The following is a 225,210-nucleotide window of genomic DNA, read 5'->3' as shown; positions in this document are numbered from 1 at the left end:
TCTCTAGCTGTATCTAACCCACTGTGGGAATGAACTGGGAGGGGGCATGATCCCCAGGTGTGTATAGTCGTGACTTTTCAACAGTCTGGCACCATGTTGGACACATCCCCCATCCATGCTCCTAGTTCTGCTGTCAGGCTGCCCCAAACGGCTCCACCCCCGATCTGTCCTCTCCCAGGGGCTGTGCCCTGGAGGGCTCCACACAGCCCATGTGTCTAGAGACACAGAGGGCCCATCTGTAAAGACTGAGCTTGTGTGTGGTGTTGTGGTCACGTCTCCCGCTTCCTCCCCTCCTGTGTCTGGGCACGGCTTGTATCAGGAGTGTGTCCGTTCGATCTTGGCTCTTCCTTCCCTTGCAACGTCTGTCCCAGGTGTGTGGAGCAGAGTGGGGATGGGGCCCCGGCTGGAGCACACCTAGTACCTGGGAGAGGTAGCAGAGAGCTGGGAGCTCCAACACGAGGCAAGGGCAGATGAGAAGGGACCCAGAGCAGATGCTGACCCAGGCACTCTCCACCCACGGGGGCCACCGGATGGACGGAGTGCCAGCAGGACGCCACTCACCAGCCTAACACACAGACCTCCGCAAACAACAATGGCAGGCAGGAGAGGCGGCCTGACCCAACCGTGTCCCATCATTCGGTGGTGTATTTTAACCAGCCTAACAATTCCACCTGTGTAACTTGATGTACATTTGCTACAGCCAGCCCGGCACAGCCCATGTGACCTCTCTGTACGTGTGTGTGTGTCGTGACCGGCCTAAGTAGTTAACATAACTCAAGATTTGCTGATGTGCAATCATCCATCAGAGAAAATAAAAATGGAAACCACGTACACAGCATTTTTAAAGTTTTTACTTTTTTCTTGACTATAGAAGTAACCCGTGTACATAATCATTTGAAAAGTACAGAAAGTATAAAGAAGTGTTTTTGTTTTTTTAACTCCCATCATTCCTCCAGCCACTCTGACATTTTGCCATATTTCCTCTCTGTCTTTTTGCATGATTTTTTTTTTCATGATTGGCATCCTATTGTACCATTCTATAACAGTTTTCTTTTTCCACTTATCATAGTATCACTATCATTCTGCCACATCATTAAAAGCTCTTTGTAAACATTAAACACTCTTCATTAATATTTACAATGGCTGCCTAGTAATCCATCTTGTGGATATACCGTAATTTATCTAACCAGTCCCTCAGTGTTGGACAATTAAGCTGTTTCTGGTTTTTCAGTATTATAAGCTATGTCAGGATAAACATCTTGAGGGGACAAAGCTTCATCTGAATTTCTGATTTTTCCTTAAGACAAACTCCTAGAAGTAAGGTTCTAATTTAAATGGGTCACATTTTAAAAAAATATTTGTAAATCAAAAGTTAACCTGAAGGTCTCTCTAGTCACAGCAGCTTTGGAGTTGACACAAAATACCTCTGAGTTTGATGGCCCCTCCTGGTGGGCAGTGCACCATCAGCCCCTCCCGCTCTGTCACTGATGTGCTTCTGCTTCAGTCCAAGCTTCGGCCCACACAACACTTCCTGCCATTAGGAAGCTGAAGAGGCTCCCTCAGGCCACTGCCAGGGCCACCATCTGGCCTCAGAGGGCACCGCCCTAGACCAAGCATGAAGCCAGGCTGCATGAGCTTCCTAGGGCTTCCATAACATATTCCCTCAACCAGCGTACTTTAAACAACAGAAATTGATCCTCTCACAGTTCTGGAGGCTAGAAGTCAGTGTCCTCAGGGCAGTGTTCCCCCCGAAGGCTCTAGGGAAGAATGCTTCCTTGCCTCTTCCAGCTCCTGGCAGCCCCTGGCAATCTGTTATTGCACCAATCTCTACCTCCATCTTCACGTGGTCTCCTCTGTCTGTGTCTCTGGTCCTCTCTTTTTATAAGGACACCAGTCATTGGATTTAGGGCCCACCCTAAATCTGGGATGACAGATCTTGATTCTTACCGTAACAACTTCTGCAAAGACCCTATTTGCAAATAAGGTCACATTCTGAGATGGCAAGTAGACATGAATTTGGGGGAAGGAGTGGTGCTGAAAACTCAGCCTCTAGGCACTGGTGCTGAATCAAATCTCGGAGAGAGAGTTTTAGGTAAAGTAGAAAAGAATAGTTTTATTGCTTTGCCAGGCAAAGGGGGATGCAGTGGGCTCCTGCCCTCAAAAACTGTGTCACAACCCAGGAGAATTTGGTAAGGAGTTTTACAGCAATGGTTTAGGGTAGGGTTGCTGATAAAATTAGGGTGTGTGCAGGGCCTGCACTCCTTTAATTTGGTCTCAGGTAATCTCTTGATGAGTTTCTCTGGTTCCTTTAATCTGGCCTCAGGTGGTCTTCTCTGGAATAAAGAATGACAACATCTTCCATTTATTGGGGGTTTTAGTTCTGTAAAGAGCTCAAAGATATTTTTATGTGTATCCCTTGAGGCAGAACCAGGACCCTTCCCCAAGGCTGCACTATTGTTTCTTTACTGCTCCTACCCTGTCTCTGCGTCCCCTCCCTTCCCTGATTAGCAACTGTTCAAATCTGCCCTTTGGAACTCAGGGAAGGTCATGGAGGCTGGGGTTTATTCCCTACAAACAAGAAACAGGAGACAGAAAGGCTTCCATGCCCAGGAGCCCCATGGGGTCCTGCTCGGTTTCAGGGTGACACTATTTAACCTGACTATGCAGATTCTTCCCACTCTTGCAATAAAAACTCAGGCTGCAAAGGGCCCGCCACACTCCCTTCCTGGTGGAAAACGTGTGTCTGGAAGGCCTGACCTCAGACCAATTAGACAGCAGTCACTCACTGCTCCAACAAGCTAAAAAAAATCAAAACCCTCATAAAAATCCTGCCTCTAGTACACCCACTGAGCTCTGGGGAACATCGTAACTTATGGTCCTACCATTCCTATTGATTTTTTTAAAGCCAATAAACCACCATTTATTGAGGTTTTCACAGAAGAGCAGAAGAAAGTAATTATTCAAGGTGCTCCCAGATCACCAGGGCTGCCTGCAAAGCTGGGAAACCTTGCAGGCCTCGGGGTCCCACACCCCCAGACTTACTCCTTTTGGAAGTTGGTTGGGAGGGAACATGATGATAACTGGAGAAACATTTATTGAAAGCCTATCGCTGTGCACTGAACATGTACGCACATTTTCTTTTCTGTTCTTCATGTCAACCCCACAAGGCAGATCTTATTACTGATACCCAAAAACTGGGTTTGCCTTTTGGTGGGTGTTGAGCCAATAGACACAACCAAGCCAAAGATCAGGAGAAGGAAGGATTTATTATTACTTGCAGCAAGTAAGGGGAATATCAGGGTTCTTTCCCAAAGCAGTGCCTCCCCAACAGCAAAATTGGGGAGGTTTTAAGCTAAAGGTACATGCATATTCATGAAGGGGCTTGAGCAGAGGAGAATTCAGCATAGAATTGGGCCCAAGGTCGACAGAGTCCAAGCCTTAGTTGACTGAAGTCAGGAGGGTCAACCTCATCATTCCATCCTCCACCTGGGTGGGGTCCTTAGTTCCTGCAGAACTCAAGCACTGTATCAGATTGTGATGTATAGCCCTTGAGGAGGCACTAGGACTCCGCTTTATCACTGCACTATTGTTTGACTGTCTTTTCTCTGTTCCTGTCTTCTTTTGTCCCCTTAAGATCATTGATGACTGGGACCTGTTCAAGGGCAAGAATCGTGGCCAGGCTTAGATCACCAAATGGCTTAGGCCAAAATGGGTTCTCTTATGTCAAGAAAGCCATGCCTGGTTCTCTTTCTCTGGGGACTCCCTAGCCCTATCTTCTTACTGTATTACTTCCACTCTGTAGATGAGGAAGTGGTCCAAGGTGCCATGGGCAGTTAGTGGTGGGATGGCCATTCATTCTCCCCCACCCCCGGCCCCCTCCGGTAGCCTCAACTGTCCTTCCTCTCCCCATCAGTGTTTAAGCAAATCCCTCCCACTAACAAACAACCCTCTATTCCTTCTTCCCTTGAGGCTCCTGAAACTACACACCTGGTCTCAGATTGGGACACGAACCCAATCGCACCTTAGATGGGATTCGAATCCAGCCAAAACTCAGATTGGGACTTGAATCCATGGGCTGGGACTCAAACCTACTGTCTTTTAGTTAGAATCACTCACCTGGTGTCAGGACTTACTGAAGCTCGGGTTCTTTATGTCTCAGCGCAGAAGGAATTCAGCAAGAGGCAGAGTGATAGGCAAGAAGTAGATTTATTCACATAGGATGCCTGGGAGGGATACAAGCAGGTAGTTCTGCCCTGAGAACTAAGTGGGAAAGCTGGTTTATTTAGGGAGATACACACTCCATAGACAGAGTGTGGGCCACCTCAGAAGGCGACAGACCCCAAAATATGGGGTGGTTAGTTTTTGTGGGCTGCGTAATTTCATAGGCTAATAAGTGAGAGGATTATTCCAATGATTTCGGGGGAAAGGGACAGGGTTTTCCAGGAATTGGGCCACCACCCACTTTTTGGCCTTTTATGTTTGGCCTTGGAACTGTCATGGTGCCTGTGGGTGTATCATTTATCATACGCTAATGTAATGAGCATACAATGTGGCTCAAGGTCCACTGGAAGTCAAATCTTCTGCCATCGTGGGCCTAATTGGTTCTAACCAGTTTATGTTGTATTCTCAGTGGCCCTGTCATTCTTTTAAAGGTTGTGCCATGCCCCCTTCCCTCTGTCTCAGTCTCATCCCCCCTGCTTGCTTGGATCCCTCTTTGAACTGGGGCTGCAAAAAGCTTCTTTGGGTTTTTGGTTCTTCTGGCCACGCTCTCTGTTGGCACCTCTCCTGGACCTTCACACGTTATTCTCGTGCCAAGAACTTCTCAGATTCCCTGCCAGCCTTTCTCTGATCTACCTGTGCACCACTTTGAAGCCAAAATGGCCTCCTTAAAGTGCAAATCTATCCGGGTGTGTTGCTTCCCAGTTTAAAACTCCTGCACCTTCTCCTCCATCCTTGTAGTCTTGGGGCTTGGACCTGGTTTTCAAAGCCTTACTCAATCTAGCCCCTGCGTGTCTCTCCCACCTCCTTCCTCACTGCTCCTCCAGCTTCAGACCCTTGATCACACCAACGTTTAAGGGAACAGACTGAGTAGGAGCAGCTGGGAAGGAAGAAGGAACACCAGGCGATGTCAAGGAGGGTGTATGCTGCAGCATCCAACTTGACCCAGAAGTCATGCACCCATGAGAATTTTATGAAAAGGCCCTACAGGACTTTGCAACAGGATTGGCTTGCGAGAATTTTAGCAAGGCGCTGGTGTGGGAGCCAGATGCATCTGGCAGGGAGTGATCCCTTACACTCTATCCCACTGGAGGGAGGGCTCATCACTCCTATGTGGCAGATGGGGAACTGAGGCTCAGAGAGGGGAAGTGACTAGCCCAAGGTCACACAGCATGTAAGTGGTAGAGCACCAGGACTCGAGTCTGAGAGCTGGGGTGAGAGCCAGGGCCAGGTGTTTATTTCTCATTTCTAATCCCAGCAGCATCACCATCCCACTCCCTGTTGAGCTGTGCTCAATTAGAGGTGACTCATGGCCATGCCAGCAGCCACAGAGGCTCTTATGAACCTTTCCATTCTGTGCTGGCTGGACAGCCCTGGGCTGCAGGGGCTCAACAACTCAGCTCATCTGCAGCTTGAGAAGAAGCAGTTACAACGTGCCCAAGGCCACCAGCCAAGACTCAGGACAGCTGGGAGGCCATCAGGGGCTGGGGCGAGACTCTCAGGAAAGCTGGTTTGAGGAGCACATGTCCAGTCACTTTTCCCTACATGTGTCTCGAGAATGCCTCCCTTGGCAGGTACCAGGGAACACAGCGATGAACCAGAGCGGGACAGTCCTGCCTTCGGGTACCTTACGTTCTAGGGAGGGAGACCAGCATCAACTGCCCAGCGGGATTAACCGCAGGGAAGGGAAGCTAGAAAGTGAGGAAGGGCTCCGGCTTGGTGTCAGCCTGCCGGGGTTAAGATCGACCACTCCCTGTGTAAGCCTGGGGGGGTTCCTTCACCTCTCTGGGCCTAGGTGTCCAGATCTGTGAAATGGAGAGAACCACGGGGGTGGGTGGGGGTAAATGAGACAGTGCATGGGAGGGGTTAGAGCAAGGCACAGGGCGAAGTGGATTATTATTGCCTACATCTGCATGTAGGAAGCTGGAAACACAGAAAGGCTGCCCAAACCTGCCTGTGGTTCTTGGAGGGCTGGAGGCTGGGGATGCAGGGTGAGCAAGCCAACCCGGGTCCTGCCCTCGTGAAGCTAATAGTGAGCAGAGCCGTGGACACGCGGCCATATGACAAAAGTGGCTGTAACCTAAATGTTGGCCAAGGCCCGTTCCATGTGCTTCCCCAATGTCTGCACCATCCTGGGCATATAGTTCCACAGTCACACCTGGCCCTGACTGCACCCCCATCCACTCTCTACAGCCCTCATGTCCTCCCCACACCCTTCCCCTCCCTCTACTTCTGCCAAGTCCACGTGGAACTCAGCCCCAGAAACTGATGCTGAAATCTCAGCCTCTGTGCACTGGTGCCAAATCGAATCATGGAGACAGAGTTTTGGGTGAAGTAGAAAAAAATAGCTTTATTGCTTTGCCAGGAAAAGGGGGACACGGCAGGCTCGTGCCTCTCAAAATTGTGTGTCTCAACCCAGGAGGATTTGATGAGTTTTATAGCAATAGTTCAAAGGGGGGGTTGCTGACAACATTAGGGTGTGTGCAGGGCTGGCACTCCCTTAATCTTGTCTCAGGTGGTGGGTCTCCTAATCTTGATGAGCTTCTCTGGTCCCCTTAATCTTGCCTCAGGTGGTTTCCTGGCTGTTCCTCCCTTGACTAGCAACTGTTCGAATCTGCCCTTTGGAACTCAGGGAAGGTCATGGAGGCTGGGGTCTATTCCCTACAAACAAGAAACAGGGGACAGAAAGACTTCCATGCCCAGAAGCCCCACAGGGTCCTTCTCGGTTTCAAAACCATGCTGCTCAAGGTCTCCCGACCTTCCAGAAGGATTATGGGAGTGGGAGGGGGTTTGCATCACAGCCCCACAAACCGGTGATGCTGGACTCCTTGATTCCCATTTCCATCAGCTCTGCCACCGGCCACCCTCTTGCTCACCCCATCCCCAGGCCTCTCCACCAGCAATTTCCCTTTCACTTTCTTCGAACAATTCAGCTCCCTCCAGCCTTTGCCACTGACCTCAACTTGCATCCCCTTTGCATTTCCAGAGAAGCCTCAGCTGTGCTGCCAGCCAGCTCCAGGCTCATGTCCCGCCCACAAAGATGATTCATTTCTCTCCTGATAAGATACACGTGCCTCATGGTTCCTCTCTCAGGAAAAGCCCCAGCATCAGGTTTGGTTTGTCATGAAGAATTGTGGGCTTCCTCTGTCACACTAGCATGGGGTGAGCACAGAGGCTGTGGGAACATGGGAGGGGGCGGCTAATGGAGTCTGGGGTGCAGGTGAAACTGTGCAACTCAGATCGGGACTTGGACCCACGGGCCGGGGCTGGAAGCCAGCCAAAACCCAGATTGGGACTTGAACCCACAATATTTTAACTGAGGTCACACACCCAGTCTCAGGACTTAATGAAGCTCAGATTCTCGGTGTCTCGTGGCAGAAAGAATTCAGTGAGAGACAAAGTGATAGGTAAGAAGTGGATTTACTTAGAGAGAAACACACTCCACAGACAGAGTGTGGGCCATCTCAGAAGGTGAGAAAGGCACCAGGGTATGGGGTTGTCAGTTTTTATAGAGGCGGGTAATTTCATAGGCTAATGAGTGGGAGGAGTATTCCAGCTATTTCAGGAAGGGGCGGGGATTTCCCGAAATTGGGCCACCGCCCACGTTTTGACCTTTATGGTCTGGCCTTGGAACTGTTATGGCAACTGTGGGTGTGTCATTTAGCTTGCTGATGTGTTACGAGGAGGCTTAATGTCTAGTGGAAGTCGACTCATCCTCCATCTTGGACCTATTTGGCTCTAATCAGTTTATATCGTATCCTTGGGCTCTGTCACTATTATAAAGGTTGTGCCTTGCCCCCTTTCCTCCTGTTTCACAGGGACTTGTCCTGAGGGAGGACACATCTCAGCAACAAGACGTGGCAGGGAGGGGAGCTGGAGGAGGAGTGGGGGGTAGCGTGTGGGCAGGGAGCCACCCACCCAGAGGGCTCTCCTGGGCTGCAGGAACCTCTCAGTGCCCCCCTCCGTACCCCGTGTGGAACTAGAACTCTCTGCATTGGGATTTGTTTAAGAAAAAAAAATTCAACTAAATAAACTTTAAAGATCTTATTAGCTTTATTCAGTGAATCAGGTGGCATCTAAACTAGCAGATAGACACTCTGAGGGACTGTACAACATGAGACTTTTATAGGCAGAAGGGAACAGGACAAGGAAGTTACCCCAGACCAAACAGCAGGGAGATTATGGCAAGGTCGCTTTCCTTTAGGGGATGACAGGGGGCCATCAGGCAGATGACGATTCCTAATCAACTGGTTAGGGCTGAAACTGTAGTGAAGTCTTGTTTTGGTGACATGGGGCTTAGCATAAGTGACTCCATTTAGTGCCTGTTGACTTGTTTTTAACAGATCTTTTTGGCTGTAAAAGACCCAAACTGAAGCCAAACAGGCAAAAACATAAGGGCACTTCCTGGCTCCTGGGCTGGGATGTCCCGAGGTCTAGGGTACCAGCAGGTCCAGGGATTCAAACGATGTCACCTGGGCCTGTTTTCCATGTTTTGCTACCTCTCCATCCCACCTCCCTCGTGCCGGCTTTGTCCTTGTATGGCTCCAGCTATAGCTCCTGGCTTCCATTCCCTGGGCCTTCTGGAGGAACAATCCAGAGATTTCAACAAGAATGCTAGCCTGGAGTCTCCCAGGCCTGGCTAGGGTCACATGCCCAGCCCTGAATCACTTGCTGGACCATGGGGTGCAGATCTCTCTCAGCCAAGCTGGGGTCCAAAGGCTGACTCTGGGGATAGAGTGTGATGTCAGCCCAGTTGTGCCAGAAGAGGAGAGAAGAGATGCTGGGAAGTTAAAAACAAGTGTCTGCTGCCTTTTACTAAGAAACAGGACTTCCCTGGCTGTGCAGTGGTTAAGACTCTGCGCTTCCACTGCAGGGGGTACGGGTTCGATCCCTAGTGGGGGAAATAAGATCCCACATGCCACATGCTGCGCGACGCAGCCAACACACAAAAAAAGGAGAATAACAAACAGGCTTTCAGAGCAGGGAAGGGGTTTGTTAAGGTCACCAGCGAGCTTGCTGAAGCCAAGACAGAACTCAGAGCCCTTGGGCTGACTCAGTTCTCTGTGTCCCCTTCTCTCTCTGACATCCGGCCCAGCCCCGTGGGCAGCTCAGGCCTGAAAGGAATGCAGTGGTTCTGGGACTCTCAGTCCCCCATGGGCCTCTAGCATGCTCTTGACTTGCTTTACCAAAGAGCTGTTTGTTCAGGTTCGAACAGCAACTGTTTACCCATGAGAACCACAATCTATGCATTTGGAGAGAAGAAACCCCAGAGGAAGCATTTCTGTGGCTTTAGTCTTCGAACAAAGCGTGGCCCTGGGCCAGCCAGCTCCGAGCCTATGGGCCCCACTTTCAGTCCTCAACCCCCAGAGAGGCCTGGGAGCCTATTCGACAATATTAAGATAATTTTTTATTTTGAAATTTTTTTTTTTTGGCCATGCCGCGCGGCTTGCAGGATCTCAGTTCCCTGACCAGGGATTGAACCTGGGCCACGGCAGTGAAAGCCCAGAATCCTAGTCACTAGGCCACCAGGGAACTCCCCTATTTTGAAATAATTTTGAATTTATAGAAGTTGTCTTTAAAACAGTACAAAGAATCCCTGTACACCCTTTGACTCAGATTCAGTGATTGCTAGCGTTTTGCTACGTCTGCTTCATCACTCCCTTTCTCTACGTGCTTGTTTTTTTCCAAGAATGACTTTAGCTGCAGACATGATGTTGCTTCACCCTTAAATCCTTCAGCGCGTATTAAAGAACAAGGGTTCTCTTTCCTATTACAGAACAATTTGCAAAGCCCAGCGACACGACACTATGATCTAGCATTTACATTTTATTGATCGTCCCAATATTTTCCATTATTCTCCTCCTCTGCTATACAGAATCTGGTCCAGGAGCAAGTGTGCTATGTGTTGCCCCATCTCTTTAACCTCCTTCAATCGTTTTGTCTTTCATGACCCTGACAGCTTTGAAGAGCCTAGGCCGGTGGTTTTTTTTGCTGACCTGGGCCCTTGAACTCTTTAATCAATAGAAATTGATAAGAGGCCAGACGAGAAATTCAGGCAAGGCTTTACTGGGACTCATGCTGCAAGCACAAGGGAACGAAAACAAGAAACAGGTGCCCTTGCTCGCTTTCCAAGGGCTGGCAAGCTGGTTCCTTCAGCAGGGTGAGGTTGGGGGCAGACTGGTGGGTCCACTGGAAGGGTGGCTTAGGTGGCCTGCCCACCCCCTCGGTGGTGCTGTGCACAGGAATCATGTACAGTACCCTGCTTTTGCTCCTGGCACATCACAAGTGGCAGTTCGCTTGTGGCCATTTTGTATCTTATTGTTCATCATTGCTCCAACTGCACATGCATGCAGTTATTTTTAGTCCCTTGTATAGTTTCTTTGTATCTGTCGCTCAAGGAGACATTTGTCCAGGGGCAGGAACAAGCACTCCTGTGGAGGGTCCCAGGTCCCAGCCTATCTCAGTTTTAGCCGACAATCTGCATCTTAAACATGTTTTCCTGGTGATCCTGACTCCCTCTCTCGTCTCCCTGTCTGAGCCCCGAGTCCTGCTGCTATGGGGGAGGCCTGTGTCTTACTCACTGGGGGCCCCACAACTGGCTCAGGGCCTGGCATCCACTGGCTCCAGAAAGACTAGACTTCGGAGCTGTGTAGACAGGAACTCCAGCCCAGCTGTGCCACAGAGTGGCTTGGGCAATGGCTCACCCTCTCCAGCTTCACTGTCCCCATCTGTAACCTCACCATGGGGGTGGAGAGTGGTTGGGTTGGTCAGTCTTTAAGGCCTTGCAGCTTTGAAGCTTGGTTGTTGACCCTCAGAAGGTTGAGCCCAGCCCAGGGATCCCTTTCCTCCCGCACCAGGAGCTGGAAACTGGATGTCTTAGGCCTCTGATGTCAGTCACTCACTCAAATTCATCAACTACGGATAAATTTACGTATCATCCATGTAAATTCATCTGCTGAAACTAGGAGTTGCTTCTAACTAATGGAAGTTGGCAAAGGTGATGGGAAGTCATTTCCTTGATTAGGTTACATTACACAAGCCTCCCTCTTAGAGGACTGGAAATTCTCCTTGCTGGCTTGATGAACTGAGCTGCCATTCTGAGGAAGCCCAAGTGGCCGGGAACTGTAGGCAGCCTCCAGGGTCTGCAGGTGGCTTCCAGCTGACAGCCAGCAGAACCCAGGGCCCTCAGGGGGGCTGGGGTGGGGGGAGATGCGGGAGGGTCAGCAGAGGCCAAGCCTCAGAGTCCATGTGCAAAACATCACTGGTCTCCCCACGTACAGAAACGAAACAGGGATTCCACTTCAGAACAGAGCTTTCTTTTCCAAAACTTCTTTCCTGATTCCATGTCTGGCCCAGACACACTAGGCGCAGCTAACACCGAGGGCTGGGCCCCTACAGCCTGTGGGTGGGTCTGTCTGCACTCACTGTGACTCAGGTCTGCGAGGGAGAAGGGGTGGGAGCAGGGTCGGGGTTCTCTCACACCAGGCCCCGCATCGGGAAGGCTTTCGGGCAGAGATGGAAGAGCCACCCTGACCACTGCAGCGCCCCTAGCTGGTTCACCAATGTGGGATGAGGGGCCCAGCGGCCAGGTCTTTAGCTTCAACTACAGATGCTTCTTCTCCTTTCCTCCTCTGGACCCTAAATTCTCCCCATTTCCAAATCCTTCCTTCCCTGGACATGTGAATCCTTCTCTTCATCTTGCTGAGGAAGGTTCTGGCCCTCAATCTCTGATCTTGTCCCACACACCTGAAAACTGAGGGGCCTGCTTTCCCACCAGTTCTATAATTTGCCAACTGCATCCCAAAGGCGACCAGGTTTCCTCACATTCCAACCTAAGCTGTGCCGCAGGGCTGCCTACCTCCCAGGGAGAGACTAGAACTCTCCTGGGAGAGACTCGACACTCAGCCTTGAAAGTATTAATCCACGCAAGCAAATTAGATCAGTCTCCACTGCATGTCTCCCCCAAGAGTGGCATTAGTTAGACCAGGCTGATGCTGTAGAATCACATTAGCAGCTGGGAGATTGGCCAGCGACGGTACGAGCCTGCAGTATAGCCATGCAGGAGGGCGTGAGGTCAAGCAAAGCAGTGACGGAGACCTTGCTGACTGCTGGTTTATGGGGCAGAGCCAGGATTCCTGCTCCTCCCCAGCCCTAGAGCCAATATGTGACCTGTCCCCACCCGCGAACGGAGACTAGAGCAGGTCCCTGCTGCAGGAGGGACAGGGGTGCTTCTGAGGACTCGGACTCTGCCCATATGAAGCAGCTAGAAACCAGAGAAGCTAAGTCCCAAAGCACGAGGCTCCTCATGGTAAAGGGAACACACAGGTCAACTGCACATCTGAAGTCAGGTCCTAGAAGGTCACATCCATCTCCTCTGTGTGGACAGGTCTGCTTTCACTCTGACCACGTCTGCTAGGCTGCCATCTCCAGACCGGATGGGAATTGCACAAAGATAAATGTGACGCCCTGTTTCAACCTGCAGTCTAGACCTTCCAAATTCCCTTGCCCCCTCTAAAGGGGCACAGTGGCTGCTCAAGTTTCCTGGCAAAAACTGGCTACCGTGAAAGGTGTTTTGAAAGGATTGCCAGAGGTTTTTAAGAGACTTTTAATGTTGAACTTTAAAAAAACTGCACTTCATCAAGAAGCAATTTACCCAAACATTCAAGTCTCTTCTGGGTCCTTTCAAAATCCTGAGACGGGAGTGGAGAGTGGGTGGGGAGTAACAGTGGTCTCAGGAAAAGGGCTTCACAATGGAATCTGTGAAAGAAGTCTCTTTCAAATAGGCTATTCAAAAAGCACGCTTGGCAGTGACAAAAACCAAGGTGGCCTGCAAAATGGATTTCTTTCCCAGGGAGAGAGTTCCTAGGAATTATCCCAAGTTTTATAACTGGAGGGTATTTGTGATTATTGTATTTTCCCCAAACAATTATGAGCTGGAGCGAGGCTGGAAACCCTGGAGGGTCCTGACCACGAAGGGCCAATAGTCCAGTCACCTGCCAGGGCCAGATGCCAAATTTAAAGAGGCTCTAAGACGACAGACCAATTTGTTTTCCATCTCAGAGATTCTCAGAAGGGATGAGAAGCTGACACAACTGGACTGGTATACAATCCCCCACCTCAAACAAACAAAACACTCACTTGCAAAACTCAAATTTGATGCTTGCTTTTAAAGTTTATTGACAACTGTTTGGTCCCAACACACAAAACAGCACTTGAACCACAGAAAAAGTGTTCAAACAAAGTAGACAGTTAAGAAAAACATCTCTTCCCCCAAGCTCAATCCAAAACAAACAGTGCAAGATGGGAAAGGGGGTTTTGATGATAACTTTTGTCTTTTTTTAAACAGATAAATCTAATCTGGTACATCTTTCCACCCAGAAATAAAGAATTTCGTTGTCTTAATTCTCATACATCATTCTGTCACATCATTCAATTAAACCTCTAGATTAAAAAAAAATAGATGGCAACTGGACTGGCCACTGTGGAGTACATTACGAACACAACGAGCTTCGCTGGATTCTCACACCTTCAAACAGCGATTGCTGGAGTCACACACGCGTCCCAGGCTGACAGGTGACTCCAGTGAACAATTCAACCACACCCACACCACAGCGCACAACTCCAGTCTCTTCTTTGTCTGTTGCCCAAAGAAGCTGCTCTTTGAGGCTGTCCCTAGTGACTTGTAATGGTGCCTCTTACATCTTTAAAGTCCACATTCTTTACCTTCGAGCAAAACTAAAGTCCACGTGTGCAAACTCAGCCTTATGAAATCTCAGAATAAGGCCACTGATGTTCTCAACACCAACTTTGTCACACTGTTTAAAAGCTTCTTACAAAAAAGTGCACCTTTGCATTTTACTTCCTGTCACACTGTGTCGGTAGAGGAAATGCCTTTGGGAGGACTCAAGAGTGCCATGATGCCTAGAAGGCTTTCCCAGGGCCGTTCCATCTTGGTTGGGGCCATGTGCTGAGAACTGGGAATCACTGGCTTCATTTAAAAGATTTGGGGAACAAAAAATCTTACTTGTAAAAATCTCTCAATAGCCCTTATTTTGTGGCATTTTATCAAAATGCTGGCTATGAAATCAGAGCCCATTTTCTGGCTTTCTAGAAGTTACAAAATATAATCATTTCCCCAAAAGAAACCATCTAACTAGTGGAAGACCTTATGCCTACAGGTTTTTTCTGCTCTATGAACGAATCCGCCTTTTTGCCCAACAAATACAACCCATTGTAAATGTCAGGTTTCTCCAGGAGGCGTAAGAGGCTGCCTGTCACCGGATGCCTCAGCCACCTCAAGGCGAAGGTCATTCCACAGGGCAGTGCTCCCTCAAAAGCTGGCTTTTCCCAAATGCCAACATCAGACACCACAAAAAAACCCAAACATGCTTCCAACAGCAAGAAGTAACAGAGTAAAAGCAGACACTATTAAAAGACACTGAGTTAACAGACACAAATACTCACACACAAAGCTTCCCAGCTACCAAAACCAGCTTTAAAATTATGAATACAAGGTTAAGTTGATCAACCTTGGCCTTCCTATGTATAGATAGAATTTCTGTCTCTTCCTAGTGGAAAGAGCATTGATACCGTTCCTGTTAAAGCACCTCCCTCCTCAGCTCTGATTTGTAATTTATGCATTTGATGCATATTTTAGAAAATCAGACTCTCTTCCCAACATTGCCTCTCGACACACAATAATGTGTGTTGGAATTCAAATGCTGACTTTAAATTCATGACACCAAGACCATCTCCTTTTCCTTAACCTAACCCATATCAAACTGGAACTTAACATAAAAGGGAAGCTTAAAACATCCTTGACTTTCTAGAAAGCTCCTAAATGGAACCCCAAAGTGGAAACATTTTTAAAAATCTGTGATGAAGCCACATTTGTCAACTACAGACATAGTTAAATAAAAAACAAGGCACGCTTACAAGTCACAGGGAAGCCAGGAGCCTTCACATCCAACCAGAAAATACATTCTTCCTGCCTCGCCCACCATTCTCCTTCAGTGTTGTGATTGCACAGGATCACAGAACGGGCTTTGCTTCAAAGACACCTCATGCATTTGATTAATACTGTCTGAAAACATCAGTAAGCAAAGGCTTAGAGACTATATTATGCTACATGTAAGATTTTACCACTGACATGGCTTGATGGAAGTAAAACCACTTCCTCCTTGCTGAGTTCTCACTGCTGTCTTCTTACAGAACACCATTACACTTCATAGTAACTAACAAAAATTTGTTAAAATATATTAAGGATTCTTTAACAAATGACAGAATTTTTTTTTTTCCAAATAAGTGGGGGAAAAACTGAAAGAAAAAATTCAGCTCAAAGCTGTGTCAATGTAAGAGAAACAAAACATTATGGAATATGTCTAAAGATGAAGTAACTGGTTTCTAGGGGGTCTTCATTAAAACAGAAAAGGTTTTTTTGAACCCACTTTTGTGTGCAGAATCAGACAGTGCTTTCCCATCCTAATTCTATGTTCAAAACGAGACTCAAAGCTTGGTTATAGGTGCAAAGGAAAAGTTGGCTGCCAATTTTACTCTATTTTTGGGTGGCTTTTTGGCTGGGCTTTCCACAGGGTCCTTGCTGAGCAGCGACTCTGGGGTTTCCGTGGAGACGCAGGGAGGCACTGGGACAGCTGCTGAGATGCCAGATGAGCTGGAATCAGAGGGCAGGTTTTCATTCTTCATTGGTATTGGAATTTCCATTTTCTCTTCTTGGTTTAAAACCATAATTTCTGTAAATACAGGAAAGCAAACACATTCAGTTCTAGGACCTACAAAAAGTGTTCGTTTTCAGTTTTCCTCATTTCTCAAAAAAATAATCCCCAAATGTCACACCTATGCCATAATTTACTTATTAGCTCTGTGGCCAGTATTATGTGTCACATAAGTCAAACATTTATAAACTTCATCTCAGGTCTCCCTTGAATTACAAAACTTCAGAGACCTTCGTTTTTGGCTACAAATCAATGCACAGTGGTTTAACATTTTTTTCCACTTTCTCTGCCCATTCATTCTCTGTCAGGTAGTTAAGGACCCATAAGCCACATGTGACCTAAAGACCTTCAGACCAGGAGGGGCCTTGGTACCAGGGGGCCCTGGCCTATTCCACTGACAGAGTACCGTGCTCTTCGTGCACCCAAGGTGGGGCTGGGGAGGGGGAGTGGGGAGCAGGGCAAGCAGAGATAAGGGGAGAACTGCACAGAGTCAGAAGTACCCTCAAAAATCCAGGAAGTGAAGCAGCCACTTTTCCCAGAGCGTGCACAGGCTGCTCTTTCTCTGGCTGAGCCACAAGTAACTAGCCTGCTGTAGGTACAGAGACACTGCTTGGAAGTGATGTGTCCTTATACCTTGGACTGCCACTGCATGTGCAAGGGGCTCCCGCACCAAAGGAACACAGAGGCTGAGGGTGACGGCGGGGAGGCAGAACCTCAGCTCAGCTCTCAGGCTGACTCGCTGGGGAGAATAACGGACAGAACTGCCAGGACCGCTCAGGTTATTTCTCTCCCCGACACACAGGGATGGTTGAACTCAGTACACTAAACACACCAAGGCTACACCCACAGAAGAGCTAACGTCAATTTCCCACCAAGTCTATGCTTCTAGGGGAACCACGCCCGCCATCGCCACAGCCCAGGTCCAGCTCCACAGCCAGGTAGGTATACGTCTCCTCACTGACTATCTTCCAGATAAACAGCCTCAGCTCTTTCACTGGGTGACGGTGCCAAAGGTGCCAAAGGCTGCTAAGAAGACCGAGGCCTGTGGTCAGCAGGGTCATCTCCTGGACGGCAGTGTCAGCAAAGCGGGGAAGGACCATCCCAACAGAGGAGACGACAAGGGAAGGACCTCGACAGAGCAGGTGGGCCGGCCTCTCAGGAGGCCAGGGACACGACAGAAAGACAAGAGGCCTGGGGCTCCAATCCTGGCCCTGCCTCTTCCTAGCCGAGCAGCCTGCAGCCCATGCCATCTCTAGCTGTGGCACAAGCTGGGGCGCGAGACACAGGTGCCCTCCCTCCCCTATTCACAGTCCCACGGAGCCCCAGTACCCTCTGGAGTCGTTCAACCCTGGACCAGACCGGGGGTGATGTGTATGTCTGGTGACAGGCGGGGGTTGCCGCTGGAGTTGCTGCACTTTCCAAAGGTGGGGAGCACAGCCCAGGAAGCCCCTGCACGCTCTCCCGTGGGGTCCCCACCCCCAGCGCAGCTGCGGCACCCCTCAAGACTACCATCGTTCCCGTGCTTGCTGCTCCCTCAGCCACCTCGGGCTGTGAGCAGGAACCCTGATAGGAAAAGGGGGTCCTGAATAATCCTCACAGGTATATTTGTGCCTGGAAAGGTAGAGTCTCTCCCCACTCCCATCAAACAGTGAACATCTTGGCATTAAGGGTTTACTGTTTAATTAAATCCACAGAGAAAACCCCACAGTGACACAGGGCCTCCTACCAGAAGGCTCCTGAGGGCGCTCCTCAAACTGAATGAGGTCAGCAGACTGGAGGATGACGGGATCCGGTCTCAGCTGAGGGGACGGCAGGCACGACGGGACAGGCGCGCACAAGAGGTCCACAGGGGAGTCGCTGGTCAGGCGGAGGAGCTCCTGCTCCACCGGACAGGGCTCTGGGGGAGACGGCAAGTGGGGCTCCGCTCAGGACTGCGCGGCCTGTGCCTGAAGCCTGCCTTCTCCTTAAGGTCAGGAAGTACTCAAGGTTTTAAAAAAAGCCATTAACAGAAAGGTCTGGGTCACTCTCGGTAGGTGAGATGCCACAGCCAGGATCTCCCGATTTGTGTTCTTAGGAACAAAGGGGCAATTAAAAAACGCTGAGAAAAATTAAAAAACCCATAGAAAGCAGTTAAGTGAGCAAAAGGTCCGAATTAGAAGACTTGGGTCCCAGTTCTGTCACTTCCTCGCTGAGTGCTCTTGGGTAAGCTAGTTAACCTCCCGGAATTTCAGTCCTTCATTTGTAGGATGGAGGTAACTACTGCTGAAGGCTGTGCTGACAGCTTGAGAGGATGAGCTACATTAAGGTGCTTTGTAAAAATGTAAAATGCTACATAGCTGATTATCCTATAAACAGAGAGCACAGTAGCACTTGTAACTATTTAACAACTTGCAGAGTCTTAAGAACATAAAATTCTTATATTTAGCAATGGACTCAAAATTCAAGCGAGTTGATTTCTATCTAGTACACAGAAGATTCCACATAAAATCGGGAAGACTCGATGTTGTTCTGAGTAATACTAATGCATTACTATCAAGTCTTTCCCAGGAATGTCCTGTGACAAAGACTCTCCCTAACCCAACTTTAGTCAGGAGTCAGGCTCCTCCAAGCCCTCTTCTCCACCAGACCTTGACCTTGGTCTTCTGTGTCTCGTGTCCTTGCCATGTCCAGTCTTGACAAGAATCTTGAGAAGTCAGTTTAGCAAAAATCCCCCAGCCTTTTGATATCTGATCAAGTTCCTCATCCCACCCCACCCCCAACCTTTGATGTCTAAGTCCTTGGCCTGCCTTTAACAAGAATCCTCTTAGGTCGGCAGGAGTCCCCCTACCTTGATGTCTCCTCTTGGTAGTTTCTCAGCCACCGACCCCCTTGCTCTGCTCCTTGACTATAAGCCCCCACTTGTCCTTGTCACATTCATAGCTAAGCTCCATCTCTCTCTCCAAGGGCAGCGGAGTTGACTCCATTGCAATCATCTTGAAGTATTCTAATAACTGTCAGAATCTTTTTCCTTTAACATCTGAATTATGCTGGCTTATTGTCATTATGGGGGCTGCCGACATCCTTCAAGAACATTAACCGGTCAGCCATCAAATGCAGGCCAGTTTTTCTCTGTTCTTAACCAAACACCAGACTCCTTTGGAAAATGCATGAATACTTACCTTTAACGAATGAAAATGACCCAGCGTCGTTCTTCCCCCTCAAACCACCCCAGCTCCACCCCAAGCCATTTCCTGAAAATTTCACCAGCTTTGCTTTGTTTTTCCTCTCTTACCGTCACCACCTGCTCCGAGTTTGAGTTCCAAGGCTGTGCGAGATTCGGGCACCTCCAGGATGCGCTCGGTAGCTGAGGGCCGGGTTTCATGACTGGCAGAGGGGAGACCAAGTGAACTCACACGACCTGGAAGACAAAGAGCACCCATCAAAGGGGGATCAGGGCGAGAACTGCGGCTTCTGAAGGGGGAGGGGATGGGACTTACTTACTTTTCATGTCATTTTTTAACACTACAATTCTCTTATGACCATGTCCTTTTATCCAGACCACCTGCACACAAGACATACTACTGGTTAAGCAGTGGAAAAGGAGGGGAAATAAGCCCTAAAATTCAGGAAGAGTGTGACCTACTGTGTTTGGTAACATACTTAAACATACTAGGACTTAAAGACCAAATTAACACCAAGAAAAAATCTTCTACACTTTGTTTTAAAGCAACAGAGGCTGGCAGAAACATGCCGCTTATAAAAAGCTGTAGTCTTAGAAGTTGTGAGACTCAGCTTAAAAAGTACTCTTTATGGCTCTTTAAAAACATCACCTCCCAAACACCAGAGCTGGTATATAAATGAAGCTAGTTCTCATGTGGGAGCTCTTACCATTTTTTCCAGATACTAAATGCACCTTAAAAGAATTAATGGCTCTCCCACGCCCCTCAAGCTAAGCTCATTACCCTGACCATAAAACAAGGGCCCCGACCTAATAACGCTGCCCCCACCTCCACCAAGAGAGAGGCAGCAGTGGCCCTTGGCTCCCAGAGCCCCCCATGTGCATCTGACACCAAGTCCCTCATCTCGGCTCCCAAGCTGTCCTACCCTCGTGTCTCTTCCTACTTCCTTCACTCAGGCTCAAGCCCAGCGTAGCGCTCACCTGGGCCTCCGCAGTGGCAGGCCCCTTGCCAGGCTCCTCCTCTCCTCCTGGTTCTCTCAACTCTACCATGGACAGCAGCCCCATGGCGCTTCCTACAGCAGCCCCGAGGCTCCTCCCCTCTCTCCAGTCTTGGCCTCCATAACTGAGCTCTTATTTCGCTGAGAGGCTCCAGCTCGGGAGCCCCACACTACTTCTCACTGCTCTGCATCTGCTTACACTCTCTGCCCTCTCCCCTCTTTGTCACGTGGTTGATTAACTTCTACACATCGTGAGGACTCTGCTCTGGGATCCCCTGCACCTGTCCTCCTCAGTGCCCACCGACGGCTGCACTGACCACACTGTCACCTGCTCAGATGTCTTGACTCTGCATTACCCCATACCTTTCTGAGGGCAGCGTCTGGGACTCACCCACCTCGCACCTAGGAATTTAATGAAGGTTTGCAGAATGAAGGAGAAATGCTAAAATCATTCATTTTTTTCCAACGGTATGTATGTTTTGAAAGGATCAGTTCAAAATGCTGCAGTTTCATTATTCTGTCCGAGAGTGAGCCTGTGGCTCTCCAGGAGGACACCCTCCAAGAAACTGAGAAAATACCCACCTGTGGGATCGCTCCCAAGAGCTCCTCAACACTACTGTAGCCATACGTCTTGGGTTGCAGTGTTTCTCCGACATACTTGGTATAGGCCATGGAAAATTCATGAAGGAAAAGCTGCTGGTAGTGGTAAGTATGAAGCAAAGACCGCACGTTCTTGGCAAACAAATACAGACTTGTGAGCTTCACACACTCCTCTGTCTTATCATTAGTAAAAACCTGGTCCAGGAGAAAACAGCAGCATTAGAAACTTCCAGAGTGACTGGTCCTGCATCCTAGAAGTGAGGGTCTCTCAGAGAGTGAAAAGATGCCAAGTCAACTTGAAAACGTGCAAAAAGCCAGGAAGGAGGAGAGATTGATTCAAGGATCTCCTCCAAGAGAGGCCTATAGCCTTGAGCCAACTCGGGTTCTATTTGTAGGTGTAAGGCAGCAGAGGTCTGACAAAATAGTGTGTCAGAAAGGAAGGAAACTGGTAAACTGAGATCTCAAACGAAAGGAGGCAGTGAAGAGAGAAGGCAAACCCCTAGGTGGACAAAGGGGCACCAAGACAGTGGGGACCGAAGCCACTAAACGTCATCTCCCCAAGGAACACCGTGATGCAGGACAACAACATCACTATTCTTAACAACAACAAAAGCAATAAAGGGAAAAAACCCCACAAAAACCTTTTGTCCTCAAGTAAGCAAATCTGTTTACCATAAGCCTTTCAGTCTAACATGCCCTCACTGAGATCTCCTAGAGAACAGATCTTTCCCAGCCTTAGCTGGCCATGGAAAGCCTTTGGTCCAGGAACATCCACTAATATTGCCTAGAACATCCACTAATATTGCCTAGAACTAGTGTTCATATAATATATAATTAACAGAGTTTAGAAAATGTTCGATTTGATATTGTGAAAGAAAACCAGAGCTGGATAGTAGTTAAAGTGGAAAAAACAGATTTTCTTCAGGACTATTGCAACAGGGTATAAGTGTAGGTGTCCTTTTCAGATACAAGGAAAAGTGAGGACTTATAGCCAAGGGGGGCTGGGGAGAGGGACATCCAGGGTAGGGGGAATTCTTGTTAAACTGACCTAACAGGATTCTTGCAGAAGGTAAGCCAGGGTGATCAGATACCAAGGGTAGGAGATTCTCTCTGAAACTGGGCCATGTGGGCCCATCAAGGATAAGGGCAGGGCCCAAAGACAAAGTGTAGTCTAGAAAGTGGCTCAAGGGAGACTGTTTGGCCAAGGAGAGAGTTTTAAAATTATTTAATTATTGGTCACGTGGTTATATGATAACAATGGTATAATCATTGTTTTCTTACATTGCGGGATTTATTTAGTTAATATTCTATTTAGAATCATTTTCTTTTGGAGGACTGGTATTAAAGTTACTCTGGCTTCATAAAAGAAGTGGTGTGCTTCCCATCTTTTTTTTTTTTCCAAGTGATCTAGAAGTGGTTTTTAAAAAGTTGGAGTTATTTTTTAGGTGAGTTAAAACCCAGTTCTTAACCATCTGGTCCTTGTGCCTTTTGTCAGTGGTAAAATTTCAATAACGTTCAGTCTTTTTTGTGTTAATTGGTCTAATTTTTAACTTCTTAAAAATCTGGAGTCAATTTAACTTTTTTCCTCAGGATCTTACCTATTTCCTCTAGGTTTTTATATTTGTTGTCCCACAATTGCACACAGTATTCTCTTACTATTCTTCTAATCTTGAAGTATCATCCTTTTTTTTTTTTAAACTGCACCACGCGGCTTGTGGGATCCTAGTTCCCTGACCAAGGATCGAACCCGGGCCCCCTGCAGTGGAAGCATGGAGTCCCAACCACTGGACTGCCAGGGAATTCCCGAACTGCAATTCTTTTTTTTTTTTTAAGATTTATTTATTTATCTATTTATCTATTTATTTATGGCGGCTGCGTTGGGTCTTCGTTCCTGAGCACGGGCTTTTTCTAGTTGCGGCGAGCCAGGGCTACTCTTCGTGGTGGTGCGCGGGCTTCTCTTGTTGCGGAGCATGGGCTCTAGGCGTGTGGGCTCGGTAGTCGTGGCACATGGGCTTATTTGCTCCGCGGCATGTGGGATCTTCCCAGACCAGGGATCAAACCCATGTCCCCTGCATTGGCAGGTGGATTCTTAACCACTGCACTACCAGGAAAGTCCCCCCGAACTGTGATTCTTGAAAGGCCACCTGGTGACCAGCCAGTCAACCTTCCTTTCTGCCCTGCATCTGACTGACAGACCACCACATAAGCGATCTCCTTCAGAAAGAGGTAACAGCAGCAGAATCTAGCCTGGTACAGGAAAAAGGCACCCCAGTCTAAGAATCTGGAGGCCAGGGCTTTCATCCTGGCTTGTCACTTGTTTGGGCAGGGTGCCTGCACCTGCCAATGCCTCTGTCTGTCTATAAAATGACCAATCAGTCTAATCTAGACCATTTAGTGATCTATAAATACCCAATACGACAGTTTTCATTATGGTGGTTCCAGAACCATTACCATTCATACCTCAACTAAGTAAGGCAGACTCTTCAGAAGTTCGGTCAAAGTCATGAACCCATATTCACAGGGGTTGAGAGGAGTACTGTGCGTGGTTTCATAGTGTCTCTTGAGCTCATCAACAGAAAGATGGGCAGTTCCCTCCCAAGACATCAGCAATACCAGCAGTTGGGCAGTGAGAGCACGCAGAGACTTGCGGTTGATCAGCTGAATCTGTTTGCCAGATTCCATATCAGCAACCTGGGAAGAACAAGAATGCAAACTTTTCAGAACTCAAGAGAGACAGCCTGGGTCATACCTGGTTCATCTAGTTTCACTTTGGCAAACGAGACCAAAAGAGGAAAATCTCTAAGTTTTTCTCTTAAACTGAAGTAAAGTGAGTGGGTTTGCTGTAGCTTCTTTGGGACCCCAGATCAACACTTCAGAGCAACTGCAGCAGAAGTCATTCTCTCCCTCCCTCCCTGCTGGTCCATAACCAGAAACTTCCATCAACACCACTGCTCTCCCAAGAGAAGGAGATAAGACCAGCCAGCTGACATCCATTGGCCCAAGCTTGTGAATTAAGGGTTGGTGTTCTCCGAAAGCAGGAGATGGTTAGATTGCAGGCGACCCTCCACAGAGCTGCTCTGCAGTCGACTTGCCCCACGTGTGTGTCCCAGGGGCTAGACACAAGGCCTTCTCTGTCCAAGGGCAAGCCGCATTCTTATAACCCATAAGCACTTGTAAAAAAGCTGGTATTTCATGTCTGACTATACGTCTACTTCTCGATTTTTTTCAGATTCTCAAGGAGATAAAGGGTTTAACTGATTAAGTGCATTGGGAGGGAAACCTTGTGAAAGAGACACAGCTTATCATTTGGGGACCAAACAGCATGTGAAGCATGTGAAGAAACAAACATTTGGTGGCTGAGACCTGCAGGCCTTGGGCATGGTGTGGGTGGGAGGGGGGCCGTGTCTGTGAAGTGAGCCATCATGGGAGTGAAAACAGGCAGAGCTTCAGGACACAGGCTGCTCAGGCCTGGGCAGGTGAACCACTGCTCACTATCACGGCTGTTTTCTCCTTTATCTGATTTCCAGCCAGGACCACAGGTCAAGCTCAGGGGCTTTGGACCCTTGGAGGCAGAGGGTGAGTGGCATTTGAGGAGCCAGCTCAGCACCAGTTTGTCTTTGGAGCCGACGCCCACCCAGAGCCAGGGCAGGAGGCTGGTGGGTCAACCCTGACTCCACTCGTCGTGGTTATTGATCTGTGAAGATTCACACTACGGATTTCCTCACAGACCTGGGGTTTAATCAATCAACAGATACAAGCCCAGGGGAGTCCGCGTCATCTTCTTAGATGCCCAGACTATTATTAAGAAGAAAAAATAAAAACCTGCTTGATGCTACTTAGATACATCTCTTGATTCTCGACCCAGGCTACACATTAGAATCACCTCACAAGCTTATCTGTGCTCCGAGGCTCAGAGCACACCTGGCCTCATTCTATAAGAATCACAGAGGCCTCAGTATTTCCCAGAAGCTCCCCGGGAGACCGCACGCAATGTGCAACCAGGGTAGCAAGCTGGAGCCGCTCCCATCTTTTCCCACTTTAATGCTCACATCCGAACGTCCCGGTCATCGGCCCTTATTCATCACAGTCGGCGGTCATGGCTTAGTCTTCCGATCCACCGAAGCCCTCCAACTGCCATCACCCTGAGCAAATGAACATCCAGGGGGCCTGTCCCACACCAGGGCCTTCAGCTCCTCTAAGTTCTCATCTCCAATGACATTCTCTTCTACTCAGTTCCACTCCAGACCCCACCCCAGGCCACACTGGGGACCTTGTCACGGCCCACTTCCAGAATCACTCATTCGAACCTCCCACACGTCCTGCCTGAAGCAGATGCCAGGGTTGGAGACAAGAAGGCGATCCGAACGCTCAATTCTTATGTTTCTTCAACTTTGCCAGCATGGACTCCTACTTCCTCCCGATTCACGAGCCCTCTCTTTTCTTCACTTTTCCTCTTTTATCCATCTTGGCACTGATAGGCCATTAATTCATGAACATTCCTGTCAATACTCTTAGCTACACTCCTTTTCCCTATGTCTTTTCATTGTACCCATCTGGCAAAATCCCACCTTGAACCCAACGCTCTGCTTTCCCTGAGTCTGTACCCAAGCAGCCACATCTCCACTGTCTCCACAGGAAACCTACGTGCACTCAGCCCCGGGGAGCTCCACGCTCCCAGCACCCCTACGGCCTCCCTGATCAGGCCCCTCTCCTGCTCACCACTGACAATTCAGACCTTCTCAGCTCTTCAGTCTGGAATCCCGTCTCTCTCTCCCTCTCTCTAAGCAGTTGCTCTCACCTTGTACTTGACAGAGGAACAGCTCTGGGAAGGTAATTCCCTCTTTTCCTGGTGACACACATCAAACTCCCCTACATCCGCCTCCACCCTACCCGCTTCCCTTTTGTCAAAATACTAACGTCAGAGCTGTCCCTCCTTCCACTGAATGCCAATTCCCACGCCTCTGGCTCCCTCAGGACCCTCACCCCACCACCCTTTCTGGCCTTTGTGTATCAATCTCTCTCAAAGAGAGCCTTCTCCGCAGCTCTCAGACACGCCCAGGCTCCCCGACTGGAAAGAACAGCCAGCGAGCACTCGCTGGCTCAGACCCGCAGTCTCCTGCTCTTCTCCTTCACAAGCAAACAAACCGAACAGCTGTCTAGTCACCAGCTGCCAATGTCTTGCCCCCGCCGTCTCGTTTCTCAGCCCACTCAGTGCAGCTGCGGTCCCGTATCACTGGCGCCGATCCTGCTCCGGCCGGCAGCACCACGTACCTGCACTCCGCTTGGCCCCACGGTCACTAAGTCCTGTCTCACCTGCCCTCTCAGTAGCACCTGGTGCTGCCGACCGCTCCTCGTCCTTGGCCTTGGACGTTCTCCACTCCTAGTGTTCTTCCTGCTCTCCGGCCTCTGCATCCCTGCCTCCCACGAAGGGTCCTCCTCCTCTAACTGCCCAGCATAGAAACAGACTCCTTCCAGACCTGTGACTGGCGATACCACCACTTCGTACATTTTCCTTCCACTTCTTCCTCCTTGTAGTGAGTTTTCTTGGTCCTGTGGTGGACGCAGCCTGCACACTGTTCAGCTGCGCTGCCCAGGACTGCAAGGGTCAGTTCAGCACAGGCTGGGGAAGAAGAGGCAGTCACCCTCTCCAGTCCGGCCTCTCCAGCAACCAAGGCAACTCTGAGCCCCAGCCTGCTCCTAAACCTACTCCATAAGTGAGTCAGAATCCGGAAAGGAGAGCTGTGATTTCAGTCTCCCCAAAACTTCGGAGACAAAGATCTGTGTACAAGGATCCAACTTCAGGTCAGCAGGACTGAGACTGAGACACCCAAGAATAAACACCCTGGGATAAACTGGCGACTTCGCAAATGTTCACAAAGACATTATTTTGGCGAGGCCACTAAAAGACACACAAAAGCAAGACCAAAAATCTAAACTGCCAAACCCAAGTCATCTCCTATTACCCAAAAACGTATTAAAAACACAAGTTGTGAAACAACAGTAAGCAGTGCAAGGTGTAAATACAGAAATGCTAAATCACACACAAACATCCCAATGAGGATTATGCCACTGCAAGTCTTACTACGTGGAAAAAAAAAAATGTTACCTTTACAACATGGCAGAGTTTCTGTGTTAGAGCCGAAACTGAACTGACATCGTAGTCTTGGAGACGAAATGTGTAACCAAAAGTCTTAGCATATTCTGTAAGCAGATCTGTCATCATAAGGCAGTTATCTTTTTGGGACCGAAGGAGTTTAACAAACTGGGCAGCTAGAGCTTTGAACCGTTCGACCTCTGTCAAAGTAAGGATTTTTTCTTCTCCACATTCCAATACCTTGGAAAACACACAGGAGGAGGAAAGGGAGAACCAGTTATGACTGTTCACGGGATTAAATGGCATAAAATATATACAATTAGGAACTAAGAAGCACTTCAGTGTTCTTTAAGGGATGTCAAATTTCAGTTTTGCAAGATTAGGAAGTTCTGGAAATTAGCTGCCCAACAATATGAACATATTTAACACTGCTGAACTGTACACTTAAAAATGGGCAGGTAGGTATTTGACCACACACAAAAAAAATTTTTAAGCACTGCAGGGGTCAAAGATGGTAATAGTAATAAAAATCAACAACAGAAATCTGGTTTAACTTAGCGATGACTTAACAGCCAAGCATTTGCATCACCTCGTGCACTCATGCCCACCTCCAACAGAAGAGATCTGAAAAACACGGGGCTCATGAGAGAAGATTCAGTTTATGAAACAAACTATGTAATCCTTTTCTCAACAGATAACCTAAAACTAACCTGAAGAATGATTTCTTTATTGAAGGAAAAACCACATTTACCTAAAAATACTAAGAAGCCAACAACACAGCTTCTCTGACTGAAGTATTTCAAATTTTCATCCTATTTCATAACTCCCTACTGCCCAGGCAAACAGGTCTGAAAAAATTTTTTTTTAATTCCCCCTTATATTTTTCTGAAAGATATAATTAGAATTTCTTCACTTACTTGTAAAATATCAGGTATGGCTTCAAAAAGTTCGAGTAGTTTGGTAAACCCATAGTATGCGAGTTTGCACTGCCGGCCAAAGTGGTGATGGTAAGAGGGGATAAATTTATTAAAGGGCATCCGGAAATGGGGTTGGTGTCGCAGCAAATCTACAACATCCTTGGAGAACTGTTTTGTCCTTTCTATTTCATCCTGGGTACGTTCTTTAAAAAAAAAAAACCCCATAAACCACAATCTTCTTCTATCCATTTGTGCTTAACATTAGTGTAGTTAGTCCTATGCACTGGTTACAAGAGATACCATCTCTGCCTTCCAAACACACACAACCTAAAACAAACACACTCTTCTCTTTCCAGATGGTTTTCAAATTCAATCAAGGGCAGAACACCAGGAAGTCATGATACACATACGCACAAATACACACCTATATAATTTCAGCTTACAAACTAGAAATAATTTCTCTAGCCCCTCCACCTCCCCACACCCACTCCACATATATGAACATGACACACATACATGTCTCTGTACTTAAAAAAGTAATCTAGAAATTATTTTACTAAACCACACTTCTGGATATTAACATGCTTTGTTTATTCATCTGATCTTCATTAAAATTGCTAGCAGCAAAGAGTATCAGGCACCAAAAGTTTAACAAAAACACAGGAGAGAAAAGTTTAAACTTAGATTTCTGTTTCTATTAAATTTTAAATTAGAATTATGAAAAGACTGGCATTAGTCATTTTAGCTTTGGAATACTATGATTTCATGGACATCAGTGTTCTGCAAGAGCACATTTTAAGACCCACTGACTGATAAGGGCGGGAGAACACGACTGTGTGTAGATTTAATTTTTCTGTCCTAGTTCCCACCCCAGACCTCAACTGGAACTACTAAAACGTGGAAGATGAAACATCCATTTGAGTCTTCTTTCCTTCTCAAGTGTGTTATCTCAGAGTTAAAAAGAAGAGACAAGCAACAGCCACGGTAACTGACTCAAGTGGATAATTACAGCATAAACAGCCAGAGACAGGCTGAAGGAGACATTTTCAGAAAGTGCTCGTTACGCCCTATTTTCCCCTTAGAGTGAATTCTGAAAAAATAGCCTGGTTTTCTTCTTGACAAGTGGCTTCCCCACTCTGAGGACGCTAGGATCCACTGCCTGGCAGAGCAGTTTTCATGCTGCACTTTCCATGGAATCTTCAGGAATCACAGAGAAGGAGTGGCAAAGTGCATCCCTTGTATGATTCCATGTTAAAATGACCACTGAGACAGACAACTTTCTTTCAGCAAATTTAAGTCACATACCTCTTTTGGGGATACAAATCACCATTTCATTATCTTGTTGGGACAAGCAGATGGTTGTGTCTGGAATCTCTGATACGATATCAATCAACTCACAAACACCATATTCGGTGACATCCCAGTCCTTTGAGAAACACCTAGGTTTTAACCATGGAAATGGATGAAGAATGAGAAGTAGCATTTGCTAAAATAATTTATAAGTTTTCCAAAAGAATGCTAAATGGAGAAGTTAGATGATTATTTTAAATTTGGGAGAACAAGTGTTTTAAAATATTTGCTATCATTTTTAAAACAAACACCATATGCTAACACATATATATGGAGTACAAAAAAAACTAATAATGGTCATGAAGAACCTAGGGGCAAGATGGGAAAAAAGACACAGACCTACTAGAGAATGGACTTGAGGATACGGGGAGGGGGAAGGGTAAGCTGGGACAAAGTGAGAGAGTGGCATGGACATATATACACTACCAAATGTAAAACAGATAGCTAGTGGGAAGCAGCCGCATAGCACAGGGAGATCAGCTCAGTGCTTTGTGACCACCTAGAGGGGTGGGATAGGGAGGGAGACAAAAACAAGGAGGAGATATGGGGATATATGTATATGTATAGCTGATTCACTTTGTCATAAAGCAGAAACTAAAAATAAAATAAAATTTGCTTTCATTTTTTTCCCTTCTCATCAACTCACCAATGATAAGCCTGCGTGAATTCTCTCACAATGACTTGTTTGCTGGCTTGGGATTTGAGTAGTTTTAGTAAATCCTGAGTAAAGCGCTTCACCTGGGCCCTGTGGGTAAGGGTCAGCAAGCGTTTGGAGCCCATTCCAAGAATCTGCAAACCAAACACTTTGGTTATTTATACTCATGAGACCCTGGCAGATTCTGACTTTCTTTTTGATGGTGCTCTCTCTCTCTCTCTCTCTCTGTTACCACTCTCAGAGAACAAATCCTTTTACGTATGATATCTGCATTTTGAAACACACAGACCAACAAAACGTAGGTGTCAGAATGAACAACTGCTCACGTGCCTGGGACCCTTTTTTCCTTGCACACTCTTTCCTAAATAGTCATGAATACAGAAATAAAAGTATGTTATCAGCCTGGGCAACTAATTTTGTCTTTAAAAGACAGCTCAAGTTTTGCAGGCCATTTTTACAAGTGGGAAGCTATTATAACACCTTAAGTTAACAGGCAAAGACTCCTTAGGAAGCACTGTCAGGCTCCAGCCCAGTAACTGGTCTTGAACTCCTTCATAAGAAAGGTAAGCCCGCGTTACAGCAGCTCCTGTGTAACAGGGAACAATTCTGGAGAGGACTCTGCTAGGAGGAAGGAGGGCAGTCTATAGAGATGAGAAGGAAAGTACTCCTCGGTGCACTTAGGGAGTTCCTTTGGAAACTCACAGCTTTCTGAAAAACTGAGAAGCCACATCGTGTATAAAACATGTGTATAAAGGAAGTTTTTACAGGATGTTTGCTCTGAGCTGACTTCTTAGGGATTAAGTTACCAGCTACCCTGTTTCTTTGGTGGAGATAGCCAAAGCCACGGAGGAACATTTCCACTGTTAAACAAATAAGCTCTTAGCACTCCTTACCTGCAACACATGAGGCACTGCTTCTAACAATTCGATCAGCTTGGAATATCCATAGTCTGATACCCGGCATTGCTTTGCAAAATGATGGTGGTAAGATGGGATGAAATTACTAATCGGTATGACACAGGATGGCTGGCTCTTCAGTAAATCGATCACTTCTCTACTGAACTGGATCAGCTGGGGGTTACCCACAGGACTTTTAGAACGAAGAAGCCAAGGATCTAAATATGGGGGGAAAAAAAAGGAACAGGCACAAGAGATAAAGCATGACTGCAGCCGATGAAAGAAAAGTAACTAACCTTGCATTCCCATGCTTGAACTCAATAATGACCGAGCACACAAGACCAAACAGTCGCTTTACTTCTCAGCTGCTAAACCCAGGTCCTCTATAACCAACAGGCTAGCCCAACTTCTTTACAGGCTGGCAAATGCTTCCCCACTACTTCTCGAAGTCAAGTTGCCAAAGCAAAGCATGGTTCACCATAGTGTGAACTTAAAAGGGAAGTGCAGATACACAGGTAGTTTCCAGCTTATAAACTGGTTGTATGTCAAAGATCAATTTGTAACTTGGTCACTAACATACTTTCCCATAGAAACAAAGTTATAAATGGTCATCATGCAGGTAGCCCAGAAGGGCCTAATTAACCCAGAGAGGGGCTGCAAATGTTGTCTAGGAAACTATGGAAAGCAGTGATGTAAAACTAGCATGAGATAAAACTAAGAAACAGGTTTTTGCAATTATCTTGAATGTTCATCTAATTAAGAAGTTTTAATTATTTTATTTATACAAGTGTAAATAATCAGATGGAAACCTTTATAAGGGGATAGTGGGCTAATGACACAGGGGAAAGGAGGGAGCAGCATAACAAGACAGGATGGGGAGGGTGTAGGCCTGAGGGGAAAGGTAGGAAGAAGCTTTGGTACAAACAGAGCTCGCTTGTTATCCTTACCTTTCTTCCTACAGGGAAGGGGGAGGTGGGAGGAGAAGAGGATGAGGAGAAAAGGAGGAAGTGTTGGGGGCCAAAGAGAAGTGAGAGTAGATATGAAGGCAACAATTCACAGTGCTGTGCACAGGTAGCAGGATTAGACACCTGCAACTCAGGGGGTGCCAGAGCTCAGAAACTCATCCAAATCTCGGTTCAAATATCCCAGTCCCTTACATTTAGAGTTAATTCTATTTTCACATTGATCAAAGTCATAAATTTTGATCAAAATAAATTTCCAAAGTAAATACTCAGAGATATTTCCTTCAAATAGCTAAAACTATTTTTAAAGGGCAAGCCAAAAAACCTTTACAAAATTAGATAACTAGAGAGACTTGTAACTATGGAATTTGGATTTTAAATTTTTTAATAATTTATGCTGGTACTTTCCAAAAGTCTAGCTCTGCCAAACCTTTAGCACTCTGGAGTTTTTAAAAGATCAAAGGAGACACCCACGGTGTTTTATGACAGGCAAAAAGTGCTGCTCTTTAAGAGAAAAGCCAACAGCCTGGACCAAATACCTGAAACCTACCTGTGTTTGGAGGCGGGGGCTTGTTGTGAATCCACTTAACTACTTTGATGCCATTCTGTGCAGTGGCGATGTTCACACCTGGCACGCAGGTGATGAGGTGTTCCAAGGGAACACCCCCTCCTCGGTTTTCCTGCACTACTTCTAGTTCACCAAACTCTGCGGCATAACAATCTGGAAAACTGAAGTGGGGGGAGAAACAGGTTAATTAAAATAATGGAAAAGCAAAGCACTTGCCAAACAGACGCCTGCCTTTATTTTAACACATCCATTAATAAATAATTTCTGTTAAGATGCCCATGATCTGGGTTTCAAAGTTAAATTAAGGTCCTAGAGAGGCAATCACTGTGGCATTTCTCTCTTTGATGCATTCTGATGGTATCAAAAATTCCTGGGCAATTTTCTAGCAGAGGGGGTTAAAAATAAGGCAACAGGGTTGCAAGTTCAACCTCCTCTAACATATCAGTTCGGTGGTTTTAAGGCAACTTGGTTCTGTGTTGGCCCCTCTATTAAGCCTACCACGTGGCCCATGGTGTGGCTGAAAGGACTTCTGAATACTTTTCTCCTACAAACGTTGAAATCTACAACTATTTGAGACCGTGCACTCTCTCGCAGTACTTGTGCAGAGCACTTCTAATAATCTTTTCTCTGTGGAGAAGAATCTGCCCTATTCATGCTGATGTTTCTAAAATTCAGCACAAACACAATTTCTTGTTGAAATATCGAGTGAATGGATCCCATTTCAGATACACTTCGACTACAAGTGGTACCTAAAAACGTCAGGCTGAAGCCTGGTACAGTGCGTGCTTGGGGAGAGGTGCAGGCAGGTGGCGGACTTTCTATAAAGAGGAGGACTAAGGTGTCACAATGGCTTTGACACGGTCACCTTAATAAAGGCACGGTGCCCTCGTGTGTCTGCAGAAGACTATGAACCTGGGGCGCGAACGTCTTCAGCGAGAGAATCACAAAAGGAATCTTGTAAGAGTCTGGATCAAATTCATGTTCACTGCCGAAAAGAGAACAAAACAGATGACATTTCTCAGTGGTCTAAGACGTTCCCAAGGTAATTCTAACAGATGCTCCACGACCTTTTACAAAAGGATTACTTCTCAAGGGAAACGGGCAATCTACCTGAAATCCTTATTGGGACAGTGCTGCCTGCAGACAGGCTCGTGATATTCTAACTCTTCAAATATAATTGGGCTGCAGTTTGTTGAGGAGCCGTCATGTGACTGGGAAGACCCCAAGGGGCTCTGGCGGGCCTGACTGCTGGGTAAGAGACACACCAGTCTGCCATTTCCTTGTTCACGGATTGCGACTGTGTCTGTTAGTTTATACAAATCTGACACATTCAACCTGTGTCCAAACCTAAAAGCAAGGAAAGAGAGAGATGCTGACTTAAAGAGAACGTTTTTCTTTGTACAGAAATTCCTGACCTGTTTAGATAAAGCTCTATAACCAAGAATGGTTCCCCTGTCTCTTTGAAAAGTAAAACTGGGATAATTCTACTATAAATTTATTCACCATCAAACCAGTGATGCTTGGCACTCCCTTCCAGTCATCCCTGGCCCGTTGCCCATTACAGTGATTATATATATCATTTGGTACCTAGCCTCCGACCCCACAAGTCTCTGTAAATGCCTCACCTAATTTTCTGAGATGGAAAACTATCAGCCATGACCCATTTCACCTTGGCCTCCCCTTCACTTCCAAATCCCTCTGTAATACTTCTCACCATCTCTGCTCCTCTCCCCAGACGAGGTATACCCCTTTTCAGCTAACCCTATGCTTCAGCCCCCGACCTACACTAGACTGGACTCCCCAGTCACCACCCTGACTTGTGTCTTTCATACTTGGAGCTTAAAGGCACAGGATCTGAAGACAGATTTGAGTTCAAATTCTGACTCAACCTATGTGACCTTGGTCAAGTTATATAACCAATCTAGGCCTCAGTTTTCCCATCTGTAAAATGGGGTGACAATCCCTACCTCACAGGGCTGACGTGAGAATTAAATGTGGCATGTATGGAGACAGCTTAGCACAGAGTAAGTGCTCATTAAATGTTAGCTGCTCCAGTGGTCTCTTCCCAGTGCCCTGCCTACACGCTCAGATCGCCCCATGACCAACACCAGTCTCAAATTCCAGCCCCCACCCCCTACACTGCCCCACTCCACTTATGTCCAGTCTTCTCTGTGCTTTCACTCAGTCTGGAGCTCTCGCGTCTTCCCTATAATGGAAACAGCTGGTCTCTCAGGAGTTGCCTCTGCTGTTTCACCATCCAGTCTGCCATCCCCTTCCCTCCAGGATTGTCTCCACAGGACTCTTCAGAGTTGGCTCTCAAGTCACCAGTGGCCTCCTCCTCCTCCACCCCAAACCTCACACCATGTTCTCAGGCCATCCACACCCTCCTGATAACACTCTGGCCTCTGGGTTCTCACCGGCTTCCTGTCCCTGGTTGCATTCCACCCAGTTCTGCCCTTTCTCTAGTTCTCCCTCTCCTCTAAGTTCATCTGCTCCCAGGTCTTTCAAGATCATCTTTAGGCAAATAACTGCCGTATCTTCAGAGCTGACTTCTTTACTGAGGGACTCCAAATGTGCAGAAGACCACCTGAACTCTCTGCCCAGATATTCCAATAGCCCCCTAAAACTCATATGCCCAAAGCCAAGATCAAAAACTCATTGTAGGGCTTCCCTGGTGGCACAGTGGTTAAGAATCCACCTGCCAATGCAAGGGACATGGGTTCGAGCCCTGGTCCAGGAAGATCCCACATGCCATGGAGCAACTAAGCCCGTGCGCCACAACTACTAAGCCTGCGCTCTAGAGTCCACATGCCACAACTACTGAAGCCCGCGCACCTAGAGCCCATGCTCTGCAACAAGGGCAGTCACCTCAATGAGAAGCCCGTGCACTGCAATGAAGAGTAGCCCCGCTCACTGCAACTAGAGAAAGCCCTCGCACAGCAACGAAGACCCAACACAGCCAAAATTAAATAAATGAATTAAAAAAAAACGCACTGTAACTCCTAAACAAGCTTTCTTTATTTCTTCCCTATTTCCAGTTTAACCATACAAACTTCCTCCCTGTCACCTAGGGCAGAAAACTCAGAATCAAACTGACCTCTACTTTTTACCTTGCCTGCTACATAAAACTAGCTACTAAGTCCAATTTCACTGACATTTGAAACTTCTGTGGTGTCTAGTTCCCTCTGTTCCGACAGCGTCTACTCAGAGCCGGGACTGGTGCACACACTCCCCCGTGTCTCTCTCCCTTCCCCATTCACTCCAGCTCAAACACCACCACTGCCTGAAGTCTTCCCACCACCACACCTCTCCCCTCCCCTCCTTCCTCCGATACTTCAGTGGCTCCCACTATCCACAGGATAATGGCCAAGCTCCTGGTTCCTTCCACCCTCTGTAACCTCAAGGCCTTTTCTCCTTCCTACTCCTCCTTTGTAATGATAGTTTTCTTTGTTCTATACAATATATGGCGAGTGTCTTTTCCCTTCCAGACATAACAGCCCCAAAGACAAGGGCTGTCTTTCCAGCTCTGCACCCTCCACAGAGCCTTTCGTTCCACTAGTACTTGCTGAGCGTCTACTGAGCACTGGGCATTGAAGACATGGTGCTAGGTCAGACACAGTGCCTGCTGTCCTGGAGCTTACAGTCTAGAAGGTGCTTGAAAATGTTCACACAATGAATAACAAAACTCATCAGCCAAGTGGAAAAGGTGAAAGTACAGCTTTGGGGACTGAGGTCTAAATTTGCTAAAAATGAAAGACGTTCTTCAAATGTGTGTTAAAACTGGAATTTCAATCTGAACACCACTGTCTTGGTCTTATTTCCTCTGCTAGTTCCTTAAGAGTTGCTACCAGTTTTATGCATGGAAGTCACCCATCAGTACTGGCTGGATCAATGAAAAAAGTAACCCTTACTTACTTTTTTTCATAAATATCTGTAAATTTAAAAAGAGGCAGACAACAGGCAGGAGCATCCTGAAGAATGGACATCGTTTCTGCACTGCAAGAAAAAAGTTTAGTCCATTAGAGAACAGACGACTTCCTCTCCGTTCCAAGTTGTATTTTAAAAACAGAGTTCATAAAATTGATTACCATCATGTGTATGCAAAATAAACACACCCATTTATATCTCAGTTGATCTTCCAGAAAAACTTAAAGAACGGACTTCAGGAACAAGGCAATTAAACAATATTTAGTCACATATACTGGGATTTTTATCAGACTCAAGCATAGGGCTTTGCACACCTGTTTATCAGAAAGACACTGACTACTCACTGAGACACTTTATTAATTCAGAGCAAAGGGCACAAGAGCTTGACTGTCTCCTGCCACAGCGCAGTTCTAACAGACAGATGGGCGAGGAATCCCCACAGTTGAAGATACACAACTGAATACACTGGTTAAGAGTGACTGGCTTTAAGCCATAGGATTATGGATGATTTTTTTGTCTCCTGCTTCTTTTATGTTTCTGAAATTTTAAAATTATATTTAATGAGTATTATCTTTATTCTAGGAAATTAAAAAATAACTTAAAATGATGGTGAAGTTTGACTTGTGTATGTTATGAAATGATCATCACAGTAAGTGAACGTCCATCATCTCATATAGACACAAAATAAAAGATTATTTTCCTTGTGATGAAAACTCTTAGGATTTACTCTCTTAACAACTTTCATACGTAACACACAGCAGTGTTCATTATATTAATCATGTTGTACATCACTCCCCTAGTGCTTAGTTATCTTATAACTGGAAGTTTGTACCTCTTGACTGCCTTCATCCAATTCCTCCTTCCCCCATACCCCACCTCTAGTAACCACAAATCTGATCTCTTTTTCTATGAGTCTGTTGGCTTGTTTTTTGAAGTATAATTGACCTATAAACAGTATGTTAGTTCCTGGTGCACAAATCATTATACTGTCTGTACACCTTAAACTTACAGGGTGCTGTGTGTCAAAAGCATATTATGAATAAAACCATCACTAGATTCCTAAGATTAGTCTAGTCGTAATGCAGACTTACGGGGCTGGGTGTCTATGTGACGTTAAAGATATATCTGCAAGTTGAGAGCTTACAGCTTTGTAGATCTACGTGTTATAGACAAATCCACCTTCTACTAAGATTGGAAGGTAATATTTCAGACTTTCTAGGCTTATAAACTTTTATTGTAGAGGCCTACTATTTTTAGAACCTGTTCTAGATATGTGGCATATTATTTTACTCCTAAGTGCCTGCCAAGTTTAAGCTGTACTTCATCTTTGATTAATGACTTGAACAAGGGTAAACTATTCTAGCTAGCTTATTTCTAACTTCTACCTTATTTCTAACTCTATCAAGGGAGAAAAAGCATTTATTGCATATGTGATCATCACAAGAGGGCTGGGAATGGAATAAAATCTATTTTTATTATTTCTAAAATTGTTTTTGGGCCAAAATGTTATTTCCTGAAATAAACGGCTTGTTTGTTCTTTACCTCAGTAAAGAGAGTGATTTATTAGCAGCTCCCGTGGCAAGTGAGACCAGGATCTTCTTGCTGCCAATCTTGTATCTGTGGAGGCTATTCACTGCACTGATTGCTTCTTGTAAGTTTTCCATCTGAACAACAGCTTTGAGCTGATAATCTGTGTGGGGGCTGAGCTCAACATTCTTCACCTGCAGCAGTAAAAAGGAAAACAGAATGCTGATCTACCCAGAACCCTGTCCTCTTAAAACTGAAGGTGACTCACTAGGCAACTGGTTTGTGGGCTTCAGTGCTGCCGTGAGGGAACCTGTCTGAACTGTGCACTTCCGCTGACCAGAACCTAAGTGAGCTAGGATGGGTGACCTTCAGGGATGTGACGTCAGCCTAGCCTGCCTTGTGCTCTGGCACACAATGCTCTCCAAGGCAGGCTTAGGGGCCAACACATGTAAGGAGTCTTTTGCGTCTTCTCCAGACCCTGCCAAAACCTGGGGCATAGCCATCTTAAGTTTCAGTAAAAGGTGCATTTTTAGCAAATTGCACCTAAAAACTGAATCAGATACCGTAAGACATTAACAAAAACAGCCAATATCATTTTAGAACCCTATTTCCATATTTTAGCAGCCAGAGCTAACTAAAACCCATCAGTGTTTTATTTCCCGAAGAGCCACTGAAATCCCTGCCCATGACCACAAGTGCTTCTATGCCAGGCTTCTTGCTCTCTTGGGCTGTATCCTAAAAACAGAATACACAGCACCACCATGAGCAGGCCAGAGGAAAAAGGAAGGTGTTCAAACTCGTTGAGTGACACTTACACTCTGCCTGTAGTTACATGTGTTGAGTTAAGTGCACTCAACTTGAATGCCAGCAAGGGGTAAAACAAAGGCAAGAACAAGAGTGATAAGGTTACCTTGCCGTGTCTAGAAAACGCTTCCTGCATGAGCTGCTGCAGCTCCTTCCGGGACAATCTGTAGTCTAGGTTGCTGATCTGGATATCAGCACCATTTGCAAATGGGTCTGGGCAGTCGGCACCAACGCTCGAATTTGCAGCGTTGAAAGCAAGCGGGGATGCTCTGTTTAAGAGGTTTGGAGACATACTCCTGCTTAAAACATACATAGGTTATTTTTAAAAACTGTTATTCTATTTATTCAGCTTATGCCATTTAGATTTTGTTTGAAGCTATATAAAAACAGCTTCCCGCAATACAATTTGATTTTCAATTTTTTTTTTTTATCTTAAACATGCACTGATTTAGACTCATTGTCAAAAATACGACCTGTTGACTACCTTATTAACAGCAAATAAATTACTCAATATCGGGCTTCCCTGGTGGCACAGTGGTTGAGAGTCCGCCTGCCAATGCAGGGGACACGGGTTCATGCCCCGGTCTGGGAAGATCCCACATGCCACGGAGCGGCTAGGCCCGTGAGCCATGGCCGCTGAGCCTGCGCGTCTGGAGCCTGTGCTCCGCAACGGGAGAGGCCACAGCAGTGAGAGGCCCCCGTACCACAAAAAAAAAAATACTCAATATCCTTTTATTGGATTATTTAAAGCTAACGGCAGAAATTACAGGCAGGCCTAATGAATTAGTTTTCCACTTTGTGCATTTCTTCTTAGGACACTGAGCATTTCTTCTTAGGAAATTAGCTTGCAATATCCATGTAAATCATTTATCTCCCACTGGCTCTGAAAAAGCCGTGTGTGTGTGTGTGTGTGTGTGTGTGTGTGTGTGTGTGTGTGTGTGTGTGTGTGTGTGTGTGTGTGTGTGTGTGTGTGTGTGTCTGTCTGTCTGTCTGTCTGTCTGTCTGTGCCATGTGGCTTACGAGATGTTAGTTCCCCGACCAGGGATCAAACCCGGGTCCTCGGCAATGAAAGCATGGAGTCCTAAGCACTGGACCGCCAGGGAATTCCCAATATATTTTTAAAATATAAAGACATTTTATTTGATTTATTTTTTGGCCATGTGGGATCTTAGTTACCTGACCAGGGACTGAACCCACGCCCCCTGCAGTGGAAGCGCAAATCTTAACCACCTGACCACCAGGGAAATCCCAAGCCAGATATTCTTGCTCATATATTGCGGCCCTTCTCCACGTAAGGAAGTCTTTTACGTGAGTTTGTACATGTCATTTGACAGGTCCAAAGTCATGTTCTATAGTGAGTCTTCACCAACTCAGAAGAACAAATACAATGCTAGAAGGAGCTCATGGGATGCATGAGCTCCTTCTGTTTTCCAAGGTTCCAGAATTACTTGGAGTGAGTTTAGAAAGCTTAAATAAGGTCGGTGTTAAGGTTGTTTACAGAGACCCTCGTTCCTCAAACAGCTTCCTGTAATTACCCCACGAATAAGAATAACCAATGCGTGTCCGTTTGGGCCTCTTCCTCAGCATGAGGCCCATGATGAAGCCATGAGGACATGGTAAGAACATAATGTGCCTCCCATCATTGCCCAAGGACTCCAGGACAGGTTTCTCTCTCTGACCTCTGCTTACCAAGACTCCCACGTGGAGGAGGGAGAAACAGCAAGAATCACTGCCCCCAAATGTTAGCTATCGTTACCAGTGGAAAAGGGGACTGGTGGAGGAGGGGTGGAAGATTTCTCTTTTAAATATGCACTTGTGTATTGCTTGAATTCTGTTAAACAAACTATTTCATAACCCCTTCTACTGCACACAACCACTCCTTGGATCAAGAACCACTCACCGAGAAGACCAAGACTGAGGCGTGAGCAGAGGACCCACTTGCCTGGATGCGATCAACTTGCTAAAAGCAGACGGGTAACTCACTTGGAACAGAGTCTCCTCTTTATCTTTTTTATCTACAGGAGAACTGGTAACACTGCGGGTGCAGAGGTTCTCTTTTCTAGTGGAGGGAAACATTGCAGGGAAGAGGTCACTTATTTTCCTTCACATCATGACAAGCAGCTACAAGGGAGAATAACGGAACCTACTTCGGATTGGTTTTGTAAACAGATTCTGCCACCCCCGACGTTTTAGGTGTGGGCGCTGCAGCACTTGAATTTCTGTGAGGCGGTGCCACCGGCCTCAGGTGGCCTTGCTGGGGCTCACTGCTTCGAGTGCCAGTCTTCGACTCCATGCGGCATAGCTCCTTAAAACAGACAGAGCAAGGGAGTTTAACAGTTAAGCCCCCAGGATGTGTCAGACCTTGCACAGAAAACACTTGACTTTGAGTATCCTCGAAGCAAGTGAGCATATAAAACAGAGACCAAGAAAGCAAACCTACCATAAACTTCAGAAAGCAAGAGGTATCACAATTACCTGTAAACTTTTAACATTGGTATTTTTGGTAGCAGATCCAGAATTTGCCTGCGACCCTTTTCCAGGTGCGGCTTTGGCACTGGAAGATGGTTCACTTGTATCTTTGATGAGGCACAATTTTGGATTCTTAAGTTTTTTGGGAGACTTCGCTTTATCAGCAGTTGCGTTTGAACTCTTTGTTTCACAGAGTTCTCCACTTTTTGGAGTAAATGACACGATGATCCTATTACCAAAGACATCTTCATTTTCCATTCGCTTCAGAGCCCGTTCTGCACTATCTCGGTTTATGAAGCGGAGGATTGCGCTGCAGCCTGTGATATTTAGCACTTTCCCGCCACAATTATCGGACAGGCGTCTGAGCCTGTTGCTGATGCTCTTGCCATCTTTATTTGCTGGTAGGTTATAAACATAGAGTAGAGTCTGGCACTGTTGATACAGAGGAAAAGTGTTACAGTGGGTTGACTCGAGGGCACACATTCAATTACAAACAAGAAGAACAATGAGTGATCTCCAAACTTTAGCTAGCGACCTTGAAGGGGAGATAACAGAGATTTCCACGGGAGAGGGTAAACTTACTTAGACTGAAAAACATGGAAAAAGAGAAATGTATCTAAAATTATCACTCTGGTGAATGAGAAAAAAATATGTGGCAAGATTGAATGTACTGAATAATCGGTCTTTTTTTTTTTTTTGTAAATCATAAGGAATAAGGATCTCTACAGTGGGCAATCTCTCACCTAAAATACTACAATCGACTTAAAGCCCTTCCGGATTAAAAAAGTGAGTGCCAAACACAAGCGAAATAGAGGAAATGTAGCTATAGCCAAAAGGCTTAAAAACATAATGAAGAACAACAAAAGTGAATCAGCAGAGCAGCTCCAAAGACTGAAGTAGGGCCTGTGTATGTTACTTCTTGGGCCAGACTCTGGTATCCCCAACTGCAGATTATCCTTAGCATGTGTTTAATCTCTGGCCAGGCTCTGATCTTGTTGGGTATCAAGCAATGCAGTGGGGCCAACAATGCAAATGCCTGAATCTGGGGGCGGGGCGGGGGGGCAGTCTCCGTTCTGCTGCCATCACGCTGTGGGACCTCCAGCGGCTTGCTTACTTTTTCTAAGTGCTGACTTCCTCCTCTCTAAAATGAGGAGGTTGGGTGAGATCATTCCTAAAGTGCTTCTGTAATCCTAAAGTTATTAAAATACGTTAAAACTGCATTTCATGAATGGGATTGCCCACCCTTCTGGACCATCCACACTATAGCTCCTCTCTGTTATTACTGTTTAAAAGTTGCACATATAGTCTCCAGACAGCTTAAACACAAGCTCAGTGTTGCAGTAAACATTCTTATCCTAAACAAGACTATGAGAAATGCTCAGCCTGCTGGAAACATGTGCACTTTCTCCTGTCAAGTGGCTTACCAGGCTACAGGTGTAGCGACCACTACTCCTCATTGTGCCCATGCATGCCAGGGACCACAACCATAGAAAACAGGCTCAGAGGCCTGCTGGAGCTTCAGGATTAAGTGCCACAACTGTACTATCACTGCTTATTTGACTCCAACCACACCAGTATGTGCAAACCATCATCATATTCTTTACCCTTAAAACCTGGAAGCAAAAAGAGTAATAACTCTCATTCCATTACTTCCATCCCCCTGGCACAAAACATTGCTAGCTTTGTAGACACTGGCAAGTGGCTGTCAGTAAGGTAAATCTGAAAGTCAGTTCCCTATGACATTGTGAAAATAATAAAAGCAAAATGCATATATATCAATTCTCTGAATATCTGTAAGAGAAGAAAGTTTCTAGGCCTGTTTCAAAATCTGGCCAGCCTACTACAAAGAACAGCCTCACCTGGGCTTGGAGACCCCTTATGAAGGGCTGTCTTGAGCCTCTGTAATCTCAACTAGAATATGGCAGAAAGAACACAAACCCACTTACTGGCATTTTTACTGGTAACCTGGGGGGCAGGTCGGAAATGAATTCTTCAAATCTGATCAGCTCATTAGCATGATGCAGCAGTGCTTCTGAGGCCTGGTTTTTATGGACCAAAATTATGTGGAAACCATGCCTGTGTCTCAGGTCACTAAGTTCCAATGCGAAATTGACATCAGCTGAAAGACAAGGTACAGCCCAACCCCCATCCCCAAACATTAGAAACACCTGACAGAGAGAGGTAACTCTAATGACATCTACTGAGAAGGAAGGAATGGCAGGATTATATTCTAAGTTGCCACCCCCACCCCTTTCTAGAACAGGAACGCATTTCATATCAGAAGGATTAACACGGTAAGACAATTTTACATATACTGAACCCCAAGACACGTTACTTCCAGTAGTAAAAAGGAGCAAATGTTAATACTCTGAGGAGCCCCAACTTCATCTTAGATTTTTAAAATTAGCAATAAGGGGCCCCCAGGATTAAAAAAATTACATTTTCTTTAATAAACTTGGCCCTGCAAGAATCCTTAATCAAGTTCCAAGGAGAAAAATACAGAAATCCACGTAGACCCATTTTTTTTCTAAACAGTTTTCAAAGATAAACATAAAATGTCCTATGTATTTCAGCGTCTCTGGGGGCACATTTTACTTTAACATATTTTGGTTTCTATGATAATTCACACACAGTGAGTTTAGCTGAAATTAGCAGATGTTTCTACACTTACTTGACACAAGAACCACAGTGGCAGGAGCAGTGTGAGTATTTGCAAACCTTCGGAGGCTCTGGCGGAGCTTGTCGTCAGCAGCGTTCTTTGCAGTAGCATTGATGTGGGCAACGGTTACCTGCATTAATTTATAATAAGGACAAATGAGAAAGAGCTGAGGTTAGAAAATCACTACACATTCTGCCTGCCTCTTAATAGACAGTTCTTGAGGAAACTTTTATTATTACTGCCACTTAGGAACGGAAAAAAATTACAGTCAAATCTCAATAATTTCAACTTCAGTTCTCCAGACGAATTAACTGGATCATTATCCCTAGTTTCATCTGTAATCTTCTGCTTTTCTGCTTCATCCATCCCCCTTTCAGAAAATAAAGAAAAGAAAGTGAAATGTGAAGTAAACTAGCTCTCTCTAGTATCTTTTGCCAACAGTTTTGTGGGTGGCAGAGGTATGATATATAATTAAGGTACGATTTGGGGCTGTATTTGATGTCATTTCTATTCGTCGTCTATGGCTTCCACCATCAGGTGGTGGAAGAAGAGAGGCATCTGCCCCTAAGGGAGCTAAAATGTGTTTATTCCTGTTAAAACTATCAGGCTCATATTAAAGTCTCCAAAGGAAGGAAAGGTTTGAGAGGTGCCTCAACTACATACAATACAAAATAGGATTTATTAGTTTTTACAAGGAACAGAACTATATAATTTTAGGCAGGAATATGGCATATCAATGGAATTACTTGTCTGAAAGTCAAAAGAACTTGATTCTGGTTCCAGCTGAAGAGAACAGACTTTGGGGTCAGACAATCTGGATTTAAATCTAAGCTCATCCACTTACGGCCATATGATCTTAAAAAAGTTGCTTCACCTCTTGGGCCCTTTCATTTGTAAATTCCAAATAATAAATCCTATGAGCCTTGTTCACAAAGCAGTTATGAAAATCAAAGGAAATGATACATATGTAACCACTATACTAGGAAAGCACTAGTCACATATAAGCAGCCTTGCTGAAAGATCAGACATGATTAAATGATTTCTAGTACCTAATTAAGAAATAATCTTTTGCTATTTTCCTTTATTTACAAACTTAGCACAAATGCATATTATTAAACAAATTTTCAATTAGAATTCTTAAAAAAAATCACACATGCTTATTCTTCTACCAAAATAGATAAAAAATCTTTTTTTTTTTACCTGGCAATTATTCAGTTCTTGAATAACTTCTTTGTTTTCTTTACTGATGTCACACACACAAATGAATTCTGCTTCTCTGTGGCCTTTAAAAAACTTCTCACGAATTCTTTGTACAACTGCAGTAGCTGAGCGGCCAGAGGGGACTGAGCAATTTTCAATATCCCAAAAAACTCCAATGGGGGGTAAGTTTTCTAGCACCTGTCCGGCTAGCGCAACTTCTGGTGACCCTTAAGAAATGTTAACATTTTCAATTACAATGGTAAAAAAGAGGTAAGATATTCAAATAAAAATAACAGGTAGCTACCTCTCATTCTTAGGGGCAGGAAAATGAAATTACTGACTGATGTTAAATTTAAGGATACCAACCTCAATGGCTGGTCTAATAAGACAAACAACCCCAAGTTGCCATAGTATCTCTAAGTGATTATTCCCATTTTTCAGGAGAGAACAAATCTAAAGATCAAGTCACTTTAAGCCCACAATAAATCCATGACAAAGCATGAGGCGTTCTCACACTGACCAGTTATGCTCCTCTGAACACTAACACATAGGTGAATGGACACAGCAGCTCTGAGACCTGACCTTCATGCTCCACCCGCACTTGTCTACCGACTCAGTGTGGGAGAACAATGAAGAGGAGACAGACCATGAAGTTGTTATCATCCTTGATTTGATTTTATTTTTAAAGCACATTTGTTTGTTTGTTTGTTTCTGGTTGCGTCGCAGGGCTTGCTGGATCTTAGTTCCCTACCCAGGGATCCAACCCGTGCCCACTGCAGTAGAAGCTCAGAGTCCTAACCACTGGACCGCCAGGGAATTCCCTTGTCCTTGATTTTAAATGATTTTTAACACTGCATTCGTATCTGATTCAAGTTTTTAAAAAATGTTTTTTAAAGATAAAATATATCAATTACTTTTTGGGGAAATGATCTTAGGTTTTCAAATACTGTTTTTTATCAGCCATTGCTAAATCTTTCTAAATACTAAGTACGTCTAGGGAGCATACAACCAACAAGTGTGATTATGAACCTAAGTTGACACCAAGTCCCTTCCAGCACTTATTTCTCCTAATATACTCCTTATTTTTCTATACACAGCTTCTGGTCTCAAATAGCATCAGCCCAACATTAATGGCAACTGACCTATTGGTCTATAAGGATAAAAAGATCTTTACCAAGAGATGGAAATGGAGACTCATACACAGTAGCTTTAGAACCACAGGAATCTTTTTAAAGGTGATTAAATGCAGTGTTAGTATCAGGTATTGAAAACTAATATGCACATTTTACACCATACTGTCATTTACCAAATTTCGAAGCAGCTTTGCCTAGACTGGTCGCCAATAACAACGTGGTCTCCTTCCCTGTTCCTTTGGTTCCACAGCCATTACACAGAGGAATAGTAACAGGTGCAGTTTGAGTATTTGGAGGTGGTATATTTGGCCAGACTTTAGCAGCATCAATTATACTATTTCTTGCCGGCTGTTTTAAAATTTTTTTAAAAAGAGGAGGAGGTTTCAGATACATTATTTCAGAACCTAGAGTTACACATAACAACTGAAAACACATTCTAAGTGTTTCTCCTTTCCACCTGCTAACCTCTGATAAAACGTATTTTCAAATCACCTTTCCCAGAACTATCAGCTACCAATGCATAAACTCACTTCCAAAGTGACTTGAAATGATCAGGGAAGATATTCACATGATCAGACCTTTACATTCTGGGCCATGTGTCTGCTACGGTGGAGACCCTCAGACACACTTTACATAAAAGGAAGTAACGTCTTTACCTGAACACTGGGTGTGACTGAGACCAAGTTTCAAGTTCCCCAAATTATTACAAAGGGACAACATGCAGTTTTACAAGAATGGGTCCATGTATCAAGTGAGTGTTAGCTATAAGAAATCACAATTGTGCTCTAGCCTTTAAAGACTGAACAGAACACGAGGCTTTGCCAAGCTAGGTTCACATGTAAGAAGTAGATTTATTACAGGAGACTCTAAGAGCATAAACTAAATAATTACTCTGTACTTTTTTGAATGGTCCCTCCCATTTTACCCTTTGCTTTCTTTCAGGACCAGAAGGAGTTATGCTGATGGGGAGAAAGCCACATCACGAAAGAGTCTTTGACCCCACTCACAAGAAAGATATTTTTCAAGATATATCCATTAGTATTTTTAAAAAGTCATTCCTCAAACCTTAGCTGCACCCAACATAACAAACAAAAAGATACAAACCTTGTTGAGGCAGTCTTCGCAGTAAAGTGAGCCCTTTAAACAAACCGGAGGTACCACATTTAGGTGCAAAGAGTTGGTGCATAAGTGAGGCGTTAGCTCCGACTGTGAAATGTGCTCTTCCAAGTGCCCGGGAGCCCCACTTGTGAAATCAGAACAGGGGAAATAGCCAGCGGAGGAGGTGCAGCCCTGGAGAGCTGGAAACTGATGCAGCTTGTGCACATTACCATGACATGACTGGAAATGGAGCTTTCCACAACAGGGCAGGTGTTTGCAGGGAGAGAGATTACTTTCTAGACACATGCTGGGAAAGTCACTTGCAACGCTGGCCAAACTGTTCCTAGCTGAGGCACTCTGGAGTGAAGATGCAGACTGGAAAGCAAACCCTGACCCCACCTGACACGTGACTGTCCTGGTGCTTTGCGAGTCTAACAGTGCGCCTGGGGGAATCAAGCTACCAGTCCCTCCGCCACCGCCACCACCAAAACGCATTGGCGAAGTGGAGGGGTCATTAGGGCAATGGGCACAGCAGCTTACTTTGGGGACAGTTGAAAGCTGTATTTTAGGTTGCTGAAGAGAATGGATATCTGGAAGTGGGACTGCTGGAAAAAGTTTAGAGCCAGCATGAAGGGGAGATGGTACATCCTTTAATTCCACAGCAACTTTCTTGTTCTCCATGTAATCTTTCTGAGAAAAGAAAACCAGAACACAAATTAATTTTATGAGGCTAGTGACTTGGGGATACTCACATCTGATTGCATTAAAAAATGGAAACAGTGTTCAAACCTATCTACATCACTCCGTCATAACCACACAAAATCACAACCACAAAAATGGAATGGCAGCTAAAACCAGGAGCATTCTTCAGCAGGAGGTGAACATTGAAACAGACAACTAAAATTACAACTGTGTCCTTCCTGAATTTTAAGAGACTTGGGGAGGGGGTCTGTTTACATATTCAACAAGCCTGATTAACCAACCATGTCTCAGTGTCTTCCCTTTGATAACTTCCCCTTGCCTCTCAGTGTCTTCTGAAGACAAAATAGGTGGTATGAAAAACAACACAGTCATAACAGTATTCACTAAAGACGGCTTACAAGCAAAGCGCCTTGAGGAAAATACTTAATAGTTTGTGCAGTCAGAGCTAGGTGGTTTTAGTAAGGTCCTCCAGGGGAGAAGGTATCAAGCACTATGGATGAGATCAGCCATCTGCCCAAGTGGCCCATCCATGAATAGGTCTTAAACGTGTTGCTGATGACATTTAGCAAACCCTGGGGTATCATGACCTAAAGCCATAATGCCAACAATTATTTTGTAACCAGTGGAAAGAATTAGAGTAATTAGAAAACTATCTGGGGAAAAGATAAAAGAGAAATAGTTTGTCATATGCCTGTAACATAGACACATGAGGCTGGTATGCTTATAAAGGTTATAGCATTGCATTGGTGTCAGAGACCTGGGTTTGAATGTGATACTAAATAGTTTTATGACCTTGGGTAAGTGACTTAACCTAACCTCTTTATGCTTCAATTTTACCATCCTTCAACTGGGAACAACAGAATGTACCTACTACATTTGTTAGAAGGATAAAATGAAATAGTAAACATAAAGCACTCAGCAGAGTACCTGGCCACTGAAAGGGGATTCGACAAATCAACAACATTTATTGGCTGAATGCAGGCACTATTAAGATGAAGGGGATGCCCTGATATAGTGATTGAGACATGCTCATCCCTTAGAGCATAGAAAGGTCCATCTGACTGCTATGATTTCACTCCTTCTGCTATGGGAGGGTATACTAATATGGGAGAAACTTGGATTTTCAGTTACTTTTCCTAAAAGGGAGGTAATAGCAATGGTCTCACCAGCCAACAAGCAGTGTGTTCTGCCCTCTTGGTAATTACAATTCAGGCTGGAAATTAACTCACTGGCATTATGATTTATATAGATCTGGCTCTTATGGGCAGGGTTACTGTGAGGTGGTCTTCCTGAACGTACTCAATTCTGGGTACCACTGACAAAATCGAGATTCTGGATCTGTAAAGGTGACAGTGCAATTCCGTGTCCTGTGACTCTGTTAGGGCTAGATCTGCCACCCCAGGACCCTGCTTGAGCTGCCAGCCCTCAGTGCAAACTGTGCCTGAGGTAAAATACTTCTGAAATAACTCCAATTACTGATGCCATGCGACAAAGGTAACTATATAATGAAAAACTGGAGAAGACAGGGAATAGATTTTTTTAAAAAGTCATTATCAATACCCTTATATAAATTCATAGTGAAGTCTCATTTAAATCCCAAGTACAATAGCAAAAAAAAAAGTGATAACGATGAAGGAAATAAAATCAGAAAACGTCAAAATCACTACGAAAAGACAAAAGAAAAAGTTCTAGACATATTTAAATATTCAAGAGAAATCTTGAACAGAAAAAGACTATCAACAAATCCTATCAATCTTTCCTTGATTTTAAGACACAAAACTCAGAAGGCTACCATAAAACAATATCTATTTTGTACTTTCCTCCGGTCTTACTCTACAATGTGGATTTTGTCTTTGGAATCTGTGACGTTAATGAGAAACAAATCTTTCCAAAATTTTAACATCAAATATTTAAAGCATCTATTGTTGCTTAATGTGTAAGTACAGGAGTTAAAAAATTGTGCCTTCATTGAGTCAGGAATTACAATAATGTGCTACAAGGAGTAATATAAGCAGGATGCAAGAGAAAATTTAGCACAGACTCCAGGGAGAGAGACTGCCCCAGACCAAATGGATCTCTCATCTATTTGCATTAAGAATTTGCCATGTCCTTAGTCTTGCACATAGTTACCGTTTGGGGACTAAGTGGCAACGTTTGCTCAGGACGAGAAAAGCAATTAGAGAATTTCCAAAGCCATGGCTTAGCATCATTATCTTGTTGAAGCCATCCAAGTGTTCTACTGCAGGAGTTCTCAGTTCCGTTTCCTTCCATCATACAGCCATACAAAGTGGTTCAACATTCTTTCATCTTTCTTTTCTTTCATTCTTCCACCCTGTTAAGAATGAGATTTCAATATTATTTATTTGCATAAGTACAAATTTTATTACTGAAATCTGAGACTACAACTATATTTATGGTGTATAGGTCATTGCAAAGAGGGCTGATGGGACCAAATCCAGGAACTCTTAATGCTGTGACCAAAGACTGAGTTTTCCATAGGATGTAACAGCCACTCAGTGGTGCTATGTTTTCCTGATGGAGATACAAGATTTAGCCACTCATATCCAGGATTAGTGATGTGGGAAAGTAAAAATAAATGTAAATGTCTTCCAAGTTAAGAAAAAAAAATTATGGTGCAATGGCTCCCAACAAGTCAGATCTTGGAACACAAGTAGAATCACTATCAAAACATATTACAGCTTACTAAAATTGGTAAACTTGGTTGACTATTTATGCTTGAACCCTAACTACATCAACCTGATGTTTTAAAAAGTCTATCATCTTCCATTCCTTACGTTTCATAGGTCTTCAAACAAAAATGAACTCTGGACGAGCCCTATTTCTTTTCAGCCATGCTTGAGAGAAGTAGCCACATCTTGGACACCTGCATAACCGGGAGAGAAACCTCTCCTCTTCACTTGGCTGAAGCCAAGCTCCTCCAGCCCACAGCAGATGTTTTCTATATAATATTTCTTAATTCTTCTCGACTATCCCTCACTAAACACTCTACTTGGGAGATTCAAAAAGTTAACAGAAGACAGCATATAATTTGAGTAAAAGAACAACCACATGTCCTCATTCCCAATTATGTAAGATCGTGAAATTGATTTCAGAGCAACCTATCCCACTGTGTCTTTGATATGAGTATTGAAGGTCCAAATTAAGTGACCTCTGTGGACTTTGAATTTGATTCAGCTACAAAACAAGTCGAACCAACCTCTTAGTTTACTTATTATGAAAGTGGAATCTGCTATACCACCAAAAATCTAACAGAGAAATCTCAAGTCCCAGATGTGCTCTTATCTACTCCAGAGCAACAACACTCTACAAGTCTTAAATGATATGATAAAAGCAGATCCAATCAGTAGTAGCCATTGGGCACACAGGCGGCCTGCCAGTGGTAAGGACAAGGAAGTCTCATTTCCAAGCCCTCACCACCATGCCCCAACCACCTCCTACTCTTACCGACAATGGCCATTTTAAGGTTATTAATTTATCTGTCAGAAATTTCTGGGCATATAGAGAAGAATTTCTTTTAGCTATCTCCCTGATAAGATGCTCTTTTCAAGAGACTTTAACATCTACATAGTCCAGTGAGGGGAGAGATGACTATATAAGCACTATGTCTAAAATATAGGAAAACCAATCACAAAAAGCAGGGGTAGGCAAACTACTGCCTAAAACTATAGCCAAAACCGGCCCACTGCTTGTATTTAAATGGCCTGCGAACTAAGAATGTGTTTCACATTTTTTAATTCTTGGGAGAAATCAAAACAATATTTTGTGACAAAGCTACATGAAATTCAGATTTCGGTGTCTACGACTAGTTGTATTTGAGACACAGCCAAGCTTATTGAAGTCCTATGGCTATGTTTGCACTACAACTGCAGAGTTAATTATTTGCAAGAGACTGTAGATCAAATACCTACAGAGCCAAAAATATTTACTATTTGGCCCTTATGTAGAAGCTACAAAACTTTATTAAGTTTCAGTTTCTTCCTCAGTCAAGTGTGCCTAATTTCTCCCCTGCCCACCTCAAAGCATTACTATGGGGGAAAAAAATCAGATAAAAGATGCCACCATCTGTTTGTCTTCACCGCTGTATGGCTTGTGCCAAGCACGGGGCTCCTACATAGTATATACTAAGGAAATATTTGTTGAATGAGGGAATGAATAAAGCAGCTATTTACCTACAAAAACTGGAGCTAATCTGGAGACAGAGATGGAGTTAACTGCCACAATGATAGTAAATTATGGTACTTGTTCTTCCTATTAAATACAGACCTCATATACCCTATCTTCTCTCTAGAGCCTAAGAATTTGTGATGTTCACGACATACACAACTTCAACATGCTCTCTCAAGCCCCTTCAAGGCCAATCCTGAAAGTGAGCTAAGGTGTCAAGTAAAATACAGTTTACAAAGCTTTTTTGTTTAACATTATTTATTTCCTCATTCAGCAAATATTTACTTAGTATCTACTATGTAGTAAGCCTGTGCTTGGCACAAGGGATACAATGAAGGAAACAACCAGACACTGCGATCCATTTATGTCATCTTTTTTCCCACAGTAAATCTGTGAGAAAGACAAGGGAGAAATTAGCCACATTTTTACAGAGGAGAAACAGAAGTTAAATGAAATTATGTAACTTGCCCAAGATCACACAATAGAAAGGGAAAAGAACCAGGCTTGTCCACCTCTTTCTATCACACCAAGGTACCTCTGGTATCGCTCAACACGAGCAATAGAAAGTATAAACGTATTAGCTTGTTAGTGGCCTGCACCCGGAAATTTTCCTAAATATTCCTGGGAATGACGTGATGTAATTCAGGTAGTCAAAGCAAGTTCTGTTTGATTTGAGTGGAAGTCTCACTTCCGCCATTATCTCTCAGTCTTTGAGCAATTCAGATAGTGGTTGAGAGCCCAGACTGTGACATCAGACTGTCCTCCTATCAATCCCCAATTCTGCCGCTTCCTATCTGTGCAGCTTTGGACAACGCGCAACCTCTCTGAACCTCAGATCCCATCTGTAAAATGGGCCTGATGATAATAGTAGCACCTTCATAGGTTGTTGTTTGTATTAAATGAGACAAAGTAGAAAATTTAGCAGTGGCCTTCTCTCAACACCCAATCTAGTCCTCAACACCCCACATCACCGCATCCCATTCCTGGGTATTTCTGTTGTTTTTCACAGTTCTTCTTCCTAAAATTATCTTAGTTGCTTGCTTTTTTATTATCTGTCTCCCCCACGTAAATATAAACTCCACGGTAGTACATATGGATCATGTTTTCTTATTCATTATTGTATCTCCTGCACCTAGCACAGTGTCTGGCACCCACCAACAACTGCTGAATGAATGCAAAGTTCAATAAATGCCTCAGAAGCCCATTTAGGTTTCAGTTTCCCTGTATGCAAAACAGAATATTTATGCTCAGAGATGTTAGAAAGTGCAAAAGATGTAACTTGAAAGCTCTAGGTAATAACAGAAAGGTGCCAGGGAAACTCTAAAAGGTGTATCACAGTGTCGCAGTACAATTATTGGGAGTGGTTCAAGTCCTAAGACAACTCAACGCTCAGTCAAGCCAGAGGCTACACCCTAGGGAGTGCTGATAGACCGAGGAGGGTGCAAAACGCTGGGGGGCGGGAGGGTTGCAAAAACACCAGCTGTTCTCTTCCTCTCTTAAACTTCCAACAAGAAGGGTTGCTCTCCACACCTGGAGGGCCCCAAAGGGAGAAAGGAGACAAGTGTGGGCAGGGAGCCAAACACCCCCAAAGGGCAGCAGAGGCGCTGCAATGACAGTCGTGAATTGACCCGAAAGGGAGACAACTCGAACCTGTAGCGGGGGCTTGCCCGGTGGGTCCCATTCCTTCCCCTCATACCAGCCAACCTCCCCCACCCCCGCCGGCAACAGGCAAAAGGAGGGGACGCTCTCCCCCTCTCCAGCCTGGTGGCCCCAGAGCACTGGACGCGTCGGGGACTACTTCCCAGCGCTGCCAGCAAACTCACCTCAGCCGCCGGCTCCACCTCCGCTCACATTCCGGCCCCACCGCCTTCCCCCCACCCCCCCCAGGCCCTTTGTTTTGATTCCCGACTCCGCAGCTCCCGCCGCCGCCGCCAAGCGCACCCTCCACTTCCGCTTCCGTACCGCACCGCCCCTGTCGCAAAACCGACGCCCTTCTCTCCTCCCTGCCTCCGCCCCTTCCTCCGCCCCTCCCCCGCCGCCGCGTCCTCCCCGCGCGGGGCGTGCTGGGAACCCCGGGGGGGGCGGGGCCTCGCGGCCCTGCAGCCTCGTCAGGCTCAGTCCCCTCCCGATAAACCCCTAAATAAGGACCTTCCCGGGGACCGACCCCGGCTTTTTTGGCGAAAACCCCCAGTTTAAGAAAGGCTTGCCGCTGGCTTATCGTTGTGGCGTGGGAAGGAACCTGAAAGCGGAGATTTAGGGTGCTTGTGAGGTGGAACCCGGGGAAAAAATCTGCCAACCGGGATTTGTCACCGTTCAGCTCTTTCGGGCTTTTGAGGGAAGGCGACTTAAAAGGGATTTTGATGAAAAACCTGATCGTTTTGGATTTTTTTCTCTCTTACTCTTGTCACGTGATGACCCTACTTTTTTTTTTTTTTTTTTAATTAAATGACGCATATTTGCTACAGCATCCTTTATCTAGTGCAACCTAGCGGCGAGTGGAGAAAAAAATAACTGCCAACTGGGCTGCCCGCGAGGTCCTTCGGGCCGGCAGGGCGCCTCGAGAAGTTGTGATCCAGCTGGCAAAAAGAAAGCCTGTGCCAAGACTAGGCTGGATTTTGTCACCAGCAATTAAGAGGTCCTCGTGACTTAAGTAAGAAAACGTGATTTTTTTAAGTCCTGGTCCAAAGCTCGTTGCAAATGAATACAACTTTTCCAGTGCCCACTTAGGTGAGCAAAAAGGAGACTTTATAGTTGCAAAAGCCATGTGAAGCCAATAACAGCTTGTGTTGTTGGTGGCTAGATTTGCCATGTTTGGGGTTTTTTGGTTTTTTGGGGGTTTTGTTTTGGGGTTTTTTGCTTCAGATTCTTTACTTATATTTGAAATTTTTGAAAAATTGTTTTTAAGTAGGCACAACGGACATTTCTGAAACTACCAGCTGCTCACTATTTCCTGTTGCAAATTGGGAGAAAAACAAAGCATATATATTTTAAATCTAGACATAGTTTACGATGCAATAGCCGAATGCTACGTAAAAGATTATTTCTGAAGTTTGCTAAGAAACAGGTTAACTTTGCATAAGGATCAGCAGGTAAAAATTGCCGAAAGAGAACTTTTTTCCCCCTGAAGTCTGTACTGTGAGGCAACTTCATTAGGCAATCCACATTAAGTGGGGGAGATTTCAGGGGAAGCTGATACATCCCTGTAGACGTCCTTGTAGACAGGTATTGTGGAGGGCAAGATCAAACACATAGCTGAAGAACCCTTTGTGCTTGTATTCCATTTCCAGAAGGCAGATGACAAGTCCACACATCATCTGCCTGCTTAGGTATTTATTACTGCGGAGTAAATCTTCATTGTGTCTGTGTGTGGTAGTATTCTCCAAGTGGGAATTAGAACAGATGAAAAACAACCCTGTTTCTAGCGTTTTGTTTTTTTCACAGTACCAAAAAATATGCTTCTCTTTAGAGATTTTTTTCTCTCCTTTTCATTCTAGTTGAGTATCTCTGAACACAGACAGTACTAACTAAAAATATAAAAAGGAAACAAAATAATAGTGGATTTTAAAATTGCTTTTTATAATAAAGATAATATCTTTTATAATAAAGATAAAATAAAATAAAGATCAGACACATTTTGTTTGACATTGCTTGGCATTCTTTCAAGTCCAGAGCTGTGCCTGGTGTCAATAAGTAAATGCAGTAAATAAAAATGTTATCAATCATACTAAATGGAAGGCTAATGAAAAGTTTAGTGTTTTGAAATAATAAATTATGATGGTAGAATTTAAGCAAGAGAAACCCAGCTTTCTGCTCATTAATATCTGAAAGCTACAAGGAAAACATTGAATAGAGAGAAAAAAGTTTTAATTAAAGTATACTAAAATTTCCCTTTCATTTTTTTAAGGTTTTATCCAATAACAAACCCATTTACCTAAACACCTATTCCTGAAGAGGAGTTTAATGATAATCATTTCAATATCTTCTCCCTTTTATTTTTAATGGAAAAATGAAGGAAATTGAAAATCAACTGGTTTAAATGATTTAATGTCATGTAGTCAGTACTGATAGCTCATCAACTTGTGGTTCAGCTTATCTTTAAACTGGGGTGATTATTCTCTGCCCAGAAACCTCACAGAATGGTGAAGCTCTGGAAAGTGTCAAGGGGGTGCAAATGATTTATTAGCATTTGGGGCCAGGATGGAAGTTTCCTAAAAGACACTTTGATACTTAACCCCGTTGATGTAAGTGGTAGTTCCCTTTTGCATCTCTGAGCTTCTTTCAGGAAGTAGCAAGGAGTCGAAGTAGAATTAAAGGTCATTCTTAACCATGGCAGGGATGCAGGAGGGATTCTATGACTGGTTGGAGGCCTCAAAGCAGCTAAGATCTCTGCCTGTAGCATTGTGCTGAAGAACACCAGTGTAGGAGTCAAACAGACCCAGCTTGAAGTCTGATTTGTTATTAATTGTAAAACCTTGGGCAATGCATTTAACTTCCTGCACCCTTTTCTCAGCTTTAAAATGAGGACCATAAAAGTGCTTTCCTGTGGTTCTCATCATCTGGGTCTCAGCTCCATTGTCACCTGGTAGAGTGGCTTTCCCTGACATTCTATCTGCAGGGACCCCTCCCCAGCCCCTTTCTATCATATGACCTTGCTTTAGTCATAGCACTTATTAGCATTTGACATTATTTCACTGTTTCTGTTTGCTGATTTAGTGTCCTTTCTTAGTACTATAAGCCCTTTGAGGACAGGTGTCTCGTTTGACATTTATTTTGATATAAGTGAGTGCTCAATAAATATTCGTTGGTGAACATCAAGAAGTTAGCATTATGCCTGACCTAGATAACCAATTGAAAAATCATGATCACTACATAGATTGTACTTAACTATGTGCTTAGGCACTGTCCTAAACGTTTTGCAAATGCCAAGTTGACTCATTTCGTCTCTGCATAACCCCATTTTATAGATGAGGAAAGTAAGTCACAGAGAGAATAACTTGCCCAAGATCACACAGCTACTAAGGGACAGAGCAAGGATTCAAAGCCGGGCTCGAAAACAATCTCCTGTAAAGGAGTTTTGCTGCCTTTGAAGAAGATAATGATGTGAAAATTGTTATATTGGTTGTGGGACTTCCCTGGCAGTCCAGTGGTTAAGACTTTGCCTTCCAATGCAGGGGGCGTGTGGGTTCCGGGTTGGGGTTCCATCCCTGGTGGGGGAGCTAAGATTCCCACATGCCTCCCAGCCAAAAAACCGAACATAACATAGAAGCAATATTATAACAAATTCAATAAAGATGTTAAAAATGGTCCACATCAAAAGGTCTTAAAAAAAAGAGAAAATTTTATATTGGTTGTAAAGTTGTGGGGAGGACCTGGGGCATTGCTTATCCTCACTGGACCTAGATCTTTGTCCTATCTGCTTTGGGGAAAAGCCAAGAACAGGAAAATGCAACCGGTGTCAAGGGGAGGGAGTCATATTTTCTTGAAGTGCGTGGCCCGCAAATCCCAGCCCGTCCCCCCGGTGTCCAGGGAGCACCCTTTAGCCTCCAAGGCGGGCCAGAACCCTGCCCAGCAGCGGGAGCCTCCCAGGGCCCCTCCCGCCAGCCCGCCCAGGGCCGCCGCGTGGCCATGCCGCGCCCGGGCCCTGGGAAAAAAGTTTCCAAAAGGCGCTGCTCGGCGCTGATTGGCCGAGGCAGACGCGGTCCCGTAGCGCGGCAGCCAATGGGCGGCGCCGGCCGCGGGCGCGGGCGCGGGGGCGGGCGCGGGGGCGGGGGCTGGAGGCCCGGGGCGCACCGCCCCCAGCCGCTGCCGCAGCCGTCGCCGTCGCGGTTCCTCACAGCCGGAGCCGGGTAAGTGCGGAGCTGCGGCCCCCGGGGTGGGGACTTCCTGGGGACTGCCAGCGCCACCGCCACCGCCACGGCCGCCGGGAAACTCTTCTGCCCGCCCCGGCGCCCGCCACGCTCTCGGGACCCCGGGCCGCCGCCGTGCAGGGGCCCTGGCGCGCCCCTCACTTGCGCGTCGCTTCCCGGGTGCTGGGCTCGAAAATTGCGCTTCCCTGGAGCCTGCCTTCTTAACTTTGTGCCTTCACACCCTCGAGTCCCTCGCGCCTGGTTCCTCACCCTTGCCAGCTTTCTTTCTCTTTCTGCGCTCGCCTCTCTCCGACCCCGCTGCCCTCCCCCTCCGTCCTAGACTTCCTCGGTCCTTCTGCTCTCCACGTCCCGGGTCCCCGCAGCCCGGCCGCTCTGCCCTCCTGTTCCCTCCCACCCCGACTCCCCTGGTCTCCCTTCTCGCTCAGTTTTCTGCCCTTCAGTCCTCGTCATTGCCTTCTGCTGCCCCCCACCGCCCCTCATTCCTCGTAGCCCCCCTCCCGCCCACGTCCCCACCCACCTCCACCCTCGGTGCAGGCCTCTTTCCAAAAACCTCCCTCCTCCTTGGCACTTCCCTCCCTTTGGGAACGTGTTTGGAACGGTCTTCCTCCCTCCGCTTTCCTCAGATCTCTGTTGCAGGACGGTTCAGATTTCCCCTGACAGCACTTTGGGGAAGGATTGGATAAAGGATGAAAACGCTTATTTTACAGCTTGAATGCGGTGGCTGGGCTCACCTGCCTCTGAGGTCATAGGAAACCCCGCCATCACCTTGATATTGCTTTTTGGGGAAGCTACATTATCTTCTCCAGTCATCTCAAGTTCGCTGTCTCCCGAGGGCTCGACCTTCCCGGATTTCTTTGTCCAGGGTTTTATCATGTTGTGCCCCTCTCTACCTTTAGGCCCCTTTTAACTTCCTTTCTAAAGAAACAACCTTTGCAACACGCGCCAGACAGAAATTTCTCATTTTCTGTGCGAGTTTTGTTCATGTATTCTAGGATAGGATGGCATTTTAGGACATGGGTAAGGTACTTTGAAGAGTAATTGGATCCCAGCGACTCCCAGAGCCCCTTGTTATCTGACCCCAGCGTTGGTATTTAACCATTTTTGAAACTTAAAAATGTAGATGATCTATGCTCCTGAAGTGTCAGAGGCCTCTGATTGGTATATTTCATCGCATTTGGTTAATAGTTTCTTAACTTGGCTTATTCTGTTAGGATGTGATTTTTGTTTCCAGAGTGTGTTCTTTTGCTTTAGAACGTGTGAGCCCAGAGAGATTACATTCTGCTTCCTCACAAGATAATTCCCTAACACGAGCATGCCTGCATGTGGAAAGTTTGTGCCTGCAACTGGTACTATGTTTGTACCTAATCCTGACACAGGTGCTTTGTGTCTGCCTCGCTCAGCAGTGCCCAGCACTTAGTAGGTGTTGGGAAATGTTTGAAAAGGAATGGAGGAGGGGAACGCCTCCGTAGGAAAAGCTCCTTCCTTGGCCTCTTGGTTCAAGAAAGTAAAAATTATCCTTGGACAGGATAATTTGTTTCCTTTTCGTCCAAGTTTAAGCTTCTTAAAATTTCAAAAGCAATATGTGCTTACTGCAAAAAACAGTATATATCTTAGAGAAGCGTCAGGTACATGTTCGAATCTCAGTGTCTGCCTTACCCCCATACTGGTATATCCTTACAGACTCTTCTATTTGTATACTCAGAGGGAGATACATTTGCAAACAAAAATGACACTTTCTTAACATATCATAAACTTTCTTCCATATCAGTACATTTACTACTTCTTTTTTTTTTTTTTTTTTGTGGTACGCGGGCCTCTTACTGTTGTGGCCTCTCCCGTTGCGGAGCACAGGCTCCGGACGCACAGGTTCAGCGGCCATGGCTCACGGGCCTAGCCGCTCCGTGGCGTGTGGGATCTTCCCAGACCGGGGAACGAATCTGTGTCCCCTGCATCGGCAGGCGGACTCTCAACTACTGCGCCACCAGGGAAGCCCAGTATATTTACTTCTTAACTGCACCATTTTCTGATCAGTCCTCTGTCAACAGTTAAGTTCCTCCAGTTTTCCCCTCAGTCAATGATGGTGTACACCCTTGAGCATATGTCCTTGCATGCCTAGTGAGGTATTCTGGTAGGTAGGTCATTAAAGACTTTGAAAGCACCGAGACAGAAGTCAGACCTGCTGACTCTTGACTGATTTTGCCCCAGTAATGTCACTTCTGCAAAATGCAAAGCCTGCGTCATAACGTAGAAGCCGTGGGAGCATGTGCCAGTCTCTGGCAGTTTCTTTCTTTTTCTCCCTTTCCCTTCTGCTCTTCCATGTGTTTTGATTGGGAGGGATTGGGGTTGGGGTGGAGAAGGGCCGTTAATTCCTGATGGTTTATATATGTGTGTTGCTCCTGACCAGCTGTGCTGGCTTTCTTCACTCAGAGGAGAGCTGAGAAAGGCTTTGTTTTTTCTAGAGTTTTGAAATCAAAGGTGTGTGTCTCAAGTGTGTTTTCAGACTTTCCTGTTAGGTTTGATCATGGAAAATAGCCGCCCCCCAAAAACTTGCTGAAACACTTTTGTAAGAGTAATAGATCTAAGTTATCCAAAATAGAAAATAAGTACTTACTGGACCACTTGATCCCAGTTTTTGCATGCTGTAGCACATACATTTGAGGTACCCATCAGGTTTGTCCACAGAGCTACTGGGGCATGACGGCATCATGGGGTATTGAGAACGCAAGTTAGGAAGACATATCCCTGTGGCTCGGATGCAATAAATGAATGCAGTATCCACTTTTAAGAGAGTGGGTACAAAGTTGTGTATGCTGTGACCAAGCATTAACACCTGCCTGACACAGTGCCTTTCAAAAGACTGCATGGACCAAAGAGTGAAACTGACCTCCAGTCTATTGGCAACCCCAGGGAGATCTGGAATTTGAATTCAAAGACTCCCTTGCACTTGGGTCTGGTTTGCCACTCCGTTGCACCTATGCAGATGGCCAAGGCATACAATGTTTCTGCTTTAGCTTCCTAAGAAACCAGGTGATTGCCTTGCCTACCTACCCCTTACAGTTAAGCAGCTTAAAGAGGGTCAAGTTGTTTGGAAATAATGTATTAAATGCCTAAGACACCACAACTAGAAGGTGATGATAAAATTTAGTAAATAATGCTGGAAAAGGGGAACCTTTGCCAGTTGTCTTACCTGCTATCTGTGGCAGGGAGTAATGCACATTAGAACTTTCTGAGACATTTTCAAATGGCCAAAAAAAAAGTCAGGTTTTTAAGTATGCTGTTTCATAAGAAAGTGAGGTTCAGCTGTTACTTCTTTCCTCTTAGCCTCTAGCATAGTTTTTCTCTTCCCTAGGGGTGTTTTTAAAATGCAGGGGCTGTAATTAGAGCCACAGTGGAAGCGCCTCCTAAAACATCTCAATTTCATTCCTTTACTGAGGCTTAAGTTATAAGCCTCACTGGCTGTGATAAAGAGCCCTTTTCTAAAACTCATCTGTCGTAAGATTGCAGGTTGAAGGTTATTAAACTCCAGTAACTGTATCAGATACTCCTTATCATGTACACCTGGGGAGGGGGTAGTTTCCAACATGGCACCCTGTCCTCCAGCCCCTTCCCATTAATGAGATGCCACTCAGGTGCCGAGGGAGAAAGGTTTTCCCCATCCTGTTAAGTATCTTAGGGATTTACAGAAGTAAACTATAAACTAGCCTGCAGAGGGTCTCTTGCTTTTTTTCCTTAACCTCACATCCCCTTCCAGCGAGTGGCTAGTCTCTATCTTTCCCTGTGTTCGTTCCTTCCACAGGCATTTATTGAAAGCCTGTTATATGCCAGGCACTGTTCAAGGAATTGGGAATAAAAAAGTAAGATGGTGAAGGTCCCTGTGCTCAAAACTGACATTCCAGTGGGGGAAGATAAAACAAAAACAAAACTCATAAAGTGATGAAATAAAACAAAGCAGGGGTTAATATGACAGTGAAGGGCTGGAGGAGGTATTTGGTGGGATGTTCAGATAAGGTCTCTCTGGGGAAGACAGTTCAGCTGTGATCTGAACAGCAAGAAGGAAATCTGCTAGCAGAGATCTGAGGGAAGAGCATTCCAGGCAGAGAAAACAGCCAGTTCAAAGACCCTGAGTGGGAGCAAGCTTGATGTGTTCAAGGAACAGAAAGAAGGCAGTGTGGCTGCAGCGTAAGCGAGTGAGGGGTAGGGCTGTAGGAAATGTTTAGAGAAGTAGGCAGGGACTCATTACGTTGAACTTGGACGTGATCTGTTTCCAAACATCAGGAAAAGTCAGTGTACATTCATTTTTCCTAGTTCCTCACTTTCTCACCCTCCTGTACACAGAATTCCTCCCATACCGTGCATTTGAGACTGTCCTCAATATGATCATTAATGGCCACACAGCACTCAGTTACAGTTGCATGGGCTCTGGTCTCTTAACGCTATAGACATTGGTTTGGTGACCCCATACTAGATGAGCTCTGGGCTCATTAAAGCTTGCGGCTTGAGCAAGGATTACCAGAATTAGGTTTACCCTTACCTGTCACCATGGTAATTACTGTTATTTACACTCTAGGTGCTCTATCCTTTGTACTTTCAGCAAACAAGATCTTTCACTCCAAACGTTAATTAGGCTTCTCTTGTAGCAGAAATCCAGACCTAACTGGTCCAACCAAGAAAGGGAGTTGATTATCTCTCCTAACCTTAAATCAGGAATGACTGGACCCAGGTGTCCCAATGATACTGTCAGGACCCAGTCTCTCCACTTCTTGGCCCTGCTTTCCTTTGTTTTGGCTTCATTCTCAGGCAGGCTCCTCCCTTGTGATAGCAAGATGACCACCACGAACCCTAATGGAAAGAGTTTCTTCTCCTCCCTCCCCCCCGCGCTTTATGGAGATATAATTGACATATAACGTTGTGTAAGTTTAAGGTGTAGCATGTGATGGTTTGAGCCGTATATTTTGTGAAATAATTACTACAGTAAGGACAGTTAACAACTCCAGAGAGTTTCTTTCTTGATAGCTCTGCGAAAGGCCTGGGCCTGGACACTCATTGGCTCAGCTTGGGTTACGTGCACCCCTGAGCCAATCATTGGCTCAGTTTGGATTAGGCTGATCCTTGTCATTGGTTCAGCTTGGGTTAGGCCCACCTCTGAGCCCGTTACCGATGATGCTGGAGGCATGAGTAGTCACATGCCTTCTCCCAGATGCAGAAGATGATGTCAAGTCCATCTGAGCCCCATGGAAGGAGTGTAGAATTGATTTCCCCAAGGGAATGTTGGGGTGCTGTTACAGAAAGATGGAAGAAGGAATGATGGACTGGAAAAAAAAAATCAAATTAACAATTTTCTACTCCATCCAGCTTCTCTGCTTTAGTCAAGCTTTCGGAGAAGCTCTGTTCCCCAGAAGGGAGTGGGTGGGGACGTGGCATGTTTTCTCTGAATTAGGGAAGGGAGAGAAATTTGGAGGAAGAGGTGTGAATACAGGTCCTAACAAATGTAGAGTTATCAGTAAGTACTGTGCTCGGATGTAGGTATCATTGTTCAGTTTCTACCAGGGATAAAGAAGTTGGTGATTGTGTCCATGTCAGCACTGACATATTTAGTGGAATTATTTGTATATTTAGCCAGATACACAGCTTGTTAGTTATGTCTTGCAGATTGAGGGTTTGTGTTCATTCTGTTGTCCCCAGAGACAGAACCATGAGCTAGCTTGAGGGGAAGAAGGGACTTCGGAGAGATCTCATTTGGATTCCTAATGACCTTTTGAGAAGCTCAGAGTCTTAAATAAATTGAGAAAATAAGCTGTTACATTGAGAGGCTTTATCAGCCGGGAGTCCATAGACTGATAACTGTTAATAGAAATTTGTTCCCTAACCTCTGCTCTGGATAGCTCAGAATCCTGAGTCCAGGCCCTTATCATCACTTCCCTCTGGCTACTGTCTAATGTGTCTCCTTTTCTTCTCATACCCAGTTCTCCAAAATGCCACCTACTTCCTCTTCCTCACCTCCTAGTTACTCCTCCACCCTGTTTATCCCTCCTCCCTGTGTTGAAACCATTCTTGCTCACATCACCAGTGACCGACATTTTGCCAAGTCTTGTGGGTGGATATTTCCCAGTCCTTACCTTACCAGCTTCTCTGTTGCATCTTGGATATTGTGGAACGTTCTCTTTTTTCCCCTTGAAACCGTCTACTCCCGGGACAGCTCACTCTTTTGGTTCTCATCTCTCTCACTTGTTTCTCCTCTGTCTCTGATCACTGTTTCTCTTCCCAGCTTTCAGACACTGGCACTCCTCAGAGATCCATAAATAGTTCTCAGTCAATTATCTCGTGGTTCTGTCACAAGAAAAAAGGAAGAACCAGCTACAAACTCATGATTCTTAAATTTGTATTGTTAGCCTAGACTTCACCCCGAGTTTCAGATCCAGTGTTGCATCTCGGTGTATCACAGGCACGTCCAATTAAAAATGTCCCAAGCTGGGTTCAGTATCCCCTCACCCTAAAGACTTTTCCTTCTGATTCTCTGTCTCTGGTGATGGGGATGGTGGTGGCACCTGGTTGCCTAAGTTAGAACCCGTGAGACATCCTCCCCTCTCCTCCCCTCCCCCCCCAAATGTAATAAATCAGCAAGTCCTGGTAGGTTTTTTTTTTTTAGTACATTTATTTTATTTTTGGCTGCGTTGGGTCTTCTTTGCTGCACGCGGGCTTTCTCTAGTTGTGGCGAGCTTAGTTCCCGTGCGTGGGCTTCTCATTGGGATGGCTTCTCTTGTTGCGGAGCACGGGCTCTAGGCGCGCGGGCTTCAGTAGTTGTGGCTCATGGGCTGTAGAATGCAGGCTCAGTAGTTGTGGCGCACGGGCTTATTTGTTCTGCAGCATGTGGGATCTTCCCGGACCAGGGCTTGAACCCGCATCCCCTGCATTGGCAGGCAGATTCTTAACCACTGCGCCACCAGGGAAGCCCACTGGTAGGTTTATCCATGGAATGTAATGTGCAGGTGGGCTGTATTTTGTCTGGGTTTAGTTTTAGTTTTTTGGCAATGTTTTTTGCCACATTTAATCCAACATAAAGTCTAGGAATTTTTTTTCCCCATTAAAGATCAGCTGTTTAACCAGATGTGGGTAATAATTTTAAAACTTTCTCTTCTAGACATCATGAGACAAGAATAGTAATCTTTTCCCCTGTTTTCACAATGGAGGACTCGGGAAAGACTTTCAGCTCTGAGGAGGAAGAAGCTAACTATTGGAAAAACCTGGCTATGACCTACAAGCAGAGGTCAGTTCTCCAAAGTTCACCTTGCTTTTTTTCTTCCCATAGTGATGGCAGCAACCATTTATTGTGGGCCTACTATGTGCCAGGCACTGTGAAGGGCTTAACATACATCATCTCAGTTAAATCTCAACACTGTTCCATGGAGAAACCATTCTCACCCCATTTTACAAATGAGGAAACTGAGCCTCAGTGAAAGCAAGTCAACTTGCCCAAGGTCAGACAGCCAGGGGAATAGCAGAGCTGGAATTTGAACCCCAAAGCCTAGGGTCCTAATCAAACGGCTGTGCTACTTCCCAGCTTATTTTCTGGCAGGGTTTTATCAGCTCCTGGATGCTGTATCTGGTCTGCCCTTCGTGTGTGGGGAAAGAACTCCCTATGCCTAGCAAAATGGGTTGTTACAGATCTTTAAATTTGAAACCAGTGTTTCAGTGCCCATATCTGGGAGCTGTGTGTGTGTGTGTGTGTGTGTGTGTTTAACGTTGTTTCTTTTTATTTATCATGGACTCTTGTAATCTACCCAGGGAGGTCTTATTCCGGCTCCTCTAATTTCTTTATGCTTAGTTTGATTTAAAAAGAATTTAGGCTTGGTGTTAAAAAAAAAAAAAGATATCCCTTGACTTTTAAGGATTGAGAAGGTAGAATTGGGCGTTTGGGATATGGGGCAGGGACCCATGATAGTGGTGTGATGAGTGAGCATTTGTATTATGTCCAGTTTCTACTTGCAAATAAATCAGAGAATACACAATCCAAAGTGTGCTTACTACATGTTGGGCTCCAAAAAGTACAAGTGGAATGAATGCGTGGAGAGTGAATTGGTTAAGAAAGGGCTATGGAGTCAGGCACACCTGGGGGCAGGCCCAAGCTCTGTTTCTGACTTGTTTGACCTCGAGACAAGTCACCTCATCTTCTCATCTGTATAATGAGGACAATGACAGTTTCTGCCTCAAAAGGCAGTTGAATAAAGAGCTGATACATGTATAACAGCAGCATGTAAGCGCTCAGTAAATGATCAGCTAACATCTGGGAATTCTGTAGGGCAGAGAACACGCAAGAGGAACTCCGAGAATTCCAGGAGGGAAGCCGAGAATATGAAGCTGAATTGGAGACGCAGCTGCAACAAATTGAAACCAGGAACAGGGACCTGCTGTCAGAAAACAACCGCCTTCGCATGGAGCTGGAAACCATCAAGGTGAGGGGGTGAGAGGAGACGCATGCAGGTGTGGATGGTGCCCAGCGTTGTGACTGGAAAAGGGAGCCTGCAGACTTGGCCCCGGGCTTACTCCCACCCCCAGGCCTGCCGGGCGTGTGTGACACTTGAACTCTTTATGCCCCTGATGGAGGCGCTCTGTGAGAGGCAGGTCTCACACATGTCCCACAGCCATTCTTGGCTGTTGGTGACAATCCTGCAAGGCACATGGAAGGTAGACCCTTCTAGAGTATGGAGTGTCTCTGGAATTGCTGATCGTGATAAGGCCTAGGGTTATGCTGTCCAGAATTGTCGCCCCTAGCCACGTGCGGCTACTGACATTTAAGTTAATTAAAATAACTAGAAATTTAATTCCTCAATAATACTAGCCAATATTTCAAGTGCTCAAAGGCCACACGTCTCTAGTGGGTGTCATTGTGGGACAGAGAGGCTGTAGAATGTCTCCATCATTATAGAAAGTCCTGTTGGACAGAGCAGATTCCTCAACCTGGGCACTGTTGACATTTGAAGGTAGCTACATGATTCTCTTGTGCGGGCCGAGTTTCACACTGTGAGCTGTTTAACAGCATCCTGGTCTCCACCCACTAGATACCAGTAGCACCCCCTCCCCCAGGTTGTGACAACCAAAAATATCTGCAGACATTGCCAAGTATCTGGAGAACCACTTCTCTGCAGGGTAAAGAATGCCTTTCTGTAGAGCTTAGCAGATGATCACAAAGTATAACTCTGTGGCCTAGGGACAGCTCTCAGCCCTCACTGCCCGGCAGGGTCACCTGGCCAGCTTCATAAATGTCAGACAGGCCTGGACCCACCCCGCCCTGAGATTCCCATTCTCAGGAAGTCTAGGTGGGGCCCCAGCATGTCTGCATGTCTTGTTTTTTTTTTTTTTTCTTTTTAAAACAAAGCTCCTCATATATTTTGATGAGCCACTGGGAGAACTAGCCAAGGCCTTGCAGTGTGAGTCCAGGGCTAGGTGTGATGCACGGTGGAAGGAGATGTGTCCCTTGCCCTCTGGAAGCTTTGCGGAGAAGACAAACCTGACAGCCAGAAACACTTAGTGAAAAGATGCTCAGTTATGTGGTACTGACCATGAGATCCTCCTGAGAGAGATTTGCACGGGTTGTAGACAGCATCATGGAAGAGATGGGAGGGACTTGAGCTGGTGTTTGAAGGTGTGTGTGTGTGTGTGTGTGTCTGTCTGTCTAGCCAGCAACTTGGCGTACAAGGGTTTGATGAAGAGTTAATATGGAACTGCCACAGACACGGGCAAGAATGACTGTCAAGTGGACCTTGGGAATCTGGCTTTACTAGCACATGGGAGAAAGCGGGGCCAGCACATGGATTGGGGATCAAGGGGTGAGGAGTACCAGAGGACGGACCACACAGACCGTAGAAACTGAGCAGTGGACTCTTAAGCTTTTACGGCATAGACCACAGAGCCCAAGCTGGCCACCCACAGGTCAGTCTGGCCCATAGATGTTGTTTGCTTAAGCCTTTAGTGGTTTTCACTTAACATTGTATCATGAAAGTTTTCAAGCACACAGTAGGGTTGAAAGAATTTTCCAGTGAACACCTGTATCCACCACCTGGGCTCTACCGATGACCTTTGCCATACTTACATACTTTATTATATATCTGTCCATCCATCAATCTATCTTCCCAATGCATTTCAAGGTGAATCACCGACATCTCTACACTTCCCTGTAAATACTGCAGTAGGCTGTTAACTAGAGGTGAGGGTTTGCTTACGGTTCGTTCTTTTGATAGTAAAATTTATATCTTTAGTGGGGTTTTTTTTTTTAATATTTAGTATCAACATTCAGAGTTGTGAGGCTTCTTGTAAAAACTTAGATTTCCGACTTCCTTTGATCTTCCTTCGGTGGATCTGGCTACCCCAGGCTGGCCTTCTTCCACACCGGCAAAAAGCTGAGTTGTGGTTGCTTAGACAGAGCAAGCCTTCTACAGTTTGCCCTGGTCCCCACTTCTGTCCTTTCCCCCCCAACTCTTGACACCGGGGACTGAGTGTCTTTTGCTGCTTACACGTGGCCCACGTCACTCATTTTGTTAACAGCCTGGCCCCTGCCCTAGGCACTGGGGAATCTTTACAGCCCTTACACTGAAGGGGGCTCAGGGATGGGAAGACTAGTGGTATGAACCATCGTTTGGAGAGGGTAGGAGGATGTGCTGACTAAATATCATGCAGTTGCTAAGTAATTAACCACTTCCAGACTGAGCCATTGAACCGGCAGAAGACCTCTTCATTACAACCACATGGCAGGTTCATGAGACACAGTGTGTGGAGCAGGCGAGGAAACAGAACTACCTTGGAGTGAAGAACTGCCCCCAGCACATATTTCTGTCACCTAAGAGGAAAGTCTTCAACTGAGTCAGACTCCTTGACAGTGGCTTATTCATTGCAAGTTGAATAAAAACGCTTGTAAGGGATCCAACAGAGCATCTATTGATGCCTCCATCAGCTGACAGTTTATTATAATTAGCCCCAAATGAAAGCGCAACAGCTTTTCATGTCCCCAAGTTCAAAGGACAACATTTGAATCCTTATGCTGGTGGACAAGCCCAGTAACTGCGTCTTCTTGGAACCTGTGTTGGAACTTAGGTTAGTGACCTAGGATCCTGTACCCTCCTGTTTTATTTGGGGAGGCACCCAAATCAAGGGTGGGAAGCCGTCAGAGCCACGCCTGGGAATTCGCCTGGGCCTGGGCCTGGTCTGCCCCTGCTTGTCTGAGCCAAGACACTTCCTGTGCTCGTAGCCAGGAAACAGTATCAGAGGAGACAGAGCAGCGTAAGGATGTGACACCCCTCCCTGTCCTCGCCTTGTAAATAATCTGCCTGTTCTGTGGACCTTCTTCTTTCACCATGGCTCTGGCCACGCCTCTCTGGCCTGGTCACCATTACATCACTCTCCTCAGCGCCTCCAGACTGTTTCTAGCAACAGCTTTGTTTACTCGACTGACTCAAGAAGAGGAGTTGGCCTGTTTTTCTAACTTTCTAATTAGACTTGGGCCTTTCCTGTGGGAAGTGAGTGTTTTCTTTCATGTTTGTAGATGAAGGAAAGGTGGTAAGGGTGTTTGATGATGGAAAGTAATTAGAGAGAGGAGCCAGAGCCGGAGTGAGTGAGTGAGTGAGTGTGTGTGTGTGTGTGTGTGTGTGTGTGTGTGTGTGCGCGCGCGCACACATGTGATCAGTTCCCGTGTGACCTGGATGGAAGTGGTTGAGGTCAGTTTAGCGTAGTAGTTCTAAGAGCGCAAGCCCAGGTGGCCGGGATGGATCTTGGCCCGGTCACGTGCTTCCAGTTGACTTTGGGCTGACGAAGTGACTGAGCCTCAGTTCCCATGTCTCTGAAATGGCGTTAAATGAGGCAACAAAAACAGCGTCCTGAGCCCAGAGGCTGGCGCACAGTAGACCTGCAGCAAATGTTAGCTGCCATAGCTGGGCAGCAGCAGGTTGTTGAGGCGTCATCTGGGCTGTGCCTTGCCTTGGAAAGCACCAGCTAGATCACACTAAACTTCTTTTGGTAAAAACAACAGTTTTGTTTTTTTCCTTCTTCCCTTCCCTCCTGCCTCCCTTTCCCTCCCTCCCTTCTCTCTCTTCCTCCTCAGAGGCCCAGAAGTTCCTAACTCCCCCACGCCACAGGGAGAGTGTCCTGGGTCACAAAGTCAGAACAGTTGTCAAACTGAGTCCATGATGTCCTGATCTGACTGTGAGGCACAGGCAACGAAGTCATTGTGATTCCTGCTATTCTGTCTGTAATCCAGGGATATCATGTGAAGTGCATCGGTATTGCCCTTGTGGATCAGGCTCGGAGAGGTTTATGAGGCTTTCTGTGGCTGTGGACACCTTGCACAAAATGATTGCTTTGAAGATAGTTGGGGGCTGCTTGATACCAGAGGCTGCAGGGACCAGTGTGGGAGGGGGCAGGGTATAAGATGCTCAGGAAGCACTCGGGACTTGACAGCTTGATGGCCCCCTGTTCCCCCCATCATCCCTCATTTGCTTAAGAGTCCATGTCTGTGGACAGAAGGTTCTCCTGACTGAGCTTAGGCTTGTCCTCTGGCTTCCTGAGTGAGTGTGATGGGAAGGCTGGTCCCACAAAGATCCTAGAATAAGAGAGAGAGAAATCCCCTAAAGAAATTGGCGTGGGACTTCCCTGGTGGTGCAGTGGTTAAGAATCCGCCTGCCGGTGCAGGGGACATGAGTTCGAGCCCTGGTCCGGGAAGAATCCCACATGCTGTGGAGCAACTAAGCCTGTGAGCCACAACTACTGAGCCTGCACTCTAGAGCCCGCGAGCCACAACTACTGAAGCCCGCGCACTGCAACGAAGAGTAGCCCCTGCTCGCCGCAACTAGAGAAAGCCCACACACAGCAACGAAGACCCAACAGCCAAAAATAAATAAATAAATAATAAAAATAAATTAATTATAAAGAAATTGGCGTGCCGGTGGGCTGTGCAGAGGGGGAGGAATGGCTGCTCAGCAGCTAGGGACAACACACATTCACTGCAACGGAGAGGGTTATGTCCCAGGATTAACCTTCAATGTCCTAAGGAGATGACAGGGAAGGGAGATAAACATCCTCGTCGGGAGTCTTAAATCATTCACTCAGTGTTGATTCTGTCCTTCAGGAGAAGTTTGAAACGCAGCATTCTGAAGGCTACCGGCAGATCTCAGCCTTAGAGGATGACCTTGCCCAGACAAAAGCCATTAAAGATCAACTTCAGAAATACATCAGAGAGCTGGAGCAAGCCAATGATGACCTGGAAAGAGCCAAACGGTACGTTGGGAAGGAGAAAAGAGGTTTGGGAGCCTTTTGTCTCTGGGTACCAGGCACCGTGCTGAGGGTAGAGAATTCAGCACTGAGCAGAGCCAGTGCCCTTGTGGGTCCTACAGCCTCATAGGAAATGGGCAACAGGCAGCAAGTGCTGCAAGTCCAGGGTGCTGTGGGAGCATGTAATTGATTATATTAATTTGTCCATTGCTGGGAGAATATTAGGCAAGGCTTCCCAAAGGAAATGCCATTTAGGCTAAGACTGAGGGATGCCTAGGCATTTTCACTCTTCCTAGGGGAGGAGTGTGGGGTGAGAACATTCCAGGCAGAAGGACAAGCATGTGCTCAGTAAATAGGCCCTAAGATAGGACAGTATTTCTTAAACTGATGTTCTGAAGTTTAGCAGAATACTAACAATAATAAATAAGTTATTGAATATCTACTCTGAGCCAGGCACTTATTATTTTTCTTAAGAAAACTTTATTTTTAAAGATTTAGATATAAATTACATACAGCGATACACACAGATCTTAAGAAGTATACAGTTTCATCAGTGTGGACAATTGTGCACATGCCCCACACTCCTGTTGAGACACGGGCCCTTGGCACTGCACCCACAGCTCCTTGCATTCTTTTTTGCGGTTGCTTTAGGGACCCCAATACACACACTCAACTTTTCAGTCTACTTCATTAATAATGTACCAAATACAACGGCCTTGCAACCTTAGAGTTTCACTTACCATCCTTGAACTTTATGTGATAGCCGTAATGCGAGAAGGTAAGAGAGTAAGATAGCCTTTTATATTTACCCACAGATTTACAGTTTCTGGTTCATTCCTTCTTGAAGTTTCCCTCTGGTTATCATTTCCCTTCAGCTTGAAGAACTTCCCTTAGGGTTTCTTGTGGTGCAGGTCTGCTGATGGTGAATTCTTCTCGCTTTAGTTTATCTGAAAATGTCTTTCTTTTGCCTTCATTCTTAAAGGATATTTCCACTGGATGTGGAATTCCAGGTTGACAGGTGTTTTTTTTTCTTTCAGCACGTTAAAGATGTTCTGCTGTCTTCTGGTCTCCTTGCTGGAGGTCAGAAGTTAGTGGTCATTTGAATAGTCACTCCCCTGTATATAATATGGTGTTTTTCTCTGGCTGCTCTCAGAATTTCTCTTTATTTTTGGTTTTTAGCAGTTTGTGATGTGCCTAGATTTTGTATGTATTTATCCTGTTAGGGGTTTGCTGGGCACTTTGGTCTGTAAATTTGTCTTTTGCCAAATTTAACTTTGGTCATTATTTCCTCAAAGATTTTTGCTGCGCTGTTCTTTCTTTCCTGCCCTTCTGGGGCACCAACTACACACGTTGTGTCCCATGTCCTTTTGATATTGTCACACAGGTCTCTTAGGCTCTGTTCATATCTTTTCCTAATTTTGTTTGTCTTGGTTCCTCAAATTAGATCATTTCTATTGATCTGGTTTCAAGTTCACTGACTCTTTCTTCCCTCCTCCAATCTGCTGTTAAGCCAGTTCCAATAATGTTTTATTTTAGATATTTAAGATCTAGAATTTCCTAGTCCTCTACAGATATTTCTTTGTTTGCATCCTTGAGATAGTTATAACAACTTTCTTTAAGATCCTTTTCTGCTAATTCTAACATCTGGGTTATCTCAGATGTTAGATGTTCCAGTGATTGCCTTTTCTACTGAGTTTGGGTCACATTTTCTTGCTTTTCACATGTCTAGTAATTTTGGATTATATTCTGGACATTATGAATGATGTGTTGCAGAAACTATGGATTCTGTTATGTTTCTAATTTGTTTGTTAAGTAGGCTGAACTCAAACTCCAAACTCTGTCTCCCTTTGATGGGTAGTAGGTGAAATCCGTTTGACGCTTTTAACGAGGCTGCTTCAAGTCTGCCATGCACATGCATGGTTCGGGGGTCAGCCAGAGGTGTAGGAAGAGTTATATATGCAGAATTTGGCATTCCGCCAAGGTGGTGGATTTTTTTTTTTTTATCACTGGAGCTATAGACACAAAGCTTATAAGATGCAGAATTCAGCCACTGCTGTTCCTTCTTCCAAGTGGTGTCTCTCTTCCAACTGTTGTCTCCCTTCCAGTTTTTGCCAGTGCCTTCAGATCATTGTTTTTCTCGTTTCACCCAGAGTTTGTAGTTGTAATCTATAGGATGTTTGGTCTGATACAAGCTACCTTATTATTACCAGAAGTGGGACCTCCTTTTTTTTTTTAAATCAGTTTGTAAGAGTTCTTTGTGTATTTTTGCTGCTCATCTTTTGTCCCACATTGAAAAATATTTTTTACAAATAATCTTTTGTCTGTTGACTTTGTGGTATCAATTTTCATACAAATATTTTTCATTTTGGGGTCATCAATTATGTCTTTTTTTTTTTCAATTATGTCTTTTATAGCTTCTAGGTTTCCAGACTTCACTAGGGACATCTCCTTGATCGTTTGATTATGCGTGTATTCTCTTAATTTTTTTGCAAGATTTTTTTATTAATTGTTTTAACTTATGCTTTTAATCTACCTGGAATTTATTTTTGTACCTAGTATATGTGTCCCATTTTATTTTCATTAGGTAGATAGCCACTTGTGCCAGTACTACGTGTTAAACACTCCATCTTTTTTCCACTGAATTGAACGCATCTCTGTCATTTGTTAACCTGCCATACAGTTGTTCCTTGGTATCCATGGGGGATTGGTTCCAGGACCCTTGAGGGTACTAAAATTTGTGGATGCTCAAATCTCTTGTATGAAATGGTGTAGCATTTGCATATAACCTATGTGCATCTTCCCATACACTTTAAATTATGTCTAATTATAATACCTAATACAATCTAAAATCTGTATAAATAGTTGCCAGTGAGTGGTAAATTCAAGTTTTGCTTTTTGGAACTTTCTGGATTTTTTTTTCCTGAATAATTTTGATTTGTAGTTGGTTGAGTCCAAGGATATGCAACCTACAGATATGGAGGACTGACTGTATATTCTGGAATCTAATTCAGGATTCTTCTTTCTTTTTTGTCTAACGTGCAATTTGTGAATTACTACCAACACCATAATGACTTGGTTCCTGTGGCTTTGTAGTATTTTCTGATTTTTGGCAAGCCACTGGCTTACGATCATTTCTACCCATATATCATTGATGAAAGCAAGTCACACGGCCAAGCCCTGTCAAGGGGTGGGAAGGTACATTCCACCCACAATGAGGCCAAAGCAAGGGTGTGGCTACAGGGAGGATGAAGAATTGGGACCAATAATGCAGTCTATCACAAAGAGATAGTACATTCATGTGATTCAAAAATAATATACAAAGGGGTAGAGTTTTAAAATTCAAATTCAAATAGAAATTTGTATTATTTCCCCCGCCCCGTTTTTTTCCCCACAAAAGAGCATTCTGTATACAGAATGTATGTACTATTGTACATCTTGCTTTGTCACGTAATAGGTTTTGGAGGTCATTCTGTAGTAGGACACAGAGGATTCTTTGTTGTTGGTTTTTTCCAAGTGCATAATATTTTATTGTATGGTTGGTATTGTATGATACATAATTATTTATCATCCCCCCCACGGCTGGATATTTGCTGCATTTCCTTTCTTTTGCAGTGATACGGGTTGCTGTAGTGAATGATATGCATTGCTTGCATAGATGTGTATCTGTAGAATAAATTCCCAGAAGTGGAATTCTTGGGTCAAAGGATGTATGCATATGTGTTTTGATAGTTTTTGCCCAGTTGTTCTCTACACTTATACCAATTTCCATTCCCAGCACCTATGTGAGTAAGTCTCCATTTTCCAAATAGCTTCACTAAACAGTGTTTTTTAGACTTTGGATTTCTGCCAATCTAATAGGTGACAAATAGGTACATTTCTGAAGTATGAGTGATCTTGAGTTCCTTTTCATATATTTAATAACTGTTTTATTTCTTTTTCTGTGAACTCTGTCTTCTTGCCTGTTTTCATACTGGATTGCTGGTTGTTTTTTCTCATCAGTTTCTAGGAGATGTTTATATATTTGTTTATGATACGAATTGAAAATGTTACGAGTTTGTCATTTGTCTTCCATCTTTGTCTATTGCATATGTTACTATTGAAAGTTATTTGGATTTCTGTGTAGGCAAATTTATCTGCAGTCCCACGTTTATAAAGCAATTAGCCTATGTTTTCTTCTTGTATTTTTATGTTTCCTTTCTTTCTTTCTCTCTCCTGAAGATGCATTGGATTCACATTTTAGCCAGATGCTGAATAGTTGAATATTAAAATCAGATGTGATAGAGACCCAGATCATCATTATAGAACAAATAAAGTTCTGGAATACTGAAGTTATGTTAAAAGAAAACTTTAAAACATTACAATTTACAATTTCATTATAAAATTTTAATAGTTATATATGGAAAATTTGACAGTCTCCAGCAAGAATGGTAATTTCTCAGCACCATCAGCTATTTGCTTATTTTGGTCTCTCCAACTGTACATCCGTAAAACCAAATGACTCACTTTTAACTGAGATGACCTTGTGAAAGGATAAACTTGAAAGACTCCAGGCCTAACTGAATTAACTAAAAAGTAAATATATTCCTTAAAGGGTATTTTGTTTAATATGTGAATGCCAAGATGCCAAAAAGTTCAACGAAGATTAAAATTGATTTAATCTAATTTTTAAAAAAGTGTCTATGTGGGCTTCCCTGGTGGCGCAGCGGTTGAGAGTCCGCCTGCCGATGCAGGGGACGCAGGTTCGTGCCCCGGTCTGGGAAGATCCCACATGCCGCGGAGCGGCTAGGCCTGTGAGCCATGGCCGCTGAGCCTGCGCGTCCGGAGGCTGTGCTCCGTAACGGGAGGGGCCATAACAGTGACAGGCCCGCGTACCGCAAAAAAAAAAAAAAAAAAAAAAGTGTCTATGTGTTATTACATAGACACTTTTTTTTTTGTCTCTGCCACATGGCTTGTGTGATCCTAGTTCACCAACCAGGGATCGAATCCAGGCCCCTGCGGTGGAAGCACAGAGTCCTAAACAGTGGACTGCCAGGGAATTCCCTACATAGACTTTATTTTTAATTTTTTGTGGTAAAAAATTTGACATCAAATTTACACCTTAACCATTTTTAAGTGTGCAGTTCAGTAGTATTATATGTATTCACATTATTGGCCAACAGCTCTTCAGAACTTTTCATTTTGCAACATTGAAACTCTATACCCACTAAACATTCATTCCGCTCCCTGTTCCCTTCAGCCCTTGATAATCACTTTTCTACTTTCTGTTTCTATGATTTTGACTACATTAGAAACTCCATATGAATGGAATCAAATAGGATGTGTCCTTTTGTGACTGGCTTCTTCTCTTAGCATAATGTCCTTGAGATTCGTCCATGTTGTAGCATGTGACAGGATTTCCCTTTTTTAAGGCTGCATAATATTTTTTTGCATGTATGTACTGCATTTTCTTTATCCATTTATCTGTCAGTGGACACTTGGGTTGCTTCCACCTGTTGGCTCTTGTGAATAATGCTGCAGTGAACAAGGGTGTACGGATACCTCTTTGAGATCCTGCTTTCAGTTCTTTTGGATATGTACCCAGAAGTGGGACTGCTGGGTCATACAGTAATTCTACTTTTAATTTTTTACAGAACCTCCATACAGTTTTCATAATGACACACCATTTTACATTCCCACCACATCCTCACCATCACTTGTTATTTTCTGTTCTTGGGATGGAGGCCATTCTGATGGGTGTGAGGTGATACATAGACTTTTAAGTATTTATTGGCTCAAAAAGGATATGTTCTTAGTTATCTAACAGATGTATCTCTTAATATTCATGTTTACTGAAAATCTCTTTTCCTGCTTAACTATTTTCAGGTCCTCATAACTGTCCATGAGATTAACAGCTTTCACAGTTTTTATGTATTGCAGCATTTTACTCTTATGATAATAAATATGCAAATACATCAGTTGGCAGAATTTCACCATATAAAGGACATAAAGCTTTTTCCACTCAGGGGACAACTAGGATGCTTACCTTTATTTGAAAGCAAATAGTCACATAGTAACAATAAGTCTCTGTGCTGTGCCCTGCTGGTATTACTGACTCTGCCTGATTGTATACAGTGTGGGGGGGAGGGTGTCGTTCATCCACACAGGTTCAGGAATGCCAGAAATGCTGCTGAAGTTGGTTCTCTGGCATTCCAGAAGCCAGTAGTAGATTTTGACCAAATACTGAGTTTAAATTTTTGATCTAGTTGGAATTCATCTTTGGGTGTAGCATGAGGTGTGGATCCAACATTGATTTTTTCCAGGTGGCTACCTGGTAGTCCCCAGACCTAGAACTGAACCAACCATCTTTTCATCAATGATTCGTGATGCCACCTTTATCATAAATTAAATTCTCATATGTATTTGGATCTATTTCTGGACTTTTGGCTCTCCTTGGTCTGTCTGGTCTTATAACTGTTTCACTCTGCAGCACACTGTTCATTACTGAGGCTTTAAAGAGCATGTTCTTTGTATCTAGGGGAGCTAGTGCCCCTGTCCTCTTCTTTTTCAGAGTTCTGGCCAATTTTTTCTTCCAGTTTTATTGAGATATAATTGACGTATAGTACTGTATACGTTTAAGTGAACAGCACAATGATTTGACTTATATGCATCATAAACTGATTATTACAATAAGTTTAGTGAACGTCCATCACCTCACGTAGATACAATATTAAAAACTAGAAAAAACTGTTTTCCTTGTGATGAGAACTCTTAGGATTTACTCTCTTAGCAACTTTCATACATAACATAGAGCAGTGTTCATTATAATTATCATGTTGTGCATTGCATCCCTAGTACTTGTTTATCTTTTAGCTAGAAGTTTGTACCTTTTGACCATCTTCATCCAGTTCCCCTTCCTCCTATCCCCCCGCGTCTGTAACCACAAATCTGATCTCTTTTTTTTTTTAACATCTTTATTGGGGTATAATTGCTTTACAATGGTGTGTTAGTTTCTGCTTTATAACAAAGTGAATCAGTTATACATATGCATATGTTCCCATATTTCCTCCCTCTTGCGTCTCCCTCCCTCCCACGCTCCCCATCCCACCCCTCCAGGCGGTCACAAAGCACCGAGCTGATCTCCCTGTGCTATGCGGCTGCTTCCCACTAGCTATCTACCTTATGTTTAGTAGTGTATATATGTCCATGCCTCTCGCTCGCTTTGTCACAGCTCACCCTTCCCCCTCCCCATATCCTCAAGTCCGTTCTCTAGTAGGTCTGTGGCTTTATTCCTGTCTTACCCCTAGGTTCTTCATGACATTTTTTCCCTTAAATTCCATATATATGTGTTAGCATATGGTATTTGTCTTTCTCTTTCTGACTTACTTCACTCTGTATGACAGACTCTAGGTCTATCCACCTCATTACAAATAGCTCAATTTCGTTTCTTTTTATGGCTGAGTAATATTCCATTGTATATATGTGCCACATCTTTATCCATTCATCCGAAGATGGGCACTTAGGTTGTTTCCACCTCCGGGCTATTGTAAATAGAGCTGCAATGAACATTTTGGTACATGACTCTTTTTGAATTACGGTTTTCTCAGGGTATATGCCCAGTAGTGGGATTGCTGGGTCATATGGTAGTTCTATTTGTAGTTTTTTAAGGAACCTCCATACTGTTCTCCATAGTGGCTGTACCAATTCACATTCCCACCAGCAGTGCTTTTTTTTGATGATGGCCATTCTGACTGGTGTGAGATGATATCTCATTGTAGTCTTGATTTGCATTTCTCTAATGATTAATGATGTTGAGCATTCTTTCATGTGTTTGTTGGCAGTCTGTATATCTTCTTTGGAGAAATGTCTATTTAGGTCTTCTGCCCATTTTTGGATTGGGTTGTTTGTTTTTTGTTATTGAGCTGCATGAGCTGCTTGTAAATTTTGGAAATTAATCCTTTGTCAGTTGCTTCATTTGCAAATATTTTCTCCCATTCTAAGGGTTGTCTTTTGGTCTTGTTTATGGTTTCCTTTGCTGTGCAAAAGCTTTGAAGTTTCATTAGGTCCCGTTTGTTTATTTTTGTTTTTATTTCCATTTCTCTACGAGGTGGGTCAAAAAGGATCTTGCTGTGATTTATGTCATAGAGTGTTCTGCCTATGTTTTCCTCTAAGAGTTTGATAGTTTCTGGCCTTACATTTAGGTCTTTAATCCATTTTGAGCTTACTTTTGTGTATGGTGTTAGGGAGTGATCTAATCTCATACTTTTACATGTACCTGTCCAGTTTTCCCACCGCCACTTATTGAAGAGGCTGTCCTTTCTCCACTGTATATTCCTGCCTCCTTTATCAAAGGTAAGATGACCATATGTGCGTGGGTTTAGCTCTGGACTTTCTATCCTGTTCCATTGATCTATGTTTCTGTTTTTGTGCCAGTACCATACTGTCTTGATTACTGTAGCTTTGTAGTATAGTCTGAAGTCAGGGAGCCCGATTCCTCCAGCTCCGTTTTTCGTTCTCAAGATTGCTTTGGCTATTCGGAGTCTTTTGTGTTTCCATACAAATTGTGAAATTTTTTGTTCTAGTTCTGTGAAAAATGCCAGTAGTAGTTTGATAGGGATTGCATTGAATCTGTAGATTGCTTTGGGTAGTAGAGTCATTTTCACAGTGTTGATTCTTCCAATCCAAGAACATGGTATATCTCTCCATCTATTTGTATCATCTTTAATTTCTTTCATCAGTGTCTTATAATTTTCTGCATACAGGTCTTTTGTCTCCTTAGGTAGGTTTATTCCTAGATATTTTATTCTTTTTGTTGCAGTGGTAAATGGGAGTGTTTTCTTGATTTCACTTTCAAATTTTTCATCATTAGTGTATAGGAATGCCAGAGATTTCTGTGCATTAATTTTGTATCCTGCAACTTTACCGAATTCATTGATTAGCTCTAGTAGTTTTCTGGTAGCATCTTTAGGATTCTCTATGTATAGTATCATGTCATCTGCAAACAGTGACAGCTTTACTTCTTCTTCTCCGATTTGGATTCCTTTTATTTCCTTTTCTTCTCTGATTGCTGTGGCTAAAACTTCCAAAACTGTGTTGAATAAGAGCGGTGAGAGTGGGCAACCTTGTCTTGTTCCTGATCTTAGTGGAAATGCTTTCAGTTTTTCACCATTGAGGACGATGTTGGCTGTGGGTTTGTCATATATGGCCTTTATTATGTTGAGGAAAGTTCCCTCTATGCCTACTTTCTGCAGGGTTTTTATCATAAATGGGTGTTGAATTTTGTCAAAAGCTTTCTCTGCATCTATTGAGATGATCATATGGTTTTTCTCCTTCAATTTGTTAATATGGTTTATCACATTGATTGTTTTGCGTATATTGAAGAATCCTTGCATTCCTGGAATAAACCCCACTTGATCATGGTGTATGATCCTTTTAATGTGCTGTTGGATTCTGTTTGCTAGTATTTTGTTGAGGATTTTTGCATCTATGTTCATCAGTGATATCGGTCTGTAGTTTTCTTTCTTTGTGACATCCTTGTCTGGTTTTGGTATCAAGGTGATGGTGGCCTCATAGAATGAGTTTGGGAGTGTTCCTCCCTCTGCTATATTTTGGAAGAGTTTGAGAAGGATACGTGTTAGCTCTTCTCTAAATGTTTGATAGAATTCACCTGTGAAGTCATCTGGTCCTGGGCTTTTGTTTGTTGGCAGATTTTTAATCACAGTTTCAATTTCAGTGCTTGTGATTGGTCTGTTCATATTTTCTATTTCTTCCTGATTCAGTCTTGGCAGGTTGTGCATTTCTAAGAATTTGTCCATTTCTTCCAGGTTGTCCATTTTATTGGCATAGAGTTGCTTGTAGTAATCTCTCATGATCTTTTGTATTTCTGCAGTGTCAGTTGTTACTTCTCCTTTTTCATTTCTAATTCTATTGATTTGAGTCTTCTCCCTTTTTTCTTGATGAGTCTGGCTAATGGTTTATTGATTTTGTTTATCTTCTCAAAGAACCAGCTTTTAGTTTTATTGATCTTTGCTATCATTTCCTTCATTTCCTTTTCATTTATTTCTGATCTGATTTTTATTATTTCTTTCCTTTTGCTAACTTTGGGGTGTTTTTGTTCTTCTTTCTGTAATTGCTTTAGGTGCAAGGTTAGGTTGTTTATTCGAGATGTTTCCTGTTTCTTAAGGTGGGCTTGTACTGCTATAAACTTCCCTCTTAGAACTGCTTTTGCTGCATCCCATAGGTTTTGGGTCGTCGTGTCTCCATTGTCATTTGTTTCTAGGTATTTTTTGATTTCCTCTTTGATTTCTTCAGTGATCACTTCATTATTAAGTAGTGTATTGTTTAGCCTCCATGTGTTTGTATTTTTTACAGATTTTTTCCTGTAATTGACATCTAGTCTCATAGCGTTGTGGTCAGAAAAGATACTTGATACAATTTCAATTTTCTTAAATTTACCAAGACTTGATTTGTGACCCAAGATATGATCTATCCTGGAGAATGTTCCATGAGTACTTGAGAAAAATGTGTATTCTGTTGTTTTTGGATGGAACGTCCTATAAATATCAATTAAGTCCATCTTGTTTAATGTATCATTTAAAGCTTGTGTTTCCTTATTTATTTTCATTTTGGATGATCTGTCCATTGGTGAAAGTGGGGGGTGTTAAAGTCCCATACTATGAATGTGTTACTGTCGCTTTCCCCTTTTATGGCTGTTAGTATTTGCCTTATGTATTGAGGTGCTCCTATGTTGGGTGCATAAATATTTACAATTGTTATATCTTCTTCTTGGATTGATCCCTTGATCATTATGTAGTGTGTTTCTTTGTCTCTTGTAATGGTCTTTATTTTAAAGACTATTTTGTCTGATATGAAAATTGCTACTCCAGCTTTCTTTTGGTTTCCATTTGCATGGAATATCTTTTTCCATCCCCTTACTTTCAGTCTGTATGTGTCTCTAGGTCTGAAGTGGGTCTCTTGTAGACAGCAAATAAATGGGTCTTGTTTTTGTATCCATTCAGCCAATCTGTGTCTTTTGGTGGGAGCATTTAGTCCATTTACATTTAAGGTAATTATCGATATGTATGTTCCTATTCCCATTTTCTTAATTGTTTTGGGTTCGTTATTGTAGGTCTTTTCCTTCTCTTGTGTTTCTTGCCTAGAGAAGTTCCTTTAGCAGTTGTTGTAAAGCTGGTTTGGTGGTGCTGAACTCTCTCAGCTTTTGCTTGTCTGTAAAGGTTTTAATTTCTCCATCAAATCTGAATGAGATCCTTGCTGGGTAGAGTAATCTTGGTTGCAGGTTTTTCTCCTTCATCACTTTAAATATGTCCTGCCAGTCCCTTCTGGCTTGCAGAGTTTCTGCTGAAGGATCAGCTGTTAACCTTATGGGGATTCCCTTGTGTGTTATTTGTTGCTTTTCCTTTGCTGCTTTTAATATGCTTTCTTTGTATTTAATTTTTGACAGTTTGATTAATATGTGTCTTGGCGTATTTCTCCTTGGATTTATCCTGTATGGGACTCTCTGTGCTTCCTGGACTTGATTAACTATTTCCTTTCCCATATTAGGGAAGTTTTCAACTATAATCTCTTCAAATATTTTCTCAGTCCCTTTCTTTTTCTCTTCTTCTGGAACCCCTGTAATTCGAATGTTGTTGCGTTTAATGTTGTCCCAGAGGTCTCTGAGACTGCCCTCAGTTCTTTTCATTCTTTTTTCTTTATTCTGCTCTGCAGTAGTTATTTCCACTATTTTATCTTCCAGGTCACTTATCCGTTCTTCTGCCTCAGTTATTCTGCTATTGATCCCATCTAGAGTATTTTTAATGTCATTTATTGTGTTGTTCATCATTGTTTGTTTCATCTTTAGTTCTTCTAGGTCCTTGCTAAATGTTTCTTACACTTTGTCCAATCTATTTCCAAGATTTTGGATCATCTTCACTATCATTATTCTGAATTCTTTTTCAGGTAGACTGCCTATTTCCTCTTCATTCGTTAGGTCTGGTGGGTTTTTATCTTGCTCCTTCATCTGCTGTGTGTTTTTCTGTCTTCTCATTTTGCTTATCTTACTGTTTTGGGGGTCTCCTTTTTGCAGGCTGCAGGTTCATAGTTCCCGTTGTTTTTGGTGTCTGTCCCCAGTGGCTAAGGTTGGTTCAGTGGGTTGTGTAGGCTTCCTGGTGGAGGGGACTAGTGCTTGTGTTCTGGTGGATGGGGCTGGATCTTGTCTCTCTGGTGGGCAGGTCCACGTCTGGTGGTGTGTTTTGGGGTGTCTGTGGACTTATTATGATTTTAGGCAGCCTCTCTGCTAATGGGTGGGGTTGTGTTCCTGTCTTGCTAGTTGTTTGGCATAGGGTGTCCAGCACTGTAGCTTGCTGGTCGTTGAGTGTAGCTGGGTGCTGTTGTTGAGATGGAGATCTCTGGGAGATTTTCGCCGTTTGATATTATGTGGAGCTGGGAGGTCTCTTGTGGGTAAGCAATGCCATTTCCATTGAGCTTTCGTGCTGCCCTAGTCTCGAAGCTCCCGCCACTGCTCCTCAGGCCGGGTCCCCGTTGATCTCTTTTTTTATGAGTTTGTTTTGAAGCATAATTGACCTACTGTGTTAGTTCCTGTTATACAATATAGTCATTCAGTATTTCTATACATTTCAAACTGATGGCCACAGTAAGTCTAAGGTGTCACCATACAAGGATGTTACATAGTTATTAACTGTACTCCCCACACTGTATTTTTCATACCTGTGACTCATTTATTTTGCTACTGGAAGTTTGTACCTCTTGGTCTTCCTCACGTATTCCTCTTCTCTGCCTAACCTCCTCCCCTCCGGCAACTACCTGTTTATTCTCTGTATCTGTAACTCTGTGTCTGTTTTGTTGTATTTGTTCATTTGTTTTGTTTTTGTTTTTTTTAATGCTGGTTTGGCCAATTTTTTTTTTTTTAAGATTTATTTGTTTGGTTGGTTGCCCCGGGTCTTAGTTGCGGCAGGCGGGCTCCTTGGTTGTGGCATCTGAACCCTTAGTTGCAGCATGCATGTGGGATCTCGTTCCCTGATCAGGGATTGAACCTGGGTCCCTTGCATTGGGACCACGGAGTCTTACCCACTGTGCCACCGGGGAAGTCCCCATTTGTTTTATTTTTTAGATTCCACATATAAGTGGAATATATGGTATTTGTCTTTCTCTGTATGACTTATTTCATTTAGTATAATACCCTCTAGGTCCATCCATGTTGTTGCAGATGGTGAGATCTCATTCTTTTTTGTAGCCAACATTCCTTTCCTGGCCATTCTTGTTTCATTATCACATCATATTTCAAATCAGTCCCTGGTGCCTGTGTCCCCCAGTAAAAAACCTGTTCGTTTATTTATTTATTTATTTTTTGCGGTACGCGGGCCTCTCACTGTGGTGGCCTCTCCCGCTGCCAAGTACAGGCTCCGGACGCGCAGGCTCAGCGGCCATGGCTCACGGGCCCAGCCGCTCCGCGGCACGTGGGATCCTCCCAGACCAGGGCACAAACCCGCGTCCCCTGCATCGGCAGGCAGACTCTCAACCACTGCCCCACCAGAGAAGCCCCCGTTCATATTTTTATTAGATGGTGTTAAACTTATTAGGTAACTTATGGAGAATTGATTTCTTTATGATTTGGGGTCTTCCTCCTCATACATACCATATGTCTGCATTTTGACAAGCCTCTGTGCCCTACAATGAAGTCTTACATGTTTGCTCCTACATGAATTCCTAGCTGTTTCATCTTCTTTTGTTGTTATTTGACATGCCAGCCTTAGGGTCACTTTAACTGGTTCCAGTCTTGTACTCTAAAAACAACAAAGGATGATATTTATTTATTTATTAAATTTATTTACTTTTGGCTGCGTTGGGTCTTTGTTGCTGCGTGTGAGCTTTCTCTATTTGCAGTGAGCAGGGGCTACTCTTCGCTGCGGTGCACGGGCTTCTCATTGCAGTGGCTTCTCTTGTTGTGGAACACGGACTCTAGGCACACAGGCCTCAGTAGCTGCGGCACACGGGCTCAGTAGTTGTGGCTTGCGGGCTCTAGAGCGCAGGCTCAGTAGTTGCAGCCCTTGGACTCAGTAGTTGTGGCATGCGGGCTCAGTAGTTGTGGCTTGTGGGCTCTAGAGCGTAAGCTCATTAGTTCTGGTGCACGGGCTTAGTCGCTCCAGCCGCATGTGGGATCTTCCCAGACCAGGGCTCGAACCCATGTCTCCTGCATTGGCAGGTGGATTCTTAACCACTGTGCCACCAGGGAAGTCCCAAGGGATGATATTTAAATCAGGCACTTTTGGTAACTTTATCTTCTTTACCTCTAAAGACCCTTTGAGGTAGGAACTAATACGACTCAATCTTGACATAGTAGAAAGTGGTGAATAAATGAATGATTGATCCTCACTTTGACGTTGGAGGCCCAGAGGCCCTGAGAGGTTAAGTTCCCCAGGGACACTTAGCTAGTCTTACACGTTAGAGCAAGGTGTTAACTCATGGGTTCCACTCCAAACAGATGCTTCTGATCACCATGAGATACAGTTACGGGGATGTTAAAGGTTCTTCTGGAGACAAACACGGGATCAGTGAGAAAAGTTGCTGACATTTATTGAGCACTTATGTGTGAAACATCTGTTGTGTGTTTTGTGTGTTGCTGCACTCCCCAGCCCCCCACCCCATGCGGAAGTTATTACCCCTGCTTTGCATGTGAGGAAACTGAGGCCCAGAGAAGGTAGCTTTTCCAGACAGTTAAACAGTTTTCCTTATTGTAGCACTTGTCAGTACCCTTTTTTTTTTTTTTTTTTTTTTTTGCTGCATTGAGTCTTCATTGCTGTGTGTGGGCTTTTTCTAGTTGCGGCAAGCGGGGGCTACTCCTCGTTGCAGTGCACGGTCTTCTCATTGCAGTGGCTTCTCTTGTTGCAGAGCACGGGCTCTAGGCGCGCGGGCTTAGTTGCTCCGTAGCATGTGGGACCTTCCCAGACCAGGGCTCGAACCTGTGTCCCCTGCATTGGCAGGCAGATTCTTATCCACTGCGCCACCAGGGAGCCCTGCCAGTGCCTTTAACACGGCATTCCAGTGGCTATCTACACTGTCCAAAAGAAGCAGTTGTTAGGGCAGCTGGGCTGGGGCTGGGCGTTGTGAACTTTTTTAACTTTTTAAGGTAACTGAGGGATGAAGATGGCCTCCCTTAGCTGTTTAAATGCGTGTTATTACATTGCATGTGCGTTTTAGTGGGATGTTCTGAATGCCGACTGCATCGTGAGTCTCCGAGACAAGATGGAACATGCCACATCGTGGCATCTGACCGGAGCCTGTCTATGGTCCTAATTAGGTCCTGGCTCGTTGCTAAGTGCTTTATGGACATGATCTTATTTAACCCCCTGGGACAGCTGTGTGCATCTCGTGAGCTGAGAGGTTCCCACTGTGCAGGTGAAGAGCTGGGTCCAGGAAGGTTGAGGGGCCTGCTCAGCTCTGTGGGATTAGGACGTGCCAGAGCGGGGACTTGCACCATGTGTGCATGACCCTTCTTGCTCCCCGGGGCTGTAGGTGCCAGACGGATATGCCGTCTGCGGTCTTGGGCAGCTTTGCTTGTCTCTCACCCAGGGCCACGATCATGTCTCTTGAGGACTTTGAACAGCGCTTGAATCAAGCCATTGAAAGAAATGCCTTCCTGGAGAGCGAACTGGACGAGAAGGAGAATCTCCTAGAATCTGTTCAGCGACTGAAGGATGAAGCCAGAGGTCAGGAGGCCTTGGCTTTGCTCTGTGTGTTTCACCACCGTTGTGCCCTCTCCGGGTCTGAGGGTGTCCTGTCCCACAGCATCACCCAGCATTACCTGTGTTCCGAGGGCAGGGAACACACCGGGCAGGCTGAGCCTTGGTCCCCACCCTGTGCTAAGAATTGTCCGATGTCCAACCCTGTAGAGACCCTTTGTGGGTATTTAAGCCCAGCACCCACTTTATGCCCAGCAGGAGCACAGGAGTTTTGTGGGGAGAAAATGCCTGTTGATGGAATTGCTAGCCAGCCCATTTCTTTTGTGACTTGATGGCTGCTGATACACGTGGCTTGGACCTCCAGAATCTCATCAGCGTTTGCTCTTTGGAGGTAGCACTTCCAAAGGTAGAGCTTTCTAACTCTAAGACATTAGCAAGTCATCCAAGTTGGGTCCATAAGAGATTTTGTTAAAGTCCCAATCAATTGTTTATGACATTCATTTCGTTTCTAATGTTTAGCCAGTAGAAGGGGGTTTAGAAAGAAAAACTCTTTTAAGTTTAAAAGGTAGTTGTTCCTAAATGCCCATCAGTAATGAAGTGCTTAAGTAAATTACATAGATTTATTTTGTGGAATGTTAGTTAAACAGTTGTTCAAACAAATACGGTATAGATATAAATGTAGTCACAGAAAACTTGTTAAGGGACTTCCCTGGCAGTCCAGTGGTTAAGACTCCGTGCTTACACTGCAGGGGGTACGGGTTCGATCCCTGGTTGGAGAACCAAGATCCTGCATGCCGCTTGGCCAAAAAAATTAAATAAATAAAAAAGCCTATTAGGACATACCATTGAAGGGGGGAAAACACATAGATAGTAGATGTATGTTTCTATTTACGCTTAATAAAAGTTATTCATCTTATATGCTTAATAGATACACATATAAACTCTATGTGTGAAATGCAGGGAAAAAGGATTGAGAAGATCTCCCTCATGTTACAGTTGATTAGGAGTGAGAAGGGGCATTTGAGGACGGGTTGGGAAAGCACATTTTCACTGAGTATTCTGTGTATACCTTGATACATTTGAATTCTCTTAAAACAGTAAAAGCAGTAGTGTATCACTGCCATGATTTGAAAAAAATTTTAAACCTTTTTGTTTTTACTCAAAAGAAAAACCAAGCCTTCCAGGCAAGGTCCTGTGGGGTTTGCTTCATTCAGGGTTTCCACCTGGAGTTTTTCACTCTGATGGTTCTTCTTGCTGACCAGTGTCTCCTGTTGACCCTCCCCTTGCCTCATCACTCAAAGCAGAGACTTAAATCTGAATCCTTTTCCTGGCCCAGATTTGCGGCAAGAATTGGCTGTGCAGCAAAAGCAGGAGAAACCCAGGACCCCCATGCCCAGCTCTGTGGAAGCTGAAAGGACAGACACAGCTGTACAGGCCACTGGTTCCGTGCCATCCACCCCTATAGCTCATCGAGGACCCAGCTCTAGCTTAAACACACCTGGGACATTCAGACGTGGTAAGGAGGATGGGAATCAGGAGGGTTCTCTTGGCTTCACAAAGCTTTCCTGGGTGAGAGAGAAGCAGGACCAGGCTGTACAGCAGGGAGAAAACTGGGGTGCTCACAGGGGCAGACCATTGTGGTGCGTGGGAGGAGCCTCTTGGATGTAAGACGATAGGGAGTAGTGGAGTCTGCGGCAAAGTAGAGAATGGAAGCCTCATCCAGAGGGGCAGCTGCCACTCTGCTTCTACCGCAAGAGGTGTGGGCTCAGCAGACACTCCACTCTTCACCAGAAGCCAGAAATCCTCTTGTCTAATATGAAATCTCCCAAATTAAAAGTTTCAGTAACCAAATAAAAAATTTAAAAAGGATTCTGTGGGTCCAGCAATACATCATCTAGAACTGGACCCAGCATAACCTGTGCTATGCAGTAAAAACCAAGAAATTTGAGTTCTTCCCCAGCCCCTCTGCTGACTGATTAACTGTGAGGCTCTGATTGGGCCACTTAATAGTAAATAATAAAAATAGACAATTATTGAGCACGTGGGATATGCCAGTCCCTCTGCTTACTGTGCTTTGTACTTACATATGACCTCACTGGATTCGCACCGTGGCCCAAGACGCAAGTAATGCAAGTGCTGTCCCCATGTGATGGGTGAGGAGACTGAGGCCCTGAGTTAAGGAGCTGGCCTGACATCACGCAGCTGGCAAATGGCAGGCCGGCTCCCGGGGTTACACCACCACATGCTCCCTGTCCCTCAGCTTGTGCCCAGGATGAAGAGAGTGTGAGGTTTCCACAATCCCAGGCTAGACCACACTTGAATAAGCACACGACTCAGCTGGGCCTCAGATTTAGCAGGTCTGGGCAGGGCCTGAGATCCTGCGTTTCTAACAAGCGCCCAGGTGATGCTGGTCCTGCTGCTCCGTGAGCCCTGCTTTGAAGAGAGAGGAGGCTCTGAGGAGCAGAACCCTTACCAGTGGGGCTTGTTCAGATGCTGTTAATGTTAATTAACTGTATGGAATTCCTAGAAGTTTAAGAGGGCCTGTTTTGATTTTGTTTAAAAAGAATAGCAGGTAAAGATAAATATTAAGTATAGTCATTATAAGGCTGCAAGAAGTTGGTCATCAGATATGCTCTTGTTATGTTAGGCAACAAACCATTGACCGAAACAGGGCAGCGTTGGGATCAGAGGGGCTTGCTTGCCCACCCCCAGGTTTCACGTTCAGAGACGTTAGTGCAGACTTTTGAGTGTGTGTTGGTGTCATGTGTGCGTCCTTTTGCACACGCAGGTCTGGACGACTCCACTGGGGGGACCCCCCTCACGCCAGCGGCCCGGATATCTGCCCTCAACATTGTGGGAGACCTGCTGCGGAAAGTGGGGGTAAGACGGCGCTTCCCCAGGGTCCGTGTGGTGTCTTCTGTCTTCAGGAGACTTGAGGGGTGACCTTACCTATTGCTTCCCCTCTGGCAGAGGCTTCATTAGGTGCAGGTGTTACCCTGGCTCTCGTGTCCCTTACAGTCGCTGTGCTTCTATGGGTGTTGTTTCTGACAAACACCCGGGCTGTGACCCTGAGTCACCCTTTGACCCCCGGCTGTATCTTTCTTTCCCTGTACCATTTTCCCTGGCAATTTGGGAGATTCGGATGGTATCTATGATATTTTTTCTTAATTTGAAAAAACTGAGAGACATTTGAAAACTGCCTTCCCTTTTTTTAATTTCTCAGGGAGTTAAAGGGAAAATCTTGAAAGGCTAGGGCAGAGAACATGACCTTATAGGTTTTATGTTAATTCCAGGGAAGGAGTCTTTTGTGCTTAAGAAATCACATAGATATTCTCTGTAGTTATTTTTCTTAGTTTTAAAAATGATGCCTGGAAAGCCGCAGAGTTTAAGTCCTGCCAGTCTGTCATTGACCAGAATGTATGCATTCAGAGTTAATAGAAGCTTGCAGCTCGTTTTCTATGTTTTTCCTTTTGGCTTTTGTTTTTTTTGGATCGCTGTTATATAAGCAGGTTTTTATGTTTAGTTAGAGTATACAGAAGCTCAGGGTGATCTCAGTACCCATTTGGTTTCCAGAGGGTCTGTTTACAGCGAGGCAAGTCCTTCTTCAAACCTCCTGCCACGTGGTGCATGTTTTACAAGGTAGCGGAGAGAGTGAATGATTCCAAAAGTTGATTTCATATTTCTTGTAGGCAGAGTTAAATCATAGGTCGGGTTGGGGACTCTTCTGGAAGCTCCTAAATATCTTAGACTACCAGTTCTACCAGTTGGACATACATTGAATTTGGTGATGGGGTGGAGCACGCTTTGGGATTCTAACACACAACCCAGTTTGACAACCACTGTCTTAAGCTATTATGTGTATGGTCTCTGGTGAGAGGCAAGAGTTCTTGTCTTCAGCTTGAGACAGGAAAGCATATCTCTCTCCAGGCTCTGGAGTCCAAACTTGCTTCCTGCCGGAACTTCGTGTATGATCAGTCCCCAAACCGACCCAGTGGCCCAGCCTCAGGGTGGGGGAGCAAGAACAGAGACGGCGGCGACAGACGGCCAGGCAGCACCAGTGTGCCTCTGGGTGACAAAGGGTCAGTACCTTCTGCTGTTCCTCCTCAGTGTCGGGAGAACCCATCCTCTCCAGCCGGGAGCCTCTGACCCCTGACCCATAGCCATTTTTCAAAGTCGCAGGATTATGTCAATGAGGTATTATCCTCTACTCCATCCCTTAAGACAGAGTTAGGTGGTGTGTGTGCTGGTTTAGGCAAATGACCAAGGAGAGGGTCATTTTTATTACTTGATTCTGCAGCCCCAGCTTCTGGTCATGCTGTGAGAATGTCCTTTGTATAAATCACTCCCTTGTTTAAGACTCAAGCTTCAAACACTGCTCTGCTTCCCCCAAAAGAGGATTTTTTTTTTTAAACCTTTAGAACCTTCAGGAAACTGAATCAGCCAGACTAGATTCCTGAAGCCAGTCACCTGATTGGAAAACACAAATCTGACCTCTAACAGCTTCATTTATTTTCTTGCCTGAAGAAAATCAGTGCAGCTTCCAGATTCTAGAATTCTGTAAGATGCGCCACTATCTCACTGGACCCCAGGCCACGTAAATTTGGGAGCGATCAGTGGCAGACAGAGGACAGGAAATGAAGAATCGTTCTCCCCAGCATGCACATAACTTCCGGACCTTTAGATGTGGGTGTTTTTTTGGAGCGTCTTCTGCAACTGGGCTTTTTGCGTGGCCTTGGGCATGTGAGCCCTAGATAGCCAGTGTCCTTTTCTTCATTTCACAGGAGAGAAAATTGAGACCCAGTGAGACACTGCTCCTGACCTTGATATTCACTCTTATAACTTTGTGGGGCCCCGTGCTAGCCAGTCTATAGCAGCTGTAATGTCCGCCTAATTTGGTTTGCTCTGTCTGAAGGTTGGGAAAACGCCTGGAATTTGGGAAGCCGCCTTCAAATATTTCCTCACCATCGCTGCCGTCAGCCCAGGGTGTAGTCAAGATGTTGCTTTAGGAAATCCACGGAAGCCAAGGCCCCGGTGTCTGTGCAGGAGTCATTTTATCCTCCTTCCCTCTTTAAACTAGGTTTTTGTTTTTTTTTAAGTTAGTTTGAGATATACGAGCAAGCAGTCGCACTAGCCAGTGACGGTGGGGAGTGGGGATCGCCTGTGGCCCCGGGTGGTCGTCCCCAGGAAATGCCATCTCATAACCCCTGGCCTCCTTGTCGGGGTGTTGCCAATGGACAGGGACAAAGCGGACCCTCTGGAAATGGCGACGTGGGTGCTGAGGCTGCTCCATCATTTTCAGCAGACCTGAGTCCTGATTGGTCTTGAGAGGTGTTTTTCATGACCGGGGACACCTATAAAGTGGGGTCTGAGCCCATCTCAGGCTCACTCCGGCCCCCACTTTGCTGGAGCTTCTTCCAGAACAAAATCTCCAGTGCTCTTTGGCACAGCAGGGATCAGTGCACTGAAATCACATCTAGGGGTGAAGAACAGAACAGGCATGTACCTTTTATTTAAACTGTGGTGTGGTGTACCTCTGAGACGTTTTAATCTGCCTCTCACTGAGTCTTTTAGAGGCATGCTTGAGTTTCAGAGTACGTTTTGTGGGACCAGGTCAGTGGAAACTCTGTGTCCTCTTTAGACCAATCCTGGCTGTAAGTTGTCCTGAGCCCCTCTGTCCTGGCCTGGGGGTGACCTCTGCTTCAGGACCCTTAGGGTCTCTGGGGTGTGATGGCCTTGGTAATGCAGCCCCTAAGAACAGGACTTCATTCAAAGCCTTGGTGAAATAATTGGGGTGACCTTCGGATAAGATTAAACCACCAAGACTGTCGGTGGGAGGTTCCTTACTAAAGAAGAAACGAACCCAGGATTTCCACACAGATGGCGTGCAGCTCATCCCTGCTGGTTGTGAACGGCAGTCTCACAATTTGGACGCAAGTAAAAAGAACACATGAATTCCAGCGCGTGCGTGCAGCTTAACGGCCTTCTGTTACTAAGTTATTTTTCCAAAAGAACAGCAAAAATATCCTTGAGTTGAAAACAGAACTTTTCAAATGCTACTGAAATTCAGCAGAGAATTAAACTTGAGTGCCCACTTCGTTGCCCTGGCAACATTCTAACCTATATCGGTAAAAGATGTACTTCTATTTTTTTAAAAGAACAATAAAATCAAGAGAAACTGATTTTCAGCTAGTTTGTGGTGGTCAGTAAATGCTGCTGCCTTTGTGCTTCTGTGTTTGCTATCTGGTGATGAAAAACTTTTGTTTTTTTAACCAAGTGACTATGAAAAAAACTACTTTTTTAAAGATTTCCTTTCGAGTCAGCTTCTTAGAATTGTATTGGGACACATGCGTGTCCTGTTCAGGGTGTTTTCGCATTTGGTCATTCAGTGCGTCCTTGGTTTCTGTAATTCCCCTCTTTTCAGTCTGTTTGATCCCATGGAGTTGGTGTAGGGAATCATATGTATTGAGTGGAAACTTCGCCAGGGACCTCTGTCTAGGACATGCAGGCCAAGGAAGGGACGGGCCCAGGCCTGGGTTTTATGGCCCTCACGCCAAGAACAGTTTTTACATTTTTAAAGGGTGGTTTAATTTTTTTAAAAAAAGACAAAAATGTGACAGAGACCATGATGGAGGCTAAAATACTCAAGTTTCTGGGCCTTTATAGGAAAAGTTTGTCGAGCCCTGCTGGGCGAAGTCTTGTGTTTTAACTCAAACATTCAAGGAACTCACATTCTTCACATTAAATACGTGCTGTTTTGATTGATAAATATGTTCTTCCCGGGCATGGTCCTACTCCCTGGGCCTTGAGCCACCCACCTCCTGTGTGGAGGAGCCCCTCACTCACACTCACTCTGTGTCTCTGCTCTGCTCTTGGCCAGTTGTGGGGTCTCAGACGATTCATCTCACCTCCCTGGGCCTCAGTTTCCCCATTTAATGAAATAATAACCCTGACTTGATAGGGTTGTCATGAGGATTAAATGAGGCCACCCCCCCCACCCCGTCCTCTTTCTCTAGAAAACAACAGAAAAGTCAACTCTATTCTAGTGATTTATAACCTTTTATTAGTGAGGGTGTCCTTAAGTACAGATGGGGTGCATATAAAACAGTGTGACATTCCTGCTCTTAGCCGTTTGAGCGGCGTCTCCTTTTTAATTCACGTGACTACAGAAGGCACTTGGTCTCGGTGAACTGTGTGCATCTGATGTGCGGGAACCGGAGGGAAGAGGAATTTTCAAACCAGGGCCCACCGGGACGATGGAAGAGTCCACAGGGCAGGAAGGGCTGGGGGTGGGGACAGTGGCACCCATCGTGGTGACTTTCTCCCCAATTCATGTAAACTAAGTTGCCAGTGATTAGTTACCATGGATATATTTTTCTAAAAATTCAAAATCTCTGCACAGTTCTCGGCAGAGGGAGTGGGTGTGTCTGTGTCTCTTGTTGGGTTTTTCTCCTTCGGTACATCGTTCCAAACTTAAGTTGATGCCCTGAATGCAGGGTAGTGGTCTTTATATTCATCGTGAGGGGTGTCTGTGATGTTTGGAGTTTGAAAATGGATTTAGACGGTGCTAAGAGGAGTCCACTGGGTTTGGTTCTGTCCTGTTTTGAGCAAGTTGTTCATTCACTGGCTTTGGTTCCGTTGAAGTCTGCATCGCGAGCGTCCGTATCCTCTTCAGAACCGTCTGCGTTTTCAATAACTCTACGTCCTCCAGACCTTCTCGAGGGAACAAAAGAGGTCTCGTTCCCTCGCCTGTGGGTGTTAAGAAAACGCATGTTTCTTTAGTACAGAAATCTCCCTCGAGCTTGGAAGAGATTTTCAGACGGGGCAAAAAACAAACACAAACAAACTCGAATGAGACGCAAATATTCAGGTTGAAGTGAACAAATCCTGACCCATATGGGTGCATTTAATCAGCTGGAATGGGGGCAAAGTAGGTTTTTCAAAGCAGGACCATCTGCTTTAAAAAGTATCTGGCTTGGTCATTTGCTGACCCACAGGATTCTGGTTGGCTGTGGATTTCTGTTTAGAAAAGAAGGAAAAAAGGCAAGTGGGGGTGATGGCCTCATGGGATTATTCCTACACTGTGGAGCAGGGATGAGGGGGACCTGTTGTGTCTGTACCTCCTTGCTTTCAGAAGGAAAAGGGGGCAGGGGTTTAGGTTTTGAATTGTAGGAAGGTGAGAATGACCACCAACCCTTGAGAGGGAAGGAGGTCCCTGCATGGATGCCAAGGGTGCTGTCTGGTTAAAGGCACTGCATTGCTCCGCTTTTATGGAGCAGAATTCTTGTTCTGAGTTCCCCCAGGGCAGGGATCTCGCCTGTTCGGGGCGCCCCATGGCAGGCACTGTGCAAGGCATAGAACGGGTGCTCAATGAATATTTGTCAGAAAAACATTAGACATGTTAATCCAGGGTGTCTTTTAGCCCTAGCTGGTGGGACACCCCTTTCTCTCTGTCCTTTCTGCACCCATCTCCTCTCCTCCGTGCTCTGGATGCCCTTTTCCCACAGGGCCTGCCCTGGTCACCTGAAGTAAGGCTTTGCATAGGAGGGCAGGGCAGGCAGGAGGAGGAAAAATCAGACCCGCCTGTACTTAACCTCCACTGTTTGGAAGGAAAGTTTGCCTTCTTTTCAGCGACCACAACAAATAATGTTGTGTGTTGGGCTCCAGCCATCTGACCCTGTTTGACAGGTCTTCACTCATTTTAGGATGTCTAAGAAGAAAGCAAGTTTTTTGCAACAAAAACGACCTGCTTCGCCACACAAAGTATGGACAGAAAAGCCACGAGGGTGAGCCCATCCCAGTGAACCCAGCTCGTCAGTTCTTTAGTCAAAGGGGGCAACTCAGGTAAGACAGGAGGCATAAGCAAGGCCCAGAGATTTCCTGATCGCTGACATGGGGCTTCCCAGCACGAGCCTTCTGGAGTCCAAGGGTGGGAGGAACCCGGGCTGGTAAAACCCTCTGGGGACGGTGGATGGTACTTCCCAAGGGGCAGTGATCAAGAATAAATACTTAGTAGCTACTGCCGACTAAAGACCTGGGTCAGCCTCACTCCCATCAGAGGGAAGCTTCTAGGCCTCCAGCCCCTTTTATTTATTTATTTCTTTTTGGCCGCACCTCAAAGGCAGAACTTCCCCAACCAGGGATTGAACTTGTGCCCCCTGCAGTGGAAGCACAGAGTCCTAACCACTGGACCACCAGGGAAGTCCTCCAGCTCCTTTGGAACTAACTTTCTATCACTCAGTCTCTAGAGGTTCTTTGAAAGTCTCTTCCTTCTTTAGCACTGTGTTCTCCAAGAACTCGGGACAGAGTAGGGTCCCGGCGTGCAGGGCTCAGCCGCCATCCACACAGCTCTCCTCCGTGTCTAACCCTCCAGGTTCAAAACTGGATGGGATGGCCTGGAGCTGGAGACAGTGGCTCAGGCTCCCTTTGTGTCTCCGAAGAGTCTGCATTTGCTAATTAGAGGAGTTTAACTGATTAATGCGCTCCCTTGATCTAAGAAGTAAATCAGTCGCGCCTGGGTCCCTGTAAGCCCCCTGCGTGGGCACCAGTCCTGAAGCCGGTCTGTTCTGGTTCAGGGGCCTTTCTTGAAGGAACTGGCTTCAAATCCTAGGCAAAGGTTGACACTGGCTATATCTGTCACAGGAAGTAAAGGACCCCTCTAAAATTTTCTTAAAGGGTTTGATCCTGGAGAACTTGGATTCTATTCATGGACTCAGAAACGTATCTAAGGTACTCTTGGCATCCCAGGGATCGGCACAAGAGCGTAAGCACCTGCTGCTTTGCAAGGACTCAGTTTCCATCGACGGGTGGGTCCTACACCCCAGCCAACCCTAGACTCCAGCTTATCCCGTGATCGGGATGCGCTGGCAGAAAAACTACTCAAAAGCCGTGTCTTGGAGGTGTGATGCTCCTGCCTAAAACTCCTGCCGAGACCTCATCCAGCTTTAAGTATTTGGGTAGCGACAGCAAGGCGGGATTCTCCAAGAGAGAAGACAGACACAAGGCAGGGCTGGCTGGGTCTCTCGAGGAGGAGGTGAAAGCCAGGCCCCAGGTGCCTCACTTCATGTGTGAGGACACTGTCAGGATCCCAGAGAAGTCGCGGCCTCTCAACCCTGTCTTTTGAAGGCCCCGTGCGCTCCCTGAGTCTTGGGTTTCCATCCCCAGTCCGTGAACATGTGCCCATGAGACCTCCAATAAAGGATCTGCCTGGACCGCGCCCGGCCCTGTGGTGGCCGCTGTGGCCCTCGTGCACTGAAGATGCAGTTAGCAGCTGGCCCTTGCTCAAGCCCCACGCCACCCCAGTGAGACATCGGGGTGAGAGCTCGTTTCCCTCGCACGCGTGTGTGGAAACCCCACCTTGGGGGGCACATTGCTGGGCTGTGGCCGCCGTGACCCTGTGCTTTGCTAATTCTGACTTGTGAACCAGACCAACCGGATAGAAGCCGTTCTCCAGGATGGTACCCAGACAGTGGAGCTGGCATATCTGCTCAGCGTGGTGTCTGAGCCAGACGAGGGAGTACGGCACAGCCATGGCCTCTTCATTATTAGGGGCCTGTCACACAGGTAAGAGCCATCCAAGCCACACGCAGCCTCTAAACCCTCAGCACGCGGCGACAGGCCATGTGCCACGTCACACGCCAAAGCGGGAGGGAGGAAGGAAGGAAGGAAAATGGGTAAAGCGATGAGGTCTTCTTGTGTTGATGTTGGTTTTGAAGAAAGACTAAAAGACTGAAGTTTTGAACTAAGATATCTAGGCCTTCAGATTTTGTAGGAATCCCGGGAATTTGCGAGGGCCACAAAAGGGGGGCGGGGGGGGGCAGGCTGGCAGAAAGGAAATGGAAACCAAGAGCCACAGACATGAGCCGCGAAGCTGCAGGCATGATACCTGGTGAGTCATTGCGGAGTTTCCTGGGGGAGGGGGCCTCTGAAACAGAGAGAGAGAGTCCCCGGTGGTTACCATCCTCCCATTCAAGTGCAATTTTAATCATCAATGCATTTGCTTCAATTAAATAATTAAAGGCACCTTTAAGTCACCCTTACGGTGGAGCACCTGAAGCCACGAGATCTCAGAGAGCCTGGCACACAAAAGGACTAGCCTTTTTTTCCCCCAATTAAAAAGCAAATTTCTGTCCTTCAGAACTTCTCTGAAGAACTCAGGTGGCTTCCTCCCATTCTGCATATCTGTTCAGGAACGTAATGGAATCTGAGTAAGCTAGTCCAAAATAGCCTTGTGGGAACAGAACCTGAACAGACCTGGGCAAGGAGCCCACAGCAGCCTCGCGTTTTAGTATCATTACTCCGTCCGTTGCCTTTTATGCCCATAGCAAGACAGTAGAGGTGGGCACCCTGGGCGGCTCCTGTGGAGATGCCTGGTGGTGTCAGGAGTGATAGGTGCGTTGTTCGGGCTCTAAGCAGGGCTTGTGTTGAGATTTACCTGCCTGGTAAAACTGTGTGAAACTTGCTCTATAATTTCTTGCTCGCTGAGGAGCTGGCTAGGCTTGCCCACCTCACTCAAGGCTCTAGTGCTTGATTTTGTGCTTTTGTACATCTAGAGGACTCAGAGAAGGTGGAAAAGGTAGGACCCGTCTTCCACTTGTATGTTGTGGGCGTGTTCATATTAACTGTAAAAAATGGTTAGTCCGATGCCAGCCTGTACAGCCCAAGAAGGGTCGTTGTCTGGGGCAGAACCCATAGAGGGTGGTCGGCATGTGCTGCAAGAATCATCGGTCCCAAGAAAGGGAGCAGGGACAACAAAAGGGTGAGAGAGCTGGGGTGGCTGACTGCTCTCCCACTGCTCAGCCCGCCTCCGAGGAAGGGCAGCATCCAGTCAGCAGCCGAGCAAGTGCTGGGGGGTCCAGCCGTGGGGACGCACCACCCCTCACCTTGCACGGGCAGGGGGCTCCTTCCCAAATCCCTGTGCTCCGAGCCAGTTGCTCTCTTTCCCCTCCTGAAAGGGGTTTGGGCTTTCCCCTTGTCTCGTGCAGTGGTTCTCAGAGTCTGGAGTCGAGATGCCAGGTGATTGCAGAGGGTTCCTAGGTATGCCCTTGGACTGCTGAAGTGCACAGTGAGAAAGGTATTCCCTTTTCCACTCTTAAATACATCTGATTATGTCAGAAAATCTGTTTGGTCCTAATGTCTTGTCATTCCCTTTCTAACTGAGAAGTCTGCCTTCAGGTCATAGTCATCAATTTGTGGCCACAATAGCTAGAATTCACTATTGTTTAGTTTTCACTGTTTCAACTTCATTGTGACCTGTTGATGCAAGGCATGCTGGTTTAACAGTACAGGGGTGGTAGGTTTCATTTGTAAATAGACATATGTATGATTAAATAGTTAATTTCAAAGAAAACATCAAGTCAACAGAAGTACAGGTGGTAAGGCAAAATGGCAAAGGTGGTACGAGAATGCCTGAGGTTGGAGAAACATCACCTCTGACTCAACAATTGAAGGTTTATTCTGTGCCCAGCACTATCCCAGACACTGGGGACGAGTAAGCAGACAAAGCCTCTGTGTTCGTGGGCTCGCAGGCCAAGAGTGAGGACAGACTGTGTACGAGATAAGTAAAAGAAATAGCAAGTTCCATGATGACAAGTGGGTAAGAGAGAGGAGAACGGTAAAGAGTAAGGTAGGAAATTCTAGTAACATGGGTGAGTGAACACCTGCAGGCAGGGAAGGAGGGGCCAGCTAGTGCAGCAAGCTGGGGGAGGGGCATTCCAGGCAGAGAGAGCAGCCAGTGCAAGGGCCTTGAGGCAGTGTAGGAAGCGGTGGAGGTGGAGGGGTAATTTAGGAGGCAGAGTACAGAGATCACGTAGGGCCTAGTGGAACTAACCATTGTGAAGATGTTACTTTGGCTGTGAGTGAGGTGGAGCCCCCATAGAGGGCTTCAAGCAAAGGAGGGACGTGATCCAGCTCCATTTCTGTGTTGAGAACAGACTATAAGGGGCCAGCATGGATGCAGAGAGGCCCACAAGGAGGCTGAGAAAGTTGTCTAGGTGGGAGGAGAGGGTAGCTTGGACCAGGGTGGCAAGCAGTGGTTCGATTCTGGACGTAGAGTATTTTTTAAGGGAGAGTTGACCAGATTTCCCAACAGAGTGGATGCAGGGTGTAAAGGAGAGAGAAGAATAAAGAATGAGCACAAGGTTTGTGGCCTGGATTAATGGCAACTTTCAGCTGCGGAGGATTGTGAGAAGAGCTGGTTTTGGTGTGAAGGGGTTCAGTCAGGGCCCAGGTTGGGGTATGTTTAGGTGTGAACTGCCTGTTAGGCATTGAATGGGAATGTCAAGGAAGTCTGGAATCCCAGGAAGTCTGGGCTGGAGATAAACTAGGAAGTCACTAGCTACAGATGGAACTTTGAAGCCACCAGGCTGGTTCAGATCACCTAAGGAATGAGCAGCAGTAGGGGTGGAGAGAGGACCGGGATGGCGCCCTGGGCAGACCAACAGCAACTGGGCTTTGAGATGAGGTACCAGCAGAAGAGGTGAAACACGGCCAGAAAGGTAGGAAGGATACCAGGTGAGGGTGGTATCTGGGAGGCCCAGTAAAGAGGAGTGATGGGCTATAGCATATGCTGCTGAGTCAGGTGAGGACTGAGGACTGACCACTGAGTTAGAGTTTTGTGGTAACAGCAGGGAAGGGGGATTAGGTTTGTTCACCTAATGGAATGACTCAGTGAGAGAGAACATACCACAAGGGAGAAGGGTAGGACTTTCAGGAACAACGTCCTCAGTTAAACAAGATGGGGGGTGGGTCTGATGGTGGGGTGGACCTCAGTTGGTGCTGGACAGTTGAGCACAGAAATGGGAAAAAACAGAGGAAATGAGCATAGATGTAGGGAGGTGTGTCGATAGGGAAGTGGGGGCTTGTCTGTACTTCATGATAGTTTCCATTTTTCCATTAAACAGGAAGTAAAGTCATCAGCTGAGTGAGGATGACAGGGATAGTAAGTTTAGGGAGAGTGAAAAGCAGATGCCTAAGTGGGGAGGGCTGAGAGGATGGGGGAGGGTGAGAGGAGGCGGGGACTTAGAGGAAGGGGAGGCCAAAGTCCAGGCAGCACTAAGTGAGGTCGGCTTGGTTCCGCCACTTAGAGTTTCCAGCGGAAGTGGCAGCACACCTGTTTGCTTTTCCACACTGCTTTGAGCTGCAGAAGGTTGGCAGTTGGGCTTAATTTGGCTTGTGTTTTAACCAAGTCAGCACAACACAGCAGGAGGGGAGACCAGAGTGTGGAGGATGTGGGAGAGGCCGACCATAACCATGGAGTCGGTGGGGCTGCGAGAGGATGAGCTGAGGGGTTGGAGACCCCGGCGGAGACAGAGGGAGTGAGCTAAAGAAACGTGGTGGCAGGCAGATGATGGGTGCTTGATGGTCACATTAGGGCTGAGAGTTACTGGGAATGCCCGGGGAGTGGCAGGGTCCTGGAGGAGAGAAGGTCGTGGACTTGAGAGGCTGGATCACCCACCTGCTGTGGGGTGTGAGCGAGTGTGATGGGAAGCACGGAGCTCAAACCTTCAGGGAACCAGGTGGACAAGGGGATGGGAAGGAGCCCTGAGGAGCGGGGGAGCATCCACCCCCTTCAGGCTCGGAGGTTCAGGGGTGTGGGAGAGAAAACAACCGCAGTCCACTTACGGCAGAGGGTCTCAACTGTGGGTGCTGGCCCCCCCGGGGGACGCTGGGGGAAGTGCCACTGCATCTAGTGGCTGGAGGCCAAGGATGCTGCTTAACATCCTACAGTGCACAGGGCAGCCCGTGATAAAGAATTATTCAGCCCTGAATGGCAGTAGTGCAGAGAAACGCCGAGTCAGGGAAAGGTGGGGAAGAGAAAGTCCAGAAAAGAGGTTAGGGGAGAAGGGATTCTGCAGCTGTTGATGACACAGCGAAGAAAGGTCTCAGGAGATGGAGGTACTGCCGCCTCCTCCTCCTCACCTGGAGGATGGGATGGGAGCGGTTGTTAGGACAGAAGGGGTGCTGCTCAGAGGGAGGGCCCCTGTGATCTGGGCCCCGCCCACGTCCAGCACACGATGGTGCTGCATACGTGATGCTGAGCCGGAAAGCCACGAGGGCTTTGGGGAAAGGGGCTCTGAGCCACTGTGGAGGCTTCAGGCCGACCCGTGCAGCCAGCCCATGAGATGAGGCCCCTGGGGCTGGTCCCTCACCTGAGCTTGCTCTTGAGCGCCGTCACCTCGCGGCCCATGGCCTCGTTGCTCTCTGTGGCCTCATCCAGCTCCCGCTGCAGCTTCCTGCGGTTGGCGTTGATGCGCTGGGACTCTTCCTCCGCCTCCTCCAGCTGCCTCTTGAGTTGCTTGACCCTCGTGTTTCCTTTCTCAGCCTGTCAAGGAGAGGCCCGAGGGTCAGGGGGGTCTGTGGCAGGGCTTGTGGGGCTGGGAGGGGGCGGGGCAGGGTTACCTGCTCCTTGTACTGCTCTGCCATTTTGCGCTCGTCTTCCACCTGCAGCAGGGCCTCCTTCAGCTTCTTGTCCTTCTGCTTCAGCGACTTGGTGGCCGCCTGTTTCTCTCTGCACACACAGGGGGAGTGGGGATGTTTCGGATGGGGAGGGCCTCCCTAGCAGTCGGTGTGTAAACCAGACCAGCATGGCCCACGGTGGGCACTTTTCCTGAGCCCAAATCAGGGCTCATCCTGAGAATAATGTTCGTCCATGAAAAGGAATGAAGTGCTGACGTCGGCTACAGCATGGGGGAGCCTTGCAAACATGCTCCGTGAAAGAAGCCAGTCACAAAAGGCCTCGTGATGTATGATCCCACTTGACGAAATGTCCAGAATAGACAACAGAGACAGAAATTAAATCAGTGGTTGGCTGGGGATGGGAAATAGACGGTGATGGTTAAGGATACAGGGCTGCTTATTGGTGATGACAGCGTTCTGCAGTTGACTTTGGTGAGCGTGTGCCTATGAATTGTACACTGAAAGCCACTGAACTGTACACTTTAAATGTGTGAACTGTGTGGTTTGTGAGTTATCCGTAAAGCCACCACCGAAAGCAAAAACAGTGCAAGGATCCCGACCCTATCTGATGGTCATGAATGTGCTGTGACCTTACAGCTCAGGGACCGTGCTTAAGTGAGAAGCCTTCCCATGTGTCTGTGGGCTGATGATTTGGATGTTTTGTGTACCCATTAATGTGACATCCTGCAGACACAACGTTAGGCAAAGTGACATGAGCTCCTGGGAAGTCTGGCTGACATCACTGAAGAGTCATGCTGCTTAGAGCAGCTAATGTCTCAGAGGCTTACTCCAGGCCAGGCTAGGGCACAGCACCTTCCTATGTTCTCACTCAGTTCTCCCAACACAGCTGCAGCGCAGGTACCACTGAGCTGATTTCTCAGCCAGAAATGATGCCCAGAGAGGCTGACTGACCCCCGACATCCCCGCCACTCACTGGCAAGCCGGCTGTCGTTCGGGCACTGGTCCCACCGTACCTGGCCTCCTGCTCGACCTGCTCCTCTAGTTGTGCGATCTTGGCCTCCAGAGCCGCAATGGTGGACTTGAACTTGGACTTGACTGCCCCCTCCATCTCCTGCAGCTTGCTCCGCAGCTCCTTGTTCTGGCGCTCAAGCTGCTGCCGCGCACTTTCATTCTTCTGGGCCGTGCTGCGCTCCGTGGCCAGCTCATTGTTGAGCTGCTCGGCCTGGGGAGGAGGGTGAAGGTCACCAGGTGGAGGGCTTGGGAAGTGCCAGACGGTGCACTGAGATGAACGGCTCCCCCCGCCCCGCAGCCCCCAGCCTTCGTTGGCCTCTGCGCAGGTCCCTGGAGCTGGAGCACCCAGAAGCCCTCCTCCTTCCCCTCCAGCAGCCAGCTCTTTCTTGGCCATCCTTGAAGACCCAGCTCAAGAGGCAGCTCTTCCAGGAAAAGCATCCCGGTGCCACCCAGGCGCCCAGGTCACACGATGGGTCCCCAGCGCCCATCATGGAGCTGGCGCTCAGTGACGTCACTGAGTGCTCACTGTTGTAAGGTGGGGGCTGAGGAAAGAGCAGGAAGGAGACCGCCAAGGCCCTTGTGGGTGAGCATCGTCTACTGGAGGGAGCCACCAAAGGAGGTGCTGCAGGCGGGGTGCTGGTGTGACCGGAAGGGGAGGGAGTGGACGCTCGGGAGCAGACGTGCTGGGTCCCTACTCTCCCGCCTTCGCATTCTCGTCCACCCCCACCGGGGCCTGGCACACAGGAGCCTGTCCTGAAGCCGTGTGAGGCTTGGGACGGGGCGGATCTGAGGCATGTGCTGCCCTGCTCCTGGCCGCCCCGGCCTCACCTGCTGTGTGGCCTTCCGGACTCGGTCACTCATGGCCTCCATGTTGCCTTGCTCTTCCTCCAGCTCCTCCTCCAGCTGCGAGATGCGGGCTTCCAGGCGGCGCTTCTCGTCCTGCAGCGCGTTCCTAAGGGAAAGGCAGTCGCTCTGGGGCCTCTAGCCTCCACTCAGAGGCTTAGAGAGCTTCCTCTCTTGGAGAAGCGATGCCTCAGGGTTGCCGCCTTTTATAACTGAGGTTCAGAGAGGCTTAGAGGCTTGTCCAAAGGTACATAGCAGGAAGTGGGGAGCCAATTGGTGTCAGCAAAGCCAGGCCTGGGATGAGGATCAATTCCCTCCTCCCCGACGTCCCCAGATTCCCTGTCCCCGCCATGCCGAATGAGTGAAACTGGCTACACCCTCAAATAGGGTGGAGAACCCCATGACCCCTGTCATAAGCTCAGCTGAACGTTCTATCATTTTCAGCATTAAATGGGGTCCAGGAGACTCTCCTCTGACTGCCTCTCCCTCATCATCTGAGTCTAGGGACCCCCTTCTCCCCATGAGGCTCATACCTTCCAGACACGCTGCTGGCCAGTTCCTCAGCCAGCTCCTCCTTCTCCAGGTCTGCCTGCTTGCGAGCCCTCTCGGCCGCGGCTAGATCCTGGACGGTGGCAGGTGGGGAGCAAGGAAACCTGCTGTCTGCCCGGAAAGGGCTGAGCCCACCCGAGAATCCACCCCGTTCCTGTCACCTGGCCCCCAGCCGTCTCTAAAATGGCTCGGCCTCCTCTGAGTTCAGGGGGAGGCCTGCAGATCCATCAGGGAGGAAACCCTGTGTCTTTCCCCACCCTCGCTATGGGGCCCACCCGTGTGGAATGCTGGACGAGGGTGCACAAGCTGGGGGTGCCCGGGGCTGCTATCACGGCATCCCCATCAGGGCTCTCGCAGCGAGAAGAAGCCTTTACCTCCTGTAGCTGCATGAGGTCTGCCTCCAAGCTCTTGGCCTTCTTCTCATTCTCTTTGGCCGTGGCAAAGATCTCATCCCGGGAGTTGCGGGCGTCTTCCAGCTCTCTCTGGAAGTCCTTCATCTGAGCCTGCGTGGTCAACAGGCGGGACCAGCTAAGAGGTCCTTACCCACCGAGTCCTGCTGCCCAAATTACCTTTCTGTGCCGACCCTAGGATTTCCCACGATTGACTGCAGAGCCCTCAGCCTCACGTGGCCAGGTGGCTGCCTGGGGCACGGTTCTGGATGGGCTCCGCAGACCTAAGAAGCGGTGCTGAGATCTGGGGGCCGCAGCCAAATGCCTGATGTTGCCCCCCCAAATGTTGCCCCCCCTTGATTGTTTCCCCAGGGCAGGAAACAGCCCCCAAAGCTAAAGGGTGATGGAAAAGCACCAGGTGACCAGGCACTGGCGACAGAGGGAGGCCTGTGTCCTCCCACTGCTGCTGACCTGGCTTCCCCCGCGCGCCCGGCCCTTGGGGCGTCACCCACCTGCAGTTTTCGCAGCTGCTTGATAGCTTCCTCTCTCCCCTTGATGGCCGAGTCGGCCTGCAGCTCCAGGTCCTTCAGGTCCCCTTCCAGCTTCTTCTTGGCCGCCACCGCCAGGGCACGTTGCTTTCTCTCGTCTTCCAGTTCCGTCTCGTACTCGTGAAGCTGAGCAAGGAGAGAGACGTGCGCTGCCGGGCAAGGCCGCCCCTAGGATCCCTTCCCAGCGCCCAGGTTTGCATAACCACCTGCAAGGTGGGTTTCTCATCCCCAGGTCAAAGGTGAGAGATCAGAGTCTCCATGAAGCCAGGAAGTGGAGGTGGGAGGAAGGAAGCAGGCCGCCCCACCTCCCCTTCCCCCCTTTCCTTCCTCCTCACAGATTACCTGCCTCTGGAGCTGCCTCCTCTTTTCTTCATTCTGCTCATCCCGGGCCTGGAGATCCCGCTCGAACTGGCCCTTCAGGGCCTGCATGTTGACCTCCAGCCTCAGCTTGGCATCTTCTGTCGCCTGCAGCTCATCCTCGAGCTCTTCCAGCTGGGTCTTCATCTCCTCCATCTGGGTTTCCAGGGCTCGCTTGGACTTCTCCAGCTCATGGACCTTTTACGTAAGGGTTGACGTCATGAAGATGGTCGGGCAGCCCCCAGGGACAGCTCATCAAGGTCAGGGAGATGGCTTTTGCCACTCTCAAGATGCATGACCAGGAGTCCAGACCAGAGCCATCCTCTCGGAACCCTTGACTCAGAACCCACCCCCAAATGCAGTTCTCAACCAGGCCCCTTCTTTGCATCAGCCTGAGGGACTCCTTCCAATTCCTGAGTATTCCTTAGCATGAAGGAGGCATGGAGCCCCCTCCTTCCCCCGTGGACTGATAAATAGCACAGAGAGTGGGTGGGTGAAACGTAGACAAGCAAAGATGATGAAGAGCCACTTACGTTCTTGCCCACGTCGTCCTTGGAGCTAACCAGATCCTCCATCTCAGCTTTGAGCATTTTGTTGGTCCTCTCAAGCTCCTCTTTGGCTTCTAAGGCCTCCTCAAGGGCCCGTGCCAGCGACAGGGCCTTGGTTTCCTTCTCCCTGGCTTCTGCCTCGGCTCTGTCCCTTTCATCCGCATATTTGGAAGAGATGTTTTTCTCCTCAGCCAACAACTGCAACACAGCAGAAGACCCAGAGGTGAGCTCTAGGCATGCCTGAGGGTCGGCTGCATTGAACTGCAAATATGGGGAAGAAGCCTTGTGTCCTGGTGCAGGTGGAAGGAAGTCAGGTGTCTAAGCAAACAGTTTATAATAAGACTGCTCCCCGACTTCGAGGTCAACCTTCTGCAGAGCCAGCATCCGCTGAATCTCTGTGCTTGGAAGTCACTGACGCTGCCCATGTTGGTTAGAATGTGCTGTGACCGAGGTCAGGGTGACATTTAATCCTCCCAGAGTCCAATTATTCTTTTGTTTCATGGCCACAGTCGCTCGCTCACAAGAGTAGCCTATGAGCCGCGGTAGGGCAATGGTGAGTGGTGGATGGATCTGCACATAGTTCCCCCTCTGCCTGGAGAAGCAGTTCCAAGAACACACCATACTGACGTTAATCTCAGCTTTTGAAAGAGAGAGCAGTACACGCCGTAACATCCAAAACCCAGACTGCCAGAATTCCACAAAGACAGGCAAGTAACAGGGACTCCCAAACAGCAGTCAACACAAAAACTCTCCACTGTTTGCGACAGGAAAATAATAAAGCAGCCTCAGACCCTGGGCCAGGTAATGAGACCGCAGATTAGAAGCAATGAGGACAAGCTGTCAGCACAGGGAAGGGATGGTTGGTAGAAGAGGGAAGAATCCCAAAGTACAATCCCAAAACTGAATTTTGGAATAAATCCCAAGTCACTTGTAAACCAAATCATATTTACTAAATCTGAGTAACATATATTAAAAGTTGGTATTTCGGGGTTTGGGTCATACAGGTGTATGCATTTATCAGAACTCAGTGAGTGTATGCTTAAGATTTACACATTTCATTGTATGTATTCAAGGGAAGAAAAAATACTTTAAAAAATGAACCCTAGTTTTTATATGCAATGCTGAGGTATCAAGGGGAGATGTACAGATGTCTGTAATTTGCTTTGAAATGCATCCAAAAGATATAAATGACAGATGCAATACACCCTTATAAATAGTGTGTGATAAAGTCTGCGTGGTGAAGCATTAATGATTGAAGCCAGGTGGTGGTGTACAGGTGTTCACGGTATAGTGCTTTCCGCTTTGCTGTGTGCTCAAGACTCTCTGTGATGAAATGTTAGGGAACAGTGGTATTTCAAGGGTAGATCCTTTAAATTACTTGGAAATCTCAGCAGGCACTCAGTAAATACTCGCTTAGTAATAAAATCAGTAAACCTCGTTCCTTATCAGGGCTAGAGCCCAAGGCATGACTGGGTTTCTAGATGGCCCTTATGGTGGTGGGACCCAGAAAGTCACAGTCACTGAGGCTTTGCCACTCTCCTCCCTCTGACCAAGAAGCCCTAACTACTGTTTCACACAGAGCAGGCTAGGCTTCCATCGCATCCAGCAAAGCCTGGATGGGATGCTGACACACACGCAGCAGCCACACTGGATACTTTGCAGACCCGATTCCCCCCAGCCAGGGTCCATGAGCAGAGTGGAGGGCCTTCTAGCCCCTACCTGATCAAACTTCTTCTGCTTCTTTTCCAGGTTGGACACCAGTTGCCGCTGGTTGTCCAAATCAACGACCAGGTCGTCCAGCTCTTGCTGAAGCCTGTTCTTGGTCTTTTCCAGTTTGTCATAAGCAGCTGCCTTCTCTTCGTACTGCTGGGTGAGGCCTTCAATTTCCTTCTGGAACCTCTTCTTGCCCTCTTCCAGGGATTCCACGGTGCTGGCAAAGTCCTGCAGTTTCTTCTTCGAATCGGAGAGCTGAAATGGCAGTGTCCAGGGTGGGGTGAGAGGAGGGTGGTGAGGGATTCCCATCCCTGCGCCCCTGAGAAGCAAAGACCACCGACTCATTGAAGAAACGCAACAGCAGGGGGAGCCAGCGAGCCAATCAAAATGGCGCCACCATTCTACCACAATCACATCGGAGCCACTGATCTACCCTTAAGGGCTCAGGCCCAGAAACGCAAGGACATGCAGGGGCACCTGGATGTTCAGAGTGGAGATGTGGCGCTCCAGGTTCTGCTTGGCCTCCATCTCCTCATCCAGCTGGTCCTGTAGGCTGTTCTTCTCATCCTCCAGCTGGCGCAGCTTGGTGGACACATTGAGCTTCTGCCGGGTTTCTTCTTGAAGCAGCTCCTATGGAAATGACATATGGAAGTCTAGCGGCCCACCCCCAGGAAGGTCGTACCCCAGGTGCCTCTGGCTGATGTGGCACGATACCCACCTGGGTGTCCTGGAGCTGGGACCCAAGGGATGCCACGTCCTTGGCCAGTTTGATGGCCTTCCCCTCTGCCTCGTTGAGCAGCCCCGTGACACTCTCAACTTCATTCTGAGGGTGCCAAGAGACTGGTTAGTCGGAACCTCTAGAACAGGATCCTCATTAAGAGGAGCCCTTTGTACTCAGTGATAGGCCTTGGGGTATCCACTGCAAAATACCCATGAGCTAGGCGGCCTGGTCATGGTCACTCCATGCCCCCCAGGGAAGCACATCACGTACAAGTTGCAATCTCTGGCTGTAGACTCTGGTTCTAGGACCCTGTTAGAGCCCTGTTAGACTGTAGTTAGACTGTGCTGACTGGGCCCTGATCCCTCTAAATGGATCCTGGATCCTTGCCAAGGTTGGCAAAGATGAAGCAGCAGGTCTGAGGCTCCAGACACTGAACAATGTTCTGGGCTCACTCACTCCCTAAAGTGGGGGAAGGGACTGCAGGTGGCACTTCCACTTCCAGGGGTCCTGTCCCTACCACCCCTCTTCTTCACCCCTGCTCTTTGCCCTTTCACTGACCCTTGTGGCAAAACCAAAGACGCAGACACTAAAGGTAAAAGCCTTCTAACTCTCCTCTGCCTTTTACTCCAGGAGCTGGTATCTCTGAGCAAGTCCTTTCGGAGATACCTGCACACCATCTGTTCTCTTCCCATTTACAGTAAGGATGTAAATGATCTTGACTCCACTCCTTCAGGACGTTGCTTGTCTTAGGATAGCAAAACCCCTGTGCCCAACTGCATGTGGAAAAATTCATACTTAACGCTGCCCTGCACCCTCATCCCAGGCTCTAGGTGCATTAAATCTTTATCAGAGGTGGGGCCATATCCCACGAATGGCAGGTCAGGCCAAATGTCTATTCAAAGCTAATTAAGACCAAAGAAAACCAGACCATGTCATTCTTCAGCTTAAAACCCATCAGTGGTTTCCCATCACTCAGAGTAAAGACCAACATACATATAATGGGGCCTTGAAGGCCCTGTGTCCTCCGGCCACAACCTACCTCTCCAATCCTATTTTGTGCCACAGTTCCCCTTCCATTCGGCATCTAGCTCTACTGGCCTTACGTGATCTCTTCTAATTTCCCACTTGCTGCCGGGCCTTTACACATGCTGCTCCCTCTGCCTATAAGTAGATAGACTTCTTACCTGTCAGACTATACATCTTAGGGAAGCCTTTCCTGACCCCTCCTCCTGCAGCCCAGGCACCCATATTATTTACACTTACTGCATTATATGCCTCTGCTTTCCAGCATCATTTTACATTCATTTATGTGGTTATTAACGTCTTACCCTCCACTAGTCTGGAGTTCTCCTGGGGCAGGGACAGTGTCTGTCTGCTTCCTTGCTCTTGTATCTCAGGATTAAACATGGTGCCTGGCATACAGCAGGCACTCAATAAATACTCACTGAATGAGTGGAAGAGAGTTTTTAAACATTAAATTGAATAGGGCGACCATCTCATCTCCCCAAGGAATGTAACTAGAGGAAACGGACTTGCTTTGCCACGAGAGAGGCTTTGTTACCCGGAAGAGCCTCATTCCTCAAGGGTCGGTCCCAGCGAAGCCTGCCTCACCTGCAGTTTGTGGACCTTGTCATTGAGCTCGGCCCGGGCCCGTTCCCCATCGCTGCACTTGGACTGCAGCTCCTGCAGCTGCACCTCCAGCTTCTTCTTCTTGTGCTCCACCTCCTGCTTGGCTTGGCTCAGGACACGCAGCTCTCCAGCCAGGTCTGCGTTCTCTTTCTCCAGCGCCTGCTTGTTCTTGTCCAGGTTGGCCTTGGCCTGGCCAGAGAGGCAGAGGGGAGGGAAGGTGTTACAGCCGTGGCTGAGTGAGCATTTAAGATAGGGACCTGTGCTGTCGGGGGTTCTTTCTCTTTCCTTTCCCCTCCCTCAGTAAGTCCAGGGACCTGTGCCCCCTGCCTCAGGGGAGGGACACGACACAGTGAAGAACACACAATCACCAGTAAGACTTTTTGGATTCCATTTTCCTAAAGCTCAGAGGTTGCAAACTGGCATCCCCTGGGCTGCATCAACCCTGCCATCCTGTCCTGTTTAATCCATGCAGTACCTTTTAACATTTTAATTAAGAAATACCACATAAAAATCTGGATTCCCAGCTTCTCTTTTTAAAAATCAAATGTTCTATTTCATGGCTAGGTGGTGGTTACACTAATGAATACATTTGTCAAAATTATTGAACTATACATTTAAAATTGGTGAATTTTGCTGCATATACCTCTGTAAGTCTGACTTTCAAAAAAAAAAACTAAAGATCTGGAAACAGAGGTCTTGCCTTCCTCCAAGGTAACAGTCAGCTGGATCTACATAGCAGCCAGCCCTGTAAATAGGGCAATCACACTCCACTTGGCCCCAGTCCCCACCATTCCCTATTGTCCATCAGATTTATCATTGAATGTACACTGCCATTTCTGTGAAAGTTTAGAGAAAGTTATTTTATCTAACTAGCTCATGTAGGTGCATGAGTTTCTCCAAGAAAAAAAGTATTTTGGGAAAAAGCAGAAGAAGGGAGGAGCCTTCTCCCAGGGCTGTAGGGAGGAGGAAAGAAGCAAGAGAGAAGTGTGGGTCTCAAGAGCAGAGGAAGCAACAGTGGGCTCATCCTCAGCCCCAGGAAGGTGCTGTGCAGTGTCCAGGCAGCCTCAGAAGCCATTCCTCTGCTCCAGGTGTGACTAAGAGCTGCTGGGACCTCAGACAGGGACAAAGTGCCTCTTAGGGTAATAGTGCAGATTGATGAGCAAGGACCCTGGGGGACCTCACGGGATCTGGGCTCCCCAAAAACCTTTTTCCCAGAATGGTGGCAACGCTATACACATGTAAGGGGATTCAAGATAGGAATGATGTTACTACTTTTTCCCAACAATCTGAAAAGTTGCTAGAGGTCAAATAGTCCTCTTTTTCAACGCTCCTGAGATGGTGGACAGGCGTTCCCAGCCTCTTCTTTCTTATACAGGTCAGACGTGGATGCTGTCTGCTGGTGGCGTGAACAACTGAGTCTTTCCAAAGAGGCCAGGCTGTGAATCCGGGGTGTGGCTTCCAGCCCCTGCTCACCTCTGACAGCCACCTGGCTCGGTGCTGGTCAGTTACCTTTCCAGGCCCCACTCTTCCAAACACAGAGTAAGAGGGACACATACACCTTACCACTGTCTGGAGGCCTTACTATTCAGAAGGTGGGAAGAGCCCATTTGGGTTCAGATTCTATCACAATAAAAAATAACTTCTGAACATAAAAAAGGGAAGACAATTAAAAGGGGAAATACATGTTGTAGATAAAATTAGCAAGGGCTTATTTATCCAACACATATAAAGAACGGACAGAATGCTGAAGATTCATATTCAGACCCCATGTGACAAGTGACAAGGGGACATGAACAGGCGTCCTTTTCTCCATTTGGAGCATGAGGGGTGTTCAGTCTGGCACAGCACGTTTCAGCGTGGGGCCTGGAGATTTGCATTTTAGCAAAGGTCATGAGTGAAATTAAATGAGTCAGTGTCCGTAAAACTTTGGAACAGTGGCATATAAACAGTGCCGTATGAGGGATTGCTGGCGTTATTTAAATGTACGGGAAAATTCTGAGATTCTGATAGAACCGGTCGTGAACCAGCTCATAGAAGAACATTTACTTTGATTGGCGATAGAAACAAATGCAAACTCCAACAATTTTTAGGTAACGCAACAGCCATTTAATCTAGAAAGTGCAGGGGGGAAGCCGTAGCTCTGAGGATGGTATAATTCAGACTCTTAGGGAAGCAACCTGGCAGGATGTCGTAAGCTAAAAAAATTCCCTCCTGGGAATGAAATACAAGGAAATTCTCCAAAGGGAGAGAAAGTTCCCGATATGAAGCATTCAGAGTAGAGCTATTTAACTGTCTCAAGTCCCATATACCCCAAGTAGCCAACCATGGGAGAAAGAAAGATTAGATCTAGCCATTCTCAAACTACACCTGCGGACTTCCCTGGTGGTGCACTGGTTAAGAATCTGCCTGCCAATGCAGGGGACACGTGTTGGAGCCCTGGTCCGGGAAGATCCCACATGCCATGGAGCAACTAAGCCCGTGCACCGCAACTACTGAGCCTGCGCTCTAGAGCCCGTGAGCCTAAAGCCCATGCTCTGCAACAAGAGAAGCCACCCTAATGAGAAGCCCGCGCGCAGCAACGAGGAGAAGCCCCCGCTTGCCGCAACTAGAGAAAGCCCGCGCACAGCAACGAAAACCCAACACAGCGAAAATAAATAATTAAAAAAAAAAACTACAGCAGGGAGAGCTGTCTTGCTACTCAAATCAAATAATGATAGTCTTCTTCTGATCTGCAGAGAAATGAAGATGGCTAGAAGGTTCTCAGTGTTGTTAACTTCCCAGAAGTTGTGCTAAACTTTGCTTATCCATAAGAGCAGTGTATAGTATACCCTACCCTGGAGAGGCTAAGAAGTGGGTCCAGAGCCAGACTGCTTGGACGCTCGCTGACTAGCTGTGTGACCTCTAGGTGCTCTGGACCTCAGTTCCTTCATGTGTAAGATGAGCTTCATTGTACCTATCCCAGTGGGTGGTTGTAAAGATTAATCAGCAGAATATACAGTAAGCACTTAATAAATGCTGGCTGTCATCACTCTCATTCGAATTGTTGTAGCTTGTTATTGGTCTCAGTATAGACACTGATATGTAGTTATTTGAAGCTGTTGACATATTGTTCTTGATATTTTGTTGTCACAAAAAAAGCATCGCAACTCACCCTCTTGAACTGCTCCAGCTGCTCAGTGAGCTCCTCCACGGCCTGTGTGTGCTTCTGCCTCATCTCCTGCACCTGGGCCTCGTGGGACCGAGTCTCCTCGTCCAGGGCCTTCTTCAGCATCGACACCTCCTGCTCCCTCTTGGCCCTGGACAGGAAGAATACAGTGGCTGGCGGTGGAGGAGACAGCTGTTCACCTCAGACAGTACTGTGCAGAAGAACGAGCGCTCTCCCGGGTGACCTTGGGGGAGTCACCTAACCTCTCTGGACCTGGAATTTCCTCAAAACGAGGAGCATGCTACCTGCCCAGAATCTCCCAGGGCTGGCAAACAAATACACAAAATACACAAAATACAGCACATGATATTGTTGGAAGAATGCAAAGTGAATTGCAAACTGTACCGTAAATATTAACATTAGCTCTTATTTACTGAGCATGCACAATATGCCAGGCCCTGACCTAAGTTCATCTCATATAATATTCAGAGTGACCCTAAGAGGCAAGAATATCATCGTTTCTATTTTATAGGTGAGGAAACTAAAGCTAAGAAAGTAAGCAGCTTGCCCAAGCTGTTGAAACCATTGTGCTAGGGCGAGAATTTGAACCCAAACAGTCTGACTCTGTGCCCATGCTCTGAGCCATTGCACTGGGCCAGTGGGAATGGAGAACATTGTGCTGGCTTCTAGGCCCAGGTAAGTGATGTAGCACAAAACCCAAAATGTGGGAAATAATTCTCCATGTTAGCGCTTGATACAGGGTGCACTCAAAGCACATTTGTGTATTTGTTGAATGAATAAGCGATCTAGTTTCACTAAAGTCAGGCAGTAACTTTCATTATCTGGCAGGTGACCCGTTCTTATGGTGGGTTTTGCTTTTTGTGTTTTTTGGTTGTTGTTGGCTGTTAGCCTGCAGTGACTCTTTAATCAGAGACCAATCTAATAAATATTATTTTGAAAATTTAACACACACAGGAAAAGACAGGAATGAAATCCCCCAAAATGTTAACTGTGGTGGGACTGGGGGTGATGCTTTTGGTAATCTACTTTCCTACAGTTTTCAAATCATTCTCTAATTGAGTATATCCTCTGACTGTGATGCAAAATAAGATTAAAAGTAAGCATGCTTATATTAGTTAAAGCAAAATACAATCAGGCCGATAAACGTAGGGCCTGAGGAATCCCATGACCGAGGATCTGCTCGGGTTTGCCCCTCTCCACCGTCGCATCAGCGTGGCGGGCCAGTGGGGCGGGGACCCCTCACCTAAGCTCCTGTTGGGTGGCCGTGCTGTCTAGCGTGTCCTCCAGCTCCGTCTTCAGTGCTTCCAGCTCCTCCCCGAGGTCCCGCTTCTGCTTCTCAGCTTTGCTCCTCGCGGCCCGTTCTGAGTCCAGGTCCTCCTGGAGGTCTGAGATGTGACCCTCCAGCTCCCGGATCTTCTTCAGGGCGTTGTTCTTCTGAGCGATTTCATCATCAAGCCTGCCGGGGACGGATCCCCAGAATTAAGACCCTGGGGTCCTGAGCCCCCTGCTATCCATCCCACAATGTGGCCAAAAATGGCTTTATGGAACCAGCCATTTGGGTTCCATACATATCAAAACATGTTTCGCTCATGTCCCGAGACACAGCAGACCACTTCTTGCCATGCTAGACGGATTGGAGGCTTATGGAGAAACGTGGTTTCCAAGGGCTGATGTAAAAAACAGGTCATGCTGCACGTGTGCGTGCGTGCGTGCGTGCGTGCGTGTGTGTGTGTGTGTGTGTGTGAGCGTGAGCGAGAGAGAGAGAGAGAGAGAGAGAGAGAGAGAGAGAGAGAGAGAGAGAGAGAGGCAGAGACAGAGAGATATAGACAATACAACGCGCTGTCCCAGACTAGCAAGGTGCCTTGTCTACATTAGGAGCCTAATAGATGCTTTCTGAATGTTAGACAATTATTCCTCCCTGGCAACTACTGGTTTATTCTTTCTTCCATCTGCTCAGTGTCTGAGTTCTGCTACATGCAAAGCTCTTAGCCAGGCACTGCTTGGGGGTGGGGCGGGGGGGATGTTAAAACCGGGGGAGGCAGTGACTGGGGGTCAGTGTGGGACATGGGGAGCCTTGTCTGAATGGCACGGAAGGGAGCTCCCTCCTGACCACTGTGGAGCTGCCTCTGGTTTTGCCCACGATGGATGGAAAGGGACCCTCAGGAGGGAAGGCACGAGGTGGCCCATCACCCTCGCACTGTCACATGGCACAAACGGGCTGAGAGAGAGCTGGCCAGGGGATCAGAGAATGGATCCCAGCCTGTCTCTCAAAAGCTGGGTGACTGTCACATGTCCCTTCACCTCCCCTGGCTCAGCTTCCTCCTCAGTGAACGGAGGTAACAGCTACATACCTGGCCAAGTGTCTGCAAAGACACTGCTTGAGCAGAACTTAGCGTACGGCGAGCAGGCTAATACCCATTAGTTGTTGCTGCTGTAATACCCCCGGGGGGAAGCCGTTAGAGTGAATCCAGCTCAGAGCTGGGAGAAGGGGGCACAGAGGAAAGGGTGTGGGACACACCTCAGGGGACGGGCAGACTCTGAGGACTGCTGCACGCTGTGCGTGGGACAAGAAGGAGGGTAAAAGATAGGGAGGAGACACATTCGCAAAAAGAAGGACCTCAGAAGGAGGGGGCGGGGGACAGGAGGGTCCTCTCAGCCTCAGACCCGTGGTGTTTGCGGTGCCAACAGAACAGACTCCGTGCACAACCAGAAATGCAGAGCTGGGGTATAGACGACAAAGGCTGGGCACCCAAGAGGCAGACACAGTGGGAGAAGAGAGGATGAGTTTGGAGGGAAGAGAAGAAATTCAAAGGCAAAGTTCTGAAGGTGCCAGCAGGACTGAGAGGCACCCGGGAGGCCTGGCCTGGACCACCTAGCATGGGATGGAGGCCTGCCTGGAGGAGGAGGAGGAAGACCGAGGCCCCCCCCCCCCCCCCCCCCCGCAGATCGGCAGTGGCCCTCAGGGCACCAGCACACACTGGACCTGCCCCGCCAGCCTCGCTACCTGCCCAGGGCTGCCTGCAGCTCCTCCTCCTTCTTGGCCAGCTGCATCTTGAGCTCAGCGATCTGCGCCTGCAGGTCGGCTATCTGCTCGTGGAAGTCGCTGGCCTCGCCCTCCAGCTTCCTCTTCAGCTTCTCCAGCTCCTGCCGGCTCTTCTCCTCCTTCTTCAGCCGCACTACAACAAAGACAGGGCCCCTCAGGAGGTGGACACTACCAGAGAGACCTCTGGAGGACGAGCCTTTCTGCTCAGGCATTTCACATGGAGGAAATTCACACTCACACATCCCCCCCACTGGTAACTGTCCCGCCGGCACCACTGTCTTGTGGAAGGAAAGTCAGTCCTGGTGACAAGCACCTTCTGGAATTAACGTGTGTGTTCACTAAGGGTGAGCAGGCAGCTGGATAGGGTTGTCCCCTTTCTGCAATAATCTTCCATTCTCAAATTTCCTGTCTGATATTCCTACTTTTAAAATGTCCACTCAAAACATCACTGGGGGACTTCCCTGGTGGCATGGCGGTTAAGAATCCGCCCGCCAATGCAGGGGACACGGGTTCGAGCCCTGGTCCGGGAAGATCCCACATGCCGCTGAGCAACTAAGCCCGTGCGCCACAACTACTGAGCCTGTGCTCTAGAGCCTGCGAGCCACAACTACTGAGCCCGCACGCCACAACTACTGAAGCCCGCGTGCCTAGAGCCCATGCTCCACAACAAGAGAAGCCACCACAATGAGAAGCCCGTGCACCACAACGAAGAGTAGCCTCCACTCGCCACAACTAGAGAAAGCCTGCACGCAGCAACGAAGACCCAATGCAGCCATAAATAAATATATATATAATTTTTAAAAAAACAAAAAAAAATATCACTGGGTAGCCGTTTTACCTTCCAGTTCTGAAATCATAGATTCGTGCTTATTTTTCAGCTTGGTAAGATTCTTGGCTTTTTCTTCCTCTTCTGCAAGATTTGTTGTTAAGTCACTAATCCTCTCTTCAAGGAGTTTTCGCTCCTTTGGGGGGAAAGAAAAAGAAATATCATTCATTTTTTCCTTTTCTCCAGGGTCTACATTTCACTGTTAGTAATTTCCAGATAAACAGTTGAAAGGAAAGCCCACATTATAACCAAATGCAACCTAGAGTTTTCAATGGGGAAAGAGAAGTTCCTTAACAATAATAATTTCCAAAGATTGACTACTCCTCATCTCAGGCCCCTCCACCCCTCAACTTCATGTCCCAGCCAGGGGGCCCCTCTTTCCTTTCCTACCACAGGCCAGCTCCTCCCAGCCTCAGGGCTCTTGCACAGACGGGACCATCTGCCTGGGATGTGCCTCCACCCCCTCTCCTTCTAACTGCTTCTCACTATTCAGTCCACTTAAATGTCACTTCCTCCAGGAAGCCTCCCATGAATCCCACCCCCCATCCCCTAGTGCTCTGGTCTTATAAGATGGTGAACACCTCCTTCAGAGTCCTGATCACAACGGCAATTAACGTTTGTGTGTATGATTATCTACTTGCTGCCTCACTAGGATATAAGCCCTACGAGGACAGGGTCCTCCTCCACAGTGCGTGCCCTGCACCTGACACGGACTGGCTCGCAGTCGGTGCCCAGCTCAAAGGACTAAAGGTAGTCCGCCTCAGTGGGGCTGCTTAGTGGTTACTGACTAGGGTGACCTAGTCATCCTGGTTTACACTGGGACATTTCCGTCTTAGGGGCTGAAAGTCCCGCATCCCAGAAACCCTTCAGTCCCAGGACAGCTGGTTCCCCTATTACCAACTGCAAATGGACGGTGAGAATGTGAGAGGGGCCCCTGAATCCCAGGCACATTGCCCTCCCACCCTTGTACAACTTGGGGGTTCCATCGGTCGTGGTGTTTCTGAGACTTGCTCCGTGGCAGCCCTGGTGCTGGTGGGACCCCATCCATGGCACACCTGCATCCAGACGGCAGTCACAAGGCCGCCACGTCAATGCTGGACGTAACTACTTGCTCAGCCTTCAATACCTTGTCTCTGACTAAAAAGGGAAGGCATCTGGAGTCCTCAGCCCTCACGAGCCTGTCATCTTAACAAAGACGCTCAACCCCACTCACTTTTGACAGTTTATTGTTCTGATCATCCATGACCAGAATATCATCCTCCAGTTTCTTGATCTTGGCCTCAGCCGTGACCTTCTCAAGTTGTAGCTTCTGCCTGGCAGCTTCCTCTTCCTCCAGCTGTTCTTCCAGGTCCTTTGTGGGGGAAGGAAAAGAATCACAGCCTTGCTTAAAACAAAGTCACTCTCCCGGAGCTCTGGGGACTCATGGATACAGAGGCTTAGCCTGATGGCCCCTGTAGTGCTCTGCCATCTCCTTTCATCACAAAGAAAAGGTTTGGGTAAGCCACTTTTTTTTGTGGAGCCTCAGTCTCCTCCTCTGTAAAATGGGGATAGTAGATACCATGGTGGTTTAAAAATATGTCCATAAATTCTTTGATACTCTTCCCTTCAAGAGGTGGAGCCTAATTCTCCTCCCCTTGAGTGTCAGCTGGACTTAGTGACTTGCTTCTAACAAATAATATCAAGAGGAAGTGATGGAGTGTATAAGTCAGAGATTAGGCTATAAAAGGCTTTGCACCTTCCTCCCTGTTGTCTCTTCATTCACTCCATCTGGGGAAAGCCAGCCGCCACGTTGTGAGGGCACTCAAGCAGCCCTATGGAGAAGCCCACATAGTGAGGAACGGAGGCCTCCTGCCTTCAGTCGTGTGAGTGAGCCATGTGCAAGTGAGTCCTCCAGCCCCAGTCCAGCCTTCAGATGCTGCAGCCCAGGCTGACATCCTGACTGCAACCTTGTACGGGGCTCTAAGCCAGAATCACCCAGCTAAGCCACTCTCAAGAGTTACGACGGTGTGAGATAAATGTTTGTTATTTCCAAGCTGCTAAGTTTTGGGGTGTTTTGGTTCTGCAACAATAGCTTACTGATACAATTACCCCTCATCCAGGGTTGCTATTAGGAAGAAAGGTGTTTGCACATGAAAGGCAGGGCAGTAGAACTGAGCAGCTTCCAAGGAGACCTGTGTGGGCAGATGGCGGTTTCTCTCCGAGCCTTAGTCTCTTTCTCTGTCCAAAGGGGACATACAACGTCAGATGCACCTCACAGGCCTGCCGTGAGGGTCAAGGGATTTCGTACCCACCGAGGGCTGCCCCTGCAGTGCCTTACCAGCATCTGCTGGGCCATCTTCTTCCGTTCTGCCTGCAGCTGCTGGCCCCTGTCTTCCTCCTCCTCCAGGCGGGCTTCCATCTCATGCAGGATCTCCTCCAGCTCCTGCTTCTTGGCTGCCAGCCGGACCCGCATCTCCTCGGCCTCCGCGTACAGCTCCGTCTCTGCCTGCAGCTGCTCCTGAAGCAGGTTCTTCTCCTCAGTCAGCTGCATGCAGAGGGTGGGGAGACGGCCCGTGAGCCCCACAGGAGCAGGCGTCCTGCCCTCCACAGCCCCAGCCAGGCTCCTGGCCCGGTACCTGCGCGTGTTTCTGCCCCAGCTCCTTGAGCTCGCTTTCTGCCTTCTGCTGCCGCTCCTTGGTCTTCTGCAGCTCATCCTCCTTGGCCTGCATCTCCTCCTCCTGCCTCGTCACCTGCAGCAGGGGCTTCACCTGCACACAGAGGGTCAGCCCGTCACTTGCTTTCGTGGCACAAGGGAAACACTCTCATAATAAATAAATCAGTGGTTCTCAGCGAAGGACAATTTTACCCCACTCTCAGATCCTAACGGGATATTTGGAAATTTCTGGGGACAGTTTTAGCTGTCACAACTGGGGTGGGGAATGCTACTGGCATCTAGTGGATATAGACCAGGGATGCTGCCCAACATTCTAGAATGCTCAGGACAGCCCCCCCGACACAGAATTATCCATCCCAAGATATCAGCAGTGCTGAGATTGAAAAATCCTAAATTAGAGCAATGGGAAAAGGTGCAAAGTGAAAGGAGACAGTCTCCCCTCCCCCCATTTAGTCCCATCCTGAGAGAGAACTGCTGCCGACAAACTGATATGTTTCCCTCCAGAGAGAAAAGGAAAGAAAAATCCCCTACATCCGAACTCCCATTCTCAGCATTGTCCTACACATGAAAAAAAAAAATACCTGAGATCACGCTGCCCAGTGTTACATGCTGCTTTTTTTTTTTGGCTGCGCTGCACGGCTTGTGGGATCTTAGTTCACCCACCAGGGATTGAACCCAGGTGCCTGGCAGTGAAAGCGTGGAGTCCTAACCACTAGACCGCCAGGGAATTCCCTACTTGCTGCTCTGATTACTAAAAGCTATAAGATAATTATCACCCCATGCTGTCCCATCAGCTTTACAACTTGACGTTTAGATAACCATCATTTTTAATGGTTGAAAAATATCCCATTGATGGATGAGCTGGTGTGAGTCAGTCTGCCAGGGCTGGGCACGGAAATTTTGCTCTTGAAAATGAATGCCCTTCATTCTTGATTTTCTTTATTTCAGATGGTTTTCTGAGAAGAGTTTTCTAGAAGTTGGGTCAGTGGGGATGAACATTTCCAAAAGCAGCTTCCCCTCACTGCTCTTCACCAAGCTGACTCCTAACTCCTGTGTTCAAGCCCTGACTGGGACTAGGGGAGCCCCTGTCAGATACACTGTGGCTTCCTTCCTGCGATGACCCCAGTCTGCCATGGGCATTGGTTCCTGTGCTGACCCCATCTGCTTCCCCACTTGACTAGAATATTCATGAGGCCAGGGCACCCCTAGCACCTTGCATGTGTCTGGTGCACAGTAGTTCCTCAATACATACTTGCTCAGTGCCCATTTACACACTCAAGGGCACCAAAGAGAAAGCCATGTCTGTCCCTACAGAGCAAGTCTTTGCACGACTGGCTCATGACAGCCAGCGATGCTGCAAGATCAAGTTGTACCCAGAGAAACAAACAATGGATATACACAACAAGCTGGATGGAGGGATCTCCAGGGAATGATGCTTCGTGACAAAAGCCCATCTCAAAAGGTGACATACTGAAGGACCCCGTTTATATAACATCCTTGAGATGACAAAATTATAGAAATGGAGAACAGATTCGTGCTTGCTGGGGCTATGGAGGGAAGTGGGTAGGGCTCTAAAGGCGCAATAGGCGATCCTCGCGGTGACTGAAAGGCTCTGCATCTGGGTTAAGGTCATGGCTGTAACCCATGTGCCAAAGAGGGGGCCTTTCTCAGGCCCGGAGAATCGCCAAATGGCAAGGTTTGGTTTCGAGCCCTCAGTTGCACACCTGCTGTCAATCACCTCCAGTTCCACATGGACAGCGTCCAAGTGAAGACCAAGGACTGGGAGGGGGGTGGGGGGTGGGAGAAGGAGGCACTCACTTTGGTGAAGAGCCGCCACCACTGCCAGTTCCGCAGCTTGAGGTAGGCAGCGCAGTTCCTCTGAATCACCTTCATGGCCGTCAGCTGCTGCTGCCTCTTGGCAAAAGCCCTGGGGAGAGGGAAGGGGAGCTGTGAGAAGACCTGCTTGGCTCCACACACACCTCACTGTGTTGTCACGGCATCCCGCCCCGCGTCATCCCAAAGGCAGGGTGCTTCTCTTGGGCCTGTGATTTAGTGACTTGTACAAGGACGTCCCCCATTCTCTCCAGCCCAGATTCTCCAGGAAGCTCTGAGCATCAGCAAAAGTATACCATCTGGAGGCCAGAGCCTTTCTCAGTGGACAAGGAAGACCCAAGGCTCACAAAATGCCCTGGGTTCAGATCTGTGGTCCTGACAACACCTAGGAAACTGATCTATGCTACACCATTCCTAAGGGGTGTCCTCCACCCTCCGCTGTGCCACATCTTCCCCAAAGCTGAGTGTCTGACAAACCTATCCTTTCCTCAGATAATTTAAAATCCCAGACCTGACACAGAACCAGCACTCTTCCTACTTAAGGGCTACTGGGTTTGAGAAACCACAGAACAGTGAGCACCATCCTCTCGCCTCTGTGTGGCTGCCATTGCGGCTGCCATCTTGGATGTGGGTGAATTTGAAGAATAAAATTGCCCCAGTTAGTCTGGAGGTGGGAGGGGTGGCAACAGAGAATTTAGTTATGAAAGTTAACAGTTTAGGTCTGTCCCTGGACCAAGAGCTCCCCAGATCTGGCCTTGACCATCCTGGGTCTACTTGACAATGAATCAGCTTGACACAGTCAGGGCTCTGCAGATGAGTGCATGGTCCGTACCTCCTGAAGACATATGCCCTGGACAAGAGCTACTCTGCCAGCCCCTGTGTCCTGTTTGGGGTGTGAGTTTCATGGAGGAACTGCAGCCCTCACCCAGCCCCCAGGATTCCCAAAACAGGGGGCATCAGGCCTTCTAAGACTTTGCCTTATGAGTCCCACTTGGACATAGGGGTATAGACACAAATACTCTTTCCTCAGACACTTTATCATATTCTCACATTTCTGAAATGATAGCCAGCCACTGTTCTCAACCCTTTTCATGCAGTATTTCATTGACCCCTCATTAAAAGAAGTTTATGAGGCAGGAATGATTATGTTCATTTTCCTGAGGCTCAGAGGTAGAGTAACCTTCCCAAGGTTCTTCAGCAAATAAGTAGGGGAGCCAGGGTGAGAACCCACGTCTAACTCTCCAGAGCCCATGGTCTTAACTCCTTCCTGCCCTGCCCTTATAACTAGTGCATATATTTAAAGTGGTAGCATTTCTCTCCCCCAAGAAAAGGCTGCCATTCAATCAATGATGCATCTTAGAGCAGTGGCCTCTTAGAATCAGAAAATCAGAACATGAGGCCAGAAAGCCCCCGAAATTTTGTATTTCTGGTCTGTGTTTGCAGGGAGGCGATAGCGCGTGGGTCTTTACTTTCTGGCCAGGTAGCCGCGACACATCGCCTGGAAAGCCATGATGACGTCGGTGATCTTTAAGTCCCGCTCCTCTTCTAGGTGGGCCAGGACGCCAGTTCGGAAGAAGATTTTGCTCTGCCCAATCCTGTACAAGTTGGGGTCGAGTTCTAGGGCTTTGATCTGCAGAAGGAAGGAGGATGAGAGTTCCCGTTCTCGGCTATGCCACTTGGCCAGGGGTTAAGTGTGTTTAAGGAGGGTCCCACCCAGAGCAGCTGCGGGAAGTACCGCCAGAGGCCGGGAGGTCTGCAGTTGGATATTTGGGGTGGGGCTGGGGCTGGGCTCACCATCAGAATGCAGGCCTGCTTCCCGTCCATGAAGCCTTTGGGAATGGCGTTTGCGGCCAGGATCTCATAGCTTGAGACATAGGGCAGGAGTTACCAACCGAGTGAATCTCTGTCGTCCGTCTGTCCCTCCACCCAGCCTGCTCACCCCCGTCCCACCCGCTGCCCCACCCGTGCCTGGCCCCAGTGGGCTCACCGTTGGCGGAACTCCTGGAAGACGATCCTGTTAGGGAATCCCTGGCGGCAGATTCGGATGCCTTCCAAGACCCCGTTGCACCGCAGCTGCTCCAGCACCAGAAAGGCGTCCAGCTTTCCGGACTGCAAAGACGCAAAGGGCAGTGGGCCGCCGGGGCCCCGGGGAGCAGCAAGCCCCAAATCTCAGGCCTGGTGACCCACCTCGCCAGGCCATGGGGGATCACGGGGCACCAGGTGAGAGCTCAGCTGAGGGTTCTGGTGCCACCTCTCGTACTTGGTGGCACTAGCATCACCTGGGGCTTCCTCCTCGTCACTTCTCCCTCCCTCACTTCCTGTCCATCACCAGTTCTATGACTCCTACCTCCCAAATATCCCCCCATCTACACACTTCTCTCCACTACCATTGTCACTGCCATCTACTCACCCCCATCTTCTCCTGTCCCAATGATCACAACAGCTTCATACTATCTTCCCACCCTGTCCTGACTCTCTTATCCCCTTATTTGGTTTCTAAAATGTGAATCTGATCATGACTACCCCTGCTTTTAAAAGCCCCCGATGGCATCCTACAGAAGGAAGGCCAAGCTCTGGTCCACCCACAGGAACTCCACAATCTAGCCCCACCCACAGTTCCAGCCTCAGCTCTTCCCAATCCCTGCCTCACACCATCACACGTCAACACAAAATGACCCACCTAGCGTTTCCTTGCCCAGACCCTTCATTTCTCACCTCCACGCTTTTGCTTATTCTGGTCCCTCTGCCTAGGGTGCCGTTCCCACGCTGCTCTCAGCATCACCAACTTCCCATTCTCTAAGAAGCTTTCTCGGAACCCCCAGTCTCAAGTGGGAGCCCCAGCTCTTTGGTGTTCTCGTAATTTACCCAGATAACATCATGGGTGTCAGCTGTCTACCTCTCCCACAACCTCAGCAATACTGACATCTTGGGCTGGATAATTCTCTGTGGTGGGGGACTGCCCTGCACACTGAAGGATGTTCAGCAGCATCCCCGGCTTCTATGCACTGGATGCCAGTAACTGCCCCCTCCCCGTTAAAAATGTCTCCGGACGTGGCCAAATCTCCCCTGCAGCGGAGGGAGGGCACACAATTGCCCCCAGCTAAAGCACCCCTGCCCTAGATTATAAGAAACCTGCAGGCAAGGACAATAATTTATCCAGCACCGTATCCCCAGCTCCTGGCACAAGTGGAGCTCAGTAATTATTAGCTGGAATAATGGACAAATGAGTGATCTGATACCCTGTGCAGCCACTCCAGGGCTCAAGGTCCCCGGGGTGCATTCTCCTTTCCTCCCTTGCCTTCTTTTGCCTCCAGGCTGGGAAATGAGCGCCTCTTACCCATGTCAGATGGAGCCCTCGGGGTGGTGGGGTGGTGGTCAAGCTTTCCTCCAGCCCGTGTACCCCGGTCTGCCTTCCCTTTCCCCACAGACCCTGATGATGTCCTGGGGGGACCTTCTGACCCCCCAAGAGCCGGGTGGTAGCCTCACCCTCTTCTCATGGTTGGGGATGATGCAGCGCACGAAGTTGGGGGTGGTATTGCGCAGCGTGGTCATCAGCTTCCCCAGCTGCTCCTTGTAGAGCTGCCCCACGGTGCGGAACATGCCCTTCTTGGTCTTGGAGGCGCTGGGCAGCGAGCTCTCCGTCATCTTGGCCATCTGGTCCAGGCCCACGATGCGGTCCACTGTGGGCACATGAAGGGTGATGTCAGCCCACCCAGGGAACCTGAACCTCCACAGCAGGCCAGGGGACCAGCCTGGAAGGTTGAGACCTCAGGTCCCCTGCTCCCTTGTGGGCACCATTCCCCATTCTTTCCTCTGCCAGCCAACACCTTCCCTCTAGAGGCAGGTAAATGGAGGCACAGGGGCCTTTGCTTTCCAAGTACTATATTATCTATTTCTGAAACCCCGAGAGCTCCTAAGTGACAGAAAGAACAAATTCTCTCTGACATTGTCACAGAGACGTGGGAGTAAATCCTGCTTTTGCCACTGCCTTGGCCTAGCGTCATTTTGTGCCTCAGTTTCTCCTTCTATGAAATGGAGTTGATGACAGCATCTACCTCCCAGGGCAGGAATAAGCGAATAAGGCATGCGAAGTGCTTACTTCCCTGCCTGCCTTCAATCCTTCATCCACCAACAAATATTTATTGAGAGCCTACTGTGTGTCAGGCCCTGGGCATACAGACGTGAACAAAACACAGACCCTGTGTCCCCCTGACCCCAGCTCATATCCTATGGATATTCTAATGGAAGGAGAAGACAATGATCACACATGTAGGTTTATAATATTTTGGGTGGTGAAGGTGTGCTTAGAAAGATAAAGCACGGTTAAGGTGGGTTGGGAGTGATGGAGGTGATCTCTTAGCATGATGGGGGTGTCTCTCTGATAAACTGATATTTTTGAGTAGAGACCAGAAAGTAGTCAGGCAGATATCAAGAGAAGGAATATTCTGGGTAGAAGGCATAGCAAACACTCCAACATAGGAATCTGGCACTTTGGTAAGGGCTCAACAAAGCAACAAAGAGTGGGTGGTGGTATTATTATCATTATTACTACTATCATCACCACCAAGACTCTTTTTCTTTCAGAATGGAATGAGAGACTCCTACTGGCCCAGCAGGTGCTGCACATACCAAGCCCAATCCTGACATTGCTATAAATTTCCCTCAAAGCACAGCTTTTGCTGTATCCCACAAATTTTAATAAGTAGTGTTTTCATTTTCATTTGGTTCAACATTTTAAAATTTCCCTTGAGAAAATTAACAAATGACAACACACTTCTAAATAACACATGGGTCAAAGAAATTTGTTCCTTGACCCACTGTATTATTTAGAAGTGTGTTGTTTAACCTCCACATATTTTCAGATTTTTCAGTTATCTTTCTTTTTTTTTTTTTTTTTGCGGTACGCGGGCCTCTCACTGTTGTGGCCTCTCCTGTGTGGAGCACGGGCTCTGGATGCGCAGGCTCAGCGGCCATGGCTCATGGGCCCAGCCGCTCCGTGGCATGTGGGATCCTCCCAGACTGGGGCATGAACCCATGTCCCCTGCATCGGCAGGCGGACTCTCAACCACTGCGCCACCAGGGAAGCCCTCTTTCTGTTATTTCTAGTTCAAGTCCACTGTGGTCTAAGAGCAGACATTATATGATTTCTATTCTTTTCAATTTGTTAAGGTGTGTTTTAGGGTCCAGAGTGTGGTCCATCTTGGTGAATGTTCCACATGAGCTTGAGAAGAACATGTGTTCTGCTGTTGGACAACACAGACTACAGGTATAGTCAATTATATCCAGTTGGTTGATGTGTTGTGGGGTTCAACCCCACTGGCATTAGACCCCACCATTTCTGCTCCTTGTGCTCAACTAGGCTTCATGTAATAATGTCTTTGTTTGTCTGCCTCTCCCACAAGACTGTGGCTCCTTGAAGGAAGGACTTGCTGAGTTCATCATGAGTCCCAGGTGTGAGGTATGACCCAGGTTGAGATGCTGTTACCCCATCCCAGGGCCTTGACACCCAGGAAATGTTGGCAGAACTGAACCCCATGCCTAAAGCAAGGGCAGCCAGTCCTGTAGGCCCTAGGCCCACAGGCTGTGTGTCAAGAGTGAAATCTGCTGTGGGCACCGAGGTCCAGGGACAAAAGCAGTAAAGCCCACCACCCCTAATAGTCATTGCAGCAGCCGATATATACTAAGTCCCTACTATGGGCCAGCAGATGCTAAGTACTTCACCTGGATGATCTATTCTCTAATTCTTAAAGGGAACCGAAGTGTGGTCCCCAAACCAGCAGCATCAGCACCACCCAGGAACTTGTTAGAAGTGCAAATTCTCAGGCCCCATCCCCGTGAGGAGGCCCAGCGATCATCTGAGTTTTAACAAGCCTTCCAGGAGATCCTGATCCACGGTCAAGCTTGGCCCCACTGATCTCATTTCACCCTCACAATAATCTTAGGGGAGGTAGGGGATTTTTTTTTTTTTTTCTGGCTTTAGCAATGAGAACAGGGAAGCTTAAGGAAGTCAAGTGACTTGTCCAAGATCACACAGCTCGTACATGGCAGAGAAGAGAATTCAGTTAAGCCTTTCTGACTCCAGAGGGGCCTTCTGACCCAACATACCTTCTAGGATATTTCCTCCATCAGTGCCTGAGCCCTGACTCAGGACCTTCTCCCTGGGGTCCAGGCGTGGGGTTGAGGGCCTCAGGAATTTGTTGAATGTGTCAGTCAGACATCATTAGCACCTGCCAACACTGCCCTCTCCCCCACCGCACAAAGGCCCGCCCCTCCTGGGAGCAGGTGTGGGAATCAGGGGCAGCTGGAAGGGGCTGGAGGGAGTTCAGTCCTCCTGCTTCAGCAGGCAGGGCCTTACCGTCCTTCCACAGGTCGGCCACAAACTTGTCCGAGGAGGCATTGAGGAGGGAAGTCACATTGTCATTCAGCGGGTCCATATTCTTGGTCAGCCAGGCGTTTGCATTGTAGTCCACCTGCCAAGGACCACCCCACCGGTCAGGTGCTCCTGCTTCAGTTATGAACTAAGGGCAGGGCTCCAGTCCTCCTGTTTCCCTCCCGGATCTTCCGAGGTCAGAGAGGAAACATTAGTGGTTGCCATGATGGGAATCCACAAACATCAATGAAGAGACCAATAGGTCAGAACTTTAAAGGGCTCTGCGCACAGTAGGGCATCAGCCATGGTAGCCTTTGCTAGGAAGGCCTCGTCTCTATCCTTGCCTTCTCCTAGTAAGCCTCCTCTGGCAGCCTCCCTTTTCCAGAGCCCAGCACGATGCCTGTGATTTCCAAAAGGTGTGGAGCTTTGCTGGTGGTGAATACCCTCCCCTCACACCCAAAGTTCCCCTCTCATCCAGTGAAGGCTTGACAACAATCTGGTTTTTAGATTAAATTTGGGGACCTCTTTTTAATTTTATTATTTTGACTATGAAATGGAAAGGACCTCATAAAATAGCTCTGGTGGGCTCGTACAGGATGTGGGTTTTAACTGCGATGGCCAGGCCTGAGCTAAACTGTGAGCCAATAAAACTTTATTTACAAAAATAGGCTGTGGGCTGGGTTTGGCACCTGGGCTGTAGTTCGCCAATCCCTGGTTTAGGGCATTGCTTGTCCCCAGTGAAGATACTGGGGAGTCAATAAAATACTCTTAAGATTCTTCAAGTCAGACTGAGCTCTGTCTTTTCTACATTATCCAGGACCCTCAGGAGCCATAGGGGAAGGTCCTGTACATCAAGAGCTATGACATGATGACAGTGATGACAGAGGTGGAGGAGGAGGAAGGAGGAAGAAGGAAGAAGAAGACAGCCATCGCAGATTTCCCTGGGTGGCACAGGCTGGCAATGGCAAACCCAAGGGCATGATAAAGGAGACTCCTGTTGGACTCAAAAGTGGGTTTATTGGTCACCCCATTCCAGTTGGCCCTTCCTGTTGGGTTTAACTTGTAGCAGGAAGGATTTAGAGTCTATACAAGAAAGAATTGCCTGGCCACCGAGGTTGGAGTATATTAGAGAGGTTAATATAATAGCTGTATACAGTAGCCTCTCTAATATATTATATTATATATCTCATATATGTATATAATATACAACATATATATTAGCCTCTCCACTACATTATATATTCTATATCTCTAATATACATGTATTATATATACCTTAGCCTTTCTATTATATGTTATATCTCTATATCTTGTCCCTTACTGATGCTTAGACAAATCATGTATAAGACTTGGTTGGGATTTGATTTATACCAGATGTCTTTGGGTTCTGCCATTCACAAGTTGCTCCTACTCTGAGCATCCTGCCTGGGTCCCCTGGGACAGAGAGACCCCTGGGACATTCAGCTGGTACCTTCCCGGCATAGTGGATGATAGAGAATTCAGTTTTGTCCTTGAGTTGCTTGGGCTTCTGAAACTTGGGGTGGTTGCCCTGCTCCGAGCACAACTTCTCCACAAAGGACTTGTCTGTGGCTTTGGGGAACCAGCACTCCTCGTCCAGCAGGGCCAGCACACCTGGAGGGTTGTTCTGTGGAAGACAAGCAGGGCAGACCATAGCAAGGATGCCCAAACCTCAGGCTTGCCAGGAAGAGCCGGTCACCCAAACACATGCATAGGCTCCATTACTGTATCTACCTACATATAAAGGTGGATTTATGCCCTTGACCCCAGCTCCCCCAATCTATCCTCAAAGAATGATGTGCCCAGTGGACCAGCACTAGGGAAGGGCCAGCCCCAACAGAACATGCTTGCTGCTGCCCCCTCGTGGGCAGTACACACACAACATCACAAAGAGTTCTAGCAAAGGAATGCATTCCTTTACGTATAAATTCACCTAAGGGTTCCTTTGAGTAAAGTGTTTCTCTGTGGCTGAGACACTTTAAGGTGTCAAGAGCACCACCAGATCTGCACATGCCGTTTGCTCTGCTGGAATGGCCTTCACTTTTTGGACTCAGATCAGAGAAGCCTTTCCTGACTATTCTGTCCAAAGCAGGCACTCCTAAACCACTCTCCGCGTTGGCCTTATCACGGGTTTTAGTTGCTTCTTTTGTTTGGTTTCATTATCCGCTCTTCCAGGAGGGCAGGGACTGCATCCATCTCATTCATTGTTACATCCCCAGCCCCTAAAGAGAGGGCCCAGCACATAGTAGGTGCTCAGTAAATGGTCATTCAATAATTAATTCTTGTGTACCTATTATGTGCATGGTTCTAGGAGTTTGGGATGGGTCAGTGAAAAAAACCAAGATCCTTGCCTTTGGGAATGAATGACTGGGAGAGATGGGAAGGGGAGGGATGGGCGTGGTGGGGAGGGGAGGAGAGGGGAGGAATAAAAAAAGAAATATCGTTGATATGAAAATGTGAGTCAAGGGACAATGTGACTTAGTTCACACAGATTCAGTTTACAGGCTTTTGGGACTCAGTGATGGGGGAAGCCGTACCCCATGGAGAGTGTGCAGGGTCCACGTGCCGGCTGCGTGCGAGTGTGAGGTGGGGCCTTACCGGCCTCTCGATGAGCTCAATGCATGGCTGCAGGTCCAGCCCGAAGTCGATGAAGTTCCATTCGATGCCCTCGCGCTGGTACTCCTCCTGCTCCAGGATGAACATGGTGTGGTTGAAGAGCTGCTGCAGCTTCTCGTTGGTGTAGTTGATGCACAGCTGCTCGAACGAGTTCACCTGAGCACATGACACCAGGGGAGCCCCCGTGAGCATCACGGTACAAGTCAGAGGACTTGGGGCCCTGGAGAAGCTCCGTGCTGGAGAAAGCCCCACGCCGGACACACTTTCCACAAGCCTGCTGTGCCATTTTAGCACCCAGAGAGGTCTCAGGCCCCAATGAAGGCTGCCCAGGGTTCATGAGGGCTGGCAAAAGTTACTTATTCTCATGTCACATGGTTTTACGGACACACGTGGTTTTAAGGATGCTTATCTCCATCTGCACAATGATTTATGGATAGAATAACCGTGTAAGGTATTTCATCACCGCATTTTGCAGATGTGGAAACTGAGGCTCAGAGAGGGAGTAATTCCATAGTAGATATGTTCTGGAATATCTGTCAATCTCAACATCTTCCCTTTCACTGAGAACTTCCCTTCAACCCATGGGAGTGGGATCCAGGAGGCATGTTACATTCCATGAAGTACTGAAAGACCCGAAAAACAGTGCTTGGCTCTGAGGTGACATGTGGCCCAACTCAGGTAGGAGTCAATGAGACTCAATTCCAAGACTTTGGGTGGAACTGTTGGAAAGAATTGGAACTGGTTGGAACTGAGAGGCAGTCTGGAGCGGTGGCAGCCATCTTGCCACCATGAGGGGAGAGCCTGCTTGAGAATAGAGCCAAGGTGGAGGATGGTGGAGAGAGGGAGATGGCAGGAGTTCAGGTCCTGCCTGTTGGATCCAGCTGTACCTCTGGCCTCAGTTTCAGAAACCAATACATTCCCCATTGGATTTCTGTCTCTTACACCCTCAAGGATTTAACCTTAACTAGACAGTCTCCCACCCTATAGTAGCCACCTGCCTTTCTCCAAAATAGTGATTTCTCCAAGTGGAAGCTAATTTCCAGAGAACCGAGACCATGTCTGTCATGAGCCTGCCAAGCTGTACCTCAAAGATCTCAAATCCAGCGATGTCCAGGATCCCCAGGAACGAAGCCCCTTGCCGGTGAGTCTTGTCCAGGGCTTTGTTCACGCGGGAGAGTATCCAGCGGAAAAGGCGCTCATAAGTGGCCTTGGCCAGAGCCTCTATTGCAAAGTCTGCCTACAGGGGGGCGAGAGGACATGGTTACTCCCAATGGGCTGTGTTTTCACATGGGCCTGGCTGGTGGCCCTGGATTTTTATTTTCCCTCTACCTATAATCAGTCCTTAAAAAATAAACAAAGAAAAGGAAACTATACCATCTCTACAACCAGCAATGAGGGACGGAGTGGTCAGACCTAGGAATGACAATGTGAATAATAATCACTTCCTGTCAGAGGGACCTGGAACAAAGTGGAGTCTGCTCCATCCCAGTGATCATTTAGAGGCGGTCAGTCCTGCCTCTAGAAAGGGTATACAGTCATTTCCAAAACTTAGTTCAGACCTCGTACCTTCAATTAAGAGCTCAAGATGAGGTCAGGAGTGAGGAACTCTGCTGTTCTTACGCAGTCAGTGTTGTATCTTCAAAACCTGACATAGGACTTTGATTATTCTAGTATTGGATAGATGAGGGATACAAAGATGGATGGGTGGATGGATGGATGTGAAACCAAGTCCCCCTAAAACCGAGTTCCTCTGCCGAGTTTATGATTAATCTCTCTATCCAAAATTTTATTCCCTTTCTCGTACTGTACCTGTTCCACTCAGGATTGGAGCGGGGATGGGGGCCAAAACTGAGCAGGACCCTGTGGGGCCTTGACAGGTACAAAAGCCCCTCCATGTCCCCTGTTTCTTGTTTGTAGAAAAAGGGCTCCTAAGCCTTCCCTGATTTCCAAAGAGCAGATTCAAGGAGTTACTAATTAGGGAAGTGAGGGAATGCAGAAACAAAGGAAAAGCCATCAAGAAACAATAGTGCAGGGATAAAACAGAGTCCTAGTTCCTCCTCAAGGGATACACATAACAATCTGAATGGGATACAGTCTTTGAGTTGTTCTGCAGGAACTAAGACTCCCACCCAGGTGGAGGATGGTGACTACATACAAAAGTGCATAGAACCCAGACTGGTCAGAAGCAGAAGGTCGATGATTAAGATTCCTGGAACACCACCCTGTTACCTCACCACAAGCCAATCTGAAGAAAGTCACGCCCCCTGCAACCCTGACCCCAAATGTTGCCTTTAAAAGCCCTTCCCTGGGCTTCCCTGGTGGCGCAGTGGTTAAGAGTCTGCCTGCTGATGCAGGGGACACAGGTTCGTGCCCCGGTCTGGGAAGATCCCACATGCCGTGGAGTGGCTGGGCCCGTGAGCCATGGCCGCTGAGCCTGCGCGTCCGGAGCCTGTGCTCCGCAACGGGAGAGGCCACAACAGTGAGAGGCCCGCGTACTGCAGAAAGAAAAAACAAAAACAAAAACAATAAAAGCCCTTCCCTGACAGCCACCAGGGAGTTCAGGTCTTTTGAGCATGAGCCACCCATTCTCCTCATTGGGCACCTGCAATAAACTCAGTACTTTCCTTCACCACAACTCAGTGTCAGCAAATTGGCTTTGCTGTGTGGCTGGTGAGTGGACCCAAGTTTGGTTAGGTAACAGATGAATGGATGGATGGACAGATGGATGGGTGGATGGATGGATGGATGGCTAGAGGGCTGGACGGATGGAAGATCCTGCAGGAATAAATGACAAGTGCAGGAATAAACGGCAAAGGCATCATTTACCTGTTCTTTTGTCTGAGCTTTCTGTACCACGTCCCGCCCGACTTTGATACGTGGGGTCAGGATGGATCTGGTGAAATCCGTCACATTAATTCCCATGAGGTGGCAAACTTTCTGAGCAGCTGGATGGAGAAAAGAAGCATATTAAGTGTATCACAAAAGTGCAGGCTTGGAAAGAAGGCACATAACATGGGACATTTGTGATCTGTGGATACATTGGTTTTTCCTTGGTGAGATGGAGCACGATAGTGAACATAGCATGAAAGAGTCCTAAAAACTGCTGTCATTAGTGACCTCACCCCCAGTGTTTGGCTAAAAGAGGCAATGATGGGGCTGGGTTGGAGGTGGGCCCCAATTGGGGGCTTAGGGTCAGAACTAGGTTCAAATCCTTGCTCCTTTCCCACTTCCTAGCCATGTGATTTTGGAAAATCTACTTAGCTTCCCAGGCTCTTGCTTACAAAAAGGATCAGCTATTTGGTACCTTGTTAGGTTGTCAATGGGATTAAATGAGGTAGGTATGAACATGACATATAGTTAAATTCAATAAGCATTTGTTCCACCATTCCAAGATATATGTTGCAGTGTATGTAGTGGAAAAAATATTGGAAACAACTTAAATGTCTATTCATAAGGGAGCAAACAAATATATCACAGTATTTTTATAAGATGGAATACCAAATAGCAGTTAAAGCAATGACCTGGCTTTTTCTTTCTCTCTAGACCAGTGGTTCTCAGTTGGGAATGATTTTGCTCCCATGGGACATTGGCAATATCTGGAGACATTTTTGGTTGTCACACTAGGGGATGCTACTGTTAGGAAACCCTGATCTAGACAGTTGTGAGTACAGAGTAAAAAAAAAAAAGTTGCAGAATGATGCCTACAGAGTGACATCATTCATGTAAATTAAAAACACACTCACAAAGCAACACTGTATACTGTTCAGATACATGTGTGTGAAATTATAAACATAAAACCAGAAGGGTATGTGGTACAGTACAATTGTGGTTGCCAGGAGGTTCAGGGACTCAGTTGGGAGAATAAGAGATGTCAGTCTTCTCTATACTGTGTTTTGCTTCATTCTAAAGACAAAGATGTATTTGAAAATATTCACAAATGTCAATTCTGAATGGTGAACATGTGGGTTCTTGCTGTATTCATGTAGTTCTGCATAAAAACTTTTTCTCCAAAAAAAAAAAAGTCCACTAGCTGCTTCCTTAACGTGAAGACTAGTGATACACGATAGTTTGGATGTGTGAGGTGGACGGTAAATAGTGTAGTTTTAGGATTTTTCACCATCTCTTTTTAAGGGTGCTCTTTTGGTTTCTCTTTCCCTGAGGGTCTCTCCTCAGAGCGAGGATTCCTTTAACTTGCTATATCTGGGCGTGTAACACATAAGAAACAACTGGCAGTCAAACTGGGAGCTTGGAAAAGCAACCCAATATACAGCCTGAGACGGCGATGTGAGGCCACAGGTGAGCATGTTGGGAACTTATGTCATCCTTTTACATCAGCCGCCAACAAGCATGGTGGTAGCCAGGCCATCTTTTCAAAACACGAAACACTGCTTATTTGCAGGTAGGGCTGTCAAGATTTAGGAAAAATATATAGGAAGCCCAGTGAAACTTGAATTTCAGATAAACAATGAACACTTTTTAGTATAATTATGTCCCCAATATTGCCTAGAACATACTTACTATCAAAAGTGTTTATCTGAAATTCAAATTTCACTGGGCATCCTTTATTTTATCCAACAATCCCAACTGCAGGGAAACGTGAGGTCTGTCTCCCCAACAAGACCACATATGCCATAAGAAATGGGGTGGTCCCTGTCTCATTTCCTGCTGTATCCCAGTGCCCGGCATATAGCAGGTGCTCAAAAATATTTGTTTAATAAAACAAATGAGTGTGGGGTTTTTAGAAGAGGCACTCCCTAAGGATCCTGTCTGATCCAAAACTTAGTTTTTCCCCCCACTCTCTGACTCAAGAACTTTCCACGTAGGATCTTAAGCAGTGAAAAGTTTGAAAAAAGAGAGAATTAAGTGATAATAATCTAGTCTAGTTCTTGTTAAGGCCCCAGATAACCTCATCCAGAAAAATAACCAAAGACAATGTGACCTTCCCTTCCATCACCAAAGTCATCAGTTATTATGAAAAAGCGGCAAGCACCTGTGTTATCCGGCATGGACGCCTGGTCTGTGTTTCTTTCCTTCTTGAAGACAATATTCCCAAGTTGCAGGACGGATGACACCACCTTCAATATGGCTGAAGTGAGGAGAGAAGTACAGATAAGACACAAATGCCAATACCAAGGTTTGGAGTCTAAAGGTCATTGAAGACCCAGAGCCAGCCTACATCTTTCCCCTAAAAAGACTCAGTTCTGAGCTTTTAGGAGAAAGCCAAAGCACCCCAATTCCCTGCTAAGAGGGGAGAAAACCTGGCTGGGAGGAGCAGAATATTTTTGGATGGTTGCTAAAAACCGTTGGGAGGAGCAGAATATTTTTGGATGGTTGCTAAAAACCGTGCCCTACAGTGGAATACTATGCAGCAGGGGATGGCAATCTATAGCCAGTGGACCAAATCCGGCCCAATGCCTGCCATTGTAAATAAAGTTTTATTGGAACCCAGCCACACTCATTCACTTACATATTGTCTACAGCGGTTTGCATGCTTAATGGCAGAGTTCAACCGTTGCCATGGAGATCGTATGGCCCACCAAGGCTAAAATACTTACCCTCTGGCCCTTTACAGAAAATGTTTGTCAACCTCTTCTATACAGCAAGGAGACTGAATGATTTATGACTACAAACAACAAAATTGCTGTATTATCTCACAAATACTAATGCTGAACAAAGGACTCCAAATGTAAACAAGAACATATCATATAAGTCCCATTTATAGAACGTTCAAGAACGGGCAAAACTATGCTGTTAGAAGTTAGCATGGTGGTCATCCTTGACTGGGGGAAGCTACTAGAAGGAACAAGATGGAGCTTCATGGGGTCTGGTGGTATTCATGTTCTCTTAGTTATAACAGGCACTAGTTACACAGGTGTGTTCAGACACATGGGAAGGGATGGAAGATGGATGGTTGGAAGATGAATTGATGGATGGATGAAAGGAAGGAAAACGGATGATAGATGGATCAATGAATGGATAGATAATAGATGGATCAATCAATGGATTGATGAATAGATAGATGGAGGAAGATGGATAGATGGATGGATGGATGGATGGATGGATGGATGGATGGATGGATGGATGGATAGAGGGAGGATTGATTAATGCAAATGCGTGGCTTTAGATTAACTCAGGTGCAAATCACCCAGGATTTCCAAGAAGAAATCACTGTGTTCCAAGAACAAAACCTAGAGATTCCAGCCTCCTCTGGTTCCTTAGGCCAAACGAGCGGTGACAACCTTTTACAACAGCTGTCCTCACACCTGGCCCAGCTCAGGAGGAGAAAGGCCTAGATCAGCCACCCATATGCTCCCATTCACCATTGCAAAACTCTACACCCAAAAGATGAACAGAGCTTCTGTTGACAGGGCACAGCTGAGGCAGTTTCTTTACTACCATCTATGAAAGGGGTTTAGTGAACTGTCAAGACCAATACTCACAGTTCTTAAACTGCAGGTCTAAATTAGGATTGCTGGAATGCCCGCAGAGCCTGGGTAAGCAGTGAATTTCGGCACTCAACCTGGGCACTAGTGAAATTTTGGCCCAGATAATTTGTTGTGGGGATATCCTATCATCATTATAGGCTATTTAGCCACATCCCTGGTCTCTAACGTCAGTAGTGCTACCCTCTCCCAAGTTGGGACAACCAAAAATGTCTCCAGACATTGCCAAGTATCCCCCGGGGGCCGACTCACCCCTAGCTGAGAACCACTGGTCTAAATGAGCAAGGCAGATTGATGGGGACTGTGGGGACTCACGGGGGCCACAACCCTGCATGAAAGGGGAGAGTTGCTACTCCAATCATGGCCGCGGGGGAGGCAAGCCCAGAGCTGCCAGGCTTCTGATTTTTCCAAAGATGATGGAAACCCAGATTTTTATGTGAAATCTACCCAGGTTTAAAATTGACAACTTTAATGGCTGTGGAGGCCAATCTCTCTTGAGGGCTCAGGCACTGCTGGTTTGCACTTTGTGGTATAGATAGCACTGTCACAGAAATAACAAAAGAATTGTCACCACTCCCAGGTCACAAGAGCTGGTGGACAGCAAAGTGGAGAGGGCTGCCCAGATAGCAAGGGCGGCAAGGGCTGGCAGTCTGGGACAGTGGTTGAAAGCATGCACTCTAGTGTTAGGAAGTCCAGCCTCACCTTGCTGAGCCTTAGTTTCCCCATCTGCAAAATGGAGAGGGTAACAGCAGTACCTGCTTCATAACGTTTATATCAGGAGAGATGCTGCAAACCAGGGGCCTGGCCCAGTAGGTGCTTAATAGAAGTAGCCACCTGTAGTGGGTTGACTGGTGGCTGCCCAAAGACATGACCATCCAGAACCTGTGAATGCGACCTTATTTGGAAAAAAGATCCCTGCAGATGCAATTAAATGAGATCTGGTGGGCCCTAAATCCAATGACAAGTGACCTGATGACAGAGAGAAGAGAAGATGCACAGGGCAGAAGGAAACGTGAAGAAGGAGGCAGGTTGTAGTGATGCGTCTACAAGCCAAGGACTGCCGGCAGCCACAGAAGCCGGGAGAGGGGCCTGGGATGGATTTTCCCTCAGAGCCCCCAGAAGAAACCAACCCTGCCCACACCTTGGTTTCAGACTTCTGGCCTCCAGAACCATGAGAGAATAAATTCCTGTTGTTTTAAGCCACCAAGTTTGTGGTAATTTGTTACAGCAGCCTCAGGAAACTAATACGCCACCCTTATTACTGAGGAACAGGAAATAGGCTTTCCCAACATGTGGCAGACGTACCACATGTACACAGGGTGGATGATTATAGGTGGTATGTGAAACTTTTAAAACATTTCAATAGTTAGGTACTTATTCTAATTTATTTCAAATTGTATAACCAGGACACATACTTAGTGATTGTACGGAACTGTTGTTTAGACAAAGCCCAGAGTGGATGGGGCTATAGAAATCCACCCTAGGCATAAAAATATTCAAACAATGATGATACAGATGAAACCCAGAAGCGGCATCAATTGTGAATGACTGACACCTGGAAATGGACCTAGACAGTCCCTGGGACGATATGAGGACAATGCTGGAGTTAGCTGCCGGGGGTTCGCATCTTGGCCATGTTAGTAGCAGCTGTGTGACTTCAAGTCAGGTATTAGCCTCTCTGGGCCCATTTCACCATCTGAAGGCCCATAAAACCACCTGCTTCATAGGCTTGTCATGAGGATTAAATGCATAGCACCTAAACCCAGGCAGTGCTCAATAAACAGTAGTTGCTATGATGTCACAATGATTATGATGGTCTTACACTGTTCCTAGCTCCCTGTGCAATCTAGGGCAAGTAATTCTCCCTTGCTGAAGTCCAGGAACCAGAGGAGACTGGTCACCTGGAACCTCATGCAGCTCCAGGGGTCAGGCCTGACACTACCGTCAGCTCCCCATTTTCCTTTGGCTTCTTTGGGGAGGGTTGGGAGTAGCCCTAGATTTATAATCAAGGTTGGTATACACACTGGTCTAAGTCCGTGTCCCATGGGTGTCAGTCATTTGTACACCCTCATCCTAATGCTTGTTCTACAGGCATACCATCTGTTCTACTATTTACTTAACATTTTTCTTTACATTCACTTCTCTTTCCTATGATTCACTTAAGTAGAAAACTTTTTCTTAAGTGAAAAATCAGCTTCCCTTGCCATAAATAGATGACACCTATAAAAATAAATACAGGAAAGATAAACCATATTATCAAATGCTAGCAAGAGGCTAGGGCCTGCCCAAGGTGCTGGGCCTGGGGTCTGCTCTCCAGGGTTAAAAGGGTGATTAGCAAGTGTCAGGGAGGGGCTGAAGACCTAGTGGGTGCCAAACTGCTCCTCTCTTTGAAAGTCATCAGAAGAACTGAAAGGGACTAGAGAAGGGACCACCATCTCATGGTGGGCTTCTGTATCACTTATCACCCAGCAAAGCGAGTCCACATTGTAGAACATTCTGGGCCCCTTTTAACCTTGGTTTCCATACCTTGGTTCTGACACAGATTTTTTTTTTTAAGTTTAAAGGACAAAACCCACCTTCCCACAGACAAAAACAGAGCACAGTGAATCATAAAGTGGGGCTTGGGATTCCATGAGACCCGAGTGAGTCCCAGCTCCAACAGTGTGTCCTTGGGTAATTTCCTTTACTTCTCTGTACCTCAGTTTCCTCACCTGCAAATTGAGGTAATAATGGCCACCCCTTAGGGTTGTTTTGACATTAAGTAACGCATATAAAGCATTTAGCACATTGCTTTGTTCCCTGATGTCTTCACTTTAAATATATTAGAAGCATTTCCACGTAAGGCAATGTCTTTCTAAGACCATTTAAAAGGTCCCGTTGCTTTCTTTCATAAGGTCAACAAATAATTAAATAAGCCTTCAATCAATCAATATTTTGGTTTGTTCCAGTTTTTTAGTATTTAAATAAAACTGAACATTCTGGTACATTCTTTTAAAAAGGGGATTTAGCACTCTTAGAGGAAAACATAGGAAGAACACTCTGACATAAATCACCGCAAGATCTTTTTTGGTCCACCTCCTAGAGTAATGGAAATAAAAACAAAAATAAACAAATGGGACCTAATGAAACTTAAAAGCTCTTGCACAGCAAAGGAAACCATAAACAAGACGAAAAGACAACCCTCAGAATGGGAGAAAATATTTGTAAACGAATCAACGGACAAAGGATTAATCTCCAAAATATATAAACAGCTCATGCAGCTCAATATTAAAGAAACAAACAACCCAATCCAAAAATGGGCAGAAGACCTAAATAGACATTTCTCCAAAGAAGATAGACAGATTGCCAACAAACACATGAAAGGATGCTCAACATCACTAATCATTAGAGAAATGCAAATCAAAACTACAATGAGGTATCACTTCACACCAGTTAGAATGGGCATCATCAGAAAATCTACAAACAACAAATGCTGAAGAGGGTGTGGAGAAAAGAGAATCCTCTTGCACTGTTGGTGGGAATGTAAATTGATACAGCCACTATGGAGAACAGTATGGAGGTTCCTTAAAAAACTAAAAATAGAATTACCATATGATCCAGCAATCCCACTACTGGGCATATACCCAGAGAAAACCATAATTCAAAAAGACACATGCACCCCAATGTTCATTGCAGCACTATTTACAATAGCCAGGTCATGGAAGCAACCTAAATGCCCATTGACAGATGAATGGATAAAGAAGTTGTGGTACATATATACAATGGAATATTACTCAGCCATAAAAAGGAATGAAATTGGGTCATTTGTTGAGACGTGGATGGATCTAGAGGCTGTCATACAGAGTGAAATAAGTCAGAAAGAGAAAAACAAATATCATATATTAACGCATGTGTGTGGAACCTAGAAAAATGGTACAGATGAACCAGTTTGCAGGGCAGAAGTTGAGACACAGATGTAGAGAACAAATGTATGGATACCAAGGGGGGAAAGCCGTGGTGGGGTGGGGATGGTGGTATGATGAATTGGGCGGTTGGGATTGACATATATACACTGATGTGTATAAAATTGATGACTAATAAGAACTTGCTGTATAAAAAAATAAATAAAATTAAATTTAAAAAAAAAAGGAAATATAACCCTGACATTTAAGACCTTTCATTGTGGGACAAAAAAGGTCACCTACAAACTTGTGTTTCTCATTACAGTGGATCTGAAATTCTTATGCCATTACTTTCCCATGGAGCATTGTACTTAAAGTCACAATTATGTAAATGATATTTCTGCTACTTGTTACAGTCTCTGGACTTCTGAGTGTAATTTGTATCTCTTTTCAGGTACCTGTCATGATGTCGCTATCTGTTTATTTGTGTATATGGCCCTTTCCACCCCATTAATTTCCTTTTTTTTAAGATTTTTTTTTTGATGTGGACCATTTTTAAAGTCTTTAAAAAGTCTGAATTTGTTACAATATTTATTCTGTTTTATGCCTTGATTTTTTGGCCACGAGGCATGTGGGATCTTAGCTCCCCGACCAGGGATCGAACCCTCGCCCCCTTCACTGGAAGGCGAAGTCCCAATCACTGGACCACCAGGGAAGTCCCGAAAAAAAAAAGGGGGGGGTATTTAGCAAATATCTGGCCTACAGCAAGTACTTAATCATCAGTTGTATTTTCTTTTTTTAAAGCAAAGATTAGAAGTAAAAACTGACTCATGTTCCAAATAAAATGAATCATTCTTGGAGAGCTGATGTCATTAAGGAAGGGATGCTGTAAGCACTGGATTCTGAAGTAGGATCCTAGCCAAAATCCACAAACACCACCCATTTGTTATCTCATTCATGGAGTCTTCTTTTTTCTGGGCCCCAAGTTATCTCTGAAGGAGCTGCCCTTCCTTATAAGTTTAATTTTTGCAACTGTAGCCATTATTCTGGGGCTCCAAACGGGTGTGGGTGTGGGAAGAAAGCGAAAATTTCCACAATCTTGTCCTGGTGTTCCCAAAAGAGATTAACCTTGAGTACTGAGGCATATCTAACCCAGAAGAAAAAGTGTTTCTTGCACAGTATGGAAACCAGAAATATCTCTATGAGCTTTCCTATTCTCAGGACGAAATGTGTTTCTTGGTCATTGGTTGATGATATTGATCAATATTGGTCCATCACCAGAACTGCCTTTCCAGGAAGAACCCAAGTACACCGACTGCCTCAATTACTCACCCTCCCCTCCACCTACATGTTCTCAATGAGGCCAACAACCTCTCTACCTCCAGCTCCAAGAATGGAATCGAGACCATAACAAAGAGACATAACAGAGCTTTCAACAACCCTGGTTCATTGTGAGTAGCTCAGGAATATGCATGTCAACCTAGGCAATATGACTCCATTCAGGGGTGCAGGCAGGGAATCCACTCTGCTCATTTCTGCTGGACATAAAACCAATGGATGTAAGGGCTGGAGCCACAGCAGCCATTTTGTTGCCAAGAAATTACTTCCTACTTAAAGACAATGTTGTTGAGAGACCAAGTTCTAAAGACATTCTTTGAGTCCCTAGAATTTGCTGTTCCTGAAACCACTATCCCTGAATTTTTCAGCTCTATGAGTGAATCATTTTCCTTTTTGCTTAAGCCAATTTGGTCACTTGTAACCAAAAGAGCCATAACTCATGCAGCCACCTTTCTAAAACACCAATAAACCACGTAAAGTAATATTAATTTTTCTCCTTCTCCTTTTTTTTTTTTGAGGGAGTGGGGAATTCAGAGAGCAGAAATCTGTCCTGACCAGAGAAAAGTCCCTAACTAATTCCAGTGGTACTGAGGCAGGAAAGACAGGGCCGGGCCCAAGGACAGCCTCCTCATGTATAGGCATTAGGCAGAAGGCAAAGCCACCTCCTTGTTTTGCATTTAACGAGGCCATGACGCATGGAGGAATGGTATCCAACACAGAAATTTTGTAACATCTGAACAAGAAACTGACCAATAAAACTGTAGAGCATGCAAATAAAAATGCACAGGTTGCTGATGACCCTATAAGACTTTTCACCTGTGGCGCTTGACTAGTAAAGGAAAATGTAAGCGAAAACATCTCTTAGAGCACAGGTACAGTGGTTTCAGCAGAAAAATGCACAAGACTGGGGGCTGATGCAACCTGGTGTAATCCAGGCCACACCTCAACCTTCCCCCTCAATGAACATTCCACCCCTAATCAAAAACACCCACCCATTCAAAGGGCTAAAAATAAGATAAAAGGGGGATGAACAACCCTGCGGGGCACCCCTCACTCACGAGGATGCCCACACTCTTCTTTAAGTATGTAATTTTCACTTCTGCACTAAATAAACTTCTTTGTTCTCTTGCTACTCAGCCTCAGTATGTGTGTGTGCACGTGTGTGTCTGTGTGTATGTGTGTGTGTGTGTGTGTGTGTGTGTGTGTGTGTATGTCGGTGTGTGTTTAGTTTTTTCCTTAGTGCCTTGTGTTCCTTGCCCAAACTCTTTTGGACGAGTTGAACAAGAGCCTGGACTTCTGGTAAAGCTTTCCTGGTATCAGTATCGAGAGCAGGAACCTCGCTCTCCTCACCAGCACCCCGGCTCGAGGTGGGAAGACTTACACAGCTGCTCCTCTTCACTGAAGCCCATGATCCCCATGGCCTCCAAGGTTTCTTGGAACATCTCATCGTCCTGGGCTGCCGGGATGGGCACAAATCCATTGGAGAGGAATGTGTAGTTGTTGAAGCCCTCCAAAAGCAAGTCATCTAGAAGGAGAGGAAGACGGGGTGGTGGTCAGGAAGGCACACTTCTATTTTGAACAGGAGACAGGAACCTGGTAAAGGGTCTGGCCCATCATAATTTCTTTCCCTTTCCCAAGACTTGGACAGTTTAAACCTTCCTTCTGCTTCATCGCATAGAAGCCATCATCCACCTCATACAGTGGTGCAGGTTGTGCACTGCCCCAGAGTGCCTGGCAGCTGAAATCCATTGTTGGCTCCACTTGCTAAGCCATGACCCCTGACAGAACATTGCATCTACCCAGAGGAAGAGACACCTTTATCTCAGTTGCCCAAAAGTACCCTGCCTTCAGAAACAAAGCTCTGAAAAGTTAGATTAATCTTTATCCATCCATTTATTAAACTTTTATCAAAATCACACATACACATGGATTTTTAAAATCAATGACTGAGCTATTGATATGATGCTCGTACTAAGAGCCTGAGAAATGAAACTTGCAGCTTCTAGTCAACACTGATCAAACAGAATTTAATGTGAACTTGACGAGCATCCCGAGGGAGGAAAAAGGCACCCTCGTTTTACAACCTTCATCAGCATTTGTCCCTGAATCACCCCACTTTTTCCTTCTTTAATAATCAAATAATTCTTTAGCTGTATATGATTTTACCACATATATGTTTTTGGACATCTAATATCTAATTAACACTGTGATTTTTGTTCTATATATGTTGTGTAATAGTTGATTTTGTCCTATCTTCACCAAACACGTTAAGCTTAATAAATATATTTATGAGAAAAAATTAATTACTATCTAAAGGTTTATAATAAAAATACCAATTGCTTGTCCCATCTTTTCTCCAACTCCTACCTTACCCTACAATAACTGCTTTTATCTCTTTTAACTGTTTTTTTCTGGTAGTTATCATTATCTCTCTATGTAATAGGCTTACTATATATTACTTTTATATATCATATTAATGGCTATTTCTGGATATGTCAAAATTAGATATTATCCATTGACTTCCTGCTATGGTGGAAAAAAGCTTTGGTGCTCTTACAATTGCTCTTACCATTTAGCCTCCCTCTTCTCAAACTATTTCTAGCTGAATCAGTAGATAAGGCTTATGTTAGGGATTGGCAAATCTGGTCTGCTGGTTACCTTTGTAAATAAAGTTTTTTTTTAATTTAATTTTTTTTAACACAGCAGGCTCTTTATATTTTGAATTTTATTTTATTTATATTTTTAAATAGCAGGTTCTTTTTTTTGAATTTTATTTATTTATTTTTTTTTATTTTTTATTTTTAGAAGATGTTGGGGGTAGGAGTTTATTAATTTATTTATTTTTGCTGTGTTGGGTCTTCGTTTCTGTGCGAGGGCTTTCTCTAGTTGTGGCAAGTGGGGGCCACTCTTCATCGCGGTGCGCGGCCCTCTCACTATCCCGGACAGCCTCTCTTGTTGCGGAGCACAGGCTCCAGACGCGCAGGCTCAGTACTTGTGGCTCACGGGCCCAGTTGCTCCGCGGCATGTGGGATCTTCCCAGACCAGGGCTCGAACCCGTGTCCCCTGCGTTAGCAGGCAGATTCTCAACCACTGCACCACCAGGGAAGCCCTGAATTTTATTTTTATTTTTTTATACAGCAGGTTCTTATTTGTAAAAAAAAGTTTTATTGAAACACAGCTGCTCCCATCTCCTTGTCTATTTTCTATGGTTGCTTTCATGCTACAATAGCAGCCAGAGTTGAGTAGTTGCAAGAAAAACCAAATCAAAAATGATCCCCAAAGCCTAAGATATGGACTATCAGGCCCTTTAGTAAAAACATTTGTCAACTCCTTGTTTATGACATCTATCAAATATTATTCTCTGAAAAGTCATACTCTGTAGTTACATTCCTTTGTTGTTATTCATCCCTTTCTCTCCCAAATTTATAATTCCTTCTTTTTTTCTTATATTATTTGCTTTTATGACACTGTCCAATATATCAAGTGTCCTCTTCCAGATCAATCTTTAATTAGGCTGGATTTGATTATACTTTTGGAGGGAATTCAGCAAGATGCTCTTCTTTTTAAACAAAGGGTTTTCCTGGGTCAAGTCACTAGGAAGCTACTTGATAAAGCTGAGGTTAAGTTGACCCGAGACACCAATTAAGCCTTTGGATTAACTGAAATGCCTGATTAAAGTCACAAGGATTTGAGTCTTTGCCAAGATTTCATTATCCAGACCATGGATACATGTGGAAATATTTGACTCCCCCTAAAAGTCTAACCTCTTCCCAGATCTATCATCAAGCATACAAGTGGTTCCTAGGGATCTCAGTTGTTGATTTTATCCTCTCTTGATTTCTGGGAGACCAGAGGCAGAGCACAAAACTGGAACCCAGGTTACCAAACAACAAAATTGTTGACTTTGGTGCCAAAGAGGTGGAAGAAAAATATAAACGCTTCCCTCTGGGCCAGGCCATCGTGTCTGCACTATATCTGCTAATTTACCTATGTGCCACTAACATCCATTCCGCCTCCCCTCTATTATCCAAAATTGCTCCAGATGCCAAGCAACAAGATTAAATAAGGAACTCTGCTTCCCCTAGTGGTGGAACATTGCAATACACCTCATCACAGCAAAGGTACCAGCCCACACATCCTTTTGGTAATTTTCTAAGCAAAATAACTAACCCCGGGTCACAAAACTGATGGGAAGCAAAATTTGTACTGTTCTCCTAAAATTTAGGACTTAAACTTATTACTAGAATATAGACCATACTATGTACTTGTATTGACTGGTATACTCCTTTATTCAGCTGTGATTTATATATTCTTTGCAGTTAGTAGATTAACTCTTCTACACGCCTAGAATGTATAATTTCCTATTGGAGTCTGGTATACAGTATATAGGTTTTTTTTTTTCAGTATATAGTTTTTATGTGAAAAATATTTTCCTTACAACAGAGGGCAGCAAACTACAGCACATTCCTATTTTTGTAAATAAAATCCTATTGTATAGCTTTGCCCATTGGTTTAGGCATTGCCTATGGCTGCTTCTGCATTACAACATCAGAGCTGAGTAGTTGTGACAAAAACCGTGTGGCCTACAGAACCTAAGAGATTTACTATCTGGTTCCTTACAGAAAAATATAGGTGACCCCTGCCCTACAAAAAGGTCAATTCAAAGTTATTTTCAAAACAGGAATAATGAAAAGTGCTTGGTTCCACTGCCCTTCCAAATTCCTTATACAATCAGAATGCCTCTTAAATACCTGCAACTTTTGTAAACGTGCAAATATGGCAATTGTCTTTCTCCCTTCCTGGAAGGCACAGATTGTGTCTATTTGGACTTGATGTCGTCCAGTCTAACTGGGCTTGATTAATGAATTATTTAATGCCTAACTGAAATGGACATCTACTATGTCACATAGTAGGTGCTCAATAAATGAGAATGACTGAACAGAAGCCACACTCACTCACACAAAGGAGATGCTGCCCAGAGATGTGTAGCTCTTTCCCTGGCAGGATCTCAGACTCTGTGTTAATGGCTGATCGAGTAACCCTGGATCATGATGAAAGGGAGGGCTGAGATCTCCCAACACACGTCCTTGCTCATCACTTACTTCTCATCTTCTCCTTGGCTCCAGCAATCAGATAGTAAAAGATGTGGAACGTCCTCTCGTCTCTGGCTTGGCGAATCGCCCGTGACTTTTCTAGCAGATCTGGTTTGGGAGGAGTTAAGAATCCCAGGGATACCACGTGTACCTCTTGTGGGAACATGACCTTCCTCCCCAATCCTTGTCACACCAGCTGCTGGAGGGGAAATCTCCAGGACCCGGGGGAGGTTCCCTGGAGTGTTCTGAAGAGTCTGATTGCTGGGGCAGAGTCAAGCCATCCACGCCTGGTCCACATGAGTTGACCTTCCAGTTCTGGCTCACAGAGACCACTGGGTGCTGCTGGCAGGCCCCAGTGCCGGGGAGAAGTGAGGGGAACAGAGTGGGGGAAAAAAAGCATAAAAAGACAGGAGTCAAAGGACTCCAGGATGAAAGACTTACGGGAGGGGCATGAAATGAGATGTTTCCCCAGCAGCCGTCACTAACTCCTCTTCTGCAGAGTGAGCTGTCTTTAGATATTACAGAGTAAAAATAATTACGCCCTCTATGATTCGTTAATCCCTGTGCTAAATGTTTGACGTGCATTTTCTCATTTACACCTCACAAACTATCCTAGAAGCTAAGTGCAAATATTATTTGCATTTTCAATATAGGGAAACTGAGGCCCAGGGAAGCTCGGGGAAGGCTCAATTTCCCAGGAGCACAGAGCTAGGAAGTGACAACGCCAAGTGTCTGCGGTAGCCAAAACCACCCCAGACAAGGGGCTGGGCTTCGAGAGCTGGGTACCAGTTCTGGCTGGCTGAGTGACCTTGACCCAGCTGACTAGCTGTCTAGCCTCAGGAGACTGTAAACATGACCCACTAATCAATCTAAGGAGAGCTGTTCTGCCATGGGGGGAGGGGATGGTAGGGAGGCACATGGGTGGTTGGGCTCTTGTACCAGGTGGATTTCCCCATGTAAGAACCAGGCTCTACTTGACTATGACAAAATCTGCAAAACCCTAACCACTGAAGAATGAATGATCACTTCTTCTCTGTGCTCCCAAATCCATTGGATTAGACTGTGTCACCCACCCCCGCTCTGTCATGTCAGGTCATGTAGACTAATTTCTCCTCCCAACGCCTCTTATTATACAGGGTCACAAACTCTCATCTGCAATTCCCAAATCCAGAAACTTCTGAAAACCAGAACTCAGCTGGTGGCCATACCCGTTCTGAGCCCACACGAGGCTATTTATGGTCTCCTTATCCCCCCGTAGGAGAATATGGGTGTCTTTGGCTGTATCTCATTTAATCCCTGCCCAGCTCTGGGAGGTGGGGATGGGGCCTGGTCAGTTGACCCCAGCCACGCCCTGAGCCCCCTCTGGGGTGCTAAGGAGCACAGGTGGCACTGGTGGGCTGCTGGGATTCTGATTCCTTAGATTTACAGAAACAGCTTCCTGCTTGCTTTGCCAGAAGCAGGCTGTTCCTCTGGGAAAGTCCTGTTTCCGTTGATGTCCTGTTTGTGGGCTGAAGCCGCCCTGTTCCTAAGAAGGACAAGGGGTCCGGGTTTAGCTTTGGACCCTGGCTCGAAAAGGATGAAGCGAAGTTCTCACGATAGCCAATGCTCAACCAGCCCTTATTCTGTCACGGTTCTAAGAGCTTTACATGAATGAATTCACTTGATTCTCACGACACCTCTATGAGGCAGGTATTATTATCATCCCCATTTCACTGACGAGGCACAGAGAGGTTGAGTAACTAGCCCAAGATCGCTCAGCTAGGGAGAGGTCCACTCAGAATCAAACACAGGCTGCTTGAGGTCCCCAAACCTGGGGACCACCACACTACAAGGCTTGCTGTTAGGGGAAAACAACCCCAGGGGAGATTCGTTCTGGATGGTACCCAAGCGCCTGGGGAGAGAGGGGTGGCTCTTGTGCCCCCCTCAGGCTCTGGGCAGGAGGTTGGTGGGACCAAGGGTGGGAGTCCCAGGTGGCCCAGGCTCAGCAAAGGATACATGTCTCAATGTTGGCTCCCACGATGTAACCCGTGACGTCGAAGTTGATGCGGATAAATTTACCCTGCCAACAGGAAAACACAGTTCATGGTGGGTTCCCCAGCCTCAGCCCCTCACCCTCATGCTGCAGGCAAGTGGGGAGAGAGGAGTCAGGGAGCATTCAAGGGAAAAAGAAGAAAACCAGAGAGAGCTTCTTGCAAACACTCAAGAATCTCACAGGTCAGCATCTCCTGAGCTGGGAAGATCGAGGGCCTTATGGCGACAGAGGAACTTAGAAAACACTTTCTCAAATCAATTTCACTTGCTCTTGCAATGACCCTCAGCCCATCATAGCTCTCCCCATTTTAAAGGTGGGGAAACTGAGGCCAAGAAAGCTAGTGGGACCTGCCCAGTGTGGTAGTGCTCCTAAGAGGTAGAGGCATGAGTAGAAGGCACATTTGCCACACCCAGTGGCTGGAGGCCTCCCCCGCTGCCCCACTGCCCAGAAACACGCTGGGCCTCCATGATCAATCAAGCCCAAGTTCATCCAGCTGCGAATTAAACCGCTTCTTTGGGGCAGGTGAGCATGAACAGTGATGCCAGGGAGCCGCACTATCTGAGCAGGCCCTGCATAGGAGGCTCTGTAGGCAGGGCTGGGCCATGCCCCCAGCCCCGCGGCCCATCAGATCTCTCCACTTGGAAAAGATGCCAATCCACCTGCCTTCTGCCTCAGCAGAACCACAGAACCCAGGACAGCCAGGTCCCGCCTCTGGCAGCACTGGCCCTTTTCCTGCTTTCTTAACAGCTGACAAAGGATCGTATCCTTACCGCCCTCACCCACCCGTGATTACGTGGTGGGAGGCACCGTCCCCTAGGCTTGCTTGGGCCTCGACAAAACCCTCCCTCTTTCTCCATCAGGAAGCGAGACAGACAGTAGAATGATTCAGGACAATGAACGTTATTGCAACCGTAACACGGGAGCCTGCTGGTCCTGGAGCCATCTTGCCTTCCTCCCGAGAAGACCTGGGGCACCAGTGAGTGGGGACATTGCAGGGATTCACTTTGAATTTGCTCTCATTTACTGACATCCTAGAAACTCTGCACTGGGTTACAACGCACAAATGCAGTGCTTCTTGGTGCAGCCAGCACTAACCCCACGGGGATTTTGGAAATCTGGGGGAGGGACTGGAATTGTTACATGACGGTGGCAGCTACTGCTCTTAGTGGACAGGGGCCAAGGATGCTGGGCATCCTGCAATGACCAAGACAGTCCCAGACACCAAGCATTAGCCACCTACCCTATGACTTCCAAATGTCCCACCTGACACTCACGGAGGTGAAAAACCTGTTTATAATTAGCTGAGCCTAGACCCTAATGGTGTTTTAGATAAAAACACACAAAAAATGTTAATGTTGTTCTCTTGTAGGAATGTCATATCCATGTAACTTGAGAGCAAATTGTTCTTTGGTTCAGAGCTTTCCAAAGAGTATGTCATCATTCTGGAAAATCCCATCCCATGGCTTCAGTCCCCAAACGAACTCCCCCTCGTCTCAGCCTGCATTTGTAGCTGTCAAGGTCACAGTGATTCTGGATATAAATGCAAGTGTCTGACTAGTTCATTGTGTCTTCATATGTGGTCTGGCCCGAGAACTGATATGCTGAAATGCACATTTTAATTATGAATTGTTTTATTTCTCCTTCATATTATAGCAAGGGCATTGTGCTATTTTTTTTTTAATCTGATGTGTGTAGTAGGTGATGTTATCTATGACTCTAATTTTTCAGGGAAGGAAAGGGAACACCGCATAATTACTTGTAATAAGAAGTGGGTCTTGGGGTTGACAAGGCTGGGGCCCATGCGTGTGAATATGCAGGACACAGAGATACCCACAGAGCAGCTCTACGTGGGCGGGGCAGAGGTTTCTACAAAGAGTTTTTCACAGGGTCCCATCTGGTGACTGACAGTTCAGAGGGGCACCCACAAATCAGCAGGGGCCTCCTCACTAGTGGAATTCAGATGCAGTCTTTCCTCCAAATTTCCTCATCAAAGTATCTTTCTGGGCTTCCCAGGTGGCGCAGTGGTTAAGAATCCATCTGCCAATGCAGGGGACACAGGTTCAAACCCTGGTCCGGGAAGATCCCACATGCTGCGGAGCAAAACGAGGCCCATGTGCCACAACTACTGAGCCTGCACTCTAGAACCCGCAAGCCATAAATACTGAGCCCTCATGCCACAACTACTGAAGCCCGTGCGCCTAGAGCCCACGCTCCACAACAAGAAAAGCCACCGCAATGAGAAGCCCAAGCCCCGCAACAAAGATTAGCCCTGCTGGCCTCAACTAGAGGAAGCCCACGCACAGCAACAAAACCCCAACACAGCCAAAAATAAATAAATAAAATAATTTTTTTAAAAAAGCATCATTCCTCTTAAAAAAAAAAAGTATCTTTCTGACTCTCCTATGGAGTGGAGGCCCCCACTTCTTTTGTACAACAAGATAATTTTTGTGTAAGTGTCATCAACCACCTGTGTTCAGAGTTCTCCTTCCCCCATTAGGCTCAGGTGAGAAAGTGGGGGGGGCCCTTGGAACCTGGGAAAGCCTGTGTGGGAAGTCCTGCATCATTGACTATTGGCTCCCCAACTAGGCCACAAGCTTTGTGAAGCCTGGAACCACGTCTGAATTGTTTGCTGTCTAGTTCAGGGTCTGCTATACAGTAGGCGCTTAATGAAAATGAGCCAAACGAAGAGAGAGAGAGAGAGAGAGAGAATGGTGTGTGTAAAAATGCCTGCCAGAATGATTGTATACAGTGGGTGCATAATAAATGTTTATTGAAATTTGCATGTGCTTGGTACATAGTAGGTACTCAATGCATGTTTTGCTGAATAAATAAATGAGTATTGGGTGTAAGTGTCTAGCACTTACTAGGTGCTCAGTAAATATTTACTGAATGAATTATGAATGTCAAATTCTAACAGGGAGCCTAGCAAGCAGATGCTGAATGAATATTTGTTGAATGAATAGTGAGTGAATGAATGAGGGAGGGAGTGGCTGGAGCACTTGCAGGGTTGTAAGGTCAAGACAGGACTGGAGATGCAGAGCAAAATGCTGTTGCAATGCACACCTCCATCCCTTCAGCCTCAGACGTCCCTGCACACACATACTCTGCATTCTCAGGCAGGAGGGGACACCAGGGCACCCAAGTCTTTTCCAGAAAACCCATGTGGCTTTCCTACTTACAAATCGTGAGGAGTTGTCGTTCTTGACAGTTTTGGCGTTGCCGAAAGCCTCCAGGATGGGGTTTGCTTGTAGAAGCTGCTTTTCCAGCTCACCCTAAAATTCATTCACATCTAGTTATTGGAGAATGTGACGTAGACACTGACAGCTCTGCCATAGACAGAGGTTGTCACAAAATTCTGCCCTTAACCCACGGGTTCTCTCCTATCCTATCACCTACCCATCTGAGACCCCCAGTGCTAATGTCCAGATTTACTCAAGGATTTCAGAAGAGAAACAAATGTCTGAGCTCTCTTATAGCTGGGACATCTGTAAGGACATCACCTGGGAAGGCCACTTTTTCCTAGATAGGGCCTGCTCATCTATGTGACATCATTGCCACTGAGAGCTGCCACACTGTACAACACCAGGATGTCATTTACATCATAGTGAATCCATGGAGTTGTGCAGTGCACAGCCTGCCCTGCTGTACACGACAGTCTTGCTGCTGCTTATGTTTGACAAGCAGCTTTCTTCAAGCTAAATCACTACAACCCTTCTTCTGATGGTTTTAGTGCCTCTTTTTATAGTTGCAATTTTTCCTTTCTCAGGACCAGTTTTCTGAAGTCTCCTATGGAAGACAAGTAAGGAATGCGCAAAACCCACCGGGAATACTTCAAACCGACTGCAGAACAAAGCTTCAAAGCAGGTTGCTTGAGCTCCATTCATCAGGTTAAATGCAGCTGAGACTGTACACAGCCCATCGGCCCCCTCTGAGGGGGCTCCTGTGCACAAACGCGGTCACGTGATTAATTGTTGCAGGAAAGGGCCAACAAGGTAAATCATGCCAGGAAGCATCGAGCTGCTCTCTGCCTATCCCCACAACACGGCGGCTGCAGACTGGCTCAGCGGCTCTCCTACCCAGCTCCTCCTATAGGCCGACCCTGGGAAGTACGGGTCCTGAGGGTTTTCTCCTGTTTTCTCTGCTGGTTCCCCTGTCCTCTTTTTCAGGGCAGTTGGGCTGGGCTAAAAAGAAGCTGGGAAAGGTTCTAGAAGGGAAAAGGCAGCGCACAGCTTTCTCCCTGCTCCTCTATACACCAGGAGGGCATCATGGGTGGCTGTCCCTAAAGGAACAGGAACAGGAAGCTACTAATTTACGTGTCTATTTATTCACATGCCCTCCTCCTTCACAGCTCTCAAAGAAGATAAAAGTGTCATCTCTGGGCTTCCCTGGTGGCGCAGTGGTTGAGTCCGCCTGCCGATGCAGGGGACACGGGTTTGTGTCCTGGTACAGGAAGATCCCACATGCGGCGGAGCGGCTGGGCCCGTGAGCCATGGCCACTGAGCCTGCGCGTCTGGAGCCTGTGCTCCGCAACGGGAGAGGCCTCACAGTGAGAGGCCCGCATACCGCAAAAAAAAAAAAAAAAAAAAAAAAAAGTGTCATCTCTGTGAAAATCCCAGCCACAGTAGAATCCCCATAATTGGGACTTGTGGAAATTTACAATGAGAGCAAAGGGCTTTGCTTGACTAGCAGGAAGAAGACTAATGGGGTCACTTCTGTCAACACAAACTTGGGGTCCCAATATCCCCAGAAAAAAGTTCCCTTCCTAGAATGGGAGTTCCAGCTGCTGGGGCCAAAAGATCCTTCTCAGGAGAGCTCTGAACATGCAGATCTGGTCCAAACCACTCATTTTATGGATGATGAGACAGTGGCCCAGAGAAGTTAAGTGACTTGGCCACAGTCACACAGGAGCAGATCCTATATAAGAAGCCTGATTCTCCTTCTGATTCATCCATGACACTGCCGCCCAGGTCTAACTAAGATGGATTGAGCGTGATCCTAGCACACGCTAGGATCTCTTGATCTGAGGGTCTCTCCCAGGCTGGGACCCGTATGCCAGCCCCCCAAGCTCTGAGTTAGAGATGAGTTTACACATGCAGAGGTTTGAGCAGGGCCCGGTTGTGTGTCGCAATAGCTGGGGCCTTACCATGCCACCAAAGCTAGTGCCTCGTGAACACCAAGACTCCCGTTTCTGGAGCCCTGGGTCAAGCAACCGGCATGCAAAGACAGACACGCACTGCACACACATGCACAGGGACACACCAGTGCACAGGGGACAGGGCTCAGGGGAGATATTTAGGGATGATGGCAGGGAGTGGGGAGAGAGGCATGCCACAGCAGTGCCATTAACTGACTGTCAATCAAGCCAGGGAAGCTTTAGGGCCAGAAGGTCCTTCAAGGCTCAACCAGATGGAACAGACGTCTCCAGGGCCTTCCAGTCAGGGTTACCGGTGGCGGACACATTGGTGGGAAGGGTAATGAGATCCATTCTGAACTGGGGAAATCCATTCCCGGCTGGAGGTCAACCCTGGGAAGTCCAATGGGTCCTGCGGGTGGCAACGCGCCCCACGCCCCACACTGACATTGGACGCCCGCAGGACGGTGTTTCAGTGAGTCTGTAGGTTTGGGTTGTGAAACTCGGGGATCTAGCCCATTCTACCATCAGCTATGGGGCTCAGTGGGTGCGACAGGAGCATGCACATCTAAACACACTCCGTGCCTCCCGTACACACCAGGAAAACACTCCCAGTTACTCACGTAGGCAAAAGATGGGCCTTGCTGTGGTTGAACAATACAGTATAAAACAAATGTCAGTGTTATTTCCATCACACGTACATCAGGGTCTGGAGAATATACGATTTCAATCCCCCCGCTCAGACAGCCTGGATTCTCCAAGATTCTCCAACTAGGAAAGCAGCAACTTTTCTTGGATTCAATTTCCTTTCTGTTTTGCCGCTGTCTTTTCTAATTTCTTAGAGATTCAGACATTTCAAAGTTTTTTAATTGCTGGGGCCAAGGTGCAGTCTTTAAAACTGTGTCTCATGAGATGCTGTCTGAGATGTGTTCTCACACACAGAGAAAAAGGTATCTGGCACATAGCAGCTGCTTGATAAAGATCAGTTACTATTATTAAGTATTACTATTACTTATCATCACTATTCTAGGAAAAGGAAAGGCGGTGGAAAGTGGTGTTTAACTGCCACGTGAACTTTGGCGCTATTTGTTCCCATACACGGTGCCAGAGACAGTGTGGGTTTCCTGCGTCTGTTTGAGGGAGGAAGGTTCCCCAGGCTACAACCAGAGCCCACCCGAGATCTCCGAGGGCCTCCAGACAAACTGGCCGCTGTGGCTGCTCCAGTGTTGCCTCTGAGCCCCAGAAGCAAGATCCAGAGTGGCAGGAACCAGTGACACCCCAAGCCTTCTTCAGGCCTCCGCTCTGCCGTTCCCCTGCCCCCACCCCAAACCTTCACACAGAGGCGCTGGCAGGTCCTTCAAGCAGCCCCATTGCTTGTCGCCTCCTCTGGGACAGACGAGGCAGGGCTAAGACGGAGGAGGAAGAGAGGGATGGACCCAAGAAGGGATGATTCTAGAAACAGCCTCTTCTTTCCTTCTAAGGCCTTAATCAAACTGCATCACCACGGGTTGATCTGTATGATTATTTGATGACTGTCTCTCTTTCCCACGAGTCCAAAAGCTCAGTAGCTAGAATAACAGTGCCTCGCAGCCTCATCGCTGGACCCCATCCTGGCAGCGCCCGGCATACAGTAGATGCTCGGTCAAGGGCACTGGACCAAAGCCCATATGCTGAGTGACACCAATGTTCCCATCCCCTGGGGTTCCCATCTGAGGGACACATGGAGGAATGACAGGTGTCCCTCAACACTAGGGAATTTCCAGAGATTCAGTTCAGGCAGTAGTTCTCCAGCAGGGGTGACCGTGCCCCCCAGAGGGCACCTGGCAATGTCCCTAGAGACATTCTTGGTTGCATAACTGAGGGCAGGGGTTGCTACCAGCCTCCGGTGGGGAGAGGCCAGGGATGCTGCTAAAACCCTCCGAGGCATAAGACAGCCCCACAATTACTCAGTCCAAAATGACTTTGGTGCCACGGTTGAGAAGCTTTGACGTCAATCAAGACTCCTCCTCTCATTTCACAGGACAGGACCCCTCAGGAGATGATCCTGGCTAAAGCGAGAAATCACCTAGACCCAAACGGGTCCACCCAGGAGGAAAAGCAGCCCTCTGGTGAGCTGTCTGGGGAGGGGCAGTGAAGCACAGCCCTGAGTCCTTACAACGCCAAGTCCTGGCCTTCTTAACGGTGCTGTCTCTCCCTCGGTCAGCCCACGAGCCCGGGGGGCCCATCTGCTAAGTCGTGGCCACAGGGCAGGAACTACCACTCACCGTGATACTTGTGTCCTTCTTGCCCTTGTGGGAGGAGGCCACCACGGCCAGGTACTGGATGACTTTCTTGGTGTTTTCAGTTTTTCCAGCTCCAGACTCGCCTCTGAAAGATACGGGAAAAGTGACCCACCGGAAACAGCCCCACACAGGTGTTCTGTGGGTACTTTTCCACAGCTCCGTGCCATTTGCCAGATGGGGAAACTGAGGCTCCCAGAGGGGAGGAGACTTGCCCACCACTGGCAGAGAGCTGGGCTGGGTTTTCAAACCCCGCTCCATATCTCAATCCACTCCTCCCGAGAGGATGCAGGAAAGGATGTAGATGAAAAGAGTAAAAGAGAAAACTGAGTTTTCCTAACAAGGTCCAACCTTAGGTTTATTTGGAACTGTCTACTTTAAAAAATAAATACTTCGTTTTCTAGAGCAGTTTTAGGTTCACAGCAAAATTGAGCAGAGGTACAAAGGTCCTATACGCCCCTGTCCCTGCCCCTTGACATACACAGCCTCCTCAACCATCAACATCCCCCACCAGAGTGGTACCCTTGCAACGATCAATGAACCCACGCTGATGCATCATTATCACCCAAAGTCCGTAGTTTACATCAGGGTTCACTCTTGGTGTTGTACATTCTATGGGTTTTGACAGCTGTATAATGAAATGTATCCACTATTACAGTATCATACAAAATAGTTTTACTGCAAATTATCTATTTTAAAGACATTATTAGGGACTTCCCTGGTGGTGCAGTGGTTAAGAATCTGTCTGCCAATGCAGGGGACACAGGTTCGAGCCCTGGTCTGGGAAGATCCCTCATGCCGCGGAGCAACTAAGCCCGTGCACCACAACTACTGAGCCTGTGCTCTAGAGCCCACGAGCCACAACTACTGAGCCCACCTGCCACAACTACTGAAGCCCACGCACCTAGAGCCCGCGCTGTGCAACCAAGAGAAGCCACTGCAATGAGAAGCCCATGCACCGCAACGAAGAGTAGCCCCTGCTCCTGCAACCAGAGGAAGCCTGCACATAGCAACAAAGACCCAATGCAGCCCAAAATAAATAAATTTTATAAAGAAAAAAAAAAAAGACAATATTAGCCTTGTTAGAGATGGAATGATCAGGCAAGAGACTGCCTTCCAGGAAGGACATAAGTACCTCTCAGAGTACAGGATATAAGTTACAATTTTTTGAAGGTCCCCTTACAAAAAAGGAGAAAAAGGAGAAGAAGAGGGAGGGGGAGTGGGGAGAGGGAGAAGGAGAAGAAGAAGGGGAAGAAGAAGAAGAAGGGGACAAAGGAGAAGAACTGGTTATCCCATCAGCCACTGGACAGACATAAGCCCCTTCATCCTCTGGAGAACCCCATTCTAATGGTCAGGTGGCTAGCTAATGATCTCAGTCAAGTATCAAAGAATAAACTTGGTTGAAGTAATTCATGCTAAAGTGTAAATGACTGATAAGTTTAGATCAGCAGGGTGTTGTCTGTCTTATCAAAAGAGTACTCCTAGAATATGAGCAGTGGATTAAATGGCCTTCTCGACCCAGCTACCTCTCTTGGCCACTGGAGATCATGGTGGTGGAATTGTTTCATCCAAGGATTCCAGACACTGCCTCTGACTCCCACTATTCTCAGTGAAAGGGAAAGATGACTTCAACCAAATCTTTCCTCCCTTCTTGTCCTCTCCTCTGATTTTCTTCTGTTTTTTGTTTTTCCTTCCTTTGCCTAGACTCTCATTTGCTGAGGTCACTGAATATTCTGAAACATACTAATTTTTTTTAAGTCTGAATTTGTCTACCCCAAGGTCAGTTCAAGGTTCTCCACACTGAACCACTGCCACCAGCGCTAGTGCAGTGCTTGCCCTTTTTCCTAATTAGGAAATAAAGAAATTAACTTGCTCTGCCAAGGACCCACTTTGCACATGGCTAAACGGAAGAAAGAGAGAAAGAGGAAGGAAGGGAGGGAGGGAGGGAGGAGGGAAGGAGGGAGGCAGAGAAAGAAACATGTGCCCTGAATTGTCAGACGCAACCCCATGGGTCACCATCCGGAAATCAAGTGTCTGATCTCCAGGAAGGTTGAAACATGTCTCCACGTCTCACGACGATATTAACACTGTCCTCTCCCCTTTCCTAATGGCCTTTATTCCCAATGGTCACATTATTTCATATGGCCTCAGAGGCACTTTGTGAAATGGGAGCCATGGAGGCATTATCTTTATTTTCTTGAGGAGGACAATTGAGTCCAAAAAAATTTTTTTTCTTTAATTTTAAGGAGAGAATTGACTTTTCAAGGGGAGTGGAGGCCCTATGTTAATTGTTTCACATGTATTATCTCCTTTACCTCCCCTCCCACAATCCTGAAGGTAGGACATATCACTTTCATGTTATTACAGAAGAGGAACTTTGGGCCAGAGTGGGTAAGCAACTTGCCCTAGATCACACAGCGAGGCAAGAGCACACAGAGCATTGAAATCAGGTCTCTGGTTCCAATGCAGTCAGGACTCTTTCTATGACATTTCACAAAGTCATTCCATGACACAGGCCTAACCCTCTAGGAACTTGCTTTCTAAGGTCAGAGGAAGGGAATGGGGAATAGGAATTGATATTTCTTGAAAACCTACTCTATGTTATTGGGCTCAGAAATCTTTTTATTTAATCCAACAACCTAATGAAGGAGTCATTGATTATCCCCATCACCCACCTGGGGAAACTGAGGCTCAGAGAGGTTGAAGTAGTGTTCTAGGTCATAACTGCTCCTGCTATCACACAGATAGGGAACAGAGGAGTGAGATTTGAATGCAGGTCTTCTTGATACCAGAGCCCATGTTCTGCCCACTGCACTTTTTTTTTCTTTTTTACACATGAAATTATTTTCAAACATTATTTAACACAAGTCTTACAAATATATCACATTAGTTGTGGAGGAAGTTAGATATTTTATAACTTCAGGGCTATAATTTGTTATTGGCAACAAAAGGCAAAAAACCTCACTGCCAGCATGAGGGCACAGTTTGAAGCAACTGAAATCATACAAGCATTGCTTCATAAACACCGATTTTTGAGTGGCATAGTTTCAGAAAAGATTGATTTTTAAAGGATATTTTAATTATGCTCTAACAGGTGTTTGGAATGAAATGCTATATTGCAGCTATCCGTATGAAGGTTTGGTCAGGATTGATTATTCGGAATGTCTAGCTCTGCAAGAAAGCAAAAAGGAAAGTGGTTTGAAATAGACAAACTCTTGTGGCATATAGTTTATATGACTAGAGGTTGTCATCAAACCTTGAAAACAGTCTTGATGTATTTAAGTGAAAGACGGTGGACACTAAGCTGTTATAGGAACAAACTATCCGTGTAGCTTATCCTTGGAAATTAAGTTACTGAGTTAAAGTTCTTAAAGACTAATAATAATCCATTTAGATCTTCTTTTCAAATCAGTTTACTCGTGAATGACTGCCATGTATTCACTCTAATTTGTCAACAAATTGGCATGAAAAGTTGGAAATTGATCTTTTTTTTTCTTTTTTTTTTTTTTGCGGTACGCGGGCCTCTCACTGTTGTGGCCTCTCCCATTGCGGAGCACAGGCTCCGGACGCGCAGGCTCAGCGGCCATGGCTCACGGGCCCAGCCGCTCCGCGGCATGTGGGATCTTCCCAGACTGGGGCACGAACCCGTGTCCCCTGCATCGGCAGGCGGACTCTCAACCACTGCGCCACCAGGGAAGCCCCGCCAAGTCCTTTTAATCAGTCCAGTCTCAGTGGCTGGAAGGAGGTACCCAATGGCAGCTTAACCCCTCAGCCCCCAGCCAGGCTAGATTCATGGGTGTGTGACCTGTGCAGTCCCACGGGGACAATACTGAGGAGGGCCCTGTGCTTGATTTAATGCTCTGATGTTGCAATCTTGAATTTCTAAATAATTTTTTAATTAATTTTTTTTTATTGGAGTAAAACTGCTTTACAATATTGTGTCAGTTTCTGCTGTACAATGAAGTGAATCAGCTATAAGTATACCTATATCCCCTCCCTCTTAGACCTCCCTCTCCCCCACCCCCCCATCTAGGTCGTCACAGAGCACCGAGCTGAGCTCCCTGTGCTATACGGCAGGTTCCCACCAGCTATCTATTTTACATATGGTAGTGTATCTATGTCAAACCTAATCTCCCAGTTTGTCCCATTCTCCCCTTCCCCCTGTGTCCACATATCCGTTCTCTACATCTGTGTCTCCATTCTTGCCCTACAAATAGGTTCATCTGTACCATTTTTCTAGATTCCACATATATGCATTAATATACGATATTTGTTTTTCTCTTTCTGGCTTACTTCACTCTGTATGACAGACTCTAGGTCCATCCACATCTCTACAAATGACCCAATTTCATTCCTTTTTATGGCTGAGTAATATTCCATTGTATATATGTACCACATCTTCTTTATACATTCATCTATCATTGGACATTTAGGTTGTTTCCATGTGCTGGCTATTGTAAATAGTGCTGCAATGAACATTGGGGTACATGTGTCCTTTTGAATTATGGTTTTCTCAGGGTGTATGCCCAGTAGTGGGATTGCTGGGTCATATGGTAGTTTTATTTTTAGTTTTTTAAGGAACCTCCATACTGTTCTCCGTAGTGGCTGTACCAATTCACATTCCCACCAACAGTGCAAAAGGGTTCCCTTTGAACAAGGGACTCAGCATTCTCATTTTGCATAATTTTACAAGTCAGGTAGGTGGTCCTAGCTCCTAGGGTTGAACACCATTTCTGAGTCCATTTCAGCCATGGTCTGCCATTGGTAGAAAAGCCAAATTGCCTCTGAATCTCAAAGCTGTTCAGTCCCTGGTCCTCATGTGACTCCCACCCCTGCAGCCAGCAAAGTCCTCTGGATTTGTGCTGTCCAACTCCTATACATCCTACAAAGCCCAGTTAAGCACTGCCTCTATTTTGAGTACTGCCTCCAGCTCCCCAGGCAAAAGCATTTCCTCTTTCCCCTCTAGCATCAATCAGCAGAATAACACAGTGGGCTCCAGGGCCAGATTGCCTGAGTTCAGGTCTCTGCTCTGCCCTATGTGACCACGTGCAAGTCATTTAACTACTCCCATACCTCAGTTTCCTCATCTATAAAATGGGTATAATAAAAAGCACTTCTATGATTGTTATGAGGATTAAATGAGTGAATATATAAAACATTTAGAACAATGCCAGGTATACAAAAATGTTACCTATTGTTACTTTTACAACCATTTCTCTCCTAATGCTTATATATTCTGTTTATATCATTATCTTCAATATTCATACTATCATTAAAATACAAGACATATTTTTCTATTGTTTAAGCCAGGAGTCAGCAAACCATTCTGTAAAGGACAGATAATAAATACTATAGGCTTGGTGGGACCTGCATTCTGTGTCCTAACTACTCAGCTTTGCCTTTGTAGCACAAAAGCAAATGTGGAAACAAATGGGAGTGGCTATGTTCCAATAAAACAATAAAAGAACAGACAGGGACCAGATTTGGCCCACCGATCAGAGTTTGCTGACCTCTGGCTGAAGTGTTCCAGTGCTTTTCTGTCCATTTTAAAGTTCAGACTCCTCTAGAAGACCTCACCCACCTCTCTCTGATCTCATATCCCACCCCTCACAAAGATGCCCACATCCTAATCTCAGGAATCTGTGAATACATTACATGAGACAAGAGACTTTTTAAATTAAATTAAGGATCTGGAGAAGGGATAATTATCTCGGATTATCCTGTAACCCAGTATAATCACGTGTCCTTATAAGAGGGAGGCAGGAGGGTCAGAGACAGAGATTAGGAGATACACTGCTGGCTCTGAAGATGGAGGAAGAAACCACAAGCCAAGGAACGTAAGCAGCCTCTGGGAGCTGGAAAAGACTAGGAAACCGAGTCAGCAGGTTGTTTTAGCATTTATATCCACTTACCTAAGTAGCATTATATCACTAATTTTTGATTATTCATTGTTAAGCATCAAATGTTGATTTCTCATTGTGGAAGATGATAATTTAGCCCCTGTTTAACCCTCTCCTCTTTCCCCATAGAAGCAATGTGGTCGCATATAGTATTTCCGGCTAGATCAACACTCAGGGTTTGCATTATAAAGATGATGGAAACACTGCACACAGCTGGGCCCTTTTGTCACTGTGATTACTCTTCCTTCTTGCCTAACTTTGATTTCCCCTAGAATTAATAATTACCTTGTCTTAGTGTTTCCCAGTTTTCTATCTGTATACATATCAGCCCCAAACTTATTACAGATTTTCTAAATCTTCTCTCAATGCATTTCATTGTCTTCACAATTAAATCGCCACCTGAAACTCTTATTTATCTGGTTCAGCACCAGGATCCCCAGGCCTAGCACCTGCTTGGTGCCAGTTGGTGCAAAATAAGTATTTGTTGCCTGAGTCTGTCCTTTGGCCTTGGGAGTTTGCTGTAAGGAACATTTGGGGGAAAAAAACCTGGAAAAGCACTTTTGAAAAGCAGATAGCAGGCTCTATTTTCAAGACTATGGCAATTAGAATTCCTTAGCACCTGAACTCAGAACCCATCATTCACAACTCTAAACGTGCAGAGAAGGTTGTGGAGCAAAAGTCTAGAAACAATGCGGTTACTGTTACTATCTGTTAATACTGTGAATAATTCTGTTAATAACATGATTTGTTGACATTGCTTTTAATTGAAGGAGAGGCTAACTTTCAGTTAGAAGTTTAAAATGTATGTTTGTGCATGTAGAGGTATATGTATACACACACACACACACACACAGAGTCATTCTCATTGTTCACACTAGTTATGCTCTATGAAGCCACTGCAAACACTGAATTAGTGATCACTGAACCATCGTCGCTCGTAGGGGAAACACACAGATAGGTTCCTTTGAGCTTCTGGTCCCAAAATTTTCATCAACCAATCACTATAGTATAACTTTGTTTTATGTGTGTTTCTGTTTAAAGACACTTTACTTAACATATTGTTGATTCATTGACATTGAACTCATGGCCAACAACACTGTAACTCATGCCTGAAGGAGACTCATCTAATACACGTACTTCCTCCATAAGGCACATCTCAGCCTTCCTGCCTTTAGGAAAACCAGACAGCACTTTGGCACTACACTTGGTGGACGTTTTAAACAGCAAAATAACTAAAAAAAAAAAAAAAAAAAAAGCTACAAAAATTCAAAAGCGTGGCACTAAATATGCCACGAAGAGGACCCTTGTTTACAGTCTGAGCTGAAACAAGAAGGCCGAGTGTCACCTTGTTCTGCCTCAGCTGGGAATGTGTGCGTCAGCGGACCCAGAGTTTAGCTCTGCACATGTCCTCGAATGACCACGAAAGCACCATGAGTATTGAATTAGGGGTACGAATAAATGTTAGCAAGTAGGTAAACCTGCATATATGGAATCAGTGAATAATGAGGATCAATTGTGTGTGTATTTTTTTTTACATTTTTTAAGGAATGGAAACAACCAAAATTATGATCCATAAGGGTTGATAAAATAAAATACAGCATTTCCAGGCAGCCACTACTATATATGATCAGACAGAATGCACTCTAAAATATACTGTTGGATAGAAAAAGCAAGGGCAGATAAGCATATGGTGTATACAACCATTGTGTTTTATGAACTCCAAAGTTCTGGATTCTCTTGGGGAGGGACAAACCCAAGGACCTCTGGTAACACTGGGTCGACATTCTCCCAAGGGATCAATTGTCTGTGGCAGAATCACAGCTGTCCCCTTGAATGGATACTGTGGCTTTCCAATTTGCCGCAGTCTTCACCACTCCCTATTGCCATTCCCGGCCCACTTCACTCCTTTCTATTACCTGCCAGGCTCTCCTAGGCATTTGCATTTGTAGATCCTGGTCTGGGGTTAAGATGAATATCTCTAAACAGACAGCTGTAGATTCACTGGCCATGCCTAAAAATGCATTAAGATAAAATACCTATAGGCATGGTTATTATGCATATTAATAGCTACCATTCTTTTTCTGTTACCCTATACTTTCTTCTTTGGTTTCACCTAGAATGGCTGGGGGCTTAGTGGAAATTTCAAATGTAACTTACAAGTAGCACTTGCGTTCACTGTGCATTAACACGTCATCAGGCACTGTGCTAAGAGCTTTTTATGAATTAACCCATTTATTCCTTACAACCACTCTGTGAGGTAGGTGCAGTTGTCCATTTTCTAGATGAAGAAACTGAGGCTCAGACAGGGTCAGTGGCTTTCTGTAGATCATGTCATGAGAATATGACAGAGCTGAGACCAGGACTCTGTTCTTTTCCATCTAGCACACAAGCCACCCCCAAAATGAAAACCTGGTCTGTCTGGAGCCAAAATGTCCTCGTGTCGCCTTGCTCAGTGCCTCCAAGTGTTGTCACAGCATCACTTAGGAGTGAAAGGGACCCAAATGCCCCACTATCACTTTACTTCCTCAGCCAGGAGAGTCAGCTAACGGTCTGAGGACCCAAATCTCTGGGTGGGCTCACTCCCAGCCCAGGCTCCCCGGAAGCCAAGACTGGGGCCCCCTCATTAACCCCTGCAGCCACCAGGTAACCTGAGAAGTCTTCCTACCACAAGGTCTGCACCAATGGGTCAGCAAACTGGGGGATGAGCCAGACGCCCTCACGGCAAAGTGTGCGTCAGAATCTCCAGGACCCTCCAGTCCTCCCTGACTCATGCTTCCTGCCCTTCTGAGCTCCCAGTGGGCTGCAGCACCCCAGCTCCCTCCCTCTGCTGGTGGAGGTTCAGCTCCCAGACAACCCCCTCTAGACCCCCACCCAGAGCAGACGGCGGTGCACAGCTCAGACACAGCCACCCTTTCTGCGTCCCCTGTGTAGATGACCCTTGACAAGTGTTTCCAATCTCTGCCAGCTTGCTGACCAGCCCTGCAGCTTCACAGTCGCCCAAGACACTAGATAAAAACATAGGTTTCCCCAGCTCTACCCCAGATCCACTGAGTCAAGAGCTGCTGGGGGTGAAGCCAGGCCATCCGTCTCTTGAACTAATGGCCCAAGAACTGACGTGCAGCCACGTTTGTGGAGAGAGGTCTAACAGAGCCCACACTGGACGTATCTGAGGTGGTTTTATGCAGTTCATGGTCAAGCAAGCAGGGCTCAGCAGAACTCTGGTTGATACTAACCACGGCGCTGCATCAGAACCCCAGCTGCCAATCACGGGCACCTGCACTGTGCCAACATCGTGCTCAGCTCCCCCCTACACAGCTCCTTCAATTCTCTCAACAACCCTGGGAGGTGGGCACAACTGATACCCCCATTCTACAGATGAGGAGACTGAGGCTGGGAGGCTTAACCAACCTGCCCAAGAACAAATTGCTGGCGTGCAGCACAGCGGGAAAGCAAACCTAGATCTGTGCCTCCACAGCCTCGCCAGCTAAGCACAGCGGCCACTCTCCTGAGGCATCTGCGCCCCTTCAACACTGCACTGTGTTATCAAAAACACCTTTAAAAACCCTGCAGGCCTCTGCCAGAAAGTGTTTCTCCCTCTTCTTCAGAGACAGGGTGGAAGGGATGAGGGCAGGGGGTCAAAGTAGGAAGCCTGGTTGGGAGCGAAGGCAGGCCGTGGGTGAAGCAACAAAGGCAAACCCCTGGGAAGCCTGCAGTTTTCCAAGAGTCAGCACTGGCTCCAGGGAGAGTGACAGAGGCACCTGCTGGCCTGAGTTGCCTCCCCTGAACGGGAGAGTCACCTGACAACAGCATCTCCTGCCACTGAGTCCCAGTCCCCCAGACCCTAGGGCATCAGTGCTTATCCCCAAGCGGCACTGTGGCCTCCTTGAATGATCAGAAAGATCTGCTCTAACCTCTTGTCCATACGCTCGCCCCAGCCTGCAAGGCCCTTCATGACCATGTCCCCGACCACATCCTCCTACCCTTCTCCTTCCTCCCTACGCCCCACCCACTCAGACCATCTCCGACCCTCAAAACACAAGTGGTTCCCACCTTAGGACCTTTGCCCTTGCTGTTCCCCACCCGAAACTCCTCCCCCAAGTCCTTCTCGGGGCTTGCTTCCTCTCATCACTCGGGTCTCAGCTCATACCCCGAGTGGTTGAACCAGGCGGACAGGCTGCAGCTCTTTTCCTCCAGATAGATGCGCTAAATATGAAAGATGCCAGCCATTCCTCACCCCCTGATGCCACAGTCTGTGGTGGGGCAGGGGATGGTGGGGCTGTGGCTGGCTCATCAGTGAAGGCCAGCGAATGAGGGTTGGGCCCTCCAACGGCCTCAAGAAATTTAGGTCCAAGTCTCACTATTGACAAAAACTCGCTGTGTGCCTCTGGGCAAATCTCATGACCTCTCTGATTTCCTCCTCTATAAAAATGAGGTAACTGGGGACTTCCCTGGTGGCGCAGTGGTTAAGAACCCACCTGCGAATGCAGGGGACATGGGTTCGAACCCTGGCCCAGGAAGATCCCACATGCCATGGAGCAACTCATGTGCCACATAAGCTCATGTGCCACAGCTACTGAGCCCATGTGCCACAACTACTGAAGCCTGGGCGCCCTAGAGCCTTAGAGCCTGTGCTCTGCAGCAAGAGAAGCCACTGCAATGAGAAGCCCGTGCACCACAACTAGAAAAAAGCCCGCGTGCAGCAACAAACACCAACGCAGCCAAAAATAAATAAATTAAAAAAAAAAAAATGAGGTAACTGGACTTGAGCAGTGGGTTCTCTGCTCTGCCAGGACACACATGTTAGTCATGACATATGAATATCTAGCTTACAGGGCTTGCTTGGTTCTTAGATATATACATAGTAGTCATATATATGAGTATGTGTGTCTGTATATATAGATATACATATACATATTCATATACATACACATATATATGTAACACTCACAACAACCCTATTAAGTACCATTAAGTACCATTATCATCATTCTTACTTCCCCACTTTATAGTGAGAACACGGAGCCCTGGAGAGGTTAAATTTGTACCTGAAGCTACAAGCTAGTGAGAGGCAGAGCCAGGATCGAAACCCGGGTGGTTGGCTTGTAACCCCCACTCTAAGGAGGCTTTCAGTGACATAACTCGGTGGACAGTCCCTTCCATGGATGAACCTAGATTCTAATGAGACCTGCAGAGAAGTGGAGTCACATTTGATATGGAGGCTGGGGACCAACAGCCTGTAAGTCAACACAATCAACCACAGAAAGGTAAAATTGAAAAATCCCTTAAAACATCCTCAAAGCAATGCATCTGTGACTTGGTATGCAACGCCCCTCTGAAGCAGCCTCTGTGTATAAATGCCAACTAGATGCAGGGATTCCGAGTGTGCAATACGGACAATGCAGGGGAGAGAACGGGCTCGGCAAGGCGAGATGCTCACACCGTCAGGGCCACAGGGGAACGAGAGCAGTGGAGGGATCGGCAGAGTCCCACGTCTATTCTCACCCTCACTCTGGAACACATCCATTCGGTGGATGGTGGTGACCTCACCTGCACTAGATCCGCCAGTGCTAGTTTTCCTCCCGAAGGGCGTGGTTGGTTTCTCTAAGCTACGTGCACAGTATGAGACCCCAGCGCCAACGCCATGACCACCCCTGACACATACAACTCACGCTGGCCATAACCAGCCTGTCTGTGTGCTATTGACCCAATTCTCCACCATAATTATCACCCTGCCGCCGCCCCACCCCCTCAAAGCAATATTTGGAATACAAGTGAATGAAAGGGAGATATTATTACAGAGACCAACTTGAATCCACTTTCATATTAAATAATACGAATCATTCCCGATTTTAAGGCTCTGAAAATTTCCTGCAACACTTGTAACTGACCAGGTGTGTGTGTGTGGGGGTGTGTGCAGGAAGTGCAGTCTCAGTTATCTCTGAGGACACTTCCTGGCCCAAACTTCTGGGACAGAGGTTGTAAACAGGTGGCCCATTGGCAAAGCCAGCCCACAAATGGACTTTATTTGGCTGGAGATCTGTGTATATGTGTTCATGTAAATTAGGTGCCAATGTTTAAAAATTTGATATTTCACATAAAAACCTAGATTTCCAGCTTCTACTGAAATGTAGGAAAGTCTGGCAACATTAGACCTGCATTCTCCCCTGGCAACAGTAGACAGGAGATGGGTAGCAGCTCCCCCCCTCAGATGGGCCATTTTCTCCAGTTCACCACACTCCCCACCATTCCCTACTGTGCTACACCCAGGACTTTTCACACATTAACAGTACTTGGCTGACTTTGATTGGCCTTTGAGTTTGCAACCACAGTCCTAAATGTCCTATAATGCCTCTTCTCAGACAGAGGGCTTTTGTTGGGAGACACACTCTGGCCAAACTGATCTCTCAGTTTCTCCGATAGAACACGCTCTATCTGACCTCAGGGTCTTTGCATATGCTGTAAACTATTCCTCTCTTTTCTTCATCATCTCTGCATCACTTGTTTGGGAAACCTTTAGTGTTCTCCCCAGTTAGAACTTCTCTGATTTACACATTCTCCTAGTTCCTTACATGTCTCATTCTTCATAATTTTCAGTTTGTAATTACACATTTCTTTAAGTGATTTTTAAAATGTGTATGTATTTTTTTTTTAGTTCCTGAAAAGGTAGTACCTTCACAGGACCAAACAGTAAATTCAAGCAGTACCAAAGGGAAGTGTGTAATTATTGTTCTAGTGTCTTGTCTTCCCTCTTGAGAAGTCATTTATTTTTGGTTCATTCCTATATGCCAAGTACTCACCAGTAGAACAGACCCATTCAATCTGTTGAATAGTGAGTGAGACAGGAGTGGGTGTAGAGGTGAAGAAGGAAGGAGGGTGTATTAGTTTCCCATTGCTGCTGTAAAAAATTATACAAACGTAGCGACTTAAAACAACACAAACTGACTATATTACAGTTCTGGAGGGCAGAAGTCTGACATGGATTGTACTGGGCTAAAACCAAGATGTCAGCAGGGTTGTGTTTCATTCTGGGAGCACTAGGGGAGAGCCCGTTTCCTTGCCTTTTCCAGCTTCTAGAAGCTGTTCTCATCCTGGGCTTCCTCCATCTTCAAAGCCAGCAAGGGTGGGTGAAGTCCTTCTCACACTGCATCTCTCTCTGACTCCTCCCCTGCCTCCCTCTTCTACTTGTAAGGACCTTGTGATTACATTAGGCCCACCTGGATAATCTACAATCCCTTCCCTATTCTAAGGTCAGCTGATTAGTAACCGTAATGCCATGGCAACCTTCATTCCCCTTTGCCATGTCACCTGACACATTCACAGGTTCTGGTGATTAGGAGGTGGAGACCTTGGCAGGACCATCACAGGCACTTGTATTGCACTTTGCTTTATTGCAATTTGCAGATATTGTGTTTTTTTACAAATTAAAGATTTGTGGCAACACTGTGTCAAGCATTTTTCCAACAGCATTTGTTCACTTCATGTCTCTGTGTCATGTTTTGGTAATTCTCGTAATATTTCAAACTTTTTCATTATTATTCTATTTGTCATGGTGATCTGTGATCAGTGATGTCTGATGTCACTACTGCAAAAAGATTGCAACTCCCTGAAGGCTCAGATGATAGTTAAGATTTTTTAACAACGGGTATGTTTTAATTAAGGTGTGTACAGTTGTTTATTTAGATATAATGCTATTGAACACTTAATAGACCACAGTATAGTGTAAACATAACTTTTATATGTACTAGGAAACCAAAAAATCTGCCTGACTCGCTTTACTGTGATATTCACTTCATTGCAGTGGTCTGAACTAAGTCCACAAATTTTCCAAGGGATACCTGTATTCTGCCCACCACAGGAAAGATTTTCCTGAACACTGAAAACCCTCTGAATGATTCTAAATTGAGTTAGTATCTTCTGCTTATGTATCCAGGCCTTCAAAGAAATAATGACACCAGCCACCAAATATGGCACAATGTGGTTACTAATTGTGAAATTTGAGGGTGACTGTTTAACACATTGTTTAACACAAGCCAAGACTTCCTCACCAACGGAAATGGCATCTACCTTCACAGAGCTGTTATGGAATTAGAAGCAATTCTGTCTGTAAAATATTTAGTTCAGGACCTGGCACACAGTAAGTGCTCAATAAATGCTGGTTTTTAAAAGGGGGTGGCGCAGAACAAGACAGCACCAGGTATCCCTGGCAGTTTAGGGGTGCGTGGAACAGCAAACACATCAAAGAGCCCTGTTCTCATGGACCTTTTTCTTTAATAGGTTGGATCTTGACTCTAGAAAAACAAAAGAAAAAGTAGCTTCACTTACGTGCAGAGAATGGACTGGTCCTCTCGATCTGAGAACAGAAAGAAAAAAAGAGCCATGAGTTAGAATTTGCTCTGAGCTGATCGTCTGGATATGGTGCCTCCCAGGCCTCCCATTTAAGCTCCTACATGCTGGCCCCCCTGGGGGCGACAAGGGGCCAGCTGGGCTCATTGCCCAGGTCATAGGGGATAAGACCAAAGCCAAGAGGGCAGCAGGGCTCTTTTAGATACTTTTCCCGACCCCCTGAAGTCCTGGAGGCAGCCCCAGAAAGATACCGGAGACTGACGCGTTCAGGAGGCAGTGAGAATCCCTGCCCCACTAGCTCTGGAGGGTCCCAGGAGACCCACTCTGCCCAGATTAGGTCACAGACAGAACACCGACTTTGGATCCAGACAGACTGGCATTCCAACTTGGCCACTTCCCACCTCTATGACTTTGGGCAAATATTCTTAACCTCTCCATGGTTCAGTTTTTTTTTATCTGGAATATGGGGTAGTGGACATTTTTGGTTTGAAAATCCAGTATCCATTTCCTCTTCTTCCGAGAAGAGCATCCTATGGTCCTTAAGGATCCATGTTCCCTGCCCCCCCACCCCCCCACCCCGCCATCATGTACAGTCTTGGTGGGACTGACCCACAAGCTACCCCAGCCAAGAGGCAACAACATTTCCTAGGCTATGTCAATCAGAATCTCTGAGCTCAAACACCGAGCTGGATCAAGGATGGAGAAGCACAACGGAGGCCCTGAGGGGGCCTCACTTCCTGCCCCCAGAGCCCAAACAGCCCCGTTTTCTAACATTTTCTGAGGCTGGCTCCCCACTCTTCCCACCCCATCTGTGAGCTCCCCAATACTCCTCCAGAAATTCCTTTTCTAGATAAGGTCTCTGTCGCTAATCACCAGAGAACCCTGGTGGGTGCACAGGGCATCGTGAGGTTAAACGTGATTAAGCAGACATTACTGATCACCTTCTGCTCTTAAAGTGGCCTTAGGGGGTGGAGTCAAGATCCCCTATGAGGGACACGGGGAAGGTTAAACACCTTAGTCATCAGCTAGTTAACCATAACTGAGAAAGCAGAGCATCACATCCTCTGCTGGGCAATGGTGAAGCGGCAGGCATTTCTTAACTCCATTCCCTGCTCCATTCCCACCATCACAACCCTCAGCCTCTTATGATCAAAGATCTCCCGGGATCTTGTGACATCCCCCTCCAAACCCCTTCTCAGAGTAATCTTTCTGACACGCTGAACTGCCTGATCCCTCTGCTTCTTAACCCTCTTCCACTTTGGAAGTTTCTTAAAATGTTAAACATAAATTCATCATATGACCCAGCTATTCCACTCCTAGGAATCTACCCAAGAGAACAGAAACATGTCTCTACAAGACTTGCACACAAATGTTCACAGCAGCGTTATCATAAGAGCTAAAAAGTAGAAACAACCCAAATGTCCATCTGCTGGTGGATGGATAAATAAAATGTGGTCAATCTATACAATGGAACATTATTCAGTCATAGAAACAATGCAGTACCGATACAGGCTACATGGATGACCCTCAAAACACGATGCTAAGGAAAAGTCAGACACAGAGGGCTACATATTGTGTGATTCCAGTTATAAGAAGTGTGCAGAATAGGTAAATGCATAAAAGAGGGAAGGTAGATTAGTGGTTGCCAGGGGTTGGGCTGGGGTGACTGCAAACAGGCATGAAGGATCATTCTGGGGTTTGTCAGCTGGACTGCGGTGATGCTTACGTAACTCAATTTATTGAAAATCACTGAATTTTACACTTATCTTGGGAGGATTTTTGGTATGCAAGTTTTATCTTAATAAAGCAGTTTTGAAAAGCTGTCCACGGCCCCCAGTGTCCTCAGATGAGGCCCAGAAGGGGCATCCGAGGCCTCCCGTGAGTGGCCCTGCCTCCCCAGTCCTGGCACTTCTATGTCCATCACTGTTAATTCCCCAGCAACCCCACCCGGATCAACCCCCAAACGCACTCTGTGCCTTTGTTCAGGCTACTCCTGCTGCCTAGCAGTCCTTTCTCTTCTCCTTTCCTGCCCATTTCCCTCCGTCTCAAAGATGACACCTCTTCTAAGAAGCCTTCCACACCGTGATGGAGCCAGGGGGAGGCTTGGCTGTAAATCTCCGTCAACGCTCCTAAGCTATCACAAATAGTCAACCTTGTTAGAGAGAAGAAGCCCGAAGAAAAGCCCCCAGCCTCCATCAAATAACGTGACTGCTGCCTCTAAGACCCTCCCAGACAGAAATCCTGGAACTGTCGCTGGCTCCTGTCCATCCCCAAGACAGATGTCTCCACTGCCACAGCCCCTGTGCTGCCCGAGCGCCCTGTCCCAGGCTGGTTTTTTTTCTCTTTGTTTGTGTCTCTGCCCCCACAGAACCATGAACCGCTCATAGGCAGAAGTATCCAGTTCTGGACCCCGCTTCCCTCAGTTTCTGGATCCCCAGCCCCTGAACCCTAAGTCCCTGACACAGAGAAGGTGTAGCTTGGTGAGCACTGAAAAAGCCAACCCCAAACCTGGAAGACATGAGTTTCTTGATGGGGAAGTTCAATATACACACAAGAAACTGAGTCACTCATTCATTCATTCAACAAATGCATTTAGGGCATCTACCAGGTATTCTTCCCCATGCTAGACCCTGAAAATACTACATAATAGTATCTACTACTTAGCACCTTCTCTGTGTCATGCATTATTTCAATCATTTGCCTGTATTAACTCATTCAACCCCCGTACATCCTATGAGACAGACCAATTTTATCCCCATTTCACAGATTAATAAACTGAGGCACAGAGACATTTTAAAACTTGCCCACAGTTACACAGCTAGTAAGTGGATGAGGCAGGATTTGAACCCAACACCTACTACTTATTGAACACCTATTATGGGCCAGATACACTTTTCTGGCACTTTCCCTGTGTGGTCTTTGACCCTAACCCTTTTAAGTTTAAGGAAACTGAGGTCAGGTAACCCAAAGTCACACAGCCACTTCAGGGACCAACCTGGGGGTTGAAGCATCATGCATCAGAGTCTGGGCACTTTCTGCTGTTCCAAATACAGGATGGGGCACAGGAAATGGAACGGGGATCCCTAGCGGCCAAGGCTTCTGCTGGATTAGGGAAGGCGTTGGGAGACAAGGCAGCTTGGAGAGACCAGCAGGGACCAGTCCAGGGAAGGAGTGAGGCCTCTTTCCCAGGCCAGAGAAGCAGCCTTACCACCTAAGGTCTAAGGTGACAAGAAGGAAACCGGGGCATGAAGTGGCCTCGGGGATGGAAGGCTCTGCTTCCCATGAATCAGCGTAGACCCGTCCCATCACCGCTGCCACACCTGGTCTGAGAACCATCACTTCAGGCCCAGATCCTCCCCTCCCATCTCCCTGCTTCTGCCCACGCCCCTGCCGTTCTCACAGGGCAGCCGGAGGGGTCTTCTTTTTTCTCTTATAAACTTTTAAAATTTTGGTAAAACATACATAAAATGTACCATGGAGACCATTTTAAAGTGTCCAGTTCAGCAGCACGAAGCATGTTCACATTGTTGTGCAGGCATCACCACCGTCCACCTTTTTCATTTTCCCAAACAAACTCCATCCCCATTAAATAGTAACTCCTCAGTGCCTCCTCCCTCCAGCCCCCGGCAGCCACCATTCTACTTTCTGTCTTTACGATGTTTGACTACTCCAAGTGTCTCATGTAAGTGGAATCGCACAGAATTTGTCTTTCTGTGTTTGGCTTATTTCATTTAGCATCGTTTCCTCAAGGTTCATCCATGTTGCAGCACATGTCAAAATGTCCATTGTATGGATACACCCCATTTTGTTTATCTATTCATCTGTTGATGGACACCTGGGTTGCTTCCATCTCTTGGCTACTGTGAATAGTGTTGCGATGACCACGGGTGTACACATATCTGTTGGTGTCCCTGCTTTCACGTCTTTGGGGTGTATGCTCAGAAGCAGAATGGCTGGATTATGTGCCAATTCTGTTGAACTTTTCAAGGAGTCACCATACTGTTTTCCGTAGTGGTTGCACCAGTTTACTTTCCCACCAGCAATGCACCAACATTCCAGTTTCTCCACACCCACATCAACACTTAACTACTGTCTGTTTTTTGATAACAGCCATCCTGACAGGTGTGAGGTGCTATTGCATTATAGTAGAAAAATCTTCTTAAAAGAGTCAGATCAGGGGCTTTCCTGGTGGCGCAGTGGTTGAGAGTCCGCCTGCCGATGCAGGGGACATGGGTTCTTGCCCTGGTCTGGGAAGATACCACATGTCGCGGAGCGGCTGGGCCCGTGAGCCATGGCCACTGAGACTGCGCGTCCGGAGCCTGCGCTCTGCAACGGGAGAGGCCACAACAGTGAGAGGCCCGCGAGCCGCAAAACAAAAAAAAAAGTCAGATCAGCCACGGCCTGGTCAAAACCAGCTGGCTAGTCCCAGTGGCCCCCAGTCTCCCCACCATGGCCTACGAAGTCTGGCCTGATGTGTCCCCACACAGCTGCCTCACTGGCACCTTTCTCTCCTTACCCCTGCTCAGCTCCTAAACAGCCACCTGCTCCTCACAGAGAACACACTCTTCCCTTCCAGGGCCTTTGCCTGGAACACTCTCTCCCCAATTTTTGCCGTGGGTGATGCCTTCCCATCATCTTGAGGGCTTCCACTCTCCAAGAGGCCTTTTCTAAGTCTCTGTCCACAGGGATGCAGGCAGTTGCCTCAGGGCACTCAGGCAATTAACCTGTTTATTTCCTTCACATCACTTAGAGCCATCTGCAGTGACCTCTTGTGTTTGTCTATCTCGCTGTGCTGAAAAGCAAGCTTTACTGGGGAAGAGGGGGGCTTGTCTGTTTTGTTTAACACTGTATCGCAAGTACCTGGCATATAGCAGGTGCTCAATTATATTTGTTAGATGGATGGATGGGAGGATGGGAGGATGGGAGGATGGATGGGACTGGAATAGCCCATGCCTATGCATCACTGGGGACCAGAGAGGATAGTCATGACCATATCTGGGAGAGGGAGGCAGATTTACATCACATAAAGAAGATCTGGTCCACTCCAGGGTCAGATGAATGAGATGACTGTGCAAGCTCCATGGACCCTATGCCCGTCTCCAAACAACCTTCCCTCTATCCCCTCAGATAACAGATGGACATTCTGGTGGCCTGGCTGAGCCCAATCCTCAGGACAAAAGGCAGAAGAGCCAAAAGGCTATTTCATTCTTCTTTCTGACTCTCATTTTTTCCACCTTGAGCTGGTAGCAAGGGCCACAGCTGCCCGCAGGGGCCATGTTCAGGGGGTCTGGAGAGGCTCCCCTCAGGCAAGTCTGACCTCTGAGCCGAGGGCCAGGGGCAGCCCTCGCAGGGAGAAGGGCCACAGGAAAGAGGCAGCCCCTCCTTTGGCAACAGGACTCTCCATCACCACGAAGTCCCGTCTTCCGGTCCAGCTGTGCTGATTCCGATCAGGCCTACATCCCTGCCTCCTGCTACGACTCGTGGGCTGCTCCACAAACCTCAAGAAAGCCACGTCGGAAACTCCCACACGTGTACCCAAGGACAGACGTTTAAGTTGGTCACTGCAAGAATATCAGCGAAAGCAAAGGACCGGAAAGAAACCATTCAACCAGTCTATCAACTGCAGACTAGCGAAATACATTTTGGTATTTAAAATCTGGTAGGGCATGGGCGGGGGGGGATAAATTGGGTGACTGGGATTAACATACACACACTACTATATATAAAATAGATAATCAACAAGGACCTACTGTACAGCACAGGGACCTCTATTCAATACTCTGTAATAACCTAAATGGGAAAAGAATCTGAAAACGAATGGATATATGCATATGTATAATTGAATCACTTTGCTGTACACCTGAAACTAACATAACTTTGTAAATCAACTATATTCCAATATAAACTAAAAATTAACTTAGAGAAAAATCTGGGGACTTCCCTGGTGGCGCAGTGGTTAAGAATCTGCCTGCTAATGCAGGGGACACAGGTTGGAGCCCTGGTCCAGGAAGATCCCACATGCCACGGAGCAACTAAGCCCATGCTCCACAGCTACTGAACCTGCGCTCTACAGCCCGCGTGCCACAACTACTGAAGCCTGCATGCCTAGAGCCCGTGCTCCACAACAAGAGAAGCCACTGCAATGACAAGCCCGCACACTGCAACGAAGAGTAGCCCCCGCTCGCTGCAACTAGAGAAAGCCCGTGCGCAGCAACGGAGACCCAACACAGCCAAAAATAAAGAAAGAAATAGAAGACATTAAAAAAAAAAAAATCTGGTAGGGCCACACAGCAGCACATTGGGCAGCCACTGAAAAGAACCAGGCAGATCGTCATGGACTGAGGCAGAACAATCTCCAAGACATAGTAAGCGAAAAAATAAAAGACTAGGTGACATAGCATTACACCTTTTATGTTTTAAAAAGAGGGATATACGTTCACACACACACATATACATACCTAAGGTGTACACACACACACACACACACACACGCACACACACACACACACCCCTTCAAATACTTGTGTATGTTGGATATATCGTGAAGCTACTCGACACCCCAACGATGGTTGTCCCTGAGAAGAGGGTCTGAGGGACTGAGAACCAGCACAGGAGGGAGACTTCCCTTCAGCTCCATCTCCTTCTGTCCCGCTCGTGTTTATGCTATGAGTATGTATGACCGTACCCGCATCTCACCAAAAATGGGTAATGTAAAAATAGTCTTTATTGCTCTCAAGGAGCCCATTATGACCATGAAACTTAGGAAAGAGAGGAAAGAAACAGCTGCCTGCCTGCAGCGTCCCCAGCAGCGCCCACCTCCAGAGTAGGCACTGTGCCGCGGGGCCCCCTGAGCTCCTTCTGTGCAAGGTGACCCATTCCACCCTCACAGCAACCCCTGAGCTGGGCACTGGCACCACGGCCACTTTACAGATGAGGGCAGTATGGTGGAGTGAGGCGACTTGCCCGAGGTCACTGCAGTGGGCTGACCTGTGGCCCCCAAAGAAATGTCCACTCGGAAACTCAGAAGGTGACCTTATCTAGAAGAGGGGTCTTACAGATGTAATTAATTAGGGATCTCCAGATGAGATCATCTTGGATTTAGGATGGGACCTAAATCAATGACCAGTGTCCTTATTTATAAGAGAAAGGAGAGGGGAATTAGAGGCAGAGGGAGAAGCCACGTGAAGGAGGAGGCAGGTTGGAGGGATGCAGCTTCAAGGTGAGGATGCCGAGGACCTGGCAGCCGCCTGAAGCCAGAAGAGGAGAAGGGCCTGGACTGGATTCTCCCTCAGGGCCTCTGGAAGGAACCAACCCTGATGACACCTTGATTTCAGACCTCTGGCATCCAGAACTATGAGGGAACAAACTCCTGTTGTTTGAAGCCACCAAGTTTGCAGCCATTTGTACGGCAGCCCTAGATAATGAACACGGTCACACGGCTAGGAAGTGGCAGGCGGGGACTCAAACTGAGGTGCATGATCCCCGAGGCCTTGCTTCCAGCCCACGGCTTTGTTCTGTCTTCCTCAGATAACCCACAACCATGCGCTGGCGGCATTTCCTTCCAAGATAAAAACAGTAAAACTTTCATCTCCCCAGTACACTCTGGAGAGAGACAGAGGTCAGCATCACAAGAAATTTGTGGAGGGAGGTACCCTGTGCTGGTACAACACCCAGCTCCTTGGACTGGAATCGAGGGAATGTGGATGCCTGTGCCTCCACCTTCCACCTGGAGGGAGAAGTCTGCTGAGGACCAGAGCAAACTAGGAAACCAGTTCAAAACGGATTCAGGAAGGGGCAGAAAGGCAAGACATGCAGGAACCAGCACCCTGTGATCAGCACACAAGCAGAGAGAGAACCCGCTGGGGCTGGCCCAGAGCCTGTACTATTTTAAGGAGTGATTTTGAGATGGACAGACGGACGGGCTATCTCCATCTATCCGCTACAGGGAGACAGGCAGTCTTTCCCAGCAGCCTTGGGAAACCTACATCCAGAGGACGAGAGATTTATAGGGTCAGATGCCTGTCCTGAGGCCTGTCCTCCCAGGTCCCCAGGAGAGGGAGCGGGCTCCAGGGAAAGGCTGGGCAGCTGCCGGGGCGGATCCACACTGGGCGCTGCCAGGAGACCTCCGGCCTGGGACATTCCCATCGGAAACACACCGGCTCCAAGCGTGGGAAGCTAACTGTGCCCTGGTTGGTTATGGGCAGGAGGACTCCTAGCTGATTCCTTCCCTGAGCTTGAGATCATGTCTGACACGAGAGAGCAGAGTTCTCTCAATGTGCAAAGCAGTTTCCCCCTCAAGTTTTGCACACACTGTTCCTTCTGCCCGGAGCACCATCTTCATCACTTTTCTACCCGCCTAATCCATTCTCTTTTTCTCTTTTTTTTCCCTTTTAGGTGAAATTCACACCACATAAATTTAACTGTGGAAAAGTGAACAATTCAGTGGCATGTAGTACGTTCACAATGTCGTGCAACTCACACTTCTGTCTAGTTCCAAAACATTTTTATCAGTCCCAAATAAAACCTCATATCCCTTAAACAGTCACTCTCCATCCCCCACTCCCCGTAACCCCTGGCAACCGCCAACCCGCTGTCTGCCTCTATGGATTTGCCTATTGTGGACATTTCACACAAATACAATTGTACAACATGTGGCCTTTTGTGTCTGGCTTCTTTCACTTGGCATGATGTTTTTGAGGTTCACCCCCGTTGTAACATGTATCAGAACTTCATTCTTTTTTATGGCTGAATAGTACTCCAATGTATAGACAGACCACATTTATGGTTCCACTCATCTGTTGATGGGTGTTTGGGTCGTTCCTAGCTTTTGGCTATTGTGGACGGTGCTGCTATGAACATCCAAGTACAAGTTTTTGAGCACCTGTTTTCAATTCTTTGGGGTATATACCCTAATCCATTCTTGAAATGTCACCCTGAGAGTCACCTCCTCTATGATACTTTCTCTGACTCCATACCTCCCTAGAGCTAAGTTGAGGGCCTTTCTACTCTACATCACCCCCAGGGCTGCCATGGACAGTGGTATGAGTTGTACACTGCATAACTCTAAGGGAGAACCATTCCCACTGGTCACTGTAGATTTGTATATTTATTACAACCATCTTTCAGCAGACGGAAGAAAGATGCCTTGAGAAAAGGGTACCTTTTTCTAATTCTATAAAGGTACCACCTGTTCTAGTGGTGACCCTGGCTCCCATAGTCCAAAGATTCCGTCCATCGTAGCACTTAACCTCACCATGATCATTGTTTCACCTCAATACTTTTTAGGAGAAAAGGATTATTTGGAATGGTAATGGACCATTTTCCCTTAATATGACAGGCAGAATATTTCTTTTTCATCTTAGTAAAAATTATGCTACTTTACCAAAGAGTAGAAACAATACAAATGTCCAACTGGTAAATGGATAAACAAAATGTGGTCTATCTATACAATAGAGTATTACTCAGCCATAAAAAGGAATGAAGCACTGATACAGGCTACAACAGGGATGAACCTTGAAGACATTATGCTAGGTAAAAGAAGTCAGTCACAAAATACCACATGTTGTATCATTCACTCCATTTCTCCTAAATATCCAGAAGAGGTAAATCTATGGAGACAGAAAGTAGGTAGTGACGGGGTGGAACTGGGAGTGGGAATGGGGGAGTCACTATAAGAGGCCACAAGTGGGCACAAGATTTCTTTCTGGGATGATAGAAAGATAAACTTAGATTGTGGTGATGGCTGCATAACCTTGTAAATTCACCAATAACTGGTGAATTGCATATCAAAATGGATTGATTTATGGTATATAAAGGACACCACAATAAAAGTTTTTTAAAAAACAATGTTACTTTTACACCACCTCTAAAGCAAGAGATCTGATTCTTTAAACATCATACAGATCTATTCATTTTTCAAGTTACAAAACTGCTTTTTCTTAAATAAGTTATTAATTTTTTATTTGGATTACAAAATTAGTACACAACAACTGCAGAAAGTTTGGCAAAGACAAAATCCCCCTACACTGTGACGGTTAATATTTGGATATATCTCCTTTTCATTATTTTTTATAGCGGTTTAGAGTGATTTACACAATTGATGCCATTCGATGGCGTGATTTTCTAGTCCTTTTCATTTAACATTTGACTATAAGTGCTGACCATGTCATACAGTCTTTGTTGCTGATATTAAATGGGCTTGTAATAGTCTATGGGGAGGCTCCTGCTGCTTCTCAACCTCATCTGGTTACTTCCCTCCCCCACTTACATCCCAGCCACACCAGCCTTCTTGGCACTTCCCTAGCACATCGTACCCATTCCTGCCTCAGGGCCTTTGCACTGCCTCCTCCTTCTGCCTCTAAAGCTCTTCCCTGGTTCTTGATGTGGCCACAGCTCCTTCTCACCTTTCATATCCAAGTTCAAATATCACATCCTCAGATGCAGCCACCTCTGACCACCATGCATTCAGAGCCACTCCCTCAGTTTCTCTCTCTTTTTTTTTTTTTTTTTGTGGTACACGGGCCTCTCACTGCCGTGGCCTCTCCTGCTGCGGAGCACAGGCTCCGGACGCGCAGGCCCAGCGGCCATGACCCACAGGCCCAGCTGCTCCGTGGCGTGTGGGACCCTCCCGGACCGGAGCACGAACCCGCGTCCCCTGCATCGGCAGGCAGACTCCCAACCACTGCGCCACCAGGGAAGCCCCCTCAGTTTCTCTTGATCCCATCATCCTGTTTTATCTTCTCCTTAGGGGGGAAAAATAACTGTATAATTTCATCACTTGAAATTATTTATTTATTTATTTGCTTACTTGACAAAACTGCTTTAATGCTTCTCCTACTGGCCCATGAATTCCCGAGGTCCAAGGGCTATCCAGGGGGGCAGGGACTATGTTTGACACATAGTAGGTACTCAGGAAATGCTTGTTGATTTGAATCAGTCTCAACCAATCATTTTTTCTCTCTCTCAATCTCTCTCTCTCTCTCTCTCTCTCTCTCTCTCTCTCAGAAAGGCAATTCAGATTGAAGCCACAGTCAGCGCTTCTTCCTTTATTCACATATTCACTCAGCAAACAAGTCCAGGGCCCGTACTATGTGTCAGGCACTGGAAACACAAAGTTTACTAAGACCTACTTGGTCTTTGCTTTTGAGAGGCTTATGATCCAGTGTGGGGGTCAGATGGGCAAAGAACGGACTGCAAGATGTGGGCAAATGCCACAATGGGTATATGCCAGAAGTGCTACAGAAGGGCTGTTTTAACGCTCCCCAAGAGACAGACAGGACCTCTTAGCAGCTGAGGGGACAACTGAGCCACACTGAGGAGGATGTGTAGGAATCCGCAGGGGAAACGGCACCAAGGAGGCAGAGCATCCCAAGCAGAGGGCCCAGGCCACAGGAAGTCAGAGATGGGAAAGAGCACAGCACGAGAGCAGAGATGGCAGGGCTGGAGCCCGCATCCCAGCACCGCCTGCGCCTGGCTGAGCTGTCGGGCCCGGAGCCCTGGGGTCTGCCTCACCTCACACCCCAGCCCCAAACGTGCCTGTCTTCCCTCCTTCTCCCGGGTCGGGGGTCTGGCCTTGATGAGCAGGTGTGCGGGGGAGCTTTCCAAGGACAGAAAGGGCTCCCTGCTCTCTCCCCCGCACCAGGCCTGAGTCTCCCAGGAGACGTCCAGCTCCCCACAGACCAGCTATTTCGGCCTGATCCCGACACCAGCTCGTGGTTTCTGGCTGGGGAGCCAGAGGCCTGCAGGCTGACCATAAAAGGACAAAACCGAGCTGGGCCTGAGAGCAGCCCGGGCTGGCAGCTTCCCTTCCTCCCTCCCGCGCCAGGCTGCTGTGGGACCCAGGGAGAGGGAGGTGGCCAAGCCCAAGTCCCCGCAGGGTCACCGCTCCCCCCCGACCAGGGAAGAACCTGGCCTCCACCAAGTGCAGAAAGGTGGCTCCCTCCCTAATGCCACCCACAAAGGTGGATGCGGAGGGTTCCAGACCCAAGGTCAGTGCTGGGCCTCCACCCTGGGCCCAGCCAGGTGACAGCTCAGGCCCTGCACTTGCCTGCCTGGTGCTGTACTCCCCAGGCACTGTCCAAATCAACCCTCACAACCACCGGGATAGGGGTCTCCTCATGGGACAAATGAGGAAACTGAGGCACAGAGAAGTGGGCGCCTTGGCAGAGCTGGGATTTGAACCCGCTCCAAAGCGACTCCCTAAACCTCTGCTCTGTAAGTCCAGGCTTTCCTCTCTCCACCCTCCTCCCCCCAGCAGCGTGGGGAGGAAGAGATTCTGGGTGGGCAGAGGTACTCTGAGACCTTGTGCTGGACCCCAGCAGGACTCTTCCAGACCCGCATGGAGCTCTGGCATCTTTAATAGTGGAACTGGCCAGCTAAGGGGGCATGGGTACCCAAAGATGGATATCCTCCCGGTGGCCTCCTGGGCCACAGCTCCCACCTCCACTTTCTCACTTTCTGTGTCCTCCTCTCTGCTCCAGCCCCACAGCCTCGTGTGTCCCATCAGCTCCCTTAGGCCCACATGTCACCTCGTAAGGAGGCCTCCTCTGCCCTCCCAGCCTGGGACAGGTCCCAGGGTCCACCTCACAGCTCCCTTGACCTTCCCGACAACACATGTACTTGTGGTTGGATTTGATTAACATCTGCAACCCTCAGTAGACTGTGTCCTCCACCACAAGCCTCCCCACAGTGAGGCCTCAATCAATACTTTTGGACAAAAAAGGGAACATGGAGCTAGATTCTCTCTGAGGCTGGGAGGACACAGAGCCAGGAGGCTGGAGCCTGCATAGCCCAAGAGGAACACACCATCACCAAGTGGCAGCCAGAACTTCCCAAATCCACTCCCTTAAGCATATCTGCTTCTCCAACTCAATATTTACTGCTTATTTTAAAAATTTAATTCTCCTTAGCTCTTTCCCATCTGTGTGAGACACCATGAGCAGTCCGTAAAATGCTCATCAGAATCAGATGATCCTTCTTCCTCATTTCCTACGTAAGAACGTGATCTTCTCATGATACCTCAGAGGGCCAACCAGATGGGGCCAGACAGATGGAGCTGCCAGCATCCCTCACACCGCCAGGCCAGATGCTGAGCAGAGAGCTGCAGCAAAGTCTCCAAGAGGCAGAGAAGCATGCAACCGGTCCCCTCCCTGGGGATGTGTCACAGGAACACAGTCTCAAGAGCAAAATGACTTGGAATTACTTCCCAGCTCCACCTCTTAGGCAACTCAGAGCATCAGTTTCCTCACCAGGAAGGGATGTGAAAATGAAATGAGACTGGACACACAAAGAGCTTAAAAATACCCAAGGCCCATTCAAAAGCATAATAAGTGCTATTACTATTAGCTTTTTTATCATTACCACTCCATCCTCTCAGTCCTCTACAACAGTGAGCCAGTGACGTGGTTACAGACGGCAGTGATTCTGTCCCAGGAGGACAGGGTATCAGGCCAAGTTCAACCCTTTCTAATTATAAGGCCTAAGCCAGTCCCTTAGCCTTTTGGGGCCTCAGTTTCCTCATCTGTTAAATGGGGGTAATAGCACTACACTATCTACCATACTGCCTCAGAGAATGTTTCCAGGGTGGCAAAAGGTGACGTTGCCAGGTTTGACACTCAGCTCGGGGGCCAAGCCATTCAGTGCTCTGAGCCTCAGTTTCTTCAGTCTGTCAAATGGGGAGGCTGTCCTGCAGGGGACCGGCAACGGCCAAGGGAGGCAGGATCTACGGGGCAGAGAGCCCAATGAGCATCGCTGCCCTTCCTGTCTCTGCTGAGCTTACAGGGGAGCCCCTTGGGAGTTGGGGGAGCACGAGCCAGCCCCCCAGTGCCTGCCGGCCATGGACAGAGGGTTCAGACTGAGTGTGGGAACTTGCAAAGCAGAGAGCGGAGTTTGGATCACTCCACTCCCACAGACCTCTCCGCAGCCTGAAGAGGCTTCAGCCAAGAGCCTGGGCTGATAAAGGTCTGTAGCTGTTGTTTTTTTCTTTAATCCCCTGAGAGTGGCCATTGGGTGCTAATTAGGTGAGGACACAACACTTCCAGTGACAGATCCTGACGGTTCCTCTCAGCCTCAGAATGAAATCTCATCTGCCTTTCACACCGTCCCTCACCCCAGGGACACACAGAGGGGCGGTGGGAGATCCAAAGTGGATTTTGTCGGGAAAGCTTTGGTGATGCTTTCCCCACACTCATCATGCTAATTTGCTGAAGTCACTAACGTCAGCTTCCCAAGTGCTGGGCCCTCAACACTAACCCCCTGAGATGTAAGGAGACAGTCCTGCAGGAGCAAACAGCCTTCCATGGGGCAGGAGGGGCCTGTGCAGCAGCTCAGCATCACCCACTTGTCCAGCAAGCCCTGGGCTTTGCAGTTTGATAAAGCAAGTCCAAATCCACTCTGATACTCATGTGTCAAGTTCTTCACCTCCCTGAGCCTCAGTTTCCCCAGCAATAAAATGGGGCTAAAAATAGCACCTGCCTCCAGGGTTGGATTATCTGACCAGTCATGTAAACATAGGTCCACAAGCAAAGGAAGGGAGGGAGGTAAAAATAAAGAACATTTCAAAGGACTCAATATTTGCTACGTCTTAAAAACTATCATAGTAAATGTCATGGGAAAATTTAAAACTTTGTTGGCTTTCATTACTTTATAGTTTAGTGTTCTTTTTATTCTGGATTACATGTGTGGGCACCGTAATAGTTTCAGGGCTTAATTTAAAGGTTCTAATCTGATCCTGTCTCCCTTGTGGGTTTGTGGGAAGGATGAATGGAGATTATTCCTGGAAAGCCCTGTGCATATAGGAAGCACACAATAAAAATCCACTATCACCATTATTGCTTCTTTGGAAAAGAAGGTGTGAGAGAATTTCCATCAAAAGATAGTGGGTTGAATTGTGAAAATGACTATACTACCCAAAGCAATCTACAGATTCAATGCAATCCCTATCAAAATACCACTGGCATTTTTCACAGAACTAGAACAAAAAATTTCACAGTTTGTATGGAAACACAAAAGACTCTGAATAGCCAAAGCAATCTTGAGAACGAAAAACGGAGCTGGAGGAATCAGGCTCCTGGACTTCAGACTATACTACAAAGCTACAGTAATCAAGACAGCATGGTACTGGCACAAAAACAGAAATATAGATCAATGGAACAGGATAGAAAGCCCAGAGATAAACCCACACACATATGGTCACCTTACCTTTGATAAAGGAGGCAAGAATATACAATGGAGAAAAGACAGCCTCTTCAATAAGTGGTGCTGGGAAAACTGGACAGCTACATGTAAAAGAATGAAATTAGAACACTCCCTAACACCATACACAAAAATAAACCAAAAACGGATTAAAGACCTAAATGTAAGGCCAGACACTATTAAACTCTTAGAGGAAAACATAGGCAGAACACTCTATGACATAAATCACAGCAAGATCCTTTTTGACTCACCTCCTAGAGACAGGGAATAAAAACAGAAATAAACAAATGGGACCTAATGAAACTTAAAAGCTCTTCCACAGCAAAGGAAACCATAAACAAGATGAAAAGACAACCCTCAGAATGGGAGAAAATATTTGCAAATGAAGCAACTGACAAAGGATTAATCTCCAAAATATACAAGCAGCTCATGCAGCTCAGTATCAAAAAAACCAACAATCCAATCCAAAAATGGGCAGAAGACCTAAACAGACATTTCTCCAAAGAAGATAGACAGATTGCTAACAAACACATGAAAGGATGCTCAACATCACTAAGCATTAGAGAAATGCAAATCAAAACTACAATGAGGTATCATCTCACACCAGCCAGAATGGCCATCATCACAAAATCTACAAACAATAAATGCTGGAGAGGGTGTGGAGAAAAGGGAACCCTCTTGCACTGTTGATGGGAATGTAAATTGATACAGCCACTATGGAGAACAGTATGGAGGTTCCTTAAAAAACTAAAAATAGAACTACCCTATGACCCAGCAATTCCAGTACTGAGCATATACCCTGAGAAAACCATAATTCAAAAAGAGTCATGTATCACAATATTCATTGCAGCACTATTTACAATAGCCAGGACATGGAAGCAACCTAAGTGTCCATCGATAGATGAATGGATAAAGAAGATGTGGCACATATATACAATGGACTGTTACTCAGCCATAAAAAGAGACAAAACTGAGTTATTTGTAGTGAAGTGGATGGACCTATAGTCTGTCATACAGAGTGAAGTAAGTCAGAAAGAGAAAAACAAATACCATATGCTAACACATACATACGGAATCTAAAAAAAATGGTTCTTAAGAACCTAGGGGCAGGACAGGAATAAAGATGCAGACGTAGAGAATGGACTTGAGGACATAGGGAGGGGGAAGGATAAGCTGGGACAAAGTGAGAGAGTGGCGTGGACATACATACACTACCAAATGTAAAATAGATAGCTAGTGGGAAACAGCCGCATAGCTCAGGGAGATCAGCTCGGTGCTTTGTGACCACCTAGAGGGGTGGGATAGGGAGGGTGGGAGGGAGATGCAAGAGGGAGGGGATATGGGGATATATGTATATGTATAGCTGATTCACGCTGTGATACAGCAGAAATTAACACACCATTGTAAAGCAAGTATACTCCAATAAAGATGCTAAAAAAAAAAAAAAAGATAGTGGGTTGAACACAGGTATTTAGCACTTCTTCCTCCTCAAACCTTACTAAAGTGACAGTAAAGGGGTTTTTCAAAAACACATGAAGCCGTTCAAATGAACAGGAGAGGAGAGAACAGCAGCACAACCTGGGAAGCCAGCAAACAGGATGAGTGATGACAGTCCCAGGAGAGAAGTCTAAGCTGGCGGTGGGGAAAGTGGAGAAGCAGAGCCCCCTGCCTCCAGCCCCAAACCTCAGTAACTGGCAGCCCCTGGGGCCTTGGGAAGGGGGTAGAGGGAAAAAAAACCCACAAGGACTGATTGAATGTCTGTTTGAGAAGCTGCTAGATACTGCAGATACCTTCTACACCGCTGCAGCCAAGTGACTGCCCTTCCCACAACCCACAGAAGGGGGGCAGATTTATTCTCCGGAGAGGAAGAAATAGAGGGTCTCTGTCTTGGGGGACACCAGGGACCCTACCGACAGCAGGAGAATAACACGCAAGTTTGATTCCACAGTTTGAAACCCTCAGCCTCTTCTCAACTAGACCCTCAAAATGATGGTAGACAGATATTTCTCCTCCAGGCAGAAGATTGCACAAGTCTTCTCTGAAGAATCTCATCAGCCCAAGAAAAAAGACTGAAAGATACAGCAGAAGTGCCCGATGGAGCAGCCCAGCTTCACCCGCCCATAGCCAGGCTCATCACGAGCAAGCTCCTCCTGCAAGCACGGAGCTGCCATCAACTTTTCGGTGCCCATGCACTAAAGCATCCCAGATGAATGGACAGCCAACAATTCACTGAGCATCTGAAGAAAGCCACTAATAAGACAAACATAAATTAAAACAAATAAAACAGAAAATATGCCTCTTGGAGGAAACAGAGACCTACCTGTGGAAAAGTACCCTCCAAGAAAAGGGACATACATGGAAAAAAGAATGTTATAAGAAAGAAACATTCAGGAAACAAAACAAAGCTCTTGGAATTTTTTTTTTTAATGAAAGCAGTCATTGAGAACTCAATGGAAGGTTCATAAGATAAAGTTGAGGTAACTGCCCAGAAAATAAATGAGACGAGAAAGATGAAAATCATAAAAACAATCTAGGAATTCCATTATGGAAATAAGAAAACATCTAGGAAAAAAACAGGAGAGAGAATACAAAAAGAAAGAAATCATTAAGGACGTAATTCACAAAAATTTCCCAGAATTTAAGGACGTGAGTTTATAGATTATGAGGGTCCACTCAGTCTCCAGCACAATGGTTGAAAACAGACACATGCCAGATTCCACCATCATAAACAGGGGGATAAAGAAGAGTCAGGAAAAAAAAAAAAAAAAAAGCTTCCAGAGAAGGAGAAAAAACTGGTCATACACAAAAGATCAAGAATCAGATTGGGTTTTTTTTTGTTTTTTTTTTTGCTGTACGCGGGCCTCTCACTGGTGTGGGCCTCTCCCGTTGCGGAGCACAGACTCCGGACGCGCAGGCTCAGCGGCCACGGCTCACGGGCCCAGCCGCCCCGCGGCATGTGGGATCTTCCTGGATCGGCGCACGAACCCGTGTCCCCTGCGTCGGCAGGCGGACTCTCAACCACTGCGCCACCAGGGAAGCCCCAGATTGGCTTTTATCTCCTCAAAAATGAAACTGAATCTCAAAGCTAATGAAGCAATGCCTTAAAAATTCTGAAAGAAAACTATTTCTTGCTTAAAAATTTAAAACCAGCTAAACTGCCCTTAAATATTAGAGAAGCATCAAGACTTTCAGATACGCAAGATCTCAATTTGCCTCACATACATCCTTTCTTGAGAAGCTGCTAGAGAAAGTGTTCCATTTAAACAAGGAGTAAATCAAGGAAGAAGACCTGGAAACTAGGAAACAAGGAATCCACCATGAGAGCATTGAAGGGTATTCCAAGAACGACAAAGAAGATCCCAAATGTCAGCTACCAGTCATAGAAGGTAACCAGGGCAGGTCAGAAGACTCCAGTAGCGATCACCTTCATGGAGAAGCTATCAATAGGATCTTGAACACATAGCTAGACATATTAGAAGGAGATTAACATATTTTGAAGGAAAATTTGGGGTAGAATTAGTGATTAAGTACATAGATAATCAAGTTGGGGAAAAAAAGGCAATAACTAACTCCAGGGAAAAGAATAATTGTACCGGAAAAGCAATCACAAGACAGTGCAGAGCTCAGCTGTGAATAGCATCTACTCAGTCATAATAATGTAAACTCTGAATATAGTTTTCATCAAAGTTAATACAAAACTATGTTGGGATTCTATGAGATAGGGCGCAAATGCATGTGTGCTGGGAGGAGACAGGAGGCGCAAAGCAAAGGAGTGACTGAGCTAAATCCTCATGTTCCATGATGAAAAGTCAATAGGCTAGGGCTTCCCTGGTGGCGCAATGATTGAGAGTCCGCCTGACGATGCAGGGAACACGGGTTCGTGCCCCGGTCCAGGAAGATCCCACATGCCGCGGAGCGGCTGGGCCCGTGAGCCATGGCTGCTGAGCCTGCGCGTCCGAGCCTGTGCTCCGCAACGGGAGAGGCCACAACAGTGAGAGGCCCGCGTACCGCAAAAAAAAAAAAAAAAAAAGAAAGAAAAGTCAATAGGCTATTGACTAAAACAGGGGAAAAATTAAGATATGAGCAATATACTCAAGTTTTTTAGTGATTACAGAGGTAACTATCCAAAAATCAGTTAAAGGGTTGATAATGGATACCCCTGGAGAAGGGGAAAGTAGAGAAGCAACAAAGGAGGGCTATTTTCCTTAATAAGCCTTGAGGAATTGACTCTGAATCATCTTCACATATACCTTCACTAAAAATAAAAACTAAAAATGGAAAAAAGGAACAAAGAATCCCTTTAGGCATGTAATACTCTAGCAGCCTATAGAACGGTGCATATGGAATGTTACTATTTGTGGGGAAATCTTGGGGAGAGGGAAATAGATACGTATCTGCACACATGTGCAGAAAATATCTCTAGGAGAATATCTAATAAACTAGAAACCACGGTTATCTCTGGGGAGGGAAATTAGGCGTCTAGTGCACAAGGGTTGAAAGGTGAGAATTTTCAGCTTTTGAATTTAATCTATCATCTCTCCAAAAAAAAGAAAAAAATTGAGAAATGTAAAAAGTAAACACGACATCATGTACACATACACATATAGAAGCTGCATCTTTAAATGCCTACTTCTCCCATCCTCTTCTTCCCCAGGGGCTTGGCTTCCTTTGAGGAGGGGGTAGTCAGTAAGTTATGTCTTAGAAATCCCCCACCATATTCCCAACTCCCCTGTTACTATTCTCAGCCAGAACGCCACTCCAGATCCCCTTTCCCCTCTTAGTAAGCCATCAAGGCTTGTAACTCTCCACCCCTCTAAGACAAACACCCCATCCTGACCCTGGTTGGTTCTTTTCTTTAAACAACTCTGAGAGTTCTTCCTTCATTCATCACAAATATTAACGGAGCAGCTACTCCACGCCAGGCACCAGCAAACATGCCAGAGATTCAGTGATAAGCAGGCAGACAAGGATGGAGTTTGTGGGGTTTATGGAGTTTAGGGGTCCTCGGGAACTTAAGCATCTACGTCACATATTTTAAACATTTCATTCTGTATTCAGTGAACGTGTTCTCCACCCCTTCCCAACCCCATCTCTTCACACTCCAGCCTGTTCCACAGAGGACTTGAGGAGGAAGCCACAGCTGCTAGCTTGACACCTCCAAGATAGAAAGTTCAGCATGATTCAAGCCAAATGACTGTACAGCCTGGAATAGCAACATTCACCAATAGAGTCACAAACTGAGCCCACATGTTCCTTCACAAAAACCAAATTCCCACTTTCTAGAGAAAAAAAATTATTTTTCCCAAGCCTATATTTTTCTCCTTGATTTTTTCTTGGGGGGGAGGGATTTTTTTCCATTGCAGTCTATCATCACTAATTTGCCAGGAAGCACCAGGTAAGGCCAAAAGGAATACATACGTAGCAGCTGTTGATTAACATTTAATCTAAAAAGAGTTTATCTTTTATGGTTCTGTGCGCTCATGGCTGTCATTTTCTCTTGAGGTTTGAAATTTCAAAGTAATTTTATTTTTAAAAATTAATTAATTAATTTATTTTTGGCTGCATTGGGTCTTCGTTGCTGTGCGTGGGCTTTCTCTAGTTGCGGCGAGTGCGGGCTGCTCTTCGTTGTGGTGCGCGGGCTTCTCATTGCGGTGGCTTCTCCTTGTTGCGGAGCAGGGGCCCTAGGCGTGCAGGCTTCAGTAGCTGTGGCACGAGGGCTTAGTAGTGGCTCGCAGGCTCTAGAGCGCAGGCTCAGTAGTTGTGGTGCACGGGCTTAGTTGCTCCGTGGCATGTGGGACCTTCCCGGACCAGGGAATGAACCCGTGTCCCCTGCATTGGCAGGCGGATTCTTAACCACTGTGCCACCAGGGAAGACCCTGAAATTTCTAAGTAATTTTATATTTCACTATATAATTCTGTGTTAAAATATAGGGCCTAAAAGGAATGAAATGTTATCAGCCCCAGGGGTCCCGGTATAGAGTATAACATTGCCCCATGGATGGGAAGTTGTCTAGGGAGATGAAAGTTATCACAACACAAAAATATTCTTCAATGAGACGACTATTTAGGAAATCAGAACCCACTGAAACATCTTTCTCTGGTCTGCATCACTGTTGCCCTCCGACTCAAAGGCTTCACCTTGCCAGCTACTGGGTGCCAACATCCATTGTCTTGATACAAACACAACGAAGTGGCAGCTCTGCAAAACTGTTGATTTCCCTGAAGGTGCAATGTCACATGTCCATGCCCTCTGAAAGGCCACAGAAAGTCAGATCAATTCACAACCAAATATCAGAGAGTCATCAGGAAAGGTAACATAACAGGGGCTTTGAGGCACTGTGTTAAACGCCAAATAAGTAAAAGCCCGTGGCAAAAGTGGTGATCTCTCCAATAAGTCTGCAAAAATTACCCTCTTACCCTACACTGCAGAAAGCAAGCATGACATGAAGAATGGTGTCTTATGCTCTCACATGGTTCCGTCCAAAAAAAAGTTAAGGCAAAAAAATGAATTAATTTTATACTCAATCTAAGAATTAGCATCTAGTTGAAATTACCACCAAATTCCTATTACATGTAAAATAAATAAGCCTGTTTTCATAATTTGCAGTGTCATTTTTCAAGCCCCTCAAGCCCCCTTCCCCTTTAATCTACAGTGCCTGTTTTAAGTGATTTTTTTCTGGAACCAATTATTTTCAGATAGTCAAAACGTCCTTCATTTCATGCCATCCAGCTCAGTTAGTGTATGAAGGTTTCATAGCAAAAGGTTAATGGTGGTGATCTCTGGGTGATAGAATTATGGGTGCTGGTATATTCTCTTTTGCTTAAATATATGTTTTACTTTTTCTAGAATCAATATAAAAGATTCAAGTTTTTTTAAAAGTTACACATATATATTTTAAGAGCACTATGGCAGTGCTTCACTGTCACTCCTCGCTTCCTCTTTGCTAATGAAATTTTTTTTCATTCTGGTATTCATATAAAATGTGCTTAGTGGGAGCTCCCTCAGCTCCAGAAAAGAACCAGGAATAGTCCAAACCAATCATAAATGTTACAGTCCTCTTTGCCAATGATTGGTTTAGAGGTTGGCCTGTGAACAAGTTTTAGCCAATCAGGCATAAGGGATGCCTGCTCTGAGAAGGTTCTGGAAAAGGTTTTCCTCTCTGATAAAAAAGAGGCATAGGAAAAAAACCTAACCCTCCACGTCTTTCATGCTTTTGGATATTATCACATGAGGATGTGATGTCTGGAGCTATGGCTGCCATCTTGTGACCATGAGGAAGTAGCCAAGAAAATCCCAAAAAAGTCTGGTTTTGAGCTGTTGAATTAGCTAAGCCTGAAATCATCAACCTTCAGACTATTTGCTATGTGAGGTAATAAATTCCCGTTGTTTAAGCCACTTTAATTGGTTGCTATGTTTCTCGCAAGCAAAAGCACCCCAAATGATACAAGCACTGTAACTTTGTGATGTTCAGCTTCGCAAAGAGCTGTGTGAACCACCATTTTATACTTTTCCATTAAGGGAGACCACAAATGATCTTTTTGCACAAAAACACATACCTAACTCCAAGAGTCATCACTTTAAAACCTGAGATTTTATCTCCACAACCCTCTTTGCAAGGCTCCATATTCTGGCCTTTGGAGGTAATGGTATTCTCTCGTCTGGAGTGGTCCAGCTTGAGTCACACCTGTGGGGTTTGGCTAACCCTGTCAGTAACCTTTGGGGAACTATATCTGAGCCCCTCTACCTTGGGGGGTTATATCTCCTAGGCATATCTGGATCTCTGCCCTCAGGAGCTTCCAAAACTGGGCTCCTTTCAATTCCCAACTCAGAACATTCCTGGAGGAAGATATTCCAGGGGTTGCAAAGTCAAACACAGGGGCCAGGCAGTTAACACAAACAAGTGCATCAGGCCAGGTGAGAACTGGGGAACTGGAGAACTCATACCCCTTCTAAAGGGGCAGCTGACAGGTGGGATCACATGTTGCCAGACGTTCCAATACTTTCAAAACAACCTAGAAATCTGGCTTTTTATGTACAATCTCCAAATTTTTAAAAGTTGGCAACTAATTTAGGTATCCTTAAAACTCCATGTGGTGGAGAACAGTATGGAGGTTCCTTAAAAAACTAAAAATAGAACTACCATACGACCCAACAATCCCACTACTGGGCATATACCCTGAGAAAACCATAATTCAAAAAGAGTCATGTACCACAATGTTCATTGCAGCACTATTTACAATAGCCAGGACATGGAAGCAACCTAAGTGTCCATCATCAGATGAATGGATAAAGAAGATGTGGCACATATATACAATGGAATATTACTCAGCCATAAAAAGAAACGAAATTGAGATATTTGTAGTGAGGTGGATGGACCTAGAGTCTGTCATACAGAGTGAAGTAAGTCAGAAAGAGAAAAACAAATACCGTATGCTAACACATATATATGGAATCTAAGAAAAAAAAAAGGTCATGAAGAACTTAGGGGTAAGAGGGGAATAAAGACACAGACCTACTAGAGAAAGGACTTGAGGATATGGGGAGAGGGAAGGGTAAGCTGTGACAAAGTGAGAGAGTGGCATGAACATATATATATACACTACCAAATGTAAAATAGATAGCTAGTGGGAAGCAGCCGCATAGCACAGGGAGATCAGCTCAGTGCTTTGTGACCACCTAGAGGGGTGGGATAGGGAGGGTGGGAGGGAGGGAGACGCAAGAGGGAAAAGATATGGGAACATATGTATATGTATAACTGATTCACTTTGTTATAAAGCAGAAACTAACACACCATTATAAAGCAATTATACTCCAATAAAGATGTTAAAAAAAAATAAAAATAAAACACTCCACGTGGACCAAACCAAACTTATTTGAGGGCTGGATCCAGCCTACCAGTTGCCGGCTTACAACCTCTAGACTACTCGCACCTAAAAATCACATAACAATTGTGCACAGCTTTAAAACTGCCAAAGCTCTTTTCTGTTGCCCTTTCCCAAGTGTAAGGAGGGCAGAACTCCTGTATCTCAAGACCAGATCCATTTATACGAGGAGGTATTCCATTTATGGGAAGAGGCATGAGGGAACTTTCTGGAACTATTTCCCATCTTGGTCTGGGTGGTGATTATACAACTGTAGACATGTAAAAATTAATTTTATGCTGGACACTGAATTTGTACACTTTTTGCATTCTACTGTATGCATGTTCTACCTCAGTAAAAGTTATTAATGATAGTAATAATACATAAACATGGAGGTAATATGCAAAGGCCTTCAGTGTGGAAAAGCCTGTTTTACAATCTTCACCACAAGCTGAGAGATGGATCCTATCACTCTCTTTTCACAGATGAGGAAACTAAGGCTGGAGATGAAAAGACATTTGCATAGGATACCGCAGGGTGTGAGTGACAGCTGGTTGCAAATCCACATCTGGTTGGCTCAGCCCCAGGGCTGTTCCCCACCAACTTCCCTTCCCAGGTGAGAGCATCCTACCATTTTCCAGACAGCTGGCCTGCCCAGGGCCTCGGGCAGCCCGGGAGGGACAGTGAGCTCTGGAGCGGAAGCCAGAGCGGGCCCATGCCCATATTTGCCCAAGCTATCTGCCCTCCTTTGCCCTCCCGGGCCGCAAACACAGATGTTCAGTTTGCTTTTTCCCTTTTTCAGTCACAGCCCTCCTGAGGCCCAGTGCTGCCTGCCAAACTCCGCATTCTTGGCGAGAACTGCAGTCAGGCAGGACAGGAGGGGCCCGGGGCGTGACTGTAAGCAGCCCTGGTGGGCTCCCTGGAGGAGGAGGAGCTCCATGCACCCACAGGCGGCTCACCTTGCAGCATGCTCCGGTAGGCCGTGTCGGCGATTGCATAGATGTGGGGGGGCATCTCGTGCCGCTTCTTGCCCTTGTACATGTCGATGATCTTCTCTGAGTAGATGGGCAGCTGCTTGTAGGGGTTCACCACCACGCAGAAGAGGCCCGAGTACGTCTGCCAAACAGAGAACCCATCTTATTTCCAGAACCCAGCAGGGACAAACAGCCCGTGGGGGTCCGGCCATGAGAACACCCACCACGACCTGCATTGTCTGAGCACCACCGTGTGCATTTTCTCACTTCATCCTCACAGTGGCAGCCTTAGACAGATGCGCTCAGAGTCTCATTTTAGAGAGGGGGAAACTGAGGCTCAGAGTCCTAGTGGGAACCTCTTGGCATCACTGTCTCTGGATATAGGGGAAGAGGAGCAAGGGGCAAGACTGGATTTCTAGGGCACCTGTGTTATAGTTTATAAGTTCTGCGTTCAGATCCCAGCTCCACTCTCACCACTGTTGCTTCGCCTCCCTGAGCCTCGCGGGCTTAAATAACATCTACCACTTCTGGAGCATCTGCAGGGCTCCGGCCACTGAGCTAAGCACTTCACAGTCGTCTTCTTCTTTAATCCTCACATCCAACCTGTGACAGGGACACTATGATTTCCCTGCTGCCCATTTGACAGATGAGGAAACTGAGGCTCCGTGAGGTCACCAGGTCACACAGCTGCTGGGGAATTCGGAACTAAAATCGCGACTGCTAACCCCAGAGCTCATACTCTCGACCATGAACAAAGCACACACTCCCTTGTCTCTAAAATGGTGATGAACACAGCTGCCCTTAAATAGGAATGGTCCTGACACGTTACAACACAGATGACCTTGGAAACATTACACTGAATGAAAGAAGTCAGACTCAGAAGGTCACGTATCACATGGTTCCATTTATATGAAATGCCCAGAACAGGCAAATCCACAGAAACAGAAAGCAGATCTCTGGTTTCCAGGGACTGCAGAAACGGGGGAACTGGAGTGACTGCTAGCTGGAACGGGTTTCTTTGGGGGGTTATAAAAATGTTCTGGAACCAGACAGTGGTGATAGTAGCACTACACTGTGAGTGAGTGTATTACTGCCACTGAATCGTTTCCTTTAAACTGATGAATATGGTGAATCCATATCATATGGATTTTATCACAATTTTTTTTTAAAAAGTCAGGAATTCCCTGGCAGTCCAGTGGTTAGGACTCGGGGCTTCCACTGCTCGGGGCCCGGGTTCAATCCCTGGTCGGGGAACTAAGATCCCGCAAGCCACACGGCTCAGCCAAAAAAATAAATTAATTAATCTTAAAAAATTGTCCTATATGCATAGCTGATTCACTTTGTTATAAAGCAGAAACTAACACACCATTGCAAAGCAATTATACTCCAATAAAGATGTAAAAAACAAAAAAAAATTGTCCTGCCCTACCAAGTGCAGAGGAGCGTGTGAAAATGAACAGAACAGGGAAGGGGCGTGAAGAGGCTCGCACACCCTGCCGTGCTGTGCCTGGGGGAGGCGCTGTCCTGGTTCTTACTGTACGCTGGCCTTTCCCATGGGCTGAGGTCACAGCCCAGGAGGGAGGCACCAACCTGTCCCACAGGAACTGCTTTTCCAAACAATAACATCAGTGCAGCCCAAGGCTCCGATGGCCGGGAAGCATGTCTTCCCTCCAACTCCCCCGAGAAGTGACTAAAGGAGGAGGAACAGATATTCCATCACTGGGTTTCACTCAGAGCAGTGATCAAAGTCACTTTCACTTGACCAAAGTCACCCAGCAAGACCCTGGCAGCACTGAGCTCCAACTTGGCCCACTCCGAGGAGTGGACACTGTCCATAAGGCTGTAGACCTATCCCTGTCCTACAGAAACAATAGATCATTTGTTCATTCATTTACTCATTCATTCATTCTGTGTGTGCCCTCACACTGTGCAAGGCTCTGGGGTTATACTGGAAGACAAAACACACAAGGTCCTGCCCACAAAGGGCTTTCAGTCATGCTGGCAACTGGTTGAAGAGTGGGAGCCTCCCTCCAGGGCACCATTTGCTAAGGGACAATGATGATGAGAGTTGGGCCTGGGCACAGGGAGAATGATGTTCCTGAAAAGGTACAGGACTGGTGGGGGAGGGAGGGAGTAATCCCCCAGGTTCTCACCACTCCCCAAAAAGGGCAAGAGTGAGGTCAACATAAGGCTTATCTAAACATCCATCAGCCACTTATTGAGCACCTACTGTATACCAGGTCTGTGTTAGATGCTGGAGACAAATAAATCAATGATCATTCCTGCCCTCAAAAAGCCCCCAGATCAAAAGGGAGACAAGGATGTTCAAAACTAACATCATAACAACAAGGATGGAGCCCAGTGTATTATGGGAGCAAGGAAGGGAGGGCCCTAACCCACATGGGGGTGCTCAGAGAAACTTCAGTGGGGAGGTACTCCCAGCACTGAGACTTAACAGATAAGGTGCTAACCAGCTCAGGTATACAGTGGGTGCTCACTAAATGCCTGCTAAATGAATGCCTGAGGGGTCAGTTAATTACAAAGCTTCCCTGGAGCAGGGGCAGTGCTGCCTTCGTCTCTGTGACCCGGGGCCTTGCACTGGTCCGCACATAGTAGGTGCTCAATAGACATTTGTTGAACAGGTGGCAAAGCTGTTCCAGGGCAGGGCCTGTGTGTCTTGTTCATCTGTGTCCTGCTCCCCAGCTTGGGGCCTCCATGGAGTAAGTGCCCAACAAACAATCGATCATTTGAATGAAGGCCAACCAAGCCCTACCTCCTCTTCAGGCCTCAACTCCACCTCCAGCTCCTCTCAGGCCATGGCCACTGCCACTGCCATGTCCTTTCCAGAATGTATCATTTACAACCCTAACCACCCCTCCAGGGACCTGGAGGCAGTAAAGGGCAGTGGTTAAGAGTATAGGATTGACTACCAAGGAATTGTTGGAGCTCTCATTCTGCTACTTCTTGGCTGTGTGTCCCTGGGCAAGTCTCTTAGCCTCTCTGAGCCTCAGTTATCCTCATCTGCAAAATGGGCAGGTGTAATAGGAGCTCCTTCATTGGTTTGCTGTGAGATAGCCCTCGTGAAGCATTTAGCTCAGTACCTGGTATGTAATAGGGGCTCAATAAATGTTAGTGACCACCCAGTGCTCCCTTTGTTTCATGATGATGAAAACCTTGCCACCTTGGAAACTTCACATGGAATGTTCTCTCTCCCTGGAACACTTCTCCCTGATCTTCCCAGAGCCATTTCCATCTGCTCTTTCAGGGCTCAGTCTAAATGTCCCTCCTGGACTGCAAGCTGCACACCAGCATATATCTGACACCCAGCACAGGGCCAGGCACATAGCAGACACTCAGTAAATATTTGCTGAATACAATGAATAGAAGAAAGAAGGGAGGGAGTGAGGGAAGGAGGAAGGAAGGAAGGCATGGCTCTCCCAACTCCATCATCAGCTTCTGAAGGAGAAATATCACCTTCCTCCTGTCTGCCTAGGACACCTCCTGGTGCTATGTACACAGCAAGCACTTAATCCATGCTTCCAGACAGATCTGAATCTCTGTCCAGTTCAGCACATCTTTCTGGGGCACAGTGGCCCTACAGGAAGGACTAGGAAGGCAGTAGCACACCCCACACAGAAGCTGGGCTTCAGAATCTGGAGTCTCAGTCTCCATTGCTCCAACTTGGTTGGTCTCACCTGACCCAGCCCACCTGCACTTGATTGTGCTTCTGCTTCCCCATCCCCACTGGCCCCTTTCCAGCTGGTCAAGTTCAGGTTTCAACATTCCCGCTTCCCATGTCCCAGCCGGCATCTCAGGGCCCGGTGCCACAGCAGGTCCCAGCTGCAGGCCAAGGGTTTCCCTCTTGTGACCGTATTAGGAAGTGAGTCCACTTTTTCCCTAACACTTTATATGGTCAGCCGTGGAGCCCTGAGCTCCCAAGGCCTCCGGCAGAAATGAGGAACAGTGGGGGAAGGTGGAAGAGATGCAGGCTTTAGGTCACAGAGGCCTGGTTGAACCTCAGCCTTGCCCTCATTGCCTGCGTGACTTGAGCAAGAGGCCAAACCCCTGAGCCTCTTCTTCCCCATTTATAAAACAATGGATAACAATACTTTCTTTACCAGGTTGTAGTGCAATGTTATGACTTTCTGAACATGTATCCTAGAGAAAGACCTGGTCCATCAAGAATGTGATCTGCTACAGCCTTGATTTTAAAGGGCAAAAAAGACTAGAAACAACCTAAATGCCCATCAGTGGGAGACTGGCTTAATAACTATGGCTCACTGCCCTTTAAAGGAATACATATGTATGTATTCAAATATACATATATTTGCCTCTATATGTATAAAATATTGCTGGAACGCTACATAAGGAACTGGTGACCACGGTTTCTCTAAGGAGGGGAACCAGAAGGTGAGGAATGGGGTTGAAAGGAAAAGTTCTAAAATATCCTTATATACTATTTTATTTACTATTTGCATGTGTTGTCTATTCAAAAAAAATGTTTTAAGTCTGAGTGGTTAGATAGTTGTGAACAGACACAAGAAAAAGCCACAAATAGATACATAAATAAGAAATTCCCCATCTCCCCCTCCCCGCCAGACCCTGACAACCACCATTCCACTCTCTGATTCTCTGAGTTTGACTATTTTAGATTCTCATGTAAATGGGATCCTGCGGGATTTTCCCCTCTCTCTCTGGCTTATTGCACTCAGCATAATGTCCTCCAGGTTCATCCCTGTTGTTACAAATGGCAGGATCTCCTTCTGTTTTAAAGCAGGGTTATTACATCATTCGGTGTATCTACCACCTTTCCTTCATCCATTCATCGTTGTAGAATCTATGTTACATATCTGCATCCAGCTCAAGTGTGCCTTATCTTCCTCCCCTCAGTTATCAATCAGCCTCAGGGAGAGGACTGGGCCCTGTGACTCTCAGCATCCCACAGAGAGGGAAGCAGGGGAGTCTGATCCGGTCCCTCCCCAGGCAAGTCTCGTCACCTCTCTGCCTCGGTCACCTCGTGCGCAGGGTGGGATGTGAGCTTCACTCTCGCCAGAGAGCTGGGACTTGGGACGGTAGCCAGTACAAGCAAGGCCCACCTCTTCACTGAGTTCCCTGTGCCTGAAACCCTTGTCTCATCTCCCAGCCCAACACCAGGGACAGAGCCGACTGCTAAGCAGTCATGAAAAATCCCAGGCAGAGAGAAGCCAGCCAACAGCAACAGCCAAGATAGCAAGAGAGTGCTGGACCAGGGATCAGAGCCACATGCATGCCCCACATGTGCCATCAATGATCCTTGGCAGCTCAGGCAAGAACCTGCATCTCTAAGACTAGGAGACGGGACCCTCTGGCTTCTACCTCTTCTAGACCCGAGAGGACAATACATCAGCCAGGACCTGAGCAAAAGTGCCTTGTTCGAAATGAGCCTTGCAGAATGGAAGGGAACGTTCTCTTCTTTATCAAGGGCAAAGTCGGCCACGGCCAGCTGCTTGAGCATCACCTGCCACCCACCCGTAATAAGGGCTGCTGCGCCTTCCGCTATCACGCGCCGGGTGAATAACTTGCTGTGCCCCCCATCTCCACCCCTGTCCTCCTTTATCTCCTCTGTCACGGACAACAGTTTCTATTTAAGTGATTAAACTGACCAGAAAGGAACGAGACAGCAGTGGACGTGTGGTCACAAGACTGAAAGGCTTTTCATCTAATCTGTCCAGAGAAGCGTAGCAGGAATTTGAAGATTTGATTCATGTTTTAATCTGCTGTCGGAAGATAGTCTGGGTCTTGGGACCTTCATAAGCCCCTCATTTTTCCTGATTTCTATTTGGGGCTCAAACATCTGTGTCAGAGCATAGCAGGCAAGATTCATATCCAGGCCCATCCTTGACCTCCTTGGATGAAGACGACTCATCTTGGACAGGAGACCCGCTCCCCTCTTGCTCCCTGCAGATTGGTGCCCTTAGAAATATCCACTCTGTGCCAAGAGCCCCAGGTTGATAATGCTTCCAAACAAGGAGTTTGACAAAAGGGACTTTCCCTGCTTAGAGAGCATCTTAGACTGTCCTTGGAGGGACTTCAGTACTCTGAGCCTCAGCTTGAATTAGCACAGCATCCACTGAATGAAGTATGCTCGTCTCATCTTACAGACTAGCATACTTCATTCAGTGGAGTTGTACTAATTAAATGAGATAAATAGGAGGCATTTATAGAATTATGAGTTGCTCCCCCGTTCCCCCTTGGCTCTTTAAAAAGAAAAAACCCATTGTAACCCCCTCTGAACAATCCATAGGAAGAATAGATCATTAATTATGGTACATCCATAGGATAGGTCACAAAGCCCATAAAGGGACATTCTGGCGTTATGAATGAGCAATGGGGATGCTCATCACTGACTTATATGTAGAAAGAAGAGCAGGTCCCCAGCCTAGGTGCACAGGCTTTTCAATAGGTAAACACGCACTATTCTCACATAGAAACACCGGGAATGCACCAACATCTTATCAGCTGTAATCTCTGGGGGAGGACTGATTTTTGTGTTTACTGTGCTTTTATGAATTTTCCAAATCTTCTGGAATAAATGTGCCTTATTTTCCTAATTAGGAAAAACGTCTGCAGGACAATTTTAGAGATGACAAGGGAGTTTTGTAATTTTCACATGGTAAAACACAAAGGGCAGGACCAGAGGGCCTAAAGATGGAGGTGACTGTTTCCATAAGTTTGCAGAGAATCCCAGAACATCTGTCTGGTAATAACAAAAATTACCATAACAGCAACAAAACTAATAAAAACAACACCTAGCATGTTGAGTGCCTACAACATGCCAGGAAGCATGCCAAGTGCTTTCTTTTCAGAGTAACCCAGTCTATGAGGCTAGTACTATTCTTGTGTTCATTTTACAGAGAAGGAAACAAAATTTCAGAGAAATTAGATAACTTGCCCAAGGGATTAACATACCCTTTCTGAGAGGCAAGATAGACAAAGGCTGGACTGGGGAACCCTCTGCCCACCAGTTTGGCTTAATGGGGTTACCATGTCCTTCTATATCCTGGGGAGCTGGCCCACCCCACAAGGAACCTGTACCCCTGAGTCACACATCATCTGGTCCAGACTGTCCCACAGAGCATTCTGTAGTGATAGGAATGTTCTACACTTGTGCTGTCACAGGTATACAGCAGCCATTAGACACAGGTGGCTGTTGGGCATTTAACATGAAGCCCAGTACAAGTGAAGAAGTGAACTTTTAAGAATTGATGCTTAATTAGTTTACATCTAAATTTAGTTAGCCACGTGTGGCCGGTGGCTACCATATTGGACAGTGCAGCTCTAGTGCACTCTGATCTGCACAGTCAACCCAGAGGAGTCCAGGTCGATCCAGGCGTTCCCATTTGGGACAGGGAAGGCCTCCACCAAACCTCACCAAGATCCTCATGTCTCCTACCTACTTGACTGCCAGGATGGACAAGCCTTCCCAAGGAGGTTAAGAGCTCTTCTTTATTTCCAAGATGGAGGAAGGGCAGGGAACTACTTCACTGAAATCCGTTGAGCACTGACCAAGCGCCTATGGGATTACATGGAATCTTTGGATCTCCTTTACATGGGGAGGGTGATTGTTCTCATTTTGCAGATGGGAAAACTGAGGCTTCAAGAGGTGAAATAACCTGTTCAATGTCACAGAACTAGGTAGGGCAAGGTGTATGGGAACCCAGGTCTGGACGATTCCATCCCATCTTGCAGCCTCTCTCATTGAAAACTTCAGCCTCCCAACCTGCACCCCGAAGACATCTCCAAGCCTCTCCCTTCCCTCAGGGGTGCAGGAGGCCAGCAAGAAGTGACTGGCTGCCCCAAGATACTCACGTATATGAGTCCTGAGAAGTACCTCTCCCTCAGGTTGTGCAGCACGGAGGCTTCATTGAGACACGTCAGCTCTGCCATGTCCTCCACCTTGGAGAACTTGGGCGGGTTCATCTTCTGGATATCATCTTTGCCGACCGTGACCTTCTTGCCATTCTCCACTAGCTCCACGATCACCTCATCCCCCTTCTCCTCCTTGATGCTGGCCGCCTCGAAGCCCTGCTTCTCCGAAGGGACCCATACCAGCTTCTTGGCAGCCCAGTCAGCCTGGGCCACTGGGCTGTTGATGAAGTTTTTGTCTACAAAGAGGAACTTCTCGTCATCACTGAGCTGGCCCTTCTGTGCCATGGTGCCTGGTTGATCTCCTGGGGAATAAGGCCACAGGGTCAGAATTAGACCAGAACCAAGCCCTAAAGACAGATAAAGCCCTCACCTCATCATGTCTGGGAATGCAGTCTGCAGAAACATTCCATAGAGTACAAAGGTGTTCCCTGTAGGATGGCTTATGTTGTCAAAAAATGGAAACAACCCAAAGGCCCTTCAGTAAAGGATCTCCAGGGGCTTCCCTGGTGGTGCACTGGTTAAGAATTTCCCTGCCAGTGGTTGAGAATCTGCCTGCTAAGGCAGGGGACACGGGTTCGAGCCCTGGTCTGGGAGGATCCCACATGTCACGGAGCAACTAGGTCCGTGAGCCACAACTACTGAGCCTGCGCATCTGGAGTCTGTGCTCTGCAACAAGAGAGGCCGCGATAGTGAGAGGCCCGCGCACCGCGATGAAGAGTGGCCCCCGCTTGCCACAACTAGAGAAAGCCCTCGCACAGAAATGAAGACCCAACACAACAATAATTAATTAATAAACTCCTACCCCCAACATCTTCAAAAAAAAAAAAAAAAGAATCTACCTGCCAATGCAAGGGACATGGGTTCGAGCCCTGCTCCAGGAAGATCCCACATGCCGCAGAGCAACTAAGCCCGTGCACCACAACTACTGAGCCTACGCTCAAGAGCCCACGAGCCACAACTACTGAGCCCGCGTGCCACAACTACTGAGCCCACGTGCCACAACTACTGAGCCCACGTGCCACAGCTACTGAAGTCTGCGTGCCTAGAGCCCGTGCTCCACAACAAGAGAAGCCACCACAATGAGAAGCCCAAGCACTGCAACAAAGAGTAGCCCCTACTCACCGCAACTAGAGAAAGCCCGTGCAGCAAAGAAGACCAAACGCAGCCAAAGATAAAAACAAACAAATAAATAAATAAATTTATTTTTTTAAAAAAGAAAAGGATCTCCATCATTGCCTGTTGTCCATCAACATGGCATGGGTACATAAACCATTATATTTTCATACAATGAAATGCTATCCAGGGGTTAAGATGCAAGAAGTATGTCAAGGTGTGTTGACACAGGAAGATATCCAAGTCTGATAGTTTACTGTAAAAATAAAAGGCGGGTCCTCAAATGGTTAAACAGAGAGTTATCATATGATCCAACAATCCCATTCCTGGGTATATACCCAAGAGAAATGAAAACACACCTCCACACAAAACTCATAAGTGAATGTTCATAGAAGCATTATTTCTAATAGCCAAGAAGTGTCAAAAAAAAAAAAAACCCAAATGTCCATCAACAGATGAATGGATAAATAAAATGTGGCCTCTCCATATAATGGAATATTATTCAGCCATAAAAAGGAATGGGGTACCGATATACACTGAGCATTAATGAATCTTGAAGACACTATACTAAGTAAAAGAACCTAGTCACAGAGGACCACATATTATATGATTCCACTTACCCAAAATGTCCAGAATAGGCAATCCATAGAGATAGAAAGTAGATTAGTGGTTGCCAACAGCTGGGAGAGAATTAGAGGGTGACAGAGAAGGGGTGCAGGGTTTCTTTTTGGGGTGATGAAAATGTTCTAGAATGTACTGCAATGATGGATGCACAATTCTGTGAATATGCTAGAAGCCATTCAATTGTACAGTTTAAATGGGTGAATTGTATGGTATTTAAATTATATCTCAATAAAACTGTTTAAAAATGAAATATAGGGAATATTGTAAAATAGTAGGTATAATAACCCATTTTATTTAAAAATATTTAGAATCCATATAGACAGAATGACTGGAGAAATATGCACTTATCAATATAGTTATGAAGGGATTTTTACTTTTTATGGGTTTTTTTGCCAATTTTTTATTGTGGTAAAATATACATAAGTATACTATCTTACTCATTTTATGACACTAAGTTCAGTGACATTAAGTACATTCATATTGTGCAAGTATCACCACCATCCAGCTCCAGAACTCTTTTCATCTTGCAAAACTGAGACTCCACACCCATTAAAGACTAATTCCTCATTGCCTCTTCCCTCCAGCCACTGGCAACCACCATTCTACTTTCTTTTCTTTTTTGTTTTGTTTTTTAAAATTTATCTTTTATTATTATTATTTATTTATTTTTGGCTGTGTTGGGTCTTCATTGCTGCACGTGGGCTTTCTCTAGTTGTGGCGAGCAGGGGCTACTCTTTGTTGCAGGGTGCAGGCTTCTTATTGCGGTGGCTTCTCTTGTTGTGGAGCACGGGCTCTAGGCGTGTGGGCTTCAGTAGTTGTGGCACACGGGCCCAGTAGTTGCGATGCATGGGCTGAGTTGCTCCGTAGCATGTGGGATCTTCCCGGACCAGGGCTCAAACCTGTGTCCCCTGCATTGGCAGGCAGATTCTTAACCACTGCGCCACCAGGGAAACCCTCTACTTTCTATCTCTATGAATTTCACTACTCTAGGAACCTCATGTCAGTGGAATCATACAGTATTTGTCCTTTTGTCACTGGCGTATGTCACTTAGCATAATGTCCTCAAGGTTCAACCATGTTGCAGCATGAATCAGAGTTTCCTTCCTTTTTTAAGGCTGAATAATATTCCATTGTATGGATATATGACATTTTGTTTACCCATTCATCTGTTGATGGACATTTGATTTACTTCCACATTTTCTCTATCGTGAATAATGCTGCTCTGAACATGGGTATACTTTCTATTACGTATTTTTGCCATACTTACAGTTTTATAACTTTTATTAAATTTATGATCAACAAAAATAGATACTTTAAAAACACCTTCAAATAGCCAATCCACATAAGAAAAAGATGTTCAGCCTCACTAGTAAATGAAGAAATACAAGGTGAAGCAGTGAGATAGTGCTTTTCACCCATAGCTTGGCTAAGGTGAGAACCACTGATAATATCCAGTGTTGTCAAGAGTGTAGGGTCCGGGCCTCTGCATACATCACCCTTACAGATGGAAAGTTCCTAAAATTCATGCACACCCCCTGACCTGCAATTCGATTGCTAGCAATTTAGCTTAAGGAAACTGAGAAGTGCTAACAGATGTATAAAAATGTACATTGCAGTGCTATTTGGAACAGCAAAACCTGCAAGCAATCCAAACGGCCTTCAGTGAGTGCCTTGTTAAATTACAGAGCATCCAGGCAACAGAATCCTATAATTCCACCCAAACTTCAAGATGTAGACTTATTTATGCCACGCAAAGATTTTTCCCTTTTGAACCCTCCTACACTGTTGGTGGGAATGGAAGTTGGTACAGCCACTATGGAAAACAGTATGGAGGCTCCTCAGAAAACTAAAAACAGAATTACCATATGATCCAATAATCCCACTCCTGGGAATATACCTAGACAAAACTATAATTCAGAAAGATACATGCACCCCTATGTTCATAGCAGCACTGTTCACCAATAGCCAAAACATGGAAACAACCTAAATGTCCATTGACAGATGAATGGGTAAAGAAGATGTGGTACATATATACAATGGAATACTACTTGGCCATAAAAAAGAACGAAATAATGCCATTTTCAGCAACATGGATGCAGCTAGAGATTATCATACTAAGTGAAGTAAGTCAGAAAGAGAAAGACAAATACCATATGATATCACTTACATGTGGAATCTAAAATATGGACAAATGAACCTATCTACAAAACAGAAACAGACTCACAGACATAGAGATCAGACTTGTGGTTGCCACGGGGGAGAGGGGGAGGGAGAGGGATGGACTAGGAGTTTGGGGTTGGTAGATGCAAATTATTACATTTAGAATGGATAAACAACAAGGTCCTAATGTGTAGCACAGGGAACTATATTCAATATCCTGTGATAAACCATAGTGGAAAAGAATATTAAAAAAAAGAATGTTAAAAAAAGAAGAAATAATAAAAGTGATAATTCATAGAGTTAATGTTGGTTACAGATTTGCACACAATTTTTGAACATCAAAAGACTATAAATTGGGCTTCCCTGGTGGCGCAGTGGTTGAGAGTCCGCCTGCTGATGGAGGGGACACGGGTTTGTGCCCCGGTCCGGGAAGATCCCACGTGCCGTGGAGCGGCTGGGCCCGTGAGCCATGGCCGCTGAGCCTGCGCTCCGCAACGGGAGAGGCCACAACAGTGAGGGGCCTCACTGTTAACAAAATTAACAAAAAGATTTTTCCCTTTCATCTTAACATATTTATTTGTCATTTACATGCTTTAAAATCCTCTCATTGTAAATGCACAATTCAATGATTTTTAGTAAATTTACAGAGCTGTGCATTTATCATGATGCTAAATTTTGGACCATTCCCATCATCTCAAAAGGGTTTCCTCATGCTGGTCTGCAGTCACTCTCTGTTCCTACCCACCACCCTCGGCAACCACTAATCTATTATCTGTCTCTATAGATTTGCCTTTTCGGGGCATTGCATATAAACGGAATAACACAATAGATGACTTTGGACCATGCAAAGATATTTCCGATATCTTTTTAGGTTAAAAACAATATGAATAAATGGAATACTCAGCAATAAAAAGGAACAAACTACACATAAAATAGACGAATCTCAAAAGCAAGCTTGGTGAAAGAAGCAAGACCCAGTCTACATGCTCTATTATTCCACTAATGTGTTAAGTCTAGAAAAGGCAAAACTATGGTGACAGAAAGCAGATCACTGGTTGCCAGAGGCTGGGAAGGCCACTGACCGCCAAGAGGCACAAAGGAAATTTGGGGGTGATGAAAACGTTCTATATCCTGATTATGGTGGTGATTATATAACTGTATACATTTGACAAATCTCATTGAGCTGTACACTTAAAAATCAGTGAATTTTTTAAAAAATGGTGAGTTATATGTAGATTATACCTCAATAAAGCTGATTAAAATATTTATAATAGAGTAATTCTTGTCATTTTATATGTCTGTGTATACATTTTTAAAAGTCTAGAAAACTACACACTAAAATATTTTATATGTCTGTGTATACATTTTTAAAAGTCTAGAAAACCACACGCTAAAATATTAAACTACACACTAAAATATCAATAAAGCTGATTAAAATATTTATAATAGAGTAATTCTTGTCATTTTATATGTCTGTGTATACATTTTTAAAAGTCTAGAAAACTACACACTAAAATATCAAACTAGGGTTCTATTTGGTCAAATATGGGACAAGAGTTGAAAGGTGAATATGTTTAAATCCGTGAGCTCATAATGATTAAAAAAAATTCACAAGTCATCCTTGTAAGATGCTGGGGAATCAACCCATTGTATTGAAAACTGGTAACGAAAAGGGGAAACTAAAACACTGATGCTGCCTTTCTACAAACTGTTCCTCAAGGTCACTAAATAATTGACAAGAAGTCTGTCTTTATATAAAACGTCAAGTCATTAAATGCCCTCTCAGCATGGGGAGCCCATTTGTGACAGATTCTCCATTCTGTTGTCTAGACGTGTTCATGAGACAAGGTGCTGAGGCAACAGACTCTTTATAGGCCAATCCAAGGGCCCATTCCAGACCCTCTGACCATACCTGAAGGAGCTGCCCTGCTCTAGTAGCACTTGCTCTCACTCAGCTCCTCCAACCGACCCCACCTCTCCTCCCCCCATCCACTGTTCGTTCCAAAGAACTAAGGTGCAAGCTGAGTTAGGATGTACAGTCACCAGGATGTACTGTGTGGTTGATCCCCCTACTTCAGCAGAAAACAATTCATAACTCCTTTGAATTCAAACATAATCTCCACACTTAGGCCAACAAATCCCACGGAGATGGAGTAACCCCCATATCCCATCAATGGGCCCCTGGAGCTGGGCAGCCACCTCCTAAAATGCAGACTTTGCAAGGCAAAAATCAGAGGGGCAGTTACTACCACTTTTCTCTTCTGGGGTGAAAATAACAATAATACAAACCAAAGGCTGCCAACAAATTCACTCAATCTCAAACTTATTTTAAAGTAAAAATACAAATTAAAAAAAAAACCAAAAAAAAAAACCCAAAGGCTGATTTGTTCAGAAGGGATGGTTATTTCTCCTGGGAGACCTGATCTAGTAGCTCATTTAAAAAAAAAAAAGATGGAGAAATGGGTGAATCATTCCCTAAATCTGAATAATCACTTCAGTTATTCCAAAAAGTGAACTAAAGAATCGTAGAGAATGTGCACTGTCCCAGGTTTAACAATCACATTTCCTGCATTTTTAAATTGTTATTGAATTTCTCTTGGGATGTAATGAGTCCATTCTCCCTTCACCTCACTTTCACTGTTTAAAAAAAAACAAAACAAACTACCTTCTACTTAGAAGAATTCCAGCCAATAAAGGTGGAAGAAATGATGAAACTAAAATGTAGCAATTTTGGAACTCTGAATAAAATAATGGGTCTTGACAATGACTATCAATGTTGCTAAAACATCAGACCATTGATTCTCAAACTTTCTTGTGCATCAGCTTCACCCGGGCAGTTGTGGAATCACAGATGGCTGGGCCCACCCCAGAGCTTCCGAGTCAGTAGGTCTGGGATGAGCCCAAGACCTGCATTTCTAACAGGTTCCCAGGTGATGCTGAGGATGCTGGCCTGGGGTCCACACTTTCAGACCCACTGTATTAGATGAAAAGCAGACGGCAAACTTTATAATGGATGGATCAGGCTGGCACCACCTACACCTACTCATTAACCTTAACATTGCAAAAACAAAGTCAATCAGAGGTTACGTGCCTCCAGAGGGGTTGCTCTAGGAAGTGCCACCACCATCAATGAAATATTCTTACAAAAAGGAAAATGGGGTGGGGTTGGGGGACCGAAGCCAACAAAGCCTCTGGATCTAACACCTATTTAAGGGAAATGCGGGGCACAGGGAACATGCCAAACAAGGTCACGGGCATGTGACAAAGCCCACAAGGTGGGAAAGCATAGGACAAACGACTCAGTTTCTTTAACAGGTAAAGTATTTTTAAAAAGGGTAACCTATAGATTAGAAAGGACTTTGGGACCCACAAAAGAAATGGGAGGAGGGTGGGGTGAAATGATTGGCCTCATATGGAAGGTGAGTGACAGGAACCAAGGGGTACGTCATACTGTTCTCTCCACTTTTGCATATGTTTGAAAATTTTCATAATGAAAAAGCCTAACAAGTACAATAAAAGACAAACACTGGTAGAGGCAGAGAAAGAACTCCCCTATCCTGTCAACATGCACATCCACACACGGAGCAAATCAGAAATAAAGGTACATTTTGCTGTCTTAAAAAGCCACGCTTTAGGGACTTTCCTGGTGGCGCAGTGGTTAAGAATCCGCCTGCCAATGCAGGGGACACGGGTTCGAGCCCTGGTCCGGGAAGATCCCACATGCCGTGGAGCAACTAAGCCTGTGCGCCACAACTACTGAGCCTGCGCTCTAGAGTCCGTGAGCCACAACTACTGAGCCTGCACGCCTAGAGCCCATGCTCCGAGAAGCCACCGCAATGAGAAGCCCGCGCACCACAACAAAGAGTAGCCCCTGCTCGCTGCAACTAGAGAAAAGCCTGCGCACCACAAGGAAGACCCAACACAGCCAAATAAGTAAATAATTGAATAATTTTTTTAAAAAAAGCCACCCTTTAAATGAAAATCTTTGAGCAACTGAATGTAATTGTCAGAAAAATAAAAGTTTACTTGACAACCCCTCCGAAAAGAAAAATGGATGAGCTAATCAGGGAAATTTGAACACTGACTCAATATGTTTTATCCTAGGGAATTGGTTAAATTCTTTGGTGTGAAAATGGTACTGTGATTTCACCTATTTAGAGAGTCCTTTCCTTTTAGAGAAGTATTTCCTTTTAGAAGATCGTGAAGGGACTTCCCTGGTGGCCCAGTGGTTAAGAATCCACCTGCCAATGCAGGGGACACGGGTTTGAGCCCTGGCCTGGGAAGGTCCCACATGCCATGGAGCAACTAAGCCCGTGGGCCACAACTACTGAGCCTGAGCTCTAGAGCCCGCGAGCCACAACTACTGAGCCTGTGTGCCACAACTACTGAAGCCCGCGTGCCTAGAGCCCATGCTCCGCAACAAGAGAAGCCACCACAATGAGAAGCCCACGCATCACAACGAAGAGTAGCCCCCGCTCGCTGCAACTAGAGAAAGCCCGTGGGCAGCAACGAAGACCCAACGCAGCCATAAATAAATAAAAAAAAAAAGAAAATCATATAGTATTTATAGATGAAATGATAAACCTGGGGTTTACCTCAAAATAATCAGGGCAGGGAGGAAATTTGGGTGGAGGCAGGATCGGCCCAGTGTTAATTGCTGGAGCCTCATGATGGAGTACCTGTAGGAGGGTTAAACTCTTCTGTCTACTATTTCATGACTGACATTTTCCTTAAAAGGAAAGATATTACTACGCAAAATTTATAAAACTATCTTCTACATGTAAGCAATGCCAATATCACACCACCTCCCACTTGGCTGTATGTCATACCCAGGACAGAGTTTTTTGAACACCGAACAGTGATACTTAACACCCCTGGCCTCCTCACAGGCCCTGGGCTAAATCCTTCACATGCAGGATCATCGAGCGACACCACCACAGCCTTAGGAGTTCCGTTTGATGGTCAGCTCCACCTTACAGACATGGAAACTGGGGCTCAAAGAGGTGAAGGAATCTGCCTGAGGTCACACAGCTAAAAAGTGGCAGAGCTGGGCTTCCCTGGTGGCGCAGTGGTTGAGAGTCCGCCTGCCGACGCAGGGGACACGGGTTCGTGCCCCGGTCCGGGAAGATCCCACATGCCGTGGAGCGGCTGGGCCCGTGAGCCATGGCCGCTGAGCCTGCGCGTCCCGAGCCTGTGCTCCGCAACGGGAGAGGCCACAACAGTGAGAGCCCCGCGTACCGCAAAAAAAAAAAAAAAAAAAAAGTGACAGAGCTGGGATCCGAACCCAGGTCTGATTCGAAGCCTGTGCTCTTCTGTCTCCTACACAAGCTTGATGGGCTTGTCAGAAGCTCAGTGGAGTATTTGCAATCAATGAACCGACCCTTTAAGGCACCTAGCACAGTGACCGGCACATAATAAACATTCAAAATGGGACCCAAATCAGATAAAGTGAACTATAACTCCACACCGCGATGAGAACAAACCTCACAAACACTTGTGTGAAAGAAGGCAAACCCAAGAAGGACATACTGTGTGATTCTGTTTGCAGGCAGGACGTGAAGATGCTGCGAGCTCAGTTCCAGACCATCTCAATAAAGCAAATATCACAATAAAGCAAGTCACATGGATATCGTGGTTTCCCAGTGCTTATAAAGGTTATGTTTACACTATGCTGTCATCTATTAAGTGTACAACAGCATTATGTCGACTGTCTAATTATATCAACATACGCACCTTAATTAAAAATACTTGATTGCGAAAAAATGCTAACCATCATCTGAGCCTTCAGCGAGTCATAGTAGCAACAACAAAACCACTGATCACAGGTCACCATAACAAATATTGTAATGAAAAAGCCTTAAATATAGCAAGAATTACCAAAATGTGTCACAGAGACACAAAGTGAGCAAATGCTGTTGGAAAAATGGCACTGATAGACTTGCTCGACACAGATTTGCCATAAGCCTTTAATTTGTAAAAAAAAAAAAACAAAAAAACAACACAGTATCTGTGAAGGGCAATAACATGAGGTGTGCCTGTATATGAGGTTCAAAACCAGGCAAATCTAACCTAAGGTGGTAGATGTCAGATGTTGTAACTGGAAGTGTAGGACGTGATGGGGGTGTGTGGGGCTGATGTTCTGTTTCTTGATCTGAGTGCCAGTTACATGGGTGTGCCCACTTTGTGGAAATTCACCGGGCTGCATACCCACAGGGAGGTGTACTGTTCTGATATAAAGTACACTTCAATGAAAAAAAATTTTTTTTCTTTTTATCTTTAATTACGGTAAAATACACATAATAAAATTCACCACCTTAAGCACTTAATTGTGCAGTTCTGTAGTATAAGTACAATCAACGAAAAGTTTTTGAATGGTAGCCGAGTATACTCAGGAGGGTGGGGAGACATGTTTTATTTGTTTAGGGCAGCATGACAGCTAAGTGGGCTCTTTCTAATTACGATGTTGCTGAGTTGCCTTACAAATCAGAAAAAAAAGCAAAAACTACAACAGAAAAATAAAAGGACAGAGGAATTCCCACTGCCACGAACCCTGCCTAATCTAGGACTCAAAAATGCAAAGAAGATCAAGCACAAAGATTCAGTCTCTGTCCAGAAAAAGGAGAGAGGCTGGGTTGCTTCCCATGTCTTTGAAGCCTGACAGTCACGATGTGTGAAATCTGTTTTGGTCAAAAGAAAGAAGGAAAAGGGAAGAGGAGCTTGGCTTCACCCTAGAATGGCATTTCTCAGAGTGTGTTCCTGGGAACCCTAATCCCTCAAAATATTTGGGGTGGGGTGGGGCAGGATTCAGAGAGGTTGAGACACTCTTCAGAAATCAATTCTGGGGACTTCCCTGGTGGTCCAGTGGTTAAGACTCTGTGCTTCCAATGCAGAGGACGCGGGTTTGATCCCTGGTCAGGGAACTAAGATCCCACATGCCTTGAGGCACAACCAAAAAAAAGAGAAAGAAATCGATTCTGTGGTCAAATCCATTTGAAAAGCGCTACACATCTACCCACCCCATCATTAAGAGGGAGAACTCCCATCGGGATATCCGAGGTCCTGACATCTGAAAGCTATTTCACTCCTTTGAGCCCATGGCTCTCAAAAACATTTAGCCGCAGACCTCTTTTCCCACCAAACACTGATTAAATCCCATAGATTTGTCCTTGAGAAAATGTGGTGAGCCTAGCAAATTAATATTATTAATATTAGTAATCATAGCTGCTGCTCTATCTTATTGAATGCCAGCTATTAACTCATTTAATCCCCTCAAAAAGGCTACGAGAAGCACCATTACCTCTGGTTTACAGATGAGGAAACTGAGGCACAGAGAGGTTAAGTAACTTGCCCATCATGGCACAGCTAGTTATGGTGGAATCTGAATAAAGATATACTTTCAAAGTGATCTTTTCTGCTTTGTCTACCTTCTTTGAAATAGGGAGAGAACTTGAGGACTGAAAGAAATACAGACACACACAGGACACACCCCGCATCGGTCTGCGGCAACTTGAAGTCTCCAGATAACTTGGTTTTATTGCCGCAAGGACTTGCCTCAGCGTGCACCCAGAGCCTTGAGTTTTTAAAATTTGGGGTAGTGGACAATCAGGCAAAAAGTGTCAGGTCAGACATTAGGTGAGGCACAGGGGGGAACGCAAAGCACTTTGCAAGACGGCAGCAGTGATCAGAGAGCACAATTCTCCATGCACTGAATGGAAGGAAAACTTGGTCTGCACCTCCCTGCTGCTAGAGCAGGGCTTCTCTCAACCTCGGCACGCTGACATTTGGGGCTGTTGACATTTGGGGCTGGATAATTCTTTGTTGGTGGGATAGATGGTGGGCAGAAGCCATGTAGCAGAGGGGGAGTGGTGGGCAGGCCGAGAGTGGGGGGGAGGGGGACTGTCGCATGTAGTTTAAGGCCATTAGTAGCATTTCTGGTCTCTACCCAATAGATGCTAGTAGCACACCCTCCCCACTCCAGTCATGACAACCAAAAATGTCTCCAGATATTGCCACATGTCCCCTGGGGGGAAAAATTGTCCCAACCAAACTGGAATGCCAAGTGTAGAAGGTCACATGGGTGGAGTGTGGGCACATGAGAGCAGAAAAGAGACAGACACCCAGACAGCCGAACCTCAAGGAGACTCCCCACCGACCTGGTTTCTTCCTCTCAAGCCTTCCTCCCCCACCACCCCCCGTCCAATGTCCTGCATCAGCTCTGAGAGCTGAAAGGACACCTTCAGGATCATTATACAGGACTGACGGATACTACCTACAGTTCATGATCAACGGCCTTAGCAATGCCTGACACTGCCGAGTGCGTCGGCTCCATACACAGTCCTGTATTCCTCACCAACAACACCCAGCTTCGTTCCTTGAGCGCAGACAAGCTGTTCATTAGCCTCTGTAAGACCACAGGGGTGCAAGTCCCCGTTCTGCGCCGAACCTGCTGGGTGAATCTGGGCAAGTTACTCTCCCTCTCTGGGCCTTGTGCTTTTCATTTGGGGATAGAAATGTGGAGGGCTGGCTAGCTGTAACATTTTTGTGTGTGTGTGTGTGGTACGCGGGCCTCTCACTGTTGTGGCCTCTCCCGTCGCGGAGCACAGGCTCCGGATGCGCAGGCTCAGCGGCCATGGCTCACGGGCCCAGCCGCTCCACGGCATGTGGGATCTTCCCGGACCGGGGCACGAACCCGTGTCCCCTGCATCGGCAGGCGGACTCTCAACCACTGTGCCACCAGGGAAGCCCCTAGCTGTAACATTTTATGATAACTGTGATTCCAGATCAAAGTGTTGAAGTTGAACCAACTGAGAATGTTTAACTATTTTAGCTTGTTTTAGCATCGGTTTTATTTTCCCCAGGGGAACTCAGGGGTAAAAGATCTTGCCCCTTCTGCTTCTCTATTAAAGGAAAATGAATAAAATACCCCAGAGCCCAAACAGTAACAGGATTTGCACATCATCAGACCTAGTTAACAGCTTCCCTCAGTACTTTACTGCCAAGATTTTAGACCAGAGACACCAACCCAAATGTCCCTGGGGTCAGGTGAGCAATGCAAGGTGACCCAGGCTGGAGGTGGCTGGACAGAGCCCTCTGGTCCTGCCCAAAGAGCGTGGCAGCTTCTCAACTCCCGTTGGGGTGAGTGAGAATGTGGGCCCTGCATTGCCAGATTTCCAACAGACCCCAAAGTCTGCATTTAGGAATGAAATACCCACCCCTAAAGTTAAATCACTGCACATTCTGAATGCCATGCAGGCAAAATGAAAACACTCTGGGCTTGATCTAGAACACGAACCACCGGCTGGCAGGACCTCTGCAGAGGAGCAACTATTTCAAGGTCTGGCCCAGGTGTGGGAGGAGCCAAAGTGGAGAGGGAAGCAGGAAGGGGGTGGGCCCCCCAGATTCACCAGATCTCCAAGCCCCAAACTGTCCCCACGAGTAATCGGGACTCTAAATCTGTCATTAATAATAGGCACAATTATCACTGTGCTCTTTCTATTCATGGGATATCGGGCCAGGCAATCTATTATATACACCATCTTGCTATGTCTCCTAAGCGTCCAGCAAGGTGGGCATTATTTATTATTCCTATAAGACTATGGAGGTCCCGGAAGGTAAGTGAAAGTAAAGGCTTTTGCTTATAAAAGTTGGAGCCGAGATCTGAACCCAGATCTGACACCTGATCTACTCTTAGCAAAAAGTCTCTTCCTTGCTTGAACTTCCTTGCATGGACTGGTCCCCGTGCCACTCCCCCACCAGCTGCACCCCCTTCTGATATCTGCCTAACTCATTAGAATACTGTTTTTAAAGTACCTCCAGAAGGAAGTTCTTATAATCAGTAAAGCTAAATTATTTTTACCTCCCCAAGAGAACTTGGTTAGCAAGAGGTCTGGTGGCTCTCACAGAGGATGCTTTGAGGATTAGAGAGAACTAGCCATTTCTGGCCCTAAAAGCCCTACTGTGTCTTGTGTCTTGCAACTCTGGCTTACCACAACTTAAAAGAAATGTAGTCTCCTATATGCCCATTTGAAGTTTAAATTTACAATGTCTTTAGAGGACTGTGTAGCAATATCTATCCATTTTCAATGTGCATGCTCTGTACTTAGCAAATTACATTGCCGGGAATTTATCCTACAGATAAACTCATGTAATTAGACATAAATAGATACACAAAGATGGTCCCTGAAGTCCTGTTTATATGGTGGAGTGAAGCTGGTATGTTTCAATAAGAGGTTGTTTCAGTAAGATGCTATCCTTCCACATAATAGAATATTATGCAGATGATAAAAAGAAACACCACAATGTGCTGATATAGAAAGATGAAGATATGTAATCAAGTGAAAAAAAACACCTAATTTACAATGCCAATATTCGTGCAAAAGAGGAAGATTTGACATAGAAAAGTTTTGGAAAGATGTGCAAGAATACATTAACCATGTTTATATCAATATCTAAAGATGGGGAAGAGCGGAGAGGTGGGGAAGGAGAAAGAGGGTCAGGAATTCTACCTGGAGACCAGGGAATGGCTATAATGACCCACAGGGGTCTCAGACACTGGCCCCTTCAGTGATTCTGTATCGTCTGCTGCATGCTTCACCAGCAGAGGGAAGGAAGTTCAAGCCTGCATGGGTGAGCAGGAGGCGAGCACTATGGTCCTTCCTCAGGGACTTTAATGAGGGCTGTTCCTCCTTAACCCCCAAATCACTGATGCAACTCAGAGATGCCCAACTTCCCCCTGCAGGAACAACGGGCAGCGCTAGCTTCTTCCTCCATCATCTGATCCCTTACAAAAGTTTCTTCAAAGTCAACTATTCAAAACAGAACAAAACAAAAATTTCCTTCAAATTCCGACTTGGCCTTTTCCAAACTCAGCCTTTCCCCCATGGTGTGGCCATAGTTAACTGTGTTTAAAGGTCAGGGGTAGAGGGAAGAGACCCCTGGTAGCAAAAGAGTCACCGTGGAAGCCAGACAGCCTCCTCCCACTCACAGGTGAGCTCTTAAAAGGTGCCCTCGAGACCCTAAATGAATTAAAAAAGGGCCAATAAACCTGGTATCAGTCATGTTCCTGACACAGGTGAGGAAGTGGGTCTATATTCGAGTGGAAGAAGAATAGGAACTGAGTTTATGAAAAGACATTACACAAAAAGAAAATTAAGGGCAAGTTTCTCTTTTACGGAAAGACTATACCATAGGGTTCCTGGTTCTGCCAAGTACCAGATGGGTTACACTGAGCAAGATCCTTAAGGTCTCTGGTCATGTATGTTATAAATAACCATCCACAGAAGTTCACCAGGGGCCAGACACTGTGCTAAATCCTTCATATGCATGATCCCCTTGAATCCTCCCAAAAGGGCAATCCCTTAGGCTCTGCAGTTAGAAAGAGCTAGGTCTATAGAATCTTGTCTTCCTCATTGGCTAGTCGAGCTATCTTGAGCAAGTTATTCAGACTCCACATTTGTAAAACAGGGCCAATAATAATAGCATCCATTCCAAAGGGCTGTTGTAAAGACTTGGAAACATGATGCCTGTAAAGGATTCAGTGTGTTGTCCAGCAAAAGTGATCAACTAACATTAGCTATTCTCACGAGCCCCATTTTATAGATGGGAAAACTGAGGTTTGGGAAGGTCAACCTGCATGATTTCTAAATTTGCTTGTGATGTTTTCGGATTCCAGTGGACTTAAAATTGGATGTGGTTTTCCAGAAAAATCTAATGTGTACCCAATTTTAGAAGTACATGGTTGTGCCTAACAGCATAAAATCCACCTGTTTGGATTCAATACACTGAGGAAAGGAGAAGACAACTTTCCCACCCCAAAAATAAAACTTCCAAATAAGAGAGAGTAGGGAAAGGTAATCCCCCTTTCCTCCCAAATGTTTTCTCCTCTGGACTCCCCCACTTGTTCCCAAAGGGGAAGGACAAGGGCAAAGAAATCTCCAGAGGCATGACCAACAAAGCTGCAATACAAGGCTAATTTGTGAGGGGGCCCGAGGATGGCCTCATGGAAAACGCTACCATAAATGGGCATGTTTGCCTCAATCTCAGCCCTCACACAGAAAAGTAAGGATAACAAATCCATAACAAATACCTTGTACGGAATAACACGTCTAATTCAGACATGATAATAAGATACACAGTGTTTACGAGCCCTAGAAGCTTCTCGAGGAAGGCCCGGCTAGTTCACGTTTTGGACTCTTGGGATGGCAGCCCACCTAATCTAGTCATCGGGCCAACTAGATGACCCCGCCACAGGGGACAAACAGTGCATTTTATTTTAAATTTGAAAAAAGTCAGTTTATGTTTTCTTCAAAGAGATGATAAGCACTTGCCTTACTGGACACATCTGGTCCCATCAGAAACCTGATTCCAACAGAGTTTTTGTTCATGGTAAAGAAAAAAGATGGCGGGGTCAGGGGTATAGAATTAGCATCAGACAGACACAGGAATGGGATCCACCACTTGTTAGCTGTGAGACACTGGGCAAATTACTTAACCTCTCTGAGCCTCAGCTACCTTGTATACTAAACAGGCATCATAATGACTCCCTTAAAAGGTTGTTGCAATGATTAAATGAGATCAATTAAGTCAAATGCTGCTACAGTGCATGGCACATAAGTGCTCTGTCAATGGTAGTTTATCTCAATGCGAAAGCACCAAGGAAAGACTGCATTTCCTTCCATGGATCTTCAATATCCTATTTCACACACTGCTATCTAATGACTTTCAGTTCTGCTGCTTTAAGCTCCTTCTCTGTATAAAATGGCCACTTTGCAATTTAATCTATCTATTCTTAATACTGTAGTAAATGCTCCCTTTCTTGGGGTTTCTAAATATTTACTTTTACTTCTTGATAAGTATGGTTTTGAATGGTGCCTTTCCTCAAGCAGCCAAATCCCCACCAGCTCTCAGTGCAGAGAGAGAACATACAACAGGCAGTAGCCACTTTCTCTCACTTTGCCCACTTAGTAGGACATGAGAGTAACATGTGTACTGGATGCTCTGCAGGAAATCCCAGCCCAATCTTAGCTAATGCACCTGCAGACTTTGTAAGCAAATGTGGACTCTGGCACCCTTCTGAGTATTTGAGGCCCTTGGGGTCAACCTGGATGAGATTTTTAAAAATCTGGAGCGGGGGGGTGTGTCTGGAAGAAAATCAAGCTGTAATAAATAAACTGGATCATAACCAGCTTATCACTCAAGGGTTATCAGCAGGCATCCTCTAGAGTGAGGAAAAAACACTCCCCTTTCTGCCCATGTGTTTTTAACTGATATAATTAACAGAACTAAGCAAGCTCCACTGGAAGCCATACTTTGCCTGCCTATGTGATAGGAAGTAACTTTTCAGTGAAGCTCAGCTGCACCCTTTTTGTGGCCAGAATAAAAGAAGCCTGGCTGTTCAAGCCAGACCTCTGTGATTTCTAAGGGAGCACATCTCTCAGATTTGCCTCATAACAAGAATCATCTGGGACTCATATATATAGGGAACAGTTTTTCTGAAGATTCTAGTGTAACCGAAGTTGGGCCCGGGCATTATTTTTAATAAGTACCCCCAAGGTGGTACTTATCATTGGTTACCTTGGGAGATGCTGGTTTGGGGGAAATCTAGGATGATGGGGCAGAGAGAAATGAAAATTGTGAACCCCCAGCCCCATAGTCCTTAAGAAGAGGTCAACAGATGCTCCTCACTGCTCCCCAGCCCCTGTAGGATGTCTTCTAGGATCCTTAAACCCTCTACTCAATTTCCCTTCCCCCACCAGGACCACATACTTACAGATCTCCAACTTGGGGGAGAGCGGAGAAGAAACTGGATGGAGAGCTCCTATCTGGCACACCTCCCAGGCAGGGGCGTCCAAACCTTCTCGCTCGCCTGGGACGCCTCTCTTTATAGACACGGAGCTGCCCGCGGGAGGGAAAGGGGAGGCGGTGGAGGGGGCGGAGTGGGTGTGAGTCTCGCGCTGCTCCCTCCGCAGCGCCACCTGCAGGGTCCGAAAAGCGCGGCTTTGGTCCAGGCCTCGCGCGCACCTGTCGCGGCGCCCGTACAGGGGCGCACCCAGGCGGCGGCGCAGGGGGGAGCGGGGGGCCGCAGGGCTCCCGGGAAAGGCGCAGCGGGCAGAAGCGTTCGGGGCCAGTGTCTGACCCGGGTTCTGGGACAGTCACCGAGACTCCGGGTCCCTAAAGAAAGGGGTTGAGCGGCCGGCGTCTATAGGGGATGCTTGAGAATTTCTCCCTTGAGTCAGCTCTAGCCTCACGGGCTTTAACCGCTTCCTCCGCGTGGCGGGAACTGTGAGGGGCCCGAGTTGACACCTCCTCTCCCCGCTCGCCATTTTTCTTCGTCCCCCACTACCTGGAAAGGGCCTGGCCGTGCTGCGTGAAGGGTGGGGAAAGGGGATTTTTTGAACTTTGCAAAGTACAAGGCAAGACCCCCCAACTCTGCTGGGAATTGTGCAGAAAGGGGAAGTTTTTACTTTTCCCAACTTGGCATCCCCACCTCCACCCACAAGCAAAAAAAAAAAAAAAAGAGGCCCAGTTGTTGTGACTTCAGGTCCTGGTGTGCCATTCGCTGGCTGTGTGACCTCAGGCAAGTCATTTCCCTTCTCTGAGCCTCAGTGTCCGAAGCTGAAAAGTGTGTGTGTGTGTGTGTGTGTGTGTGTTTGTGTATAATTACGTAATTTGCAAGGTTCATGTCAGGATCCAAACAGAATGTGGGTGCCAGGCGCTCTTGAAAGTTCTCTTCACCTGCTCCTCCCCGCCCGAAGAAATTCTTGAAAATGAAGCTGCCTGAAAGTTTTCTCTCTCTCCCTCCCTCTTAGTACCACTCCCTTACCCCGTGTCCGCCCCACCCCCTCCTGTGTGTCTGACACCTTGTCTCTCCATCACCGTTTCTGTCTTGTTCTGCCTTTTTTCTCTCTCTATGTCTCCGTCACTCTGCCCACCGCTGTCTCTTTCTGTCCCTCTGTCTCACTCTGTCTCTGGTCTCTGTGTCTCTGGCTCCAGATCTCCCTCCCTCTCTCGCTCTCTCCATCTCTCTCCATCTCTCTCCACTCTGTCATATGCACGCACACAGGCCATAAAAGGAAGCCGCGGCGGTGGGCTGGCCCCGCGCCAGGCCGGGGACCTGCGGGCAGCCGGGCGCCCCGCTCCCCGCCTGGCCCGGCTCCGAGGTTCCCGGCCGGTCCTCCCTACCCGGGCGGGAGGGAGACAACCCAAAAAGGGCAGGCTCAGGCTCCTTCCTGCAGGAATTCCCAGCGCCGCATACCAGCCCGGGGCTGCCGCTCCCCCTGACTAAATATGGTGCCGAGCGGCCTCCCGGCGCCCCGCGGAGGTTGAGGGGGTGGCATCCGAGACCAGCGGGGTGGGAAGGGGACCCTTCTGCTCCCGGCAGAGCCAGAAGGGGGCAGCCCCCAGTCCCCCGTGGGTTCCAGCTGCTTCCAGCCAGAGGGTTTACAGACAGGATTAAAGATGTTGGAAGACCCTTACCAGGCTCTGTGCTTGGCACTCGCCCCAGTCTTATCCAACAAACCCTCCCCCAGCCACGAGGCCGGGTGATGGTGGGGCCTTTATTAATACCCCCATTTTGCAGGTGAGAAAACTGAGGCCCTGGAGGAGTGAAGGGATTTGCCTGAGCCCTCACTGGGTCCAGAGCCCACTGTTGCCATGATTCACTTCCAAGAGAGACTTTAAGGGGAAATGCCCAGGACAATTAGCCTTGAGGCTAAAGACTCCTCTCTGAGGTTAGATAACTAAGTTTGAATCTGCCAGTGCCATTTTCTAGCTATTTGGCCCTGTGCCTCAGTTTCCCTACCTGTAAAATGGGAGGAACATCAGTCACTTCTTCACTTCCCAGCTGTTTGTAAACAGTCCTTGAGATGATCCATGTAAAATGAACATAGTACACTGCTTCGTGTTAGCTGCTATTATTCAAAACAAACATGAAACCAAGCAGAGTTGCACCAGGCCTGGGGGACGTCATAATGGTGAGGGCCTGTCCTGCCCTCTGTTTCCTGCAGGCTACCAGTCTCCTCTGTAGAGTTCTGCATCTCAGACCCTCTCGGTCCCTTCATCCCTTCAACATCTTGCCTGCTTTTCACCCCTGAAAACACGCAGGCCCAGCTCTCTACCCAACAATGGGCCTAAGTCAGAGAGTCAAAAACAGCCAGCATTCAGTTGGCTGGGACGTTAGGGGTTAAGTTCTTCAGAAAGTGATGAATGCACTGCTTCCCCACGTGCCTTTTAATGTCTGCACTGTAAAAGGAGTGGAAATCCTCTCTGCGTTAGTACAGAGCTGATGTGGAGCAGAAAATAGGAAGGGGGAAAAACTGAAGTTGATCATCCCCTTCCCATCCTGGAAAGATAACCCAGAGCAGGCCATCAGTCTTAACTTGCTGGCCTCAGAGTAAAAACAGGCACTTTTCTGGAGGCGTTAACGATATTCCAAAGGGGTGCATTTGATTCTTTAAAGAATTTGGTAACTTTTAAAAGAAAATAATTATAATAAATTATCAATAAATGAAGGCTTTATAACAGACACTGAATTGTACTACATTATCTAACCTAATCCTTATAACAACCCTACAAAGTACTTAAACTTTTTTTTCCCATTTTGCTGTGGAGAAACCAGGTTCGGTGAGTGAAATAATCAGCCAATTTAGCACAGCTAGTTAATGGTAGAGCAGGGATCCCAACCCTGCCTTTGTGATGGAGTCTAGGGTAAGTAGGTGAGAAGTCTGAGGTTTTTAACTCATGATCTGCTAAGCACCAGCCAGGCAGCCACAGGACTGTCAGTGAACCTCTCTGAGCCTGTGTTTTCTCAAAGCACAGATGGTCAGAATCTTTGCCTCAACATGGAAAGTGTTTCATACCCTTCTGGTATACTCTAGAAGTACTTAGGGACAGTGTGTGCACATAATAGTCATTCAATAAATATCTGTCCAATGCAGAAGCTCAGATGTTTGAATCTTCAAAATCAGATGCCTCCATTTTATTTCTCATGGCTCAAAAAGCCAGTTAAAGATAGAGGGGGAAAGTTACCTTCAAAAAACATTACTGT

The 225,210-nt window shown here is 46.5% G+C and overlaps 3 protein-coding genes across 8 annotated transcripts; 1 reads left to right on the top strand and 2 right to left on the bottom strand.

Annotated features, from left to right (window-relative positions):
• Window positions 1-13,370: 13,370 nt before the first annotated feature.
• On the bottom strand, window positions 13,371-53,804 carry MARF1 (meiosis regulator and mRNA stability factor 1). 5 transcript variants are annotated; one of them, XM_082669712.1, is made up of 27 exons: window positions 53,675-53,804; window positions 49,797-49,998; window positions 46,971-47,654; window positions 46,040-46,214; window positions 44,734-44,960; window positions 43,546-43,663; window positions 42,821-42,993; window positions 40,881-41,306; window positions 40,553-40,710; window positions 40,306-40,464; window positions 38,512-38,704; window positions 37,617-37,795; window positions 36,063-36,143; window positions 33,258-33,494; window positions 33,013-33,132; window positions 32,130-32,308; window positions 30,615-30,835; window positions 29,713-29,855; window positions 29,022-29,155; window positions 27,717-27,919; window positions 26,812-27,039; window positions 23,166-23,396; window positions 20,688-20,900; window positions 19,431-19,491; window positions 19,222-19,347; window positions 17,677-17,847; window positions 13,371-15,968 (listed from the first exon to the last, which is right to left on the bottom strand). In XM_082669712.1, exons 2-27 carry the CDS (start codon window positions 49,938-49,940, stop codon window positions 15,724-15,726), a joined length of 5,229 nt encoding a protein of 1,742 aa, XP_082525838.1. In that variant the 5' UTR covers window positions 49,941-49,998; window positions 53,675-53,804; the 3' UTR covers window positions 13,371-15,723. The 5 variants fall into 5 exon arrangements, with proteins under 5 accessions (XP_082525838.1, XP_082525839.1, XP_082525842.1 ...); XM_082669713.1 differs by having other exon boundaries at window positions 38,512-38,701; XM_082669716.1 differs by having other exon boundaries at window positions 47,505-47,654.
• Window positions 53,805-57,635: 3,831 nt separating this feature from the next.
• NDE1 (nudE neurodevelopment protein 1) lies at window positions 57,636-92,825 on the top strand. Its single transcript, XM_082669752.1, has 9 exons — window positions 57,636-57,697; window positions 64,857-64,982; window positions 66,015-66,168; window positions 70,830-70,978; window positions 86,537-86,673; window positions 87,983-88,162; window positions 89,435-89,526; window positions 90,574-90,725; window positions 91,559-92,825. The coding sequence occupies exons 2-9, from the start codon at window positions 64,900-64,902 to the stop codon at window positions 91,650-91,652; spliced, it is 1,041 nt and encodes a 346-aa protein (XP_082525878.1). The 5' UTR covers window positions 57,636-57,697; window positions 64,857-64,899; the 3' UTR covers window positions 91,653-92,825.
• An 864-nt stretch (window positions 92,826-93,689) lies between these two features.
• On the bottom strand, window positions 93,690-222,013 carry MYH11 (myosin heavy chain 11). 2 transcript variants are annotated; one of them, XM_082669751.1, is made up of 42 exons: window positions 221,935-222,013; window positions 204,210-204,571; window positions 196,347-196,503; window positions 171,313-171,340; window positions 157,076-157,178; window positions 152,860-152,952; window positions 149,644-149,707; window positions 147,658-147,756; window positions 143,937-144,080; window positions 135,884-135,979; window positions 133,720-133,838; window positions 131,978-132,130; window positions 130,876-131,049; window positions 129,731-129,904; window positions 128,245-128,359; window positions 125,376-125,569; window positions 123,877-123,998; window positions 123,684-123,753; window positions 123,359-123,519; window positions 121,875-121,983; window positions 120,019-120,150; window positions 119,721-119,927; window positions 118,617-118,754; window positions 117,416-117,539; window positions 116,539-116,710; window positions 114,778-114,990; window positions 113,520-113,664; window positions 110,351-110,557; window positions 108,737-108,841; window positions 108,496-108,648; window positions 108,025-108,273; window positions 106,291-106,503; window positions 105,743-105,955; window positions 105,365-105,526; window positions 104,838-104,966; window positions 104,448-104,536; window positions 103,900-104,023; window positions 103,074-103,282; window positions 102,043-102,151; window positions 101,793-101,965; window positions 97,529-97,567; window positions 94,267-94,392 (listed from the first exon to the last, which is right to left on the bottom strand). In XM_082669751.1, the coding sequence occupies exons 2-41, from the start codon at window positions 204,552-204,554 to the stop codon at window positions 97,537-97,539; spliced, it is 5,817 nt and encodes a 1,938-aa protein (XP_082525877.1). In that variant the 5' UTR covers window positions 204,555-204,571; window positions 221,935-222,013; the 3' UTR covers window positions 94,267-94,392; window positions 97,529-97,536. The 2 variants fall into 2 exon arrangements, with proteins under 2 accessions (XP_082525876.1, XP_082525877.1); XM_082669750.1 differs by lacking the exon at window positions 97,529-97,567 and having other exon boundaries at window positions 93,690-94,392.
• Between the last annotated feature and the right edge of the window lie 3,197 nt (window positions 222,014-225,210).

The sequence above is a fragment of the Grampus griseus genome (genome assembly GCF_964374135.1).
Source record: "Grampus griseus genome assembly, chromosome: 14".
Taxonomy (NCBI): domain Eukaryota; kingdom Metazoa; phylum Chordata; class Mammalia; order Artiodactyla; family Delphinidae; genus Grampus; species Grampus griseus.
The sequence above is the reverse complement of the archived record's forward strand: the minus strand, read 5'-3'. Positions and strand labels throughout refer to the sequence as shown.

Excerpts from the sequence above, each read along its gene's own strand:
- MARF1 (XM_082669712.1), bottom strand. The coding sequence starts at position 49,940 with ATGATGGAAGGAAACGGAACTGAGAACTCCTGCAGTAGAACACTTGGA. Across the intron at positions 32,309-33,012 it reads GGCACCGTGCCTTTATTAAG|TTTTCCAGATTGTTATGCCG; the intron begins GTGACCGTGTCA and ends CCCCCACTTCAG. Across the intron at positions 27,040-27,716 it reads CCATACCTGATATTTTACAA|GTATTGGAATGTGGAGAAGA; the intron begins GTAAGTGAAGAA and ends GTGTTTTCCAAG.
- NDE1 (XM_082669752.1), top strand. The coding sequence starts at position 64,900 with ATGGAGGACTCGGGAAAGACTTTCAGCTCTGAGGAGGAAGAAGCTAAC. Across the intron at positions 66,169-70,829 it reads TGGAGCTGGAAACCATCAAG|GAGAAGTTTGAAACGCAGCA; the intron begins GTGAGGGGGTGA and ends TCTGTCCTTCAG. Across the intron at positions 70,979-86,536 it reads GACCTGGAAAGAGCCAAACG|GGCCACGATCATGTCTCTTG; the intron begins GTACGTTGGGAA and ends TCTCTCACCCAG.
- MYH11 (XM_082669750.1), bottom strand. The coding sequence starts at position 204,554 with ATGGCACAGAAGGGCCAGCTCAGTGATGACGAGAAGTTCCTCTTTGTA. Across the intron at positions 118,755-119,720 it reads AGATGGCCCAGCAGATGCTG|GACCTGGAAGAACAGCTGGA; the intron begins GTAAGGCACTGC and ends TCCCCCACAAAG. Across the intron at positions 104,537-104,837 it reads ACCTCATGCAGCTACAGGAG|GATCTAGCCGCGGCCGAGAG; the intron begins GTAAAGGCTTCT and ends GCCACCGTCCAG.